This window comes from Harpia harpyja, chromosome 6 (assembly GCF_026419915.1).
Source record: "Harpia harpyja isolate bHarHar1 chromosome 6, bHarHar1 primary haplotype, whole genome shotgun sequence".
NCBI classification, from domain to species: domain Eukaryota; kingdom Metazoa; phylum Chordata; class Aves; order Accipitriformes; family Accipitridae; genus Harpia; species Harpia harpyja.
In genome coordinates this window covers 27,891,830-28,156,268 of record NC_068945.1, presented here as the reverse complement: position 1 = coordinate 28,156,268, position 264,439 = coordinate 27,891,830, and the positions used below count along the sequence as shown (strand labels likewise).

General features: G+C 50.8%; 14 protein-coding genes and 2 long non-coding RNA genes across 51 annotated transcripts; 12 read left to right on the top strand and 4 right to left on the bottom strand.

The window, feature by feature from the left end:
* The first annotated feature begins 29,115 nt into the window (after positions 1-29,115).
* On the top strand, positions 29,116-50,073 carry PDGFB (platelet derived growth factor subunit B). 3 transcript variants are annotated; one of them, XM_052790388.1, is made up of 8 exons: positions 29,116-29,410; positions 34,487-35,354; positions 42,052-42,148; positions 45,348-45,431; positions 45,922-46,127; positions 47,889-48,030; positions 48,435-48,600; positions 49,833-50,073. In XM_052790388.1, exons 2-7 carry the CDS (start codon positions 35,199-35,201, stop codon positions 48,569-48,571), a joined length of 822 nt encoding a protein of 273 aa, XP_052646348.1. In that variant the 5' UTR covers positions 29,116-29,410; positions 34,487-35,198; the 3' UTR covers positions 48,572-48,600; positions 49,833-50,073. The 3 variants fall into 3 exon arrangements, with proteins under 3 accessions (XP_052646348.1, XP_052646347.1, XP_052646349.1); XM_052790387.1 differs by having other exon boundaries at positions 48,435-48,604; XM_052790389.1 differs by lacking the exon at positions 29,116-29,410 and having other exon boundaries at positions 32,345-35,354; positions 48,435-48,604.
* A 3,212-nt stretch (positions 50,074-53,285) lies between these two features.
* On the top strand, positions 53,286-57,073 carry LOC128143632 (uncharacterized). Its single transcript, XR_008235831.1, has 3 exons — positions 53,286-53,520; positions 53,623-53,722; positions 56,899-57,073. It is a non-coding gene; the product is annotated as an uncharacterized LOC128143632 (long non-coding RNA).
* A 17,466-nt stretch (positions 57,074-74,539) lies between these two features.
* On the top strand, positions 74,540-94,323 carry CBX7 (chromobox 7). 7 transcript variants are annotated; one of them, XR_008235538.1, is made up of 8 exons: positions 74,541-74,811; positions 76,298-76,341; positions 80,405-80,470; positions 80,990-81,056; positions 81,671-82,010; positions 84,078-84,803; positions 93,246-93,404; positions 93,711-94,323. XR_008235538.1 is itself a non-coding variant. In XM_052789530.1 (7 exons), the coding sequence occupies exons 2-7, from the start codon at positions 75,992-75,994 to the stop codon at positions 84,224-84,226; spliced, it is 735 nt and encodes a 244-aa protein (XP_052645490.1). In that variant the 5' UTR covers positions 74,540-74,811; positions 75,980-75,991; the 3' UTR covers positions 84,227-91,195. The 7 variants fall into 7 exon arrangements, 5 of the variants coding, with proteins under 5 accessions (XP_052645490.1, XP_052645491.1, XP_052645489.1 ...); XM_052789530.1 differs by lacking the exons at positions 93,246-93,404; positions 93,711-94,323 and adding an exon at positions 75,980-76,060 and having other exon boundaries at positions 74,540-74,811; positions 84,078-91,195; XR_008235537.1 differs by lacking the exons at positions 93,246-93,404; positions 93,711-94,323 and adding an exon at positions 89,278-91,195.
* Positions 94,324-96,241: 1,918 nt separating this feature from the next.
* CBX6 (chromobox 6) lies at positions 96,242-114,127 on the top strand. 2 transcript variants are annotated; one of them, XM_052789399.1, is made up of 5 exons: positions 96,242-96,349; positions 96,534-96,577; positions 96,763-96,828; positions 97,036-97,102; positions 105,246-114,127. In XM_052789399.1, exons 1-5 carry the CDS (start codon positions 96,281-96,283, stop codon positions 106,164-106,166), a joined length of 1,167 nt encoding a protein of 388 aa, XP_052645359.1. In that variant the 5' UTR covers positions 96,242-96,280; the 3' UTR covers positions 106,167-114,127. The 2 variants fall into 2 exon arrangements, with proteins under 2 accessions (XP_052645359.1, XP_052645358.1); XM_052789398.1 differs by having other exon boundaries at positions 105,192-114,127.
* Positions 114,128-118,118: 3,991 nt separating this feature from the next.
* On the top strand, positions 118,119-128,798 carry NPTXR (neuronal pentraxin receptor). The gene is given in 7 exon segments (XM_052789397.1): positions 118,119-118,310; positions 118,312-118,788; positions 125,553-125,775; positions 125,890-126,134; positions 126,459-126,566; positions 126,568-126,639; positions 127,023-128,798. Coding segments are annotated over 7 exon segments (1,434 nt in total). The 5' UTR covers positions 118,119-118,226; the 3' UTR covers positions 127,248-128,798.
* Positions 121,992-123,894, top strand: LOC128142821 (uncharacterized). Its single transcript, XR_008235517.1, has 2 exons — positions 121,992-123,026; positions 123,545-123,894. It is a non-coding gene; the product is annotated as an uncharacterized LOC128142821 (long non-coding RNA).
* A 6,104-nt stretch (positions 128,799-134,902) lies between the features above and the next one.
* On the top strand, positions 134,903-139,725 carry DNAL4 (dynein axonemal light chain 4). Its single transcript, XM_052790230.1, has 4 exons — positions 134,903-134,986; positions 136,196-136,425; positions 137,249-137,332; positions 138,547-139,725. Exons 2-4 carry the CDS (start codon positions 136,354-136,356, stop codon positions 138,709-138,711), a joined length of 321 nt encoding a protein of 106 aa, XP_052646190.1. The 5' UTR covers positions 134,903-134,986; positions 136,196-136,353; the 3' UTR covers positions 138,712-139,725.
* A 1,835-nt stretch (positions 139,726-141,560) lies between these two features.
* LOC128143222 (extracellular serine/threonine protein kinase FAM20C-like) lies at positions 141,561-149,813 on the top strand. 3 transcript variants are annotated; one of them, XM_052790227.1, is made up of 11 exons: positions 141,561-142,028; positions 142,561-144,670; positions 146,177-146,352; positions 146,440-146,518; positions 147,027-147,119; positions 147,304-147,419; positions 147,727-147,907; positions 148,033-148,142; positions 148,839-148,920; positions 149,060-149,119; positions 149,206-149,813. In XM_052790227.1, the coding sequence occupies exons 2-11, from the start codon at positions 144,192-144,194 to the stop codon at positions 149,438-149,440; spliced, it is 1,611 nt and encodes a 536-aa protein (XP_052646187.1). In that variant the 5' UTR covers positions 141,561-142,028; positions 142,561-144,191; the 3' UTR covers positions 149,441-149,813. The 3 variants fall into 3 exon arrangements, with proteins under 3 accessions (XP_052646187.1, XP_052646188.1, XP_052646189.1); XM_052790228.1 differs by having other exon boundaries at positions 141,561-142,297; positions 142,336-144,670; XM_052790229.1 differs by lacking the exon at positions 146,440-146,518 and having other exon boundaries at positions 146,215-146,352.
* A 2,380-nt stretch (positions 149,814-152,193) lies between these two features.
* On the top strand, positions 152,194-163,300 carry SUN2 (Sad1 and UNC84 domain containing 2). Of its 2 annotated transcripts, none has more exons than XR_008235465.1 (18): positions 152,194-152,237; positions 152,489-152,641; positions 153,260-153,432; positions 153,551-153,685; positions 153,872-153,967; positions 154,159-154,252; positions 154,474-154,544; positions 154,788-154,912; positions 155,280-155,510; positions 155,604-155,681; positions 155,769-155,812; positions 156,287-156,449; positions 156,525-156,752; positions 157,790-157,874; positions 157,984-158,099; positions 158,289-158,452; positions 158,895-158,987; positions 159,110-159,232. XR_008235465.1 is itself a non-coding variant. In XM_052788849.1 (18 exons), the coding sequence occupies exons 2-18, from the start codon at positions 152,517-152,519 to the stop codon at positions 159,221-159,223; spliced, it is 2,139 nt and encodes a 712-aa protein (XP_052644809.1). In that variant the 5' UTR covers positions 152,194-152,237; positions 152,489-152,516; the 3' UTR covers positions 159,224-163,300. The 2 variants fall into 2 exon arrangements, 1 of the variants encoding a protein (XP_052644809.1); XM_052788849.1 differs by having other exon boundaries at positions 158,285-158,452; positions 159,110-163,300.
* A 1,381-nt stretch (positions 163,301-164,681) lies between these two features.
* GTPBP1 (GTP binding protein 1) lies at positions 164,682-184,698 on the bottom strand. 7 transcript variants are annotated; one of them, XM_052788856.1, is made up of 15 exons: positions 184,465-184,560; positions 182,973-183,137; positions 181,613-181,763; positions 178,743-178,854; positions 176,026-176,206; positions 174,625-174,973; positions 174,058-174,181; positions 171,974-172,088; positions 171,362-171,506; positions 171,038-171,220; positions 170,098-170,233; positions 169,337-169,515; positions 168,625-168,822; positions 167,442-167,483; positions 164,682-167,000 (listed from the first exon to the last, which is right to left on the bottom strand). In XM_052788856.1, exons 4-15 carry the CDS (start codon positions 178,846-178,848, stop codon positions 166,908-166,910), a joined length of 1,851 nt encoding a protein of 616 aa, XP_052644816.1. In that variant the 5' UTR covers positions 178,849-178,854; positions 181,613-181,763; positions 182,973-183,137; positions 184,465-184,560; the 3' UTR covers positions 164,682-166,907. The 7 variants fall into 7 exon arrangements, with proteins under 7 accessions (XP_052644816.1, XP_052644815.1, XP_052644810.1 ...); XM_052788855.1 differs by lacking the exon at positions 184,465-184,560 and having other exon boundaries at positions 182,973-183,150; XM_052788850.1 differs by lacking the exons at positions 181,613-181,763; positions 182,973-183,137 and having other exon boundaries at positions 184,465-184,698.
* A 1,591-nt stretch (positions 184,699-186,289) lies between these two features.
* On the top strand, positions 186,290-194,182 carry JOSD1 (Josephin domain containing 1). Its single transcript, XM_052789734.1, has 4 exons — positions 186,290-187,291; positions 191,612-191,740; positions 191,851-192,045; positions 193,489-194,182. Exons 1-4 carry the CDS (start codon positions 187,107-187,109, stop codon positions 193,586-193,588), a joined length of 609 nt encoding a protein of 202 aa, XP_052645694.1. The 5' UTR covers positions 186,290-187,106; the 3' UTR covers positions 193,589-194,182.
* A 1,944-nt stretch (positions 194,183-196,126) lies between these two features.
* Positions 196,127-198,101, bottom strand: TOMM22 (translocase of outer mitochondrial membrane 22). Its single transcript, XM_052789735.1, has 4 exons — positions 197,924-198,101; positions 197,708-197,826; positions 197,336-197,453; positions 196,127-196,912 (listed from the first exon to the last, which is right to left on the bottom strand). Exons 1-4 carry the CDS (start codon positions 198,029-198,031, stop codon positions 196,838-196,840), a joined length of 420 nt encoding a protein of 139 aa, XP_052645695.1. The 5' UTR covers positions 198,032-198,101; the 3' UTR covers positions 196,127-196,837.
* Positions 198,102-198,238: 137 nt separating this feature from the next.
* CBY1 (chibby family member 1, beta catenin antagonist) lies at positions 198,239-201,782 on the bottom strand. 2 transcript variants are annotated; one of them, XM_052789736.1, is made up of 5 exons: positions 201,568-201,782; positions 200,576-200,889; positions 200,031-200,136; positions 199,827-199,942; positions 198,239-198,823 (listed from the first exon to the last, which is right to left on the bottom strand). In XM_052789736.1, exons 2-5 carry the CDS (start codon positions 200,651-200,653, stop codon positions 198,743-198,745), a joined length of 381 nt encoding a protein of 126 aa, XP_052645696.1. In that variant the 5' UTR covers positions 200,654-200,889; positions 201,568-201,782; the 3' UTR covers positions 198,239-198,742. The 2 variants fall into 2 exon arrangements, with proteins under 2 accessions (XP_052645696.1, XP_052645697.1); XM_052789737.1 differs by having other exon boundaries at positions 200,576-200,722.
* A 29-nt stretch (positions 201,783-201,811) lies between these two features.
* On the top strand, positions 201,812-234,414 carry DMC1 (DNA meiotic recombinase 1). Of its 16 annotated transcripts, none has more exons than XM_052789722.1 (22): positions 201,812-202,027; positions 203,660-203,737; positions 206,921-207,020; positions 207,804-207,839; positions 210,553-210,625; positions 212,701-212,839; positions 215,270-218,062; positions 219,211-219,396; positions 220,696-220,803; positions 222,538-222,628; positions 223,248-223,292; positions 226,164-226,310; positions 226,615-226,697; positions 227,314-227,366; positions 228,277-228,318; positions 229,540-229,612; positions 230,235-230,326; positions 231,352-231,425; positions 231,525-231,639; positions 232,494-232,554; positions 233,103-233,219; positions 233,716-234,414. In XM_052789722.1, exons 10-22 carry the CDS (start codon positions 222,569-222,571, stop codon positions 233,783-233,785), a joined length of 1,032 nt encoding a protein of 343 aa, XP_052645682.1. In that variant the 5' UTR covers positions 201,812-202,027; positions 203,660-203,737; positions 206,921-207,020; positions 207,804-207,839; positions 210,553-210,625; positions 212,701-212,839; positions 215,270-218,062; positions 219,211-219,396; positions 220,696-220,803; positions 222,538-222,568; the 3' UTR covers positions 233,786-234,414. The 16 variants fall into 16 exon arrangements, 14 of the variants coding, with proteins under 14 accessions (XP_052645682.1, XP_052645681.1, XP_052645688.1 ...); XM_052789721.1 differs by having other exon boundaries at positions 203,660-203,742; XM_052789723.1 differs by lacking the exons at positions 201,812-202,027; positions 203,660-203,737 and adding an exon at positions 210,887-210,995 and having other exon boundaries at positions 204,808-207,020.
* A 1,911-nt stretch (positions 234,415-236,325) lies between these two features.
* On the top strand, positions 236,326-257,145 carry DDX17 (DEAD-box helicase 17). The gene is made up of 13 exons (XM_052789715.1): positions 236,326-236,708; positions 240,995-241,145; positions 243,205-243,304; positions 243,442-243,575; positions 244,334-244,399; positions 244,694-244,835; positions 246,909-247,069; positions 247,158-247,330; positions 247,657-247,767; positions 248,249-248,310; positions 248,708-248,767; positions 253,008-253,247; positions 253,929-257,145. Exons 1-13 carry the CDS (start codon positions 236,665-236,667, stop codon positions 254,450-254,452), a joined length of 1,968 nt encoding a protein of 655 aa, XP_052645675.1. The 5' UTR covers positions 236,326-236,664; the 3' UTR covers positions 254,453-257,145.
* Positions 257,135-263,961, bottom strand: KDELR3 (KDEL endoplasmic reticulum protein retention receptor 3). 2 transcript variants are annotated; one of them, XM_052789733.1, is made up of 6 exons: positions 263,784-263,961; positions 263,447-263,581; positions 262,500-262,600; positions 261,801-261,959; positions 261,226-261,478; positions 257,135-258,019 (listed from the first exon to the last, which is right to left on the bottom strand). In XM_052789733.1, the coding sequence occupies exons 2-6, from the start codon at positions 263,535-263,537 to the stop codon at positions 257,979-257,981; spliced, it is 645 nt and encodes a 214-aa protein (XP_052645693.1). In that variant the 5' UTR covers positions 263,538-263,581; positions 263,784-263,961; the 3' UTR covers positions 257,135-257,978. The 2 variants fall into 2 exon arrangements, with proteins under 2 accessions (XP_052645693.1, XP_052645691.1); XM_052789731.1 differs by having other exon boundaries at positions 263,447-263,960.
* Positions 263,962-264,439: the final 478 nt, after the last annotated feature.

Here is a 264,439-nt window from a genome sequence, read left to right as displayed (position 1 = left end):
TGTGATGTGTAAAATCCTTCTAAGAGTTAAAAGGTGGCAAGAAGGAGGAAAAACATTTACCTTGTTTCCCTAGAAACCAGACTCCATGACTGCACAAGCTGCCTGGCTCCCTGTCAGCCTCATTTAACACATGAACCTGCTGGCTGATTTCAGCCAAGTGTAACAAGAGAGGTCTCACCCACTAATTTTACTTTTTTTTTTTTTCCCCACAAGTCGCAAATCAGCAGGTCTGTAGAGGAGAGCCTTAAATTAGTATTCCCCTGATGCAGGAAAGTGGAATTTCCAACCTCTGTCCTTCTTGAGGCTGCAGTTCTATGAGCAGCTCTGAGCAGTGAGCTTTTCCTGCCTGTTAGTAAGCCTTAGGTGGTCTTGTCACTTGGCAGTGAGTTGGCCATTTTAAAGCATGTATGTCTTAGCTGGCTAGCGAATGCATGGCTCTAAGCCAGCCCTGTCTGCTACTGCTGCTTCAATCAAACCAGTCAGATGCACCCACGGGAACTGGGATTATCGTGATAAATGGATGTGTTGGGAACGAGCGTCCATGACAAGCTATGCACTGCCTTAATGAAAATCGGTAAAAGCACCTCATTTTACCAAATCACACCTTGTGGCGGGAGCTCCATTGGAAGCTGGGGAATGTATTTTGAAGTGGCAATGGCAGTGGAGGGAAATTTTAGTCAAATTAGCACTGAAGTAGAAGGAAGCAGTCCCGAAGAAACGCCGTCCTTGAAGATGCTCAGCACGCGTCTAGCAGGAGGAGCTGCTTCAGCTTGGGACCCAATGCCAGACTTGGGTTTGTTTATTCACGAAGCGATGGTTGCTGACAGCTAAAACACTGGATGGGGGAAAAAAAGCCCACAAAAGTGGCTTTTCCTCCTTTTCTGTCCAGGAATCCTGGGGACAAGAGGACACGCCGTGTCAGGAGGTGGCGCTCCTCCCTCTGTAGATGGTGGGATGATGTGGGACACACGTCCCCAGGGGCTTGCTGGTGGGGCTGGCCTGGAGAAAAACCCTGCTTAGCTGAGGTCAGGTCACCTATGGGGTGGTGGGCTATGTGGTCCCTCTAAGGGCTCCCTGAAGCCCCGCGATGCCTTCCGGACACTTTGCTGGGGAGCTCCTGGGACCCAGATTTGGGAGGTCCCTGCCAAGACATGTGGGTCTGGGGGGGCGAAGCCGGGGGGACGCCAAGCTGGCTACGGCAAAGCTTCCCACTCCCAATGCCTGGGTCTGCCTGGCAGCCCTTGTCCCCCCAGCCTTCCCGCTCCTGCAGAGCATCCGTCCGCTGTTTTGGGGACAGTCCCCAGTGCAACAGCACCAGGCAGCAATCAGTGCAGGTCACACATCGGTCCAGCAGCTCCCGAGAGCCCAGAAACTGGTTTTAGGGTGGCTTACACTTTTTTTTAAACCATTTTCCCTTAACATTGAGATTTTTCTCTTCAGCACAGTTGTCTCACCCCCCGCGGCTCCCTGAGTGCTGTGGTGGTGCTGCTTGTGTGCATCTTCCCCGCTCCGAAATGGCCAACGACATCGCTGTCCGCTCAGAAAAGATCCCGTGCCCAGGTGATGCTCGGACCAACCCAAGAGCTGTGGGAGGACGAGCACAGCCCTGACCCTGCCGAAATAGCACCGGGCACCGTGGGAACGTGCCCTGTCCCAGCTGGTGCCGGGATGGCCGTGGCTGGGAAGCAGAGCTGGGTTTCACCCCCGGTGCTCCCCAGCTGCCAGCGGCACAGGGGCTGGGATCCGGCGCTCCTGGGGTGGGGGGGCCACTTTTCCAGCCTTCCCGGGGCGCATCTGGCTCCGGCGCTGCCTCTTTCCCTTGTCGGAGATGAAACGAGATGCAGCTGCGATGCTGGAGCAGAGACGTTAGAAGCGTGTGAGGATGCCCGGAGGGGAAAAAAAAAAAAAAAAAGCGGGTTCAAGTCGGAGGTCTTGGCTCCCACAATCAGCTTCACAAGTGGCCCAGCTGACACCCCTGCCTCCCACCCCAGCCCCTGCCTTTGATCCCAGTGACAGGCAGGGAGCTTCAAATATGCTTGACGGGGGTGAGGGGCTGACGAAGGGGCCCCGGGGCAGCTGTGGCCGGGTTCACCCGCCGCACGGCGGCTTTTCTGCCGGAGCAGCTCCGCTGCGCTTTTCCATGCGCGGCGTGCGTTTGATTTGCAGCCTCCCTCGGCCTGAGGACTGCTTTCGTACCTGACAACTCTCTGGCTTCTCATCAAACCTTAGAAGCGCCTGCAGGACTCGGTGAGGGGGAATGGATGTGGTGGGGAGACGGGTCCCCACGGAGGTCAGGTCCTCCCTGTGCGGGGCGAGGGGGTGCTGGGCAGCCCCGCTTCGGGACCGCAGCCCTGCGGGCACCCCGAGCTCCCCGTGCCAAGGCAAAGCCAAAGCCGACGTTCCCCCATCCCCACGGCCACCCCGCTGTCAGGCATCAGTGGTCCCAGTGCAGTGCTGCTCCCCAGCCAGGCACACGTGAGTTTTGGGAAGTCTTCTCACCGGCCCCCCCAGCATGGCGCTGGGGAACCACGTGTTTCTGCGGTGGCTGCTGGGCACAGTGGGGAAGACTAAATTTAGCTCTTATCGCCTCCCAACTTCCCCAAAATACGGTGTGGGGCTGCCCTCCCTTCCTGGAGGGGACAGCCGCTCTGCCGGGGTCCCCAGGTGCCACTTGAGAGGCAGCGCCGGGGCTTGGCCCCCCCCCACTGCCAGCCCCAAAGCACCCTGATGCCGGGTGGCACATGCGGGACTGAATTCAAACTCAAGGATTGAAGCGGGAAAAGGCGTACGCCCGGATCCAATCTGGTGCCCTAAGGGACATGGGGACACCTCTCAGAGGCTGTCACCGGCCTCAGGCATCACTTCATGCCCAGCCAGCACACCACAGGGCTTTTTAAATGTGTATTTTTTAACTTCTTTATTGACACCAGTGGCGGTAGGGATTGGATTAAGCCAACAAGGGCCGTTCCCACTGTGCGTGGCTGCGTGTATGGCTGGTGGGAGAGGGTTCCCCCCCCCACGCACATCCTCCCACAGAGACAAATCCCCCCCCAGCTTTATGGCCGGAGCCATCTGCCGTGTGCTCCGCTCCTATCCGCCACGGCGTTCGAGGGCTGGATGGAAACCAAAGTTCATTTTTCCCCTTGGGAATCAGCCAGCAACGGGGGCCCCGGTGGGCCGGGTCGGTGAGGAGCTGTTGATGGCGGGAGGTATTTATAATCTTTGTTTGGTTCCAACAAGGCTGGACGCCCACTCCCGCTTCCCTCCATACAATAAGATCAAACAGCTCCGGGACATTTCCTTGCTCCTCGCAGATGAAATCCGTGCATCTGCCGTCCCGCTCCGCCCTGCCCGGGGCTGCAGCCTCTTCCTTCGCTTGAAGACTTTTGGGGGCTTGCTGTTGCTGTTCCTTCTGTCCTGAAATGGGGAATTTCCTCATTTCCCGCCCCCCGCCTCCATTTTCAGAACTCGTGGGTGAGGGGTGCAGGGGGGGCCGGGTCCATGGCACCTTCCCCACCTCGGCTTCATCCCCTCTCCCACTTCTGAGGGACCTCGGTAAGGACACATGCCACGTCTGATAGCTCCCATGCAGGCTGTCCCCATGGATGTCACTGCGGCTGGGGGCGAGAAAGCAGGAGTACGGCTGCTCCCGGCGAGGGGATGCTCGGAAGGTGCCCAGCAGGAGTTTATTTCTCTGTCCCATACCTCCCTCCTCTTCCCTGGTGCCCAGCCCTGGTGACGAGCAGGGATAAGGGGAGGGTGAGCTCCTCGGAGCTTGGTCTGGCTGTGCTGGGTGGGTTGTCTGTGTCACCGGGGATGCACGGGGGGGGGACACACACACATCCCTGCCATGGGCACCTGCTGCCGCTGACCCCGTCCCAGCCGTGGGCCTTTGCCTTGCTGCCGCGTTGGGGGTCTGTGCAGACCCTTTCCCCAAAGGCTACTTTGCTCTGGGGATCCCTCCCGGGGGCTCGCCCGTGGGAGACCATTGCCGTCACTTGCTGGGGATGCAGGAGGGACAGCGTGCAGCAGCCCTGGAGGGGTGACGCTGAGCACCAGCAAAGGCTGACTGTCCCCCAGGGTCTGCTTGGGGCATCTCCCCAGCCCCCGGCAAGCGAGAGGGGCTTCCCTGCGGGGCAGGAGCAGATCCTGGGATGCCAGCCGGTCGGAGGGAGCTGCGGTTGGCCACATCCCAAGCCTGGCTGTGCTTTCCTGTCTGTCTCCCGAGCACATTCCCGCTCCCCTCTCCTGGCAAGTGCCTTCCCCAGGTGTCCCCGGTGCCGGGGGGCTGCTGGCGCGGCGGGGGGCCCGGCTGCGGGCAGGGGCTGCGGCTGCTTTTCATGTCCTCCCCCCAATCTGACTCATGCTCGCTCTTTCAGCAGGTCCCTGTGATCTTGGGGGTAATTACGGGTGTCAGGTTTGGGGCAGCCAAGAGGGGATTTTGGAGGGGGGGAGGTGGCAGGGAGCAGCGGGGGGACAGCGAGGGAAGGATGAAGCCGGGTGGGCACTCGTGGGATTTCGGTGCCATTTCGCCTGGGACCTGCCCTGCTCCATGTTGAGGTGCCGCAGCAGCCCTTCGTCCCACGCAGTCGGGTGCCAGCTCCCTGTTTCAGGGTCCGCAGCTTCCCCCTCACAACCATACGCAGCGCTTGCGGAGACCAGGATGATCCAGCTCCGTTAATTGTGGTTCCTCGTGCGCAGCCTGGCCCTTTCCTTTGCTGCGCACACGTGCCGACTGGGGAGGGAGCATGAGGATACAAAAGCTGCAGCCCCAAAGCAGGTCCCTTCCCTTGACGACATGTCTTTCCCCCTCCATCACATGCTGCTTCGCTTCTTGCACCCCAGAGTGAGCCGGACCTTCACCGCATCTCCTCCTGGAGCGCGCCAGCCAAAATGCACACATCGCCCCCGGCTCCGAGCCTTCAGCATCCCTTCTTCTTCAACCTGAGCCTTCCTCCCAAAGGGAAACCCTAGGTAAGCCCCCCCCCTCCCCATGCCTCCCTCTTCCTCCTCCTCGCCCCAGGGTGCTGAGCCAGGGACTGGTGTGTCGGATGGGTGCCAGGGGCTCAGCCGCCAGAGGAAACAGGGGAGACGGCGGCGAGGCAGGGACCCAGGTGCGAACCCGCGCAGGTAGCAGGGCCGTGACTCAGCCATCCGAGAGAAAGCGTGGCGGTGTCCCAGCCGCCGGCACGGCCCCGGCCAGGAGGGCTCTGGCGGGGAAACCAGACACGCCACCAGCCTCGCCGCTCACCAGCGTTTTGCTCCAGCAGCCGTGCTCGGCCGCCCTGGGGCCATTGGGGTGCAGGAGCGCTGAGCTTCCAATTTTAGCTCGTTTTGATTCCACGGGGCAAAGCACCTCTTTCTCTCGGAGCCCCGAGAGAGATGAGTACCCCAAAGCTTTTCCTCCCCTCTGGCCAGACTAATGTCAGAGTCTGATGGGGTCCAACCATGGAGACCCCTTCTCCCTGTAGGCAACCTTCCGTCTTCCTCCTCTTTCTCTGCAAAGAGTTAAACCTCTCTCTTCAATTCAGCACTTTTCCCCTCCCTCCTGCCCCCGGGATAATGTTTAACCGAGCCCATTGCTAATTAAATATCGATGACCTCAGGCAGGTTTTGTTATCATCTGGAAACACCTGATGCATGTGTCACCAGCAAGAGTTTTTCTCATCTCAAGTTCACTGGCAACCCTTGAACTCAGGTTTGCTTTTCCCTTCCCACCCTGCCACCGGCCGCCCCTGCCTGCGGGCACCTGGGCTGGGAGTTGAGGTTTCCTTGGCTGCCGAGCAGCTCGTGTGGGCTCGTCATCGCCGCTCCTAATTGTAGGGGACAAGCGCAGTGGGAAGGGAGGGTGTATTCCTCCTCTTCTCTCCCAAAGCGGGGCCATTGCTGCCCTCCTCCACCGCCGGGCAGGCTCAGCTTGAACTTGGTGGACCTTCCTCTTCTGGGCTTAACTTGTGCTTTCCCACCCCATGTGAGTGTGGGGATGGCCCAGCTGGGAGCTCAGCTCTCCAAAATATCTCCTGGGCTTTCCCAGGGGAGCAGCAAAGCCCCACAAGGAGAAGGACACCCTGTCCCCTCTTCCCCTGTCCCCCAAGGCAGACCTGGGGCAACGCCAGCGGGCTGAGCAGGCTGGAGCTGAAACCCTTAAGGGCTGTGATGGAGAACAGGATAGAGAAAAAGGGGGCAAAAAAGAGAGACACAGAGAAAAGGGGGGCTGGGAGCGGGTTGGAGGTGTTCTCAGAGGGGGTTATGGGCGACAAGATGGACTTTTACAGAGGCAGAGCCATATCCTAGATGGGTTTGAGACAACTGGCCCCCCCAAGCCGGGTACGTGGAAGCAGAGGGGACTCCTCGGGAATCGCACGGCAGCTGGGGTTTCCTGCCAGCTCTGCCAGCCTTGCAAACAGCCTCTGAGTCTTGCTGCTCAAGGAGGTCTCTCAGCCCTGCAAAAATTCTTGGGGCTGGTTTTCTCTGCAGCAAAGAGCAGAGGCTTCGCTGACATCATTTTCACACTGCATGGTATAAATAGCCAACCCGAAAAACAAAGGAAAACTCCCCATGAAGACCATGTAAGGCAGAGCTACAGTTGCACCATTTATTTATTCGCTCACCGTAGCTATTTCCTGCCTCTGTTGGTCAGAGACCTCCTGTGTTGGCCAAAAGTCAGCTTTTCCTCCCTTACTTGGAATTTACAGATCAGCAGCACCGCTGGTAACCAGGGGGGTTACAACCTCTTGGCCCTGGAAGGACAGACTCACGCCTACGGTTGGCCTTGGTCCCACCGGTCGCTCCAAGGTCCTGTGCATCTGCTGGGCACCTACGGGGTAGGGCAGTGGTCATCTCCCCTTGGAGCAGCAAGGTCAGGGCTAAGGCTGGAGGTATCAGTAAGGCTAGAGGGATTAGTAAGGCTGGAGACAGCGTCCTGCTCCGGCTTCGCTCTGCAAGGCTGGCCTTTGCTGGGTGTTACAGCAGGCAGGACTTCTTTGAGCTCCTCCATCTCTCGGCCACCCTTCACGTTGCACCACCTCCAAGACACCCACAGCCCCATTGGGAAGAAGATGCCCCGTTAAAGCGAGGCACAGCGGTGTGATTTCCAGGCCATAAAGCTGGGGGGGGGGATGTCACTCGGGTGGTTTTTGTCATCCAGAGTCAGTTTTTGCTGCCTCTGGGCAGGTCAGGCTGCCTCAGGCTGTAGGTCCCGGCCACGAGAGGCGAAGGGAGCACTCGGTTAGGGGTGAGCGAGCACCTGCGAGGGGGAGGGAGGCACAGACACCCATGCGTGCATGGACCCGGCTTGTTCAACAAGCTGGAGCGAGGCTACAGATGCGTTTTCTTCTGGCTCCAGCTGTGCTCCTGCTCTGCAGCTCCCTTCCCAGCGCTTGTCGCTGCCTCCAGACCTGCCAGCAGATCGGTCTGTGCATGTGCTTCCCAGCTCGCTTCAGGCACCATCAGCCGGGCTCGTTCAGGCCTTTTCTTCCCTTGCCTCAGCTGCATCGGATGGCTTTGCACGAAGCGAAGCGGGCGATGCTTTCCCCCGTGGCTCTACCTGGGAAGGCGGCAGCTCCTCAGCAGGGAGCGGTGGCCAGCAGCCGGGGATGGGACCTCCTTCAGAAGTTCCAGGCAAGGATTTTGGGGCCATGGGTGAGGGTTCCCCGAATTTCAGATCTCCATCTGGGATGCTAAGCGATCCCAGCTCTCCCTCGGGGTGGAGGGATGGACACACAGGTCCAGGGCTACTGCTGCATGAGAGGATGACTGCAGGCGTTATACCCCTCGGTCCTGCCTGCAAGCCAGAGCTGTCTTCTGCTCTGCTCAGGGGTGAAGCCGGATTGCAATTGCCCTTGGCTGCTCCCTGAAAATGCTCCATTCCCTGGGAAATGTAGCTGGGTTGGCAAAGGAGAGCATGGCATCGTCCCTGCCGCTCTGCCGACCGCTGATGGGGATGGGAGCTGTGGTGGGGATGGTGCCAGAGCTGCTTTGCCTGGCCACCACGACCAAGGTTTGGGGACGGAAGGACCTGCTGGCGGGCAGCACTTCACCCAGGATTTCCCCTTTCTGGCTGCTCGTTCCTCTACCCGAAATCCGCCGCCGTGAACCAGCCGTCCCAGGGGACAGGGAAAAGGGGGTGCCGAAGGTTGGCGTGAGCCGGCCCCGCTCGGTCTGGCTGCGGGGAGGGTCCCGTCCAGCGGACTGTCTCCTTGGCCATTGTTATCAGGGTAATTCTCCAGCGGCTCGAATCCTGTTTTTGTGCCGGTGTTGCCTGGCCCTACAGGAGCGAGGGGGGAGAGAAACACAGGAAACGGCAGCGACGGAAGCAGAATCATCTCCTGGAGGGAACGAAGAGCCGCTGACGCCACCGAGGGGAACAAAGACGGAGATTCAGAAGGGCTTGTACACGGGCTCGCGCTGGAGACGGCCCAGACGAGTTGTCTCAGTCCCGGCTTGCGGCACACCTCCCGCCTCTCTGGCACGCATCGCCTCCATCTCCCCCAGCCCGAGCCCCCCGTGCCGAGCTCTGGGGTGCAAGGAGACCTTGGAGGGGGGGAGCAACCAGGGTGGGGAGAGGAGGCAGCTGTGGGCCAACACGGATGATTTTGGCATGGAGAAGCCCTGGGGAGGGTGACCCGGGAGGGGGATGTCCTCTATCCTGGCCCCAGCTGCTGTGAGAGCTTTGGCTGGCGTGGCGGAGCGAGGGCGGCCGTGGGAACATGGCAGCGTGGGCGCCAGCCTCGCCGCTGTCTCGAAGCTCTTCCCCCTGCCACCCCGAAATGCTGGGGGGGGCTCTCCCTGTGCCCTGCACGCACAACAGGCCCTCTGTCCCACGGGCACAAATGGAAACTTTGAGTAAAAAGGCCAGAGAGCCTGGCCGACGGTCTCACCCAGGGCCGGGAGGAGCGTGCAAGCCTCTGCCTTGCAAAGTCACGAGCCGCCCCATCCACATCCCCATCCACGGCACCTTTCGGGTCCCGAGGAAGGCCCCATGCTCTTCCTCTCAGCGGTGCCACATCCCAAGCGCCGAGGGCTCTTCCTTGTGGCTCTGGGGCAGGAGATCCACTCGCCTGGCACGGGGCAAAGCCCTTGGCTTTCCCAGCTCCTGGCCCTGCGGGATTCAGGTGTCCCAGCCAGGCTGGGCTGGGGAGCTCGCTAAGCCCTGGCCTCGTGCGTAGCAGTGGAGAGCGATGACAGTGGACGTAGCCTTCTCCTCAACACTTGTGCCAAGGCAATTCCCCCCATCCAGTCCCCATATCCCTAATTCCAAGAAAAGGACGTGTACCACAGCTGCCTGCTACAAAAACCCTCCTTTTCTGCATTACAAGGAGCCGCGCTCACATCTCAGACCTTTCTGTGGCTGAGGATGCAAAAGCCTGTCCCAGCCCCATCAGATGCAGACCCCTTCCCTCGGTCCACGACCCCCTCCCCACGGCACGTGCACTGCCTGCTCCAGAGCCAAGGGGAGAGGATGTCCCATCAGCGATGCTGTCAAGTTCAGTGATGCTGCAGGGCACCGCTGATGCCTGCGAGAGCACCGGGCACCGTGGAGCTGCGTGGGGTGGCACTGCCGGGGGGGGAGCTCCCAGCACCCCTACCCTGCTGCCTGCAGCAAGGGCAGCACAGCCAGGATGGTGCCGCTGCCAGGAATGCTGCTATTCCCAGGATCTGCCTTCGTAAGCAGTGTTTGTGGCTGGAACATGAGCGCCAAAATGTCATCGGTCCCTTATCTGCAACATATCCGAGTCCTTTTGGTACCCATTCAGCCTCCAAAAATAGCCCCAGCAGAGGGAAAGAATACATCCCTAAAATAACACCGCCACTCGGGCTTGCCGGCGCTGGAGCTGACACCTGGTCAAGTGCCCATTGCGGCTTTGCAGGGAGATTTCAGGTCTTTTCTCCTGCGCTTTCCCAGCTTAAAATAGCAGCCACGACCTCACCATGCCGGGAGGCGAGCAGGTGCTTTGCAACCTTTGCCCAAAGCAGCGCCGGCTGCCACCTGGCCACGCCACGCCACGCCAGCCCAGGGCATCGCCGGCGATTGCCCTGTGTGCATCCCCACGCTGCCCGCATGGCCTGCGGTGGAGCAGGGAGGTGTGAAGCCGCAGAACGCAGCGGAGGCCAGGTGAGTCACCCCGAGGGATGCAGCCAGGGATGCAGGAGGAGTGGTCCGGCCAGCCACCTCTCCCAGAAAGGAGAGCTGCCGAGGAGGAGGAAGCTGGGAGGAAGGAAGGCCTTGTTTGTCCGTTCCCAGAGCGGCTCAGGAACTGCTATCTGAGGAATTACCTGACCTCACTTACATCTCCGGATGCTTTTCACCGGCTTCACCCCCCTTCCCCTGTTCGAGCCCCCCCCAGCTCCTGCCACCCTGCCCTTCATCCTGCTGCCCCTCTCCTCTGAGCTACCCCAGCACCGGCAGCTGGTTTCCGTCGGGCTGTGAGTCCTCTTTCTGCCTCCTTATGCTCCAAATTTATCTGCACCTGCTCTTCCTCCTGGATGGACCGTGTTCACTCCCCATAAGTGGATTTAGGAGCCCGGCTTTGCCTGGCAGGGAAAGCCATGGTGGGTGGGGTGGTTCGTGGGCTTCCAGTTATGGAGGGGATGCCGCAGGTGCGGGATGGCTTGTGGGATGCTCTGTGAGACGCAGCTTGGAATGGGAGGCTCAGGAAGAAGGAAATCAGGGCTCTGCATCTATCACTGACAAACGCTGGCCTTTCGCAGCACACTCAGATCTTGCATATCTCAATTTGCTCCCTGTGCAGCCCCAGCCTCACGCACTGTCACATAGCCGGACTTGTCAGCATCTGCGAAGGATGAGGGGATAAGACCGTGACGCAAAAGTTTTGTGCTCTTTGTAGACTATTGCTTCCTCCCTTGCCCGGCCCGTCAGAAGATCTAGGCAAAGATGTTTATGCAGAATACAAAAGGTTTAAGGATGTGTATTGGATAATGAGGGATGGAGCCCAGCATGAGATAAATGCCCATCTGGAAGCAGGATCCAGCACTGCTGCTCTTCATATTGAACAACGTTTCCTGGGGGAGGTGGTGGAGCAGGGTGAGGCTGCCGAGGACAGGAGGGCTGGGAATCACGAAGCTAAGATGCTCCTGGGGAGTAGGACATAGCCAGGGGCTGGTGTGTCTTGGGGCCAGGGATGGAGGGACATTCTGCTGCAGAGCAGACCTGGGGGCTGTCACACGTGTCCAGGAGCCGGGCTGGGAAGGGAAACGTGGAAGGGCATGCAAAGGAAGGGGAGATTTGGCAATGACGTGCTGAACGGAGGTTAGAGCAGGGATGTTTTTGGATCAGGGAAGGCTTCTTTTTCAGGGACCGTGCTGGGAAGGGAGTAGATGCTCAGAGTACCTCCAGGGACAGAGGTGCCCCCAAAAGCAAGCTGGAGGGATAGAGGGCAATGGAAATGGATTGCTGATGTACACCAGGGAGAGCTCAGAAGGTAGGAAGTGGCAAAACCTCCCTACCCTGTGTAAAGCTTTGTTTTCATCCAGGGAGGACTTGTTCAACTGGAGATCCTCCAGTTCTTTGCAACCTCATAGCACCCCATCAACCAGTGGTTAAATTAGGGGCTGAGACCCTTCCAGGTTGGGGCAGGAGGAGGAAGGGGGTACATGAGTCAAAGCAGCAAACATAGCACCCTCGAGGGGGCTAATTTCAAGATTGGGAAGGATCTTCTGAAATAACAGGTTATTTCTAGACTTAGGAAATGAACCAAGTAGCCTACTGGCCCAGAAGGGACCATGGGGAGGTCTCGTATCTCTAAATTCAACAACCCCATTGAGCGAGCTGAGGTCACTGCTCATTGCAGAGGACAGGAACTCAGGGAGAGGAAGAGGGGACCGGACGCTTGGCCAAAATACCTTAAGAAGTGATGTTAAGGATATCCCCTCTCCTCCAGAGCCAAGATGTGACGGTACCTTCCTGGGGCTCCATGGAGAGCAGTGGTGAGGGGGTCGCTTGCAGCAGGTGTTCCCAGGAGGGGTTGCCCCACACCTCTTCCCACCTCTGCTGTTTTTCCTAGCTTTCCTCCACCCACGCAAACAGGATACACGTGGGTCAGGACTGACTCGGGGAGCGGCGTAGTGGCAGAGGAGGGTGAGATTGCTGACCTGGGAGAGGCCATGGGGACGATGCGATGGGCTTTGGGAGGTTTGGAAGAGCAAACAGGCTGATGTTGCGGCAGCAGGAGAAGCAAGAAGCCTGCCTGAACACCATGCCAGGCCTTTCTCATCTTTGAATGACCTTACAAGCACATTAGCCTGTGAATCCCAGCGGTGCTTTCCCAGGGAGGTGCGGGGAAGCCCTGCCGGCGTGGGGATCAGAAGTCCTGAGGGGCTGCGCCCACGCTTCTTGGCCTGCCTCTGTCTTGTAGACAAGTCACTGCTGAAGGACTCAGGTCACTTCAAGCAGGGAAGGTGGTACGGTCCCTCAGGGTCCCTCCACCCATCTGTCAGACAAATGTGACTGAACTTTAAAATCCTCAGTAGAGCCCTGCGAACTGCCGATGGTTATCCACAGAGGGGGGAAGTGGTCACAAGCGGGGATGTGGCAGAGCACAAGGAGAGATGCACAGCTTTCCTGGTTCCTGGGAAAGGAAGCCACCATCTGTTGCCAGAAAGAAGAATACCGATGGAAGAGCAATTTAATTAGATAATCTATCTAATTAAGACAGGTGACAGGCTGCAAATTTCCCTCCTGGAGAGACCTTTGGAGAGACCTCAAGCAAGGATGCTCCTGACCTTGTCCTTTCAGCCAAGGCCAAGTGCCAGGGTGGGAAGAGGGGCTGCAGGTCCCCAGTGCCCTCCTGGCTGCTCCCCAGTGCCTCACCCCACCGGCCACCCTCCCATCTGTAGGGGGGCAGATGAGACACGGTCCCCCCCAGCGTGGCCAGCTGGCTGCAGCTCTGCGGGAGCTGGTGGCTTCTGAGCTCCTGCAGCCCTCGGTCCCTCTAAGTGCCCTCTCCTCCCCAGCTCTCGGGATGCAGACGTGGTGTTTGCAGACCAAGCTGTGGGTTGCAGCTCTCAGCGGCCAGGTGGGACATCTCTGCAGGCCTGGCTGGTCATCAGCACCTCGGGGTTGTGGGAACCAGTAGCCAGACCACATCCTCAAAACAAAGCACCCCTGATCTAGGACCGAGGGATCCCACAGCAACAGGCCAGGCTATGTGCAAACCTGCTTTCCCTCACAAGTCAACATCTGCCGAAGGCCCAGTTTACTCAGGCTGCTTAATCCCGGCAGCATTCTTCCCCTCTCCCCACCCCCTTTGTTGCCCGAAGAAATTTCTAAGAGTTTTTTTTTTTTAATTGGCATTGTCCGTTTGATCCCTAGTTCCTAGCCAGGCAAAACAAGGCATGCATCTTACTGGAGACAGGATAGAGGACTCTTGGAGTTAATCGTTTTCTCCATTGTCTTTCAAATGTGTGCTGAGATGTCCATAGCTGGGGGACCCATTGTGCTGCCTTCCTGCTTGTTTTTCCAACAGTCTCCAGTGAATAAAAGCAACGCAGGGCTTGTAATACACTTTCCATGACCTCTAATCTTGCTGTATGATCTATCTCAATTGCCAGGTCGCATACAGTATTCATTAGCAGCGGTTCCACCTCCATCTCACCTACTTCTCCAAAACCCAGCCCCAAGCTTTCCCTGGCTGGCTCCAGCTTCCCTCATCTGCACCACCATCTCCACTGCCTTCATCCATACCTTCTTCTCCCTCCTCCCTTCTTGCTGCTCTCCCAAGTGGTCTGTCTCGCCCCCTTCCCCTGAGCTTTTGGTCCCTGGAGCTGTTGGCACAGGGGTGTGCTGTGGCAGGGAGGTGGCTGATGGCCGTCGAAGTTATGTCTGTACCTTCACGACCATGCTTGCTGAGGACCATCCTATCTCCTCGTCCCACCACGAGTGGGTCAGGGCGATGCCACGCAGTAACTCAGCTACAGGGAGCCAAAGCAATGGCTGGAGGGGACTTCAGGGCGGACAAAGCCTGTGGGTTTGCCTTCCCACCCTGGCTATGAGCTCACTCTGCTGCACGGGCTTGATGAGATTCCCAGATGCGGAGGCACACAATGCAGCAGGGAAACCCTTGTTCTCCTGCGGTTATTCCGCATGGCTCCTCTGGGAATTTTTGCCTTTCCTACGGCTTTCCTGCCACGCTGGAAGCCCTCAGGTGTCGCTCAGCTAGGACAGACACCTGGGCTTTGAGGATGAGTCACTCCCTCTTCCCGTGCTCTCCTCAGCCTTCCCTTTGGCAAGGACTGGCAACAAACAGCAGGAATGAATCAGAGGCAGGGATGGCTGACGGATCAGCAGCCCATCCTTGGGCATCCCGGCATGCATGTCCCAGCTGCAGCACCGTGGGGGACTGGGCATTGCCCATCCCTGAGTGACATGGACTGGTGACCCCAGGGGACAGAGAAATCTCTGAGTCATCTCACTGGAAGTCGTGCTCAAGAGTCCCTTCCTAAAAGGACTGAATTCCAGCTACGGTCTTTTCCAGCACCAAAGGGCCATTCCCAGAGCCTCCTCTGGACAGAGCAAGGATCCCTCTCCTGCTCCAAGGGTTTGTGCCCAGGCCAAGGATAAAACACCAGCTCCATGCTTTGGCCTTCTTGCTCCATCATCCAGCCTTTTCTCCTTGTTTTTTGTCTGATTTGCTTCTTCACACCAATGGGTAGACCCTGGCCTGGTTGTCTGTGCCCACCTTGAAGAGTCAGCATGTTATTCCTCTTGAATGGCCAGAGCAAATGGCCAATCTCCCGGCTGCTGGCAAGGGGCCGTAGGCAGGAAGGTGTGGAGCTGGGGCACCACCACAGCCCAAATCTGCAGCCAAACTGTTCGTCAGTCACATCTGCTGAGGCGGCAACCAGCAAGCCCAGTCATGCTCTGGGATTCCCGAGCACTATGCAGCTGAGCCTCTCTTGAGAAAATTGGCAACAGGCTGAGCCTCACTGGGTCTGACCGCTTGCAACTTTTCTGTTTTCTTCCCGTCTCCCAGAGAGCTCCCACTGAGCCCATAACGTGCTTGTACATCTCTAGGATTGGTCACTGGAGGCATCACAGCCACAATAACATGGGCTGGGTAAAAGGCTTGGCAAGCAAGATTTTCTGGACTGTGTAATGCAGGGCAGGGGAAAAGGGGATCAGACTAAGCAGTCAGAGTGGTTGCCTCTGGATTTAGAAAAGGCAGCTGGAAATCAGCCTCTTCTTCTGGAGAAGATTCAGGTAGTTACAGAAGGAACTTGTGGTTTGGTAGGACTGCTCCTCTGGGTCTTTCTTCCCAGGGCTCTCCTCATTTCAAACCCACCACATTTGTGGAGGCAGGAGACGGGCTCAGGGCCTCTGAGCATTAGGAACATGGCCTCACTAGGCAAAGCTTGCAGGATCCTCTGCTGGGTGGTAGCTGGAAAGACCACCACCATGCGATGTAGCTGGAGGGCTCAAGGACATTGAGAGCCAGGAGGGAATGACTTTCCCAACGGTGTTCGCAGCCCGGGCTGGAGACAGTACGGGCAGGCGTTCAGGTGCTCCTCGCTCCTTCCCAGGTAGGTAGTGCCGCAGTGAAACGCTACCCAAATATTCTGCCATCTCTATCAGCCTTGGCTTTACTGCCCATAATCTCATTCCTCTTTTCCGAATCGCTCCTCAGGTTACAGCTCCTGATAGTAATCGATGGGGCATCACGCAAGGGGACCCGAGGACATGGGTCAGACGGCGGGGGAAGGAGAGGAGCCCATGGTCGGGCTGCTCCCATGGGACCGCACTGGAGATGGCGGCAGGCGTGGGTGCGTGCCCAGGGGGTGCAGACACAGGGGGGGCTGTGGCTGTCCCTTCTTGTGTTGGCAGCTCGGCGTCCCAGTAAGCTGCCCGAGACTCGCATTATCTCTGACGAAACGCAAACAGAAAGGGGAAAGTGAGAAGGAATTCCTCATCCGAGAGGGCTCTTATCGCCTTTCCACTTCCCTCGCCCTGGAGAGATATGGCAGCTCAATGCTCTGTTGTTCCTCAGTGGGCATGTCCCCCCCCTACCCCAGGCCACATGGGGATGCGATGGGGGGTCCCGGCCACAGCACTCCCTGCCCCACAGCTCTCCAGGCACCCCTAAGCACATGCTCCCCACCACACTTGCATCTCCATCCTCACCTGAGCGCCCACCACTTTGCACCCCTCATCAAACACACCGGAGATCCCCCAGGGAATAGAGAGCCGTTTGCTTTGCTTTGGGGGTACCACAGTTTCATGCCAAGTCTCAGCAGACGCTCAGCTGGGTAGCCGGCACGGGCAGCGCACGGTGGCCCCAGCCGTGTGACGGTGATATAACTCACCGCAACCTTGATCAGTGTCATGTAATTGAGGCCGAGAAATAAAACTCAGGCTCTTATCAGCGCTGCAGTGAGCTGCAGCACAGTTACACAGTGACCAAAGTCAATTAAATTTCTGGCAGAAGCAGAGCGGGTTGAGCTTGCTGGCTGAGGACGGGAGGAGGTAGCCGCAGGTGGTTAGATGCCCCTAAAGCAGTGAGGTCCCCAAGGGCAGGCAGAAGAGCTGAAATAGTCCACGCCACCGCATGCAGGAGAGGCAGAGATGGCAGAGACCCATGCTCCATTCTGGCAACAGCAGGAAGAAACTGCTGGTCAACACCATCGTGAAATCTCAAGGCTCCTTCCACCCATCCACGTAAGGAGAGCACTTGGGAAAGATTTTATACAGCATGCCAGCTGCCAGAAATGGTGAAGCTATTGATCATCAGGTTACAGAGCTACGGCATAAAATCATGTGAATCCAAAGAGTGAACAGATGGCCAGCCTGAGTGGGGATGAAATTATTTTGTTGCAGAACTGACAAGCAGCCCGATTCAGTGTTAGTGCAAGTACCAGATTTGATTTGGCAGAGAAGACAGGGTGCTTGCAAGGCTTGGTAGTGCCACGTTTATTCAGCTCTTGGATTTTTATTCATCCTGAGGTTGTTTCGCTCAAGTTGGGGATGCACTCGCAACTTGCTCAGCTGTGGTTTGATGCAGTTCCCCAAATATTGGTATCCAGTTTCATTTTCGATGCAGTAGTGTATCCTGCCTGGCCTCCAGCTGCTGCTGCAGACGGGTGTTGGTCTCCAGTAAGTCCCGTGGTAGATCTGCCAACCCCCTTCATGTGTCTCAGATACCCTAAGACATCTCAAATGACTCTAAACAACTCTGTTTTGGCAGCAGGATCCCAGGATTATGGATATATTGAAGAAAATACTTAATTTTTCTGCTCTGTCCTTTTCTGATAGCGCTTTGGGGATTTTAGGTAGTACGGACAAACCTCTGAAGAAGTGGTCATAAGGCAATCAAAATAAAAGGGTCTGTTCAGCACTGGGAAGGGGGACAAAATCGTTGTAGAGCCACAGTTAGAGAAAGTGCATATATTTCCACTCTCTTTTCTCATGTTGGAGGTTGCAAGGAACCTTCTCTCAGTAACTGGGGTCTCTCACGGCAGCACGTCTCTGAAAGATCTTGAGAATATAGAAATGCCTGTGGCTGATGTGCTGATTTGGAATAAAATTGAACAGAAAACATAACTGGAGTCTGAAGAAGAAATCGGCCAAAGAGAGGAACTCTGACCCAGATAAACAACAGCCACCAAAGCTCCTTGCAGCATCAAGCCCAGCAAAGGCAGAGGGATATTCGCTGCTGAGAACAGTCCGTCCTCAGAGCTGCCTCATTTTGGTACCGCTAAAGTAGGATGCCTGGGAAAGTCCCCTTATTTTTTCGTTGAAGAGGAGCCGGTGCCAACGTAAAGAAGCCTGGCAGAACGTAAAGAAGCCTGGCAGAACGCAAGGGCAGGTTCAAGCAGGTTCAGCCAGGGGAAGTCGGGCTCTGGAGGTTTTACCAGCTCGGTACAAGCAGCACTGCACAGTCTGCTCTCCCGGGGTCTCCTGCTGGCAGCATGCTTTGGTGGACCTCCTTTTGCAGGCAGAGTTTGGCAGAATTTGCAGGCAGAGTTTGGCAGAATTTGCAGGCAGAGTTTGCAGGCAGAGTTTGGCTTGCAGAGGAAGGACAGGGAGAAGGTTGGGAGGCAATAGTTTGGGAAGAAGGATCCCAAAACGGAGGAGCCTCCTGGAGATTTGCAGACATGTCCAGGGGCACAACAAGGTTCCACAGGGTCTGGGGCAAAACCCAGGTCTGTGATCTTTCCTAAATGAGGATGTCTCATAACGTAATGAGCCAGGCCTCTCCACAGGTACCTGGGGGCAAACTGCTCTCACTTTTCTTTCTCCCCTGCCGCCCTGCCCACCCTCCAGCTCATCCTGGGCATGTTAAATGAATTAAAATTAAATGCATCTCTAATTTATCTCCATTCTGTTCTCCCTGGAGAATGATTGTCCCAGGGTGATCCCTCCGATAATGAGAAGAGAACTGCTTTCGAAAATTAAAAAATACTTGTAATAGAAACCCCAAAACCAAATGCCCTGAGTTTCACAAGGAGGCTAAAAACCCTGGTGAATGCAAATTTGCAGAGATTAGCAGCTGTTCAAATGCAAGATGATCACCCAATGGCATATGCTTCCAGAGCATTGACTAAAGCCCTACAGAACTATGAATAGACTAGGAAAAAATGCTGGCAATTGCTTTGACTTTGTGAGTGGTTTCATGGATATCCTCGCAGGCAGGAATTGGTGGAGGCAGACACCCACCCTGGGCTGGTAGAAGCCGTGCTACAGAAACCAGGGTGGGACTCATGACCCAGACATCTGATCGTGAAATTGGAGGAATATTTGTTACTGAAATTCCAGTGTGTTTTCCAGAGAGAGGGGATGAGGGGAAAAGAAATGACTGCCAGAAAGGCTCCAGCCCCGCTTCTTTGTGAAGCTTCAGTAAGAAGCAGAAAATGACCCAATGCTAACAGGCTGGGGAGGAAAGGTGTCTCTGAACAGGCGTAAAAATCCCCAGCGCTGCGAACGCAGCACCTCATTGGGCTGATAAAGGTGATGGGATCCTGTGCAGAAGACATTCCCTCATTATGTTGCACAGCGCAAGGTCAGACATACTAAATCACAGCACTTGTCTGGGGACTGAGACGTGTAAGAGGAGACTAGGTGATGTTGGTTGTAGGTGTGGTGCTAAAGCCATTAAAGCCCTGTAAGCACTGCATTCAAGATGGGAAGAAAAGAAAAGCGCAGCCAGTTATGGGAAAAGCAGATTGCCTAGGAAAGCCTTGAGCTTTGTGGTGTTAGACATTCCCCAACCAGGGTCCGTGTGCTGCCCACACAAATGCAAGCTTAACCCTGTGGAAATCGTCCGATTCCTCACTACACACGGACCCAAAACCTCTCCCAAGCAGGAGGCAACCCCGACCTCCTCCGACGTCCTTGCCCCTTCCACCCCCTCGGTCCCCTCTGCCCTCTGCCCCCACTTCCCTTCCCCGTGCTCAGTTGTTCCAGCAGCAGCCTCCACGCTCGCTGCCATCTGCGTGCCTGGCTTGGGTGACCTTTCCCCAGGACAATGGCTGCTATTGAACGTGGGCAGGCATAGCCAGCGATGACACGGAGCTGCAGACGCAACGGTCCCATCGCTGGGAAGAGGGTCCTGCCCAGCACAGCTGGGAGCGGGGGAGGCTGGTCTGGGAAAAAGGCTTCAGCCACGAGCCTGCCTTTCATTGCGCTCGGTGGCTCATGCGTCACACGGATGGCTCCATGGTTAGATACGGTTCTTAGCCCATTTAGTCCCCCTGCGATGTGCCAGAGCCTCAGCACTGAAAATTAAAGCCCATAACACGACTTCAGGAGCTTACAGTGGTGGTAAATACCTTCCCATGTGCCCACACACCGTAACAACTTTGCTAGGGAAAAAAACATCTCAAATAGTTTTGGAGAGATGGTTGCTTTGATTCACCGGGTCCTTTGTGGCTGGGGTGCCATGGCAGGGTAGTCATCTTTTAGTAGGCACTTACCACACAGAGTCTTGTGGACGTGGAACTAGAAGGCAGGGACTGATTTATCAACTAAACCCCACTACTGGTCCTCTCCGCAGGGCTTGGGATGTCTGCTTCCCCACATCTGCCATGGGCTAACAATTCCTCCCTGTCTCACCAGGGAGAATAAATGAGTCAGTGCACACACAGAAATTGCAAGATGGAAATTGATATCTGAATGCTGTGATGATGATGAATATTACTATTGTTGCTATTATTGCTAGTGCTAAACAGAACTAAAGGATCTGTTCTGTATAACTCACGTTTCCTCCCCCCAGCCCCTTCCAGCTTGCCCACGTTTTTACAGAAACATCGGTCTGAGTTTGGCATTTCTACCCAGCATCACCTCTGAGCAAAATTCACAGGTCTTTATCTTTCAGAGCCCATTGCTGCATCCCTGCCTGGAGCTAGAGCAGGACCAGAGAACACCCTGCTGCAACCGGCTCCTGACGAGCCCAGTCCCTTAGCAGAAGGAAGCCAGCATCGCTCCAGATCTGGGATACAGTAAAGGTGCAAATGAGGGGGAAGCCTGCTCCTTTAGCATGCCAGCTTGAACATAAAAGGCAGAGGGAAAGGCTCTTCTAGCCCTACCATGAGCTAAGCTGCAACCCCTCAATCCAGAAAAAGGCAGAAAAACAAATACACAGTATTCATATACTGGAGTCTTTAGATTGGTGATTTCCATCAGCGCTAAGGGTAAAAAATGTCTCTGGAAACGTGTAGAGTCAGGCAGAAACCTCAGGGCAAACCTCGAATGAGGAAAGGCCCCACATTAGAAAAATACACTGATTAGTCCAGCATCAGCAGGTTTTAAAAGGTGCTCACCACCCCTGGCTAAGTCGGCAGTCGGAGCGGTCCTGCGCTAGCTCTGCACTTGGGTAGAAAATCTCCCGAAGGAAGGGAGAAGCCTCTCTCCAAATCCAGTGATTTCTTCTGAGCCACACAGCCAGGTCACCCTCCAGACCACCGGCAAACCAGCCTGGCCGGGGCCAGAAAACACCTTGCCAGGCGATGTCTGAAAGCTCTCACGCCTTTATGAGCCACTGCTCCGTTATCTGCTGGTGCCCTGGGGGGTTGCTGTCTGTTGGGTAAGAAAAATCCCAATTACACAGCCCATCTCTTCCTCCCCCTCTTCTTATCATCCTCGGTGAGGGTGGTGAGTGTCCCTGTGCACACATGTGCAGGGTGTTTAAAGCTCCGTATCAACCAGGCCACTCCAGCCCGAGTTCCCACACGTGTCCTTGGGAATGTGCCTCCCTCGGAGCAGAGAACAGATACCTGGGATTTGCCTTGCCTGCTGGGACGGTTTCCCTGGAGAGGGGGGACAAAAGGGGGGTTAATTCAGGGTTTCATTAACCTAATAGTTGACTGCAACAGAAACTTGTCCTATATAGGAATTGTGTCAGAAAATAGGCTGAGGAGGAGGGGGAAAAGACAGTGGGTTACTGCAACCCTGCTGCTTCCAGCCCCGCTTCCCTCAGCTGAGGCCCAGAAGAACGGATCGGCTCGTGTGGGTTTGGCTCCCAGCTCCACACTTATCCAACTCCATGTGGGCAAGGAAAAGGCAAAGCTGCATTGTTGTGCACGGTGACCGCACATAAGAAACGCAAATGATCCCACAGGCACAGATGACGCGTGAGTCTGTAGAGAACCTCTGGGCCACTTGCACGGCATCCATTCCCATGCAAGAAATGATATGGCAAAAATCTCCCTGCGCACGCTTATGTGGCTTTCTGGAGACGTGTGGAGCATCCCTTGTGTGGAGGCAGAGCCGTAGATACATACATCCCACGCATCCGTAGGGATACTCCCCAGCATGAAGAGACAGGGATTGGGAGCGGGTGGTTTCAGGATTGGTTTCCGCTGGTCTAAGATTCTGCTGCCAGCAAAAGGGCTGGTGCCTCCATCCTGGCCGTGCCTTCTCCAGCTTCCTACGTCAGCACGAGCGAGCAGGTGGCAGGGTGGCAAGTTGGAGCTGATCTGGCTGAAAACGATCCCAGCAAAACGAACAAACCAGGAAAAAAAAAAAAAAGAGAGAATGCACAGCTGGAGGGAGAGGGGAGAAGGCAGAACGCTTTCTCCAGAAGCTTTTTTCCAAGCGACTCGCGCCAATTTTGAAACCACACCCTCAGTCACAGACAGAGATGTAAATACATCTGTTCCCAAGCAGAGCTGCATCGCGGGGACACCCCTCCTCCCCAAAAGCACCCGCTTGGCTGCCCTGCACGGCGGGGGCCAGCCAGGCTGGGGGAGGAGGGCAGGAGGAGGGTTTTTGCTCAGGACCTTCTGGAAGGCCCTGGGAGCAGCTCTGGGAATGTGTGAGAGCTGCAGAGGTGGAAGGAGGAACAGGGGAAGGAAGGAAGGAGGTATTGTCACCGGAGAGGCCTTTGTGCGACCGGCATTGCTGAGATTCCCGTGGCCCCCGGCAGCCCCGCAGAGGGTCCCGCTGGGAGCAAGTGGGGGGGAAGGAGAAAGAGAGGCCAGACAGGTTGACAAGAGGGGCTGCGCCATTCCTGGAGCTGTGTTTTCTCGAGATAAGTCTGACCTATTTGCAGTCACTTCGGAGCAGCGGCAGGAGCTGGCCTTTACGTCTGACTTGACCTTCTATTGTGGCTCAGGCACTGGAGGAGATTAGGGCAGTAATCAAAAAACTCCCGAACTTTGAGGTATACCCAGCATGGGGTCGAGGTGATGCAGAGAAGCCCAGACTTGCCAAAAACTGCCAGGTCCAAAACAGCCAGTCTGGCATGTCCTGTCTTGGACCTACGCCAAGCAGATTGACTTGGGAGGCTGGGGCGTCCCGTGGGGTCTAACTCACACAATATGCATCCAGTGACCATTGATCCCAAAATCCTGTAGGACACCTCTCAAAGCAAGAGCCAACCCCTACATCAATGGCTTGGAGTCAAGTCCAAGTCACTGTGGCAGACAAGCATGCCAGAAACATCCAGCATGCTATTATTTTCTGCTTAGTTAAGACAAGTCCAGATCCAAGCCATAAATAATTGCGGGGGCGGGGGGGGGGAGGCACAGGGAGAATGAGAAGAAGGATGGCAGAAAGATTGAGATGTGGCAAAGGTACCAAAATCCATGTTTCAAGTATCCCTGGTTGGCTGCTTCAGTGGAAAGGATGAGGTCTTGTTGCACCGTGGAGCACATGCCCCTTCTCGACCCGGGGAGTGGTGGTTATACAGGACGTGCGTGTGATGAACTCTGTCTCCTGCTGCCCCACAAATATCTTGGCAGGTTGGCAGGGGAAGAAAAAGGGGGATGTGTGCTTCTTCATCACTTCTGGACCTTAGGGACCAGGGCAGTCAGCCCAGCACCTTTCCTCAAAAAAGGGGACAGGAGAAGGAAAGTAATGCCTTCAGGGAATCCCTTCGAGGGGATCACAAAGAAAACAAAATGTTTTGCATGTTTCAGTCAAATTTTCATCAGTAGTGTGAACAGGAGACTATCGCCTTGCCACGCCTCAGGCTGATGAATGCACGCGCTGCGTTAGACAATCCTAATGCGGTGACGACGGTCTTCTGCCGGCATTGGCAGCGCTGCCCGCAGCGCGGTGTGCGTTAGCGGTGCCGGCAGCCCTGTCTGGGCAGTGCGAGGCTGCGGGGAGCTCCCCGGCCCCACTCGCCCTGCGTGAGGTCAGGAGAGTTGCCCTGGAGTGGCATGTGGCCGATGCATGGGGAAGGGCTAGTCTCTGGGTGCAGAAGGTAAAGACCTGCAGGGTGGGCTTGACTTCAAGTCCAGCAAGAATGTGAGATGGCTGATATTTAAAAAAAAAATAGTGTTTTTTTTTTTAACAGCAAGGCATCATCCTTGGATCCCAGCTGGGTCCAAAGCTCTGTGAGACGTGAGGGTATATCTGTACCACACTCCCCTCCTTTATCAGGTTTTTTCCATTCTCTGAGGTATCTCAACCCTCCCTCTGCCCAAGATAATGGAGAGGCAGCCAAAATGGCATTTTAAACTCTTGGCTCCCTCTACCAACAATTGGACAAAGCAAAGAGGCAGCATGGGAGACACTGGCTTTCTGGAAACTTCTGTTAGATGGAGAGGGGTCACACCCCCTTCAACAGAGATTGGAGTCGGGGGTCATTTTACATCTGCCTTTAATGAAGAATGGTGGGAAGGGAAATTTAGCTCCGATGAGCTAATTAAATATATATATAATTTCCACTCTGTTAGCAAGGAAAAAAAAAAAAGCCTTGGAGCAGCTGCTAGGTCATTGTTTGTGAATTTAAAAATAAAAGTTTCTTGGCATAGATTTCAGAGATGGAGGCAGTATCTTGCGTTGTCATTCCAGAGGGAAAGGGAGAGCGAGCGAAAGAAGGATGAGGCCAGGCAAGGAGAGTTCAGCTTGACTACGTGTTGCTCAGGTGTGTCTTGGCTTTCGAGCCTCTTTTCCCTCTGGCTGGTTTAGGTAATCAACATCCTGCCCGGATGGTGAGCCTCACCAGGGACAGATTTACGGGCCCCACGCCCTGAAGAGCTGGGAATGTCCTGCCATGCGGATGGCTAATGCTTGGCAGTGCCCTGAGCACATCGGTGGGGATCGATGGCCCCAACCAGGCTCACCTGGGACCACCACCCCTCTGCCCAGGGGCTCCATTTAAGCTCAGGTCCGGGTGCCTGCTTCTGGCCTGAGCGATGTTGTAGGTGTATCTGTGCCTGGCCTTGTCCCCGGCTGTCCTGGTTTCCTGACGCATCCCACATGGACTCCAGACCTTAGCTGGTGGTAGCTTTGTCTCCAGGATGCACCTTGGACCTACGCTGCAGCCTTGTCTCCAGCCCTGTCTCCTGCTGCTCCTGACTGGACCTTGCCTTGTCTAGGGCTGTAACTGGAACCTGTCCCCACCATCACCTTGGCGGTGCTGATCGCCTGTGGGACCGCGTTGGGGTTGTGCTTGGCTCTGGGCTGTTCCCCTGTGTGGGACAGCCCAGCTCCTGCTGCTTGCTGGCCGTGAGCTGAGGTATCTCCAGTCCTGAGCTGCGCACGATGGAGCCTGGTCCTCGGGCTGTGCGGGACCTGGCCCCGTGCCTCCTCCTTGGGTGAAGGTCATGGATCTTGCACCCCACTGCTTCCCCAGTGACCCTAGGGCACTACTGCATCCCTTTTTCTGTCCCTGTGGCTCCTCAGTGCTGGCTTTCCCATGCCACCTACCACTACCTGGCCTGTCTGCAGTGGGGACTTGGCACCCCTCTCCATGTCTGCCTACCTCTGGGACCCCTTTTTCATCTCTGTGTCTCTGAAGCAGATTCACATCCCTGCCCTGATTCCAAGTTACAATCCCAACCTGGCTCCAAGTCCTGATCCCAACCTGGTTCCAAGTCCCCTGTCCCCACAGTGTGACCTCACCCTGGTTCTGTGCCACCATCCTGACCCAGCTCCGTGTCCCTGCCCCGGTTGTGTGTCACCCAACCGACAGCAGCCAGGGCATTTCACAAGGAGCCGTCCATCAAGCCCAGATGTGGGCTCTCTCCACAAGGTATGAGAACACACCTTGATGGTTGTCAGGACCCTGAGTGCTTTACTGGGCACTGCATCTGACCTGGCCAACCTCACCTGAGACTTGCACCCAGACATCCTCAAGGCCCAGGAGCTCCATTTAACCCCAGCTATGCTGTAGGTGTACCCATGCCCAGTCCTGTCTCCTGTTGTCCTGGCTTACTGACTGGTTTTCCTAGATGGACTCTGGAGCCACATATATCATATCATAGAATGGTTTGGGTTGGAAGGCACCTTAAAGATCATCTAGTTCCAAGCCCCCTGCCACGGGCAGGGACACCTTCCACTACACCAGGTTGCTCCAAGCCCCATCCAACCTGGCCTTGAACACTGCCAGGGATGGGGCATCCACAACCTCTCTGGGCAACCTGTACCAGTGCCTCACCACCCTCACAGTGAAGAACTTCTTCCTTACATCTAATCTAAATCTACCCTCTTTCAGTTTAAAGCCATTACCCCTTGTCCTGTCACTACATGCCCTTGTAAAAAGTCACTCTCTGGCTTTCTTGTAGAGCCCATTTAAGTACTGGAAGGCTGCTATAAGGTGTCCCCGGAGCCTTGTCTTCTCCAGGCTGAACAACACCAACTCTCTCAGCCTGTCTTCACAGGAGAGGTGCTCCAGCCCTCTGATCATCTTTGTGGCCCTTTTTAAAAAAAAAAAAATTATAAAAATTAACAGGGATTTAATCAACATGAGCTTATGACCCAAACTTACTAGGAATTCCTTGTTCAGGGGGAAAAATTGCAACGCCTGATCCCCTTCACAAATGGGGTTCAATGGGTTACCCGCGCCTGCCGGTGCCGGGTAGGCACAAGCTGAGCCAGTCAGTGTAGCGCGTGTGCAGCCCCGGACATCTAAGGGCATCACAAACCTGTTATTGCTCAATCTCGGGTGGCTGAATGCTGCTTGTCCCCACTTTGTAGGTCACTTCATCTCCTGTCCCATCTCTGCCTCTGCTCAGGGACTGTCCCCGGATCAGTGGGGTCACCACCTCGGCTGGGGTCACTCCTGGCTTGTCCTCCTTTGTGGAGCAGCCCTGTTCTTGCCGCTCCCTCCCACTGGTGACAAGCCAGACCATGGTAGGAGGCCTCATCTCCAGTGGCCTTGATGATGGCTTTTCCCCTCCCACCCTGCTGCATCCATTAGCCTGATGCTTTCTGGCAGCAGCTGCAGATGGAACGGGAGCCCTGAACTTTTCCATTCCCCAGCCTCTGGCGCTGCCAATCCCTCCGAGCTGGGAACGGGCATTAAACTCGCTTTCCACCAACAAATGGCTCCTGGGTCTCCCTTTTGCTTCTTGAGCCCCACGTGCCGTTCACCCCGGCTGAGACAGAAGGAAGGTGGGCATTCCCCGCTCAGCTTCTCTGCCTGCTCACGCGATGTCGGCCAGGGCTGCGGTGGCTTTCCCCCTCCCTGTGAGCACCTTTTGCTGCTCCTTCCCTGCTCCTGTCCCACCAACGGCTCTAAACACGCTTGGCGTGCTCTCCTTGGCACACGCGAGCATCATTCCGAAGAGCCTGCCCCCAAACTCTCGGCAAAAGGGCAATTAATAATAATAATAATAAATAAAAAAAAGACTCATAATCCCCCCCCCACCCTGCCAGATTACGCAGCCAGGGAAAGAGAGCAAAGTGTGGGAGAGCCTGGCTGGCCTCAAAGCCCTGCTCCACCTGCTCGCCGACTCAGCCACCGAGCCGGGAAGGGTCGGAGAAGGCTCTTGGGAGACACTGTTCAAAGCTGGAGGAGGGCGGGAGGAGTTTTCCTTGCTTCTGAGGCAGTCCCCAAGCCCATCTGCCTGGATCCCACTATCAGAAAGGACCTCTGCACCTCCCGACTCCCCGCAGACATGCCGGCAAGCTCGAGTTAGTTCCTGATGTCCATCCTCGTGCAGAAAATACTGCTGGCCCACGCTCCCCTTTCCACTGACACTGAGCGGTGTGGTCAGTACTCAGAGTCTAGGCTTTTTTTCCTCTCCAGGAGCAAGACAGAAAAGCTGCCCACGTGTGCACTTAAAAGAAGTCTGTTCGTCAAGAGGTGTTGGCTCCCTCCTCACTGTGGTTATGGGAAGGCCTTCTTGTTTAAAGAGGAAAACAAATGAATATGTTCCCCTGACACCCAGCCTTATCAGGCACAAACCCAAGGGAGTCCCTTGTTTAAACATCAGGAGTACATTGCTGGATAACACCCCTCCTCTCCCTCCCCTCTTGACTTTTTTTCGGTTGGGTCAGGCTTTTTTCTGCCTCTATTTGCTTTTTCTGAGCTGCCTGCTTCTTGCCAGACCTGCTTGGGGGAAGTGGGAGAACAGTGAGGGTCCTACAAGCCAGGACTTCTGGGTTGGAACAGCACAGGGGCAGTGCCGCTCCAAGGACTTGTCGTGGCAGAGCTGGAGGCGAGGATGCCACGAGCAGGTGGGAACATAAGGACAGAGTGTTTGGGGCATGTCAGGGCTGGGACACGAGACTGAAGTGGGAGAAAAAGTTCCCTCTCTCTTGACCTTAGGTTTCCCTCTCTTCTCTGCACATCTAAGCCGGTGAGGCAAAAACCGGTGTGCTCTCCTCCTCCCTGCCCTACAAAAATAGAGACTAGAGTCAAACTTGGAATTCCCCTCTGTCTCATCACTGGGGAGACAGGGTCTTGGTGGTGATCTCACCCCATCAGAAACCTTTCTGTGCACAAGGCTAGCGAGCAATGAAAAGGGAGGCTGGGGAGGAGGAGGGGAGTCATGGCAGGAAACCAAGAACACATCAGACACTCTAAATTTAGATCTTTTTATTCAGCTCGGACAATATTCCTTGATTTCGCATTGTTCGGGAGAGGGCAGAGGGCAAGGGATCTATTGAAAGGCTTTGTCCTGAGAGATGCCACTTTGTCTGGCTATACGGGGGCGGAGGAGTCGCAGATCGGGTCGGTCTGGCATGGGCGAGAGATACGTGTCCCACTGCTCCAAATGGCCTTGGGCTGGGGCGGTGGGTGAGCGTCTCTGGGCAGCCCTGGTACATGCGAGGCAGAGCTCAGGGCTCCCCTCAACCCTGCGCACCCACCGCCATCCGTGGTAAGGGCTGGCACAAGAGCCCCTCGGCGAGCACCCGTGACTGGTGAAGGGTGCCTTTGCTTTGGGGCAGGTCCCCACGCCAGCAGGGCATCAGACACAGGGCGTGTAGGATAAATACACACCCGCTCTATACGTCTCGCTGCCTTTCCGGCATGGCAGCTCAAAGTCTATTTTTAAACTCCCTCCTTTATTACACAGGCCAGCAGATAGCGACGGCCTGCCTCCTGCCATGCCAGGGGTGCTGCTCTCCTGTGCACCCCGGGGAGCAGGGTGTCCTCCACACCGCGTGGGGAGCACCCTGCCTGGGGACGGGGATGGGGCACACGGTGGGCTACGGGCACGAACCCGCTCGTCTCCCCCACCACAGGCTCAGGCCACGGTGGGTGCCGGCAAACCAGGGTGCCCAGCTGCATTCGAGCTGTTGCGAACCAGCCGCTGGCTACGCTGGCACGAGGGTGCCGCAGGCTGTATTAATGGGATGCCAGTATTGCTCGGGGCCCATGGCTTATAGGAGGTACATAAGCTGAGGGTTGGGCGCAGCATCACCAAATCCACCTGCCGCTGGTGTCGGCGCAACCGAATCGGCGCGGGAGGGAGGACCAGCTCTCGTGGGTAGCGCACCCGGGGCTTTCCGCCTTGGGCTGATGCCCTGACCCTCAGCGAGTAATATTTAGAGTGGGTTTTGCTCTGCGACGTGAGCAGCGATAGCAGGTGGAGAGGGGAGGGAGAGCTGCTCGCTTTTGGTTTTCGACCCTCATCTTCATTTCACATCATGAGTCATGTTACGTTCTAAGCTGAGTAACTGCTGGGGCTATTTTTACTCCAGCTCAGCAAGCTTCCTTCTCGCTGCTGCCACCGCCAACCGCCGCTCGCTGTGGACCCAGGGGCAAAGGATGGGGAGACGGTGAGTGGCAGAAGCCGAGGGCAGGGGAAGCGGTGTTTGGGGTGGTGTCAGTGGAAAGGGGGACCGCTGCCCACCTAATCAATTTGGAAACAAAAATAGTATATGCCTCTTGAAAAACAACAGATGACCTGTGATGTGTGGTGTATTCACACACACACATACGCATATATTTATTATACTGGGAGAGGGGAAGGGGGAGGGAGAGAAATTCCTTTCGAGTGCTATTCACCAGTCTGGAAAAATAAAGAAGGAAAGCAGGACATTTTTTCCTTTCATCAAAACAGGAAAGAGAGGGGGAATGGGGTGGGGAGCAGATCCATAGACATAATGGATGGTTGCCAGAGTAAGGAAATTGTTCCCTTTTACCCTAAACTTGGGGGTTGGGGGGAAGAAATATATGGTAGCGTGAGCAAGGAAGGCTGCATCCCCTCCTCCCCACCTGGTGTAGGAACGTGTATGTGCACGGGAAAGCGCTGGGAAATCAGTCCCCCCAGCTTTGCCTTCTCTCTCTGAATCCTGCTCGAGCTGCACATCCGCAGGGATGTGAAATGCCTTTGCCTTCTCCTTCACCCCAAAGTGCGGGACAGCAAACTGCGGCCGGCGCGAGCCCTCTCCCTCTCTGCCATTGTCAGGGGCCGTGCTGTGCCCTCTGCATGCGTCTGCGTGCCCTTCCCCATCCTCTCCTCTCTGCCAGGTTTCTGCCAGGAATGGGTGAGATGAAGGAGGTGGTGAGGGGCTGGGGGAATCCCTCCACTGGGGAGAGATAGGCAGAGGGGGGGTTCCTGGAGGAAACCTGGCAGGTCCCATCAAACGCCTGCTTGCCAGGTGACACCTTCCCTTTCCCCTGGGGCCAGTTGCTCTGTGAGGGTTTTACTCATCCTTGGAAAGCATTTTCCCTGCCAGCACCAGGGGCGAGAAGGCGAATTATGCAAGCCCTGGGCACCCCGAGGCTCTGCCTTTCTCCAGCACCAAATATAAATACCAGGCTCCCTGCCTGTCTCTGTCTCCTTCCTTTGGTCCCTCTTCTCCTTTCCTCCTTTCTTCCTCCATTAGACCAAACTCAGTCATTAGGAAGGCAGGGCAGCTCCCACGGCGGCAGCCTCTGGGCCAAACGGTGTAAAGAGCGGTGTAAGCTATGTACGATGACTCTGTTCTGATCACTTGAGTCAGGATAAACCTCACACAACCGGGCGATGTGGTGTAAAACCCATGCACCCGCAGAACAGGCCTCCTGGTGTAAACTAGGCATAAAACTTACTCTAGGTGCTTCATTTCAGTGTCACGGCTGCTCCCCTCCATTGACGGCTGTGGCAGCCCTGCGGAGTAGGCGTAGGGATTGCTCATCGTTCTCCTGAACTTAGAGACCAGAGCGAGAGCAACACCTAAGTTAGATACCTTGAGTGGGCGGGCTGACTACACGTTGGCTGTCAACACCTCCTAATTTCTTTCCATTGATTGTTTTTCAAAATAGGACTCATCATGGAGAGGCTGAGACATCTCAGCTGTTCAGACTGAGTCTTGCTTTCCATTGTAAGCCCTGTTTTTCATCCTGCTGTTTCACAATTCTCTCCCCCCTCTAAAAAAAAAAAAAAAGAAGATATCACCCCTCACATCGTGCCTCTGTGGATGGTGCTAGTAGATCATTTTTTCCACCAATATGAGATGAGGGGAGAGCAGCCTTGCAGCAAGGAACTGCCTATTGTCCTCGGACTCGTGTTGCCCTCCTCCCTAGTGATAAGAAAATAACCAAGGAGATGAGTTCAGCTGTTTGCAGGTTAGAAAGCTATAGTGGTGGTGAAAATGTTTTAATAAGAAACCCTGCTACAGGCTCTTATGAAATCCCTGTTTTTGTTGCGGTTTTTCTGCAGGGCCATTGCCAGCTAGCACAGTTGTGATTGGACGTTGTCAAGTCACAATGCTCTAGCGGGACATTTTTACGGTCCAGCTGCTTCATGCAGCCTTGAAATATCTTCCCACCATATGCAATGGTGGTTTCAAACTCTTGTCCTGTGACACTGATAGCCCCGCAGGCCTCCACACCCACCCCATAGGCCAGGTGAGGGGAAGATAGAGTCATCCCCATTAGATTTAGTGGTTTGTGGGATAAATGACAAGCTAATTTCATAAAAGCAAGAGAATCAAAGGAGCATCCGCCCGGTTCAAGGCACAGCAGTTTTAAGTGCACGTGCCCCTCTTGAACTCAATGCCAATGAGACTGGCCCAGCCTTTAGTGAGTCTAAACACCTCACTAGAGAAAAATCTGTCCCTGTGTTAAAAGCACAAAGAGTAAGGAAAAGCGACTGAAGCCTTGGTGGCTTGAATATCATTTTGCTCTATTTCCAGGCAGGGTCATAGGTAGATGATTAGTCAAATTCCAAACATCCTCTTCCTTGCTGTCTGGAGGTTCAACAGGGATTAGCTTTTTGTTTCTGATGTCGAGCTTCTAAAAACTGCCCAGCATCATCCACATGAAAATAAATAACTCTATTTCTATGCTAGCTCGCATGTAATGTAGCCAGATATTTAAAAAAAAAAAACACACCGCACATAGCCCCCCCAAACCCAGGCCTTGCAGCAGCTCTTGTTGCTACCGAGCAAGAAATTTGCAGCAGTCCCTGCTAGCTTACTGCTGAGTCCTTCTCCTCTCCGGCGGTGATATCTCTCCCTGCTGAGGAGTTTAATCAACCCTCCCACACGCAGGCTGTTCTGTCCTGGCCAGGCAGCCATTACGGCATGGGGGACCCCCTACACAGATTGAACAAGGTGGCCTGAAGATGGTGGAGCCATGCCGGGTTATTTGAGGGTAGAGATCCTCCAAGGGCACTTGAGCCTCCATTTACCCCTTATGAACTTTAAACACGTAATGGGGTGATGGACATTTGGGACCTAGATGCTCTCAGCTGCCCCTACACAGACAGAAGGACTTCCAGAAGCTGGTTTGGCCATTCCAAATCCTCAGCTTTCCCCCTGCTGACCACCAAGGAGCCCAGGGCTATGGCGTTCCTTTGGCTGGTGCCATCTGGAGCCAGGCGAGATGGACCCAGGCCCTTTTAAAACCTTTTTTTGGAGCCTCCTACAGATTTCAGAAGGAGTGTCAGTGCTCCGGTAGACGTTAGGGCAGTAGCTCCACCCTGCCGGGGGGTCGGAGCCAAATTGTCATCACGTGAAATGGCTGGTACGCTGCTGGCGGGCCAGGATGGAGAATGAAGGGAATTCTAAGAGCGTTCTGAGGAATTTGGGGTGGGACAGGGCTAGCATGGCTGGAACATCTAAGGTAAAGTCCTGTTAAGGTCTCTGGTGGTGGAAATGAGCAAAGGTATGCATTGCATTTCCACTTCCTTCCACTCGAGCTCCAAAATTGGGGCCGAGCCACTCCAGACTCGGTTTGAGGGACTCCCAGGACACTCCTTACCTCTGCACTCGTACACCTCAGCTGGCCCAGGCTTTGGAGCTGGCATGGCTCTGATGACCTCCCCACCTGTGGGGAAATCTGCCCCCTCTTCTTCTGGGTCAGGGTGAAGTGCAGTGATCCCTTGTGACCCAAGAGCATCTTGACACGCTGCCCTACCATAGGACCTTTCATTTTGTGTTTGAGTTACCCGTCTCTGTGATGGGAGGAGCAGAGGAGCTATGCTATTTTAAGAAAGCTATGGAGGACCCCCAGTCCTCCTTGTGTCCCTGTGCTTCCTGACCAATGTCCACATCCGTGAGATCAAAATCAGGTTCAGGAGCGTAGCCAGCCAAGCTGGGAGGTGTTGTCAGATGCCTACTACAGAAGAGCATTTGGTGGGCTGCCCACTGCTCAGTTCTGGTAGCTGCTTCTCGTACCCGGCCACTTTGGATGGTGCATACGCGAGTGCTGGTGTGAGACCGTGCGTTTTAGAGGGGGGTGGCTGCATGAGACTCGCAGGCACCTAGATAGTCTAAGGGAGCATGTGTGATGCTGTGAGATGAGGCCACTGGTATGCCTGTGGGTGTATGTATGTGAGAAAGGAAGAGAGAGGGGGAAGAGTGAAGGAGAACACATGGATGCCCAGGGATGTGTGAATGAGACAAAATTTGCACGTAGCTGTGCATGCGAGCGGCTCGAATAGAAGCGTGTGCGTAGCATAGAAAAAGCAGGGAAGATGCTTGGGATTCAGAGTGAACGCCTGCCGAGAGCCTGCGGTGCATGACGGTGCAGGAATGTATCGGTGGATACGAGCCTGCACAAAGATGGTGCAGAAATCCCTCCTGGTTGTGCCTGGAGTGTGCTTTGCGAGTGTGCAGCTCCGCACCGGGAGATCACTCATACATACATGAGAGGGCGTGCGTACGGGTGTTTTTTCAATAGGATATGACTCTTTCTTGAACTCACCTGTTAGCAGCCTTTCCCTCCCTATCCCTCTCCCCCCCCCCCCCCCCCCCAAGCAAATATCTGCTTGCTTAATTTCCCTTCAGATGTTTATTACATCGTGGAAATAATCATGCAGCAAAATACCTCCCGGTGCCACGAGCAACACCAGATTGTCTTGTAGCAACGTTTAAAATTCTCTGGCTTTTTTTTTTCCCTGCACACAAAGAGATGTAAGATATTAAAGCCGTCTCTCTCCCCGGAGCTAGTGGTGTAGCAGGGCAGGGAAGAAGGCGAGTAGAGCTTAGAGAAATGGGCTCCAGACTGCAACAGCGAGAACCCAGGGCCAAATAAATAACAAACTACCGTGCCGGGAACTCCTTATCTCTTGCCGAGGAGGAAGGAATTTCTGTCCCCATTCCTCACGCGATATTAAAGCCACATTATATGGGTTATTACAGCATTAGTCATTTTTAATTAATTTATCATTTAAATTAACACACTTTTTATTTTGTCAGCAATGGAGTGCTACTCCCTCCCTAGATTTTTCGCCTTGATACCGGGCCAAGAGGATGGCAAGCTATGCTCCACCCATCTCCTCTCCTTTATAAAAGGAGCAGCCCCGAGTGCCAGTTTAGTCTCTCTTGCAGCTCGCAGACTAAAATAAAGACCCATCAGCTCGCTCGCCTCCCCTTCAATTTTACCTTTTCTGCCTTTTTTTTTTTTCTTTCTTGTTGCAACAGAGCGCGGGAGGCAGCAGCGGCTCTGCTCTGAGGCTTGTCAAGGCTCAGCGCACGCACAGACACACACACACACGCAACCCAGAGCGAAAACATTTGCTCTCACCTGTCTCCAAACCCAAAGCAAACCTCACATCCAAGCAAACTGCCAACACTTCGAAGGAGAAGGCACCCGAGCCAGAATTTAATGTAAGGGGAAGAAATTCAATGTACACTAGCAACTTTTCGCTAAAAAGCAAGTGGGTGTAAGGAAGAAAAGGAGCATTTTAAGAAAAGGACACCTTAAGGAAGAAGATTTTATTTTTTGGATTCCATACCAAACTTTGGAAAAGTTGGGGTTTTTTAATTATTATTTTGTGCATCTTTTCCTAAGAACATTGAGCCGTTGTTACCTGCATGTAAAATCTTTTACACACATATATTTTAAAAAGGAAGAAAATCAAGAGGAAAAATAGCATGTGGACCACCTAGCAAAAGGCAATACTGAAGCATCCCTTGCGGTGAGGGGGACGCAGGCTCCGGATGCGTATAATTTCGAGGGACTGCATTTTTTTTTCCACTGGGCTGATGAGATAGCGCAGAGGCAGGCGAGTCACCCAGAATTACTTCTGTCTCCCCTCACCGCCACCACCACTGCCACCCACCTCCTCTTCCAAGGACTCCTGCAACTCTCCAGCCCGGCTCGGAGGGGACATGGGAACGCGGGGAGCCCTCGATGCCTGAGGCCGGGCGGCCGCGGAGCTGTCTGCGGGAAGCGCTTCCCTCCCGGGGCTCGCCGTCCATGTACCCGCAGCCGGCGGGGCCTGAAGTCGGGATGAATTTCGGCGTGGTCTTCGCGTTCATCCTCTCCCTGCCCCTGGCCCGCCTGGAGGTGAGTTTCCCTCGCCGGCAGCGGGCGGTGCTGCCGAGCTGCGAGCCCCGGAGGTTGCGGGAAGACCGCCGGCTGGGGCGGCTCTCGCCCCGCAGGTACGGTGGGGTGAAGCCCCGGGGGTTGCCCGGAGCCGGCGGGGGAAGAGCGGAGCTGCACGGGCGAGGGCGAGGAACCCGGGGCGGGCGGCGGCTTTCCTGCCCCTTTTCTGAGGGAAGGGCTGCGCGGGCGCGCTAATGGCGGGCAGAGCCGGCCGCCCCCGGCCCTGAGGGGAAAGCGACCGTTGGGGCCGGTTTCCCGCCTCGCCGCGGGGGGCTGCCCCCCCCCCCCCGCCCCAACCCTCCCTCCCCGCCTCAGGAGGGGTCGTCTCCCCTCAGGACGGACCCCTCCGGGAAGGGCTTCGTGTGGAAATAAACCCACCCCCTCCATGTCTGTCCCAGGCTGGAGTCAGGGCCGGGCTGGTGGGGAAGGGGAGAGCGGGCTGAAGCGGCCCCCGGGGTTCCTGAGGGAACAGGGGTGCTGCTGGGGAACCTGCAGCCCTCCTGCCCCACTGGCGGCTTCACCCAGGGGCTGTCACCCCCGGGCACGGTGCCAGCCGGCGGCTCCACCGAGCCTCTCACCCCCCCCCGGCCCAGGTCGGTTATTTTGGCGTCGCGGCCGCGCTCGCGTGAGGCAGGGGCCGAGGCCCGGTTGCCACCTCCATAATAGCGCGCAACCTGGCATGGCCAAGGGGTCGATGGAGAAAGGGCGGGGGGCTTTGAAAGGGGCGAGGAAGGGGACAGCGTGGCTGGAGACAGCGGCGCCGGGGTGGCATGGTTACTCAGTAAGGAGTGTGTCTAGCTGGGGCCGTGGGAGGAGGCAGAAGATGTGTGTGTCTGCTGCTCTTGCACTGTCACGCAAGCATCTCGTCCTGCAGTCCTCCTGCACGCTCTGCTCAGGAGGGAGCCGGGCGCAGGGTGGGGGCCAGGTGGTGGATTTGGCTGATGAACGTACACCCCAACCCTCTCTGGTTTTTCTGTGTGGAAATCAAAGACTCACCCCGAGCCACGGTCGAGGAAAAGGAGCCCCAAAACCCCCCACATCCTTTGACCTCTGCTGCCGCGTTTCGTCGTCTGATTGCGTGCAGATTGAGGGGATCAGAAAGCCCCTAACATTTATGCATGGCGCTCGGTTCCCACTTCAGCTCTACCCGAGGTGGCAAAACCATGGGTTGGATCTGCAGCTTGGGGGTTCTCAGGGGCAGGAAATATCCTTCCACCAAAACTTTCCTCCCTTTGCATCATTTCTTTCTTTTCCTTCCTCATTTTTGGGCAGCCCCTCTTGTGGGTGGCAGGGAAGGGGTTGGGTACGAAGCATCGCATCACCACCTTATGTGCCCATTTTGCCCTTGCCCAAGCCGCAAAGGGAAGCAGTTAGAGCTGTGGGCTGCCCAGTGGTTATGTTTGTTTTGGGCAGAGGATGGTATTTCCTCTGTGGGTGGCTCAGATCTCTTTCTCCCATGCACCATGAAACGTCAGCTATGGTTGGCACTGGGGAAGGGTGAAGATGGAAGTGTCTGATTCCAGGGGGCTGTTACTCTGCACTGTAATCACGTTAAAAGGCTGCACAGCTCTATGACAGCCTAGGAGGGTTGCAGTTTGGGAATTCTGGCTCTAGGTTTCTTGGGAGGAATTGTGATATTCATCAGTTTATGACCAGAGAACCAAGAAGGTTTCTTCTTGGGTAGATGCTTCTGCCTGCAGCCAGTCCCCACGTCTAATTTGAGGGCAGGTTGTTGCACCTCCTGCACCAGGTGCGCACAACACGACTCCTACCAGGCTGCTGAACCATAGTCATCCTCTGAATGGGCCTTGCACCTCCTCCCCAGCCCTGCTGGAGAAAGTGCACGGGGAGCAGTAGTTCCCCATGATCAGCAGAAGCCTGAGCCAGGAGATGGAGCCTCCCGAGTCCCTCTCCCTCTTCGATCACACCCATCTGGAGCTAGAGGGCCCTGGAGCTTTTCCAGCCGGAGGGAGTATGAGCCTCAGCGGGGAAGGTATTTGCCAGTTGGGAAGCAAGGATGCTAAACCGATTTGCATTTGCCCTGCAGGCTGTAATAGTTGCCTTGCAACACTTACAGAGATGGGCTGAGCCCAGCGTGGTTGTGCTGGGGTGAAGCCCCACTGGCAGGGTTTTCTGGAATTCCCGAGGAATAGGGTGCGGCTGGGTGCTTGCTTATAACCTCGGCCCAGCTCCCCATCACGTCTTCTGGTGCGAGGCTCCGGGGCTCTTCCCGAGTCTTCTTAGCATGGGGCTGTGACAAGGACAAAGCAGTGGAAGCTGGGATGGATGACACGTCTGGGGTGAGCTCGTGGAAGGAGCCAGGCACGTCGTCCCTGCCTCCCTCTCACCGTCAGCTGATGCGCAGCAGCAGGAGAGAATGACAGTGGTTCCCGCGCTGTCTCCAGTGCTGCCGATAGACAACCAGCCCCGGGGGTGGAAATGCCTCCAGCCCTCGCAGGGGAGGTGTGGGGGGAGCGTAGAGGAGCAGGGTGGGGCAGTGGAGTCCCCCTTGAAATGGGAAAAGGGTGGGTAGGTCTGGCTGTATTTTAGGAACGTGAGCTAGATCAAACATTAAGTTTGATTCTTTTAAGGGAGGAAAACGTAAGCCGCCGTCCCACGTGGAAGGGGCTTGTGTGAGGAGGGTTGTGCCTGCTGCAGGGAGAAGCACGCGTGATCCTCCGGCAGGCAGATGTCGGGGTCCGCCTGTAGCCAGGAGCAGTGCTGGAAGGGTGGAAGCCTTGTGCCAGGGGAGCAAGAGCCTCTGGGGTTCAGCGGGCTGGTGGCAGGTGCTGCTGGTCTTGCTCTCTGCCAGGGAATGCGGTGGAGTCTCCCCTCGGGGTCCTCATGTCAGCTTCAGAAAGAATTAAAAAGTGCTGTTTGTTTGGGTTTTTTTGCCTGGCTGATCATTCAAGACCCTGCTGCCAAGATCCCTTGCTGCGGTCAGTGTGGACGTGCTCGGGAAAGTTCTCCTTTCCTGGGCAGAGGAGTGAATAGCTGGGTGCTTCCCTGCCCTGGGCTGGTGCTGCTGCTATCCTTCTGTCCTTCCGTGTGCAGTCACAAGTGGGTGTGTAGACACACCACCTCAGAAAAGAGGACTGGAAGAGTCCTCACCTTGGGAGTATCCTTGGCTGGTTTCTTTGAGCCCCGAGGGTCTGCCTTTCCTGCCAGTTGCACAATCTTTGCTCCCTCCTCCTCTCTATCTGCTGTGCTACCAAGAGAGACACACCTTCCAGCAAGACTCTGAAACCCTTGCCTGTGAATAGCCGGAGGGAGGACCGGAGCACAGCCATGAATATTCCCTGCGCCACCTTGGCAGCACCTGATGGCAAGAGGACCTGTCAGCATCCCTGGTGCTCAAAAGCATACGTTGGCAGAAAGCTCCAGAGGCAGATGGAGTTAGGGAGGGAGGCTGATTTTGGGAGAGCGTGTGTGTGGGGAGCAGGGACGGGGGAATGTCCCGTTTGCAGGGCATCGCTGCACGTGCATCGGTTTGCGGCGGCCAAACAGCGCTGCTGACGTCTGGAAGGAGGGAGGCAAAGCTGACGCGCCGAGAGGCCCCGGCGTCACAGCCGCAGCGCAGAGCGGCTGCGGGGCAGCCAGGGACCCTGCCCAGGTGCTCTGCTGCCTTGTGTCGGGTATGCCGTGGCTCTCGCCCCAGAAGCACCAGAAGCCGGGAGAAGGGGAGGGGATGTCCCTGCCAGGGGACTGGCAGAGTGGGGGGTGCCCCTGTGGTTCGGGGAAGAGCCAGGCACTGGGGGCAGAGAGAGGGAGGGAAGAACAAGCTAACTTTCTTCTAGGAATTCAGGGCCTCCCAGGAATATGAGGCCAGGCCTTGGGGCACTTGTCAGCCAGCCAGGAGTCCATTGAGACAAAAGTCGTCTTTGATCTGCCACACAGTTAAAAAAGGAGATTGTTAACCTGTGTTAGACAAATAAATCCAAAGGAGCTGCTAAGCAGGAAAAGCACCAGCTGCGTGGGCTGGTCTGTCGGGGATCCCACCTCCTGCAATGCTCCTCCACCTTCTGACTCCATGGGATCAGGTGGAGGTGGCTGATGGACCTCCGCTTCCCTGTGTCCCATCCCCACCGAGGGCTCTGAGCCTGGGTGTGTGCGGTGCCCCAATCTCAGAGCCTCCCAGGCATGAGACCGGCATGGGGGGCCAAAGGCATGGCTGTTCCCAATCACAGACCCCAAAGGGAGCTGGGCAGCTCAGGTCTGGGCAGCTGCTCTTAGGCCAGCCTTGGACATGGCTCTGCAGCACTAGAGGAAAGTAAGGAGCTTCACAGGCTGGCGGTTGTCACTGGCAGAGCTGCCTCACAAAGCCTGGGGAGGAGGACAGGATTATGAGCCATGTGGGCTGGTGATACGGCGTAGCTATGCTGATAGTATCTGCAACAAGAAAAAATTGGCACCTAAAACTGCTGCTGTGAGCAGGGAGTGGAGCTTATTCCTACAGGCAGTCCCCAGCAATCCGGCTCCTGAGGGCCTGCATTTGCAATCCCTGATTCATATCTGTTCCCCCTGCTCAGTTAGCAAGGTGACACCTCCCTGCTCGCCTCCAAAGTCACCGAGTCTCGTAACACCCGCCCACGCTCTCGCCCAGCGAGTGCCAGAGTTTAAAATAAAGTTCCATTTCCTACATGTATTAAGTGTCAGGAAGGACCAGGGGCATCCGTGCACAGCAGCATTCATACACAAATGCATTTGGGTGACAGGTGCAAACGTTAAAAAGCCTGCAATTTCACTGCCCAGCACTGAGCTCTGGCTGCAAGTACTGGGAATTGCAAATGATCCCTTTTCCAGTAAACGTGTGTGGCGCAAAGCAGGGAAGTGCTGCAGAGCCTCTCTGGCACTGGGCTGTTGGTCCCACTCTTCCTCACGCAGCAGGAGTTGTCAGAAGGCATCTTCATTTCGCAGCTATTCAGTGATCCCTGAATTATACAAGTCTCTCTCTCACGGTGCATTCATCACTGATGCTGCTTCCCTCTCCCTCAGAGACTGAGGAAGTAATGCCTGGGGATGTAAAATCTGCTTTTTGCTGCAGGCGGACAGCCAGCTCTGTGGTGAGATGTGACAGTGACAGGGATGGAGCGGGGCAGAGAGGCTCGAGCTGACTCTAGCTCTCTGGTGGATGTGGCTGTGGAGGTTTAAGACGCTAGTGTTGTCTGCTCTGCAGCTATCCCAGGAGGTTTCTGCCCCGTGACTTGTGCTGCAGCAGCCTTCAAGCCACCGCGTCCTAGTTTAAGTTATAGTATTAGAGGGTGGGCTAGCAGGTTTGAGGAGGGAGCACTCCTATTGCTCTGTTAGTAGAGGCGAAGGGTGGGTGGCCAAGGGACAGGCATGTGTGGGAGGGTGCCAGGCTCAAGCAGCCGTGCAAAAGTGACTGCAGGTTTGGGCTAAAGCCCTCAAGGTTTAAAAGCCAACATTTAACCACCTGCCTGGTGGCTTTCCTTGACTCCAAGCGGAAGGGAAATGTTCTGCACTGAACGCAGGCAGGGAGGGAATAGCTGCTCACTAGAACGACCACACACATGCCACCAACTGCCCATAAAAACCCACACAAAAATCCCTGCATTTCACAAGTACACGAGCCAAGTTCTCCTCTCAGTTACAGGGGCATGTGTAGGGCTGTGGCTCAGACGGCATCCAGCACCCGGCTGAAAGAGCAGCTTTTCCGCATGAGTAGCCCTGAATGAAGAGAGCTAGGAGCTAAGCAAACACTTTGGCCAGTACTTTCCTCCGTCTCTTTTTCCAGTCTTTCGGAAGTATGTTTTAATCAGTGCTTGCTTTCCCACACCGCTCCTTTGTAGTCTTGTTAAGTGCTGTCACTGGGGCCCATTCAAGCCTGGTGCCAGAGTAAAATTCCCAGGAGACTGATGGTGTTGCACCTGCCTGCACAAACCCTGAATTGAGTCCGTCGTCTGATGTCTATAAACCTGCTTACTTGAGGTTTTTTGGCACTGGCGTGCAATGACATCCAAACTCCCATGTGTTTCTTCATCCAAATCAGCTCCTCAGCCCACCGAACAGCCTTTCATGTCCTCCCTGCAGCATTTGTGGTTTCACCACGGGCTCATGCCGGAGCAGCCTCAGCTGCAAAGGTCAATCTTCCTCTCCAACCCCCACCTTTTTTTTTTTAAAGAGTATGCAAATGATGTATATTATTGGGCCGCTGTGGTTTGAAAACACACGCGCACGCACACGCACATACACACGATATCTGACAAAGCCCGTGAGGGAGTTTCATAACAGAGGGAAATATTAGGAAGGTTTTATCTGTTAGCGTAAGGGAAGTCTGTTAAAACGCCTTTACTGCAGGCAGCAGGAATGAGAGGCCACCTGGAGAAATCATACAGCACCGGAGAAGGAAGCCTCGCTGGCTGCGTGCGTAGTGTTCGGGGCTCTGCTGTTGCAGCCTGGGCATTTTTTGGCTTTTTCAGTCTCCTAACTGCTTAATGAGAGGCAGCAAGAGGGGCTCTCTCGCTTTTGCTCAGGTTTCAGGCTGATGCCTTCATGAGGGCACATCTTTGCGTTTTGCTGGTTCTGTCATGCCTCCTCCTTCTATTCCCCTCACTCCCGCTCTGTGATGCAGTCAGTATTTGCAGATCACCTCTCTAACGCTTGTTTCTCCCCTTCTTTTCTTTTTGTCATCTGGCAGGGGGACCCCATACCTGAAGACATTTATGAGATTTTGGGTGGCAGCTCAGTGCGCTCCATCAGCGACCTCCAGCGTGCCCTGCAGATAGACTCCGTAGGTAAATCTCCTCTTCACCAAACACTCCTCTATTTTTTCTTAACTCTTTTGGGGGAAGGGAGGGGATTTGCCAGCAGGCACACTATCAACAGACCTCACTATAAATATAGGAACGATTTGGGAGCCAAGACCTGACTATTTACACACCTAGTCCCTCTGAAACCTGTGGGAGCTAGGCAACCAGATGCCTTTTTAGATCTCCTCCTAACTGCCTGGTCTTTCAAGGGGCACTGGCTTCCAAAAATGATAGGAGATTGGCAAGGTGAGTGCAAGGAACTGGGGTCAGCACTTTTCGCCCTGGAAGATGCACAGGCAGCAGAGCTTGAATTGGCCAAGGATCAGTTTAGCAGGTGTAGAAAAGGGAGGTGGAAATAGGGTGGTAGAGGAGGAAAGGGCTGAGTGAGTTCTCTGAGCTTTAGCATCCACGAAAGACCCTGGGCTCCCAGAGGCTCTTAGGATGGGAGTAGCAGAGCACGTGTCCGTGGTTGAGATACGGGACAGGACGTAAGTCAGGGTAGCATCGCTTCACCTCCTGCCCGTAGATAAGAGCTCCGGGGGCTGCAGTGCCTCGGGGTCACTTGGCCAGGGCTGAGCACAGCGAGCGGCAGGAGCAGCGAAGCATGGAGGGGTCGGCACGTGTGGGAATTGGAGCACGCGCCACGGCGGCTGGGCTGGCCCAGGAATTTATTTATAAACGGTCTCTTCAGAGCAAATTCCTTTCTATTCTAACCCTGCTCCCGCCCGTAGTCCCCCGGCCCCCCCAGCTTGCCTTCTCTCTCGTGTTTTGTCTGTTTGGAGCTTTGTAATCCTTGCCGAGACACTATCTACGGGGGAACAGAATTTCCTGCTTTTGTTTCCTATGCCAGTCCAACCACTGGCGCAGTCTCAAAAGCATTCCCGCTGCCTTTCAAAACGGCCCTGGAGGGGTGGGGGGGGGAAAGTGAGGGGGAGGGCACCAGCTGCGTTCAGCTATTGTTTGCCTTAGAAAGAGGCGACAAGGCTCCCCACCACCACCACAGCCGCTCCCTGCCCTCACCAGTTCCCTCCTCCTCCACCAGCCACACAATGGGGCAACTTCCAAAATTAGCTGTGCTGGATTGTCCCAGGCTGGTCCCGCCGCCCCAACCGTCTTCAGTGCTGACCTGGGGTGTAGAAGGACAACCTGGGAGAGGGAGGAACCTGGTTTTCAATAGGAGATTTGTTTCAAGTCAACAGTTGTTGCTATTTTTTTTTCTCCCTTTCTCTCCTCTCATCAACTCAACCTCAGCGCAAAAGGCAACCCCCACCCTCGTTTGATAAAATGCCAGGCGGCACAGGATGGAGGGGTGGGGAAGGAGCGGCTGAGAAGATGCGTGCAGTCTGTCATGTCCCGGTGTCTAAAGAACAGATACATCTCTATCGCAGTTTCTAACCGCCCTCACAATTAAGAAATAAAATGGGCTTCTCTTGTTGGCTTGAAAAGCCCAGGGGTATGGGGGAAGGCTGCAGAGCTTTGAGTCACTGGTTTCACTTCAGGTCCCAGATGAGAAAGGCTGGTCAGGGAAACAGAAAATGGTGTTGTGAAGCTGTCTCTCTGTTGCACCCTGTGGCTCTCATCTGCTCCCAGGTGGTGACTGAGGGGCATCACCATTTGCTTGGCCTGTGTGGAATTAGTGTATTAGCAAATAAGTGTATTAGCAAAATAATCCCAAAGCAGCTGGGGCTGTTCCCTGTGCTATCCATGCCCCATGTATGTGTCACAGCCGCTGCCCTCCACTGCACAGGGAGCCAGGATTAGGCAGCTCCAGGAGGCAGATGAACTGAGTGGGATACTGCTCTCCTGACCTTAGACACTACTGTAGACCTTAACCGTGGCTGCCCGCAAAGCAGGCATGACCATCTAAGCCAGTCATTCAGACACTCTCTGTAGCTCCCTGGAGAGCTGCATGCCCTTCCAGAGCGTGATCCACCAGATCTCGTTTTGGGTGTCTGCCTCAGGGCAAGACGAATGGTGTCCTGCAATTGATCACGCCTCTCCAGACACTTTAAAGGGTGTTTGTCTGTCCACCTCCCATGTAGATGTTGACTGCTCAGGCACATGATTCCTGCCTTGTGAATACAGCCTCTGTGCACCCATCCCACATCCTTCAGCAATTGCTGCAGAGCTGAGTGGAGAGCAAAGTCCCTGCTCCCCCTTATAAGAGGGCTGCACTAGGGCAGGACTGAGGAAGAGGGCTGGGACATGATAGGTATGGGAAGTCTGCTCCACCGCACATCTGATAAACAGAGATCTTCCACTGGCCCCAGATTCCCTCTACGAAAATTGCTCCCTTGATGCTGACGTCCATTCAGCTTCCTTCAGCTGCTAAAGCATGTCAGAGAAGGAAAGAGCTGTGGCTGGGTGGGAGCTATCTCTGAGTGTGGCCATTGTCCGGAGCTCAGGAGGGGCTGCATGTTGGAGTGCTCCATGGGGATTATGGGCATTTCTCTATTCAGCGCTTCCTATGGGAAAAAGCAGTGGGGTGGGAGGGAACTGCTCAGGGCTGGCCTGAATGCTATCTGCCTTCCTCTCCCATCGCTGACAGAAATACCTCCAGATTCTGCAGCTTACCTTAGAGTAGGATAGGGGAAAAGCCATTTCAACTTTATTTTCCATTCTCCTGCCCTAAAACTGACTCTAAACTAGAGCAGCTGTGGTGGGTTGGGAGAGAGAAAGCAAGCACCCCACCTCCCACCCATCATCCCCCTTCACCTGCCCTCTCACACCCCAACTCTCCCAGTCCCAAGCCATCCCAGCAAGGCACCTCAGTGTTATATACCAAACTTTCTGCTTGTCCCATCTGGTCTTTGATCCTCTTTGCCATATCGTGGCCTCAGCCGGCTGATCTGAATCCCTGTGCTACTCCTCTCTGACACCAGACAGCCCTGCTGTAGGCCTTGTCATTCTTGAGCTGGAGTTTTCCTCTCCCAGACCTGACTGGAACCCCTCTTTCGCAATAAGCTTGTTGCTTTCAACTGCCTAGTCTGAGCAAAGAGCAAACCTATAGTGTCCATGCCCCAGCACAGCTGTGACCTTGCTGGTGGATTTACACCTAGTGTGACGTACTGGGGCCATGGCTTATCCCACATCTCTGCACTTTGCCTGACGAGCAGAGCACAAGTGCCTGCTGTCTTCTCTGGCCTCTGCTTGGTGCTATTAGGCCATGTCTTTCCCTTTGCAGAGGAGGATAGCTCGAGTCTGGACCTGAATGCAACTCAGCCCAGTCAAAACCCGATGGTCCTGTCTCGAGAGCGACGAAGCCTAGGTGAGTCAGGAGTGTGGCACCTTGTGATTGTTGGGCACTCACCTGAGCAGCTGTGGCTGGGTGTAGATGCGTGTCTGAAATACATGTCTGGGGGTAGAGATTATAATGCGCATGGATGTGTAGACAGATGAGAAGGAGGGTCTGGGCCTCGCATAGGAGCTGGGTGTTACACCCCAGGAGGGCAGGAGAGGGAGTCTGGAGCTCTGCAAGGTGCTCTGCTTTAAATCCCGCTGGTGCTGGTTTGCTCTAAAGAAGTGTCATCTCCTGCCTAGGACTGCTGCTACAGTGAGAAGCATCTTTTCACTGGGGGCTCCTCCACAGGGTGCAGCTCTGTCCAGGGAGGGAGCTGGAGGGGTGGGAGAAGGAGAAAGAACGTGTGTGTGTGTGTGAGCCATGGGAGGTCTTTCTCTTCCAGTAGAGGTGGCTGCAGTGGGTTGGTAACAGCTGCAAAGCCCATTTCATCCCCCCTTCTTCTCTTGGCCTTCTGTAGATGCTCTGGCAGCAGCAGAGCCAGCTGTCCTTGCGGAGTGCAAGACGCGGGCGGTGGTCTTTGAAATCTCCCGCAACATGGTGGACAGCACCAACGCCAACTTTGTGGTGTGGCCGCCCTGCGTGGAGGTGCAGCGCTGCTCCGGGTGTTGCAACAACCGCAATGTGCAGTGTCGTCCCATGCAGATTCGCGTCCGGCATGTCCAGGTAAGGGAGACGCCTCCCGCTGCTCCCTCCTCCCACAGCCCACCTCCATCCCTACTCCCCCAAAACCAAAACCACAGTGGGTCTCAGGTGCAAGGCTCACACAGCTGTCTGTTCCCTTGCACCCGCTCTGCAGTCACGTCTCCCGCATTAGCCACGCAGCACTGCAGCCTCTGGCGCAGGGTGACGTCCGTGGCCACCTACTCGGAGGGCTGGTGCTGTCCAGCAGCTGGGGACTGTCACCATAGCAGAGCTACAAGGTACTGTCCCCAGCTGCAGCTCTGTGCCACGGCTATTTCTGTGGCTGGAGGCGACCTTGTCTGCTGTGTTAGAACAGAAGGAAGAGGACGCTTTCATCGCGGGAACTGATTTTGATGCAGAAAGAGGAGGGCTTGCAGTGTCAGTGCTCCATCTCCCCACTGCTGCTGCAGCTTCTTCCCAAGACACGCACTGGAGCAGCTTCTCCTCTTTCTCAGCCCCACGGTTACCTCCTGACCCATTCCAGCAGCAAGCAGACACCTGATGGCTAACCTCTTGCTCTGATCCTGCCCTCCTCACAGCTACCAGTGATCTCCTCACAGCTTCCTCCCAGACAGCTTGTTTAAAAATAATACTCATCCCGTACTAACCCTCTGCCTGAGCCGTAAGAGACGCCCCCAGGCAGGCGGCAGAGGTTGGCTGGGAGAGGTTGTATTCACACAGCTCTTTTCATCAGGAAATTCCTTTCTCAGAAAAGCCAGGCTGAATGAGGGAAAAATGGGGGGGAGCAGGAGTTGTTTTTGTGGAAAAAACAAGTGAGAGGTCAAAAGCCAGCCTGAAAAAGTGACCTGGAAATGGTTTCTTTGAGGACAGAGGTCTCTCTATTGTTTGTCTGGAAGTGTTTGTCTAGCAAGCAGCGTGTGGTCTGAAGCGTGTGGAGTGGGCTTTCAAGGAAAGATAAACAGCCTCGCTGCTTCGGTGCTGGCTGAGGGATGCTGCTGGGGGCAGTGGGTTTAGAGGAATTCAATCCCAGACGTGCGGCAGAGCAAGTATTTATAGCTTGCGGAGCACTTCAGGGTCTGTGGTCTTGTTAGATAAGCTGAGTGGGGTCAGACCCAGCCGTTCCTGGAGTGGGAGGACCCCTTAGAAAGCTTGTGCACTGTGGTGGGATGTGGAGCAGTGAGTCTTCCCTCTGAGTCAGCACTGGTGGAGAGTCCGAGGGAATTTCCAGAGCACCACCTTTCCCGTGAAACACAGAGCTGAGGGCTTCAGCCCTGTGAGTTATTAAAGAGCTTGAGACAAATTCAGACAGGCCTCAGCAGAGCTGGTGAAGCTGCGTTCACTTGCATTGGGCCTGAGTTTTTCTCCTTTTGCCCTTCCTGTAGGATCCTGTGGGAATTAATTCTGGTTGCCCCCACGTCTCCGCCATCACATCTGGCAGAAACAGGCTAGTGTGTTCTGCATGTCCCATGTTTCTGTCTGTGATCAACCAGTCATCCTGCTTAAGCAGCAGCAATAGTTAGGAACGGGGGAAACAACCAGTCACATCCAAACTTGCCTGGTCTAGGTCTGCTCTGCTGGTGTGTGCCAATTTAACTCCCATACACACCACCCCTGAATTTGAACCTTGCTCTATAAACTGCCTAAAATATAAACTGATCCTATAAACTGATCCAATCTATAAACTGATCCTTTAGGAAGAAAACCAGTACTGACACTGATTATTTTTACAGAGTGGGAGCTACAGCTGTATTAATCTCCTGCTTGCCTTTCTCTTCCAAATAGGTGAACAAGATCGAATTTGTCCAGAGGAAGCCAAAATTCAAAAAAGTCGTTGTGCCTTTGGAGGACCATGTGCAGTGTCGGTGTGAAGCAGTGTCCCGTCAGCCCCCCAGGAACAGCCGGCCAGGGCCACGTGAACAGAGACGTAAGGATCTTGGCATTAGCAGAGTGGAGGGAGGTGTGAGAAGAGGGGCTGGGGAGAGAGGAAAGAGCCCTCCGCTGCTTTCAATCTGCTTAGCTCCAGTGAATCCCATGGGCCTTCGCTGGTTTATACCAGGCGAGGACCTTTCCCAGGATGTCTGCCTGCCAGCAAGGGGCTGAAACTGAGGGAAATGAAGGAGGGGAAGGTGAGAGGTGAGGGGAAGGGCATCGTGGGAAAAGGGAGAGAGCAGAGACTGTGGAGAACAGAGGACAAGGGACAGAAGAACAGAAGGAGGCCTTGTAGCCCTTCTGTTGCAGAGCTCTTTGTTGATAGTGTGTGGAGAAAGATATTTCAACATGAGCCGGCTGCCCCGTGCTGTACAGACACTCTCCCCTCTGTTTTGGCAGGCTTGTCACCGTCGTTCACCACAGCCGCTGTCTCACAGAGGCGGCGAGTACGCCGGCCGCCAGCGCAGAAGAGGAAACATAAGAAGTACAAGCATGTCAACGATAAGAAAGTGCTGAAAGAAATCCTCATAGCATAGAAGTGCTGGCAGGGGAGAGAGAGCACAAGGCAGGTAACAGCAAGCTGCTTTTCCAGTCGGGAGAGATGTTCTCCCAGGACACAGTTCTGACCAGGCATCTTGGACCCTTCCTGCAGCACTGGCCGCTCATTCAGTGTGGGGCTACTGCAGGGCCTGGGCATGATAAAACCCGGGTTGAAGGAGGGGGAAGGACTAGGCTGGGACCCAACACGTGCATCCTATTTATGGCTTTAAGGCCCTTCGCAAAGGTGGAAGGATCATGCTGCAACCAGACTTGCTCTCGGGCCCTGCCCTCTCCTTTCTCAGCGGCCCTTACAGGCAGAGAGTGAGCCTGACTTCTCTCTACACCTAAATCCCCTCAGGGTCCATGTAATTCATCTCTTCCGTGGAGCAACTCCTGTTCTCCTTTCTCTATTGATTCTCCGTTGAAAGCAGAGAATTAATGTTGCTCTGGGGATCCCTTTTGCTTTTATTTCATTAGTTGAGTTGGCAGAAAGACTGAAAAGCAGCAACACTTTTGGTTCATCTCTCTCCTTGCGGGAAGCCTGTGTGCATAAGAAAGGTCATACCAGGGGAAAGGAGAACTGGAATCTCTGGCAGGAGATCTGGACTTCGTCAGTCCAGGGTCTGATTCTTCTCTCCCTGACTTGTGTAAACAGGAGTAATTCCCTCATCATCATCAGAATTTCACTGGTACAAGGGAAAGGAGAATAAGTCCTGGTTCCCCATGAGAGAGGGAAAGGTGCAGAAAAGAGAGGAAGAGTAGCCAGGGCGCAGACCGGGGGGAGCTGAATTTAGAGAGAGGTGGCACAGCCCAACAGGGAAAGCCCTGGCCCGTGACTCAGCAGTTCCAGCTCTGCCGCGAGCCTGAGCCGCTCGCTTCACATTCATTTCCCCTTGCCTCGGCAGATGGGACGACGGGCTTCCATTGTGTGGCGTTTCAGGAACTGGGGACGAGGGGCACCAGGCGGTGTCTTGGGATTGGTATTCCCACGCTTAGCACTATGAGGACTCTGATTATCCCAGGATCCTCCTGGCCAGCCCAAAGTTCCCAGGCTAGAAATGATGCAAACCCATGCAAATCTCAGCTCTGGCTCAAGTTGTCCAGGGGAAAAAATAAAGGAGGTCAAAAGCCCTCCTGGGCTTCTAATCTGGCACTTTGCTGCAAACATTTCCAGAGGAGAAGACGGGAGAGGAGGGGAGTTGCAGGGGGAGAGGGTTACATGTTCTAATGCTGTGTCTGTTTTTGTTTCCCTTCCAGGTTTATTTAATATATTTGCTGTATTGCCCCCATGGGGTCCTTGGAGTGATAACTTTTCTTCTTTGTCCGTCTGCCTCGACGTCTGATTCAGACGGCAATTGGTGCTTCCCTTTCCATCAGTGGACCTTCTCCCACCAAAGCCTCTCCCTTCTTTCATTTATTAGCATAATTTTAAAGTTTTACACACAAAAGACAAGGACAAACATGACCTATATATATATATATATGAGAAAAGAACAAAGTACAAATAAAACCATGAACACTGACAGCCACAACATGCGACAAGGACAGGACAACGCCTTTCCAGCTCCAGAGGACAGGATGGAAAACGTGAAGAGGAAAGTGGGTCCAATTACTTCCGAGGGGAGGAGAAAAACAAATGGACAGAGGGTGGAAGGGGAATATTCTCCCTTTCCCTCGTGTTTCTGGTAAGGCTGGGGGGCCCGGCTGAGATCAACACTTGCACTGGACCTACATTTTGAAAACAGGCATATCTCAGATTGCGAGCGGCGACCGATGATGGAAAATGCACTAAGGACTTTTATCGCCCTACCTGGACAGATATATATTTTTAACGTGCGTGTGTATATTTTATTTTAAAAAAGAAAAACCAAAACCACTAAGATACACAACATCTCGGGGAACAGAACAAAAAAACAAAACAAAACAAAACAAAACAAAACAAAGAAGCCAAATGCATTCCCCCCCCTCCCTTTCCCCTCCTGCTCCTGGTGCTGACTGGAAGGCGTTTGGATTGTGGGGAAGGAGCAGACGGCAGCAGAATCGTCTCCACGCCCCCGGCCCCTGCCAAGGGGAGCCATCTTTGCACATGCTGGTGGAGAATTCAACTTTCCAGGCTCGGACTCAAATTATTTTTTAAATTCGCTCTGTATGTGTGCGTGTGTATATGTGTGTGTGTATATATATATATATATACGTGTGCGTGCGTGTGTGTGTGTGTATGTGTATTTATACATACATATATAAATATATATATATATGTTCTTAAGTGGATTTCATTCCCCAGTGGCAGGAAGCTCAGAGGCACGTGCATGCATCGGCTTCGTTGGGCTGGCAGAAAAGCACGCTGTTACTGCAACGTGCCTGCGAGGTCCGGGACGGGACAGGCAGAGACATCATCTGATCTCTCTCTGTCTTGTTGCCCTTTTCTCTCACTCTCCACCACCCCCCCAGCACAACTTACTTGCAGGAGGCGAAGTGGCACCACAACAAGACCAACAGCAGCCAAACTTAGAAGCATGACTTAATCTCAGCGAGCTGTCCTTGCCTGCTCTGTGGTCCTGAAAGCAGAATCGTGTCATTCCCCGAGATTTTTAACCCCTTCATGGGTGTCCTGCACACCATGCCTCCACTGCTCTCTCCCTGCCAATGTCGCCGCATCTCCCATCGTTTTCCTCACATTTTCCCTCTCAAATTCCTTTTGGATTTTTGCCCGTTAGATGTTCCCAGCCCACCTAGCTTGGAAGTTGGTCCAAGATGTGGGCAGCTCTGTGCAGGTATAGAGAAAGAAATGAGGATGGTCTTTGCAGTTGGCAGCAGCCGTCTGAGATAGAAACGAGCTCTTCTAAGTGAGAAGGACTCGGACAACAACTGGAGAGTCAGTTGTAGAGTCCCTCCCGGGCCGATGCCTGCTCCGGAGGCGGGAGGAGGACTCTCTGAGCAAGGGCTATTTCTGCACACCTAATACTCCGTCACCGTTAGCAGAAATGTTACGTATGATGGGAATTTCCAGCGTCACCTCAGAGTCCCGGTCTCAGATTGTGCCGTGCAGAGTTACACATGAAGAAAATGCCTGCCCAAAGCTAGCGCAGCTGTCCCCCCCTGCCCCTCCTGCCTCCAGCCCCTTCTCCCCTCGCACACACACCCCCCTGATGTGGGGCAAAGCCCTGCAGGGAGCCCGGGGAAGGAGGTGAAGCCACGACCTGGGAGCTGTTACAAGTTGTGTAGGGACCCAGCCCTCGCCTCCTGTAAGCCCAGAGCACTTCTCGTACCACTGCCAAGCCAGCACGTTGCTCCCTCCCTCCCTCCCCAAGCCCTGAAGTCTTAAGACACTTTGTTTTCCTGTTCCAAAATCTGTTTCCTTTGGTTTGTAAAAATGGTGAGGTTTTTTGTTTTTGTTTTTTTTTTAAATGTAAGATTAATTTATACTCAGTACTGTATTTAAAGTTGTAAAAAAAAAAAAAAAGAAAAAAAAGGAAACCACCTCTCAAAAAACTTTTTCTCTTTCTTTTGTGAGCTGAATGAAATGCAGAGGCCAAACCAGCTCACCGCAGGGCAGAGCGGGATTCCCAGGGCCTCCAGTTTCATTTTCAGGACACTTATTCCGAGATTGCAGGGAGAAGCGACCGAAGCTGGAAAAGTCTTGGGAGCCCACGTACAGCCCTGCCGCTCCTCCTTCCAGCCTGTCACCCAGCACTCGGCCTGGTTTGAAATGACTCGAGTGCTGGGGATTTTGTCTCGGAGAGGTCCCCTTCTCCTTAGCTGCTCTGTTTGGACACCCAGCCAGAATTTCCCTGCGCTTTCATCCGATCTCCGGATTCCTCTGCTTTGAAGGGCTTGGGACAGTCGGCACTGTTTACGCTCCCCAAAGCTGTACAAACAGTTGGCCCCTTCCCTCCTTAGTCACATCGTCTAGACAACGACGACAGTCCTTCCCTCGGTCGGAAAGGCCGTTGCGTTTCCCTTTCCTCCCAGCAAGGGAGGTATCGCACATCTGGCACTTGGGCGCGAGGCCGCGGGGACTGAAGGTGGCTGCTGCCCTGTGCCTCGATTTTGGGGTCCCCCCCGGCACACTCGCAGCACCCCCAGCCCATGGCTCAGCTCTGAGGAGCGTAGACCCGAGAGGGGACCTGTGCCGCGATGGCGAACCCAGGGAGCTCGGTCCTCGAAGGACGGGCCTGGCAGTCCCGGGTGTGTGCCTCGCTCCGGCATGGTTCATTTTGGGGTGAGGACACCTTTTCCCTGATTCCCCAAAGGGAGCTGGAGTAGGGGTGAGCTCTATCCGACCCGAGGATGGAAAGCAGGGGCAAAATCACAGCGAGGATAATAATCACATCCCTGCTCGGATTGCCTTAGGATGATCCGGTGAGAAGAAAGATTTTTGGCGTGAGACTTCTTTGGGCTTAAGGGCCTGTCCGCAGGGAATTTGGAGAGCAACGGGTGCAAAGAGGGGTACAAAGCAAAGGAATCATGGGTGCATCAGCCTGGACCGGGGAGGGATGGGAGGAAGGGCTCGGCATCGCAGGGGACTGGCACACCGCCTGGCCACGGCGTTCCCGGGGGAGGCGTGCAACCCCATCCACAAGCGCGTGTGTCTGCTTTTAACAGCTCGAAATGAATAGGCGCTGAAAGAAGCCACGGGCCACGGGCGCCTGGAGCTGACACCTCCACAGCGCCTGGTGTCCGCTCCCAGCAGCTGCTCGGGGCGCTCGCTCGAATGCCGTTTGCTCGCAGCGCCTTGGCCGGGCATTCAGTGCAAGTCAACGTGGGGCGTAGGAAGGCGGGCGCTCGCGCCGTTTGTCGAGGTTGGAGCAGGTGGTTAACATCCACCCCGCAAAGCCAAGCCTGAGAAATAAATCCCGAAATAAGCCCTGGGAGGGCTGCAGCACGCCGCCGGAAAGCATCTCCTCCGTGCAGGGATGCCAGCTTGGCTCGACCGGTGCTACAGGTAATCTTGGAGAAGCCGGGGAGCCTTGGCAGCTCTCCCTGATTTAATTGCTCGACTGCTGCTTTACCTAAAGGCCCAGCCTCGGGACATGTCATTCAACAGGAGGTTCATCTTTTGATGGAGGAAATGCATCCAGCCTTCTAGGCAGCAGAGAGGCGCTTCGGCTATGGGTCCTCCTGCGAGAACACGGCTCCTGAAAGCAGTAGGCAGACGGGAAAACGAGCTCATGGGCTATTCAGGCGCAAAAAGCAAACCCCCGTGTTTTAAAGTCAGGCTTTGGGCTTTTTAGCATTGAGGGCTTGCAATGCTAAAGCTGTTGCATGGCTAAATGAAGTGAAAAATAAGTTTGCAAGAGTTTCCTCGACGGGCCCAGGAAAACCCTTGACTGTTTGCTTATTTTATTGGCGCTCAGGAATACGAATGGCTTAAGCTCGCCCCCCCACGCCTCGCTGCGGCTCGAAGGAAGAGCCTTCTTCAGCCCAGCCGTGTGGCACGAAGCCCACACAGGCATTCTCCTCCCTGACATAAGCCGTGCCCCCCCACGACGGCCGCCCTGTCCTGCTGCCCGACCTGCCCAGGCTCCAGACGCAGCTGGAGAGGGCTCGGTGGGAGCCGTTGCCATCCCGACGGATCCCGGGGTGGGACAGGGATGTGTCGGAGGGTGGCCGCGTCTCACTGTCCATGCGCTAGTGCCTGGTGGGCCCTGGGGGCGGAGAAGCCGGCTGTGCCAAGGGAAAAGCAGGGTACAAAGAGGGAGGAAAATATGAAGAATTAAAAGCTACTTAGGAAAAAAAACCAACAAAACCCTGTTGCCGGAGCGTGCAGCTGTTCCCCACTTGCCTTCACGCAGCCCGTGACCAAACGGTGCCGGCCCCTCCCCGAGCCGTGATCTGCCCGTGACCAAGTGAACTTGTTGCAGGCTTGGGAATTTCTCATCTTAAAGGATGTTGTGAGGAAGCCAGGCAGCCTCAGCTGTTTTCGGCTTTCATCGCAGGGTTAAAGGAACAACAAAGCCCCCCTAAAAATGAGCAGGAAGAGGGTGGGAACTGGAGGGAGCCCCAAATGCCAGGGCCTGCCTGCAGGTAGTGCAGGCACTGGGTTAAGGCGAGAGCTGCAAGTCACAGTGGTGGGTCTGTGGGGCTCTCGGCAGAGGAGCCAGGAGGGCAAAGAGACCAAAATACAAAATTATGGCAGGGCTCACCTACCATTTTTCCTCCCCCAGCCAGGCAGATACCAAACTGGACTCTCTGGCACAATGGGCTGCCTTGGTTTCACAGCGAAGGCTGTAGCAAAGCTGGGAGGAAAGCAACCTCAAGGGAAACAACCCCCTTGTAATTACTAACTCAATAAAAGAAGCTGTTTGCAAGCGATTAAGCAGCAACCCAAACACGGCAGGGACCCGGGCAGCGGGGAGGTTTGTGGTTTGACAGTCGATGCGTGTCTCGAAATGTTTGCTGTGATTTTTATTTTTGCACGCGCTGCAAAAACAAAGGATGGATGGTGCAGAGATGCCTGGCAAGCAGCTGCGCTGCAGGTCTTGCCTAGCAGTTTTGGAAACTCCCAAGTTCCCAAATGCTCCGACCTTCGGCCCTGGCCACCACTGGCCGGTGCAGTCAGGGAAGGCAAGCTCTGCTCCCCAAACCCAGGCCCTGCTCGGGTGTTTTCTGCATGAAGAGAAACTATTTTTCAGTATGAATCTCAGCACAGACCCAGGGAAGAGCAGAGGAGATGCTGTTAGCGACTGCTGGTGCCTGCAGCACAGAGCTGGCTGTGAGCGATGACATCAGAGACAAAAGTAAATGAGGTCAGCACAGGAAAAGTGGTGATTAATGAACCAAGGGGTGCTCCTAGAAAGAAGTCCTTATTCAGACATGTGTGCCCAGGAGGCGGCTGGCCAGAGGGCTCTGGATCCCCCAGAGGTGATCTTCTCCCCTGGTGATGTCAGATGTTGCCCCATGAGGGTCTGGCACACGGAGATCCTGGCGTACATGCGTGGGGTCATGTGTGAACCACGCCACGCACCCGCACGAGTGCTTTGGCTGCCCAAATTAGGCAGGCGGCTGTAAGGAGTCACTCTGCAGCAGGCACGGCAGGCGGGATGCTTGCTCTCTCCTCCAACGCGGGCAGGGCTGCCCGGCCGGCAGCGGAGCTCAGCCAGGCGTACGCAGCCGGGTGCGGAGGAGGTCCTGGGGACGGCCACCTCCACAGAGAGGATTTCACCACTTCCCAGGCCTTGGCTGGGGATGCCGGCAGGCTCCACGGACGTCGGCGGGTTGGCGGAGCGCTCAGGAAAGCCGACATTTGGGCATGCCAGGGTGTTAGCTGCTCCCAGAAAGGAGGGCAGGGAGGTTTGCTGTGACCCTGCACACGCTGATTTGATGTCTGTGAGGAAAAGCCCTGAGAGGTGCCAGCGTTTCTGCGAGGTGCCTGCAGTGCCCCAACTCCTGGGCTGGCTGCACATGTCCGGCTAAATCTGGACGAGGAACAGCCAACCCCCTCCTGCTCCGCTGTGGCCCCGGGAGAGCATCTCTTGAGCCGGGGGGGGGGCTGTGCAAAGGGACCTGCACCTTTAAAGCCTGCAGAAGTGTTATTTAGGTGGAAAAAGTGTTTCACCGTGACGATGGAAATTGTTTGTATTTCACTAATTGACCGAGGAGAGAGAAAAAGAGAGAGAGAGAAAAGACCTTCCTTCCCTCTGACAGGTTCAGGAATTTTTTCCGCTAATCAAGAAGAAAAACAAAATGCTCGCGCTGGGAGGGGGAGGGGAGGAAAAGGGGGGTCTCCCTGGTGTCCCATAAACCCGGTGGCTGTGGACAAAACACCGCAATCGCAGCATAGCCTTGCCCTGGAAAGTTTGAGGCAGCGCTGGCCGGCGGAGCGAAGGGGGAGCACACCTCTTGCTCGCAGGGGACCCCACTTCGGAGCATCCCAGGCTGGGCGAGGGGCAGGTCCCTCCCAGAAAGATGCACAAATCCAGATGAGGCTCTCGGTCCGCAAAGGGCAGGACCGGTGCCTGCTGCGGCGAGGTGGACGGCCAGCGATGTAGGTTTTTCCCCGGGGAGGGGTGGGAGATGCTCTACTCATCAGAATATCCCACCGGCTTCATCAGCCAGTTGTAAAAGGACTGAAATGGGTGCTCTTTGCATTCAGGTTTGGCTGGGACAGGGCTCTCCTGGCTCCGCTGAGGCAGGTGTGAACAGCCTGGTAATCGAATAAAGCATTTTCCCAGCACAGTCACCTTCAAGTGCATTAAATGAAACAGAAAGGAGCAGCTGAACAGGATTCGCAGTTTTTCCCCATGATATGTATTTTCCCTTTTCCATGGATAGTCCCACTGGGTACGCTGTGTCCTATTGTTGTAGTTATTTATTTACTCAGGTTTTGTAGATGGTTTCAAAGCTCGTGGCCAGGAAGGAGTAACCAGATGCTGCTACTGCGTGGGACAGAAAACCTGCCCCAGTTTCCCGCTCTGAACACAGACGCGGAGCCACGTGCAAGCCCCAAACCCAGAGCTGAACCCCATTCCCTTCCCTCCCTGCTCTAACCCAGCCATTAAAAAGCAGGATATTTGATTGTAAGTTCATCCTGTGTGTTTTTTTCTAAGCAAGAGGTTGGCTGGTTGGAGTGGTTTGGGTTAAGGAGCTGCTTCTTTTGGAGAGAGGGCCGGGTTGGGTGGACGGGTGTAGGAGAAGCCCTGGGATCTTGGAGGCTTCCCACTGCCGTGGGGAGGAAGAGCAGGGGCTGCCACGCCATCGGTCCCCGAGGAAGGCCAGCCAGCAACAAGGGATTTTTTTCTAGCTGGAAAGCATGAATATTTATGAACCTGGATTAAAAAAAGAAACCTCTAAGGAATCTGGGTGCCTGTGAACACCCATCCAGGAAGCGGAGGCCCTCGGGCAGCAAACGGTGGGAGCTGGCACGGTGCTGCCGTGCCCACCGTGGTGCTTCGCCTGCGCTGGGGGTGCAGCTGGGGAAGGACGTCGTCGCTGCTGGCAGCGTCCCTGGCATTTGGGGTGCCCGTGACCACAAAACCAAAGTGCCACAAGCTCGACAGGCAGCCACCTTACACCTCCCAGCCCAGGGTCCCTTTCTTGGGTCACAAGAGTTGAGTGCGGCAGAGACAACCATTTTAGTCAGATAAGGCGCAAACACCAGAATCTGGAGGAGACCTCAAACAGTTGGGTTTTTTGGAAGCAGGAACATGTACGTGTAGGTGACTCTATCTGCACAACCAGGACCAGAAGCACCCGGCTGGGTCTACAGCATCCAGGAAAGCTCCCCACCCGTGTTCAATGGGCTGTCAGGTCCTCTGGGGACCAGGACATGACAATTTCCCTGCCAGGCCTCCTGCCGAGCCGTGGGTAAGGCCGGTGGGACCTGAACCTCAAATGTGATGAGTCCTTATTGAATTGGAGCAGAGAGAAACAAAAAGCCTGTTGAGACCTGGATGCCTCTGCTCGGCCGGACCAGGTACCACCTGGGACTTAGTGTGAGCTAAAGGAAGCCGTCATTGCAGCGCTTGAATTTGGGAGAGCAACAAGCTGCCCCCGGGACTGGTGGGACCTGGGTCCCTGGGGTCTGTGTCACTGGATGGGAGAGGTTGCGGCACCAGGTTTTGGCAGTATCGGAGGTGCTTTGGGTATGGGCATCTGCATCTCAGGTCTCCATCTCTAGTATGGGGTGCCAATAGTTCCCATCCACAGGTTTGAGAAAGGACCTGAGAAGTTTGTGAGGAGCTGCAAGAACCAGCTACTGAGAGACAAAGTGAACTTGTAAAGGAGTAGGAGAGTGAAGCTAAGCCCAAGAAAAGAAGGCGTTGCTTTTTGGGAACTCTTTCTTTCACTCCTTTCCACCCCTCACCCAAAGACCCCTCCTGCTTGCCAGGAAACTTGGTCAGGGCAAGTATTTTGCCACCTGGCTTATGCACGCACCAGTCAAGGAAACAATTCTGCAATTGAAAGAGGAAATCTCGGTCCCGGCTATTTCCAACCTCTGTTGTTTGTTACTCAACTCATGCATTACACAGACCAGTAAGCAAGGCAGCAAGATTGCAACACTATGCATGTGCTTTCAGACATTTAATTTTAGCATTGCAAGAAGGATTTGTGGTATCGAGAAAGCCCAGTTCTAAGGAAAGAGGAAACCTGTGATTCTGACACTTGATTTTGACCATAAAAGGAAGCGGATCATTTGAGTGACCTAAGAGGTTTAGTCATTTAGGCTGTAATCCTCTGGGAGTCCAGCGGATCCCTGTTGGGGTTTTCCCATTCCCAAGGAGCTCGGTTGCTTGGAAGCATTGGGCAGGGCTGAAGTCCTCCAGCAACTGGAGCTTTGTGCCTCGGATTAAGCTCCTGATCTTTGGACCTTTTCTCTCTGGGCAGCACAGGACACACGCACGTCCCTTCCCAAGCAATCTCGGGCTGGGCTGGGCTTTGCCAGCGAGTGTCAGACCTCAACACTATTCCTCCTATAGACCCAGATGTGTTTATGAAGCACTTGTCAACGTGTTGTCCAAAATCTTCCCACCTTTCCCCGATACCAGGGCTCTCCTCAGCTGCAGGCGTAAAAGGCCATTTGAAAAGAAGTTGAATTTAAGGAATTTAGGAATAAATGGAGCTCCAGAGGGAGCTCCTGCGCAGCACTGGGGGCTGAGTTCAAAGTGCAGAAGCCCCCTTTGCCTTGTCCTACACCGAGCGCTCTTCTGCAGTGTGGCTTAGTCCCATTCCAGTGGGGGGTAAAAAGGCTCTCTGCATCGGGAAGAAAATCGGGACCAGCAGCTCTTCTCTGCAGAGACAGACCCTGAGGCAGTGAGGACCTGCCTCCACGCTGAGCGAAGGCAGCTTAGCTGGTGTTGACTGCAGTCCCACAGATACCCTGACCCTGTGTTGCGGGGATTCTCCCACCAGAAACACAGCAAAGAAATACACAAATCTACCAAAATTACAGCGGCTTGGTGGTAAGTTCCACTCCCCACAACAGACAAGCGCCAAGCAAACCCCAAACCTCGCCAGTTCCTCATCCAACCACTGCCAGGGCAAGGGCACTGGGTGCTGGGATGAGGCTGAGGTCCCTGCTGCACGCCCAGTCGCGGGTGGAACCTGCACCCAGCGTACCCCAATTTTCTCCCCCATGGCTGTGGGGATGGACTGTCACCGGGACTCCCTCGAGAGTCTCCCGCAAACCTGCCCAGGCCTCAGGGGCATGGCTGTGCTGGCTGCTTCCTAAAATGCAGAAGCACCCTTGGGGGTTTTTTTTGAAATCTTGCAGATATATCATGTTTTCAATTCCTCAAAAATGGGGTTCTGCATGTGACCAGAGGCACTGTCCTCTTTCCTCCTGGTCCCTTCCCCTTCCACCAACACACGTGTGCGCAGCTGGTGATGGGAGTCTCCCTCTCCTTCTTTTTAGCGGTTGGTGGGGCTACGACATGTCCCTGTTTCATTGAGAAAGTTACCAAACCCCGGCAGGTTGTGAAATGGGAAAGCGGGAAGCTGTAGAAGGTGGAACAGGGGTGTGTTTTAAACAAAGAAAGAAATCTTTCTTTTTTCCAAGTACCTGGTTGTGCAAGACCCTGAGGAGTCTTGATTTGACCATGAGACAAAACCATCATGACGTAGCTCTGGGTCAGCGTTGACCCTGTTTGGTTTGTTGTATCAATGAAAAAAACAGAAGAAAAAAGGAAAAAAAAGAAGAGCTCTTCTTGCTGCAGCTCTTGAAATAGCTGGATTGCAGATTCTGGCTCGCCTCTGCAAGGGTGGAGGGGCTGGGAGCAGGTCCAGGCAGCCGGCTGAGGGGCACCCGTGGGCTCCGTGCTTTGTTTGGGAATGAAGCAGGGCTGTGGGTGCTTTCCTGCACCCCTGAGAGCTGAAGCAGTGCCGACAGAAGGAGGGTGTCCCGTGGGCTCCTCCACCACCGTGCTGGTTCCCGACAGCAGCTTGGGAGCTGGGGAAGCGCCAAGCATCCTTTGCTTGTCTGGACCCAGCGAGAAGCCCAGTCTGGCTGGTGGGTCGGGGATTATGGAAGAGGAAGGAGCAGGAGAAATGTGCTTATTGAGAGCTAAATTCAACTGCGCAGACCAGGGTAACTTCTACTCCTGTATATCCCTGTCCTCTCCGTGCACAACATCCCAGTGGGGAGGAGAGTGGGGCTTTCTCATCCAGTGAAACCCTGGACTGTGAGACCCGAGCACAAAGTCATAGAATCATAGAATCATAGAATCATTTCGGTTGGAAAAGACCTTCAAGATATGTCTTTGCCTGTTGGCCAGGGTGGCCAAGGGCAGGAGACGGGGACTCGGCGAGGCCCTGCAGCCTTTCACCCTGCAGCAGGAGCCCCCGACCCCCTGGCAGGGGTTCATGCCAGCGTGCCCTGCTGCAGGGCTGGAGACTGGGGGCCGTGCTGGAAAAAGCATTCCCAGCACACAGCCGGGAAGGTCAGACCAAGGGACAGGTGCTGGAAAAGGGGCCAAGACTGTCAGGGAAAGAGAAGATGTCAAGGGGGCTGGGCTGCTTCCATCTGGGGACCTGGTGGCACAGAAGGGTGGCTTCGGCTGACCCCTTGCCCCAACGCCGGCCGGGTTCTCCGGGAAGGCAGTGATGGAGGCAAAGCGTGGGGGCACGGGTGGCCACCCATGGGTGCCCCGTCCTCCCCGCTGGGCTGTTTTGCAGTCACTGGCCAAGGCAGGAATGCCAGGAATGTGAAATCCCGGCAGGCTGCCCTGTCGTCCGCCACCCCCACCCCCCTGCCCCGGCTGCCCCCCGCTTCTCCGTCCCGTCGCAAGAACAGGATATTCACCCGAGCGACATACACTCACACACGTCTTGTTATCAGGAAAAAACACTCAGTCAGCGTCTGGAATGGGCTCTGATTAACCGTGTGGCCACCGGGGCCTTCCTTGTGGGGCCACAGGGAAAGTGCACGCTCGCGATGGGGTACGGGCAAGCGGGCAGCAGTGGGTCAGAGCTGCTGGGACCACCAGCATGGTGAGGGCTGGAGGCCAGCATCGAGCGCCGGCACAGCCCTGCCATCGCCCAGTGGTCCCTCTCCCTCTGGCAGAGCCGCAGGGCAGCGGGGCGAGCCTCTAGAGAGGGGAGCATCCAGCCCCACGGCAGGGATTCGCCCTCTCACTGCCATGGTGAAGCCGGGACCCTCGGACTGAGCGGTGCCCCCAGCCCCGTCTCCCCGCGTTGGCCGCCCTGAGTCATGTCAACACGTCCCCGCTTCCAGCATGGGCTCCGCAAAGACGTCCTGTCTCAGGTAAACAGGATCTCGCCGCGCTGCGTGACCTTGTTTACCTCCCTGAAAGAATTTGGCTGGAATTTTTTTTTTATTATTTTTTTTTTTCTTCCTAAGGGCTGGTGAGTCACCCCGCAGAAATGCGTGCTGCCTTTCCACACTGACTCACCCCCACTGCCCGCGGTCCCGCCCCTCCCTCCTGCCCCCCGGGCTCCGGGGGCAGGTGAGAAGCCCCCGCTTGCCCGATGATGATGCAACCCACGCACCGGTGGCGATGGCGATGGCGATGGCGGTGGCGTCTCTGCCACAGAAGAGCAGCCGAGCGCTCGGGCAGCCCCTGTGCCAAAACACAGGAAGAGTGCCGAGAAATTACCCCGTGCATTGTCAACTCCAAAAACACCAAAGAAAACAAAACAAAGAAAAAAACAACCAAAAAAAAAAAAAAAAAAGAAAAATTGGCCTCACTAGAACAATTGCCCAGAAGAAAAGAAAAGAGAGAAAAAAAAAAAAGAGGCCAATGGACCTGGCCCAGCGCCAGGACCCTTGTTTTCCTTTCCCAACACAATGCACGTTAAATAATACTTCCTTCTCGCAACAAGGCCCTCCCGGGCCGGTTTTTGTTTTTCTCCCCTGCTGCGCGGGGGTCGGTCAGCACGGATGGCTCCCGTCACGGGAACGTCGGCACTTCGGGGCTGCTGCTCGTCCCTGCCGCCGTGGATCGCCCGTTCCCAGCACCACGGAGGAACGGGGGCCCTGCGGTTGGGCTGCCCGCCCAGCTTTCCTGCGGGGAGCGGGGGGCTCTTCAGCACTTCTCCCGACCTTTCCCACCCGCCTGCGGGATCCAGGTTTAGCCACTTTGCAGTATCATATCTCTTCAGGGTAAGCTAGGTAGCCATCCCAAGGCACCCCTGTGTAGCCATACCCAAGCTATGAAGACATCCATACAAGCTAATCAGGGTGGTCACATCATATACATCGATTTACTGCCAGATTAAATAAAACAGAATAACAAAACAATATACATCATGCATGGGATGAATGGTTTCAGGACATTTCTGGCCAGTCTTCCAGGCTGGGACGAGGGGAACCCCTGTTACTTGCACCTTGGCTCTTCAGTTCCCATTTGGCTTGTGCTCAGCTTTCTTTTCTTCGGGATTTCTCTTCCCAATGACAGTGTCGCAGGCACCCAACTGACTGTATTTAAATGTCTGTGTTGCGGAGGAATCCAAGTAAAACTGTTTTTGTTTATTCTAACTTCTTTCCTGAGAAATTTAGCATCTGAGACACCACGCCTCTCATTTGTTGGCAGTGTCAATCAACAGTCTTCAAAGGGCTGATCAGATCCATATCTCTTTGTCTGAGGGTTATTGGGATTTCTGATTAAATAGCAGGTGCAAGAAAGAAAGGAGTTGCCCTTTTTTAAATCAAAATGGGGTCTTTGTACACAAAATGGCATTACTACTCTCTTACATGAGGACACAGGCTGCTGGACCAGTAGTTCTTGGGTGCTCACAGACACAGCACATCTCTGTTTCTGACAAGGCTCAGCGCTCAGTCCTGGCACAAGAAAAGAGGGCCAGACTTGGCAGTAGAGGAGCAGATGGCAGGTCTAAGTAGGCATTGGACATACAAGTCCTCTGATGCCCTAAGTTGAGCAAACTCATTTGTTTCAAGGATTGACTTTGTGCACTGACATTCCTGAGGCAATCCAGAAACGCCAGATTCGAGGTCCCAGCTACCTGCATTGTCTGGGCTCAAACGTCAGGTCCTGCCTCTGGGTGATGGATTTGTGTCCTGGGTAATAATAAATGCCTTGTGACGGTGACATCTTCCTGGCACTGCTTTAGTCTGTTCTTCTCTCACCCAGAAGATAAGCCTGTCCCCTGCTACAGGGTGTATGGGGTCAGTCACATCAGCAGTCAGGGTAACCTCTTGGTCAGTGAAAGCTGGTTTCTGAGCAAAGGCTAGCCATGCCAAAGAGATTTTGGAGACGGATTAGTGGGAGGTCATTAGGAAGGAAACCGGGGCAGAGCTGGGATGCAGCACGCGGTCCCGCAGAAGGCTGCCTGTTTGTACTTCCCCCGTGCTTGCTGTGCCCTCCATGCATACCCAAACCCATCCATGTGTGGTGGCAACTCTGGTCACTCACCGGGGCAGAAAGCTCACCTTCTCGGCCAACGGTGGGATTCCCCTTGCAGCAGACATCTAAACGTTGGCTCTGAAGTCTCAGCCAGCTGTCTCGGCTCCCTTGATAGTCAACAGAGCAAGATGGGCATGTCCAGAAAGCAACTCAATTCCCTGGCTTAATTTTTTGAAGGTTGGCATGATTCATGCTGTGGCAGTGCTCAGAGACAAGGGCTGCTAGTGTTTGACTGGTTCATTTTCAGTCAGCTGAACTTAAGGTGCTTAATTTTTAGCTGGCAAACACCAAGCACAGTGAATCCCACCTCAGGAGAACAATGTGCCAGTGTATGACAAGCAGCAGCAGGTCCAGGAACACAGCTCCTGTCTTGATTTATTTAATGACTACGGTTAGTGCTAAAATTTGATCATGGGAACCACTGCCTCAGCAAAATCCAGCTTGCTCAATGTGCAGAGCATGCCTCGTCCTCCAACAGCGTTGTCAAAGAATATGTCCTTCGGGTACCTTGAAACATGCAGGAGAGAGTTGCTGGGGCTAGCAACTTGCTTCTGAGCGTGAGGTTTTCCCTGGATCTGGCACGGCACTTGTTCTTATCAGCTGCCAAACCTTTGGCAATTCACCAGCTCCTGATAACACAAGTAAAAACCTGGAATAGCCAAACCCAAACATTTAGCCCGATTTACTGTGCATATGTCTCCTCACGCCTGGTGGGAGCAACCAGGCTGACCATATTTGCCTCTATGTCCAGGTCAGCCCCTGTGAACAGGTCTCAGCGATGGAGAGCAGGGCTGCCGGCAGGTCTCCCTCCCGTCGGTGAGAACTTGGTGGAAACTTTTCTCCTGCAAAATATTTGTTGCTTGGCCTCCTCTGCTAAAGGAGCAGGTGCTGGAGGTTGTTTGGCTAGCTGATTAAACAAATCCCAGAGTTTCCTTCCAGACCAGGTGAAGTCAAGCCTTTTCAGCTGCCTTGTCCCTATGACCTCATCGAGCAGCATTCAGCAGCTCAGTTACTGCTGAATATTCAGCTTTGAGGCACAGAGTGCCATTCTGGCCATAGCCCTAATGACAACCACAAGATCAGCTTTGAAATGGCTCTTGGGAACGCCACACAACCAGGATAAAGAAAGGGGAATATTCACCTCAGGATAGTCCAGGTTGTCTCAATATTGCTGTGAATGTGCTCTTCAAACCATTTTTAATGGTCTTCAGGACTCAAGCTTGGAGGCCTGTGCAGATAAGTGATGGGCTTGGCTGGTCATGGGAGACCTCATGTGTGAGCCTGTTGAGCGCTGCATCAACGTCATTCCAGCTCACCAGACTGAGGTATTTTCAAGGTGACTATCAGAATGATCACTTCCCATAGCAACCTGTCACAGGGAATATGTGCACTTTTGACTGGGAAAGTCCATCTCTAGCTCTATTTTCTCCCCCACTTGCACCCCATTTGTGGCCGCTCTCCTAACTACAATGGCAAAGTCCAGCAAGATCCCGTTTTGGTTATGGAGGCAGGTACACAGCTGGGATGTGTGATGAAAACCCTCCAGGCTGATCTGTATCACAGAAAGTGGGAAGCAATGGTGGTGATATCAGCCACGGCTGAGTGATGAAAAGTCATGTGAACATTTTTAAAAGGAGATGTAAGACTCCATTTATTTGGTATTTCCCAGCTCTCTCCACTGAGGTGTAAAACTCCTGCAGATGATGCCAACCCTACATTGAATGAAAGACTGCTAGTTCACCGATCCACCAGTGTATGACCCATCGCTGCTCTCTCATTCTGTGAACAGAAGTGTTACTGCAGATACATTTTTCTGTTCCTCACGCAACATGTCGCCTTTCTTAGTGTTTCCATTACCATTTCTTCTGTACATCCCCCTTAACAAACTACCCACTCCCAAAATGACTGGCCGTGGTCACATGGAGCTGCCACAGGCTGCTTTGAGATGAAGCACATCTATAGTGACAGCTTTACAGTGACACCTATAAAGTCGATTGTCTATTTTTCCTTATGTTTAAGTTATTTACATAGGTCTATTGATTGGCAACTTTCTTTGCATGAACTTCTGAGTGTTATGATGACTAGTGACTCTACAGAGTCCTACCTACATCTTTTAGGGGGGTTCAGTTACCCATTTGACCAAACTGTATCAAGAACCATCTTTCTGTTGGGTTTGCAAGTAGATGGTGCTGTATCTGTCAATCAGGCTGAATGAACAGATTTCCTCAGCAACAAATCTAACTATGCTGCAATTTCAGGCTCTTCCTAAGAAAACTTTCTGAAGTGCGGTTTAAGGCTGTATAATTTCAGATGGGAAGCGTAACTGCCTGCTGAGAAAAACGGGAACATATGCTCCATTTTAAGCCCATTACAGAAAGGAATTACTTAGAGAGTCACGCGGACGCAAAGCTAATATCATCCTCTAGATAGTAACTGCTGCATCTAGTACTGCTCAGCAATGTGCAGAAATAGAAGTGGACATAAATCTACCCAGACAAAAGCCAAGATTTTTTTTCTGATGTCTTTCAGGCACCCAGACGTGGCTGCTGAACTGCGAACATCCCGTCGGCCTGACCGTGTGCTGGCGCTCCCTCCTCTCCCCCGTTCTCCCAGACACCTGCAGTTTTCTTTGAAGCGGGGACATGGCGAGCGTTTCCCAGAGACATGTCAGGACGCAGAGGAAAAAGCAGAGAGATGGATTCTATCTGTCAACTCGTGATGAAATACAGTGACATGCACAGCCCCCCCAGCCCCGAAGGAAGGCTTAATTTTTTTCTAGTTAAAAAAAAAGTATTTGGCTCCATCCCTAGACCAGCTGCTTCCTACATAAATAAGAGGCATGCACGGTGTACAGAAAAGAATATTTGACATTCCTAATCAATTAGATAAGGGGAAAAAACAGTCCATTTTCCTGTTCAAAATAAAATTATCGTGGTTACTTCAGATTTCAAGGGCATTTATCTTTCAGCTTCAGACAGAGGGGCACTGAGTAGGCTGCAGGTTACTGACCAGCGGCTGGAGAATGACTAAGCTGCCAGCTGGGATGGAGGAGCCCAGGCCCGGCTCTGGCAGGGTGCTGGGACAGGAATAGCCGTGGCAGTTGCCAGCCAAGTCAGGCGTGCCTTGGTAGAGCCGGGCTTTTGCGAGGACTGCGCCGGGCTGGGAATAACCAGCAGCGCAGGGGGAGGGAGTTAAAACACCTCAAACCAAATCGTTCAAGGGAAACACTCCCAGATCTTGCCCGCACGCTCCCTGGCTTTGAAAACTTGTATAAACATTTAACCAAGGAAATGCCAAGGAAATCAAGGTGAGGAAGAAGGTGGCTGGGAGGGCTGTAAGAGAACACGGGCACCTTCTCTGCCCCAGTTCAGCTCAGGACATTTCAGTGGAGGAGGCACACAACCTGAGACATGTTGGATATCTGCTACTCAAAAGCATGGGAGGCTCCAGGCCCCGGGGCAAGGTGCCGGCCACGGTTGCCAGCCCTGCACAAGGCACAGGAGCAGTGGCACGGTGCCTTCTCCTCAAAGAACACATGTCTCTGGACAGCTAGCAGCCTTTGAGGCCTCTCTGCAGGCCGTTGGAGAAAGGACGAGGTTTTTGGGAGGAGCGGCTCTGCCGTCTCCCGGTTCAGGGGAAAGCAGCAGCCCCGCAGCCCTGCCCTTTGCATTGCCTTGGTGCAGGCAGGGCGGACGGGTGGACCGCAGGCCCTTTGCACGAGTGTTATCCCAAGCAGGTCCAGGCCCCCCTGTGCAGTTTCTGGAGACTTCAGGCTCTGGGCGGCTCTATCGGAAGTCTTAACTTCTGCAGCTTTGCTTTTGCAATACCACTTCTGTGTTCTTCCAGGATTTGTCAGGACAGCATGTTTCCTCAGGAAAAAAAAAAATACGCAAGTAGGGCAATGAAGCGTCTGAGCCTACAAAACCTCGCTCGGACCCAGAGGAGCCCACTGGAGACCTCGCTCGCCCGTGAAATCCTGGGCCTGCAGTGCCACCTAATGAACGAGCGCCGTTTGGAGTCCACACGCCTGCTGTTGTCTGCAGGGAAATCAGGCGAAGGTGGTTGCGAAGGCTTCCTCAGGGCACTTCATTCCTCTCTAATGCCTTTCGTCCCTCTCCCAGTACTTCAAAAATTACTTATTTGATCCTTGCAACCCAGCCATTAGGCAGCAGGTAATACTAATCCTGTTCTGCAGACGAGTCACAGAACAGCTTTTTGCCAAGCCCAAATACACAAGACAAGTCAACAGTAGTTGAGTAACAAATTAGAGTAACTCCTTTCTCTATGTCAGTTCTGGAAATACTGCTTCCAAGGGACAGGGCAGAGAGGTGACGCAGTGCAGAGTGTTGCAACCTGCACCATCCTCCTGGGACTCGCCAGCTTGTTCCCCGTGAAGCACCAGGACCCTCCCGAGTGACAAGCTATGAACTCCCATTTTTCAGGAGGCAGAAGTTGGGCTCCATTTGATTGGCGAGGACAGTGGTCGGGCGTGAGGATCAGGAATGGGTCTAAAGGGCCTAAAGGACATTCCCTCAGGAAGAAGAAACCAGCTGGTGCTTGGTTTTTACATAGGAAATCATCAACAAGGAGGAGAAAGAATGCTCCACACAAAGCACAAGCTCGGTGCCTGTGGCAACAACTGCCTTCTCAGACCCAAAGAGTAAGACACTGAGGTACTGAGGTGCCTCCCAGGACTGCCTTCAGGTTTCTGGCCTCTGCTGATATAAGGAGCCAGCCCAAAGGGGAAACCGTCACCCAGGACAAGGAGCTGCCTAGAGGCAGAAGGCAGAAAACGTGTGAGAGCTCAATCCCTCCCTGGAGCTTAGGAGTTAGGGCTGTGCATTCCTCCTCCTCCTCCTCCTCCTCCATTTACCTTCTCTGTCGTGATCTCAGATCAGGCACCCACCAGAGCAGAGGCATCTTGCAAAGGTGCTGTCACAGAGCACAGCATGCAGGTAAATGGTAACTGTGTGGTCAGAGCCCTTTCCCAGAAAGTGGAAGGTCTGAGCTAAGTGTTCTCCTCAGCCTGGAGGGACTGTAACGCACTCTTTCCACCAGCCTAGTCTGCTCTGCTCTGCCTGGCCTGACATGGCAGGGCATGGTTTAATATGGTACGTCTGTAGTATGGATGAAGGCTTCCTAGCTCTGCATCCCAAGGGCATAACCCAGACGTGTCCTGCCTTGAAGGTTGGTTGCCTGCTTCTGGCACCAAAGCAGGAGATCTGAACACAAATGCCAGTCGCGTCATGGCCTGCACAGATGCTGAACCCTCAGCTAAGTGTGAAAGACTCCCTGGCCCCGTACCTGGTTTTTAAGTCTTTCAAGATTTTCAAGGGGCTTCAGACATGGAGAAAGCGAGCAGTGCAACTCTGTGCCCTTCACAGTGGAAAGAACAGGGGAACATGCACTGCCTCACATGCAAATGGTCCTCTGTGAAAGGAAACATTTTTAGGGCTGGATGCTCTACAGGCAGGAGGTGCCGCGAGAGGATCGTGCATGAGAGTGGGAGTCTTTGGAAGTTTTAAGCAATGAACAGCTGAAGAAGTTTCTATAGAGCATGTGGGAGCCAAGGCTTTTCAAAGACATATCATATGTCCACAGATGGGTAGGCTTTCACTAAAACAACAAAACTCAAATTAATTGAAACAACAAAACTCAATTTCATTGAAACCACAAAAATATTTTTTAAAAAAACAAACCACAAAAGCACTTATTTTCCCTTGCCCACCCACACTTCAAGTCTAGGCTTCAGAGCACTGAAAATCCTACTACAGCTTCCCATAGAGGAATTTGTCTGAACTGTGTACTTTGTGTACCAAACCAGTGTACTTCACTCTTGCTGTGACACAGAATTACTCAGCAGTCAAAGTGGCTGAGAGAGAAGGAAGACTGTCCTCTAGCTAAATGTTTATCTTGGAAAGAGATCGGTGTTTCAGCACCTTCACCAGGACCCGTTTAGGTATGAGTCAGGCACTGGACAACATGTACACACAGTCAGCGATTGGGATCGGGACACAGATCTTCTCTTGCCCAGGAAAGTAACTGTGAAGTTGAGATGTGTCACACAGCTGCCTCTTCCCTGGCCCAGCGAACTCTGAATTTGTCTTGCACCAAGCGAGATAACTTCAGTGGGTGAATGTGTGCTCCCCTTGCTCCTGAGACAGATAATAATCTGGTGTTTGGGGGCAGTCCCCCAGAAGATGGAATTTCATGGCCCTGAAGACAGAGGAGGGACTGGACCTTGATCACCAGCACTGCTGGGTGTGTGCTATAACTGTTGAGCTATCGTTTAACAAGTAGGAAAACAAGAAGTCCTCTTCCAGCGGCATTTTCAAAGAAAAAATGGTAGCTGCTGCTTTCTGCACTGATCTTCTTCTGGGAAGACTGGGAAGAAACACCTACCTGGTGGTTCCCGGTCGCGCCCAGGTGTGAGCCAAGGTGCAGAGGAAAACTGAGCTGCCCACCACCAAGTTGAGGTGACGTGAAGGGACAAGTGCCAGCTGTGCGGTGTTTAGAGGATCACAGTCTGGGATTCAGTGCTTACCAGCCCATGTATATGGTACTCCAGGTGCCTCTGACCTGTGCCCAAGGCATGGCCACAACGAAAGAGCAATGCTGGGTGCTCTCATCTAAAGAGGTTGAAAGGCTGAAGCAGATAACGATCATCTATGCCTTGTAAGGGGTGGAGAAAGCCCATGCTGGGAAAAAAGGGGCTCAGTGGGGAAGTGAAATGACATTGAACCCACAGGAGGTATTTTTCTTCATGGCAGACCCCAACCAGAGCTCTCAGAGGGACCCAAGCTTAGGCCAGGTCATCTTTCTTCTGTCCCCTAGGACTAGCTCCTTTGGCCAAGGCAAGGAGACTTGCACATTTGCTTTCCTTGTGTGTTGTGTAAGCCCCGGAGGCAGAGCGCTACTTTGTGCTGGGGTTGTGGTTCGCTGGCCATCCATCCACTGTCGGGAAATCCCTGTGCTGGGAGAGGAGCAGAGCCAGGTGAGGCACGCACAGCGAAAGTGTGGCTTTAAACACATCGTTCACTGGCTGCTCTCGGAAGGGCTCCGTGTAAACCGAGGAGCTGCCAATTGGCAGAAGAGAGCAGCTGCATTCTTTCCATGGGTTTTAAGAAACTAACATTAAAAGTAGTAATTGACATCGGCATACCAACGGGGTAGTTTTTCTGATGCCTTTGGGCTTAACTGCACTGATATCCCCTGCCTGTGCCTCAGCCCATTCTACTTGCTGAGCCAGCTCAGGGGTCTGAGTGGGCTGCTCTCCTGGGCCAGGGCAGCACTTGCCGTGCCCGTTCGCTGTCCTTTATTTCTGTGATGTGTTACCAGGCTGCACACCGAAACCGTGATCTGCGTATAAAATGGACCTGCACTTGCACAGCAGCATGATGAGTGCCATCTACTGATAATTAAACATACAGCACCGCAGAGAGAGAGAGGCCGGTTCACCCATCGAGTCAGTGATATATCGCAAAGTGCATCGGCAGTACAGCTGGCTCTTCATGGCTGCCAGCTCCCGTGACATTACGGAGTCGTGGCAGCACCGCGCTCGTAGGCTGCCGAGGCTTCCTTCTGCTGCAAGGTTGTTTCTTGAAGCTTCACCAAGCAGCATTTCTTCAGGATGTGTGCTGGGTTGTTTTGAAGCTATCCTGATCTTTGCTGCAGTCTTCTGGAAAAAAAAAAATAAAAAAATCTCTGGCAGGATTAGGCTTTGTAGAATATAAATGACCATTAATAAATTTTTAGTGTTAATGTAAATGCTTGTATGAACTGGAAGCTGAATCGCTTAATCAGGCTAGTAGTAATTAAAATGGTAATTTTTCTGTACTAGATTCTGCTTGCAATTTTTACTCAAGTAAAACTCTTTGAAGTTAATTGGAATTTTGATTAAAGGCTGCTGGATCTGGGGCTCTGAATTTGTACTAAGGAAGGTTCAATACTTGCTTTGGTTTTCTGCACATTGAGTTCACTGCTATATATTAGTGCAACTGTACAATTAGTCATAACAAGAAAAACTCCAATAAAGATTTCTGTAATCTAGTTCTTGATATACTTTAGAAAAGGTCTTTTATCACAGAATGGCTTTTAAATTACTGCTAAAACAGTCTGTAATATCTGAAAAACTTGATCGCTTAAATTGTTTGTCTTAATCATTTCTAGTCCCTATAAATGGCTTAGGAACATTCACTTAATGGTAACTCAGAACTTGAGATGGGGAGGGAGGAAGGGAGACGCTCTTGCTCTCTACCTTTAGTGTTCAGTTTTTGGTTGTCACTACAAAAAAAAAAAAAACAACAAACCAAACAAACCCTACTCAAATTATATTATAACCATTAGCAGAATGAAAAGTAACTGTAGTGTAACAGCTTTTAAAAGTATCAATTTTGTCCAAAGTGTTGCAAAACCACCCCCCACAAACGCTGCAAAAACCTGACCAGACTATCCTGAGACACTTTGTAGCAATTTCTGAAAAGTAAAATGAGGCACAAGCTGCGTGTTCTGGCACTGCAGGCACGTGAAGAACCAGGGGAGCGTTGTCGTCTCAGCAGTCCTGACTCACACAGGTTTCACTGCAGCCAGGACAACTGCAGGTGAGAGTAAAGCCCCCGTGAAGGATGGAGGACTTGCATGGAAAAATCGCCCAGCAAGCAGGGAAAACATATTTTTGTTATGTCGTGGGATTTGCCTGGAACTTTGCTGCATGCTGACGTCATCTTGTGGACAGATTTCATCACTCATCCTTCCCAGGCAAAGGAGTGCTTTTTCAAAAGCTGTGACGTAACTGATGCAAATATTGCTTAAACTTCACGTGGGTCAGTTGCTGGTGTGAGAAAAGGGAAAAGCAGAAAGAAAGAAGGGAATAACTGCAGAAATTTTACTGGTGATATCGAGCGTGTGGGTTCTAGTATACCTCTGTTTATACAAAGAGTATTATAGCTTGAGATCAAAATGCAGGTTGATTCGTTCTGAGAACTTTTTTAGTATTCATTAACAAAGTTTCTTTAATTTTGAAATATATATATATATATACTTGACCTTAAAAAGACACATATTAAATAACAAGTTGTGAAGATCCTGTACTAAGAAGCGTAACAGTTTATCAGTAATGGATTCGTCTGCAAGTTTGTTGTGACTATGGGATTTCTTTCTTTTATTTTATCCTCAGGTGGTCATTGGAGCACAGTTTCTTCCATTTTCCAGTTTGGCACCACAGTAATTGGATTCAAGTGCAAGGAAAGGGATTACCAACAGTTTGTTGCAATTCAGAGAAATGTTCTGATTTTCTTTTGTCTCTGCTTTTTCTGAAGGTCTTAATTTTGAGAAACAAAGTGAATTTTATCTTAAATATTTTTCTCTATACCCTCTAAAACATAGAAGCATAACATGAGAAAGGAAGGATTAAAAAGATCAAAGCTTTTTATTATTGTTTTGCAATACAGTACAAAAACCTAGAATATTCAACAGCTATGCTATTACAGAACCAAAACTATGTTATGAACTGCTAGGTCTGCTTAATGGTTAGCCCAACGGTCACAATACATGACTGAACTTAAATGGCTGCAGCAAGAATAAGCACCCTGCCAGTTACCGCATCCACAGGTACAGATTGGGTATGTTGTGTGAAAATGAACGCTTTCAAACTAAATGACTAACATTAACTCGCTCTCACTGTAGACTTCCTTTTGTATAATATTTGCCATTTGTACAGTAAGGTTCATCCCATCTCAAACTTTGCATGCAAACAGCATCCAGTGACGTGCAGCCACAGTGGAGGAGCAACTGAGCACACTCGTGGGAGGAAAGGTAGCTACACGTGTAGAAATAAGTCCCTGCTCTGATGACAAAATGTCCTAGGAGACTTCAAAAAAATAATCTGTTGTTTAATGCAGTGGTCGGGAAGCAAAAGTACATTTCTGCGTAGCAAATTGGTGCGCAAAGGAGCCTGGACACCTCAGTGCTGAACGCTCATGTGCTCATGATGTTCCTATTTTCTCGTGCTTTACCCAAGAAAGCCTTGGCCACCTTGAAGAGGTGGCCTGTGGGTCCTGCCTGTTTCAAGATGTCAAACAGCTATGTGCGTGCTACGTCCATAAAATCCCTCAGCGCTTCACGATGAGGCACTTGAAGCGGGTGCCTGGACGGACGAGCCACACCGGATTTCTTCTGCACCGGTCCGTGCCGCCTGCCCCTCCTGCCTCAACACTTTGTCACCTGGTGTTTTCCCACCGGCCGCCCACGACACGCGATCGCCGAGAGCCATTCCTGTGGAAAACACTCGCAAATACCACCGCTTACCGGCGGCGGGCAGAGGTTCCTCACGGCGCTTCCCCGCCTCCGCCTCGAAAACGCCGGGGTTTTAGAAACCGACGGCCCTTTCCCGTGAGGAAAGCGGGGTGCCAGCGGGAGCCCGGCTCCCGGAGCGGGGAGGCCGGGTGAGGTGAGGCGGGAAGCGCGGGGGGGGGGGGGGCGGAGCTGAGGCGGAGAAGGCGGGAGCGATCCCTCAGGCGGTTCCCGCCCAAACCAAGCCCCGCCCCGCCTCCCTCCCCTCCCTCCTCGCGGGCGCGCGCGCGCGCCGGGGAAAACGTTGCGCAGGTTCTAAAGCGGGGCGGGGGGGGGGAGGGGGCGCGGCCGCGCGCGAAGGGGGCGTGTGAGGGGGAGCGGCGGGTAACGGCCGCCAAACGGGCAACAGCCGCCGCCGGGCCAGCCTAACCCGCCACCGCGGGAGGCAGCCCGCCCGCCCGCCCTCCGCTTTGCGACAGCCGGCTCCCCCCCCCCCTACTCCCGCCATCGCGGGGTCGCCGGTGACCGGCGCTTAGCGCCGCCGTCCCGCCCGCTGGATGGAGCTGTCGGCCATCGGGGAGCAGGTGTTCGCTGTGGAGAGCATCCGCAAGAAGCGAGTGCGGAAGGTGGGCTGCGGCGGGGCGGGGCGGGCCGGGCCCCGCCGGGAGGAAGAGGAGGAGGAGGGGGGGGGGCACCGGGACAACACTCCCCCCCCCCCGCCGCCCCTTCTGCCTCGCACAAGGGCGGCGGGAGGGAGGGGGGGCGCGCGCGCGCGTGGCCGCCCCGCCTTCTCACCCGCCCCGGCCCCTCGCGCGCAGTAACGGGCAGCCCTCGCGCTGCCGGCGGGGCGGGGGCGGCACCTGCCCCCCCCCCGGGGGGGGGAGCCTCGCAGGAGCGGCGGGTGAGGGGACACGCGTGTTGGCGGGAGTTATTGGTGAGGTGAGTGCTTCGGGGATCTCCGTGGGTGGGGTTGTGGGGTAGCCCTGGGGGGGGGGGGGGGGTCAGTTTCTGCAAAGTCAGCGCTGGTGACAACACCCCCAGCCCGGACAATGACGGACAGCCCGAATCGGGAGAAGGTTTGGAAGGATTTGGTGGCCAGTTTCGTGACTCGGTTTCCCCAGCAGTGAAAACGCTCTCCGTCCCCACCGGGTGCTGCGAGGATTAACCCGTAAGCACGCAGCGTGTAGAGATCCTCTGGTGGAAAGCTCCTTATAGGGCAGCGTTTTCGAACATTGGGAGGCTGATGAGCCCCCCATGAGGAAAATGAAACCCGTTCTCTGGCTGAAGCACCCGAGTGCTTTGCTTGCTACGCTGTCGTGTACAGGTGTCTGCCGCTGCAATAGTGGCACTTCAAGGGGTGGCCGTCCTGCACGCACAAAGGCCTCTACCATGCTTTGGGAAGTGCTTAACGAGCCCTTCAGTATAATATTAAAGATTTTAATAGTTGTGCACATTGCTCATCGAGCCCTTGAACATGGTTTCCAATCACTACGCTTTTTTTTCTTTTTTTTTTTTCTTCCTTTTTAAATCTTGTACTTAGAGTGAACAAATGAATGGATAACTCTGAACTTCAGCTACGAGCTGCTGTTTGCTTGGGTTGAAAGGTTGAGTGACTGTGATGGATGGAACAGTGTTTCAGTAAAGCGTGTAGCAACTGGAGGGGAACATGCCCAAGAGATGCTTCATAGGTTCTGAAATATTGTATTTCTCCTCTCTGCTTCAAAAAAAATTCCTCTGACACTTGCTCCTGGCATACATCTCCCTCTCGCGTTTATCCTTGCTGACTTCTTGTAGGATTGCCTGTAAATGTGGGGATGGTTGCAGTCTTGCTCTCCGGTTGCCTTTTGGGGTTCTGCCTGCAAGGCTTCTGCAAAGGTATGATCCCAAGCTGATGGTAGTTCAAGCACGCTTAAATACCCCTGTGTGCCCACTTTCTGGGGAAAAAGGTATAGCAAGTGTAGTTGAATGAGGAAGTGGCTTTGTTTTGAAAATAAAGTGATGGCAAATGAGCTTTTCAAGTTGCAGAGTTTAGTCCTGTTGATTGGTTGCATCTCTTACTGTAGCCCATATTTGGTTGCTGAGTTCACCTGTTCTTCCTTTTTCCGCCCTTAGGGTAAAGTAGAATACCTGGTGAAGTGGAAAGGATGGCCCCCAAAGTAAGTTGTGTTTTACTTGTCTTTTTTCCTTTAATATTCAGTAATAGCTTACACTGTATCTCTGCAACTGAGCATCTCATTCTTAATGGGTAACCTCTTGTGCCTCATTCCAACAATGATAAACAAAAATGAAGAGCCACAAACCAAAACCAAATCTATTTCCAGACTGGCAGCTGAGGGATACAAACTGTGTGCCAGTCTATTCTGACTGGCTTTTGCCACCACTGAAATACTCCATTGAGATGCTTTCTAGAGACAAATGTTTTTAAATTCATTATGAGCTCAACAGGGAACCCTGATTCTTTTGAAATTGGAATGGCTCCTGCTTTTCTGAGTCAGCACCAAGAGGACCCCACTTTATTTTTAGAGCTCTATGCAGTCTTTTAAAATAGAAAACAAGTTGATGGTCTTGTCTTGTCCTACTACTTCCCCTCTGCAATTCACAAACGGAAAGGGGCAGTGTTTCAGATTTATTGATTGTAGCCAAATGCAGGTGATCTTTGTCCTTTGAAAATTACCGCCATGCCTTCATTTCCTTGTCTGAAACCTTCTGCTATTTTGAGTGCCTTTTCTGCTTTTGGTTTTGTTGCTTTGTTGCGAAAAGGGAAAAAAAAATTTTTTTTTTTTCAGCATTGCTGTGCACTGTTTACAGATACTTCTCTTATTAAAATGCTGCTGCCTCTGAAGAAGAGTGATTGCTCTGTGCCTAAACTGTCTGTAAAATGCTTTGAGATTAAAAGGATTAGGTAACTGGAGAATATTACTATGTTAGCTAGCAGTCTAGTAGAACAGCCTCCTGGCCAACCCATATGGGGCCCTGTCTTTGCTTTTCTGTTTGTAACTGTGTGTGTGTACATACACAATGTGCGTGGGTACAACTACATTCAACATGCAGTTGCACTGCGTGTTGCTAAGCAAAGGAGGCTGCTTTTACGGGTTCATCCTTGTAGTTGCAAAGCGGAGCATGCTAGGATGGTCCTGACAGATCGTACCTGGTGTCCAAGAAGTTGAAATGTGTTTCTGCGTGCCTAATCCTCGTGCCTAGTCCTTATGCTTATAGAGCATGTGTGAATATAAGCAGCTTCCCCTCTCTGGTGGTGGTGGGAGAGGGTGACTTTGTTCTTGACTCTTAAGTTCTGCTGTCAAAGTGTAACCTTGTGCACTTATTGAGCACCAGTTGCCATATAGTGTGGGTCAGTTCTTGGACTGCTTCAGCCTTCTAAGTAGCCAAGCCTAATTTAATCACTGGTAGAGGCTGGGAAATGCATTTGTAGTTTGTGAGGCACTATTCCCTTTTGGCCAGAATACTGATGTTTATCCCATTCTCCTTTCAACAAACACATCAAGGTCCTTTGCTTGTAAAGTCACTTGCCAAGAAGGTGGGCTGAGGCATGGCGTAATGTTTCCTTGGACAGAGCAGCCCTTATTTTTACTGCTGCCTTTCCTTGCCCTGCGCCTTGGAACTCTGGGGGAGCCAGAAACTCTCTTTGGGGAATTAAAAGCACAGCCTTCTGCCCAGGGAGCAAGGGGATGTCAGGGTTCCTTTCTTTTGATGCTGTGACGTGTCCAAACACCTTCCCTCTTCCCCCAAACTCCAAATCTGAAGAGCACTGATTTTTTTCCTTTTTTTTTTTTTCTCCTTCCCTCCATTTTAACTGTTCACTCAGTGGTTTGAGTTGCTTAAAACCAACATGCTTTTGAGCATTGAAGTCACTTTCATCCTGCTAGCAGTCTCTGTTCCTTGTTTCTAAACATACATATGCCTGTGATGGCATGCAGCACCACAAGCTGTTTGTATCTATCTTCCAACATAATCCATTTCCTCATCCCATGTCGTGTTTCTCTTCATTCTGCTCCCCAACCTTGTCGCATTGCTCCTTGTATCTCTGTACCAGTTATCCCATCATTCCCGTTGGAGACTTCATGGAAGGGAGTAAGGATAGGTCAGTAGTTTGCTGCTTTCCCACATAATTGATATTTAACTCTTTTTTTCTTTTTAATAAAAAATTCTTGTTAATGTCCTGCACCTCACGTTTCTGGATTGTACTGCTGTAGTCAGGGAACAGAGGCGTTACAATCTGATTCTAGCTACAAGCTTGTTTACAACTTGTGTTGGAGTTAAGAGGGGAGGGGGAAGAGGAGGAGTAGAAGGAGGGGGAAGGAAGATCATATGATCTATGTTTTCCAGAGTGCCTGCTCTCTGCAATTCTGCTGCAGCCGGGGCTATGTGTACCCGTATATATAGCTCTGTGTGCGTGTGTGTGCGCGCACGCGTGGCAAACTGAACCATGTTTTTTTTATATGCAGTGTTTTGCCACTGCAGTGAAGCCAGAAACTGAGCTGCAGAGAAAAAGGCAACACCCACCAGGTTTTTTTTAAAAGCAAATCCCCTTTCTTCTCCTGCCCATGAAAAGCAATCTGATGTCTTTTTTCCCCCCTTGTGTTATTTTCTTAAATTTGTAGAATGAGTGCCAGAATCCTGCAGCTGGGAGGAAACCTTCCTCTGTTCAAACAGCATCTTGGCTTTGACAGCTCACAGTCAGGTTGCTGCAGGAAGCTTGAGCAAAGGAGGGAGGGAGGGATCAGCTGGTTATGAAGACATGTCTGTTCTTAACTCTCTGATGTACAGTGAGCCTTGGGATATCTGGATTTCATGTTTTTGTTTCTCCCTTTAGTAAAAAGAATTGTACTTTCATTTCTAGACTCGTTCTCCCGGAATGCTCCCGTATTTCAGTACCTTTCTTCTATCTAATGGAGAGATGAAAGGGAAAAGCATTCCCAAACCATCTCCCCTGTGTACATATATGCATGTATCACGTGCCCTCATGTGCAGCCTGTGTTTCATCCAGAAATGTAAACATCGGCTTCCCTCCTGTTTAAAGGCGCTGATACAAATGCACCCTTGCCCACCTGCATGTGGCTTCTCTCTGGCCCTCCTCCCCAGGGGTTGGGAGGGGCGCTGCCCCAGGCACTGGACCTCACATTCCAGGAAAATTAATGCTCTGAGGCATTTGGGGTTTCAGCCTTGCTTTCTTGCCTTTGAGTTTGTATGGTAGAGACATGCCACCCACCTTTCCTGGGCAAACATGACCCCTTAGAAACAAACATGCCACGAGGACCACCTTGTGATCCTTTCACCTTCCACAATGGGAGGTTTTGGCTGCTTCTCCCTGGTATTAAGTGCAGCTGTGCCCTTTGGGAACTGGTTTTGGTGTTGCCTGCTGGGTAGGTTCAGTCCTTTCCTGAGCACCTGACCCCTGTTACAGTTGTCTGGCAATCGAGGAGGGAGATGGGGCAGTGAGTGACACCGTTCACAGGCTACTTTCAGAGCATCAAGCTTATTTTGGGTAGTTTTGGTAGCCGTGACCACAATGCAGATGGGTTCCTCCTGCGCTGGTACAGAGTCACTGATGACCTCTGCCAAATGGAAATAACCTGCAGGGGGAGTCGAGCAAGAGGAGGAACAGCTGGAAAGTTGCCATCAGCTTGCCTCAGGGCCCAGGTCTAAACATGTTTAGTTGAATGGCATCAGTGGAGAAAAATTAAACTCTTCTTAAATGAATACTTTCGGCTCCAGTGATTAGAGGTAATTAATAATGCAGGTGAGAGAGCGTACTTACTCTTTGAGCACTCTAAATTAAGAGAGACCTATTTTTCAGAAAGCTGTATCGGATCACGTCTCATTGTTCCATGGGGTTTGTTAGATTTGAGGGAGTGCTGCAGATGAGACCTGTTTAGGCATTGACTTAAAATCAGTTTGCGAGTGTCTGCACAGGCTTTGCAAACAGTGTGGAGGGGGCCCTGGGGAGGAAAGTCTTCCCTGTTCTCCTACAAAGAGCTGCTTGATGCTTGGCCCTGCCTGTTTTGGGAAGGGGAGGTGGTGTCTGTGGGAAGTTGGGGAGGGAATGGCTGGGATTCCTCAGAGCTCTCGCAATTGTTGTGGCAGGCCCCACTGACCCTTGTGAAGAGAGTATCCAGGGCCGCAGCACGCTAGTAGCAAGCCTGCAGAGAGAATGTTTCATTAAAGTATTGTTTACTTTATATTCCTTATGTTTTTCTTCAGATACAGCACATGGGAGCCAGAGGATCATATCTTGGACCCTCGCCTGGTAGTGGCTTATGAAGAAAAGTAAGGGCGCATGTTCTTTCTCTCCCTGGACACAGGAAAAGGAAATAGTGTCTTTATTTCATAGTGTGCATAAAGTGCCCCTGTTGTCCCTACTTCAGTCAAAGGTGAGATCTATAGCAATGAACCCTGCTTGATCTCTGTACCCTGGTGTTGGCTGAGGCGGACAAGACAGGGTTAAAGCAGCTTAACACTGTTCAGGAAATGAGGCCAAGAACAAGCAGCATTGAGCCAAAGAGCAATCAGTCTCAGGTTTTAATCAGGTCCAGGGCTGGACTGGAGTGATGGGAGGTGATAAGTTTCTCTAACCCATCCTTGATCAGCTGAGTCAGAGAAATTCCCTTATTGCAAGGCTTTCACTCCCATAAGAAGCAATTTTGGGATGTTTTCCAAGCCCAAACTGGTCACAGTTGGGTTTTAGTGAAGGAAATGAGGGAGCTGTGCTGCAAAAGGTAGAAGTCCTGACTAGGTTTTGTGCTGTGGTATTTAGTACTCGGTTTGATTTGTGTTCCTCTTTCACAGGGAAGAGAGAGACCGTGCATCGGGGTACAGGAAAAGAGGCCCCAAACCAAAGCGCCTCCTACTGCAGGTAGCCTCTTGCTCTTCTGTGTATTTCTAACTCGTTAGCTGTTGTGCTGCTCCTCTGCTCACAGGGAGGTGGAAACTGTCCGTTTGCTGTTGCATGGACAAAATTGGAGGTAACAAGCTAACGCAACCACATGAAATCAGTGGGTAGGCAGATAGTTTTAACCTGTTAGCTGAAGAGCTAGCTAACTTGTATTTAAAAAAGCAAAACAAAACCAAAAAAAAACCCCAAACCAATAACAGCTCTTGCTCTGTGAACTAGGATTTTATAAACTGGGCTGTGTGGTTGCAGGTTACCCGGTTTGTGTGCTCTTTCAATTTCATGTTGGGCTTGGACTTTCCATCATGTTAAAGGTAGCCACTGGTTGGAAGCAGAGTTCCAGCACGCTTTGACTGTTGCCAAGCAAAGCAGCCAATCCTAGGAACCACATATTAGGAAGAGCTTAGATGACACTTGAAGAGGTGAGAGAAACAGTGTTGTAGAAGCTGCAGAATTTACCCTAGCTCATCTAGATGTTCAGGGACTGAACAAAGAATAGTTTCCTGGCTCCCAGGTGGGAGCCCTGACTGTATTACCAGATTTCTGCTCTGACCCTTTTTACGTTGATATCTTGGCAGCGGCTGTATGGCATGGATTTGAGGAGTGCCCACAAGGGAAAGGAGAAGCTCTGTTTCTCTCTCGCGCGGAGGTTTGGAGGAGGAGACAGTAGCCTGCCAGGGGCCAAGCCAGGGCAGGCAGAGTTCTCAGAGAAGACTGGGGGAACAGTCCTGCCATTCTCTCTCCGGAAGCAACGCAAAAACCAGAAGTACCTGCGACTGTCAAGGAAGAAGTTCCCCCGCATGGCGAGCCTGGAGAGCCGAAACTGCAGGCATGAGTTCTTCCTGAATGATGCAGTGGACCTAGAGGGCAGGCAGGGCCCTGAGGACTGGGAGGCCGTGCAGCACACCAGCAAAGAAGGTAAGGCCAGACACCTGTTGGCTGTGAAGTTCTGGGGCATGCGAAGGATGCTGTGCATGCTTCCTCCTTGCTTGCCCCTTCCTGGGATTGTGATTTAGGTCAGGTCCTCAGAGCAGCTCTCACCGGCTCACGTTGTGGTCCTCTTGTCTGCAAGTTCCTTTCTTGTTTGGATGAATAACACAGATTAATCTGCTTTTTTGGTGCTGTTGCCTCTCTGTAGTCTTATCAGTGACACCCCTCCTGGTGTTAGAAAACATGTGGAAGATACTGCAAGCTACTCCCCTCTTAGGTTTTCCTCCCAGCAGAGGTGACATGCAGGTGTGATAGTGATGAACTCTGCCTCTGTCCACATATCCACACGTGTTCAGCCTGCTGCTCTGCTAAAAGGAGCTTGGCTGGCAGTGGACAAGCTTGGACACCAGTACTCCTCTCAGTGCTGCTCCAAGGAGTGTACAGGAATGCCGCTAGGATCCCATAGTGCATTCCTCTGCCCCCTCCTTCCCTTTCCTCTCCACACCCCACGTCCTCTAAAGTCTCTTGCTGTAGGGTTATGTGAGAGGGGGATGAGAGAGATGAAGTGAGGATGGTAACTCCTGCCTGATCCCACTGAGTAGGCAGCACGAGTGTAGGCACAGGAGATGTCCAAGCACATTTGGCATTTTGGGGAGGGATACCAGCATCTTGTGCAGCAGGGCTGTGGGATGTGTGTGTTGCTCTGAGTTACCAGGGAAACTCTATCCCTGCATTATTGGAGCTTCTGAAGGCGTAGCTTTCCTGGGGAGCGGAAGACTGGGGCTTGTGCTGCTTGTAGCAGCTAAGGGAATCCTGTTACTCCTTGCTAGGAGTAGCTGTTAGCCAGGCTGGATTAGTCAGGATTCTGGGGAGAGGGCTGTGTTCTGGGAATCAACGCTATCCCCCTTTCTGAGAGGGACTCGAACAGTGCCCAAAATCCAGGGAGGCAGCACTGGGGGTAGCACAGAGGAACCCAGTGTTGCGTCCTGGCAATGGGCAAATGTGTGGGGCTGTTGCCCCTAGAAGCGCTGGGCTTTAAAGCACTTGGGGATCAGAAGAGCGAATGGCACTACAGAAATGTAAAACTGTCTTTGTTCTCGCCTTGACACACGGCCTGCATGGAATTCCAGTTATTGTTAAGGGGAGATTTGACTCTTTCTGAGGTGAAAGTAGGCACCCCAGGTATTTCAGACAGAGGCCAGGAAATACACTCTTAAGGAGCCCTCGTTTCTTGCCCAGGTTAGGACAGCAAGGTATATACTACAGGTATAGTGACAGGGAGAGGGTGTGTTTTCCTTCCTCTCTCTCTCTCTTTTTGTGGCTGTCTCTGGGCGTTGTGGGGAAGTGAAGCTTTGGGTGGCAGAGGGACTGGTAATTATTCTTACAGTGCAGGGATGCTTGGGTTTCTTGCATGGAGCTATCTGGGAGCGAAGGAAGGATATGAGAAAGGGAGAGCAGCCTCTCCATGAAGCAGTATTAATGGATTTTTGAGAGAATCACACCCAGGCTGCGTTGCAGATGCAGTACAAGGAAGACCCTCCATTTTGGATCCCTTTGATTCCTGTAGGAGTATCTGAAGAGCGTGTGTAAGAGTTTATGATTTTTGACTTTTCAGCAGGTTAGGGCATTTACAAGCAGGTGAGCTCACACCTGGATGAGTGTTCTTGGCTGACACAGAGCCAAATTAGGGGCTGAGATGAGGTGAGAGGTATCAGGGAATTGAGGATGGTTAAATGAGCTGGGTAGTGTTACAGGGTCTTTTGACCTCTGTGTAGGCTGCTCCGATGCTGGTGTGTGTCTGGACACCTTTGCTACTGTTTCCTTTTCCCATTATATCCTGCAATGATCCTCCATTTTCCCTTAGCCTCTAAGGGGAGGGCTTGCCCATGCTCTTTCTTGCCTTGCATGTGCAGACTCAGTACAGGCTGATTTCATCTACCGTTTGTCAGAAAGGATATCCCTTTCCATCCTTCCCTTCCGTCTCTTCTTCCTCCTTCCTTCTCCCTCACCCTCTCTCTCTCACTAATACACTCTTATCTGCCTCTCCTTCTGCAGCAGATGTGGATGGCAGCCTCCCTTGGATTCCCACTGTGCCCCCCAGCGAAGTGACAGTGACGGACATCACGGCAAACTCCATTACCGTCACTTTCAGAGAAGCACAAGTGGCTGAGGGCTTCTTCCGAGACCGGAGTGCGCAGTTCTGAATCTCCGTTTTCAGTGCTCCCCAAAACCAGTGCTTTTACGGTGGGGCTAGGGAAGGGTTATTTTATCCCTTGAGAAAAAAAAAAAAATCCAAAATGTCTCCTCTTAAAATGTTTACAGAGACCACCTTTTTTTTTTTTTCCTCCTTTTTCCCCTTTCAGATACGCAAAAAAGGGCAGTGTAGGGGGTGTGTGTTTGTTGTTGCTTTGTCCATCTGAAAAACTGACAGCCCTTTCCCTGGCAAAGACTCCCCTCCTAGATGTGAAAGCAGCAAGCTGAACAATTCGCCTTTTATCCTGTTAAGTGGCGGCAGCTGCATTTGTGGGGAGAGGGCATGTGGAGGTGGAAAAAGAGCTGGATCTCTAGCCTGCCGCCTTGTTCTGCAGTTGATATCCCTTGGATAAAGATACTTCCCTGTGCATTGCTCTTCCCACCTTCCTCCTCCCTCTCTTCCTGCAGCAGTGAGAGGTGATGGATCCTACCTGTGTAGATAACTCCAGGCTGTTAAGACTTTCTCTCCAGTGCTGTTTTCCCTGTGGCCTGCTGTCAGGACTTCAGAACCGTATTTGCCTGTCTGTGGTAAGTCAGTCTTTGCAGCACGGGTCCATATAGACAGCAGAGGTTTCTCCCTTTGATTGTTGATCATGCGGAAGGACTGAAATGCATCTCTGAAATCTAGATTGGCGACGTAAATTCAATTTGCCCTCATTAAAAGCTCAGAAACCCAGCGCAGTCGAAACATACCATTCTGTATATGCTAAACAGCATTTCCAGGCTTGGCTCTGCTGTGTGAGAAATGCGTTATGGAAAGTGGGGTGTTCTTATCCTTTGCCAAATTCAGTGTTAATAACAAATGCTGCCCTGCATCTGTGGTGGTAAGTTGGTTGAAAACTGAGTCCTCTGCCCTGGGAGGAGGGGCTAATAGGACAACTGAAGCATTGCCTGGCACTGCAAAGATATCCAAGATACTGGCACAGGCCCAGGACACAGGAATTGGACAGAACTGAGCTAGAACTGGACCTTGATTAGCAGCAAATTCTGTTCCTGGATCCCTTTGAGAGATCCAAGGTAAACAACATGTGGGGAAGGCATGTATTAGATTTGAGGAGGGGGAAAAATGTTCTTAATTCTTAGCAATGAGAATTCTTGGATTGTACTGCCTGAGTAATATTCTTCTGTGACTCCAGTCTCCTCACAGTATCTGTGATCCTGTACTAGTTTACTGATGGGAACTTCCCCTTGGAAGGCTTAAAAATCTTTGCCAAGGAAAGCGGTCTGCATTTCAATAGACCCTGCCTAATCTTGCACTTAAAAATGCCTTGTGCTGGACTGCCTGTGACACTTTGAGATTTTTGAAGAATTGCTGTATTTTGAGTTGGTAGTTTAGCATAGCATCTGTTCTTGCACATGCATGTTCTCTTCTTTTTTTTTTTTTTTTAAAGCAAATTTTATTTAAATAACCTAAATTTTTAAATACAGACCTTTTCCTATGGAAAGCAAGAAAAGTGAGCTAGAGTCTAAGGTGGGAACTGCAGGACAGAGTGCTGCAGGGTAAGATTGGCTACTGTCATGATTACTGTCCTTAAATCTTTTGTTTCCTCTCCCCACCCCACCTGAAGCATCTCTTATCTGCTGTATTTATTCTAAACAAAGCTAGAGCCTTCTGAGCTCTGAGCTAAAGACACCTGTGGAAATCCTCAGTGTGTTCCTTTGAATGCCTTGGCTGCTGGCCTGCAAAATTTGGGAGCTCTGGGGCTTCTGGTCCTCCAAACATCTACTTTTTGCAAAGTTCTTGGACTGCCCCTATGGTTTTTATTAGAAGCAGATTTTACCTCAGATAGGATATGGCAGCTCAGTGTAGACCTGGGATTTCCCCTTCCATCTTGGAGCTGTTTCAGCAGGCCTGTGTCACAGCAGTTTCAGAACCACTGGGAAGATCTTGAATTTCTAGACTAACCTTTTGTCTCTCAAAGAAGTGACATGGGAGTTGTATTATGGAGAAATCTGAGAGGGTGAGAAGTGGAAGCTGGAGGGGGAGTTATGTGGTGGGAGGAAGAGTGAGTGGGAAAGAAGCTTGCAATAGCTAGCAAGGGCAAACTGATGAGGTAAGCATACAGGTTCAGGATGTTTGTTGAATGTGGGTGTCCAGAGCAAGGCTTCTGTATCTGGAGTTGCACCCTCTTTTGCAGGATGTGGGGTCAGATAGTGTTGTCATCGTCACCACCCCGTACCCCCTTCCTGCCCCAGCCCCTCTTCCTAACACCTGCCAAATGTGCTGAATACCTGCATATCTCTCTCTCCTCTTTTTTTTTTTTTTTTTTTTTTTTTTGTGTGTGACCTGTGGACACACCACATGGCTGAGTCCACTCTTGAGGATTGTAGCAGGTCAGGTAGTTATGGTTGCAGAAGCATAATATTTTACCTTATTTTTTAAAAAGTCTTGAACTCCAGCTCACCCTTCTAAATCTTCATGGCATTTGTAGGATCTGGTTTCTTTATTCTAATGCAGCTACTGCTGCTTTTGTCCTGTCTTCATCTAAGTATACAAATACACCAAAAAAAAGCTTCCTATTTACTAAGGTTCCTGGCTTTGGCTGACATCGGAAGCTGTACCAGTCCTGCGGCAGGAAAGAGCTTGTCCTAATAAACTGGATTTCCATCGTCTGCTTTTCTCTCCACTCACCAGCTGAGACTTCTCATGTTTTGTTTTGGCATTTATCTTTAAACTTCTTTTCTTCCTCTTGCATTGGAGTTTTCAAAGACCTGTGGTGGTCTTTCAAAGAGGATCCACCCACAGTTTCATATCTTAGTCATTTTTTGGATCAGTCTAGCTTGTGTTCTGCTGGTGACTAATCATCTTGCTACACGAAGTGTTGAACAAAGTACCTGGCTACCATGCTGCTTTGTGTACAGGTCAAGGAGCAGCTTACCCTTATTGGGTTAAGATGCAACAAGTTGCATGTGCGTGGGTTTGGTTTGTGTGTGTGAGGAGGAGTTTGTGGTAGGAAACTAAGCAGTTACTGTGTTGGGGTGGACTTTTTTTTTTTTTTGACATTCATGAATTCTTGCTTATCTTAGATCTTTTTGAGAAGACTTTTCTCTTGATCTTTACAAAATGTATCTCTGTTCCATATTGTCTGGTGACATATCGTTGTAAACTTCCTTGGTAGAGCTGGTCTTCAGGGACTTTGAAATTAGCTTTATTCCACTTCTGCAGGTGTAGAGATGTATAGGGGTTTTTACTTTTGATGGCAAGAGAAGTTGTCTGGGTTTACTTGTCTCTTCTCCCCAATACCGTCCATCTGCCAGTTCACCTCAAAATCTGAAAATTGAATTGGAACCTCTTGGGCTAACATACCATGAAAATCAGATGCTGTGCTCAGAGCTTCGTTAAGTATTCCATTTGATTAGACCAGCCAGAATAGCATCCAGCTGAAGCTGAGTTTAATAATTCTATTTGAAGCACAAGCCGAGAATAGAAATGGCTAACTCTCCCATACCTCTTTTGGCTCCATGGCTGTAAACAAGAAAAACAAACTTCAGACAGTGGAAATTACTGAACTGTACAGAAGAAACAAAATTCTCAGACAACTGTTCTAATAGTCATTCTTAGAACTGTTTCCATGTTTGAGGGAGAGAAGTTTTTATTTCATAGATCTTCTCACAGTGAACTCACTGTATGTATGACAGAACTGAGGGGCTTCATGAGATTGGAAAATCTTTATTGTTATCACTCTGCTTAAAAGAAAAAAATAAATGGAAAGGACTGCCTCTGTTCCTGGATGGTTATAAACTAGATGTTATTGCTCTGACATATAGGTGATGCCTTGGAACAGCAAGTTTTAACTCATAAATAGTGGCATTAAGTAGCCTCGTAGCTCCTGCATGCTCCTTATTGTCTTGCATTTGCTTGGGGGCCCTTCTGCTTGTGAAGTCAGACCAAGGTGTTTTCTTTTGGTTTGTTGGGTTTTTTTTTCTTTTTCAAGCAAGGCCAGGATATTATTGTGAGAACACCCAAAAGCAGTTCCGTTTGCCAAAAAAACCCCGGTTTGTTAGTGAATTGACCCTTGCTTATGTCGGAACCTCAGACAGAAAGAAGCTTAGTGAGAAATGAATGGCTTTTTTTTTAAGTGTTGTGAAACTGTCCGGAATTGTTCTTCTGGTGTTTTGTGACTGAATGTATAAAATTGTTTGTTCACCTCACAGGGGGCCCTTGGCCCCAGTACTGTTTCCTGCTGTGCACCAGCTAGTGCTGTTTGATGGTTTCACTGGAACAGAGGAGGGAGGCCTCGCACAGGTCAAAAAACAGGCAGGGTAGCAAGACCCTTGGTGGTAGCCCCAACAGAGACTGGGGTGCGGAAGACAGCAGTGAGGGCTGTCAGCCGCATCCATGTATTTGAGCAAAGCTAAATCTACCACCACCTCTCCACCCCTTCCTTTCCTTTCAAGCTTTAAGTTTGTGCTTTCTGAAGTAGGGAAGGTGCAAAAACCTCCTTTTCTAAAGCTAATTGGTATCTACCCATCTTTTATTCCTCCCTTGCTTACCTGCAGCCTAGGAAGAAGCGGGCAGTGGGCCTTTCTAGGAAAATAGTAGGGGCAGCTGCTTGTCATGGAAGGGAGGGAAGGAGTTGCGTCAGAGTTGCTCTTGCTAGTTGGTTGGGGTCAGGCCTTTGGGTGAGCTGCCAGTTGGGAGAGAAGGCACATTAGAAGTGCAAAGAACTTGTAGTGAAGCTGATCCCTTGCATCAGTGGGCAGATTCCCCTTGGAGTTCTGAGTGTGCCCTGTGGAGAGGAGATGGTCAGTGCTGCATTTATGTATCTGTCTTTTACCATTTGGGAAAGCAAGGGAGATGTGTACATTAACAGCTTGCATGGGGTAACTTCTACATGGGAATGTATAGCCATGGCACATACAGGTAAAGGGAATATGTTGCTTTTGCCATGCTTGTTATAAAACAGTTTTCCCCAAGGGCATGGTAAACTTGTTTTGAGACAATAGCGTGTGCTCAAGAGACCATGTTGCCCTCTGCCTGCTGAACTTACTGTCCTTGCAGAGAAAGCATGAACCTTCTGGGTGTCGAACCACCTGAATTCCACCCAAGTAGCTGGTCAAGATGGGAAGGCCTACAAAATAGCCCCAGGACAATTGGAAGGAGAGAGAAGCAATCACTTAAAATGGAATTCAGACCCTTGAAATACTTTTCTGTAACAAGCAGTCCTGGAGTGATGACCCCTTTTTCTTTTCCACCTCTCTTTCGCTTGCACCCTTAATTTCTTAAAGCACAGTGGCTTAGCTGGGAGCAGGTCGGAGATGATCCCTAGTTAACTGGGAGTTGTAGAGAGGAGCAGAGCTCAGTGGGAGCGCATAATGGCTGATAGCGGGGAGATGGATTGCTATCAAGTTGGGATGGCGTAGAAGCTTTGCTGCTGAGATTGTTTCTGTCTGCTGTGGGTGGCTCTGCAAAGATGCTAGGGGTTCTTGTCCAAGAGTGCCAGTTGGACGTTGAAAGGGGAAGCTCATCAGACAGTTCGGAACCTCTATCACAGCTTATCTCGTTACTGGGGTAGCACAGTTTTGACTGGGAGGGAGATTTTGGAGGAGGTGGTGGAAAGCCTTTTTTTTTATTATTATTATTATTATTTTTTAACCAGAAAATGTAGTGTCAGCACAAAGAAGCTTTTTGCAAATCTGTCAAAATGTTAAGCAGCTTTTTTTTTTTTGCTTTTAAATCTGAAGCAGGTTTTGAAGCACTTTGGAAATGCAAAGTACTAGGAGTGCTAAGTACTCCTTATCGTCTGTCTAAAAGTGGCATTTGAAAAGCAAAAGATCTATCTGTTTCAGGCCGCTGGCTGCTCCTTATCATTTTTCCAGAGCTGCCACCCAGCCCTTTGCCTCCCTCCCATGGCTGAAGGGGGAGTGTGCTCCACCGTGCCAAGGAAAGGAGGGCTCCCTACGGGAGGAGAGGAGACCTGTGAAGTCCCTCGCTTGCCTTCAGGGTGCGGGTTGGTTTCCTCCCTCCCCACCTCCTTTGTCTGAGGAACGGGAAAAATGAAGTTGAGTTTCAGTTTGAGTGGTCCTAGTCTGGAACAACGACCACTTCTTCCAGCTCTGGAGACATCTTGCAGTTTCCTGTCTGAAAAATTGCACCTTATTAGCTTAGTGGAGGAACAGGGAGACATCGGTCCTTCTGCAGGGAGTGGGGAGAGGAAGGGAGGGTGAACCAGGAGCTGTCTTCAGTAGCTGCTGGATTTTTCCAGAGGCCATTTCCTCACCTCATCTCCAACAGAACGGCAACAAAAGAACTAAAATCATTTAGATGAAGCTTTTGTTCTGCGTATCTCAACAACCTTTTGAGCAGGCTAAGATGAGAGAATCTTTTTTCCTCACCTAGCCAGCTCTACAGCTGGGGGAACCCCAGCTCTCTCGCTGGGTTTTCAGCACCAACCTTTTCCCTCAGCGTACGCACATGGTTTGGACTCTTTTGCACACTGACTCATCGAATTTGGTATGCTTCCTTTCTGTTGGGGGGGTGAAGATGGGGGATGGGGTCAGTTAGGGGGGAGGGTCCCTGATCATTTTTGTTCTTGTCTCTTCAGTTGTTGCTGTTGTTCCTGTCAGCACGCTAGAGTATCTGAGTCTTTGCACACAGAAAGCTTCCTTTTGCACAGAATGAGCTTCTAGCTTTTGTACAGACTAATTGAATGTATTTGGGGGGGGGGGGGAATAGGGAGTAAACCAATTCCAAACAAACCAATCGGAGTATAATGCCTTTTCTGAGCGAGTATGTGCTGTAAAAGGAGATTGTAATAGCAATGGGAGGGCAGGCTCAAGTATAATTTGACACAAAGTGTGGTTTTATTTTTGTACTGATATGGATGAGAGACTGTACAGCATCTATTTATTTAGATGATTTATGTGGTAAATGTTGCAGACAAAATTATTAAAATATTAAATATGAGAACTGACATTTACCTAATGGTCTGTTTGTGTGGTCATTTACCTCCCCTTGCTTTAATTCTACAGCTGAATTACTTTCCGCCACTCACTTCTGTTGGTATAAACATGCAGTGTGGCTGGAAAAAGAATGGAAAATGCATGTGCATGCGTGAGAAAGATCAGTAAAGAAGTATCGATGAAAAATGGAGCCTGCAAAAGGCTGTTTCTGACATTACTCATTACTTTGATTCGAAGAGGTTAGGTTTTTATTAATTTTTAACCCACTGGGTAAGCTAGAGCTGTACAGAGGTGACCTGGGACAGTTGGTCTTTGATGGATTAGAATTTGAAGAGGAGAATGCCGATGCAGGGTGACTGCTGCTCTGGGTTTAGGGAGTTCTTGATGTCCTCGCACAATGCTGCGGTGCCAGGACAGCTCTGCTGGCACCAGGATGGCACTGGTGTGCCCCATGTCCTGCGTCTCTTGTGGGAACAGAGAAAATCGGAGGCGAGGCCTGGGCTGCCAAACACTCCATGCTGGTTGCCAGCAGGGAAGCCGCTCTCCTCCAAGCCAAAGCTTCGAGTGCGTTGGCCCGCAGGGCTTTCGAGGAGCTCCCCAGGAGCACAGCAGCTCCTGGGTGGAGTTTGGCCCCCGATTCACTGCAGGTAATGTGGGGCTTTAGCCGAGGAGCCCGAACCCTGGAACTGCTGATACTCCGTGGAGAGAATCCCAAATGTCACTTAGTTCACTTTGGTTTCTGACTTGTTCCCTCAAGGCGTGTGCCTCCCCATCCTCTGGAGGGGGAGGCTAGCTGTTAAACGAGGTACCTCAGCAAGCGAATGGGGCTGTCTGAGGTGTCTTTAGATGTAACGTGGGGGTGAGCCCTGCATCCGAACGCAGCTACGACGTCAATCACAAAAGCACACGGAGCAAAAGCGGAGGTGGATGGGGTGCGTTTCCTGAGTCGGTCATGGCTCAAGGCAGTGTGGTTAGGTCTTGCCTGCGTTACCAAAGTGCAGGCAGTGTGCTTGCCCTGAGCCAGGGAGGCTGGATTTGAGTGATGGCATCGGAGCAGGACTCCAGCCAGCCACTTACTTTCTGGCAGCAGCTAGAGAGTGAGGTGAAGTTGTAAGAAACTGCAGTGCAGAGTTACAGGAAAGCCTACTCTGGAGATTGTGTCTTCCTGCCCCTGCCAATGCTGCAGAGGCCGGCTGGCACTAGAAACTCATAACGGATTGTCCTTTCGCATGCATGTGTTGGTTGGATTAAAGGTTAATCTGGATACTACTACTTTTTTTTTTTTTTTTAATAATCTGTTGCTATGCCACCCCTCTGATCCGTGCAGTGCAGCCGGCTTGCCTTGCGCAGCTCTCCCGATAGGACGCCTGAGAACAAGGGCACTCAGCTGCACCGCAGGATGTGCCCCTGGGCTCCTGCTACGGTAGGCAGCAGCCGAAAGGCAAACCCACACCGTCTGAGCAGCTCTGCATTCTCTGAGAAGCGTGGAGTGAAATGCAGCGTGTGGCCCCTACGATGGCAAGCGCTGTCAGGAAGCTGGCAGTCACCTCCCGTCTGTTCACAGCCACTTGTCTTCCCTGCTTTTGGTCTTTCTCTTCACAGCGTTTTGCTCAGCAAGTGACCGTTTTTGAAGCAAGGATGCAAGAAACCTGGGGGACTTGTGTAATCACCCTGATCCAGTGGAAGCCTGGGCAGCTGGGCCTGCTTTGGGCACTCGTAGGCAGGCTCCAGGGATATCGTAGTACCCCAGTGGTGTAGGCACTGCGTGAACCCCACGGGCTTTCTCCTCTCTCTGCTACATCAAAAAGTTAGTGGGGTGGAGGGACGGTTGTTCTGGCCACGCTGAGCCACCCGTAACTGCTGCACAAGGAGGTCAGCTCTGAGGGGTCTGTCTTTGCTCTTGCACGTTTCAGAGTTGCAGCTGGGAAATCTCACCGTGTTTTGGCACGGATGACCATAGCGCCCAGGGTTTGCTTAAAAAACGATGTAGCATTTGCTTGAGGGGCTGGGGTGTGTGCAGCTGCACCAGCTCCCAGTGTGGGCGAGGGAATGACCATTTCTTTACAGAAATCTGCTGCTCATGACAGAGACTTCCCTGGAGCGAACGGCAACGGAGTCGGTTGATCAACCCTTGGAGTTGTTCTAACGGAGATAAGAGCTGCTACTCCTGCCAGGTCACAGGTCCGCAAAAAAACGAGGCTGGAGGCAGCTACTGGCTTTGAGCAGGTGAGTTTCCCATTATCAAGTGTCATTTTAAAAATAAATAAAAATGTTCTTGCACCTGCTGCTCTCCCCCAGTGCTCGTACACCGCTTGCCAGTGATTCTGGGGAGAAGGCACCTTGTTGCTCCCCCAAAGATTGCTTCCCTGCGCTGGCTTCTCGGTGCTAGCAAGGAGTGCTACGGCGTATCCTGCGGCACCTGGGTCTCGTGGGCAGCGAGGCGCCAAAAAAATATTTTATTTCAGTGTCTGTAGTGAACAATAGCTGTTCCGGGAGAGCCATCTTCCCAGCTTGTTTTGGTTTTTTTTAAAGTGTTTTACTGGAAATGTGAATGAAACAAAGGAAATACCCAACAATGCTCTGAACAGCTGGATATTCTGCTGCTATTTTGCTTTGTGAGAGTAAAAGTTAGATGAAAGAGCCTGGGGTTGGGCAATACCTGTACGATGGCTGCTCACAGTGATTTGAGCAGTCACTGTGGCTGGAAAGAAGGTCCTGCTGACAGGTGGAAGAAGAAAATAACTAGAAAGAGCACATGAAATGTGCTGAAATGCTGCTGTCCCTTCTGGTCCGTGGATCGGGGGTGCCTTGTGCTCCGGCCCTGAGGTGAGGTGTGCTGCTCGTGACCCGTACGTCTGTTTGGGGACAAGGCCGTCAGTCACAGCTGCCGCGTGTTTGTGTAGCTGTGTAAGGACGTTTCCCCCATTTCATTGAGGAGTGCCTTTTTTTTAGGGTGGATGATACTGATGGTTGGAAGTTCAATTATTTGACGCTCAGCCACAAGTGTAAAAGCAGTCGTTTAAACAAAGTGAACAGTAACAAATACGCCAATTTAAATGTGGATGGTGTTAATGAACACTTAATGTGCAAAGGTAAAAGTAGTTTAAAAAGTGAAGAGCAAAACACAACGGGTGTGATTGATTTGTTCTTTTGAAGTCACCTTCAAGCGTATGAAGAATCGAGATTAAAAAAGTGGTGTCTAGAGAAATGGTGCAGTCCAGAAGGAATTGTCGCATCCTAGGTGAAAGTCTTGAGTGATCTGTCTGGGGTTTTGTTCTCGGTTGGCCTGTCATGGTAAATACCTGAAAAAGGGCCTCTTGCAGCCTATTCTGGAGGCGAGTGATATGACCTAAATGCAGAATTATCAGTGGTGAAGTACACTGCGGTTCAGTCCCTGACCACAGAAACACCTTGTTCTCTGAATTGTTCACATCTCCTGAACCAGGGTCCGTGTGACTTGGCGTTTGCCGTCTCCGTCAGCATTCAGCAGCCTCTCCATCCACCCCCTCACTTCGAATGAGGACAGGGCGGTGGAGAATGCGTCCTCTCTTGAGTCACTTTTCCTCTGGTCTGAGTGCCTGTGGTGGCTGCAACGTTTCAGCTGCTAAGGTGAAAAAGAAGAAAACGCCGTGACAGATCTTGCCTGAATCGCAGGCAGCGAGGAAAACCCTCGTTCTCCTACCTGCCCACCTTGACTTTGGGAAATCCATCCCTGCTAGTACTGATAAATATAGCCATTTCCAGAATATCCTCCTCCTGGGTGGAAATTCTGAGCCAGAGGTGGAAAAAGGGGAGACGAATGCAAATGGAGACAGGGTTAGCAAAGGCCAGAGGGCTGTGGGTGCTCCCTGCCAGGCTGGCTGGAGAGCGGGTAGCAGAGGGGTGCTGGTGTGGTCATGGTGCGTCGAAAAAGCAGCAAAACCAAGTTGGTCGTTGCCTACGGCCCTCAGCGCAGCTCCCCTTTTTTCCAGAGGGTATAATTCTGAAATGCACCCCCTCCTCGCCCTAAAAATGGAGCCGAAGCGGGAGAATATGCTGTTCTGCTGTGCTGGGGGTACCTCCAGGTAACGGAGGAGGACGGTGAGCTCCACGTGAAGATGGCTGCAGGGCTGTGAGCTTCCATTTTGAATCACAGAGAATGATTTTTTTTTGACTGAGGTTTTTTCTTTCTGTCTTTTTAGCACCTGCAAGAGAGTGTAAAGCACACTGCAAATTAAATAGGATTTTGCAGTAATACTCAGGGCAGGGAATTCCTTTAAGTGACTTAACATTTTTCTATTTTTTTTTTTTTTTTTAAGGTTTATGTAGCATGCTTGGCCCATTTACCTTGCAGTACCTTATACTGGCTCAAAAATGAGGGCACGTACAAGTACCAGCCAAAAGGAAAGAGAAAGGCGGGGGGGGGGAAGGATTTAAACGCCTTTATTGCTAGTTTTTTGCTTTGGTAGGTACTTTTAAGACTGCCTGCTTCCCCACTTACCCCCCCCCCGGTACCACCCCGCCGGCTAGAGGTGGGTGACGGAGCGAGGTGATGGTGCATCTTGCGTGTACAGACGGAGGAGAGGAGGCTGCGCGGCCCCCGCTGCCGCCATTGTTTTAAGTTAAAAAACAGAAAAAAAAAAACCCCAAAAAAACCCGTTCGGGCGGGAAGGGGCTGAAGCAGCGGAGGCGCAGCAGCACCGCCGCCATGCCCAGGGGTTGCGGCAGGCGGGCTTCCCGACCCCGTCGCTGCTCCCTTTGCCCCCCAACACCGTTCCCCGGGCCGGTGCGGGGGGGAATGGCGGGTCTCCCCTCACGGAGGCGGGAGGGTTGGGGGGGGGGGTCGATGGCGGAACCCCCGTTCTCACACCACCCGCCTGCGCGGCCCCTTTAAGGGCCGGCGCTTGCGCGCGACCCCCCTTCCCTTAGCAACCGCCCCCCCCCCTCCATCGGGGCGGGGGGGGGAGGGTCACGCGCGGCCGCGGCGGGAGGGGGCGCGCGGGCGTGCGCGAGCCGGCGGCGGCACGAGGAGGGCGGGGCGGCGGGTAGGGAGGGGGGGGCGGGGCGGCGCGGGCGGGCGGGATTATTATGGGCTGTGGGCGCCGCCGCCGCTGAGGAGCAAGATGGAGCTGTCTGCAGTGGGGGAGCGCGTCTTCGCCGCCGAGTCCATCATCAAGCGGCGCATCCGAAAGGTGAGGGACCGACCGCTGTGGGAGTGGAGTGGAAAGGGGGGGGGGGCGGCCGCCGGACAGCCCCCTTCTCCCGCCCCAGCTCCTCACTGCCGGGCCCCGGCCGAGCCGTTCGCCGGGCCCCCGCCTCACACACCCCCCCTCACACCCCCGTGTGTGTGTGTGTGTGTGTGTGTGTGTGTTGCAGGGGCGCATCGAGTACCTGGTGAAATGGAAAGGCTGGGCCATCAAGTGAGTGCATCCCGTCGCGGGGGGGAACCCGCCGCCCTGAGGGGGTCGGCCCCCGGGGCTGTGGGGGGTTTGGGGAGGGGGGACGGGATGGGATGGGATGGGGGTGTGGGGGGGGGGGTTGGGCTCTAACCCCCTCCGCTTATCCCCCTCCGCTTATCCCCCTCCGCTGCCCGTGCCCCCGGCAGGTACAGCACCTGGGAACCCGAGGAGAACATCCTGGACTCCCGCCTCATCGCCGCCTTCGAGCAGAAGTGAGTGTTCATCCCCCGCCCCGGGCTGGGGGGGCTGCAGCAGGTTTGGCTTGGGGTGGGTGCGCGGGAAAGGGCGTCCAGGCTCTTTTTTTTTTTTTTCCTTTTTTCTTCCTTTTTCTTTCTCTTTTTTTTTTCTTTAAACTTGTATGCTTCTATTTCTCCCTTTGGGAAAAGTTTTAACTTCTTGACAAATTTGACTCCCTAAAGGGAACGAGAGCGTGAGCTGTATGGGCCCAAGAAGAGAGGACCTAAGCCTAAAACTTTTCTCCTGAAGGTAACTCTTATTTAAATAACTTGGGCCTAGCCAAACATCTCTCAAATCTCGCTGGTGCGTGCCCTTGGAAAGGCTGGACTTTCAAGTGACTTGTGCTGGCCGCCTGGCTCTGGGAATGCGGGGACAACCCGACAGGAAAGTGGGGGGGGGGGGGGGCAGGGACGCAGTAGCGTGTGAGGGGAGAATGTGTGTGCGTGCAACGGGTGCCCCAGCAGGACGGTCGGCACACGCAGATGTGCACGGTGAGGCTGCAGTCTCTTTTTCCAATACCCTCTCCCTCTTTACGGCCTTCTGCTGCCGCAGTGGAGAGCTAGCCAGCCCCGCTCCCTCTTTCTTCAGCAGCCTACTCCATCCAGCCCGTGCCCTGCAACTTAGCAGCGTGCTGAGCCATCAGGCAGCTGTGGCGGGAATCCCGCTGCCACTTGTGCTCCTCCGATTGTGTTTCAGGGCGTAGGTGCTCCACGGGAGTTTTGTGAAGGGTTCATGTTTTGATCTGTAAACTGTAGGCTTGTTTCGCTTTTTTTGGGGGGGGGTGAGGGGAGGAGTGTTTCACCTCTGCGTAGGATAGCAGCTGAAGTTTCCAGTTCCCCTCTGATAGACCCAGCACCTCTGCAAGAAGGTGGTGTTGTAGCATCTCTGCTTGCTTGCAGTGAAGAACGAGGAAGGTTTCCCTAGTGCAGTCCCCCTCCAATTTTTTTTCTTTCTTTTTTTAATTAAGGAATCTGGTAGCTGCGTGACTGCTGCGTGAGCTCTGTGGATTTATTAGTTTACAGACAAAACTCCTCACTTTGCTCCCCTCCTGCCCCCCTTCCTCTCCAACTATCTCAATATCAGACTACAAATGAATGTAGAAACAACACACTTTTGTACAATTAAGACAGACGAGCGAGTTCACAGCTTCCCTGGTTTTGATAAAGCCCTGGAACAGCCAGGGCGGACCCTGTGGTAGGGCATCGCTATCACTAAGTCATCCTATGGCTTTGGGCAAGTCATTTAGCCTTTGTGCATGTTTCCCCATCTGTGAAACAGGTTAATACTTTTCTTTGCCTGACAGCAGTAGGAGCTTTATTCAAGTCAGCGCAGCACTTTAACTGTATGAGCACCAGAAAGAGTGGTGGGGGCTAGGCTGTCACCCCTCCTCTGCTTTAAGAGGACATAACGAAGCACACAGAAGAAATGCAGGAACAGGCGTATTCTGATGCCCTGAGTAAAACCCAGGGGACCCTGGTAATCCTCGAAAAGTCCTGCTGATGGAACTGTCCTTCTCCCTCACTGCCTGTTTTTCTGCAAACAGTTTTCTGTATCTGCAGACTGAGAACTGCAAACATAACTGATATGTACCACCTCTTACGCTTTATTCAGGGAAACTAGACTAGTTGGTTTTTCTCTTTCTGGCAGTCATGCATTAAATGAAACCCTTGTGTTTAGGTTTCCAACAATGCAGAGGAACGCTTAAAGGGAAACCACCAGCTTAAAATAGTTCTCTGCTTGAATTAAAAAATACTGGTGTTTGTAACACCTGACGTTGTTCAGAGTGGTAGAGAAGTGTCTATGCTGTGCTTTTAACGTTACTGTGTGTAATCAGTTTCTTTTTGATTCTGAATGTGATACGGCAAAATCCATTGTCAATTTTTCACTCATTTAAAAAAACAAAACCAACCCCCAAACTCAAAAATAAAATCCACTCATTCCTCCTCTTCTCCCCTTGCCCTTTAAAACCCTCCTAAACTTGGAACCTGAATTATTCACCAGCTCACATCCCTGACACGTTTCTGTGGCACACCTTCCTTCTGCCAGCTATTCAAACACTACTGAAAACCTGTAGGCTTGCAGAGCTGGCTTGGTACTTTGTAGAAGATGGATCGCGATAGGGAGCGAGATGAGCTCTCCTGAAGGCTGGTGCCACGTTGTGGGAGAGGCTGGCAGGGCAGAGTGCTACCACTGCCGCTTGGTTTGCAGCTCTGGGGAACGGAGCTGGTGAAGCTGTTAGTGCTCTGACTTGCCGTTTTTCTGTGACTTCAGATCCTACCCTAAAAATAACACCCTAGGCCAGGCAGCAAGAAGTAACTCTATCTCAGCTAGCCCTATCTGAACTTATTTGAGTTCTGTTCAGGCAAACCCACTAGCTGTGGCTGGAAATGTGATGGAGACGATGATAGTTTGCGTTGTGTGCATCTCGGTCAATTCTTCTGACCTGCCGAAGATGCGGGCTTGACCACTGCTTAGCCCTGCAGCACTGGTGCCGCTGTGGGAGGAGTGGGATTTGGTCCTGCCTCGTGCATCGCTAACGATGTTTTCGGTTCTTTCAGCTGCAGAATCTCTTGCCAGTGAGAATTTCGGAAGCAGGGGAAGAAATTTGATTCTTGCATCCCAGAGGGAGCCTTTGGAGTTGGCAGTTAGAACAATATTCTTTTTGATCTGTTAACTGAACAGATTAGGCCTGGATGCAGTGATGTTTAAGCAGGAGTCTGACCTAGGACTGCTTTGGTAGACTAGTCTGCCCTCGACTCAGCGGCTTGCTAGGATTTTTCATTAAACTTAGGCTTCTGAGTCTCCAGTAAGGCATTGAAGTAAGTGTCCTGATATGCCGCTCAGTCCCCTGGCTTGTGTGGGTGTTGTAGTTTGCAGCTGGGGCTAGGTTTGTCCTGGGATTAGTTCTCAAAAGCTGCAGATAGGCACCCAGGGGGATTTGCAGAAAGCATTCCAGCAGGTTAGTGGCCCACGCCTTTGGAAAAGCTTTGAAAAGCTGCATCTTCGGCCACCTGCTGCCTTTGTAAGCCAGGCTCCTGTTGCTGAGAGCTAACACTTGCCCTTTCGATCAGACTGCAAAGGGAAATTACAGTCCAGGCTTTGTAATATCGCTATCAAGATGGCCGGTGTTGAAAGTGACCCCTGCAAACTTCAGCTGCAAAGTTTTGGGCAGGAAATGGGTCTTTATCCTCTGCATACTAGGGGCAAACTTTCCCACAGCTGAGATCAAGCTTGGCGGGAGGTTGTAATTCTTGGGAGGCTGCTGGTATGCTGCAAGCTTTGTGCTGAGTGCATGGGAAGTGGAGTCCTTGGCCTGAAATGCACGTAAAGCTCTTACCTTACTACTTAGGTGTCTGGCAGAAGTCGTCTTTGAGGACAGGCCCTTCAGCTGTAGGTCAGAATGGAAGCTGGTGCAAGGTTAGAAAGAGATGTAGTGCGTGCTATAGTGATATTCCTTTTTTCCCCGGCTCGGTTTGCTCTTTTTATTTTGCTTTTCCCTCAGCACTGCGCTGTGTGGAATGCAAATCTCACCAACTAATCTAATAAAGTCTAGCAAGTGCTATTAAGAGACAGAGCCCGGTTTGCAAGCTCAGTGGGTGGCTAGCAAAGCCCCCTAGTCGGAGTGGCTGTAAATACTAAGGTGAAAAGACTGGAGAAGGTTAATGGGAAGGAAGAAGTAAGGGAGAGTAAAGGAGAGCCTTAGTGGGTGGGGGTTTGTGGGGGGAGAAGGGGCCGAGCAGCGTGGTGTTCTGTCGCTTTGCCCTTCCTTGAACTCTAAAGTTGGAGTTGGGTTTCTTTTGATCTCCTCCCTGTTCGTAAATTATCCCTGAGTGGTTTGAAAACAGACCGTTCCCCTTTGTAGCATTTTGTTCCCCATCCAGTAGGGAAACTTTAGTTTATGGCAGTGTTGCTTGGGAGAACTGTGCTATGAACTGGCTTGCTGTTGCCTTGTCACTTGGAAGACTGCAGAAGAAAGAGGGCGATAAAAAGGCAGAATGGCAGCCAAAAAGGGGAAAGAAGAGCTCTTGCGAATGCTGTTTGGAGCAAGGACTGTGGGAATGCAGGTGGAGAATAAAAGACAAAGCAGAACCAGTAATTTATGAGAGAGTACTGCTACTATGGTGCAGCAGCACTACTGGAAATGACTTGATTTTGAAATAATTAACTAGAAATCCGTTGCCTTACAAGGTCTTTTTTTGTCTTTTTTTTTTTTTCTTCCAAATTGCAGAGGTTTTGATACAAATCAGGTAAGAAAGGCTTTTCTAAGCACGTGTCCATGTACGTGCTTGTGTGCTTCAGTGCGTTAAGGGAATGAATGAACAAATATGCTTGCTGGGCCTCAAGGGACATTTATTCAGAAATAGTAGGGAACAGGGGAGCTATACTAGTTCCCAGGGGCAATGAGGGAGAGCTGTACAAGCTAAATAAAGGTGATACATATCCCAAAAGGGAAGAGGGGGAAGGGAAGCAATCCTAGCAATTGGCTTGCTCTCGTGACAGAGCACTGCAGCAAGCCTCCAGAAGCTGCATCCTGATGTAGGCTGAGCTGTAAGCAGAGAGTGAATTACTTCGTATACATGCTGAGTACCTCTTTGGCAGTGAGCAAATCCTGCGGGTGAAAACAGCAAAACTCAGAGAGGCAGTTTCCATTTGGAAAACTTCTGAGTTAAGTAGCAAACTGTGGTGACAGAGCTGAAAGGATTAAACGGGTTTGTTTTTTCGAAGACCTTATGCTCATACGGCTCATAAGTGTGATCGAGTAATGGATCCGTAGCAGGGAGAAGTGCGTTTCCAACAGATAAAACTGAATGCTGAGTCCTCTCCAAACCAGAAGTAGCAAGTTACTTAATGTGAAGTTGGAAGCAGGAGAAGGAGAGCCCAGAAAATGTGCTGTCCTCTGCAGGGAAGAGACTTGAGTTCGTGTAGTTGATGCCTGAATAAACCTGATCCTGTGGTAGGAATACTGAGCTTTGCAAGTGAGAGGGCTCTGGGGGCTGGTCTTAGATAAAGCATCTGATACTATTTTTCTTGAAACCTTACCTGGAAAAACAAGCTCGAGGTAAGCTGAATATTTGCATATTGCTCTTTGGAACTTGTGTGGAAGCTGGCCACTGGGGATAGCAGTGTAGTACCAGGGGAGGAGTGTTGGGTCCCAGCTTACCCTCTCTCTTAATAATCTGGCCAAAGAGATTGATGCTGTGTGTAGTCTACCCGGAGACTACTGAAACTGTAATTTAATAAATGCAGAGAGCTGAAACATGAGTTAGAAACAGCTTTAAACTTGAGGAAGTGCCCCAGAACTAAATGGAAACGTAGACACGTAGCAAGTGAAGGAGACCTACTGGTTCTGGCACACTGGAAAAGTCCTAGCCATGGACCAGGGCTCTGTGCTAGCTGCTGTGTAAGCACAAAACCAAGACAGGTCTCTCTGTCAAAACAGGACAGGAGCTGATTAACGTGCACGGGCTGAGCAACTAAAATCAGCAGGACTATGGAAGTGGCTGGGCAGTGACCATCCCAGCATTATAGCTTTTCATTTAATGTGGTTGATGGGAAGCTTTGCTGAGGAATTTTGGGGTGTATAAGGCAACTGTGGGTGTTTGTGACTGCTTCCCCCAGACTCGGGGGAGGCCGCCTTTTTTCTCATGTGGGTGATGGAAGGCAGCACTGTGGGCAGGCGGCAATTAGACTCGACTCTGAGCAGAGTGGCACAGAGGGGGCATGATTACAGGGTAGAGAATTCATCTAGAAGACATGCGGCGTTGGCAGCCCAGGAAGCCCTGAAGGATGCCTGTGTCTATCCGCTGAAGCTGTGGATCAAGGATTTTTACTGGCGTTTCTGTCTGTACCCTCTGTCTGGCTTCCCTGTCCTGTGTTTTGGAACCGGACATTGTGTTGCACTTTGCTCTCAGCTGAACAGTGGTAAATTGGCGAGAAGCCCAAAGCACAAGAGCAGCAATGCTGGAAGGGCTGGCTGTGATGGGAAGGAGGGGGGAAAGGAAGAATAAAGTTGTTAATCCAGGCTGTGCTGGTATGTAATGTCAGAAAGCAAACTGTAGCTTGTCCTGGTGTTTACCGTCTGCTTCAGAGGGACCTGTGAAGAGAGGGAGCAAGCACAGCCCTAGATGTGCGTCTGTCTCTGCCTGTGACCTCCTGACGGGGTCTGCGGGGTCTCTAAGTTGTGGATCAGTAGGATGGGGTGGGGAGAGTTGATATGTGGTGCAGGGAGTTCGTCTGGTGCTGCTGCTGTGCTCCAGCCTGTAGGATGCCTGGGACAGGAACTGTGTCTACCTATTTGTTTTCTGAACAGTTTAAGGCATGGAGTAAGGCACGAGGCTGAGCAAAGAGAAACTAGCTGGACACTGGGATGCTTCCTGCTATAGCAGGATGTGTTGGGTTTGTCTGTGCTGGGGATGCTTCCCTCTAGCTAGGTGAAACAGCCCTGTTACAGCCCAGGGTTAACGTGGAGAGTGTCTGTGCCTGCCTTGGCAGTTGTATTACTCGTCCCTGTTTCTTTGTCAGTTGGCTAATACAAAGCCTAGAGTCCCTGGTTCAGATGAGCCTCCGGTCTGTGTGTTCACATAACAACCAGGGAAGGAGGCCTCATCTTTGTAGTCCTTTTAAAGCCAGGATACAAGTAATATTGAAGGGCATGATCATCTAACATTAGCCAGGGAGGAACAAAATGTCTTTGCGTCTCTATTCTCTGCTCATTCAGGATCTTCTGAAGTTCCCGTGGGGATCTCGACGGTAGAAGAGGGGCACTGGGGTGACAGCAAAGCTCTGGGGATGTAGGGCCAGGGCTTTGAGCTTATTGTGCAAGAGCTGGCCTGGGCCCCTCGCTTCGATCTGTTAGATTCCTGCCTTCACACGCACGGTTTTTTTTCCCCAGGCGTTTCTCTGGTAGGAGGCAGAGCCTGCAGGGTGACAAAGGAGATGGTGTTGGAGTGCTTAAGCTCTTAGCTGGCAAGAAGCCATCCCGATGTTGGCTAGGGGGCAACGGGATGGAAAAGTTGGGGAGGAAAAGCAGCTGTCTTCTTCTAGCGCTGCAGTTCTTGTCGTGCCCACGAGGTGGGGGAAGCTGCTCACTAGATGGGCAATGGGAGGGGTGGCTCGCCTGTCCCCTCCAGGCCTGGGTGACTTCTGCCTGTGACCGCTGCTGAGAGGGAATAAGGAAGGGGGTTTGTTTGGGCAAGGAGTGGGGTGCAGGTGGGAGGCTGAGCTCTACAAGCAACTGTGCTCTGACAAGGCGTGGTGTAAGAATATGCTCTGGGTTTCTATGCCCACAGGGTCTTTGGGTCGTACTGCCTCAATTTACCAATGAAACTGTTGTTCCTGCTGCCAGAAAACGTTCCTGTCTCTGGTACGTGAACCAAGGCAGGTTTTGGCACTATCTCCAAGCTCCAGAAGAGCTTAAAAGTCTTGTTCCCCTGCTCTGGCTCTCAGGGAAGGCTGACACCGAGCAGTTGAACTGGTGCTGCTCCTGCTCTGTTTCGTTAGTACGTTTCAAACAAGTGTGGTGTTCAAACGGACAAGGCAATCTCTTCTTTGGTCATGCAGTTAAACTTGACTTGAGTTCCAGCTGGCCTAGTCTCTGGCTTTAAACACTGGGCCTTGCTGCCACAGCAGAATAAGGATAAACAACTTGCTTGTGGTATCTAGTTAAAATTAAGCTTCAGATCTCTGCATTTCTTGTGTTTAGTTAAGACAGCTCCAACAGACCACTCTCACCCGCCTCCAGTTGTGTTCCTCAAGACCCTCTTCTACCATGCTTTCCAGAGCAGATGAGTCTGATTGTGGGAAGGGAAGAGCAAACTGGATGCATTACTCTTCATCTCCCCCTTGTCTTGTGCTCATTTCACAGAGGACCTGATACAGTCTCCTGTCTTGGGACTTGTACGTAATTTTGGATGCTAACTCAGCACTAACAGCCCCAACGCCTAGGAGGACGCTTGGTTGTTTGGCTGGCAGTGGAGGGTTGTGTATGTTGGCTGGTCATGACTGAGGGGGCCTTGGGAACCATTAACTGTAATCCTAAAACATGGCTGGAGGGTCGCAATTTCCTCTTGGGGAAAGCACGTGCCAACAGGGGCACAGCCTAGGGAGTAATTTGCCCAAAAAGGATATAGACAGTGCCCTGTGCTTGTATGGGGCTGCGCCATAGCTATCAATAGTCCATAGGTGTGTACGTGTGCTTGTCATTAATGTGGGTATAAACGTGACATGGCAATGCTGGTAAGCGCGTGTCCTGATGTTAGCGATGCCCAATTTGAGATTTGGCTGCACCTAGGTTGCCTCTCTGACCCTGTTTTTTTTTTCTCTCTCCCCACCACCGCAGGCTCGGGCCCAAGCGGAGGCCCTCCACATTGGGGATGTACACTTTTCTGTCAAGCCTGGTTCTAGCACCTCCTCTCCCAAGCTCCACTCCAGCGCTGCAGTGCACCGGCTCAAGAAAGACATCCGGCGATGCCACCGCATGTCCCGGAGACCCCTGCCCCGTCCAGACCCCCAGAACGGTGGGAGCGTGGGTGGCGGGGCTGGCATCCGTCCTCCCGTCTCGCCCTTCTCGGAGACCGTCCGCATCATCAACCGTAAGGTGAAACCCCGCGAGCCCAAGCGCAGCCGCATCATCCTCAACCTCAAAGTCATTGACAAAGGTGGGAAGCCAGCCAACGGGGCCGGGGGCCTGGCTCGGCCCAAGATCCCGTCCCGAAACCGTGTCATTGGCAAGAGCAAAAAGTTCAGCGAGAGTGTCCTCCGTACCCAGATCCGCCACATGAAGTTCGGTGCCTTTTCGCTCTACAATAAGCCGTCTGCTGCGCCTGCCCCCTCTCTGGAGGGCAAAGGGGAGGCCGAAGGCTCCCAGGCAGCCTCCTGTGGGCTCATTATGAGCTCCACCCCCTATGATGCCCCCAGCTCCAGCTCCTCCGGCTGCCCATCGCCTGCCCCCCACTCCTCCTCCGACCCCGATGATTCCCCTCCGAAGCTGCTGCCCGAGACCCTCAGCCCAGCCATCCCCGACTGGCGCGAGTCAGAGGTCCTCGACCTCTCGATTCCACCCGAGTCAGCCGCCACCAGCAAGCGTTCTCCCCCAGGAGGATGCAGTGGGGGGCAGACACCCTCCTTGTCCCTCTCATCTTCTGACCCGGAGCAGGAGGCCGGCGACTGGCGTCCCGAGATGTCCCCTTGCTCTAACGTGGTGGTCACGGATGTCACCAGCAACCTCCTCACCGTCACCATCAAGGAGTTCTGCAACGCGGAGGATTTTGAGAAGGTGGCGGCGGGCGGCGGCGGCGGCGGAGGCAGCAAGTGAGCAGCCAGGTCCCCCCGCTCCAGGGGCATGGGGGGAGCTCTACCTGCGAGAAGTTGTGGTGCGAATGGCTGTCCTTAGTTCTCTCCTTCTCCCCTTGGCTGTCCCTCTGCCCTCACTACCACCCTTCCTCCTCCTTTCCCCCTGCCTGCTCCCTCTTGCCTGGAGGCTGGAGCATGTCAGTGGGGGGGAGCGGGGGCACCCGCCGTTCCTGGGTGTCGCTGCCGCTGGGAGGAGGCAGGGAGGGTCGTGGTGGGGCTGGGAAGTGGTTGTTTGTCCTTGAATGTGGTGTTGTCCAATGGGCGGTGGAGCCTTTGGGGATGAGGGATGGGAGAGCGTGTGTCTGTGTGCCTGTGGGGGTCGTGGGGAAGGTGCTCTTCCTCTTCCTTCCCCTTCCATCTTTGACAAAAAGTGAAGAGGAGCTCCAGACCCTTGAAGGGGGAGGATGTAAGAGGATTGGAGCCCTTGCCCACACCCCCCCCAAGCCTTCTCCCACAGTGTGCATGCAGTCTCTTTCATTCCTATGTTTCCCTCTTGCCGTGACTCCGATCCTGCTATCCTTCCTGGCCTGCGGCCTCGCTCTGCACTCTCCTCTGCTGTCCTCGTGGCAGTTGCTGATCCAGATGCCCCCAGAGTGAGGGGGAGAGGGGCAGGTGAAGCATCATGCCTGGAAGGTGCTGGAGACAAAGCTGGGGTGGTGGGGCGTGCCCCACGCGGCATACGCCTCCATATTGGCTTCCCCTTTCCTTTGACTATTGGTGCTACCTTGGCAGTTGTATGGGTGCTTTCAGGTGCCCTGGTCCCTCTTCTTCTCCTGCATCTTCCAACTTGCTCAGCTCTGCAGGGGGAAGGGAAGAAAAGGGGAGTCTGCTTCTGGCCCAGATCTTCCTCCTGGTGTTCATCACTTGCACTTGCTTGGGGGAGAGGGCATGAAATGCCCTTCCCCGGCCTTTCCGTGGTGGAAGTGGGAGCGGGCCATGCATCCATCCTTCAGTTTGGGGAAAGATACGCTGATAGCATGATGCTGCCCCAGCCGGGTGAGGCTGGTCTCCTGCCTTGCGCGTAAGCTTCCCCCGACCCTTTTTGCTTCCCCCCGCTCCCTCAGAAGGAGGGAGGGATGGATGCTAAGGTGGGTCGTTTGCTCTTCCTGCTTCTTTTCTTCTCTCCTGCTCTCCCTTCCCTGTGGTGGATGGCCTGGAAGAGGGCTCCCCTCTGTCTTTGCAGGATCTGAAACAGCCCTTACAACTGTCAACCAAAGGTGCTAATAAGAAATAACTGTCTCTCTCACATTGTGTGCATGTGTGCTGGATCTCTTCCCCCAGAGCTCCTGTGAGCTGATCTAGAAATTCCTTCTCATCGCCCCTAGCAAGTAGGAGCAAGCGAGACCACAGCTTGCTGTTATTTACCCACGGCTCCCTCTTTCCCTGACCACCCCTTGTTCACATCCGAAATAAGCTCTCTCTTTTGCCTGCCGTTTCTGGCTTGCTCCATTTCTGTGTGGGTCCTAAGCTTCACAGTGAGATGCTGTTCCTTTGCTCTCCCTTTCCCCCCTACTCGCACAGGACTCAGCCTGTAGGGGCAAGGAAAAGAGGTGCTGATCAATCAGTGGGAGAGCCTCACCTCTCAGCCCTATCCCTGGTATTCGGGATGGGGCAGAGCGGTGTCACTTCTACATAACATGCTGCAGAGGTGAAAAGGGTGGAAAAAAATTCCCGCGCCAGGGCTCGCCTACTTACAAACCTGCCCTGGGCGGGTGAACACGAGTGGAATTGTCCCCTCTGGTGCTTCCACACGAGGATGCTCGGGAGCTGCTGGCTCCGAGGAGTGCTCTCGTGCGGAGTAGTGATTTTGTGGTTGCAGTGGTCCGAGGGTAGAAGGGAGGCAGTTTGTGGGAGAGAGGTGATGCTTGTCTGCCCCAGGGGTGTCGTCAGGGCGGTAGAAGGATAGACCGGCTTCTGACCTTAATTAGGGCTTCTGTGCCCAGAGCTTGTCTTTTCCCCGCCTCCAGCGCCTGGGTTGCTGTAATAAAATCTTTGCTGCCCTCCCCACAAGCCTTGCCTCGCAGCGGGTGGTATTCAAAGCCGTGGGGCACAGTGAATTCACACCAGTTGTGGTTGGGTGTCTGTGCAGACAGTCCGAGGGGGATTCCAGGTGCTGTTAGCACCACCCTTTGCACACCTCTTTTTTTTTTTTTTTTTCTTTCCTTGGTTAAAGAGCTTAGTGGACTCTTTGGGGATGCAATTGCATTCACAGCTGAAGCTAGGGGCAGGGAGAAAGAGACTTCCCCGATCCATTCACCAAGCTAAGGCTTCCTATAACTTGTTGGACTTGTGTGCGTGTCTGTATTAATACCTGCCTGTATTTTTTGTGTCTTTTTTTTTTTTTTTGGCATCTTTCCTGTGCCTGGCACACCCAGGGATCCCTTATTTTAGCATAGCCTATCCATTTGACTGCAGCTTCAAAGATCAGCAGTTTGTAGGCATAGGGAAAAGCTCGCTCTTAGGGAAATAGCGAGGTGATTCTTCTCTCTTTTTTTTTTCTTTTTTTTTTTTTTCTTTTTTCCCCTTCTCAACAAGAACTATTCTGCGGCTGCAAGATAAGAGGAGCTTCTTTGTGGGGTGGATGCAAACCGGCCAGTCACTTTAGGTTGTTAAGTTACTGTTTGGTGTGTATGTGGTGATGTGTTTTGTTTCGTGGTATTGAGGTTCTGGAAAAAAAAAATAATGAAGTGTTTAAGTGGGAGATAAAAGGGAACTTTAATAGGAAACTCTTGATGTGTTTTGGCCAAGATGTGTTCACTTGGCAGAATTCTTTTCCCCAGTGTCTCTTGTATGGTGTTCTTTGGGGGCAGGGGGCAGGAATTGTTTAATCGAAGGGGTTTTGCCTTTCTCCAGAGTGACAAGCAAGGGGACTGTCTGTGAAGAGCAAAACAGTGGGTCATTGTAGGGATACTCCGTGAGGACCTTCTTCCTGTGGCGAGGAGATGAGGGGACTTGTTGCGGCAGAGGAACTTGTGCAGTAGATCCTCTTTGTGGAGGAAGAAAGGAGTATGATCCGGCTTGCAGACACAGCTCGACTGCTTGTGTGACAAATCTCTCCCTGGGTGGGTCACCAGGTGGGAACCAAACCCTGAACCTCTGGATCCGCAATGAGGATCCTGTGCTGTCTTGAGTTAGAGAGTTGCTAACTTGAAGGCAGCAGCAGCCTCAAGTTCCCTTAGGTGGACGAGCCACTTGAGGCTGACTAACCTACCTTCGTATTCACGTGGGTTATGCTCCTCCTTCTGAATTTTTGCCCTTGCTCTGTAAGATGGAGATGGGAAAGAAGATCCATCTATGCCCTTTAAAAAGGGCATGGGATTGAGGGAGGAGTTTATTTTGAAAGTATCCCCTTCCCTTCCCCATAACCCCTAGAAAAAAAAAAAACAACAGGGAAATATTCTCTGTGTCTGTGCCATGTTTGTTCTCTTGTCGTCGTGTTTTTAGAGGAGATTTTATGATGGAGTGGAAAAAGTGAAATGATTAGTTTTGCATAAAAAAAGAAAAGTTTAAAAAAAATTTCTACAGGGAGAGAGCGAGAGAGAGAGAGAGTTTAAAAATGAATAATAAATGCAGTGATTGCACAAACTGTAGTGGTATTAGATGGTCCTTAGAGAAAAGAGTATTTTGTAGTATCGAAGCATGTGTGTCTGGGATGGTGTTTGGCTTGCTTGAACTGGAGGGAAAGGCATTCTGGGACTAAGCAGCAATCTCTGAGCTGAAAAGGCAAGTTGCATGTTGGAGGAACCCTGTCTACAAACCCTTCCCGTCCTTGCCTCCCAAGTGTTGGAGTGAGTTCCCTTCCCTCCCATACCTCTCCTGTGAGCTAAGGTGGAGTCTCCAAGTGGTTTTCTGGCCGAGCGGCCCTCAGAAATGGCTGGTCGCGTTCTGCCAGAACGTGGATCGGGCCACCAACATGGAAACAGTTGACTTACTTTGCATGCACAGCAAGCTGCTAAGATTTGGGGTTGGCATGTACCTTTCCTGCCAAGTCACTGTCTCTTCTCTTTTCCTTCCCCTGTATCCAAGCAGGATTAAACACGGTGGGCTTATCTCCCGGGACACAGATACGCCTCCCCTCCTTAGGGTCTCTTAACTTCTTGAAGCGTCAGGTGGAGAGTGGCATTTTTCCGTATAGGATTCACCACATCAGGACAGAGAACCGAGTCCCATCTGTATGTAGTCTGGCGTCCCATCTCTGACAGTAGTCGGATCTTCAGAGGCAGATGAGAGAGCTGCCTCCTGTGCTCTGAAGGTGTTGCCGAGTGAGGCATACCCTTGTCTTGAGGCCAGCAAATGCTGGAGGTTTTGGGGTGGGGAGGGGACAGGAACACCTCGACAGGACTGTGCTCGAGTAGGGCTGTCGCCTTTTGCTCCAGCTTCCTGGGGGGTGGTGGGGACGAGTTGCCTGAATGTTTCTTCAAAGCGAGGAGGCAGCTCTTGCGTGCTGGCTTCCCCTTCCAAGATGTCTCTGCTGGGCATTCATCTGGTGCGTGGGAGTGACTGTAGGGAAGAGGGAAGCCACCAGATGTTGGCGTCTGAACAGAAGGTGGCAGGCAGGGGATGCTAGGACAGCTTTTCTTGTCTGGACTTCTCTGGTGCCCTTGGCTTTGCAATGGCAGGTGACGGATGTCTCGATGCCTCCCATAGCCTGGGCTGCTCTTGGGAACTTTTTCTTTCTCTCTCTGCCCATCGAGCTCTGTCAGTGCTTCCCACAGCCTTCAGCTTGGAGTGGCAGCCTCCTGTCTTGTGCTCTCTTTTCTCCTCGCTGAGCAGAGTGGGACTGGGGAGGCGTGAAGCTAATGAGATGCAAGCTCCTTTTGAGATGGAAAATGGAGAAATAGAATGTGGCGAGCAGGCTCAGCTGTGGTGAGCCACTACTTAATTTCTGTTTTCAAAAGAAAAGGAGCATTTCTCCACGTCTCCCCGTTACCAAAGTTCCCAGGGAGATTTTGTGAAGTAAACAAAACAAAAAAACCAATCCTGCTCTTTACCAAGTAGGAGCTGTCTCTGAGCTGAGTCTTCCTAGGGATTTCACTCCCTTTCCCAGCCCCTCTTTGTAGAGGAGGTTTCGGCAGCTCCCAGCGTTTGGAGATGATTGCCTTCCTGGGGACCTCCTGGCAGAAAGAGGTTGCCGTGCTGAAGGATGGTGTCCCGAGTCCGCCACACTTCTGCCCACCCCAGGTCGTGGCATTAGTGGGGCTGCTCAGGAGCAGGTCCTTCTTCCCAGGGAGGTGTAACAAACCTGGAGTGCGTGTCTGGCTAATTGCTTTTTTTTTTTCCCCTTGCCTTCTTCCCCACCTTCCGACAAGACCTTTTCCTCCTTGCCTGGCGCATCCTTTTACTCCAATGTCGCTTGCTTTTGCTGCATTTTTCAATCGCCCAATAATCGTGCAAGAGCTGGGATCTTATTTACTTTTTATATATAAATATATAAATATAAAAGAAACCCTCCCCCCTCCCCTCTTTCCCCCTGTCTCACCCACCACCCTGTGCGCAGCCTTCCTGATCTCTGCTCTGAAGGCGATGTGCTGTAGAGGGTTAATTTGGGGCCGGGGATTCCGTGCCTCCTGGGTTCTGTTCCTTCTTGGTTTGCCGTGGCCTTTCTGCCAGCTGCGTCACTGCCCTGAGCCTCCGTCTCCCCTGTGCGGAGGGGGTGGGGGGTGGAGGGGACCATCCTGCTGAGGGTGCTGGCAGCCCGACTCCCGCGGTGTTTGCACAGAGCCGGAGGAACACCGAGTATTGCTTCAGAAATCCCCCTTTCCCTGTCCGTGCTTCCTTCCCTAGGTAACTCCATCAAGTATCTTCATTTCATCGATGCTTTGGAGTTGAGCAAAGAAGTGGCTTTCTTTTCTTTTCTTACTTTGATTTTTTTTTAGGTCCCTCCCCAGAGCGCAATGTGTATGGTTTCTTTTTGGGGGTGTAGATGGGAGGAGATGTTGGAGTCTATCTCCGTCCTCACCTTTGCCCTTCCGTCCTCTACTTCTCTCCTCTTTTGATGTTGCCCTGCATCAGACTGACGTGGCTAGTGGGGTTTGCACCCTTGTCTGTGCAGGGTCGACAGCCTTGGCACCAGCAGCTTCGCACGTGTTCTGCATCGTGCATCTGAGGTGCCCTGTGTCCTGCCTGCTTCGCCTGTAAGGATATTGCAGGGCCCCGAGTTCTTCTTTTGCCCTTTCTTTAAATTTCTCCTTCGGGGAGTGAAGGGAGGTGTAGTCAGTTTGCCCTTCCTGTGGTCGTGGGCTGCCTCTGGCAGCTCTTCTGTCCCTTAAAGCTTCTCTGGTGGGAAACAAAATGTCTCCAGGACCGTTCGAAAGCACGGTCCTTGTGGTGACAGTCCCTGCACCTCAGGTGAGCGCTGTGCTTCGATCCTTCTCCCTCCAGGCACCCATCCGAGAGTGCCGGCAGAGACGGCACCGGGGGTGGAGGAGCGGGGATGCCCTCTGCGCTCCCGGGCCGAGTGGAGCAGGGAAGAGGGCAGCAAGCACCGTGCTGCGGCGTAGGGAGGAAGAAAGGTGACAGAAGAGCAGTTAGGTGCCATCAGGGTGATGCCAGCTTTGGCAGCGGCTCAGAAAATCGATCTGGCGGGAGGGAAGGGGCATGGTTGGGACGAGCAGCTGAAGTGTTACTTCCCGTTTGTAGGGCCCCGGTTCTTGACTTCGTTCCTTTTTCAGCTGAGCGCTTAGAGCTTGCACTAAACTGCAGGAGTGTGAAAGCACTTTGGGGGGGCTTCAGGGCCTCGTAGGACTAGCAGAGCCCTTCCGTGCTCGTGAGCAGCCCCCCGGCTGTGCCCCGCTCTCCGGGGGTGCCAAGGGTTTCCTTCTGGGCAGAGCAGCGGGTGGGTTGCTCTTTTGCAGGTAGGTTGCTCTTTAGCTGTCCCGGAGGGAGCCTGCTGCTGCCAGCCCCCCGGCTGCAAAGGGGGACGTAGTCTTAGGTCAAGTTCTCAAACAGAACAACAACAACAAAAAAATACTCATTGTGATGACTTTTTTTAGAAAAAGGTTGTCGTGCCCATGCCTCCCCCAGGCTAATCAACTTGGTATCCTCTCCTCCTCTTCTTCTCTCCCCTGCCATTAAGCCTGGTACGCTCCTTAAGAATAGAGGACTCTCTCTTTTGGGATACTTTCCCCAAGAAAACTTGTTTGTTTTCTTTTTTGGATAGAAAGTTGTCCGGTGGTGGTGGAGGACAGGGGCCCGCCTCATCTGTTCCTTCCTTTCACCTTCCCCAGTGCCAAGCTTAGGCTCAAATCCTGCAGATTCCTGCAAATACTGAACTTTGAGCAGGCGAGTTACCCCACTGAGCTCTGTGGTACTTGGGTGCTTCAGATTCTGCCTGTGCTTGAGTTTTGGCAGCATCAGAGCCTTCTCCTTTCTCTTAGAGGAGGTCAGACCTAACTCCTAGAGTGCTGATGGTTCTGGTGCAACCCATCTGTCTCTTTATTTCCCCTCACTTGGCATACAGAGTGAAGGTGGTGAATTTTTTTTTTTTTAATTTAAAATAAACCTAAATATGTATCTTGTAATTTTTTTATTTTGAAAAAATGCATTTAAGGATTGTGCACGGATGAATTGTATCTATATATTTTTTTTTGTCTTGCAATTTTCATTTTAAATATAGTGTTTGTTCAGTTTTTTGTTTTGTTTTGTTTTTTTTAATCCAGTTCCCAGCTGGCTAAACTCTGTCTAGAGCGGATGGGTGGGAGGCGTAGCCACTGGAGGGGCGATTGAATCACCCCTTCCCCTGGCGCTTCCCACAAGAAAATGGTTTGCTCCAGGTTTGGGGGTGGGGGTTGTGCTAATTACTCTTGTATTCTTGTACATTTTGTTCTTTCTGCTGCTCTTGAATATTGTATCAATGCCAGAAATGGGGAGTTAAAGATTAAAAAAAAATAAAAATTAACCCCAATAAATTGTTACATTCCAAAACCTGTTGTCTTCTCTTCCTTGGGTGGGCTGTGACCTGCTCTGGCTATGAGCGACCTGCGGAGCTGGTGGTGGGGATACTGCAACGCCTGCCCTAAGCCAGCGTCGATCAGCTCTGCGGTCAAATGCAAACACACTTAGTACCTTCTTATGTACTGGGGGTCAGTTCTGGTTTGGGTCTTCAGACCCTTCTGGACACAGAGAAGCTCTGACAAAGGACGAGGGAGACTTCTCCTGTAATGCTGAGGGAAGGGGGGGCACTTTGGGAAGGTCAAACTGTAGCAAGCAGAACCTGAACGAGCTCCTCCAAATGGCTTTGGAGAACCTCCCATGGGTCTCCTGCATCCTTTTCTTTTAAAAATGAAATTAGATCCGAGCACAACCTAGGACCCGGTGGCTGAAAAATGCCTTGGGCTTTTCCCAACTCCAAAATGCTTGCCTCAGTGCGCTTTATGACGTGCTGTCTAAGAAATAGAGTGAAAAAGACTCTTAATGTGCATAATCAAAGCCCCAAATGCACTCCATTAGTCCCTCGCCTATAGAAACATATAAAAAAAAAGGTTACAGCAAAATTTCAGGTGGGGAAGCTCTCTTGGCACGAGATGCGATGGGGCGAGCAGATGGGTTTTGGGTGAAGAGGCACTTGCTCCTCGGGCAGGCAGGGGAGAGGAGCAGGAAGGCTACTTCTGGGTGCTGGGAAAGGGGTAGTGACCGGGTGCAGCTGTGGGCTGTCACCATCGAGCCAAAACACCTTCGGGGCTGCCCTTCGGCACACTGATCCAGGTCTCCCAGTGATCCGGGTCTTGCCTGGAGAGGGAGAAGTTGGGCTGAGCTGGCGGTTCCTGGGGAAGAGTCAAGGTGAGCCAAGGCTGGGGGTGCTTGAGATGCTTCTCCAGCATCCGAGGCTCGACAAGTCACAGGAGAGCCCTCTCCACCAGTGACGTGTCTTGGCTGGCCGGGAGCAGGGAATGCTGCCCAGCGAAGCAGAGCACGGCCAAGGTGTTCTGCTGTTTGTGTCGTGCCATCAGGCTCGCCTTGCCTCTGCCGCATGCCAAAAACGCCCGTGGGGCCGGCGCGCTCTCCCTTGCCCCGGCACCCTGGTTTTGCTGAGAGGGGAGCGGGCTTTCAGCTGGACCTGAGTACAGCACACGAAGCCTCCTCTGACCCGCGTTTTCTGGAGCTGGAGGAAGGCTGGAGAGGCAGACGCCAGCCTTGACCGGACACATCCAAGAAGAAGCCAGGATTTTCATGCTACATGGAGATCCCCAAGTGAGGGGCGCTGAAGGGTCCCGGTCTAAGGAGAAGGTGGGGTTGGGTCCATGGGGTGGCAGCTGCGGAGGAGCCCTTTTGCCCCATTAGGGTGGCCGTGGGTGTACCCCTGAGCTGGGCAAAAGCCCTGGGGGGGGATCTCCCCTAGGTAAGAGTTCTCCCATTTCCTCACCCCCACTACCCTGCTGGCCTGAGCATCACGAATGGACCAGGGTTTCCCTCAGCTGGCAAGAGGCTGCCTCATTCCCACAGGGAAGGTTGGATGGGGGGGGGGGGCAGCGTGTCTGCCCAGCTCAGAGGAGGGGGTGCCCTTCCCCTCATACCAGCAGCCCATAAAAATGTCCCTCTTGCCCGGGGGCCGCGGCAAGGCAGCCCCTTGGCCCACCTTGCCCTGCCCGCGGCCGTCCCTTCAGGACAGCTGCCAGCCCGAGACACCGTTTGGGTGTTATTAAATGGAAGAAAATCCCTTAATCGCGCCCTCCCCGTCCCTCTGGGCTGAATCTGTGAGCTCTTGTTAAAACCAGCTTCTGTCGCCAATCCTGTTCAAAACTGGGCTCCCCAAAGCCCCCCATCGCCTCTCCCCACCCTGTAGCCCACAGGAGGGCAGGGTTTCAGCATCACGGCATCCTCGCCGAGCCGGCTGCCCACTGAGCATCTTTGAATCGTTATTCATGGGACAGGGAGGTTGCTCTGGCTACTCACCAGCCTGAGTCATCACCCCCTGCGAAAATCTATTTTTGCCGTCTCTTTGTCTCCAGGAAGAAATTGTGGTCCCTGCTGAGGGAGACGGAGGGGTCGGGACCCCGGGAGCGGTGAGCCCTGCCCTGCTGCAGCACCCAACTCTTCCACCTCCCAGCATGGGCGAGTGGGTCAGGACTGGTGTGGAGGGGCTCACCCACCCCACTCGCTGCCACAGCGGCGTCAGCCGGAGAGATAAACCTTGCCACCGCAATCCTGCAGGCTTTGGCAATAAAATCTGGATGGCTGGGTCAGTGCGAAGTCCCCGGCACAGCATCCCTTCCCCCAGCCTGGGACCCAAAAAGCCTTGTAGAGGCGCGCGGCATATTTTTCGCAGGGTTGCAGGTAAAGGACACCCCTCCCACCCTGACCTGCACGCTGTGGGGTAGGGTGGGCTGCTCCAGCACCCACGTGGGTTCCTTTCGAACAGCCTGGCCGCTGACAGGGGTGGGCACACTGCAGGCAGGGGGTGACCCTGGGGGGTGCAATCCCCTGCCACCGCTAGGAAGGGGCAGGTCAGAGGCCGGCGGGCACAGGCTTCCATTTTCTTTATGTTCTGCACCAGCGCCTGCTCGTCCAAGCGCTCCAAGCACTCACCTGCCCGGAGCGCTGGCTGGCCTCGCCACCGGGGCCAGATACCTGTCGCTGGGCTTCCTCCGCATCCGCCTTCTCGCCCCCCTCCATGCCCATCCCCTTTTTCCTCCTCAGGGTTCCCTTCGTGTCCCCCTCTTCCTTAAACCTCCCCATCCGACTTCCTCCCCGCAGCCTCCCAGCACTGCGAGCCAGGCAGGTCTCCTGCTGGCTCCAGGGTGAGGATTTTGGGGGCTGGGGTGCAATGCACTCTGTGGGGAGGGAGGGTGACCGTGACCGTGCCCTGCCAGCAGCATCCCGCTCCCTGCTCGCACAAAGCTGAATCTGAGGACCCTTTGTAGCTCTGGCTCCCTTGCTATCCACTCGAACGCGCCTGGGAATATGTAATCTTTACTGGTGTTTCATATCCAGCACTGGAGCTGTTTTAAAAACACATGCTGCTGCTTCCCTGCTGGCTAGGAAGGATTTCCTGCCATCGCTGAGCAGAGCTTAAAATCCATTTTGTTTGCTTTCCCTCCACCGCTCCTCTTTGCTCGGCTGGGCTGCGACGCCGAGGCCCTGGCGTGCCTGCGGAGGGGAGAGGGCACGGCACGGCTTGTGTCGGATGGGTGAGCGCGCTGTCGGAGCCAGGAGAAAGCGGCTGTCTGAATTATCTTCTTTACGAGTGGTTTAGGATAAAGCGATGGTAGGGGAAGATTAAATGTTGGTATTTCTTTCCCAAATGGATGGCGTGGGCGTGCGGGGCAGAGGGCGAAGCATCCCGCTGCTGCTCTCCGCACCAGTCGTGCCTGGGGTGGGAGAGCAGGAGAGCCGCCCTCCCGGAGGAGGCATTTCCACGAGCTGGAAGACTGCTGGTTTAATTTTTAGGAGAAAAGCAAGGAGGGAAAGGCACCCCGGCAGCCCGAAGGACCCTCCCGGGGGGGACGCCGGATTGCGAGGTGTTGACCCTCAGGGTAACGAGGGGCCCTTTACTTCCAGCCTAAGCATTTTGTAGGGGAAAAAAAAAAATTCTTCCCTTGGGGTCTCCCGGAGGAGCATGCCCTCGCTGGAGGCTCCCACCGGGCTGGTTTCAGCGAGCCCGAGCCTTGGCTGACCCCGTCCCCGGGGGTCCCGGGAGGGTGCTGGGGGTGTCCCCCCCCGCTCTTCCCCATCTCCGGTGCCCCTTACCCGCTCACCTCCCACCGCCCGGGCCCCTCGCACTTGCAGCCCGGGGAAGGAGGATGCCGAGGGTCGGGGAGGGAGGGTCCCCCTGAGCGGGGCGTGGCCGGGGCGTGGCCGGAGGGCGTGGCCGGGGGGCGGAGCGTGCGGCACCGCCCGGCAGATATAAGCGCGGCGCGCCGGGGCCCTGGCACCGGTGTTGTTACCGGTGCCGTCCTTCCTCACCGGCTTTGTCCGTCGGTCCGTTCCCCCCACCCCACCCGCTTTATTTTCTCGCCGTCCGCGGGCTCGGGCCCCCCACGCCGCTGCCACCCTGAAGTTTCTGGCGGTGCTGCTGGCGGCGGGCATGCTGGCTTTCCTGGGGGCCATCATCTGCATCATCGCCAGCGTCCACCCGGCCGGGACCGCCGCTCCCGCCGCTCCCCCCCCCCGCCGCCGCCGACAATGACTCGGCCGCCGCCGCGCTCCTGCCCGCCGCCGACAAGGGGCTGGGAGCTCTGCACGGCCCCGCCGAGGCTCTGGCCAGCGCCGGGCCTCGTTTACCGGGGGGGCCGCCGCCTCCGCCGCTCTTCAGCCGTTTCGTCTGCACGCCGTTAAGCGCCGAATGCCCTGTTACCGGCCCCGGTCCCGGTCCCGAAGAGCTGCTGGCGTTGCGGAGCGCGGCGGCCCAGCTGCGCCGTACGGCGCTGGAGCAGAACGAAAGGATCCGGATGGATCAGGAGACCATCCGGGAGCTCACCGGCAAGCTCAGCCGCTGTGAGGGGGGGCTGCGAACCGCCCCCCCCGCCGCCGGGCTCCGCGCTGCTCCGCGTCCCGGCACTATGGGTCACCCCCCCGCCGAGCCCCCCGCCGTCCGGGAGCTGGAAGAGGCTGTCCGTGCCCTCCAGAACCGCATCGACCGGATCGAGGTGCGAGGGATGGGCTGGGGGAGCGGGGAGGGATGCTCCCGGGGGAAAGATGCTCCCAGGGGTCCGGGGGTGCTCCCACACATGCCATGCCCCAGGCCTGCATCCTTCCCCCCCCCCCCCCCCCAAACAGCTCGTCCCCCTCGCGAGGCTTCGGGAAGGTTGTCCTTGCACCGCTCTTCCTCGAGGTCTCTGCCCAGGGGCAGGGGGCTCGCCCTCAGCCCCCCTCTCTTCCCTCCATGCAGGGTGGTCCCAAGGGGCTGGGGCTGTCCTCCTCCCCCCCCCCCCCGCCCCGGTCTGCACCCAGATAGGACACCTCGCTCACCCTGTAGCACCCACCAAGGCCTCCACCGGAGCTGGTTGTCAGCTCAGGGCCAAATCCTGCCCTTTAGCAGAAAGGTAAATCCCATCTGACGCCGTCGCGGTTGTGAATGGAACTTCTCACAAAGTAAAGTGCCGGTGCTACCTACTCGGAGCCCAGCACCTCTTCCCCGCACAGTTCCTAGGAGCTGTAGGGAGAAGGGGGCAGCTGGAGCCGCTCGCCGTGCCCATCACAGTGGCATCGGGCTGTTGGCACTTGGGATGCGGAGCCCTTGTTCCCACTCTGTAGCAGCCCGGCAGTGTGTGCCCGGCAGGCTCAGCCCTGGCCCGTCCGCGAGCCAGCAGCACCAAAGGTTCTACCACGATGCCTGCAATGGGACCCCTCACAGTGTGCACGTGTGTGTCGATTTATTTGGGTTGACGTGGGCTCAGCAGTCACACGGACCTCGGCAGGCTTTGCAGGGTACGGCCGGGGCAGTCGTTTGGGCACACGAGAGCTGCCAGAGGGGAGTTGTCTGGTTTCCCTGGGGGGTTTGCTCCAGATGCTCCATCTTTTCTGGGGGTTGTGTTGTCCCCTGAGGTCTGGTGGGGGCCAGAGCCACCTGCAAGGAGTCTCCTGCAAGTCCTCAATGTCCTCATCTTCCCGTTTCGTTCCCTGTTGCCCCTCTCCATTCCTCCCTGGAGCGTGCGTGGAGCTGGGGCAGGGGGGATCAGGCAGCACCCCATGGTGTCCCTCTCCCCAGCTTTGCCCTTCTGCCCCCCCTCTCTACAGCCATGTGGGTGCAGTAGCAGCAGGCCACGGGGGGAAAATTCAGAGCCACTGAGGTCACGGGCTGAGAAATGAGGCTGAGAGAGAGGGTTATGGTGATGGATGGAGATATGAACGGAGATAGAAAGACGGGGAAAGGCAAGTAAACACAGGCACACGCCAAGGGAAAGAGCTGGAGACTGGAGGAAGCACCTGTGAGCTGCCAGGGTAATGCATACACAAGCACAAAAACACACAGAAAGGCACGTGTGGGGAGTGAGGGATGGCTGAGCACAATGCCTGGAGCCCCATGCAGCCAAAGGGAGGACAGAGCCACCCCCAAAACCCCCTGCAGCCCCAAACAGACAGATTCCCACAGGTGGGATCCTACAAAAGAGCTAAGAAATGCATGTGCAGACAGCAGATGTGCTCACCCAGAGATAATGGGGAGGGGAAAAAATAAGCCCCTGCACACACAGATATGTGTGCACGAGGACCAGGTGATGCATGGTGGGACAGTGCCCGGCACATCAGTTTGAACCTCAGGGAGCATCAGGCCTTTAGCTGCTCTCTGGTCACACTCTCCCCGCTCCCTGAGGGGCTGTGTCACCCGTGAGCTGCCCTGGCCCCTCTCCTGGGGCTTCTGGCGATCGCAGGAGGTTTGGGGTGGAGGAGGGTGAAGCTCCCAAGGGCTGGAGGAGGCTCTCCCGTGCACCCGGGGAGCCTGAAGTGATGCTGGGTCAAGGCTCGTGTGCACACACACATACTGATGAGGAAGACAAGCGTCGGCAAAAATGTTCCCTTTTGTGCTGCCGGGGACCTGAGGGTCCCAAGGGTGCTCGGCAGGGGAGATGCGGCACCCCGCAGCTCGGCGAGCCCTGCAGGCTCAAGAAATAGGGCAGCATGTCACAGGGGGGCTGGATTTCGGCTGTCCTGGCTTCAGCCTGCCGTAACATGCTGCCCGGGGCCGGCCCGGTGACGGTCGAGCCGTGGGGTCGTACCTCGGCCGTGAAGGCGAGGGCTGCCCGTGCTCCCCTCCCCGGCTTGCCTTTGCCCCTCCGTGTATGAGCAGACACCCTGAAACTTGATGACAGGGTGCTTGCATCGCTCCATCCCACGCAGTTCCATCGGTCAGGCCTGGGAACCTTCCTGGGGTACCCCATGGCATGGGGGGCACCCCCGGCCCCAGCAGCTCTCCTAAAGGGAGGCAGCGATCACCCTGGAAGGTGATCTGGATGAGGACGGTCCCGGGATGACTGACAGCGTGCTGGAGGTTCTGCGAAATCTGGCGGGAGGGAATGAAGGAGAGAAAACCCTGGCGAAGCCCGGCGGGGGGCTTAGTCTCGGGAGAGGGATGACAGAAAATGCTGGGACACCCCCCCCCCCAGGAAGGCTGCATCCTAGGGCATCTCCCAACAGGCAGCAAGTTTGCTGGCAGGGATTACTGCTGGAGGCTCCGGAGCTGGGATTGCAGGGAGGGGGCTGGCAGAAGATCGCTGATCTAATCTGGATGCTCTCAGCCCCAGCTGTAAGGCATAACAAGATTTATCGATGCGCCGAAAAACCTATTAAGTCATTTGATTCTTAGTTGTGGCAGCATGGTGGCGAGGGGGGGGATGCAGGGAGGGCCCCCATGGGCTCGCTCTTTGCCCTTCATTGTTTTGATGGGGACAGGCAAGCACCAGCACGGTGTTCGCACGGGGACATCTTCCCTTACCTCCTCCAACCCCCCCCAAGGCATCGCTCGTCTTTTCCTCGTGCGCAGCAGCCTGGCTGAGTTTTTTTCTCCCGGTTTTGAGGGGTGTGTGTCCCCCCCTGCTCTCCACACGTACTCATGTCCGTATGCTCGGGTGCATCTTGGCACGCAGAGCTGGGGGGCCCAGATGCTGCTTTTCCACGCTTTTAATTACTGCTGTAAATGGAAACGGAGCGGTTTTGGAGGGGGGGGGAGGGAATCGCCTCAACCCCATGGGCTGTGCCGGGGTGCAGATGCCGCCCTTGTCCCCATCGTCCCTCGGAGGGGAGCCGAGCAGGTGGGGGGGGACAGCCTGACAGACCTGACCTCAGCAAGGCTGTAACAGCCTGTTTGCTCCTCAGCCAGCATGCAGCCGTGCCAGCCTGGCTGCTGGTAGGAGACCCTCGGGTATGGACATGGGAATGGAAGTGAGCTGGCTGCCTTCCATGTCCAGCAGAGCGGAGATGGAGACCCCCAAATCGTGACAGCCCCAAGCGAGGTTCGAGGGGGACGGGAGCAGCGGCGAGCTCTCCTCTTGTGAGGAGGAGGGAAAGGCTGATGCATCCCTGCTTGTCCTCTACCTCGGGTGGTCCCTCCTGGAGTTTAATGACCCCCGAGCTCCTGCCTGGTTCTGAAAAGGTGGCAGGGTCCCAAAAAAGCTGGCATGGTGGGTGTGCCTTCCCATGGCAGTGAGCATCCTGATGACGTGAGCCGATGCGGGGAGGATTCATGGGTCCGGGGAAGGGGATGGAGCCACTGTGTGTGCACACCCAGCTCAGCACCATGACCCCCGGGATGTGCCGGGACATCCTCCCGTCAGCATCATCCCGCAGTCCTGCCTGCCCCGGCTCAGCAGCTAAGGTGGGCATTCACATGCCGGCAGCCGACAGGGAGCAGCGGGGCCCAGATTTGCCGGTGCATTAGTAAATGAGGCTCTGATCTCCTTACATAAATCAAAGTGCATTTGCTGACCAAGGGCTACAACCCGAGCGAGCGCATGCCGATGTGGCCCCCATGGCCCCCCGCCTCCCCCTCCCCACCCCCCTGCCAGCCACTGACATTTAACATGATTAATATTACCTGGCATCTTTCAATCTTTTTTTTTTTTGCTGGCTCTGATGGCCAAAAAGCATCGAGCGAGCCTCCCCCGCACCCGCTGCCCACTCCCCTGCTGCCTGCGCAGCAGCAGATGGGAAGCCGGGTGCCTGCCGAACAGCCGGGGAGAAGGCGCTTCCCCCCCGCCTCTCCCCTCCCCAAAGGTCACTGGTAGATAACAGCTGCACAGCTAGCATTAATAATTTGGCAAATAATTTGATTTGGGAGAAAGATGCTCAAGCGGCAGCTCGGAGATGAGGAGGATGGTTAGGGGATGCAGCCCAACTTGGCATTGGAGGGACCACCCGGCACATCCCAGCTGCGGTGGGGTGGGATGGGGAGGTCTGGTCTCTTGTCCCGTCGTGGTCTGGTTGCGGGGATGGGGATGGTGTCTGCTGGGATGCTCCTGGGATGATGGGTGGCCCCCAAACTCTGCCGGGTGAGGGTACCGGCTCCATCCCTTGCCAGGAGGAAGATGGGGTCGGCGGTGGTTCAGCCGGCTGCGTGGGTCCGGCTGTCGGTGCCCCAGCTGCTGGGCTGGAGGGGCCGGGGAGAGCTGGAGAGAGGGATGGAGGGGGGAAAAAACCAGGAAAGGGGAAGGAATTGAGGAAAAGGGGAGAGACAGCATGTGTGTGCATGGAGGGGAGCATCAGGAGGAGACGGTCTGAAGCCAGAGAAATGAAAAACCTATAGGGAGAAAAGTTACAGAGGGAAGAAAATAGCAGCAGGGAGAAAAGCAGGAGGAAGGGGGAGGAAAAAAAAAAAAGCGCTCAGTCACTATTGAATAATGTAGGGCAGGCTATCGGGGGCTAGCGAGAGCGACAAAAGCTCCCAGCCTTTTCTTTTTTCGTCATTAACAGATGGAGCCGTGCATGAAAGCAGGGATGTAGGCTCCAAACCTGCAGCTCGAGCAATCAAAAGCGTGCGGCAGACAGGAGCGTGCCAGCCTCCGCCGCAGCCAGGCGGCCTGAAGGGATGAGAAAAGCTCTCGGAGCCCGCGGGATGCGGACGAAGAGGCGAAGGCGACCCCCATCCCACCTGCACTGCCCCCACCAACACAGCCGGCTCTGCTTGGATATGAGCGTGGGCAGCCCCGGGTGGGAATTATCCCTGCCAGGAGAATGAGAATTAACCTTTCCTTCCCTCCCGCCATCCCTCCCCTGCCTTTCAGCCAGCTGCACCAGTGGGTCCCCAAGACCAACCCTCCTCCCCCCGCAAAAAAATGGCTAAAGCCCCTTCCCCATCGGCTAAATCCCGCCCTGTTTTATGGAGACCAAAGGTAGGATGCCCTTTGCTGGCCGCTCTTCCCTTCCCAGAGAGGTTTTGCTCTCCATGAGAGCATCCCAGCACTGCCAGAGCAAGCCGGCAGTGAGAGCTGGTGTTTGGTCAAGGCTGGCAGATGTCCCCTGCACCACCTTTCTTTTCTTGCTTGGTCTTGGTTCTCTGCATTGGTTTTTCTTGCAAAACCTGTGGGTTTACCCCAGCAGACCCTGCTGGAGGCTCTTCCAGACACCAGGGCATTGCACCCTCCCTCTTATTTGCAGCCTGAGCATGTTGCTGCCCGGTGTGGGGCCATTTGTGCTCACACCAACACCATCTTCTTGCTCTCCCTCTCCCTGCTGTTCCCATCCACCAAGGCTGCATCCTGCCCGGCCAAACCCAACTTTCCTCCAGCCTTCCCCTTCCCTCTGTTGTTCATGATGGACAGCAAAGATCTGGGGGTGACATCGGCGGGCATCCCCCCCCCCTTCACCTTTGTGTGCATGATCATTAGGTCCTGTCCATCCTGAAAAAGTGGGATATAGGGAAGAAGAAAAAGCTGGAAGCCACAATCATAGATGAGTGTGGTGACCTCCTCCAGGCCAGCTCCAAGGCCGGGGGGGTCCTGTCCAGATCAGCAGGGATGGCATCACCCTGTGTCCCACCTTTTTTCTGGCAGGGGCCACCACGGCTGCTCCGGCACCTTCAGGAAGGTCTGGCAGTGTGGAAAAGGTGGTCACCATCTTTCCAAGCCCATGGCAGAGAGCGTAATGTCCCAAGTATGTGGAGAAGGGAGAGAGCTGCTATTTATGGAGAAACCCCAGGAGCATGGCAAAGGGCCACCTTCTCTCTTCCAGCCAGGATGGGATCTCCCAGTGAGGTGGGATCTGGGGTCTTTGCAGGGTGCAGTAGTGGCTGGGAGCATCCTTGCCAGGTGGTCGGTTTTGGATCAGCCAAGGGAAGAATTTTGGTGTGGGTTTTAACCCTGATGGGACAAGACGCGCTCGATATCCTCAAGTGATGGGTCACGTCTTGAGGACCGGAGGACCTACCGCTGGCCCCACTTCTCTGTGGCATCCCGATGGCCCGGGAGAGGCTGGCTAATGCTTATGGAGAGCTACCTGCCTGACCTGGCGTGAGTGCACGCACCCCCGCATGCCGTCTGAGCTGGGCTAAGAGGATTACAGCCCCGTTAACGTGCTGGCCATGGCAAAGCAGCCTCACGTGCGGTGGGGAAGGGGAGCTCCAAGCTCCTTCCCGTGTTGTCCCCTCCTCGTGGGAGGCTGCCTGTGGGACCAGAGCCAAGGGATGACCTGAGGGCCCGTGCATCCCACCCTTGCTCTGTCTCTGAAGCAGCAGAAAGTCATTAGGAGCAGTCAAGCTTCATTTCACAGTAACGAACTCAATGGGGGGTCTGAGAGGGGAGGTACAAAGTCAGCTGGAGGCTCTTGGGGAAGAGCCTGCTGCAGATGCGGGGTTGTGGTCCCAGCGCTCCCCGTGGTGGTGCAGACTGGGCATGTCCTTATTTAACCTTTAACAGTGACACCGCGCTGAATTTTCTCTTTTCTTCCTCCTTTCTTCCCCTGTTGCGGCTGCCACTGAGTACAGCAGGAGCTGCCAGCCCGCACCAACGGCTCGTCGCCCACCGCCCCAGCGCTCGCCCGCGATGCCCTCCACACCAAGATGGAGCAGCTGGAGGAGCAGCTCCTCTCCAAGATCCTGACCCTGCAGAAGGAGCGCCAGGCCGCCAGCACTGACCACAGCCAGCAGCAGCACGACATCGAGAAGGAGCTGAACTCCCTCCAGAACCGGGTGAAGGAGCTGGAGCATGGTGAGTCCTGCCCGACGGGGACGGAGGTGACACAGGGGGGGTCCCGGGACAAGCCACCCTCATCCCAACGATGGGTGCTGACCCTCCGCTCTCCTCCCCATCCTCGGCACGCAGGACCGCCAGGCTACAGCCCTCCTGATGCCTTCAAGGTGACCATCCCGGTGCAGAACAACTACATGTATGCCCGCATGAAGAAGAGTCTGCCGGAGCTCTACGCCTTCACCATCTGCATGTGGCTGAAGTCCAAGGCCCTGGCGGGGCTCGGCACCCCTTTCTCCTACTCCGTCCCAAGCCAAGCTAATGAGATCGTGCTGCTGGAGTGGGGCACCAACCCGCTGGAGCTGCTCATCAATGACAAGGTCAGCCCAGCGGCGGGGGGGGGACAGGAGGGAAGCCCCTGCCCTCATCTCCCCTGCTTCAACCCCCCGGGGAAATGATGCTCCTGGGGGTACCGGTGTGGGGGAGCTGGGAGGAAGGGGCCCAGGGTGGAGGGGGAATGCAGGAGGATGGGGAGGATGGCTCGCCGGGGAGGGGGTTGAGAGGGAGAAGCAGCGCATCGGGATGTCTAGAATTTGGGGTGCCGCCGCCGTGGGGGTGCAGCACTTGCTCTGCGAGGGGCTGGGGGGACACCGGGGTCCCCCAGCACTCCCACCGAGCACCAGGCTCTTGCTCCTCTCACGAAGGTTGCCCAGCTGCCGCTGAGCCTGAAGGACAAGGCCTGGCACCACGTCTGCGTGGCGTGGACCACCCGGGACGGCAAGTGGTCGGCGTACCAGGACGGCGAGCAGCGGGGGTGCCGGCGAGAACCTGGCGTCCTGGCATGCCATCAAGCCCCAGGGCATCGTCATCCTGGGCCAGGAGCAGGTACGTGCCAGCCTGGCACCAAAAACCACCGGTTCGCATCGCTCCGGCGCCAAGCCGAAACGGGGCGAGTGTGGCGTGGGCAGGAGCGCTCAGCGTGGCATGCTGGCAGCTTGGGCGAGGGGCTCTCCTGCCTGCTCATCTGACATCCGTGCGGCCGCATGTGTTCATTTTCTTCTCCTCTTCCCTCTCCCTACCCCTCTGTCCTCCATTTGCTCCCCCGCCTTGTCGTCTTGCATCTCCACCACGCATCCATCCCCTCCCCTCCTTGCCTTCGGGCATCTCGCTCCACTTCTCCCCAAACTTCTCCTTCTCCGTCTTGCCCTGTTTGCCCACTGGATGCGTGTTCCTTCTCCTGTCCCATCCCCTCTCCCGCTCTTTCCCAGGACACGCTGGGCGGCCGCTTTGATGCCACGCAGGCCTTTGTGGGGGAGCTGGCGCAGTTCAGCGTGTGGGACCACATGCTGGCGCCAGCGGAGATCCTGGGTTTGGCCAACTGCACCTCCCACCTCCAAGGCAACGTGATCCAGTGGGACGACCAGGCGGTGGAGGTCTTCGGGGGTGCCAGCAAGGGGGGCTTTGCCGCCTGCGAGGAAGGGAGGAAGGCATGAGCGACCCCTAGCCCCCTCCCCAGTGCCAAGGAGCCCGGTGGCAGCCCCGAAACAGGGAAGCCCCCTTCTCCCCTCCCAGACCGCCGAGCCTCGCCATCACGCCAGGGCCATGCTCAAACCCCCCGCACTGGCGTCCTGGGAGGGATGGGGGGGCCCCAGCAGCCTCCCTCTTGCTCCTGTGCCAGGGGCACGGCTTGTCCCACCCTCCCGGCACGTCTGCCCTCGGGTCTCGCCTTGCCCCACTTCTGTTTCGGGAGGACCTTGCCGTACCCGCAGGCATCTCCGGTACGGTGAGGGTCCCTGCCTTATCAGCCCCAACGGGCAGTGGGAAGGAGCCCTCCCTCCACCCCAAGCGTGGTCCAGCCTCGGTGGGATGCCAGCGTGTGGGCATCCCCTGAGCACATCCCCTTTCCTTAGTTATTTCCTCTTTCCTTAGTTATTTCTAGTGCTCCGCTATCTGGTTTTGTGAGCCCGTACTCCAAATGAACCCAAAGGCTCGGCTGGGAGCATCTTCCCCTCCGGCTCCATCCCCTCTTCTCCTGCCTCCCTGCAGGAAAAGCCCCGGGGAGGGCCGAAGGAGGATGGCGGAGGGTTGGCAGGGCAGCACATCCCCCTTCCCCTGCCTCCACTGCCTGTTCGAGCAGGGCTGCCCGAGGGGAGTCAGGCTTTTGAGGCAGAGGGAAGCAGAGCAGGCCCCCCACCCAAACTGGGGGGGGGTCGGTCGGCCGCTGAAGAAACAGGGGAGGAAGGGGCAAAGCATCTCCTCCAGCCCTGGCCGAGGGGGAAGGAGTACAGCACTGCCATTGAAGGGAGCGAAAGCAAGGAAAAAAAAAAAAGAGACAGAGGATGATGGTGGCTGCAGGAGTCCTGCCATCCATCCCCTGGCCTTTTGGGCGCTGGATTGGGTTGCTGCCCTTGCCTCCACCTGGGTCCCCTGCTTTGAGCTGCTCCTGGCCAGGGACAGGGCCACCGCTGGCCTTGGAACTGGGAGGGCGATGGGGTGGGCTGGTATTTTCCCTGTGGAGTGCCTGAGAATACGCTGTTTCCACGCTGCGTGGTCACCAACGTCTTGACACATCAGTGAGTGTGTGTGTGTGTGTGTGTGTGTGTTGCGGGGGGGGGGGGGGGTGTATTTTGGGGGTCTCATGGTTGCTCAATGCGGTGTCCAGCTTCCAGTGCTCCCCCCTACCCCAAGTCCCACTTTGTGATTTTGGCGACGGCTGCCCCCGTGCCCGGGGGGGGGTGTGTGTGTGAAGCGGGCAGGGGGGACAGCCCCACCACCCAGCATCACCCCCCCCCCCCCCCAGGGTCCCCACCGGTGGTGGGGCGGCTCAGCCCACCCAGGGGGGACATGGCAGGGATGGGGCGCAGCCCTTGTGCCAAGTGGGAAACGCCGTGACCTTCGTGCACCCCACCGAGCTGCCCCCCCCCCTTTCCTCGCTCGCTTTCTCTAATGCACGTTCGTGAAAGGGGCCCCTGACGCGCACACATGTTGGGACGTTTCTTTTGTAAAGCTGATCGTGAACAATAAACGTGACGTTTTCTGTTCGAGCCTCCCGTGGGGCGTGCGAGGTCGCTGAGGGGACCGGCCGGCCCAAACCGAGGTGTCCTTCCCCGGGATGCTCAGGGTGGCATCCCTGGAGGGAGACGGCCGGGCCTGCAGCTGCGATTACAGAAATATCATCACAAGGGTCTGGGTATCGTTGCCCCCGGGGCGGGGGGGGCGGTGTCACGGTTTGGGCATCCCTCATCTACCCCGTCGTGAAGCTCCATGGGGTACAGGTTGCTGCTAAGGGGTTGGGGGAAGCACCTCTCCATGGAGGAGGAACCCCCTGTGCCGACAATGGGGAAGCAGAAACCAGTGGGAAATCACAGCCTCCAGGTCAGACCGTGATGGCGAGGAGCTCACATCAGGTATAAATCTAATTAAGTACTAGTAATGAGCTCCTGACCTAGCTAGGCACAAGCCAGTTCACCCTCAACACAGCTCTTGGAACTGCCTGTTCTCGAGCAACCCCCGGCCAGGTCTGCACGATGCTTTTGCCCCTCAGTGGGTCCTGTCCCTCCTAGGAAAGACACACCCTCACCAATATTTGGGGAAAACAGAGCATAAAGCTGGAGGACCCAGTTTTCCCCAGGGCCCTGCCATCGCTGGCGTGCCGGTGGGGGTCTCCTGGCTGAGTCAGGATCGTCCCCCCCAGCTCCCGCTTCTCCTTCTGGAGGGTATTTAATACTGTAAAACAAAGCCTGGGGCTCTCACCTTCAGTCCTTCAGCACATCTCCTCAAAAGTTCAGAGTTTTTTGAAGAAAAAAATAACTTTGAGTACATCAGCTGGAGCATACACTTAAGGGCTTTGCTGAGCTGGAGGCTCACCCCCACATCACTAACAGGAGGGGCTCAACACGTGACCTCTGCTCCTGCACCCAAATAACAGCAGCATAATTAGGAAGGACAGCACTTTTTAGAGGAGGAAATGTCCAAAACCATTGCTAGGGGTCACAGACTTAGGAGGTGAAATGGGGGGGGAACTGGTCCAGGAGACCCTCCTATTAAAACTGCAGGAGCCCTGCGAGGGTGGCTTTTGGGGCTGCCAGCCAAGGCAGAAGACATGCGGGAGGATGAACAAGGATGGAAACAGCCTGGCCGCTGCTCTAGGCTATTGGCACAAAACCCGTCTCCTCCAGAGCCCGGAAACCCATCCCACGCCGAAATCTGTGTAACCCCCGCTCAGAAAAGCAGAAACAAAGGGGGCACCGGGGCACGCTCGGGCAGGGACGTCGGTGCTGCCCTCCGCCTCCTCGCCAGACAATGCCGGTGCGATCCCGACTCCAGCCGTGTCCCCGGGACGTGTGGATCTGTCACTCCTGGGATGGGAGAAAGGGGGGAGCCCGGCGGCACAGCTTCTGCAGGGCGACCTCCTCTCCCCGCAGAGGTTCACAGCCAGCTGGACAGACCAGGGGGGGATGCGGGAAAACTTGATATAATTTATCCAGACATTTTAAAAGCTTACAGCAAACGCCTCTGTATAAGGCTCTTCAGGAACTGAAGGCATTACGGAGAGATTGGAAACTCATTGGGAGACAGAAAATCAAGAGTAGGAATAAATATTTGATTTCCATCCTGCCCTGGCTCTCTGCAGGAAGTGGCGGCTGCTTCTCACCCATCTAGGGAGGAGGAAAGCAAGACGGGACCATTTATTTTTGGTAAGCTGAGCCTTTCAAGAGCTGCAAACCTGCAACAGGGCTTAAAAGGTGGAGGAGACAACAACTCAATGGCGTTGCTGGCTGGAAGGAGTAATTACAATGACTTACACATATTGCTTGCTTCTAAATTAACCAGGAGCACTCAGGAGAAGCCCTGCATCTCTCTGAGGGCAGCTGGTTGGAAAACACGTCACATGCAGAAGAGACGCAGAACAACAGTCACCCTTGGGGGGGGGGGGTTAAAGAAGGAAAATTTTAATGGTGCGAAGAAGGGGTAGGTGTGCTCAGCTGGGATGCTGCGTTGTGTCCGAATACCTGAGATGCGGAGGGGCAGGGGGGAAGAGGGAAGGAAATGGAGGAAACCCAAGAGGCAGGGACACCGTCGGGCTATGGCAGTTCGGCAGGGACTGGCACAAGAGGAGATGGCAGGGGAGGCAGGTGGATGGGATGGATACCCCCCCACATGGTCTCCTCTATCTCCCCGCCAAGGGGCAATTAACATGCTTCAAGGGGAAGAAAGGGCCTGCCATTTCCCTTCCTAATCCGCAGGACTCGCTGCTGCAAGGCTTTCCGCGGGCCAAGGGCTTAGCCAGACTCAACCCACTCCTCTGCCCCTGCAAAGGGCTTTGTCCTGCAGCAAAGACCAGGTCAAACATGGCAACGGGAAACCTTCAGGCCTGATGGCTATTAATTATCGGGTTTGAAAAGAAAAACGCTGCAATTCCTGAACCCCTCCAGCCCCTGCCTGGCTTTCCGGAGGGCACCACCCACCGTGCAGGCTCTGCCTCCCTGGGAACAGGGGCAGCCCTGGGACCCCCACCTCGGGGTGGGCTTCAGGGAGCTCCTGTGCTCCCCGACACCTGCAGCCTCAGCTTTGGGCTCACGGGACACGGCTCCCTGCGGCGTGTCAACCTCCCGGTCCCTTCAAACCAGGTCAACCCAGGCCATGCTTTGTCCCCCGGAGGTGACACTTCCGAAGCCCCCATTACCCGAGCTGCCCTAGCAATGGGGGGGCTGCCTTTAATTGCCTTCCTGCGCCTCTCCGTCCTGCCGCGAGCCTCCTCCGCTCCCTCCCCAGGAAGGCTCATTAAGACTCGTGCAGCACTTGCACGGGGAACGCGCCGTGCTTCCAGAGCATCTGGCACGGGAATGGCCCCCGCACGGCTGCTAGTGCTGCAGCAGCAGCAGTTACTAGAGGTAGTAGCTATGGGAGCACACGTGGAGCATCGCCTTGACCAGCAGACCAGGGGATCCGGCTGTCCCAAAGCAGGTTGCGCTCTCCTCTGGAGCAGAGGGCCGGGCTGCTTTTGGCTGCTGCCCGTTCCCCACACACCAGCATCCCCGTCTCTGCCTTCCCTCAGCTCAACGCAACATGGTGGGGCTCTGATCCCAATGAAACGTGGCTTCAGCTTCTCCACGGGGCCTCCTAAGGGCTCCTCCTGCCTCCAGAGAGCTTACCCACCCTGGGGCAGCTATGGGATGGACTTCAGCGTGCCCCAAGTCCCCAGCCTGGGCTCTCTGGTACTACCCAAGGCAGTGTGGAGCAGTGCCTAGCCCCTGGGCTGTGGCTGACAGCAATCTCGAGCCCCCCTGCTTTATCGCAGAGAGGAGAGGGGGCACAGCAGGGTCTGTGCCCACGGGGACGATGGGGAAGTCCCAAAACCTGGCCAGAAGCCAAGAAAAGTCTGTGGGTGCCCTCCACCTGATGAAGAGCCAGCCTGCTGTCCGGTCTCCTCCTACCATCAACAATGGAGATGGCTAAAAGCAAGCATGGGGCAGTATGTATATTATATATCTCCATATTTTGCAGTCAGCGGTTACATTTCTGTTTCTTAGCTAAGCAGTACAACACAATCTAACATCAGGTGGCAAACGGCACTTCTTTGTTTTAACGCATTTCACCACGGCTGCCAAAGGCAAAAGGCTGAAACGGTTTCCATCTGTGATCAGTGGCAGATAAGAAAGGACCAGCCAGAGTACAACAACGATTACAGCTCCTTACAGATCCAGAGGGGCGAATCAGACCCTTGCTCTGGACTCGTCTTCACCTACAGACAGGCACCTTGTCACTCAATATGGAAACTAAAGACCAGGTGATGTGAAGCCAGCCGTGTATCTGCCTTTTGCACTGCACTAGCAGCTAAGGGACTGGTACATGTTTGCTGTGTTGGCCCAACAAGGCTTTGACCAACTTGCGGTGCTGTAGAGAGGCAGCCCGTGGAAACCCTGCACTTGAGGGTCCAGAAAAGAACTGCCCATATTTTGCTAAGCCATAGTGGACGGGGACAGGCGAGCGGGATGCTCTGCTTCCTCAGGAGGTATCTCTACCTTGCAGCCCCGCTGCATCACCCACCACAATCACAAAAACCACGGCATTCCTATCTTTGGGCCCTCTGCAGTTGGGGGTTTGGCCATTTTTCCTTAGCTTTTCACCTAGGAGCTGCTGATGAATAATCCTTACAACCAGTCCCAGCACTTCCTGAGGGAAACACTCTCTGGGGACACATTGATCAAAACCAAAGTACATTTAATTGAACCCAGAATCACATACACATGCGCGCTCCCTCCCGCCTCCACACACACACGAACAGAGGCATACGCACACAAACACACCAGCTCGCGCCGACTTGCTGCTTAGTAGCAAAAGTGGGTGAACTACATAGGGATTAAAGCATTAAAAAAACCACAGCAAGAATACGATGCTTGAAAGCGCTGTGTCCCCAGAGAGATTAGAGTAGCTGCCTGGAGATAAAGTAATGATGATGGAAAGATCTTCTTCCTCACAGAGATTCTATTCCTAATTATCTCCTCTGCAAAAAAAAAAAAAAAAAAGATGATCTCCCAGCTTTTATCTGTCTCTTGACAGATTTTAGCTCTGCGCCTGCCCTGTTGCAAGAGGCTGATGCTTGCTGAAAGGAGAAGAAATCAGCGCAGGAGGTAGGAGCCGTAGGAGAACGAGGGGACAGGAGGCAGTGCTTCATTTCTGTCACCACCGGCAGCAAAGGCAAAGGGAAAGATGAATGATCACTGCAGCGTTGTCTTTCTGAGCCGAGAGCCGGCTCTGCTGCCTCCACCGCTGCTTTGTCAGCCAAACGACAACCAGGAGGTCTGATTGACTGTTACACCAGCAAAAGAGACAACAAGATGTCTTCCCTATGGTTATAGGGCAGAGGGGGGTGCTTGGAAATTATGGTGAGGGAAGAGGACTTCTTCACGAGCTGGCAGGGGCAGGAGAGTGCCCAGCTTGTTCCTCCCCCACTCTTTTCCTTCTCAGAGAGCTAGAAAGCAATTATTCTTTCAGCAGACAGCCAGCAATGAGGACGTTTCAGACATACACCAGCCAAAAGACCGCATGAAAGATCAGGCCCACGAGCCACCCTGCAAGAAAAGCGAAGGGCCCCAATGGAAACCCAGGCATCATGCGCAGCAACTAGGGCTTTGCTCAGGAGAAGTCTTTCCCCTCGGTATTATCCTGGAGCTTGCTGCTTCTCCACCTGTATTAATTTCAGACGAATACAATCGTAGACCCCCAGGAAACTGTTTAAGCCCTGGTTTAAAGGCAATCAGTGTTTGGCTAGCAGGATGCAGAGACAACACAGGTTTCCCAGAGAGCCGAGAGTCAAGGAAAACCTCAAAGCAAACAGACATTACAAATATAAAGGCCATGGAAGGTGGGAGGGGGTCATTGAGCTCAGTGGGGATGGGGAGCTAGCGTTATAGGAGCTGTTTGCAAACTCACGACCCATCCTCACAGACTTTCTCCTTCTTTCCAGTTGCACCAACATGCAAACATGAGCGGTTGCCTCTCCCATACAATGAAAACAGATCTAAAAAAAAAAAAACCTGAATTGCCCCAAACCGCTTCAATATTTATCCTCGCTGTTTAACCCAAAAGGTAGAACGAGGCCCCAAAAGGGTTTTAAGCCAGAAAAATACCGAGTCTCCAGATACAAAGCGGTTCGGCTGCAGCTCAGAGCCCGTCCCTGCAGCCTGCCCAGCCGAAACCCACCCCGCCACCGTCAGATGGAAAGGGCAGGAAGGCCGGGATCCTCCTGGAACCCCCTTTTCCAAGCCCAGGCCGGCGGGAGGGACACCCTTCCCTCCCAGCAGCTCCCGACCCAGCCCTGAGGGCGTCCCACCGAGGGGAAGGGCACAGGCCCGGGCCTGGCTCTCACGGGGGCACAGCTGCGGCTCCTACGGGCCTTTCCCGCTCGCCACGGCGGGGTTGTTTAACGAGGGACCCCCCCCCAACCCCGGCGATCCCCTTCTCCTGTCAGGGACACCGGGCCCGGGTTGGCGGCGGGGGAGGTCGGCGAAGAACAGGCACCCCACGGCCACCCTAACCTCCACCGCCCGCCTAAGCCCCCTGGAGGTAGCCGACAAGGCAGTCCACCAATCAGAAGCGCCGGGCTGCGCTCTCACATCCAATGGACGGTGAGGTGGGTGGGACTTCCTGAGCCGGTTGCTATGACAAGCACGGCTCTTCCTTAGCAACCGGCGCTGGGGCGGCGGTGCGGGCCGCGGCAGCGGCGCAGGTGAGGCGGCGGCGGCGCCGCCGCCGCCGGAGCCCCCTTGTCCCTTTCCCCTTGCTCCGCTCAGGGCCGTCTTCCCGAGCCTGCTTGCCCTTCCTTTCCTTCCCTCCCTGGCGGCGGGCCGGCCTGAGGGGGCCGCTTCGGGCGTGCGGCCCGCTCGGACCGTTTTCCACCACCGCCGGTGCCCGGTGGTTCCGATCTCTGTTCCCCCACCCTACCTCCGGTCGCCGCCGGGGTTGTGGTGTGTCTTTCCGGACTCACGGCTGGCGGGCTGCTCCCAGACTGTCTCCCTGCCCTGTCTTTTTAACCAACGCAGCCGTCCGTCGGTGGCTTCTCCCCGGGGAAACGGCCGCCGGCCCGTGGGGCAGCCCCCGGTGGCCTGCCTTGGTCCCACGGTCCCTTGTGCGAGAGCCGGTAGTCTGTCAGAGTTAGTGCTTTAGCCAGCAACTCTACGTGCTTGGCATAAACACTTGGTCCGTGTTGCCTGACGCCGTGTTTGTTTTGTTTTCCCTTTAATATGGGATCACCCTTGCTTCCCCTGGGTAGGAGAGGAAGGTGCTTTGTTCTGGATAAGAGAAGCAGGGGGAAGACCACGGTGAAACGTTCTGAATCTGCCAGTCAGACAGTGCTGTGCCTCTGCATTGCCCAGCTAGAGGCTGGTTGGTCATTAGGCCCAGAGGTACGGTCCGGCGTTTTCCCATACGGTCCTCACCAGCTGACAAATACTTGGGGACATGAGGAGCAAGTGCACAAACCAGACCAAGATGTTCCTGTTAAATATTTCTGTCCAGACATGGATGCTGTTTCTGTTCCTAAAATACTCGTACCCTTCGCTTGTCATGCGCAGTTTGAAACCCTCACAGATAATACTGTTCTGGGAAAATCCTTTCAGAATTAATCGATAGACATAAGGGCTGATGTATTGTTCTCCCCTCCCTTGTCGGAAGCTGTACCCTGACTCGGCTCTTCCCTCAAGCTCGACTGGTGCTTCTGGGAAAGGCTCTGGAAGCGTTTATGGAAGACGATACATTTTTAAAATTTGTTTGCATTAATGGTCTGTAAGATAACTCTCTAAGTGCGTGGCATGTGAAGATGGTACTGAGAAGCAGTAAGTAACTGGCATGGGATGATTTTCTCGTAATAGTTTTATTTGCCTTCCATTTTAATTCAAAGCTTTCTTTCTCTTTCCTGTATTTGTTGTTGTTTAAACAGTGTCCTCTGGGCCGAGAAGTTTCCCTTCCTGCTGAAGCTGCTCTGCCTGTGTTCACAGAGCCGTGTTCCTCTCAGCTGCCTGAGCTGTCTGCACTGCAGCACCTTGCTGAGCTCTGGGCAGCCCCTCTGCCCCTTCCTGGGGTCACTGTGGAAGGGCCATGGCAGACACCGGGGAGGGGAAAAAGGAGGAGGCTGATTATAAAAGACTTCACAGCTTTCCACTGATTAGGGTAAGAAAAGGCATGGATTATGCATGTTACAGATACGAAATTCTACCTTCATTCTTACCAACCTTCCACGTTAGAATTTGTCCCACTGAGTAGTTGCTCTGAGAACGTGTGTACTGATGGTCCCGTGGAAGGATCCCAGTCATCGCTGCTGCTTTCTCCCTGTCCTTGGCCTCTGTCATGTATTAGCACTGTTGTTCCCCACATCAGCCAGGGGAAGACTGGGGCAAAGCAGTCTGTCTAATAGACTGAACGTGCTGCTTTGGAGCCCTCTCCTGTGTTCTGGATGCAGCTTGCTTTTTTTCCTAGAGGAGCTGGTATTAAAGATCTTGCTAGCCAGCCTGATAGCAGAAGAGGAAGAAAAGGCTGTGTAATTTAGACTTCTTTGTTATACTTATAGCAGTAATTAAGGACTGTGGGTGGAGCAGTAGTAACATGCTTTCCCTTCATTTTATAACAGAAAAACTGACAAGTGTATTTATCTCCTCCTTTAAGCTGTGCTTACTTAGTGCTAGTCTTAGTGTTAGGTAGAGAAGCACTCTGCATTGGCTGGGACAAAGGAATGAAGGGGTCAGTTGTAATGCAGTAAGCCATTTTCATATTTACTGTTCTCTGAAACAGTGGAAATGCTTGGCGTACGGACAAGCCCCTGTTGCTGGTGTTGCTTCCCACCTTGAAGCAAGCATTAACGGGGACTAGCTGCCTTTTGCCCACACCCAGCAGCCTAGGTCCCTGCTATAGCCTGCGCAAAAGGGCTACTTACTGTTGTCTTGTGCCTAGCTCTTATTTTTCTGCTTAGTTCTTCTTGTTTGTTTGCTCTTTCCAGCACACAGACATGCCGGAGGAGATGCGTGTAGAGGCCATGGAGCTGTGTGTCACAGCATGTGAGAAATACGCCACCAACAACGAGGTACTAGACAAATCCCAAAATGGGCAGCCTTCAGTTGCTGGGGCTCAGGGTACCTGCAGGAGCAGGGCTAAGGGTGCAGGACAGTGTGGTGTCAGATCCTGACATCCTATTACTCTCTTTCTGCACTGAGCAAGGGTAGAAGAAGGCAAAGAGCTTGGCTGGATCTCCGATTCGGTTCCCTTTGTCAGCAAGATCCATAATAGCACTTTGCTTTCCTGCAGGAAGCAGAGATTAGTAGCGATGCTGCCTCCCAAACCTTACCTCCTTCCTGATCCTGCCTTGCCTGTGGCATGCTTCCACTCTGCTCATAAAATGCCCTGTGTCCTGAGGGCTTGGTTCAGAACTGTGTGGAGACAGGCCCTTCCTGTCTGTTCTTCAGCGTTGAGCAAGGCCATCCCCATCGAGGTGGGGAAGAGACTTTTGTTTTGGGGATGAGTACATGAAAGTCTTTGAACCTTTAGGTACAGTCTGTTAAGTCTTCCTTTTTGGCTTTCAGCCTTCTGAATGAAATTACGAGACTGTGTAAATGGGCGGTGATGCAGAAGTTACGGTCTTTGGAAAGGTTGCCTTTTCCTTTGAGAACGAATAATAAAGGAAAATGCACCTTGCTCCATGGGCAGGGCACAGACTGCTTGTTGCCAGAGCAGTTTTGTGTTGGAGCAAGGTAAAGCTACAAAGCCAGAGATTCCTTCTGTCCCATCCTGCCTGAGACACCACATGTCACTTCAAAATCTTCCTCTCTCCTTTTTTTAGATCAAGCAGTGTGTGATCTGAGAGGAGCGAGCCTTTTAAAAGTCAGCCTAGTTTCAGTGGTTTGGTAATTAGCTGGAGGAAAAAGAAAGAAATGGACTCCTGTAAAAACAGCTGCAGCTTAGTGACCTGAATCTCCTCTCATGCTCACTGCACCCAGCGTAACTCTATCAGCATCTAAACCAGAACTCTTGCTTCAGACTGTGTGAGTGAGAGAAGTGATTGCTAGATGCAGTTCTTTAATTTCTCCTAGCTGCTGTGTCAGAGGCTGCTGAAAACAGATACCTGTTTTACCCTTGGGTGTAGCTCTGGGGAGCTCCCAGTTCCTGCAGTGCAGCTGCTATACCTGTTGCCCATTGCTTGAGTAGTCTGTTAAAGGGAGAAGATGACTAGGGGGATGTTTGCATAAAAAACTCACTGCTTGCTCTGTCTCACCCTACACTTTCCTCCTTAACATTCTCCAGAGCGCTGCCAAGATGATCAAAGAGATGATGGACAAGAAATTTGGGTCCTCCTGGCATGTGGTGATTGGGGAAGGTTTTGGCTTTGAGATCACTCACGAGGTGAAGAATCTGCTGTACATGTTCTTTGGTGGCAGCCTGGCCGTGTGTGTCTGGAAGTGCTCCTGACATCTGGCTGGGTCCCAGACTCGCTCCATACAAGAGATTTCTTCCTTCTCTTGACAGGTTTTGTACAATCTGGAGGTGGGGCTTTATTTTTAATAGTTAAACGTCAAGATTTTTTTTTCATACTGACGTAACAGTTCCGTGGGATACATATACTTGGTGCGTGTGTGTGTATAAACTTGCTAAGCTGTCCTGTCCTTGCTCGTGGGATTTCTCATCTGTCTGTGGCTCTTTCCTTGGTGTTTGAGCTGAAGCAGGAAGGAGGTGGGGAATAGGTAATCTCACGACACACTGCAGAGCCATACAGCAGTGCTAGGAGGGGGAAGCAAAAGAGAAAAGGTGCTATCTAGCCCTACGGGTTTTTTTAGCTCCCATTTGTTCCACATCGTGTCCTCTCTTCTCTCCCATCCCCACTACCATGTGGTATGGCTCTGACCAGCACCTGTCTCTCCTCTCTCCGAATGCTGAGAATACCTTCTTCCCCTTTCTAAGATGTCCAAACAGAACTGGCAGTGCCAATGGTCTCCCTTTGGGCTGCCTGTGGAGGTGTTAGCCATGGGAAAGCAGACTCGGCTTGCCCTTCCCCTCTTCTTTTGGGAGGGCACAACAGCTGAGCTGTCTGGGTGTAGGAGGTTGCTATGCAAACTGCCCCCTCCTTTCTCACCCACTGCACGCTGAGATAGCATGAAAACACAGGCGGCTGACGACGCCTGCAGAGTGGGTGAGAACTCTTCATAAGGCTCAAATGCCTCCCTGTCAGTTCTTGGGGGTGTTGCAAGTGCTGTGTACTTTCAGCATCTTGTTTGGAGGCTGGTAGAGGAAGGAGGCTCCATGTGAGATATCACTTGGTCATCGGAAACCTAATGTCTTTTTGGACTTGCGTTCTTTTAGCCCATTTCATTTTTTTTAAAGCTGTCAATGTTGAAGGATGGAATGAACGTAATTGTATGTTACGTATATGGCTTATTTATATAAATCTGGGGAACTGTTTTTACAATAAAAATTTAGTAAAATGTTCTTTTCTGTGTATGTTCTAAAATGAAAATCCCAAAGTGGAGGGCAAGAAGGAAAGGTAGTTCAGGAAACATGGAAGTAAGCAAGCAATGATGTAGCTTAGGTGGAGGACAGTGACAAGTCTCCATCCCGCATATTTCCTGGGTGACTTGTCGGTACCAGAGACACGCTGTCACCCCTCCCGTTCAATTCCTTTCACCAGTGCAAGCCGTGGTGCTGAGGAAGGTTACCAGGCCCCCAGAGCTGTCTAAGCAGTAGCAGCAAGGGAGTGTACCTGTGTCCTCTGCCCAGCCAGCATGCCTCTGCTCTGACCTTCGGGGTCTTGTATTTGTGGCTTCCTTGATGTTCAGACTTCCTTCTCGGAATGTTGCTAGCAGTACCATTGGCACCTCGTCTTTTATGAGAGGCCACACTCTAGCCCATAGTTCAGTTCCGAAGGACCTTTCTGCATTAGTGCCTGTGTTGGATCAAACTGGTGGAGGGTCTTCCAATTCCTTTTGTTCCTTCTGTGAACCTCAGTGTGATGCTAGAGATGTCCTTCCTCCGTTTCATCATGTCAGGAGCTCTTCTACAAGCCAGGAATTAGAGTAATATGAAGACAGCTAGAAATTATTTCAAATTTGGACCACCTGTGCTGGCTGGGCCCGACATGCTCTCACATAATTCCTTATTGATGAGGTGGAAGGGAATGGTGGCAGGGGGACGACACATAACTGGTATCATAAGGTAGCTGGTACCATGTGAGGTGGACCACAGCAGCAGGATCGCTGTGCAGTGTAGAAGAGTCCAAATCCTTTGAGCTGTCTTTTGGTGTGGTTAATCTGTCTCGCTCCAGCTGGCTGCCTTTACATGAAGATAGATAGCACTGTTGACTGGCGCTTCCTGCAGCTGGCAGGTGGAAAAGATTATTTTCTCTTCCACAACTTTGTCTCCTCTAGGTTCAGAGGAAAAGGTAAAACCAGCGTCTTTGGAATGCCCTGCATTGGAGCACGATGATACCCTTCAGACATACCACAGCCACTTTAATCGTGCCTCTTTCACACTAATGAATAATTAACTGCTCTGTGCGTGTGCACAGACACGCTGGTCATGGGCATCTCTGCAGGGTCGTGGTGACCCGCAGATGATCGCAGGAAGCTGCTTACCTCAGCACACAATCTTTCGGCCTTGCTGCCAGTTTGTTATCTCTTTGGCCACCAGCTGACCAAAGCTGATGTCTCTGTGACCTGCATCGGCAATAAGCGAACGTTGACCGCTCCTCAGCCTTCTCGAAGCATGGGCGTGCAAACAGATTGAGGTGAGCTAGGTGTGAATTTGCAGCAAGTCAGCTCCCACACTGTAACTCCCCCAAGGTAAGTGCAAGGTGGCTCACAGGAGAGCAGCAGGCTATTTTTGTTTCCAAGGCTAACAGCTTTCCCACAAGAAGTTACCACAAAGAAGCCAACCTGTCTTTGCTGGTTTGCGTGCCCATCATCGGCGCTGTACGCGAAAGCACACACCTCAGCTTCCCAAAATTCAGCTGTGCGTGTCAAGGCCCCTGCTCTGAGGCAAGTGTTCAGTTTTCAGACCCGTTGCCAGTTGAGCCATGCTGCGCTGGCCCCTGTGTGTTAGAAGACTTTTGCCCTCCTTTTGCTGTGGAACTGGCACATTTTGGGGCACGCCTGTAATTTTCAGGCGAGTACAGTTTATGGATCAGAGATGGTCCCTTGTCCTGTGTTTTCCCACAAAAGAGACCCCTCTGTGACTGATGCTTTGGAGCTTCTAGGGCCTATCTGCTTTTGACTATAAAACTGCAGTCCCTTGCTGAAGGATTTTACCTTACAAATTTTCAGCAGAAAGCTGGGGAAGTTGGCAACAGGTGGCTTGCTATTGCATTCTCCTCTCCCTCTCATTTCTTGCCCCCTGCCTATTGCTGCCATTACCCATCAAAGCATCAGGCTGAATCAGATGTAGAAAAGGAGATGAAAAACACAGGGTGATGCATCGGTGCCAGCCGAAATGACCCTTTCTATCCGCTCGTCCCAGAAAGCTGCGATAGCAGCTCAGAGGGCTGCACTTCATGATTTCATCCCTCCCCGCGGAGGGGAGGTGGGCAACATCATTATCAGCTGCCTGGGAGTCCTGACTTGGTGCCAGCAGTGGAAATGTCCTCGGATGTACTCCTCCTCTGCCCCAAGGGTGACTCAAACCTGCTGGGAAGTGGGGAAGGCGCTGGGAAGATGGAGGAAGAGCTGGAGGAGGGGGGAGATGGGAAGAAAGAGGTGCAAACTCAGCCGCTTCCCCTGCGATGATGTCATGGCAACAAGGTATGTCGACATGCTGTCAGGCGACTGGGGCAGGCTTTGAAGCTCTCCGGCTCTTCCCCGTTGCTGCAGGCTTGTGTCTGACTCGCTGAAAAAATCCTTCAGTTAATATTTAATGCCGGCGTTGAAGTGCTAAGGGTGGCAAGCGCCCCAGCTAATCCCCCTGCCTCCACTTTCTGACGGGATGCTAAATCGGGGCCGGGGGTAGGATTGCAAGATCCCCTAGCCCAGGGATGGGACCCTCGGTCAGTAGGGTGGCTTCAGCCCATAGGGTCCCTGTCCCCGTCTGGCTCTAGGGCTTGGGAGGGAGGTCTCTATCCCCTCAGTCCAGTTTGGAGCTGGTTTGGAGCACTGGAAGAAGGGGTATTCTCACTCTCCCATCAGTCTCCCAGGGCTGGCTCTGGAATAAAGAAATCTGTGGCCCTGCTTTGGGAGCCGAGCCCAGCTCCTTTGATGCGAGCAGTTAGCACATGGTTTTTGTTGGTGGGTTTTTTTTTTTTTTCCTAAGCAATGACCTAACGATCCCGTGTTCCAGCTACAGCCCCTCCTAGGCGCCTTCTTTCCAAACCATACGTCCGGACTGGATCCAGCAAACCTCCCGGAGCAAGACGCCGTGTTCCCTTCCCTGGGGAAGCCATCTGCTCCCCTCCGCCCGACTCCTTCTGCAGGGCTTCGAGCTCGCCAGCCGGCTTGGAAAGCTCTCCTCCTCCTCCTCCTCCTCCTCCTCCCCTTCGCCCCGGCTCCCATCGGCCATCTTGTTAGCGCAAGACACCGGGAAGGGAACGCAGGGCTGGCTGAATCTGGGGCGGCTGATGGTGTCAGCCGGAGGCGGTTTCCAGGCAACTGTCGCGCCGTGGGACACGACGAGCCGGGAACACCGGGAACACCGTGTTCTCGCCGCACCGACTGGGAGGGGGCCGAGCCCGACACGGACGGAGCCGGCATGGGACGGTGCGGAGAGGGCAGCGCGAGCAAGAGGGTAGCGCAGGGACGGCAGCAGAAGAGGGAGGGGGTCTCCAGCATACCCCCTCCTGCTCGCTGCTCATCGTACCCTCCCTGGCTTGGAGCGAGGATGTCCAAGCTGGCTGCTGGTACATCATGCAGCGAGGAAGGACTGTGTGATGTATGGGATTTCACGTGCCCTCTTCATCCTTTGGGAAATCGAAAAGAGGAAAAACATCGCTCCGGACTCTGTACCCAAGCCCCCAGGCTTGTTGCGGGTGATCCCGTGCTTCTCCGTCCCTTAATAAATCCAAAGCTCCCTCCCTACGAGTCACCAACACAGTTCTGTGTCCCTGGCTGTCACTGGAAAAGGGAATTTCTTGTAAAAATGGGCTGCCCTTCCCTTCCGCAAGCTGCCAGTCCTCCCCAGCGCTCGATGGGTCCCACTGCCCCTCTCTCCTGATGCTAGAGGCAGCATCCCCGCTCCTGCCTGCCTGCCTCCCCTGCCTGCTTCAGAAGCCCTGGGAGCATCCCTGCCCGTGAACCTCACCTGCCTGGCAGCCCTTCCTTAACACTGCCAGCCCAGCTTTTCCCCTCCCAGCGATGCTGATACCCGCATCCCCTGCATTTTACCTAATTTGAGTGTTTTTTGAAAGGGGGTTTAGTACAAGTGATTTTGAATAGGTGGGGGAGGGTGATAAAACTGCTGTGGCTGAGCAGCAGGAGAAAAACTCTTCTGGATTACGAGTGTGTGGATATGATGGACACGGGGAATGGGCAGGGTGGGTGCTGCAGAGGGGCAGAACTGCTTTAATGCCCTGTATACCAAGAAATGTTCTGCAGCCCCGTGCGGGTGACAGCACGGAGGGACAGGATGGTGTGGGGGGTTATCTGCAGCCATCGCTGTCCCCGAGCCAGCCTTGCGGCTATTGATTTGGAACTTGCCCTGTTCACGCTAACCTTGGCGGTACCAACTCGCCCTTTATCAGTGCTGATAAACCCCACCGCAACCTCCCGCTGCCGGCCTGGTGGCATCACCCCGCGAGGTGCCGCGGTGACAGATCTTTCCTACGACTCTGCCCTCGCACCGGTTGCTCTTTTTCTGCGATGCTCTAAATCCGGGACGCCTCGCTCCTATTTTTGCACAGAGACTGTGGCCGCACGGACTCTCTTTTAGCCCCGGGTGGGTGCCCACCCCTTGCTGAGCATCTCGGGTGAGGAAGGATGCGGCACCGGCTGCAATCGCTTTTCCAAAGGAAATTTAAAGTCAGCCTCCTCTTCCTCCTGCTCTTGGCCCTCCTGGTACACCTGGCGATGGATTTGGCTCTCCCCGCAGCCCGCGGGCCCTGCAGCTGCGATGCAAAAGCACCGAAAGCCTCGGGCGTCCCTTCAGGCAACCCTGTGCTGACTGGCCCCAAAAAGCTGAGCCTGCGAATCCTTCAGGATTTCAGCGGCAGCAATGGCTCCTTGGAGAAAGGCTCCCAGCTGCAAGGAGCGAGGCCGCAAGCAAGGGATGGAAAGCTGGGGGTCCGGCACGAGCGCGGAGAGGGAAATGCGGGGCGGACCGAGGGATCAAAGCTGGCAGCGCTCTTCGAGCATCCTCTTTACAACATCCCCATGCCGGAGGTGACAGAGAAAGACAAGCTGTTTGTCGTCAACCCCATGGAGAAATTCAGCCTGCGCAGCAGCGGGAGTGACGAATGGTGAGGAGTGAGCTCAGGCCCGGCCTGTTTTTGGGGGATACTTGGGTTTGAGGGGACAAGCAGCAGGGAGAATACCCGTCGTTTCCTTGCGTAAACCAGCGTCCCACCCTGGTGGGGCCCCAGCTGCTGAGCACGCTCTTCTTGTGCCTCAAGTCCTCTCTTAGCTCTGAATTTCTGGGCTGCTACCTGGGAGCCTGTAGCACACGGTGACGCCAAAGGAGACTCTTGAATTATTCATAGTATTATGTAGGGTATCTTTTAGGTCATCTCCTCGTCTCCTTCTCTTCCCCAATGCAGACTCTAGCCTTTGGTCTCTCTCTATATATTTGAGGAAGTCCCCACTCCAGATTTCTAACCGGTTTTATCTCCCTCTTCTGACATGTTGGAGATGCAAAGCCCGCAATGTAGGTTACCTTTAACTGTGAGACCGTTCCCGTCCTGCATTTCGCAGGACATCGCCTGACCTCTTTAGGCTTGGCCGTATGGTGAGCTCACCGCTGCCGGCTGCCTATTTTTATCACTGGACTACTAACCTCTAATTAGGAGGGAAGATATTAAAAGCTTTAGCGTCAATAACACGTAGCAGCTTCCTTATGGAAAGCACACCTTCCAAACGTGGTGGCTGCTAAAACTGGGAGAGAATAAAAGCTGGTTTAAGAGCTGGTTTCCACAAATGGGCATTTGCCTTGTCTCTGAGGACCACCTCACCTACGGATAATCACGGGAGATGGGTCTGGTTTGATGAAATTGGGGCACAGTCTGCATTTTCCTAGAGAGAGAGACGTGAATTTGGGTTATAGATGCCCTGGACCAGACTGGCCCATTGCAGTGCAGGTGGGTGCTGGTGCAGAAGCGGGGGCAGATAGCCCCAGGAGCCCACCTTGAATGCCAGCAAACTGCAGATTCGCAAGAGGCACAGAGACAGGGATAGTGCTAACCCAAACTTATCTCCCTGGGGAAACCAGGGGTGGGTGATAAACCCATCTGAGGGGAACTGGACTTTGAGGGTGAGAGTTCAGGTCGGTGCTGGGGATGGCTGGGAAGCCCCAGCTCCTCCACCCCTGTTTTACGGATGTGTGTGTGTCCTCAGCGAGCATGGGGGGGGGGGGGCAGCTGTAGCCGGCTGTATTCCCAGGAGCTAATCCCTTGGGGAAAAACAATGAGATGAGCTGCTCCGGCAGGGAAATAAAGGCACGGATGAGAGGAGCAGGATCAGCCCAGGGATTTTCCGCGTGGGATGCGGGGGAAGACACTGAGCCCCCTCCGGCTGTGCTGGCGGGTCTTCCCGGCCACCAGCCACGGGTGGGATCTGCCCAAGTGCCAGGAGCCCGAAGGAGGGTGCATGGGGCAGGGCGTTTTGCCACCATCCAGGGCTTGCGCTGGGCTTTGCCCCCACCTCACCCTCCATGCGCCGGCTCCCAGGAAGGGCCTGGGGACACCGGATCCGTCCCGTCCCAACTAAACGCTGTCATTATTGTTGGGGTGGCGGTGGCTGTCGGGCTGCAGGGTCAGCAGCAGTAAAGCCGAGACGGTCCTCCCGACAGGGAAGACGGCCTACGATACCTACCCTACCTGGCTCAAATTCCACGTCGGCATCAACCGCTACGAGCTGTACCCCCGCTGGGACCCCCTGATGCCCACCCTCCTCCGGGACTTGGCCACGCAGAGGATCGTCAGCTCAGGTACCACCTCCCTGCCTGCACCCCTGCCCGCAGCCCTGCCCTGCTTCCTGCTGCCCACCTCCCTCATCCCCCTGTGCCCTCTTTCAGTCCAGAAGTCCGGCGGGACCCAGCTCAAGCTCATCATGACGTTCCCGAATTACGGGCAGGCCCTCTTCAAGCCCATGAAGTGAGTAGAGCCGGGGGGGACAACCCCATAGCCCACCTGCATGGTCCCATTAGGTGGTGAGGAGTGGCCGGAGGAGACCGCGGAGGGAGAAATGGCGAAATGCTTCGTGCGCTGCCTCGCTTCAGCCCCCCTAACCCCAAAATTGAGGCGAGCGGGGTGGTCCCCTTCCCCTCGCCTTCCTTGATGGTGCTTGCGGCAGACTGGGCGCAGCTTGTGATGGGGTAGTGACCTCCAGTGGTGGAAAGAAGAAGATGGTCCCTGAGGACCATCCAGGACCCTCCAGTCCATGAAGACTTCCCAGCCCTTGGGTTGGGAGCAGGGGGTGCGTGGCGGCCTGGCTGGGGGTTTGGGGCCACACCACCCATCAGGGAGCAACTGGAGGAGACTGGGTCTGGCTGTGTCTCCAGTGGCACCAGGGACACAAGGTGAGGGGTGGTTTGGAGCCAAGCCCACGCTTGGGGTGACTCCATCCATGGCCATCACCCCCAACCCTCACCTCTCCTCCCAGGCAGACCCGGGACCAGGAGACCCCCATCGACTTCTTCTACTTCTCGGACTTTGAGCGGCACAACGCGGAGATTGCAGCCTTCCACCTGGACAGGTGAGCGCAAGCTTTGCATCCAACTCTGCCCTCTCGTGACAGCAAAGCGGCAGAGAAAGCGCTCCTTCGTCCCACCTCTTCCTCCCCGTTGCAAGGGATACCTGCGTCTCGCAGCGGTTTTAATAACTTGCTGTGAAAATCAGCCGGGGTCAGCAAGAAAATGGTTCCAGGTTCTGTGTTTCAGGATCCTGGATTTCCGGCGAATCCCCCCAGTTTCTGGCCGTTTGGTCAATATAACGAAGGAGATTCGTGACATCACCACCGACAAGAAACTGGCCAAGACTTTCTTCATCTCCCCAGGTGAGCTTTCATGCCGTCCATCCTCTCCGGCGGCCACCGACACGGAACTCACCTGGAGCCAGCTGCTCCTGCCCCGGTTCCCCCTTGCACCGGGGCAAACCGTCCCTTTGGGGACAACTCCAGCTCCCACCAGGGCTCTGCTCCTCAAGGCCCTTCCTTGCCATTGCTTTGCTGGTGGCACGTGGCCACGGCACACGGAGCATCCTCACCTGGGGGGGGGTTGTAGCACAGCCTCACCCTGCATGGGAGTAGCAAAGCCCATTGCCTCCCCGCTCTTCGTCAACCTTTGCTTTGTCCCCACGGCCAGCGGGCAACGTCTGCTTCTACGGGGAGTGCTCCTACTACTGCTCCACCGAGCACGCCCTCTGCGGCAAGCCGGACCGGCTGGAGGGCTCCGTGGCCGCCCTGCTGCCCGACAAGACTTTGGCCAAGCGCCGTTCCTGGCGCAGCCCTTGGCGTCGCTCCTACCACAAGAGCAAGAAGGCTGAGTGAGCCGGGGCACGGGGCGGGGGGGGGGGCATGGGGCAGCAGAGCTGTGGGATGGGAGGGGGCCGCCCCACGGCCGCTCTTATGGCCCTGTCCGTCCCCCCCTCTCCCCGACCTCTGCTCGCAGGTGGGAGCTGAACCCCAACTACTGCGCTCAGGTGCGAGAAACGCCGCCCTACGACAGGGGCCATCGCCTCCTCGACCTCATCGACATGACGGTCCTCGATTTCCTCATGGGTGAGCCCCGCCGTGCCGGCGCTGGGGGCCGCGGGGGTCCCTAGGGACCGGGAAACCCAAACGGCTCCATGTCCCGCGGTACGGCGCCCTGCCAGGTTTGTTGGCCAAACTATTGCTCAACCTGCAGAGAGCTGAGCTCTTACCCAAAAACGAGGGCAAAGGGCTGTGCTGTTAGGGCGCATCCCAGGCAGAAGACGAAGGATGAGAGATGCCAGGGAGGAGATCCCAGCTGAACACCCCGGGCACGGGAAGCGCTTGCCGGCAAGCTCCCACGTGCAGCTCCTGGGGAGCCGGGGCCGGCGGTGATGCTCCCCAGGGCCCAGGCCACCTCTCCCGTCCCTGGGGCTGCTCCTTCCTCCCTGCACTGTCTGTCCCCCCCCGCCATCATATCTGACTTGGAGAGCTTCCCATCTCCTCGTCCCCGGCCACCCAGCCGTGCCTTTGCCATTACTTCTGCTCCATTTGCCGCTGTTGTCCCTCCACGGGGCTGCCGGGATGAGAAGGGGCCTGGAGGCCCTGGGGGCTCCGCTCGGGTCCCCCCCCCCACGGCCATGGCCACCAAATGGGCACCTTACAGGTGGCCCCAGCCCTTTTCCCCAGCCTCTGGGTTTTGGTCTCGCACCAGGAGGGTGCTCCGTGTCCCTGCTCCCACCTCCCAACCCACCACCCGATGGCAAATTTATTGCCCCGCCGCAGGCAACATGGACCGGCACCACTACGAGACCTTCGAGAAATTTGGGAACGACACTTTCCTGCTCCACCTGGACAACGGCCGTGGGTAAAGCGGGGTGGGTGCGGGGGGAAGCGATCCCAGCAAAGGGATGAGGGGGAGACCACGGGTCTTGCCGAAACGTGCCCCACGTGGGGCGATACCACCCCGACACCCACCGGCGGGCTTCTCCCCGCCCCCTCCCCAGCTTTGGCACGCACTCGCGCGACGAACCGTCCATCCTGGCCCCGCTCCGGCAATGCTGCAGGTAAGGGCTTCCCATCGCCCATCCCGGAGCTGCCGTCCGGCGAGAGGCTCACCGCGTTGAGACCTCTCCTTCCTCATCTTCGACAGCATCAAGAAGTCGACCTACCTGCGGCTACAGCTGCTGGCCACCCAACCCTACCGCCTGAGCGACCTGCTGCGGGAGGCACTGGCCACCGACCCCCTGGCACCCATCCTGACCGAGCCCCACCTGCGGGCGCTGGACCGTCGCCTGGGGAAGGTGCTGGCGACGGTGGGACGCTGCCTGGCTGGGGCGGCTCGCCGGGATGAGGTGGTGGTGGATGATGTGGGGTCACAGGTGTGATATGGGGGGGGGGGGCTCGGTACCCCGCTGGGCTGGGGTGTTTTGGCGCGCTGCCGAGGGCGATACGGGGACCGGCGTGCAGTTCGGACTCTGCATAGCGTCGGCTTTCGGCGGCGCGATGGACTGGGAAAGCGGGATGTAAGGATAGCCGGGACTGGGGAGGGTATTTAAATAAAATGTTGGCCTAGTGGAGAACACACAAGCTGACATCTCCCCCACCAGCGCGGTTTTCCCAGCCCTGGCCTGTCCTTGCGTGCCTGGACGCGTCGCTTCAGCCCTCCAAAGCCTTTTAGGAAAGGGTAGGGATTTTTCCTGCCTTTCCCTGGCAAGGCCTGCCAAACTCAAGCGGTTGGCAAGCTCCTTGTGTCCCCCTCAGCCTGGCGATGACCTGGTGACCCCCAAAAAGAGAGCTGACGCTCCCCACTGCCCGTGTGGGGAAACTGAGGCACCCAACCGCTCGCCGCTTATCCCTGCCCTGCTCTTCCCACTCCCACCCAAAAACCCCCATGGCTCCGGCATTGCTGCCTCCGTCGCAACACCAGGGATGCAGCAAGGCGGGGGGGGGGGCAAACCCCGTTTTCCCCCCTCCCCAGTATCCCCCCCAAATCCCCCGGGGAACCGCTGCCAGCTCCCTCCCCACCCAAAAAAGTGGCTCTTCAGAGGGGATGGATTGACCCGGGGCCGTGCACCCTATTTAGTGCCCGGTAGCTCAGCACCCAGCTTATCCCCTGAGCCTCCCCGGGGGGGGGTTAATCCGTGGCAGAGGTTATGTCAGCCGGGGCAGGTGCCACCGCTACGGCCACCGCCGACGTCCCCAGGATGGGGCACAGGGTTGGCATCGGCACGGTCAGAGATAAAGGTGCCACGGGGGGAGGAGAGCTGGCCTCTGGCCCGGCCGGTCATCCGTGGGGCGATGGGAAGCCGAAGGAAAGGGTGGAAAAAAAGGGCGGCTGGCACAGTAGGAGATGGAGCTGCCCTGGGAAAGCCGGGCGGAGATTTAGGCCGGAACAAAAAATGGGCTCGAAAGGGAGGGGAAAAAAAAAAAAAAAAGAGACAAAGAGGATCTGTCCGTGTTACACAACGGGGCCGGGGACTCTGAATCGGGGTTTGTTGCGGTGTGACCCCCCCGTCCCCCCCCCGACACCGGCAGCATGTCCTCAAACCCCGGCATGGGGAAGAAAAGGTTTCGGGGCTGTTTTGCAACAGGTTATTCGCCTTCTGTTGGCTTCATATTTTTTAACCTTTTCTATAAATGCCTTTTTACCGCCGTACCCAAAGCCGGCAGAGCCGTTCCCGCCCCGTGTCCCACGGACGTGGCCCCCCCACAACCGTGTCCAGACACAGGCAGCCGGTTCCCTCCCCCCCCCCATCGCCGAGCGCCCCCCCGGCAAATCTTTTTCCGAGGCGACGTCGGATTTAGTAACCGGAGTGTGGGAGGGCGGCTGTTTTCTCAACTCCGCGGCCGGTTTGCACAACGTCCCGGCCGTGCCCGTCGCCCGTTCAAGGTCCCACGGGAGCAGCCGGGTTTGGCTCGCGCTCCGCTGCCGAACCGGCCCGGCCGCCGGCAGCGGGGAGAGGGACGGGAACGGGGTGTCCGAAGCCACGGGCCCCGGGGAGCGGCGGAACCTGCTCGCCCGGTAGCAGCGGCATGGCCACAAAGGCGTCGAGCGAGGCCGCCCACGCCGCGGGGACGGGTTCGGTTGTGCCGTCGTGCTGGCTGGCGCGTGGGGGTGCCGGGTATTTCCCGCCCCACCGGAGCTGGTGCGTCGGCCGCCCCAGCAAAACCCAAAAGGGCCAGGGCGCAGCCCTGCACCTGGGAGCCTCCAGTTTGGGCCAGCGTCACCCGTGGGACCTGGCGGTGTGGGCCGCCCTTGGGGGGTACTGGGGGGGGGGGAGCCCCCCCCTGCCGGGGCTGAGGCGTTTGGTGCCCAGGTCCCTGCGGGCAGCAAGGGGGTGCGGATGGGCCCTCCCTATCGGCCCCCCCCCCAAAAAAAAGTGATGCTGATAATAATAAAATGAAATGAAATAAAATGAAATGAAGTGAAATGGAACTAAATGAAATGAAACTAAATAAGATGAAATAAAATAAAATAAAACAAAATGAAATAGAGAAAAATAAAATAAAAATAAATAACATTAAAAAATAAAATAAAATGAAACTAAATAAAATGAAATGAAACTAAATAAAATGAAGCTAAGTAAAATGAAACTAAATGAAACTAAATAAAACAAAATAAAACAAAATAAAGTAAAAATAAATAAAATAAAATGAATAAAATTGAATGAAATGAAACTGAATGAAATGAAATAAAATAAAATGAGACTAAATAAAATGAAACAAAATAAAATGAAACAAAATAAAATGAAAAAATAAAATGAAAAAATAAAATTAAATAAAACAAAATAAAATAATAAAATCAAATAAACCGAAACTAAATAAAATGAAATAAAATAAAATGAAACTAAATAAATAAATAAATAAAATAAAGCAAAATAAAATAAAATGAAATGAAAATACAATGAAATAAATAAAAGCGTAATAACGACACTAGCTGTACTAATAACGCTAACGACTCTACCGCTAACAAGGACGGGGATAGCGAAGGGGCTCTTACAGGCCGGGGGGGGGGCGGCGGCCGCCCCGGCGTGCGCGTGCGCGCGGTGCGGCGGGGCGGTGCGGCGGCGGGGGGGGGGAACGGGGGGGGCGGGGGCCGGTGCCGCCTTCCCCTGCAAAACAAAAGGGAGCGGAGCGGGGACGGAAGGACGGGGCTGTTGTCCTGCGCTGCGGGACTCGCCGGTGGGTTGGTGTGGGAAACGGGGGGGGCCTTGCGGGTGGGCCGGGTTGTACCGGGGGGGTGCTCGCGTGGGAGGGGAAGGGGGTTTATAAGCCTCTGGGGGGGCTCGGAGCACCCCCGGCCGCACCGGGCACCCCACGGCCGCCTGCGCGGGAGGGGGGTTCCGCCGGGAGCCCTGCCGCGGGGCTGGGGGCCCTTCCCGGGTGGGTGCTCTCCCACCGACTCCTTCCTCTCTCCCCCCCCCCCCCCCCAGGTGAAGGGTGACAGCCCGTGTCGCCGCCATGTCCCGCCGCAGCCAGCGCCTCGTCACCTCCCGCTACTACCCCGGGGACGACGATGCCACGACCGGCGGCAGCGGCTCCCTGCTGGGCGGGCAGCAGCTCCCCTTCAAGGAGAACACCAGCAGGTGAGTTACTGGGGGGGGAATGGGGGGGTCCCCCCTCTTCCCAAACGGGACCGGGGCGCTCCGTGCCAACACCACGGACCGGGCCCTTTCCCCGGGTGGGGGCAGCGGGGTGGCTGGCAGAAGGGAGCGTGAGGGCAAGCTCACTGCGTCTCGTCATGGCCGTCGGCAACCTTGGCGCTGGTTGTGCCGAGCAAAAGCCCCGTGCTCGCCGGCCCTGACACCTTGGTGTGTCCTTCCCCCCCCCCCCCCCCCCCCCCCCCCCCCCCGACCCTGGCCCAGCTGCCGTGGGTGGGTGGCTGGGCTGGGGGGCTGCGTGCCTCTTCCCGGCCGCAACCGCCTCCGGCTTGATGGCGGGAGGGAGATGCGCTGCAAGTGCCGGGCCGGAAAACCGCAGCGGTGCGAGCGGAAGCAGTGCCGGCAGCTGCCCGGGCGACGAGCGGGAGGGCCTTTCACAAAGCGGCAGTTGCACCTTCCGAAACTTGCCGTGGGGGAGGCGGAGGGAAGTGATGGCAGCCAAGGGATTGGGGCGAATTCCCCGTTTTCTCCCCTGTGGGTGCACCGTGACCCCCAACCCCATAACCACGCGTGGCTGATGAGCCCCTCCTCGCCCCCCGGCAGGACGATCAGGAGGAAATCGAGCAGCACGAAGCGCCTGTCTCCCGCCCCCAGCACCCAAACCTCCTACTACAGCGAGTCCATGATGAGCGAGTCCTACCTGGGGGGCAGCCGGGGCCTCGCCGCCCTGGGCAGCTCCGTACTGGACGATGCCCTGGACAGCAGCACGTACTGGGGTGAGCCCTCCCTCCCTGGGCACCAGGGTGGTGGGGCAGCCCCCCTGGCTGGCTGGCTGGCTTGCCCCCTGCGGGGTTGGGTTTTTTTTTTCAGGGAGATTCTGTGTTTTGGGGGCAGGTGGGGAGCTCTCCACCAGGAGGAGAAGAGGCACAGGGGACACCGAGTCCAGTAAGATCAACGGGCTGCTGGAGAGCAAGACGTACGACACCTACGCCTCGTCGTCTGGGTACTCTTCGGAAGACGACTACGCCGGTAGGGATGCGCCAGCCTCTCTGCGGCGGCAGGGATGCTGGGGAGATGTCCCCGAGGGGACCAGCCCGGGACCTGGCTGTGCCCGGGGTGCTCCCTACCACCCCTCGTGCAAAGCCTTCGCCCTGGGTGACGCACAGGGGTGCAGGCTCCGTTTGGTGACTTACCGCCTCGCTTCTTCCTTTCCAGGTCACTTTTATTCAGGCCAGAGTAGCTCTGGGTCGGGGCTGAGGACCGCAGCCTCCCGGGTGGGCTCCTTCCTCTGGCAGGTGCTCACCTCCCCGGGTGAGTGGAGGGCTGGCAGGGGGGTTTCCAGCAGCACCCTTCTCCCCTGGAGTATCTCTGCTCCCCACATGCCGGGTGTGCTGTTGCCTGATTGGGTGGAGGGGTTTTATCCCCGCTGCGGGAGCATCCTTGGGGACGGAGGGGACATCTCTGCCGGGACCCCGCCTGAGGCTCGGTTTCTCTCCCGGCAGTTTGGTTCGTGGGATGGCTGTTCTCCGGGCTGGCAGCTGCCTGGCACCGCCTCACCGGCGCGGCTCCCCGCTCGGGCGGCATCCCCTTCTCCAGGTGAGCGTGGTGGTGGGACGCCGGGATGGGGGAAGTGTTGGGGAAAACCCGCCGGACCCCGGAGAGGGGCTGCCCCGCAGAGCCCGGCACGCGTGGGGTGGGCGTCTTGTGCCGAAGCCTGGCTGGGCTTTGCTTTCTCTCTGGCCCCCATCCAGACGGGTGCTGGGGTGGGCAAAGGTGGGTGCTGTCCTACAGACCCCTCTTTCTCCTCTGTGCTCCAGGCGCTACCCGTGGCTGAAGAGGTCCCTGCTGCTGCTGCTGCTCCTCCTGCTCCTCGCTGCTGCCGCCTACGGTGAGTCGGCCTGGCTCGATCTGTTGCCTTGAGATTTGGGAACAGTGCAGGGCATCCCGCTGCCGTACCCGGGGGAGGGGAACGGATGGGCTGGCCCTGAGCTCCGTTTTCGTGGCTTCTGGTACCCTGGTGCATCTGCACCCCTGTGCTGGGACCTCCTGGTAACCCCAGGAGATGCTGACGGCCGAGTCTCTGCATGTCCACCGCTGTCGTTTTAACCATCTCGTCCCACTGCATGCCCAGGAGCTTGGTACTTCTACCCGTACGGGCTGTCGACGCTCAACCTCCCGCCATTCCCGTGGTGGGGAGCCGGAAAGCTTTCCTCCTCCTATGTGCCTGGGGCAGGGGACCTGACCGCGCTGGACCAGGTGAGCCTCGGCAAAAGTGCAGCGGTGGCCCGGGTGGGATGGGTGCTTTGCAGGGAGAGCTGGACGGTGTGATCTGGGGCTGAAGGAGCCCTTCCAGGGGATGGGGAGGTGGTGGACGGGACAGATGATGGCTCCGTACTGGTGGAAGTGGCTCGCCCAGCTTGTGGCCATCTCGCTCTCGGGGTGTCGCAGGGCATCTGCCCTCTCCTGGGAAGCAGCAGATCAATAAGATGCCACTGACTCTGGGAACTGGTTGGTCCTGGGTCCCTTTTCACAGGGATCCCTGGGGAGCAGGTGTCCCGCCCCCCGCCCCGGGTGACCATAACTCCCGGGGAGGCTGCACCGTGCCCTGCCTTTGCCACCACAGGGGCTGCGGGGGGAGCACCGGCTCCTGGCTCGCTTCCAGGCCTTGGAGAAACGCTTCGAGGCGCTGGAGGCCGAGGTGTCGCGGTGGGAGCTGCGGCGAGGGGCGGCAGCGGTGACGGCAGAGGGAGAGCCGCCCCCGGGGGATGTCCTGGCACTGCTGGAGGGGCTGGTGAGCCGCCGGGACGCGGGGCTGAAGGAGCATGTCCGCACCGATGTGACCAGCCATCTCCAGGTGAGGGGTGCCGAGGGGGCACGGGGGGAGATGGGGGCATACGGGGCCAGGCTCTGACGTCGTCCCCCCCCCGCCTTGTTTCTCACCCTGCAGGGCGAGCTGGATGCCTTCCGAGCCCAGGTGCAGAAGGATTTAGATGGGCGCCTGGGGAAGATGGCACAAGCCTCTCAGGTAAGAGGACGAGCGTGCGGTGGTACCTGGGCAGGACATCCTCACCACCGGCATCGCGGGTCTCACCCCTTCCCCTTCTCCTGGCAGGAGATGGAGGCACGCTTGCTGGAGCTGAACTCGGAGTGGCAGAGGTAATGCCGGCTGTCCGGGCAGAGCTGCAGCTCTTTTAGGGGCAGGCAGATAGCAGGGTGAAAATCCCCACAGCCAGGCTTAGGAGGGGTTTCCAGGTCTGGTTTACTCCGGGCAAAGGAGAGGTTGGTTGAGAGGTACGGTCTTGGGGGGGGGGAAGGAGGGATGGATATGTGGGTATGTTGGCAAGAAAGTGCCCTGGCTGGCAGCAGAGCTCAGAGAGCAACTGCAGCAAACGAGCTTCACCACCATCGTTTCGCATCACCGTGGGGAGCGTGGCCCTTCAGCCGAGGGGCGAGCTGGGGATGCTTTCCCGTGGGATGCAGTAGAAGAGGTCATCACCACAGGAATTAAAACCCTTTGGGGCTGGAGATGGGGTTGAGCGTAGGTGGTGAGGGATGAACCCCCTCCCCTAGTTTGCAGAGGGGGAGCTGGGGCTGTCGGCGCGAGGTTTTGTTGCCTTTCTCTTGGCGCAGCTCTGTGCAGGACCTGCGAGGCAGCTTCCAGCAAGAGGTGGCCAAGCTGGAGCAGGAGGTGGCAGCGCTGAGGAGGGAGCTGGCGGGTCTCAAGTCAGACCAGGAGGTGATGGGGAAGCATGTGGAGGGGATGCTGGAGCAGCTGAAGGCCGTGCGGGCTGATGTGAGTCCCCGGTCCCCACCCCGTTCATCACGAGGGTCCCTGCCCCGGAGCTGAGCTCTGTCCCCACTCTTTCAGGTGGAAGCGCAGTTCCCGGCGTGGGTCAGTCGGTTCCTGTCGCAGTCCCGGCAGGACGGTGCCGCTGGCCTCGTCCTCCAGCGGGAAGATTTGCAAGCGGAGCTCCAGGCCCTGGAGCACAAGATCCTGGCCAAAGTCTTGGAGGACCGGAGGCTGTCGGCACGGGATGCTCAGGCCGGTATCGGAGTGGCCCTGCGGCAGGGGGGGACCGCAGGGGTGACGGAGGAGGTGAGTGCTGACCTGAGCCCCAGGGACATGGTGGTGACCATGGGTTTGCAATCAGGGGCTGTGCCCCATTGCGTGTGTGCAGGGCGGGTGGCAGAGCCGTGGAGACAGCCCTTACAGCTGGGACATCGATCCGGGGCTCACATCCCACCTGGCAAGAACATCCCTGAAACTCTTCCATCCCTTCTCTGCCGCCAGCTTCCCTTGGGCTGTGCCCGTGCCCTGCCCTGGAAGGGGTCGCAGGTGGCGATATCCACGCGCCTGCGAGGCTCTTGCTGCCTTAAAATCCACGTTTCTGCTCGTGCGTCTTTCACTGAGAAAGCGGGGCAGGTGCCAGCAAGGTTTCCACAGGCTGAGCATCTTGCTTACCCCCGTCCTTCAGCAGCGCCGCCGAGTCATTTGGGGCAAAGCATTTCAGCAGAATGACACCAAGGGAAAAAATGAGCCTGCTTGCTTTGGAAAGAGTTGTTGGCAGTTCCCTGTGGAGGTAGCGGAGGGAGGGATCAAGCTGGGATTAGCAGTCCCCGCAGTCTGCGTAAGCTTTGTGTGCACGCTGTAAAGTTTAGACCCGTAGTGGTGCTGCAGGGTCACAGCTCCTGGGGCTGGGTTTGGCTCCAGAAGGATGCTCCGGCCGGCTCCCCCTTTTCTGGAGGAGGGGAGCTCCCATCAATCCTGTGTGATGGGGCAGGAGAGGCCAGCAGATAATGCTGGGGAGGACTGGTGGGCTGTCAGGTTGTGTCTGGTACCCGCTGAGGGATACCCCTTCTCCCCTGGGGCCAGCCCCTCTTTTGGGATGGGGATGGGTGAGCCCAGCGTGCCTGGGCGCTTGCCTCTTCATTGCACAGCTCCTCTCGTCTGGGGTATTTTTAGCAACCTCTAACGAGGCTTCCCAGCCAAATGCGTGTCCTCTCGTTTTTGCCACGGTGATTCATCCCTCGGCTGTTTAGTGGAAAGGTCCTTGTGCCCTCTCTGAGGCGGGTTGGGGACGGAACACCCGCCCTAGCCCTTCACCCCTCTCATGCCTTCTGCTCCCACCACAGCAAGTGCATCTCATCGTGGGCCAGGCCCTGAAGCGCTACAGCGAGGACCGCGTGGGGATGGTTGACTACGCCCTGGAGTCGGCGGGTAGGTGATGGGGGGCTCTCACCCACCCGGGACGAGCCAGCCATCCTGGGGAGGGGACCAGAGGGTGCCGACACGCAGCTTACCTGCTGCCATCCCCTCTTTGTGCCAGGGGCCAGCGTCATCAACACCCGCTGCTCGGAGACCTACGAGACGCGGACGGCGCTGCTGAGCTTGTTCGGCATCCCCCTGTGGTACCACTCGCAGTCCCCCCGAGTCATCCTGCAGGTGGGTACCCTTGGGGCGAGACCCCACTGAGGGGGAGGACCGGGTGGGCTGGTTCTCGCGTGGGCTTGGTGGGTTTTATTGGGCTGTTGCTCCAAGCAAGCGACCACGCTGATGTCGGGGCGGGGGGGAAGAAAAGTGGCACTAATGGTGATAACGTTGCTGGTGTCTTGTTCCCACGCTCGTAGCCAGATGTCAACCCCGGGAACTGCTGGGCGTTTCGTGGGTCCCAGGGCTTTGCCATCATCCGCCTCTCCAGCATTATCCGCCCCACGGCCGTGACGCTGGAGCACATCCCAAAAGCCCTCTCGCCCCAGGGGACCATCCCCAGTGCCCCCAAGGACTTCGCTGTCTATGTGAGTGCCCTCGCCCGGACCCGAGGGAGGAGCGGGGGGACATGGTGGGAGGATGCTGTGGTGGAGGACATGGGAGGGGAGGGCTAGCGAGCCCCATACCAGGCTGTGGGGTGCTCTGGGGGGTTGGTCTTATCCTGAAGAGGAGGAAGAAGCACTGCGGGGGGGAGAGGGGAAGCACCGGGCTTCAGGAGGGGCTTTGGGGGGACACTGGGAGAGAGGGGATCGAGTAGGTGTAACTCTCTCGGTCTTCCCCCCCATCCTTCCCCACTGGCCCCGTCCCCATTTGCCCATTTTGGCCTGGAAGAGCAGGAGCAGGGGCCAAGCGTGCTTGTGTCTCCGTCTCCCTCTTCCCCCCCCCCCCCTCCCCGGGTGCGCTCATCACCTCCGTCTCCCTCTCTGATCGTCCCTGGTTCTCCCTTTCTGCCTCCCTGCCCCTCTGTAGGGCTTGAAGGAGGAGAGAGAGGAGGAGGGCTTTCTCCTCGGGCAGTTCACCTACAACCACGACAGTGACCCCATCCAAACATTTTACTTGGAGGTAAGTAAGCTTTGCCCTCGGAATGCTAGACCCCAAGAAGGAAATGGGGTCCCCGGGGGCTCTGAGCCCTCGAGAGCTCTCAAGGGCTCAGGTTTTCCCTTCCCCCCCACCTTCTCCCCAAGGGTGATGCTGTGGGCACGTACCAGCTGGTGGAGCTCCGGGTGCTGAGCAATTGGGGCCACCCCGAATATACCTGCATCTACCGCTTCCGCGTGCACGGGGAGCCGGTGCACTGAACCCCGGCTTCCGCGTGGGACGAGGATGCTGCCGGGCCGACAGCAAGAAGGGATTCGTCTGGTTCGCTGCTTCATACGTAGAAATCCCGGGATGCGCCAGCAGCTGCCCCAGGGAGCTGCTCCCCTCGGGGGAGGAGAAGAGCTGGTGTTTAAGGGGTGAGGCTTTCACTCTTCCAAGGACCGGGGTGGTGAGGCAAGAGCATCCCACGTGGGTCCTAGCGCAGCCTGGCTTGTTTTCAGCGCGTATCGGACATTTTAACTTTTTAAGCTAATTTTTTATCGGGTCTGCGCAGCCCCTCGTCCCTGTTGCCCCGCTTCTTTCTGACGGCGCGCCTAGCGTTGCCGGGGCTTGGGAAAGGGGTGTGTAATTTTGCGATGTGCTTCACGCGGGCTTTTGGGCGTGATACGGCGTATGGGACCGTGGTGACTGGCTCGGTGCTGCCAGAGTAGGTAGGAGCCACCGGTCACGGCCACCGAGTCTCTCCCCTCTATGCAGGGTCATCTCTCCTGCCTTGGCGTTGGTTTAGGTAAAGCTTTCCACACCTCCGATGCTGGGCCAGCAGAGGGGAAATAAGACAGTATTAACGGAGTATTAACATAAAACTAACGGTTTGGGGCAGCAGGAGGGGAGAAATTTGGCACACATTGGTGGTGGAGCCCGCATCGGTGCTGCTGTCCGTCTGCTCGAGCCCTCTTGCTGCCGGCGGCTGCGTTGGGTCTTGGCGATGCCATCGGCCTCCCCGGCTGGCCGGTTCCCTGGTGTTAAGCTTGACAATGCTATTGAAAATTCCTGTTGCCTGCTTCCCCTTTTGAGTTTGTTCTGGTTTGGTTTTTTTGTTTTTTGGTTTTTTTTTTTTTTTAAGGGTGGTGGGGAGGGGGGGTTATTTTCCAGTTGGGGTGTTAGGGATTTTTTTTTTTTTTTGTAGTAACAAAGGAAAAAAGACTTTTTCCATGTGATTTCTACTTAACCAGAGGACTTTATGTGGCAGTGCTTGGGTGAGTGGCTTAGATGCGGAGAGGGCTAGAGCTTTGTTTAGTAGGAGAGTAGCGCACACAGTAGGATAAGCTAGAATAAGATGAGCAGAGCCATTTAAAATACAGGCCTCGAGTTGTCGGTGGCTTGATAGCTGGACCTGGGAGACAAGGTCCTCCATGGACTGCTGCTTGGCGGGGTGCCGGAGGCACTCCTGCCCTCCTTGCTCCGGAGATGTTCTCCAAGACTGCAACGCATGGCCGGGGATGCTCACCCGTGGCTGCATCTGTATATAGGCGACTGTTGGCAGCGAGTGGGAGCTGCCACCCTGGTGCTCTGCAATGAGTTTTTCCCTGCCTCAGTGGTCTGTTGGGTGGGAGACAGGGCGGAGGGGGGAGATCTCCTTCCCCGGGGCTTGTAGGTGCCAGCATGCTGCTTCACCTTGGGGGGGGGGGACAACAGGGCCTCCCCCTGCCTGCGGTGCTCAGGGCTGTCTCTGTCACCGCCGGGTCCCCAATGGCAGATGGCTGGCGCGGGCTGACCTCCTTTCTCTTGGAAGGATTCTCTTTCCCTCCTGCCTTTTCCTCGCTGGCATCGCTCAGCTCCCCCAGCCCTGGCTGCAGAGGACCGTGCTGGAGCAGGATGGGGAGTCCTGCCTGCATGGGGCACGTAAATCCTGCCGGTACCCATCATTTGATGGGGGAAGCCGTGGCAGGGGACCACAGGAAGGATGTGTGCGGACCTTCCCCAGGCTGAGGAGTGCCAGGGCTGTCTGGCCGCTCCACCTCCTGGCTGCCTGCAGCACGCTTAGTTTGGCTTCTGTGCTTGGATAGCGTTTACAACCTCTGCGTTCGTCTTGCGTTTTGTTGAAAGAAAAGCTAAAGGGCTCGTGTTTAGCGTTTCAGCCCCGTCCGATGTTGGCATCGTCTTCCCCTGGCACCGCGAGCGCGGGGGGAGCACTGTGAGTTGAGTCCTGCTTTGGTCATCTCTGCTTGAAGCGCTGTAGGGTGAGGGGTGTAGAGGAGGGGAAGGGGCTGAAGAGGTTTCTCCCTCCAGCATGCCCTGATGTGTGTCGGGCAGAGGGGCCGAGCCCTGTGTCCCTCTGTGCCAGCCCCAGGGGCTGAGGGCGATGGGGGCACGTTGTCACAATCTGATAAACTGGGATGGGGTGTCTGTTACGGTTCGGGTGGGAGTGGAGTCTGATAACTGAGTACTCAAAATACCATTCCGAAGCTCCTCCTTAATTCCGCCAGATTATTGCACACTTACCAATTCTAGGTTGTCAACCTTCAGTTGACTTGATGGACCCAAAGTGTCGAGCGATTGACAATGAGTCATCAAAGTTGTTTGAGAAATTATCAACTTTAATCGATGTGCCAGCAAGCAGCCAGAGGCTATAGCGATTACAATGCAAAAGCGTATCACCAATACACAAAATTCTGTATTCATTATCAAAGGATACGAGTTAGTAATGCAGGAAATAAGGTCAAGGGGCCTTGGCTGGGAAGGATTCACTGTGCTGGTGAGTGACCCTCAGCAAGCATCAGCAAGTGTGCTGCCTTACAAACAGGAGCATCACCTATACGCAACCCATCAGTGATTGGCACAGGATTCCAAAATCAATGGCCAAGCATGCTTTATTAACAAGCACCTATAGTGGTTCACAACAACCCGATGGTTCCTTAGCAAGCGTGCCTGGATGTGGCACACCACCACAAGTGCTCATCCGGCTCTTCTTAGTAAACACCTGGATGTAGTAAAGCATCCTTTGATGTTCTGAGTGTTAACCACCAGGACACAGGCTATAGGTGTGATGTAGGATAATTATACAAGACACATCCCTTCTAGAGGGGTCTCCTTGCTCCAAGCAAGGGAGGTGAGCCTGAAGGGGGCAACCCCATCTCCAACAGGTTAAAATTACCCCGTGGAGCCTCCTGCAGAGCTGGGAGGCCAGGCTGCCAGGAGAAAGCAGACCTGCGGCCAGATCCAGTGATGATAAATTCTCTCCTATATTGAGCGTAGTCTTAATTCTTGGCATCTGCAGCCAAAGTTATTTTAAACTTGTCTACAGCTGCTGCTTGCCTTGGAGTTGTGTCCATGAGTGCCCTGCTTGCACGGATTTGTGCTGTTGTGAATGCCCAGACCTGTCCCGGGCTCAGCAGAATGGGTCCTGTATTTAATTATATGGTAAAGAGAGAGAGCAGAGATGAAGCTCTCCCCCTTCCCCAGGGCTTCTCTGGCTGCTGGAGCAAATGCCATAACCACAAGGCTGGAAAATCCCCTTTTTTCTTACCTCCCTTCTGGCTCCCTGGCCTCTGGGTTGGGCTATCGGGGTGGATGATCTCTTGGTAAATGAGGCGTGCTGGTGAGGCGTGGGAAAGGGGGAGCGGGGGTCTCTGCTCCTCCTGGGGGGGGCTGTGGACTACTGGCTGTGGGGCAGGGAGTATTTTGGCTTTCCAGGGTGAGCATGCCCTGTCCTTTGGAGACCAAAGTCTCTGCTGTTCTGGGGTTAAAACCCCCCAGAGCCACAAGTGAGAGGTCACCCTGGGGGGGTTTATGCTCGTCTCTAGAGGACAGTGCTGGTTTTAGAGGCCTCACGATGCCAACTGCGTGAGGATCCCCGGGAAGACATGCTGAGGTTACGTGTGGTTTTTCAGCCCCCAAATTCTGTAGCAAGTACCCAGGCAGCTGCCTCTTGCCAGTAGCAGCTTGCAGCATTTCTGTAACGCTTTCCTGAGCTGCAAAGGAAAAGAGGACATGTAAAACTGCTGCTTCAGCATGGTGCATCTCTGTCCAGGGCTATTTAGGCAGAGGATGAACCTGGGGAGGCAGGAGAAATGTGAAACAGCTGTCAGAGCCGCTTTCCCTCATTTACTCCATTTCCCTCCTCTATTCTCCCTCCTCCTTGGTTTGCCCTACACATGTGTTACGAATTAGCCCTGCAGAAACAGATGGTTACAGGCAGGAGACGAGTTTGTATTTGATGCTGTAGCCTGTTGCAAATGCTGCACTGTTTTGTTCATTTTATTTTTTAATCAACAGATTGTAATTTATGCCTATGCAAGAAAAAAAAAAAGACCAAGACAAATAAAATATCAAAACTGCTGTGTTTTGCAGGTGAATTTGCAATGATGAAAACAAGGCTTACTCTTTAAAAACTCTAATTGCTTGGGACTTCAGTGACTTCTAGGACTGTGACCTCCAAGCCATCCCTGGGCATCAGTCCATCCTCTGCCTTATCCTGGGCATGAGCAGAGCCTGGCTTGGCCCTGAGGAGTGGCAATGAGGCTGGGGCAGCAGGGACGGCAAAGACAAAGCCTGACACAAACCACAAGTAAGGGTAGCTGCAGGTTGCTCTCTTTTCCTTACCATGGGCTGTAAATTACTCAGCAGGCAGTTAAGAGCAAGTAGAAAGGAAATAGTTGTCCTCACCCTGAGGAAGTTAAACCTAGAGCATTAAAAAAAGGCTTCAAAAAGGGAAATTGGACTGGCTTGAGGAGGGTCATATGGGTGTCCGCTTAACCAGGATGGGCTGGAGACAGGCTTGTGGTGAGAAGCGCCCGTGCAGCTCCTTGCAGGTGGCTGCCCTAGGGAAAGGCTTGTTCTCTGCTGGCCCTGGACCTGCCCTCACTGGTTTTCCTGGGGGGGAGGGATGCTGGGCACATGGCTGTCCCAACGCGGGGAGGGACACAGAAGAATGGGGAGGGAGACCGACAGAAAAAACTTACATGGACAACAAATGGGAAGGGGTGGAGTATTGGATGCTCAGGACGAAGGGCTCAAGCACAGACAGGAGCAGAGGGGTGAGCACACCTCCAGCAGCATCTCTGCTCCCCGCAGGTGTCCGTAGTGTCTGATACACCAGGAGTAGCGGGGCTGGGTGGGTCTTCGCTCAGGCTACCACCAGCTCCCAGCCCAACACTTACCTGTGTTAGGAAAGGGTGGTGCAGGGCAGAAAAAGCCTTCGTGACCCTCCAAGATCAGCCGAGGAGGCAGAAGGCCCATTCCACGCCCTGAAAAGTCCTGCTGTATTTACAGAAAGAGGTGAGGTGCACATTGCTGCAAGGGCCCAGGGAGCACAAGCTTATGCAGGCAGTGGAAGTGCTGGCCTAAAACAGCATCCTCTAGCAAAGCATCTCTGATTGTCAATTGACAGAGCTGGCCCAAATGATTTGCTGTAGCAGCTCTTGACACACATACATACTTACACAGCACAGCTCACACCATGCAAACAATCTCATTTCACCACTCCACCACCGAGAAGCACTAAATCTTAGGCAGAGTAAAAGCTGTCGGGGCTGTGCAGAGGTTCACCGGCAGCGCTCCTGCGGCATGGCATGCCTTCCCCTGCTGTCACTACGAACACAGCCTCCTCTCGTAGCCAGCAAAGGAGCACGGTGCCAGGCAAAAACCACTTGGTCTGGCTTTCAGCATTAAAGCCGCAAGCGCTGGTTTTTCAGAAGGACAAAAAGCAACAAGACATACTTTAAGTTGGAACAAACTTTTTTAAAATTTATTTTATAGATCACACCAGCCTGAGTGATCTTTGAATGCTGGTCACAAAAGAGAGATCACACAACCTCCTTTTTGCACGAACTGAAGTAAACCCTCTTCTAGTCTCGGCAGTGTCTCCTTCATTTGGAGCACAAGGAATGGAGAAAGAGAAAACCGCCCGGAGCTCTCTGCTCCCCTCAGAAGCAGAGGGCAGTGAAATCAGATGCAGTTTGATGCTGCTACAGGGCCAGAAGACAAACCAACCAGGCCCTCGTGCCCTGCTTAGCCACACTTCACACCCCCTCACAATGCGGGTGCTATTAGTGTTGTAGCCGCCTATAGTTCCTCCCTCGCCAGGAGAGTGCTGGTATTTAGGCACATAGCTTGGAAAGGACTGTCTGACCTCCCCCTTCCACCCATGCTCGGGCCACTGCAGCCTCTAAGGCAAAGTACCCTCATCTCTAAACCACATTCCTCGCCTCTCCCATGCTGCTTAATGCTCTTGGAGTGCTGGTGCCGGTGTCGGGAGATGCGCGCTCCCCCCTTTCCCGAGCCTACTGTCTCTCAGTCAGCTTGAAAGCCTACCTCAAATCACAAGGGGAACTGGACTGAACTCCACAGAGGTGCCACAGAGTGAGAACCAGGAACAACCCACTAAGGAGGGACAGAAACTTTTCAGTCTCCCTCTAAATAAAATAAAAGTCCTTCATCGGAGGAAGAAGCCCTCACAGAAAACTGAGGCTGACCGCACCTGCTGGGGAGAGCAACAATTTGCTGAGGATGCCACCTCCTCTCTCAAAATGCTACCACGCTCCCACAGCTCACCACAAACCGGCCGAGGATAACAACTCCTGTCCTCATGGGAGCCAAGCAAAGAGGCAGGGTTAGAAGTGAGATCAACATAAGCAGGGAACTGATCGCTTGCACAACCCATGGTTAAAAAACATGATAACAATAAAGTTAATTCATAGACCGTCCTTGCAGGGCCTTCCTGGAGAAGCCAGAATTGGTCATTAAAAAAAATACAACCTTAAAAAAAAATTAAATGAAAGTCAGAAAAATTACCACGTACTTCCAAACCTGAAAGCACTTCGCTAGGTTTGGTACCAATCCATCATTGCCCTCTTTGGCCAAGAGGGGAGAAGACAAATCCTACCTCTGCCATGGCAAAGTTTGGCCAGTGAGTTCCAGAAAAGATTTGGGAAATCTTGGAGTAAACAAAATCAAGGGGAGGTCATGTTTGCCTGGTGTCTCTGTTCCAAAGGTGTATCACCACCTCTGATCTCTGTCCGTTGAGGTGAGAAGGCTTTCTCTGGCTCAAGGGACAGACCAAGTGTTCCTGCACTATATTCTTAATACTGTCAACTGAGTTGCCGCAGCCTTGAGAGGCAGGATAGATTTGCTCCAATGTGCGCTGAACAAAAAAAAGGAAAAGCAGCACGATGGGAAGGGGAACAGGATGGGCAAATGACTGCCCATTTAATTCTGTCTCTAACTAAAATCTTAAGTGCTATCATCATTGTATTTGAGAAGGATATTTAGTATAGGATTCCTCAACTTAACATCAAGAACTGCTTTCCAATTTGTTTCCCTTTTAGATCTCCAACTAATGAACTTTCTTACCACTCCTTCAAACTTCAGTCACTAGAACATTAAATTAAACCCACTTAGAAATAGTTTAAGATGGAGGGAATCCAGAAACATTATTTGGCATGGGGCCACAGTGGTGAGGAAACAATGCCCTATGGAGCCATCCTAAGCAACGTGTTTTAACATTTGCAAGTCTGAAATTACAGGCGTTTGATAACCCCTGGATCTGAGACAGCAAATAGGAGGAGAGCAGCAAGTCCTGTGGACAGAATGGGGTGAGGGAGGAGGGAGGCAGCTAACTGGCTCTTTGCAGTTCTATCCAGACTCTCCTCTCATCTTCATGCACACAAAATATAATAAAAACTAATAAGAATAAAAACTAAGCCCATGATGTACAAAAATGTGTCAATAGGGGGAGGAGGAAGGTGTCAGTTACTCAGTTCTGTGTGTGTCATCACCTTCATTAGCTTATAAATTATGCTCCTCTCCATCGCTTCCTTCAGGGAGGAGGGACGATTCTTCTGCAGCCAATCAGCTGGGATGGGTTTTGGTTTCAGCTGCTCTGGATCTTTTGGATAAGAAATGAAGGGAAGGGGAGGAATTCCTCAGAGGGAGGAGGTGTAAAATTCAGCAGCCACTGGCAGGAGTCACACAGGCTCCCTGAGACTTCACTTTATGGCGCTGACCCCCACGTCGCCGGCCTCCTCCTCCGACTTTTGACTGAAAAACAAGATGATACACTTCAGTGCGCAGTGACCTCTGAATCAGAATATCAACACAGCAGGAGTTCAGATGGATTACACACACATCCAGACAGAAGGAGGGCAGTTGTGACTGATCAGCTTCCTACCACTGCAGGAAGGAGATAAGGCAGACAAGCAGACCATGAAGAAAGGAGGAGAGACAGATACACCATGAAGTTCAGCCCTTCAAAGCTGGGGAGGACCTGCTTTCCCAATTTTCTGAACGCTTCACTCCCATGAAACTCAGCAGGTGCCATGGGGCTCAGTACCTGAGAAATCAAAGCCTCAGGCTCCCTTGGCTTTCTGCAGAATGGAAGGAGAACCCCCCGCCACCCTGCCAGGGCTCTCTTGCTAACCTGACTCTGTTCCCAGCCTCAGGCCAACAAGCCCACCGTTCTCTTTTAAAGCAGCCAAATACCTTATTGCCCTCGCGGATGTGGGGCTCTTCATCCAGTGCAGGCTGAGGGGAAGCAGCAAGGAGAAAGAGGCAGAGGTAAGCAAGAACAAACGCAACACAGAGTCTCAGGGGGAGGGACGAAACAAAAAGCAAGATGGGACCCCTACTCACAACCACAGTGACACTATAACAAGACAAGGAGGAGATGGGGGATCAGTAAGAAGCCACAGGATATGCAAAGGGAGAGAACCCCTGCCAGAGGGCCCTCCTTCAGCAGCCAGCCTGGCTCAAGAGGGTGAGATTTGACCAATGGCAACTAAGATGACAGCTAAAATTAAAAGGGGGAACACTGACTAGGTCTCTTGACAGAGTCAGTTCCTGAACCTTTCACTTACTAGATAAATACACCAAAAGGAGAAGACCTTTCTCCTATCAGTGATAAAGCTGATAAATAGCTCCCAAAGCCTGCAGTTAGAATTGAGTTTCCACTCCTTTCAGACCAGAAAGGCTAGGTATCCTTTCTTAGACAAGCTGAGCTGAGAAGTCCTAACCAACAAAACAACCTGGATAAATTTCTCTAGAAAGATAAGCCTTTCTCCCCCTTGGACGTCTCCATCCTCCCTCCCTGACAGGGCAGACGACCTGTGTCTGATACTACTGCTTAGGTTGTGATTTCTCTAGAGTAGGGATGTTCCACCTCTCATTCAGACAGCAGAGATCCATTCTGTGACTGGTTGTTAGATGTTTCACTGGTTCAGCTACCGGGTATATGGAGATGCTTCTTCACCGTGAGCGCAGTCAAGTAGCAAAACAGATTGCCAAGGGAGGTTGTGCAGTCTTCCTCCTTGGAGGTTTTCAAGACATGACTGGATAAAACCCTGAGCAACCTGGTCTGACCTCACAGCTAATCCTACTTAGAGCAGAAGGTTAGACTAGACACTTCCTGTGGTCCAACCTGAATTGTACCAGGATGATAAGCTGCTAGCTGCTGAAAGGTCAGCCATGAGGAGTCATCTAGTCATCAGAAAATTTTGATTTCTGCTGTGAGACTACTTATATTTCTATTTGTTTCTGTTGCACGTTGAGTCCTAAGGTGAGTTCAAGGGTATGAGGGGAGAATGCTCGTGCTTTAGAGTGCCCTTCCTCCAACAGATGAAAACAGAATGCGAACAGCTAGGACAGACATGATATTTTCCTCACTTACCAATGGTTGCAGAGCAGTAGGTGTCAGTGGTGCTGCGGCTGTCGAGGGGGCCTCGTCCCCAGCTGGTGGGCCCCCAGCTGCCATCCCAGCTGGGGGAACACCATCCTCTCGTTTTGTAACAGCTCCCTTCTTGGTTGACTGCATCTTGATCTGCTGTGGCTTGGAGTTCATTGGCGAGTTATTGGTGGTCTGGAGTAACTGCAAATTACAAAGGGAGAGGCCAAAATCAGCATTAAAACAGCTAGGCCAATACGGCAAGGCTCAATGCTGCTTTTTAACAAAAAGTTTTGAGAGAATTGATACCAATAGCCATCAGGGGAAGAATGCAGCAGAAGCTGTTCAAAGAATCTAGGCCTCTGAGCTGCCCTCAAGAACCCTGACAGGGTGGAAAGGGCCACCCGGCTGAGGTGGCACTTAGCCCTCCTCAATATGACTCGAAGAGACCAACTAGAAGCTGTCAGAAAAAGACCAAACTGTAAGAACCAGAGGCGTCTGGCTCATCCCCCACCTTCACACTCCCTCATTCACACCAGCTAAAGACCCACCACACGACAAAAAACATTGGTCATCTGCAACCCATGCCAGAGCTGACATTTGTGATTGAAAGATAGCCTTTTTCCTCAATTTTCCAGAGCTATCCAGATTCTCCTGCTGGCTTCTCAGCACCAAAAGTAGCCAATGGGCAAAAAAAGTCGGACTCTTCAGCCTTTACCTTAGTGATGGTACCCACAGCTTTGGTGCGTCCTTCACGGAAGACCAGACGCTGGTCTATATGCAAATATTCCGGGGTTTTGATGAAGCGAAAGTGCACTGTGGCTTTGTCCCCCGTCCGCAGGCAGTCCTTGTCCATGCTGAGAATTGTGGCCGTCTGACGGATGCTGCCACAATGCACTGTGAATGTAATGCACAAAGGCTTTCAACAGCCAGTGCCATTAGTGGAATAAGCTTCAGACAGACATCTAAGGCTGCTCTTGCTACCCTACAGCTAACAGCGCCGAGTCTGGAATGTAAAAATCTACTGTGTACCAAAGACTATACAGGTCACACGGCTGCCCTTGTTCAGTCCTCAAAAAGAAAACACATACAACCTAGAACAGTTGCCTTCGAATGGAGACTTTCTTGAAGCATCCTCAACAGAATCCTACAGGCCAAGCAGCTGGGCTGGAGGGCAGGACCTCAAATGAGGCTCTCGGTCAGCATTTGAAGCTGAAGAATCTTTGCACCATGGAGATCTGGCTCAGGCAGGCTCCAAGTACACTTGGAGTCACACATCTCCTTTTTACCTACAGCTTTTGCCACTCCCCTCTGTCAGCTCCCTCCCCTCTCTCTAATGCATTGCTGGGAAAGGTCAAACCAGGAACTATGGCTTATATTCAGGCTGACAGAGCCATCAGGAGAAAAATGATCTCAGGCAAGAGCTGATATAAACTGTTACCACTGGGAACAAAGATGAGACAACACTGAGACACATACCCATGGCCTGATATCGTGGGCTGATGGTGGTGGGATGATGGAGCACCAGAATCTCTGCTTCAAACTCCCACGATGCTTGTGGATTCAGGCGGGGTGACACCATTACCATGCCCTTCCGGATGGAAGAACGTTTGATCTGAAAAGCAGAGACACAAAAAACCTTAGCATGATCCTCCAGGGAAGAAATTTGCTTCTATGGCTGACTGCATCCAGCAGGATCCTAAGGGATTTCATAGATATAAACTCGTGCTCACCAAAAGGCAAAGCCAGAGCTGTTTAGCAGTATGTAATGCTGTTATGCAAAGGTTGCAAAAATCAAGTTCAGCTGAAGTTTCTAAGGACGCCTTAGTTATAGTGCTGGGAATGCTGGACACTGACACATAAGTTTTAACTCATCCTTTAAAAGCAAAACATATATCCTGGTTGCACATTACACAAGCAGATGATCTCTTGAAAAGCATGATATCTGTTAACACAAAATGGTAAGACTGAACACATGAAGTTTCGTATAGCTTAAACTATATCCCCTTAAAATCAGTGCAGCTTCTATGGACCTTTCACCAGAGGAATCGCATCAAATTTTGCTAATTTTTAAACCACAAATCATGCAGCTAGTCCTACAAGTTGAGAGGAATAGAGTAAATACCCTGCCTAGGCCACCCATGCAGTTGCGGCACAAGAGGAGACTCTTCTTGCAATGCCTCCGCTTTGTTACGCACCTCCAACACTATTCCTCATTACCTTGGGTCCCACTGCTATTACCTGGCAGCTGTCAGGCGGAGCAACCGGGACGTAGGACCTACAGAGGTTCTATGGGATTTTAATGCACTGTGAAGTGAGGCAGCTGAGGTTTGCAGCAGCAGTCTGATAGCAGCTGAACTCCCACACTAAAATTAGGAGGGTGGTTCCTGTTCTGGGAGTCCAGAGCAGATCATCTCACCTTTTTCAAAGCAAAGGAGGCAGTCTGGCCTCCCCGCACTTCTTTGACGGGCATTCTCTTGCGGTGGATGGACTTGACAGCAATAGGTAGGAAGTTGCCAAGGGGATCTGGCCCCAGCAGCAGGGTGTCATTTAGCTTGATTAGACCTCTCAGTGTCGTCCCAGACACAACTGTTCCTACACCCTATGCCAAAAAAGAAAAAACAGTAATTGGGGTTACTTGACCGTGCTAGCAGAAGAGCTCTAGAACTCCCCTCTCTAGGGAAGATGCCTCATCAACCTGAAAGAAGGAGCAGACAATTCTTCCAAATACCAGGCCCCTTACCGGGACAGAATAAGTGTCATCTATCTGGAATTCTGCCGGCTCTTCTTCCCTGTAACTGGTCCGTGGAGACAAGAGATTAAGAAACATCTTCAGCAAATCTAGGTTCTCCCCAGTGACGTTTGAAATCTGGAAAATTGGGCACATCCTGTAATGGAAAATTGATAAAAATGGAGTTAGTTCACCTCCCTGCCTGGAATTCCACATGTGGGGAGACAGCCAAAATCTTGGGACTGAATTCAATACACAGTGCTAGGAAGGGAGAGCCTGGCAAGCAGTCAGATGCACAACACCCCATGTTTGAAAACCTGCAACATTGCCTCTGCCTTCTAATGACATTCAGGAATAGGTAGGTGTAAGTAAGGTTCCAGGACTGAAGGAAGCCAAATACCCTGCCATCTTCTGCAGACTGCCCAGAAGCAGCCTCTCATTTCTGTCTCAGAGAGGGGAATACAAGCAGGTCAATCTCCGAATCAACACATTCTTATGAAAGCAACACACCACATGGCAGATGCAACCTTCACACATCTAGACAATGGGACTCTCTTTCTGAATCTTCTCACCCAGTCTCCAAATAGGATCGAAAGAGAAACGACTCTCCTCTACTCCCGTTACCTCTCTGAGCTGAAGTTGGAGGCTGTTACAATGACATCATCCTTGCTCTGAACCAGCACGGGAATCTTCCTGCACCCTGGGGACTTCAGCAGTCGCTGTAACAGCTTCAGGGTTTCTTAAAGGGTGAAATGAATATTGTTAGGGCAGCATCTCCCGTCTTTACAAATCGCTTTTGTGGGGTCTCTCCCCAAAGGGATACTGGCACTCTTGCCATAAATAGACAGGAGAAGATGGCTAAAGGTGTGTGAGTGAGACTGAGTTTGCTGCAGCCCAGGTGGGACTTAGGAGCCATTCCATCTTCCATTTCATGCCAGCTAGCCTGCTGCCAAGCGACACCATACATGAACACTCACATGTTTGCATCTACAAGTGCAATGCTGTGAAGTAGACATTTTATAGCTGTCTATTAAGTAGCTTTAAGCAGTTACAAGGTATTAAGCAGTATACAAGGTATCCTCTTCCTGTAAAGGATTTTTCATATTGAATTCAATGAAAACTAGCAGCACTCAGGAATTGAAATATCTGAGAACGCGTGAATTAGAAATCAATTTTGACCAAACAATCCTCAACACACTTTCCCTGGCAATCAACCTGCCCTAGAAGGTTAGAGAAGCATGAAAGAGGTAAAGAGCACCATCACAGAGTAGGACAGTGTAGGTGGACCGGATCCAGAAATAAGTATTTTGGGACAAATCTCATGGCTCCCAACTTTGATCTTTTGCCTCTTTTCAATTTAATTTCTAAGCTTCATACCTATCAGACAGCAGGGGCATTACCTGATGCACTAGCATCAGCCTCCTGCAAAAAGCCTTACAATAAATGAAGGGAGAAAAAGGGCTAGTAGGGGATTAAAAGAGCAAATCATTTATATGCTACAATTGTCATCCAATTAGATGGTTTTTGTGAACAAATGATTGCCTACAGGAAAGTAATGTTTTGCATACAGAAACACAAACATCTAATCATGCCATCTGCTCTTCACAGACACACTTGAGCCAAATCTTGTGTCTATTTAATTTAAACAGAACATGACACAGGAGTGGCTTCTCCCAAGAGCAGCTCTTCTCTCCTCACCCCGAGCCAAACGTTCTCCTTCCTTCCCAGTTATTATCTTACGGTCGGGCCTTACATTTATTTGTCAAACATCTATTATAGAGACATTTAGATTATCTTCTGATCCTATGTGTCCGTTTACCTGAAACATATTTAGGATTTTTACAATAATGAACTAACCGCAGACAGTACTGGGAGCATTCACTTTCCCAATTCTTAGGGCTGATTATCAAAAAAACCATTGCTCCAATTCATCACATCATGTTCCTGAAGGTGTGAGAAACGCATCAAGGGGATTTTAAAGGTGAGAGTTAGTCACAGCCTGAAAAAACGTCAAGCATAGGTTAAAGGGACACTGCTGGGGTTAGAGGTGCTGCTTTAACTGCTGCTGAGCAAAAAATCCAGTAGCCCCTTCTGCTTACTGCTATCCCCACTTGTGTCTAGCCCAGTCCTGCTACCATAGCCCACATATGCAGCTGCTTTGAACCACGATTTATTAAGCTTTGGTTGGTTGTTCAGACAGAGGAAGGAGCTGCTGTAGTTATGCCAGCATACCTGAGAAGCGCCCAGGTGAGCAGGATGTAAAAAGCAGCTGCCCCTTCACCTAGCGGCTGCCAGAAAACAAGTTTGATCACAGCTTAAGATCACACTCAAACTGTGGGCAAGGAGGAAAGCAGCTTTCAAGAGAACTTCCAGACCTTCCCTCCAGGTTTAAACACCCAGAGAGAAAGCAAAGCCACAACCCCAACTGTATGCTTTTCCCCTTAGAACTCAATTAAGCAAAACCCTGCAGCGAACACTTTTGGGTTGCCCAGCTGAGTCCCCCAACTTGAGTAATTTTGAAATGGTGACTACGAGTGAACTGCCTGCAAAATGGGCAGGGGAAAAGGATACACTTCTGGAAGGTGTTTAAGATACAGTCAAAACCAGATAAAGCAGCTTTCCTGCAGCAGTAATTCCTCAACCAAAGCAGAGGACAACAGCACATACGGAGGTAATAAACAGCTCTGGAGAGAGCTCGTAGGACTCACCTTGCAGGATGTTGGCAGGGCACATGTCGATCTTGGTCACCACAACGAAGACGGGAACGTTAAGTGCAAGCGCCAGGCCCAAGTGCTCCTTGGTCATTCCAACAATCCCAGCGTTACTGCCAACCTACACCAGGGATACAAGATAAGGTGATGGAAACACTCCTCCTGCAGCGAGCTGGGTTACAGAGAGGGTCTCGTGTCAGACGTGCAGTAGGCTGCGATTAGGTTGTAGACCCATCTTTGAGACTGTATGAGCAGACCCAGCTCATTTCAAATGCTGTTGGACACTGGCTAAGGACTCATTGATTTAGCAAGGTGTTCTGGAGTTTAGAAGTCTTTCACTTTTCAAGAACCATACATCTTGGGCCTGTCTGAGACTGACAGTCCTGGGGCACTTGCCTCAGAGCCCTGGCTAGACATGCACAGTGGCTGCTGCTCTCCACCTCTGGGAGATGCTGCCTCCCTCCACAACCCCACAGGGACTTTGCAATAAGAAGGAAGTTGAGACTGTTACAGCTGTGAGCAGCCCCGCTCCTACTGGTACTGTACATCTTTCTTGCTACCTACCATAAGCATGCAGAAGTCAGGTAAATGGCCAGTCATGCCAAAGACGGTGGTTTTCAGGTACTTTTCATGACCAGCCAGGTCAATGAAAGTAATGACCTTGGTGGATTTCTCACAGATCTTTGTCCATTCCAAGCTGCCACCGTGGCTGTCGGGCTTGTTCACCACGTTGCCCTCACTGTCGAAGCCCAAAATGTCATTGCCCACGCTGCTGGTGCGGCCTGACTCGATCTCATGCTTATGGCGGAAGAGCTTTTGCCGAGCAAAGCCTCGGCCATTGTCTAGTTCGCCATGTGTCAAGACACCTAGCAATGTGCTCTTTCCTGCATCCACATTGCCAACCACTGCTACCCTGGAGAGGAAAGGAAAAAGGAACCTGGTAAAATTTGATACCTGAAGAAACAAACAAGCAATCAAAAAAAACCCAAACACCACTGCTCCTGCTAATAACTAGCTTTTTCTCCCTAACCTTCAAACAGAGATTCAAAAAATGTTAGACCTTCACAAGCAGAGCAGAGATTCACAGCTATTAGTTAACAGCAGAGATCCCACACTCTGGGGACTGGGATGTGGAAGACTGTGGAAACATGTCACTGGTGTCCAGAACACCATCAGCTGAACCCCACATGGCTTGATGCCATACAGAGTGTCTCTCTTCCAACCTCTAGTCTCTGCAATCTAACATACACACTGTGGCAATTCAAAAGAAAGACTAAATCCCAACTTGGTCTAGAATACCTCTGCCTTTCTCACATTCCTCATCTTCCAAGAGCACAAAGTTCTAGGGAGAGCACAGAAATTTAAATTACTGTTCCCAGAAAAGGAAAAGCTCAAACAACAATGAAATGTTTTAGGGGAAAACACTCTCCTAGAGCAATCTTCTTCCTTGTGTCTGATAAAGGTGGCTACTATAGCTGTTGGCAAACGTTGGAAATCCATTCCATCCAGGTTTGGGCAGACTCTCAAGTCATATTACACAAGCTATTATATGTCCATTAAAAGGTGACTTGGATCATCACAGTCTTGGAATAGAATCGAACCCTTAGTCAAAAGTATTGTATTCCAGCAGTATATGCACACACATACAGACACACGTACACATGTGACTCCCTACTGGGATTCCAGCCCACAAAAGATCCCCAAACTGCAAAGCTGTCACCTAGACAGCAACATCCCTCAGCTAAACACAGGCAAATCTCCACAAACAGTTTGCTCACAAAAGAGACAGCAACAACAACAAAAAGGCGATTTCATTAGCAAGGAGTGGTCAAGCTCGATTCTCTTTGTTGCATAGCTACAACACCCAGACTCGAATCAGCGTTGCTGGCTAAGCATCACGGCCTGCTCACAGGGTAAAAATGCAGCTGGGCTGCTGACTAACCCTGTCTCCACCCGGCTCCTCACCTGACCTCCAGGAAGTCGTTGTCACCCACACGTTTCCGAACGAGGTAGTCGCGCACCTTGCCCCCTGCCTCCTGGTGCTCCCGCAGGAGGATCACATCTGCCTCGATCTGCTCTGCCATGCTCTTCAACGTGGCATAGGATGCTTCCATGTCTGCCTCGCTCAGACCGTATTCAGTCCCATCTAGTGTGACGTTGAGGAGACAAAGGACAGTCGGTGAGCACCACCTTGCAACAGCCAGCAGCAATGTCATTCTGCCTGGGACTTTCACACCGATCGGGATTTATATGTGGACTGGAGATGTCAGACACGTAAACAGAATAAGCACCCTTTGCCCACACTAAGAAAGGACGGTCTTCGCTCTAAGTCTTAAAAGATACTAGAAAAGCATCATCTTTCATCTAGCACCATCTTTCATCTAGAGGAGTTTTCTTCACAATTTCTACAAGCAAATACTTAGGGATAAGCAAGAAAGACACATTTCTGCCTAATTCCTTTACTTCACATGCTGAAGGTACTTTGCACGCAATATACTTCAGTCTGATACAACATCTCCTCTCGCATTGCAATAAAGGGAGAAGCATTAACAAAAGGAAAGCTTGGACTGAAATATCACCACAATCAACCAGTGAATGTGGGACCAATTTAAACAGTCAGCTTATTTTATAAAGCCACATCCCAAGTGCACATTTTCTGCAAGTCTGGCCTGCACAGCAATTTCTTTAGCTCCCACATACTCCAGTTAAAACAATGTTTTTGGCATGTCTCACTGCCTTCGTCCTGGCACTTGAAAGAAATGCTGACAGCACATGAGGCCAGAAAAAAACAAGGAGGCACTGCTGCCTCTGAACAGCCCACCCAAGGAAAGAGCTGACAGTCAGAGCAAGCCAGTGGCAACTATCTAGACAGTTTGAAGGCCACCAGAGCTCTCAGCTTCTCTCTTAACCCAGGTGCTGAGAAGCTGCAGATTTCAGGCCAGAATCTCCTCTATGGATTAAAAAAAAATTAAAAACAACAAACAAAGGTGGAGAGCCACAGAGCACCTGGATGACCAAAGCTATTGCTGTGTCCGTATTCATACGCATGGCTGACTCATCAGCTGGTAAGCAGTAACTGCAATTTGCATGAACTAATCAGGATTTTAACTTACTGCACAGCTCTACACAAGTAGAATTGCTGGGTGATTTCCAGCCTAGCTCATAAGCTGGCTGAGAAGCTGGTGAGGAAAACAAAAAGCACCACATCTGGGGTCTTGGGTCATAGAAGGGGAATGAGAAGTAGGGAGACAGGAGAGGGTAAGAGCCAAGGGAGAAAGGGAAGGGTCACTACAGATGAAGCAGTGAGCTTCCTGGCAGTCTTCACTCGCTTCTCAGCCATCCGAGTTGGGTATCCATGATGACTGAACATAGACACTCAAAATGAATGAGAAGGAGCAACGGTGGCAGGGATATCAAGATTTTTTTTCTGTTGACTATAGTTTCCAATTTACAGAAAAGATCCCCACCTTCCTTGACTATGCAGCAACCCAAAATGAAGTCAGAAGTTTTAGCTCATATTTTAAGAAACAAATGCCTACTTCTAAGTACATCATTGCAACAACCACCAGTTAACACCCTCACAATGTATCCTAGAAGAGAAAGTAGTTACTAGCCTGACTAGTCAGATCTCTGCAGCAGATGCAGTTATCCCAAACACCAAGGATTCAGACTACATGTGGGAAGCTCGCTTGGAAGCGAGAGCATTATCCCCATGATATTGGCTGCATGACCACTGGCCATCTAATCCTGGCTTCTCTTCTATGTTGGCTGCTTTGCAAGACACCAAGAAAACCCAAAAAGGAGACAGTTCTGAGGTAACGCTAGTCTCTCCCTCCATTATCTCAGCCAACCCTGGCACTGATGACCAGGGTTCTGTATTCTTCCCCAAACACAGTAACTAGTAGAATGTCTGATCATAACAACTTGATATCCAGCAGATATCTAACATATCTGAAACATGCCTTTAGCCTTATGATAGCCATAGACAATATTTTGCATTCAGAAAAGAAATTTCACTTTCAAAGCAAGGCCATGTTCAATATTATTTTACCAGAGTCAGATGCAAATATTCAAATTGTGAAAAAGAACAAAAAGGTAATCCACGCTAACTGCTAAAATCTGCAAAGGCAACTGACTGCAGTCACACCCGAGTTAATGTGACAGTAAAGGCCTCACGCTGAGAAAAGGAAAACCTTTCTCTCCGTAGTACAGACACACACCACACACTAACAAAGAAAGGCAGCAGCATACATTTTGGTTATCTGAAGTATCTCCAATACATTCCTGCGGGGTAAAAATATTGTTATTTACAAGGGAGAAGTGAACAAAACCAGACAGAACAAGACCTCCATCAGACACTGAGGATGTCTGTACTAAAACTGTTACTATCATTTCAGATCCTTTGTCTTTTCCCGGTGTGCCCAGACAACTTATGCTTTATTTCCAAAAAAGACTTGTATGATTTTGTACAAAAAAAGTATGTTTAGCTCCACTACGTAAGACAGTTGCTGGCACGAATAAAACAAAAGAATCTGTCCCACGTGTTCTGCTATACTTTATGGAGGTTTCCAAGTTATTCTGGAGACAAAAGTACTAGCTTCAGCAGCAGTCTGGTTAGACGAACTAGGGTTTTCTTATAATTTTAATGGTTTTTGTTGTTTTCCTGAGGAAGCTATACTCACCTGATCCTTGACCAATGACATAGATGGTCTCCCCACATCCCTCATCAATTCTCTCTGACATCTGCCGGAGCAAACTGTCATACTGCTCTGAAGTTGGACTCACCATCACCAGCTGGAAAAAAGATTAAATATCCATTTGCAGATGTCAAGCAAACCGTATCAAAACCACCTTCAGTTATAATGACAATCAATCCGTGTGCTTTATTGAAAGAGAAGGGCTCTTTTTCAAGGACCGCTTTCTGGTGGTTTGTTTTTGCTGTTGTTTTTTTAAAACCAGCTTTGCTGACAGCTATTTCCTTGTGACACTGTGGAAGGTTATTTGTCTGAGCTCAGAGTTCATTTATGTTGGAAGATATACTTCAAAGAAAGTAAGAATACCAAGCATATCATTTTGAAGTAACCAATGTTTAAAAGCCACATTTAAGTGAACATCCCACTTCTACTTCTGTGTAATACATGTTTCCATGCAAGGAAAACAGAAAGGGGAGGAGGTATTTTCTCCAAAGAAATTCCTTAGCGGGGTACTCCACAGTCTCCGCTGCACAGAGTGCTGCTGCTCCTCCAGAGCATGACGGAACAGCCAGAGGAAGCCAGCCAGACCTCACTGCAGAGCACACCTAGTCACCAAAACCTAGAGCATCTCGTAAGTCTTCCAGACACTTGATCTCCCCTTTTATTTTCTGAGGGGGCAGAGGGGAAGGAGAGAACACGAATAAGCATTATTTTCAAACGCCTAACAAAACTTTAGGTACTTCATGCTACAGTGCTGAGACACAGACATACAAAGCAGTTTGTACGAGTATATTTGAATGTTTCACCAGTGGAGACCTGCAGTTTTACAAACAAGCAGCTGTGTTACCAACAAGCTTTGACTGCAGTTATTGCAACAACCACAACTTCCTTTGCCCTTCCCTGCAGAGGCATCAAGAGAAGGAAAAAGCAGACAGAAACAAAGCAGAAAATGAGGACAACAAGACAGTGCTTCAGGAAGGATCCTCCTTAGAACAGAACAGTGTAGCACCATTTCTTGCAAAAACCTGTGTCGCTCATACAGTATGGCTGTGGACGCTCGCACAGAGTGGCCACAATGGTGGCGTGGCAGTGGCAGACCAAGGAGACCTTCATCAGCCATTCAGGACCAACTGGCTACCTGCTCTCTGGCTGCCTCCATGGTTACAAATCTGTTGGTGGCCGAGCATCCTGGTACAGTGGCTCAATAGCTGTTGCAATTGAGATACACATTGCTGTTAAAAAGGCACTTTTAGTAAGAGTTGTAAAGGCTATCACCTACCGATAGCCCTATGAGTAGGCAGGCCTGTGCCATGCTACAACACTCAATGAAATCCATACTTCCACTAGCTGTCCTTACACACACGTTTCAAAATCATGCCCAGAAAGATGTACTTCCATTCACTATGCACTAAGGCCAGTCTGAAATCTGTGCTAGATTTGCCTAAAACATATGGTTTACAGCGGTTCACAATGATTACATCTTCAAGCCTGCCCAACATTCTCTGCTAAGACAGCCTGACTTGCTAGCACAGCTAACACAATGTGTATTCAAGGAGTAACTACCTTGACCACCTACTACTACTACACAGTAGATGAAGACCTTTACTAGAAATCTAGTGTAAGGGAACCCAAAACCCCACAGATAACACTTAAGCAGCTTTCAAAACTATCGCAATGCTTGCATCTGGAAAACTGAAGCACAGACAGCAAGTGCTGGTTAGAAGGTTTAAGGCAGCCAAAGCAACTCTTTCTTCAATCGTTAAGGATCACACACAGCATGTATGTGTCTGCAAGGGCCGGACAGCTACAAGACAAAAAAATCACCTTCACGCGCCTCTGTTAGACACATGCCCTACCTAAGCCTTTTAACTACTTGGCATGGTCTGCAAAGGGTAGCAAAGCACTCTGATCTGGAAGGCCACATAGTCTTTCTATTTCATGCTACAAAGGACTGAGTTTTGCCTTTATTAGTTGTTCTCTTGGTTTTGTTTTCTTCTTAAAGGAGACCACTGGATGTAAATGTATTTAGAGGGAAATCAGCAACGCTTCAGAGGCTTGATCGGGACAGGAATGGAAGGCTGTGTGTTGATGTGTAGGGCCTGCTTTGCCCAGCAAGCACTGTCAGGAATTCCTGGAAGCACAGCAGACAGGCTCACTGTTTAGGCTAGTGCACCAGCACAGGTCAGGGACTCAGGAAGATCTATTAAATAGGCTGTCACACACATAAAAGATCAATAAAATAACAGGGGCCACCAGCGCAGAGGCACACTAACTTCAGTTTCTTCAACTCTCATCACCAGCTTCATTTTTCTACAAGTTCAAATGCTTCAGCAGTGTGAGCGGGCAGGGTGTTGCCTAAAGTACCAGGGGGCATTTCAGCTGAGCAGCTCGCTGTAGCCTTTCGTTGTGGTGCCAGGCAGGAGGGCTGGGGGGCTCAAACAGCATGGTACCCACACACATCAGCTCAAAACACTGTTCCGCCATCCTGCTGCTTTCACTGCCATGCAAAGGTGCTGCTGAAGGGTGTTCCAGCGGCAGACTGCCTCCAGAGCCTACCCTGGGGCCGACGATGCTTACAGCTGATATGATATAGTGGGATGTCAAGAGAAGGATGCGTAGAACAAATAGCAGCTTTCATGGACCATGCCTTCCAATGCTGTTCAGTATTTCTAATGGCTGCTTCTGCAGCCCGCAGCCCCCAGCCAGTTTGGCAGTTTCCTGGGTCACTGCAAGACTTTACTTGCTGTTTTGAAGATCTCTTTAGCTAGCTCCCTGGACAGAGGGAGCCTGTTCTTTGCTACCTCCCTGGTTGGAGAGAGGCCCTCCATCTCGGCCTCCCTGCTTTTTTTGATTTTCACCTTTGAGCAATCCCCTCCATGCTTGCACTACGTATTTGTGTTTTTCAGAGGTTTTCACAAAGTCAAAAATTTTCACTTTTGTTCTTTCCACTTTGCCAGGCATTGAGCAGTTAACAGTAGGAGCCACGTGGGTCTAGCAATCTCAGATTTCCTATAGGGCAAAAAAGTAACAACCAGTTATTGTTTTATTCTCACGACAGCGGAAGGAAATACATCTCACAAGTTTGAGATGCCATCTCTAAAGTCCCTTCCCAATCTCTGGGGAGAGGTGGCTTTTCCCACCTTTCCTCTGATAGGTTTTGGGATTAACAAACACCAGAGGTGGGTAATAGCTATAGCTGTCTGAGCTTACTCCAGGGGGACAAGTTGGACTGTGACATTCTGCACTGCCCAACAGCAAGCAAGAGGCCATTGCATTAATTAACAGCAATTTCAAGACACTAGTGAGATTGAGCTCAGGCTACATCAGCACTACTACGGGCAGTCCTTACAAAAGAAGCATCCCATATCCATGAGGCAGACAAACCATAAAGATTAAGGGTAAACCAAATACTATGATGTGGTACGTAGTGCTGCTCTTTATTGGAATAACACAGCCTGACATTTTGCATGGCTGGAAGGCCACCACCAGCCATTGGGAAGTCAGGGGAAAGGCACCTTCTGTAATGTCATATTTTGCTTTCTATGTCCTGTGGACACACACAGTTCAAGTGCTATTAATGTTCTGTTATCAATGTAGATGTAATATAAGTATCAGTTTCACTAATAGCCTTGCGTGATATGGTTTTGACCTCAAAGATGATTGCTACTGCAGTGTGTTAGTACTGAAGGGAAAACAAACACCCATTAAGATCGACACGATAACGAATTTGTGCTGATGAATGGAACTGTTTGCTTGACCAGCTGACAAGGTGTACTTGACAACCGAATCCCAAAGTGTTCCTCTCTAAAAAGAGCACACCTTACAATGAACGCACTGGGGGAGGACTGGGAGAACAGCATATAACACAGCGAGGGGGTTGGTCAGACCAGGACAGAAGTAGCAACTAGCAAACAAACTGACTGCAGTGGGAATCACCATTTTAGGCCGGAACTGGAGGGCAGCAATTCAACTGGGAAGATAGACAAGATGGGGGGATAGGACCGGGGAGGGGGGACACATTAGCTACTGCATTCTCACCATATAGGACTGCTGTTTTGAGCACACAGCGGGAGACTAACTTGGAGAGATGGGGCAGAGATCACAGTCTTAGCTCTCATCCAAGATGGGGATGAATGAAAGGTCTAGGGAAAAGACAGCAGGTGTACACTGCTGTATTATGGAAAAGTAACTTGTAATAAAGGTCAAAAAAATGCTTACCTATCACCTCCATAGTGCCTGCAGATTTCTAGGAATGGAAGACAGGCTGACAACACAAATGGAGGTTGTGGGAGAAAAGCATTCCTCTCTCTTTGTCAGAGTTTTTGGTCAGGTTCCTGGCTGTCAAGAATCGGTGACGCAGGCCTTGGTGTCCTCCTGGGCCCTCTTCCACACCAGCCACGTCCAAGATAAAGCACAGATCAATATTGGCATCCTGTATCAAAATCTTGTCCAGCTCATTAAGGCACGAACAGGTGGCTCAATAAATACTGCAGGTTTGATTTCTGTTCTTTACTTTCTTATAAGACATCTTAATACAGTACCACATTGTAAAATATCTGGTTATCCCCTCAAAAACAAACATTTCCACATCCACACACCACATTTCCTCTCTCTCCGTTTCTCCACAGAGGGCAAGAAAATCCAGGACTTTGGAACAACTCCAGCTGGAAGTGTGAAGAGGAGGGATGGCAGAAGAACAGGAAGGAAACACCAGCTATGCTGACTTCTGGATCACATAATTACAAGTGGACAGAACCAAGTAATCAGGAGACTTTAGAGCAGGAGATGGCATCACAATACATCAAACCTTTGGCAGCAAAAGTTATATGGTTAAAGAGATCAGCCAATTGGGAAAAAATAGAAGATGGTGCGGAAAGGCAGCTAATGCAGTCTGTGGCGGGCTCTGGCATGCACGTATTACTACACTGTACCTTCCTGCAAGACGGAAATGAGAACGGATTCTGGCAGAAATAAGACCACCACAGTTTTGTCACTTGGATCCTAGAAAGGAACTGCACAAGGTGAACAAACCTTTACCTTTTTGTGTTGACTTAACCCGGTTTGCAAGAGCAAGGCACCCTTGTCGCCGAGCCCTTGTACTCAAAAGTTACGAGCTCTGACCTGCTTTTAAGATTGTGAAGAAAGCCCCAGGAACTTGTATGACTGGCAGCAGAGATAACTACAGAGAACCATCGCAGAGGAAAAACGTTAGCGAGACGTTAAAGCAGCTGTCAGCTTCAAACCCTCCCTGCGCTTGCTGAGAGGATCCAACACCCGTTGCAGGTGCTTCCCCAGGGAGCCGAGGAGGGGAAGGAGCAGGGAGGACAAGCCTGTCAGCACCCTCCTTCCCCGGCCAGGGCACTTCTCGCTCTCAGCTCTTTGTACCTCAACTTTAATACCGTCCTTCTCCCGGCCGCCTCCCCACGGCACGGCGGGCTCTGTCGCCCGGCCGGGTGATGTTGGTTCCCCCTCGGGGAAGCCCCTGAGGTGACACCCCCAGCCCGGTGAGGCAAGGCGGCCCCTGAGGTGAGGGGGAGTGGTGAGGAAAGGGGCTGGTCCCGCTGCGGCCGGGCCGGGGTGGGGGGGGAGCAGCCCCACGGGCAAGGCGGCTGCCAGAGAGAGGACAGAGCGGGGCCCGGCGGGGTGATGGCGCTCGCCGCCACCCGACCCCCACACCCCCATTCCCCTCACCTCGCCGGGTCGGGCCTACCTTACTGGTGAGGTCGATCTCGGGCTCGCCGTTGAGCGCCTCGCCATCTTCGGCGTCGAAGGCGGCGCGGAGGGGACAGGCGGCCGCCGCTACGCGAGGTCTCCCGCCCGGGGAACCGGGCTCCGGGGCGAACATACAGGCAGGCACCGGGGACCCCGCCATAGGGGATCGGCTCCGTTCCGCCGCCGCCATCTTCCCTGCCCCGGCCCTCCTTCCCCCACCCCCTCCCCTCCCCGCGCCCGCCCCTCCGCCCCGGGGAGGTGCGGCGGCCACGCCTCCCGCCCGCCAAGGCGGTGCCAGCCAATCACCGGAGGAGAAAGGGGGGCGATTAGCCTGTAGCCATGACGACGGCGGGAGGGGTGGTTGTTATTCATGAGGGAGGGCCACGCCCCCTCGAAGCGCGCGAAGCCAATAGGAGAACCACTGCCAGCTCGACCTGTTTTCTATATATACACACACAACAGAGCCCTCGCGACGTGGCCGGTGCTTTCTACCCAATAGGAGAGCTGAGCTCGTGACAAACAACTCTAAGGGCCAATCGGATAAGAAGGCTCGAGCGGCTGGGTGGGAGACGGAAGGGCAGGGCCCGCCCTGATTAGGCGGGTACTCTCTCAGGCTGTCCAGTGAGAAAGAGGAGATTTTTCACGGACAGTCGTGTAGGCCAATGGGAACGGGAAGGGAGCGCACCGGCTCTCCCTCCGAGCCGCGGGCCCGGCCGTCCCGTCTGAGGTGACGGGCGGCACCGAGCAGGCCGGAGGCGGGTGCTCCGGCGTGGCGGCAGCTCTCACCCCTGGCTGAGGAAGCCACCAGCTCCCGGGGGTCGGCAAAGGGTCCCCGCCGCCCCCTCAGACCTGACAGAAAGCCCCTACGCCGCCCCGCCCGCTCGCCGTGCGAACCCACGGTGAGGGGCAGGCCCGCCGGCAAGAGGCCAGCGCCACGGAAAGGAGAAAATCCCGCCCGCTGAGGGGTTTTGCGGGCTGACGGGTGACCCCGAAGCGGCGGGGAAGCCGTCGGTCCTGTTCCTCCGCCGGTTCACGCATCCGCTCCTCAACCGCCGCAAGCTCCAGCTTGGCACAAAGGGAAGTCGGGGAGGGTTGATGTTTTATTCACCAGGCGGTAAACCGCTTCACTTGTCCCGGCTTATTTACCACAGCGTGAGACTCGACGCTCTTATTAATTAAGCAGCCGAGAAAGAAAAAAAAAAAAAAGAGGGGAAATTGAAGCTCAGGGAAATTAACTCGCTTAAGGTTATGCAGCAAATTAGCCGCAACGATCCCTGCCCGCCCTAAGCTGCACGCCGGGGCATTCCCCCCCCGCCACCCCCGGGCAGCGAACCCCAGCCGGCTGCCTGCCGCCCCCCCTCGGCTCTCGGGACGTTTGGGAGACGAACCCCCCAAAAACTGACTGCCCTCCCGAAACCGGCACCGGTTCCGTTGCAGTCGAGAACCCCGAGACGCTAACGGCGAGGGGTGGGGGGGTGGAGGGGGGGTGGGAGCGCGCGCGTGCGGGGCGGGCCGCGGGGCACGCGCGCCGCGGGGGGGGTGTAGTATAAGAGCGGGGGGGGGAAACGGGACCGACGCGCATGCGCGGGCGGGGTGTCGGTGTGGGGCGGCCGGGGCCGAGGAACGGGTGAGGTGGCGGTGGCGGGGCCCGGTGGGTTCTTCTCGCGTTCCTCCCGGGGGGGGGAAGGCAGGCGACTCGACCCGGCAGCGAGCCCTGAGGGGAGGTTGTCTGGGGGGGGACGGGGACGACGGCTGCGGCGGTGTGGGGCTGGGCCTTGGCTGTGGGAAGCTAAGGAGGGAGTGTGTGTGTGTGTGGGGGGTGGTGTTGTGCGGGGGCCGGGGTGGGAAGGTGCGAGGCAGGCCTTGGGGCTGGTCTCTGCCTGCCCTCCCCTCGCCCCCACGGGCTTTGTGCTGCCCCTTTTCGGATTGCTAATGGAGACTTCCCTTTGTCGGAGCGCAGGGTGACTGGTGAGGAATTGCCTTCCCCGGAGCCTGGACCTGGGTGTTTTGTTTTGTGTTTTGTTTTGGTTTTTGGTTTTTTTTTTGTGGCCTAGCAAGAAGCGGTTTCCTTTCCTGAGCTGTTGGCATCTTCTTGCCTGGATTCAGTCATTCCCAAAGGAATGGAGGAATGCAGCTGATAAATCCTTAACCACCCTGTGCTCCCATAGGCAGCGCCAGAAGCTGGCTTCGTCTTCTCCACTTTGGCACTTTGGGGGTGGGCCCCTCTTTGTTACCTGCTCTGGGTACCTTTCTAGCGGCACTGTAGACCAAAGGAGATGGAAGAAAAGGAGCGATGTGATAAATTCCAGCTGGTACCTTGAGACTAAGGGGATTCATAGCTTTTGACATTTGGTGTTTTGTTTTGTTTTGTTTTCCTGGGGGGGGAGGGAGGGAAGTATTCTATTTTATGGGGTATGGGAGGAGGGAGGAAAAATATGTTGCAGATCTCTATGTGGTTTTTAAAACCAGCCATCAGAGGCAATTACTGAATAAACTGAAGCACAAGAGGAGGGTTTGTGAGCTGGAAGCAGCGCTAGCCTACAAAAGAAAGGGGCAGTGGGCTGCTGTTGTGACTGTGGAGGAAGAAACTTCAGCCTCCGTCGTTTCTCACCACCTACTCTCCATCCACCCTGCGAGAAAATGAGTTGCGTGCCATGGAAAGGTGACAAGACCAAATCAGAATCACCAGAGCCGCCCCAGCTACCACCACTGCATATTTACCATGAGAAGCAGCGTAGGGAGCTGTGTGCTCTCCATGCCCTCAACAATGTCTTCCAGGACAGCAACGCCTTCACTAGGGAAACTCTGCAAGAGATTTTTCAGAGGTAGGATGCTCTCTGCCCTGGCATTCGCTTCCCCTTGTCCTCTGCCGCTTGGAGGAATTTTCAGATCTTATTTGGGGGGAAAAATAGAGCAAAAGAGGGGTTCAGAGTATGCCACTGCTTTGAAGTGAATGTAGTTTCTTTTTTAAATTCTTCCCCTCCTTCCCCCCCCCCCCCAATGCAGAAATTCTCTTTCTTTTTACTTGTTTCTTAAACTATGCTGGCTGCCAGTTTTGGGTCCAAGGGCTTTATTGCTGATGCTGTCATGTGGTTGGACTGCTGTCTTTCCCCCCACACACACACCTTAATGCATCTTCTACCCGTCTTCCATATTTTTGCCCCTGCCTCATGTATATATGTTAATAACGGATTTGGGGATTGGCTTGGGAGAGTGAAGGCGGCAGGAATGACGAATGGGTCATCACAAAAACTTCTTGATTTAGTACTGCAACACTTCTAAAGTTTTTTGTTGTTTTTTTTTTTTTTTAAATTAGGAGCTTTGCCAAATGAGTGACTCCTTATTCAAGCTGTTAAATGAAGTTCTTCAAATGTTATGGGTTTTTTTTTCCGTGCAGAGAGACCCTATATACTGCGTCAACCTGGGTTTAATTTCAATAGCTAGATCCCCATTTTCTGTGGCATTGCTAAATGTTTCCCAGCAATGTCAAATAATTAATAAAAGCATTTTTGAGTTTTACTGGAATAAACGTAGATTATTAATATGGCCTGTACAATAGCTCATGTTTTGCTAAATGTTTACTTTATGCTGTTTCGGTGCTTTGTGGAAATTCTGAACATGCCCTTAAACTGTGATGATCCTTCATTGATGAAGCAAAGTAAGCAAGTAGGAAATGGTGTCTCCTCTGATACTCAATCTGTGGATGTGGTACTCATTGCATAAGTTATGCTTGAATACCTGTTAACCAGCAGTTGACAGCACCTTGTGTTTGTGACAGGTAGGAAATCACGCTTCATGACAGCAGTTATGCAGGTACTGATGGACAGGGCAGTCGTGGTACCCTGTGCTGATGAGCAGGGAGCTGTGCGCCTGTTGCTGCTGTCCTGAAAATCGGCAGATTTATGGAACTGGTGCTTGATTCATCAAACGCATGCCTGTCTTTGGCAAAAGAAACGTGGTGATGGATAACAGCAAATATCAGATCGAAATGCTATTTACAATAGCATTGGAAATAAAATTCCTGTTGGTGAAGTGGAGCTGGTCCCCGGCAGGCTCAAGGCACTCTTTGTCCAGTGTAAAGACGCTATGGTTTTGTTCCAGAGCAGCAATCATCAGAATCTTAATCACAGATGGATTGCTATTGGCCTGAAGCAAACAGGCAGTTCATGTGGTAGGAGGAGTGTGATGATCTAATTAGTTGGCTTTCATTGGGTTTGGTGAGAGAGAGTGTGCTGCATGAAACCTCTCAGAAAGAGCTGGGATGTTGATCTGGTTGGACCTCTTGCCCTAGAAGGGAGAATTTGTCATTGATTCCAACCTGGCATTGTTCCCATCCTAATATTTGGATCAAGATACACCCATTGATTCAGCCCCACGGTCGCATGGAAATACACGTGGAAGTTCCGCTCAGAAATGGGTGAGCTGTAAGCTATGTGTAAAAATTGCCACTGCCTTTGCATCTCTGCTGGGTTACTACTCATGTCTAGCTCTTTGACTTGCCTTTAAGAAGTGTGGATTTAGTTGCCCTTTATACCCGTATGTCTTTCCTGTGTCTAGTCATATTCTGTCTGTTGATGACTCTGATAAGGACTGACGAATATTTTTAATAAGCTACAAAAATGTTGCAGAGTGTGATTTTTTTTTTTTTTTTAAACCCAATGTTGACAAGGTAACAAAATCACAAATAAGCTTAAGCCTTTTGTGGCTTTTACCACATCCCTTGAAGAATGATTGAACTGCATCGCTTCATTATTAGTTTCCCTTTTGCTGCATCCCATTGCATAAGGCCGTTGTAGTCTGATGATTATCATCTCAAGCGTATGCCAATACTTGGTCCAAGCTCCCCTCTGATTTTTGTAGTCCTCCCTCTCTTCTTTCCTCTAATACAAGAAACACCTTTTTGGTGTTCCTCTGGCTTTTGTTGCAGGAAGTAAGATGGCATGTTCCAGATGTTGCATGGAGGTACAAACAAAATCTCTTCGCTTCACTAGAGTCTGTGTATTGAGACCTGATTAGGAAAGACAACTGGATACAGGAATCTTCAGCCTGTTCTGTTAAGACAACATGTCGATGAAAGTTTCTGACTTAAAAAGCTCAGAAGGATTATTACCTGGATTTCTGTCCAGCTTTGTCAGTCTTCCTCAGCTTAGTGTCTGGATTAAAAAAACAAAACAAAAACTTTGGGCAGGCAGCTTAATTCCCTGTCTAATCAGAGTCCTTCAGCTGATGATTGTGGACCCTGTTCAGGCGTGTGTGAGTAGAGATGTTGAGGCAATTCTTGGAGAAGGTTTGCTCCCGGGTTCTTTGAGCATGTCACCTATGCTGGTCTCTTAATCTCATTTCTGGGGCTTTGCAAGTTATGGGAAGGAACAAAGATAAATGTGTTCTTTCAGCTCTCAGATAAGCCTGTCTCTGGAAAACGGTGCCACAAGAGGGTGCTTGTGCAACCCAAAGGGCTCTGTTAATTGGAAGGCTTTCCTAGCTCACTGGCACTTGTGAGAGTTAATAGGTTGAAGCAGTGATCTTGAGGAATTAGTTGTAGCCAAGTGATCTTGCTTTATGGAGATGCTGGAAGAGCTGTGACAAGCTACAGTCGTGTCTCTGCGATGAGTAAAATACAGCAGGGCTTTGGAGACGGGAAACCATGATTCTGTGAAAATGTCACTGCCTTGCTCGGGAATGCCCAGCGGTGGGTATTAATACCTTTTCCTATTACCGCGTTGTTTCGGACTCTTCTCCCTCCTGTGGTTAAGTCACTTCCCAGGCTGTTCTGCTGCAGTCTGCTCCACTGTGAGAAAACTCACAGCTGATGCAAAAAGCTACCTGTCTGTAGCCTCTCTAGCCTTGGTTGGTCTGAAACTCCCTACTTGATCCACTGCTTGCTGCTTCTTGTCAAATGCCTTATGTTGTTGGGGGAGGAATGCAGAAGGGCAGAGGGATTTTCACTGGATGGAATACCGCCTGCAGAACTTGCACTGTGCTAATGGCCAAGTGAAAAATGTGCAGGAACATCTGGAGTTGTGGGGGACAGAGTTGACATGAGGGCAAGGCAGGTGAAGTGTGGATATTTGGATGATATGAAACACCTGAACCTTGTGCCAGCAAAGCCAATGGAGTCCGTACCAATCAAAAGAGCAACTCATCACAACAGAGCTGATCTCAGGCTTGACTTTCTTTGGTTTGGTGTTGCATGACCTTGCTGTTCTCTGCTCCTGGTTTACCCCTGTGCTTGCCCTTCCAGCTGTTGAAGCCCATCTGTCACCTTCATAATAATTGACCCCCGTGTTGTTTCCCCTCCTTACAAAATTTCTTGGGAGGGAAAAACAAAAAACAATAAGAGTGACTCTTTGTTGGGGGGGGGGGGTTGCCACATGTCTCCACGTTTTATGTCTTGCATCCATTATCTGCATTTGTGCAAAGGCTGTCTTACATTTTTGCATGTAACGTGGTGGACTATGATTCTGGATTTTTAGATGCTGTAGTAATGCAAGTGATGTCTAGGCAAGCTTATGGATTAAAGCTGAAGAGATTTGTTTGCAGCAAGGTTATCTGCTTAGTCACCTACAGCAACAGATATTTTTTTTTAATTGTATAGCAAGGGCAATGCTTTAGAAAGCTCCCAAACCCAAATATCTTCACAGCTTTATGTCTAAATATTTCTTTCATTTACCAGTGGGGAGGGGAGGAGAACAACCTTTTCTGCAGCCAACCCGCCCTGCCTCTTGTTATTTCATCCAGTCTTCAAGACTGGTGTTGACTGTTGAATTCTTGAAATTGTGATAGCCGTCGTTCTAAATGGCAAACTGGCATTTACTCAAACCGCAAGTTGAGGAAAAAAAAAAAAAACTAAAGCATCCTTCAAAAGTACCTGTTCAAGGGGGGGGGGGGGGAAGAGCTTCCTGCTTTGCGGTCTCTTTCACATCAAAGCTAGGATCTTCAGAGGCTTTGTACATCAAAGTTATTCTTAATGCATTGTTTAGCACTCTCAGCCCCTTTGTTGAGCGATAAGGGGGAACGGAATGGTTTGCGTTTAAACACAAAACCCCTGAAAATGGGCTTCGAGTTATACAGCAAGTAGCCCCTTCCAGCTGTGGAATATAGGTTCAGCAAACACCCACTAGAGCTGCCTCCTGTTCTGCTTGCAGGCTGTCTCCCAACACCATGGTGACACCCCACAAGAAGAGCATGCTGGGAAACGGAAACTATGATGTGAACGTGATCATGGCAGCACTTCAGACCAAAGGCTATGAGGCGGTTTGGTGGGACAAGCGCAGGTACTGAGAAGTTGTGTAATTCTGGAAATGGCTGCCATTTGTAAAAACGAGAAAGAGATGAAGTACCAGAATATAATCTTATCGCTGTCTTGTTTTTTGCGCCCTTTCAGGGATGTTAACGTCATCGCCCTGTCTAATGTGATGGGCTTCATCATGAATCTGCCCTCCAGCCTTTGCTGGGGCCCCTTGAAGCTCCCCCTCAAGCGACAGCACTGGATCTGCGTCCGGGAGGTGGGAGGCACCTACTACAACCTCGACTCCAAACTCAAGATGCCCGAGTGGATTGGAGGTGAAAGTGAGCTCAGGTAGGATTTTTTTGTATCCCGTTCTTTCTCAAATCCTTCCCTGTTGGAGGTGGGGAATCTGTCTGTCAACAGTTAGCAATTGAAACATTTATGGTTGACCTTCAATAGCAAGGATGTAAGAATAATAAGGTTCTTATGCCTCCGGTTAGATTTATACCCTGTTTGTGTAAAGCTAGGAAAATGCTTTCGGCAGTGGTGATCTCTGCGAGTTTGGGAGAGCCTGACTTGGTCTCTTCTGTGGCTGGCTGTGTCACTAGTGACGAAGGCAGAGGCCAAGTCTGGTATTAGTGGGTGACACCTGCAATGAGATGTGCTGTGCCTCGCTTTCTCCTCAAACGTAAGCGTGTCAGCATTCCTTTGCCTCTAGTGGTCTGTGCGTACTTTCCCAACGAAAGCCTTTCCAGGCTCGAAGTGCAGCCTTATCCCTGACAGCAGTGAAAGCTGCTTGTTAGGAATCACTTGTCTATGTAAGCATACACTGTGCTTCTGGCTTGACTCCCTTCCCCTCTTTCATCTTAACATGAGACAGTAGGTGTAATTACTTTGATTGTAAAGTCTCACCTGCTCTTAGTCGCTGTTTAGCTTCCATTCCATCCTGTTCTAAAGCCTACTAGCAGCTTTGCTGTCTTGACTAGACTTGTTTGGAGGTAGGGATTGCACATGAGCAGTATTTGCAGAGCCTGCCGTGCCATTAAAGTCTTGGTAAAGTGAATGTCAGCCTTTTGTGAACTTCTGGGATAACGCAACACAGTTCTGGAACTACTGTGCAGAGCTTCTGGGGGATTTTATCCTGAGTGTGCTGTTCTTCAGCAATAAGTAAGGGCTTCCTATGCAGGGAATGTTGGAAATCTGGGCCAAAAGATATTGGGAGAAAACATTGACTTGAATTTCATAGTTATTGGAGATAACCCAAGTTTGGTATTAGAAGAAGCTTATGGGCAGAAAGGGGCTGCAGAACCATGCCAAATAGCCGGCTGGTACGCTGCTGCTATGACCTGCAATAAGGACATCTAAATGATGGTTTTGTTTGGGGGGTTTCTTTTCCCCACAAGTATTCCAGATTTGTTGGAATTATTTTTAAATGTAGTGGGATTCTTGATCTTGGAGATCTGAAGAAACTGAATTTGTTTTTAATTCTATTTTTGCCACCTTGAAAAATTGGAAAGTGACATCTGTAGAGACTTAATCTCTGCTGAGGTTAAGATCACGTCTATCCAATTGTGTGATAATCTGCTGGGTAGAGGTGTGTTGAATCTAGTGGGGCAAGTCTAACATTTGTTTGCATGGGGTTTTTTTTTTTTGTCAGGAAAAAAACTAAAGCCAATGTGTGGGGGCTTCCTCCCATTTCTTGTCATATTTGCATAGTTAGCTGCATTTTGTTCTTGTAGAAGACTACGAAGTTCTACATTCAGTAGTGCTTATTTCTGTTTCTCTTTATGATAGGAAATTTTTGAAACACCAGCTGAGAGGAAAGAACTGTGAACTCCTGCTGGTGGTGCCAGAGGAGGTGGAAGCACATCAGAGCTGGAGAGCTGACATGTGACCCGGACCGACTCTGTCCTCCCACTACAGCTCTTCCCCTTTACTGAACTCCCGACGCCCTGAAACCTGGATAATGGGTGCCCTGACTCTTCTTGTCTGGAATTCCCTTTGTTAGGCTCTTCTCTTCCTTCCTTGGTGCAATAGGGCAACGGCGTAGGACATTGGGGGTGGTGGGTGGGGAAGACTTGAGGGCAGAGCGGAGGAAACTGGAAGCCGATCACTTTATTTGCAAAGAGCTGCATGCCCTTCAGCTAGCGAGAAGGCATTGTGCTCTTTAAAACTGGGCTTTGGGGCTAGGGTGTCTGGAGGGCTCTGGCCCCCCTTCCCCCATAAGGTTCAAGGCCATGTGTGGTGGGACGTGGCTCCCCCCGGGGCTTGCCGGGGAGGAGCAGGGGCCGAGCACGCTGCTGCCTCTTCACAAGTCTCTCCCTCCAAAACAAGTTGTTGTGAAGACATTTGCAATTCCTAAGGGTCTCTCAGGACACTCTCAAACACTAGGAATGGTACGGTGCTCAGCACGACCCTCTGCTTCCTAGGGATGGTTTGTGCCAGGAATTAGAAAACAATAATAAAAACAGTGTCATCTTTGAAGGAATTCTTTGGGTAGCTAGAGGATTCTTCCCCAGTGTCTCCAGGGATTTATGCATGTGGCGAGTGGTTGTTCGGCAGCATGTGGCTGGCTAAGGTGATGTGGAAACAGCGAGCACAGGCTAATTGAGGAGTATTGAGTTTCTGGACTGGAGAGAGGCTGTAGTCTGCTTGGGTTTCTTTGTGCTACCTTGGATTTTGGGTGTTTTTTTTCTTTCTTTTTTTAACATCTATTTTGGTTTTCTGCATGGTCACCCAGTAGTTTAGGGGCTCCCGGGAGAGAGGAATAAAACTGAAGGGGTTTTGAGAGGAATTCATTCCCTTCTATTTTCCTCTTTCCAAAAGTCTAGCCCACAGTTGTGAATGTAATGCGAAATGTCTGAGAAAGAGGTAAAGTTACAACGAAAAAAAAATGGGCTGAGGAGGGAAGCCTTTATAATAGTCAGGTTTTGCCCTTTTTATAGTTACTAGCTGATAATGTGGGGAGATGCAGAGGGTCCACCAGAACCTTCGGGCATTAGAGAGACCCTCTCTTTTAGCGTTGGCTGACAAACATTCCATTAACAGACAAATCGCTTTTTCCTCCCCTCCCTTCCGTGGGGAAGAGTGACTAGGTGTGGAGATGCTAAGAGGAATCTCCACTGGCTGTTTCCCAGTCACCTGGGCGAGCTGTAGCTCAGTCATGCCTTCCACAGCAGGAGGGAACGCTGAATTTGGAACAGACTTTGTCGCGTTTAGCTGCTGTTTGCTTCCCTCTTTTACATGTGGGATGTCTCAGTTAAACAGCAATCTCTGGGATGTGATAGAGCTTGAAGGATCCTGCTCCCTCATGCAGGAAAGTCTCACTACTGGTGTTTGAGCTCGTGAAAGGAGGGGTTGTAACTACCTTTTATCAGTTACTTTTTTATCTCGAGAGCTCTGCAAACGCATGAGCAGGTGCTCGGAACCGAGAGACCACCAAAATCGCACCTTCCTAACAGAGAACAGAGGCCACGTGACGATGGGACGATGCTGTTTGCTCACCCTGGACATCTGGTGAGCACCGTTTTGCAGTCTTTTGAGCACAGCCTCCCACAGTCAAGGGCAAACAGCTCTTCTGTTTTAAAGACCCATCGTTTCTATAAAAAGTCTGATTTCGTAACACATTCCAATGACCGATACCAGCTGGCAGTTTTGAAACACTTTACAGGCAGGATGTGCAGCCTGCAGGCATTCTGCTCCTGACTTGAAGCCATTTCTTCAAGAGGGGAGAAAAAAATAAATCTCAATAGCGAGGTTTTCTATGCTGATTAAAGTCGCACTTTGGAGAAACCCTGTTTGCATGGAAACCGCAAGCCAATGGCGCAGTGCACAATATGCAAAGATGTTTTAAAATATTTTGGGGCTATGTTCCTCTCCTTGTATGTCAGCTCATTTCCTGTTGGGGGTGGGGGGGGTAAAAAACGGTGTGATCCGGCTGCTCAGGTAAAGGGAAAGTGTATGATCACACCCCTGTGGAAGGCGAGCCAGTCCAGTCCCACTGCTTGTGGGAGCGGGGAAGCCCTGTGTTTGTTTTCTTGCTTGTTTGGTTTTGTTAGAGCCTTGTCTTGGGTTTGTTTACAGAGATGTATTTTGTTTAACCAAATATTAAAAATGGGAAAGAAAAAAAAGTTTCCATATAAATGTCCTATCACTTCTGTATGTTCAACTGAATTGTTCTGTAACAAAGTATGTAAAGGAAAAATAAATTTTTTTTTTTCTTTGGTAAAACTGTAACCTTTCTACGAGTTAAGATAGAGTCACCTCTCTGAGAACTCCCCTAAGCCCTGCACAGCTCTCTCGGCCACCTGAAGGTGACAGAGCTGTTATCTGTCCCTTCCCCTGGTGCCAGGCCGTGCGTGGAACAGAAGGGGCTCTACCCTCAAAGCCACCGACAGCTCAGAAAGGACTGAGCCTCCCTAAAGGACGCCTATTAAAATCACACTGCTCAGGTCGGATTTATTTAATATTCAATACAAAAAAAATACGCAGCCGATATCTGAAGTTCTACTTTTATGAGGCGGAGGATCAGCGCAGACGTGATCGTCTTGAACCTGGCCTGCCGCTCCCTCCATTCTCATGTGCGCGCACATGAAGTTGCAGCAAAATTATTTTTGCAGATGCATCTTCCTGGAGAGTGTTTTCTGCGGGGTACGGCTACACACACCCCTCCTTCCTTTGCTTCGCCTGCCAGGAAAGTCACTCCTCCTCCTGTCACCGGTGTCCTTCAGCTCCGGGTCAGCCAGGAAAGGATTTGTTTTGTTTGACTGTTGCCTTTCAAAGCCTGACCTGTACCCCAGGGTGGTTTTTTGTGGGGGGGGAGCGAGGAGGCTGGAAGAGGAACTCTCCCAGTTCAAGTCTGTAACTGGTGATGACGTACTGATTGCATAAAAGGAAAGACTCAGGACTTGGAGGGGGGGAAAGGATGCAGAGAGGAGCTGTTGTCAGGTCCTGGGGTGGGGGGCTTTCCCCCCCTTGTTATGAACAGGTCAATGTCCCAAAGGAGAACCAAAAATAAAAACAAACAAACAGGAGGAAAAACAAAACAAAACTAAAATGCCCTGACCCAACAAATCAACAGTTCAATCTATCATAATCTCGAGGTCTTCCCACATGATATGAATCCCAACACAGCTTCTGTGAGTTAGATTTTTCCAGACAGCGGAGGCAGGGCCCCTGGCATTCCCCCCGAGAGCCCCGTGTTGGGTCCGAGGAGGATCTGGAAGGAAAACAGTCAGCGGAGGGGCTGCGAGGGCACAGGCCAGCTGCTGCAACCCCCCTGTCCCCGCCGCTGCTCGGTGCCGACGGTACCAGCGGCATTTTACCATTACCGGTTCCTCCCCTGCTAGGACGGACAACTGAGTTTTAATGCTCGACCATGCCAAATGCAAAGGGGGTGGGTTTTGGCCTGCGGGCAGCCCTCGCTGCGTATTTCAGCCCAGCCAAAGCCGGCTTAACGTTTACCGGAGTTACTGGGAATTGGCAGGACCATCCCACCAGAGCACCCAGTGGGGCGAAACGAGACCAGAAGCTACAACGAACCCACGCCCCGTTCCCTAAGCTCCTTCAACCACTGGTAACTGGGAGGAGGCGCAGGCACCCCCGGCCGGCTCCGAGAAGGCCGGAACGTTTCCCGCCTCACCTGTCGCTGCTGCAGCTGCTGCTGTTGCTCCATCTGCAGTTTTTCCGTTTCAAAGACGACGGGAAGAACCAGAATCATGAAGGAGGTGGTCCCAATCCACAGAGCTGCCCTGGAAAATCTAGGAAGGAGAAAGCTCGTTAGGAGTAAGGAGTGCTTCCTTACCAGCTGCCTACAGGTGCCAGGCTTCTCCCCCGGTTCCTCCCCGTGCCTCGGACAAAAACCTTCCCCCGCTTCCACCCCCAGCCCCCCATCGCCCAGAAACAAAGACCGCAGCCCCGCCGCTCCTCGCTACCGGCGGCCAAAGCCGCAGTGGGAGCCGCCACCCTGCCGGACCCGCTCCCGGGGGGGTTCCCGCCCCGCCGGTCCCTTCACCTGTACATCTTCTGCGCTACCGTCAGCGACAGGTCGAAGGTGGCTCCGGCCGCCGAACGGACGCTCTCGGGGAACATCTCCGTCAGCCCCCACAGCCGCTCCGCCAACGTCTCGTCCAGCTGCGGGAGGCGCACACCGCATCAGGCCCGCCCCGGCCCTGCGAACCCGCCGGGGTCACCCCGCCCGTCCCCGCCCCGCCGACAACCGTTCTCCTACCTCCTCGTCGTCGTCTTCCTCCTCCAGTTCGTCCTCCAGCTCCTCGGCCTTGCCCGAGCCGCCCTTGGGCAGCAGCTCCTCCGGAGAGAGGGACGCAGCGGCCGCCATCACCACCGGCCAGGGACGGAGGGGGCGGTGAGCCACCGGAAGCGGAACGGCGGCCGGAGCGACGCCAGAAGCGGGGCGGTCCTCCCCCGGACTTTGCGGGGGGGAAGACAGCGACCCCTGGCGGACTGGAGGAGCGCCTGCCCCGGGACCCCCCCCGGCCCCCCCCAGCTCGCAGCGCGGCCCTCGCCATAGCAAACACCAACAGAATCTGGTTTGAAATGTAAATTTTTATGTAAAATAAGCGAAACCCTTGAGAACAAGCAACTCCGGCATCCCAAAGCTTGTACAAGCCGCTGCAGGCTCCCCCCGAGGGGACAGATTTTTTTTGCGGGGGGGGGGGGTCTCCCCGCGTTTTTGTGCCCACCCCACCCCGAGGCGGATCTTCTCCCCCTGCTCTGGTCAGGGAAGAGGGTACCTGGGCTGGGCTGCGGGGAGGGAAGGGAGCCAGGTAAAAAGTGCTCTTGATTAAAAAAAAAAAGGGGGGGGGAGCATTAATTAACAGCGCGGTGGCGTGACAACCCGCCGTGACATGGTACCTACAGCACCGCGCAACACCGGAGGCATCTTGTGACTCGCGGTGTCACGGAACGAAGTACCTACACACCGTACCCAACGGGATCGGGAGGCGCAAACCAGTCCCCAGCTGTCTGGTGCCCACGGGCAGCCGAGACCCCGAGCCGGCCTCCTCGCTTCCCCCGCCGTCCTCCATCTTCATTTCCTCCGCCGGCTGCGGTTCTTCAGTTCCTCCAGCTCCTTCTCCATCAGGTGGGACTCGGCCGTGGTCTCGGAGAGCTGCAACGCACAGTGAACAACAACAAGAGCGAGGAGTTACTCCTCCAACCTCAGCCACGTGCCACGGCCACGGGGCCGACGCCGGATCTGCGACCTCGCAGCCCGCAACGTAGCTCGGACGATGCCAAAGCCCCTTAGAGGGATCCGAGATCGCTCTCCCTGCGGAGAACCATCTTGTGTCAGCGACAGCGCAGGCAGCGAGATGTTTGGGCCTCGGAAGGTTTTTTGATTTCACGGGACAGAGATGTCACCGAGATTTACAGCCGCAGGCCAGCACCTGCGCGAGAGGGAATTTGTTCCCGGGAAGCTGAGATTTTGCACGTCACTGAGATTGCCTGGAAAACCCGGAGAGCAGCTGGGGCTTCCGCTAAGCGCTCCGGCCACAAAAGCCACTTGCCAGTTTGAAAACACGGGAAGGGCGTAAGGAAGGAAAATGATGAAGGAATAAGTATTTGTTCAGACCGACATAAAGGCTAAATCACTTAACAGACCAAGAATACACATGTATCCTATTTCACTGAAAACGTCTCCAGATCTTAAGCATGAAAGCTGTGATCTCTGGGTAATGTTGAATTTTGGTTTATTTAGGGCTTGGGAATTCTTTCATCCATAGGTTTACACACAGAATAGATGTCACACCACTTGTCACAGCAGGTGGAAGCTTTCATCTTCTGTGACCAGAAAGGGTGGCTGTAACTTCAGTTTCACAGTTAGGGCAGAGGCCGGAGGGGCAAGAAAAACGCCGTGCCCCACGCGGAAAGGGAAGAAGGAGACACGGCACCTAATCAGCCACAGCACCCTGCTGCGGGGGGGGAACCTCCCCCTCTTCTCGCAGAGGAGATCAGACTTTACACCTATGGCGTCACTTTGCCGGTTGTCTCGCGTAGCAGGGTAAAGCAGAAAGAGCGGGGTGCAGCGAGAACGGCCTCCTTTGACGGTTCCAGCACCCTTCGCTCCGGCATTTCCGCTGCCGTGGGCAGGTGACAGTCAGGCAAAGACTCACCATGTCCAGCAGAATATCCACTTTCAGCCGAAGGAGGTTGTTTTCTTCCTCCAGCTGCTGGTTTCGTTTGCGCAAGCGCTGCATTTCCCTACGATCCCCCGTGAAGCTTCCCGATTCTGGAAGGAAAGAAAGAAAGAGGTCAAAATACGGACCGTCAGCCAACCGTGGCTACTTCAGGTCAAAACAAGCTGAGCCGCGCTCTACCTGCCACCCACTGGCCATTTTCAAACTTGAGGCTCTGGCCAGCGAGGTTCATGGTGGGGATGCCGTACTCCAGGCCCAGCTCAATCTCACGGGTCGATCTATCCAGCTGCAGGGAGAAGATCACACTCAGCGTTTTACAGAAATCCAAAGCCACCCCCCGGCTCTCCCATTCCGTAGGGACTGGCGTTCCAATGGAAGCTGTTGGTCTGACTGACCCTGGAGCCTGAAATCCCACTTTGGCCACCTACTGCTGGGGCAGAGGACCGGCTCCTCTCGCTACCCTGCCTGCACTTTCTCCCCCCCAAACGTACGCTCGTCTCCCCGGGCTCGGAGACCACCAGTGAGAAGTCTTCGGTGAAACAGCTCTGGACTGTGGGTGGGGCGATGCCGATCCTTCCCTGAGCTATTCCATTTCTACCTTCCTGTATAGTCACCGGTGATCGGAAACGGTGCCACAGGCGGAGAGGGGCACGGTTGGGAGCTTGTGTAAAGGGTGATGGCGCTCGCGGCAGGAGCCACCCAGCCCTTGAGGTACCGGGACTCACCGAGTGCAGGTTGGAGAGAGAGGCACATTTTCGAGGGGGGGTCTTCTTCGGGCTGAACGTCTTCCCGAAGAGAGGCATCGTGCGTGCTGCCGGCTGGGCGTATGGGGTGGGGTGAGGGGGCTGCTCCCGACGGCCTCACGCTGCTCCCTGAGCGGGAGGGACGTGGACGGTCCGAGGCCAAAAGCGATGGCGACGTGACAAGATGGCGACGTGAGGAGATGGCTACATGACAAGATGGCGGCATGAGGAGATGGTGGCGGCGAGGACTGGCGGCCAGTTTTCCGGCACTTTCACCGACGTTGCCCAGTTTCCACCTAAAACCGGACTGACGCCCTGCCCGTTCTCCTCGCGTTATGCAACCCCGCCCTTCAGAAAGGGTTAAATGGCGGTTTGGGGGGGGAAGGGGGGTTGGGGGGCTGCCCCTCCCCCACCCCGTGGCCCTGACAGGGCCACTCCCCTCCCCACCGGCACGCGGCTGCCCTCGCACCTCCGCCGTCACGTGACCGGACCGGCGCGGGGAGGGGGCGAACGGCGCGAGGCCGCCCCTGACGTCACCCCCCCGCCCCAGGACCGCCGTAAGCGTGAGGCGAGCCCACCCCCCCCCGCCTCTCGCGCCCGCTCCGCCGCCGCCCGCGCAGGCGCACTCGGCAGCTATCCTCAACGCCACGCGGCTCGGCACCGGGGGGGTGTGTGTGGGGGGGGGGGGGGGTGTACGGGCCGTACCACCTAACGGGAGAGCTGAGGAGAAGGGAGGGGAGAACCGGAGCGCGTTATTCCCCGCTCGGGCCGCCAGCGGGATGGTCCCTCGTTCTGTTTTCCCTTTTCGGCATCTCACCAGCGAAACCAGCGGGCTCGTCGAGGAACACCCACCCCCCACCCCCCCACTCAGGAGTGGTAGGGTCAGCCCCGCGGTGCGGGGGCGGTTAGGGCAGAATGTTCCATCGGAGTTCGCCTTAATTACGGGGGGGGGGGGGGGGGGGGGTTAAGAATACCTCTCTGGCGAGCCGTGCCTGCTGCTGGCGCTCCCCGTCCGTCAGCGCGCCGGTGGGCTCAGCCGCCGGTGCCGCCTGCCCCGGGAGCGGTTTGCGGCCGTTGCGTTGCTATGGCGACGGCGGGGCTCCGCCGCTCCTCCCCGCTGCCGCCGTGTGTGGAGGCGGCGGCTCGCAGGCCCAGGCGGCGGCCGTGAGGGGGATGGCCGCGGGGGGATGCCCCGGGGCTGCCGCCTCGGGAGCGGGCGAGGGAGGGAGGCCGTGCCGGAGGGGTCTGGCTGACGGGCCTTCGGGGGAACTCGGCGGGCTCTTGCCGTCCCGGCTCGGGGCCCCGCTCCGGTCCCCGAGGCTCCCGCTGGCTGTGGTGGAGAGGGACGATCGCGGAGGGAGCCGGTGCTGTGGAGAGGGAGGTCTTCGGGCTGCATCCAACTCGTGGTGTTCTGCCCCTAAAATGCTTGAATGGGTTGGAAAGCTTTTTTTTTTTTTAAATTGTTTTTGCAGATAAACAACGAAACGCCATTAGGCAGAGAATCCCTTCTTGCTTGGGGACATGGGAGAAGAAGTGGAGAAGGTCTGGGGTCCTGCACTGCTCGAGTTCAGGGGACGATGGGTTGGAAGTTGGAGAGAGAAGAGCAGGCAGGTCCTTAACGAGCCCTCATTTTCTGAGCCTGTTGCAAAGTCCTCCCTTCTCAGCACCCGATGGGATAAATTTAGTTTTATTGTGTTACTTGCTCGTGTGGCTTTGGGAGTTGGTCGAGATAATATTTTGAATGAACAGCAGGGGTATGTAGCCCATACCACCAATATTTTTTTTATATTGCAGAGGCAAGATACCACTCCTTTTCTAAATTTTAAAATATTTCTCCAATCTGTTGGAATCTAGTGATCTGAGATTACTTGCCTCATTGTTAGAAAAGCTTCTGTTGAGGACTTTGTGAGGCTTTCCTGGAAAGTTTAATGAGATCTTAGGATGCTGACCTTAGTTAAAGGGCAACAATAACGAAAAGGGAACAAAAAAAAAAAGGGAGGGGGAAGGGCGAGCAGATAAACAAAAGTGCCAGGAAAGAGGAGAAAATAAGAGAATTGCCAACCTTTTAATTTGGTTTGTACATGTATTGATACTCCACCAAAAAAGTTATTTTAACAGTCTTCATTCTCAGAGTGCTTAATTGGCACCCTGCCTGAATTGAACCAGAAAATTGCTCGCTTGGTACTGTGGTATCTTTCCAGTTCTCATTCCAACCCTGTGACTATAGACAAGAAAAATCTCTGGTGCTGCAGTATCTTCTGGTAGTCCAGTTAAGCAATATCTGGTTCTTGCAGGGTGCATGCTATAAAAACAGTGCCCTTCTAACCCTGTGCACTAGAGTCTGTGCACTGGAAATTAGTGATTTTTTTAATAAGGGATTATGGGGAGGGGGGACCGACACCCTTAAAAGTAGAACAAAAACTTGCAGTTCTGAACAAGGGCTTTGTGAAGTAGTTGTGGCTCCTATCAGCATTTAACATCCATATGTGTGTGCGCATATATTGGATAAGAAAGATGAAAAGAAGGGTCAGCAGTGAAATGAGGGCAAGAACCTTGGAAGAAAAGCTGGAAGAATGTAGAATTACAATTTTGAACTGAAAAAAACTGTAGGTAACGTAGGCACTTATAAGAGTCAAAGACCATACAGGATAGTGAGGAACTGAGTTCTTAACACTCACTTTTTTTTTTTTAAAGTTGTTAAATGCACTGAAAAATTTTGAGTTTCCAGACAAATACTCAGACCTGAAGAGCTCCAGATGAGTGAAGCATCTCCCTGAGATGCTCAAAGACAAAGAAAGGCCCATATGTTTCATTTATAAATACTTCAGGGGTTTGTTATTGGGTGGGGGGGGGGAAATGAGTGTTAAGAAGCTCTGGTCAGGACGTGCCCTGCCAGTAACACAGGGGTAGTTCACCTTCTTAGAAGAAACCTGCATGTTTCAGCACAGTTGTGACCCTTGTGTTCTCCTTGCACTAAGCAGGATGAGTATTGTAGTAATACATTATAATTATTGTAAAACTAAAGTGTCTCATTTATCCAGGGTCTCACAGTAATTCTCTTGACAGAGAGAATCTCTGACAGCCTCTTCCTCCGAGGCAGAGACTCGGAAAAAGCCTCACAGCCCATCCCCACCGCCTTGGCGTGTGAGGTGAGTGCATACTGCTGTGTGCTCGATTGGTGTGTGCACGGGTGCTAATCTGTGTGTGAATTGTTTCACAGTTGGCAGGGCTTGTGAATGAGAGTTCAGAAAACTGCTCCTGAACTTTGAGAGCAAGAGAAGGAGGTTCAGTGTCTGATTTTCAGTGTGATTTGCTTATGGAATCTTTCTTCTTTTGCATGGTTTTACTAAATTTCATTTCTTGCCAGACTCCTGTTTCCTCGAAAAATGCTGTGGAATTTCCTTGCTGCACCAACCTCCCAGGCTATTCTGGCAGTAGCTTTTCATTGCTATTTCTCCACTTATGTCAGGTAGATACTGAGACAAGAGCCGACCGTTGCCGTTTCTAGTGTTGCCTCTCAATGTATTGTGTTGTCCTCCTGCCAGTGGGTAGTTTGACGTATGATTTTAAGCGATGCTAAAAGCATTATGGTGTAGTGCTGTGCATCCTTCTATGCCTGTCACTTTGTGGGGAAGTGAACACCTAGCGCACTCTCTCTCTCCCAGTACAATAACTAGAGATATCACTTAGCATCTGCAAAAGCTTATTAAATGGTGAAGAACCTGCATATCACAGTCATTGTGTAAGGAAACTACTTATCTTTTTATGAAGACGTATCTTTGGGAACACTGGTGGAAAGCTGAGAGAGTGAGAGGAGGAAGATAGGGCTGTAGCACATGTCAATGTGGAGATTTTGGAATAGACCCAAGCTGTTCTCGGTAGCCTAATTTGGAGCGTCTTTTTCTTCTTTTTTGGTTCACAAGCAATACAGAATCTATAGCTTAGATGGTGTCAGAGCTGCTTTTAACTCCATAGACTTTCTCTTGCCTTTCTTCATATACACTGCGGGATTATTATTGTTCTCTCTTATATCAATAATTATAAGGAAACCCCACTGACTGGTGAATTCCATAGACTTACTCTAGGCTTATTCTGATGTCAAAGAACATATTTATTGTAATCTTTGCTGCTTGAAACTTGCTACATTGACTGGTGGGCTAAATGAGACTGAGTTTAAAACCTATACAATAATTTTTTTTTTTTTTGCATATTGAAATTAATTCCATGCCCCATTAATTTCTTCAGTAGTGAGGTAATTCCTGTCGCCTCAGTGCTCTGCATTTAATGATGTCCCTTCTTTTAGTATCCTAGATATTAAATATCTCACTCATTGACAAAGCAGACACCTCTTTTTCTCTCTGTTTCTTTTCATTATAGCCAACTCGAGAGGTAGAAGAACAGCTGTGTCACTGCTTTGCAAAACATTATGTTTTCCTCCTGCTTGACTGTCGCAGATTCCACCACCAGGAGGCCCTCATTAAAGTGCTTATAGCTAGGCAAAGAAAACACCAGGACGGTGAAATGAGATGGAGAAACCCATCCCCACAGGAATAATCTGAAACTAATACTTATTCTACAAATAGAGGTTTTCGGAGTGCTGTGCAGGCATCTATAAATTAATTATTCCAGGAATCCTAATATCCAACCATCAGTTGTACTGTAACTTTTGAGGATACTGGGGTGTCACGGGTGGTATCCCTACATTGAATCACCAAGTGATAGCCGGGAGAGTTCATGCCTTTGTCTTCTGGATAGTAAAGCTCTTAATAACGTAAGTAAAATGATAAAATGGGATAAAGCACGGTTTTGATTTCTAGTCACTCAAGTCTGCCCTCTAGCTTTCACCGAACGAATATGCCTGCCCCTAATTCACCTCTGCCTTCTCTCTTTTAGTTATTTAGTTCTTCCTGGGTTTTTAATTTTCTTTCACTTTCCACAGCAGGCTTTTATTGTCTCCTAAAAGTTCTAAATATCTACACTAACAGTCTGTCTGATTGTTCTCTTTTGCTAACATGACCTTCTTTAAAGAAAGGGGGAAGGAGAAATGTTTTCATCCTTTTTTTGCCAAGTTGTGCACTTCTTTCTGTAATTACTGGCTCTTCAAAGCAGCAGTCATTGCTTTGGCTGAAATGTAGACTTTGTTATTCAAAAGAACAGTGTGTCCGTGATCTCTTAACTAAAAAGTATAGAGTTGTCAATTTTCTTTCCTTAAACCCCATTTTTTTCTCTTCGCTGCTGAGTCAAGCCTTGCATATCTGCTTCTGTTCTGGTTTCCCAAGATCGTATTTCGGTACTGATGAGTCCCAAGACACAGCTTGGTGATGCAATTTCAAAATGGATGATAGGTGAGAGTAGTTTTGGTCCTGTCAGGAAATGCAGCTTGTGCAAGCTGTAGGCTGCAAACAGACTTACCCCTTGTCTTTCAAACTCAGTTTCTGCCCTCCTTCCCTGAATTCACACATACACATTCTACATGTTTACATTTGTTTACTTGGGCCTTTTATATATGTACTAATGTGTAAAACGTGTATCCAGAAAAAGCGTATATGAAGCCATGATGTTGTATACAAAGTTCTCAGGCCTCTGAAGAGGTTTTCCAATCATTGTTCACCATTCTGGCCACACTGCTCACCTTAAAGAGTTTAAGCAAATATGCGGGCAGCTCACCCGCTCATGTGCTCTAGTTAGAATCCATTGCTTCCTGACAGAGTTTGCCATGAGGCTGACCTTGGTGACCGGGAGACACGTGCAGTCCACACAGCAGTGAAAACTTGTTTTAAGCTCTATGTCATTCTGTTCCCGTTACCTCGCTACTCCTTGCTTGCTTCCATGTCTGTTTTTTCATTCTTCTCTTTGTCTCTTACTTTCACAGTCATCTGTTTCTGTGGGTCACTTAAGATGTCCTTTCCAGGGAATGATGAAATATTAAACCTGCAGTCTGTAAATTCCCAATTAGCAGATGCAGGGAGGCTATACCAGGGAAAGGACCTCTCAGTATGGGTCAGTTTCTTAAGCTCTGTTGTAACCCTCCATAGCTGGCAGCTGCTGGAGACAAGATGTTAGGCCCTCGGGCTGTGGTGTTGTTTATAAGGGAGAGCAAACAGGGCCTGTGTTCTGAATCCCCTTCTAAGCTTATTTTATCTCATGCCTTAGATGAACATCAACTGCGCTTTGTCCATACAAACAAGTGAACTGCGTCATGAGATGCTGAGAAGTTCAGTGTGTATAGCACACTATGAAGATGGGAGAAAAGTGCTAAGTATTGTGTTCTCTTCCATGTTCCTTCACCGTTCTTTCTCTCCACTTTGCCACGCTACCAACCCCAAGAAGCTACACTAACAGGGACTATTCCCAGCTGGAACCAGAAAAACTCAAGATGAACAACCTGCCATCACCAGAGGGAGGGGAAAGTCATAAGAACACTGATGTAAGCAGTTCTCCCTAGTACCTGCTAATCTAAATAGGAGTTTTGTATCCAAACCGGGTGGTCATTTTTCTCCCCAGGATGCCTTGATGTATAGGTCTTACTCTGTACTGATTCTTTGTGTTAGAAATGTATGCTTGTGGATGGCCTTTTATCAAAGGCAAAAATTGGAAGTAACGTGGGCTTTAGATGATGTGGTATCTGCAGTAGCATGAGAATGGACTGTGTGGCCTGGAAAGTCCTTTCCAGTCCTGGGTATCTGCTGCAGGCTCATATGAAGATGAGCTAGTTTTTCAGGCTTTTGGGGAGTGCAGGTGACTGCTCCCTGATGGCTTGAACTAGCCTGGGGTAAAAGCTATTCAGGGACACCAGGAGATTTAGAACCCATTCCTACGAGACCTGCGAAGGCTGGGTACTGTAGTACTTAGAGCGGTAAATGGGAGATCTGCTTGTTTTGGTTTGGTTTCCTGTCTTAATTTTGTGTTGTTCCCTGGGGTAGCAAGGGATGCAAATATGAGACCTACTAGGGCCGGGTAGAAGGTGGTCACGATAGCTCGACAGTTGTCATATAAATAGCTGGATGGTGTCAGTATGTTCAGCAGCAGTAAAGCAGAATCTTCATTGGTTCATAAGGGAAAGAGAACCCTGAAAATACGAAGTTTGAATTTGCATTGAATGCCCAAGCAAAATGAGCCTTATGGAGGGTACCCTCTCTGCATAAACTTGGTTCCAAGTCTTGGATTCTAAACTTATGAACTGCTTTTTCATTCTGCCTCCCTTTTCCAGATTCCTTCAACATGACAGGCAGTCCGGAGAAGACTGGTAAGCACTCCGTACAAGAATGTAGGATAAAAATATGTTCACAAAGATGTGCGGCCAGCAAGTGGATGTGTCACAGAAGCTAAGGCTTTCATTAAAAGTATCCACTGCTGACCTCTTCATCTTGTTCCTGTTACTGAGAAGTTTGTCAGTTTGGGGTTTGTTTTTCTTTTTTTTGATCAGTTTGTCAGATGACATGAGAAAGGAGTTGTTCCTTAACCATTCAGAAAGAATTTCTTGAAGTCCTCAGCAGTCTTCTCATTTTCTAAGTTTGATCTTACTAATTTCAAACACATGCCCCACAAGCACCTTTTGCACTTCCCTTGCTGTTTAGGGATTCTCGCTCGTTGCAGGTCATCATTCTGTAGGCGACACTCGCTGTCTATATTGTACTCTCCAGCCAAGATAGAGCAGGCATTTCCTTTAGAAAAGAAGTAAGCAAAGAATGTGGCACAGGGAAAATGATACTTAACTTTGACTTACGCACCAAGTGCTTAGATATTGTGAAGAATCTCATATTTTTAATGTTACTGGGAGGGAAGGTCTGTCATGTTTAGCAACTGGTTCCCAGCTCACACCTCTATGTTATTTGATTCGTTTTGGAAATACAAGCAGGTGAAAATCTGAGTCTCTGAAGATTTAAATCCTGTCAGTCTGAAAGAAAGCTAAATTGTTTTCATGGGTCAGCAGACAGGCTGTTCTCACAATTCATTCATTCATTTACCACTAAAGTAATGTGCTACTTCAGTTCCAAGATTAAACAACTGGTAGTGATAACTTGTTGTCAGGGATTGTGTCAGTATGTCAAACCCTGTGTAGAACACAGGAAAGCTTGTAATTGAAATTGAGACAGGTGAGCCAGTGTCCAACAGGCTGCAAATAAGGATAATCAAGTCGATAAAAAATGGGGATTGCAATTTCCAAAACAAATGTCCTAACTTTATATTTAGTCACCTAGTCAAGTAGTGACACTTCCCAAAACACTCCATAATAAGCATTTATTTTGCAGTCAATGGGAACCGCAGGTGCCTGGCACTTATCTTTCTGCTGTTTAATTATGAGCCTCTGATTTAATTCCCGTTTTGAAATCTTGGGACCTGAATGACCTGGATGATGGACTAATGCAAGAGCATTACCACTGTACTTGGATACAGCGTAGCAAATTACTTTGAAATGTCTAATAGAAATTCATTGGGTTTTTTAGATGTTTTTTGTTAGTGGTTTAGGAGAAAGGAAAAGATGGTTATTTGTCACACAAAAAAAGGAAAAGTTCTAAGCACAAAGAGCAAAGAAAGTAAGGCAGAAAGAAAAAAAGCAAGAGAAGGATATTTGGGCAAAGTAGCATGGAAAAAAGTATGAACGGTGGAAGGAATGGTAGCGGTAACTGTACACAGAGGCTGCATTAATAGGAGACTGGGAACGCTGAACCTGATACAGAAGCCAGTGAGAATATTCAAAGTCAGTACTGGTAGAGTCCGTCATTTATTTCTCTACAAATGCTTTGGAAATAAATTGAATTATGTCGTTGGTTCTTAAATTGAACTTAAGAACAATGTGTGTATTGTTATACGCTTCGTGATTTTTCCTGTATTGTATGATGAAGAGGGGGAAAAGAAATAGGTGATCAGTCATAAGGTCTGCCTGTTCTGTTAAAATCTAGAGCCCTGGAAAACAAGCTGGCAGGAGAGCAAGTTATTCTCCTTAAAATCTGAAATTAGGTCTATCAAGCATTTTCTTTTATATTTACTCATATTGCAGAGGACTTCTCTCAGCATAATGCACAATTCACTCAGCTTGCCTCTTGCTGATTTCTACATAGTTTTGTAATGAAAGTTTGTGCTGTCACATGTCTGTCAACAAGTGGAAGCAACAACTTCCGTTTTTCTTGACCAAGCTAAATCGAGTTTGGCATATTTTTTTCTTTTAATATACACTAGTAGAGCAATCCTGCCAGGCTCCAGATCACTTTTATTCTTTGAAATCCCTGTCTTTGCTTAGAGTTAAATATCGTCAAAGTGATACTGCCATGCTGCCATTATATCAATTTCTCTCACCACAGCCAGGGTCTTGCCATTACAGAGTGTTAGAAAAAGCCCCCTTACCAGTGCGGCTTTGTCACTGTGGAGTGGCAAGGGGGAAAACATATTTCACTGAGTAATTATGCAGGGAATGGCTATTTGGGAGAAATTGGTTTGCTTCTAAAACTGGCCTAGAGAGAAATACAGTAACCATGTGACGTTAGTGCCATTTTTTACCCAGATCTGCACATTGAAACACACGAGTGTGTTGTGCTTTGTTAATTTTGTTAAAGCGATTTATGGAGTCAATAAATCTTGAGGGAAGAAATCTTCCAAACTTCCTTCTGTTGGAGGCAGCTGACTTGGCTGGGTGTTTTACAGAATAGTTCCATCAGGTACTTTTTACTAGATCAGGACATTACCCTGGTGTCATAGCTATTTTGCAAGCCTGTAATTGCCTTCTATGACCCTGAAATTTCTCCTGCGATTTCAGCAGGAGAGGTTGTTTTTATTTCTTTTCCCATGACTGCAGTGTGATGCTGCTAGCACTAGTGGCTGCTGTATTTTGCCCTAGAAACAGCTATGTTTCACTTGTGGATGGGTTAGACTTTTTAAAGAGAATACATGAGAATTAAGGCATTAATCCTACCACCATGGTAAATTACTCAAAGTTTTTCTGCCTTTTGTTTTTCTTGAAGGAACCAGGACATGGACAAGCTTCTAGCAAGTACCAACCTCATCAGACAAGCAAAGTCTTCCAAGTCCCAACAGGTAAAATATTAAACAGTGACTTTTCCAGGTATAGAATGGGGAAGAAAAAGTAAAATATTATTTATTTTACTAAGACTTTTCAGGTTTGTTGTTCTGAAGGCCTTTGCTATGCTATAGTATGTGCTCCCCATATGAGAAGCAGGAGAGTGTGTGTATATATATGTGTATATGTTTGTCAATCCCAGGCAGCTGGAACCCATCAAAGCTGCTTGTGTGTGTATCCCTTTTGTGTGTGCCTAATTAGTGCAAATACTTCCCTAGGTATTGGATTCGCTGACGTGTGCTAGGCGAGGGGAATCTGGACGGCTAATATTTAATATTTCAGACTTCCACACCCGAGATGCTGAGCTTGAAAAGGTTAAGAAGGAAAGTAAGTAGAAGCAGTCTCAACATATGCTTAAAACTAGAAGACTAAAAATAGCACCTCGTCCTAGAGAGGTGATGCAGTGTTTGGAGAAGGATGGGAGATGATGTGATAGATTGAGTGAATTTTTCTGTCTCCTGCTGACATAACTGATCTTGTTGGCATCCACATAAGCCCTGCAATACAGAAGAGATTCTTCAGGGCAGTTGCTCGTGTGAAGGGAGTGTGGAAGTGGGATTGCTTTGCATGCCTTAGTGTTGCTCTTTTGTCAGTTTTTCTGCACAGATTCTGTCCCTAAGCCAGTGAGGTCCCTTCCCTGTACCTGTTAAAACTTTCTGCCTTCCTGAGAATAGGTGAGAGGACTTTACTCCTTTCTCTGGAAGCAGGTCCTCTAAGAGAGTTGAAACAACTTCTGATGTGTTGAACTATTGACAAGTACAGCTTCCAAACCTTAGTGCTTTGGATACAGTTTTAGTCTCCTAATGATGACAGTTCTGAAGTCTGTAGCATTGTGTGCTTCTCAACAGGCTTCCTTTAGCAGTTGCTCTTTAGGAACTTTAGTGTTGGTGAAAAACTATATACTGCACACTTATTCTAGCTGTGTCTGGAATTTCCTTCCCTGCCTTTTTTTTCCTATCAAATATGCTTGAATTCCTTCTGAAGCAACACCCAGAAAAGTCCTCCACCCAGGTAGTTCAGACTCCTGAGCTGATTCGCAGATGCTTTTACTTTAGAGAGAGTTCCTTCAAGGCCGCTCAGTCATTGCTTACAAAAGCCCGATATGAAGGATGGTGGTAATTCTCATCAGCTTCTTATCTCCAATTTGCTTTTGCTGCATTAACACTGTGGTAGCTGAGGGTGGGGAACAGTGGCTGGTCAGTTAGGAACATCTCATGGTTGCAGTTCAATACTGAATATTATTTTGAAATAAAAATTTGAATGTCATGTGATTTTCCTGCTTATCTTGTACTCATTGCCCTAAGAACAGAGGTCACGTGTAAAATCTGGTCTCAGAAACTCTGACCTAGTCCTCTGTCTTGGATTGCCTGGCCATTAAAGCAGGAAGTGCTGCCTTAATAATCCAGTGGGAAAATAACTGGGGAGAGACAAGACAGGAAGAAAGACTGCAGTAGGAAGTACTGGGGTATATTGAACCAAGCAGGAGTTGTGCACTTGCACCGAGTTTCAGAGACACCTATATGCCATTTATAATCACCAATTCAGCAAAAAGATGAGGAGGAGAGATTAAAAGCTTTTTTCAGATATGGACAGAGGAAATGTTTAAGAAATAGACACAGTTCCAGTAAGGCTGGCAAAGAAAGCGTGGTAATCCAAGGAAAGGGGAACAAAGGATAAAACAAGAATAATCAGGCTAATGAATCTCTGAAGTTTAAAGGCACAAGATTGAAGAAAATTATTAGCTGGACCATTACTGAAAATTAAGGCTCTATGTGTAGCAAAATCAAGGAAACACAGTATTTTAAAGGTAATTACAACTCCTGAGAGCTCTAAATATTATTCTAAGCTAAAAATAACTGTATGATGATGCAGTTGATGCCTATCCAAGTTTTAGGGGTTGAAAAACAAACTGCTTATGATCTCTTCTGGCCACTAGCCTGGCAAACATATGGAATACAAATGGAGTAAGATTGGTTTTTTGTTGGTTTGTTTTTTTTTTTCCCCTGTGGTTTACATACAAACTCACTTGCAGAAGCAGCAGGCAAAGCCAAGAGCAGAAAACTGGCCAAAAGAAGAGCATGTTCAGTTCTGCAGCATGGCTGGTTTAAAAGAAAAGCTCCTACCAACCGAGAGGCTGAGCTAGAAAGCCAAAAGTTTTCCAAACTCATAAGGTATGTGGAAACACTGTGAAAATGATTAGTTTTTCAAGTAGAGGCTCTTCAAAGTTTGGGGTTTTTTTTAAATGAAGAAATATCTCAAATACCAGTGCTGAACCTCTTCTAAGTGTAAACTTAAAAATGTTTTTCTTGTAAAATGTCATTATTTGATGTGACCAGTGAATTCTGCTGTGACCTGGAAATTAAAAGTTTTCTATTAGCTGCACTTTAAATATGTTCTTCTTTCTGAAGCATGCCAATGAAAATGCTGCCCTGAGTACAAAACAGAGCAGTATACTCAAAAGTCATTATTCAACCTACTTGACAACAGAAGCACTCAGCTTCTGTGAGCTGGAATGTATTAGAGAAAGGAAAACCAAAAACCATTCCATGAATTATGCTTTTTTTTAGCTGTAACACTGAAAACTCTGCTCTCCTATGTTCTGTGGATAAAGCTGCTTTGCTTTGTGTCTTTTTCAGATTAAAGTTCAATGCTGGTGTGTGAATAAGTTAGAGAAGCATTGACTCTTTTGGCCACAACAGTTAAGACAGTATTTGCAGTACTCCTAGCTTGTTTGTATTGGGAGTCAGAATTTCTTTGGTGTGAAGAATACACACACAGTCCTGTGTTCTGCAGCATGGCAGATGCATCCGTGAGCAACTCCCTTGTTTTAACTCCCTTTCTGATGAGCTATGGTGGTTAAATCAAGTTTTCTGCCTCAGCTTCCTCCTAAAGCAATAATCCCTGTTGCTTCACTCTCTTTTCCTGTCTCATGCACCAATGTGTACAGCTGCCGCCAGGCAAACTCTACCTCCTGTATTTGCATTCAGTCCCAGAGAAGTCCCTCTGTCTATAGGAATGGTGGGAGTCCACCACATGGCAAAACTGATCCGACACCTTGCTGAGGCAGGCCTTCTCTGTCTTTCTTCCCCATCCCCCAGCTGCCTGATCCCATCTTTTCTTTTTTTACTGTTTAGATGAGCACCGGAGTGAATACAAATAGGAGAAATGCAAAGCCGTTTAGATAAGGGAGAGCATAATGCCCTGCTGGCTAAATCGAAGCTTGAGCTAACTCGGAGAGCTGCAACAGGAGACCTTAGTTAGGGGGAGCGTGCAAGCCTGGCCGTGCTCTGCAGTCTGTTCAGGCCTAGCCCTAGGGCCTGACCGGCTGCATTATGTACTTCATTCCCTTGGGTGATGGCTTTCCATTTAATCTGCTGTGAGCGGAGGAACATTTAATCAATTCTTTTGGTTTACTTAGTGAAATGAAAATATTTCCCCTGTAGACTTTAACCAGGCCTGCGACTGGGCTTTAATTCAAATGCAAGCTTGTCAGTGGCATCGTCACTGACTTTGAAGAGTGGTAACAGTTTCAGAGCAAATAAATTTTACTATAGCTTGCTTCATCCTACTTCTATCTGACGTTGGAGGTCAATTCAAGTGAACAAAGATATATGTAACTGCAATTACTGCTCCCACTTAGCAACATATGTGGGCAGTCTTATTTCATAATTAGTCTGTTATTCCTGTTTATCATAAAGTTGCTTAAGCTAAAGTAGAACAAGGTGCACTTATTCCAGAACAAAAATCCATGTATGTGGAGTTAGTCAAGAGCAGTTATTTTGGAATTTGCAAAAGCTATTTAGAAAGCTTTCCCAGTTTAAAAAAGACTGGTATCTCCCAAAGTATACATTTCACAATTCAGAGTAATATATTTCCCCGAATGCATTTCATTTCTTGCCATAGAGATTTTTGTGCCAAGATTGATAAATTGCAGGTCACAGCTCCAGCATCCCAAGCAGGAAGAATTACTTGGTTAAAAATGAAAAAGCTGCTTTAAAATAGTTTTTTTTTTTTTATCTATTAGCATAGGTTAGAAATCTGCTCAGTGATAGATTTTTTTTTTTTTTTTTTAAAGGACTGAATTTTAGCTACAACCAGGATAAACACTTAATCTATGTCTGTCAATTTTGCTCCTGGTCTGCTTGTTAGTTCAGGCAATCCTTGAGTTTCTACTAATTTATCAGCTACCAGTGAAATTAAGAAGTAGGTATGTCAGCCCAAAAATGCTGCACTCAAAAGCTTGTTTATGGACAAAGAGGAAGCATACCTTGTGTATAATTAAAGTCAAGGATTTATTGCTAGTATGATTGAAATCTTGAGAGTTTAATGATTATTGACCCAGATATAACTTGCAGAAAGAGAAAGGATAATAATGCAGTTAGAGTACTTCCATAAAATGGTAACACATAAACACATACACTTCTTGGCTTCTACCCCTTTTCCTTGTATTTCACTCACCCTTCCACTGCTTCTGTGGGTCGTAAGGTTGGTGGTTTCATTCTGTTGTGTATGTGGGGTGATATGGAGAGTTGTCAGCATCTGGAGTCCTTTGCTGGGAGAATATTATCTTCATGTTGATTGTTTCTCCTTCCTTGCTCTAGGATCCACTTGGTGTCATTTTTATATGTTTGCTAGCATGCATTTACACCTTTCTTCATTGGTCTGCAGTGCCATGCTACATCTGATTTTATGATATGTTGTGCCTATTGTATATGTTAGTTACTATTTTTGTTACTCCTAAAACTGGTTTCACCCAGCTCCAGGTCAGCATTTCTTTGATCACCAGCGAGTTGTTCATAGCCATCAGGTCTCCAGTGCCAAGCCTGTGCCTTGCCAGTTATCTTTGCATGCCGGTACTCGTCTGCACATATTGTGTCCCCATTTCTCAAGGCCTCTGCTATTGCACCAGGCCGGTATTTCTCTACACTGTGTCCTTGTGCTAGTCGTAAATCTGTCATTCTATGCAGAATAACTGTTAGTTACTGCTATTTATATAAAATGATGGCTGTACCACATGCAGATAAACAGAAGTAAAACAAATTAGCCATAGACCTGGTCAGTTACGGAAACTGCTGTCACAGCTAACCAAGTAAAAAGTACAGAAGGGTTGAGAGAAGTTCAAACAAAGCAAGCCTGACAATCCTCAGTCCTGAGGCCTTGCAAATTCAGTACAAAGCTTATGGCAAATTACTGAGGATGGCAATACTGTATTGCAGGGCTACATGGTTAGAAGGTTTTAGCCCCAAAAGCCATTAGCCCCAAAAGCCACGAGCAGGTAAAAGCAAGCTGTACACATTACCAGAACATCCATCAGGTTTCAGCAATTTTTTTAGAACTAGATATGCTGGCATTTTTTCTCTTTTGGGCTAGAAAACACAAGAATTAGAGTCCCAGTTATCTGACCTTTTAAAACTAGAAGTTAGCTCAAAGTATATTGCATATTTTTACAGACAAAATTGCATTACGTAGTGAATGATGGAAAGCAAGGGTAATGGCAAGGATAGTCAAGCACTGAAATTGTCTGGTTCTTTCTCAAAAACTTCTGATAAAAGAAAATCCACAGCCTATCCAGGCAAACAAACATCTGCCAAGTTTAGCTGATTCTGCTTTGAGCTAGATAATCTCTTGATGTCCCTTCCAGTCCTATTGTTCTCTATTACTAGTTTGCTTTTTTACCTTAGATAAAAAATTCCTTGTGCATTCTCAAAAGGGATTGCTTTTCTTACCTCCTTTGTCTTTTTGATTGACTCTGCATATGATATACTGATGCGTGTCTCCAGAAAGCCTCTGAGTTTAGGTCTTGCAAAGCTTAAAAGTGGCTTTGTTTATTCCAGTCTGCATTTTTTTTATCATGTCATCCTTTGTTATAGATAAAGAATTACTTATTTCACAATCACCTATTAAAATGAACACAAAAAAAATGAGGCTCATGGTGCTTGGACTGCTATCACTTACTGCATTTGTATAGTTGACATACAGATTATTTATTTTTCATTTAGAAAAATACCCGTGCCTGAATTCTCTAGTCGGTGTTTTGATATCAGTAAGTTATCTTTGGCTGCTTTCCTTCTCCAGTCACATCCAACCTGTTGTGGTCCTGACTTGACCTGGCACCTCTTTAACACCAATGGGCACAGCCCTCTATCTCATCATTTCCTCCAGAGCTGCAATGCTGAACCATGGTCTGGACAGAACATCTTGATACACAGAAGGGAGATCTCTAATCCTATAACATATCCGTAATGATTAACTCAGGGTAAATTAGAGGTAGCAAAATCTGTGTCTTTTTAATGCAGGATCACTCTCAACAGTGTAGTATTGAGTATTTTGTCAAGGCTTTGCCTAAAGATCTGAAGACTGGGACAGAGCCATCACTCAGTCTCACAGTACCATCTCAATTCCTTCCAGTAATTCCATTTTAACAACGGAGCCCTCTTGTTGCTCCAGTCCAAACAACGAAGCCTAGCTGGTCTGATATTTTGCCAGTCCTATCCTGAGACCCATTGTATGCATACAGCTTTTGCAGTTCATCTTAGTTCTGACCAGAGAAGGAAAACATAGGCAAGGTTGTTTTCTTTATGTAAAACTTAAAGCCTATGCCAACATATGCAGAGTTTCAGGCATATTCATAAGATGGACACGACATTCAAAGAAGTGTACCAGAGGCACTGCAGATAAATGAGGGATTTGGACCAGAAGTGGCAGAAAGATAAGCAAGAATTCCTTAAGTACAAAAAATTTGTGTGGATTCATCGTACTGTGTTCTGATAACCTGAATTCAGTTCTGCTACTCTTCTTGTTTGCTAGAGGTATAGCCCACTAGTTAACAGGGGTTTCCAGAAGAGCTTTCGAGCATGGAGAAAGAGGAGCAAGCTGTGATGTGCGGAGTTAATTAGTACAAATTCCATGGGACACATTAAAGCAGCATGGCCTTTCCCCAAGACTGACTGAGGTGGAATCTGTTTGCCTGGTGCTTCCTCGCAGAAAGGTTTTTGGCAGATTTTGGTTTGGAAGCAGTGATGGTTAATTCTGATGTGACTAAGGGAGTAGCTAAAGTGAGCTATCAATACAAGGCTATCATGTTTTGTGGATTTGGGTAATTTGGGGGATATAATAGCTAACGTAACTTCCAAAGTGATGCTGGACTTTTACTCTATATTCCTTTGCTGTAGGAGACATAAAGTTTTTACCTTGTTAATACTTGGATTGCCTTTGAAATATTCAGTGTTCTTTCTTTCTCTCGCTTCCCCTCTCTACCCCCCAATATGTATTTTCAACTTTATAGGGGAAAAAAACCCAACCAAACAATTGCTGCTAGAGAAGAGAGCTGAAGAATATGAAGAAATTGCTGCATCTTTGCCCAGAAGCATTCTGCAATTCTGGGAAGATTTCAGGTGTGTCACAGTGTTAGTCTGGGACCAACTGTAAGTGAAATGCATTCCTATGGAAATCAGAAGGCATAGTTCTTCCAAAACAATTCAGACATAAATGTACACTCATATCCCAGGCTGAATCTTCATCTGTTATATTCTGGAATGCCAAATATTTGACTATTCTGTCCTGGTTAAGAACAGGCGAACTGCCAACTTGAAAGTTCAGAGAAGGCATTAGCTTGTATAGTTGACTCTAGTCCATTTGATACACATAAATCTGAATCAAAACCAGCCAACCAAAAAAACCCCACATGATTTCCCTACTGCAACCATGGATTAAAATGGTTTGTGAGGATGAAAAAATCAGCTGTATACTTAGTATTCTTATGGTAATGGTTTGACTTGGGTCTTGTCTTGTCTGAACTGGTATAAGATCTCAAGTGAGAGGAAATACAGGTGACGGTGTATCTCATTGCGAGTGCCTCTGCTGCAGCTGGAGGTGCACTGGTCAGCAGCAGAACCTGTAAGAGGGAAGGAGCAGACTCTGGGATGCCTTAACTCACTTGGCTGGTGTGTAATGTGATGGGGTATGGGGGGTTATTGCACAATGCCAGCTGGAAGCTGAACGAGCAGTTAATGATCACACAACATTTTGAAGATGTAGAATGTAATCTGTTGCCCAAAGTAGCACTTTGGGGTGGTAAATGATCTTCAGATTCTGTGCATTCATTGACCCCTCTGAGAGCTATTTTATGAACTAGAAGGATAATGGAGGGAAGGTTATTTACAGAGGCATTAGCTGCTGCAGAGCTGTTCAGCAGCACCAGAAGGATCGCTCTCTGCATGTGCATTCTGTTCCGGAATAAAAGCATACTTTGTGAAGGAATTCATCTTTAAAGGGCTGTCTGCCTGAGTGCTCTTCTGGAGTAGCTCTTGTGGAATAATGCAGTTTTCAAAAGCAGTGCCAGCCGGTTCCTCCATATAGACAAAGCCTTGGGCACCCAGAATTAGACTTTGGGTACTTAGAGAAATCACTTGATGTCTTGATTGGAGACACTGCGAGCACTCCTGTGGTGTGCTGATGATGGTTAGGGGCTGTGGGTTTTGTTGTTTGGTTTCCTGACTTGGCCAGCATGATGACACCCGGGTGCACTCTTAACCTCCCACAGGCGGCGGGTGAGGAATTTTTCACAAGCACCTTGAAACAGGCTGAGATGCTGCTCCCATCCCTTCTGCCATTTGAAACCCCCCACCCACTGGGGCAGTGACCCTGAGGGCCAGCCAGCAACTCCTGCTCGCAGGAGTACGCTGACATCTTCTTTATGTGCAGTCCTGTACCGACTCTGCTACCAAAGGTGAGCTAAAACAGCTGATTGCTTTCCAAATACTGTCTCCAAGAAGACCGCAGAACTCTTGTAGAAGTGTTCGTATCCTAAAAAGCACCTTTTCCATCCTTTTAAAATGGCAGATTAAGTCATGTGTATGACTCAGCCTCATTTTCTTGTCCTGTGACTTTAGGCAAGTCACTTCTTTTCCAGCTTTCTGACTGGTTTTGGCTATCCATTCCAAAAATGCTGTGTGCCTTGTTTAGGAAGATGTGTGTGTGGCACCCTGAAAAAGTAAGGCTGAGCTGTGTTGAACCGAACGCCCTCCAAATGCAATGCCACTCTGCGTTTTTAATTAAGCCTTTGCCAGCTGTAAAATAAGGGTAATACAATATTCCTTAGAGATGGCAAATACAGTAGTTGATAAATTTTAGAAGATAAAGTGATTGAAGGCAATAATTCAACTGTATTTCAGCGCGGGGGTGGGTGAGGAAAGGGGCAGTCCCCATTCCTGTCAGGAGCCTGCACGCCTCCCTCACGGCGGTCTGGCTTCCAGCGTGAGCGGGCGGGCGGCTGCCTCGTTTTGGCGGGAGGGCAGGTGTCCCCGCCCCCCCCCCTCCCGCTCCGGCGGGAAAACCGCCGGGTCCGTTCCCTCAGGAGGAGGCGGGTGGGCTGGCTGGCTGGCACTGCAGCCCGGGCTGGTTTAGGGAGCTCCGAGCCTTACATGCTGGGGTACCGTAACCCCTCGCAGACCCCCACTCCCGGAGATGCCCGGGGATGAGCTGTGGTTTAATTGTTGTTGTAATTTTGAGGGGGAACTTTGGTGCTCCACGGGGGAGGGAAATTCTGCGGTGCCTCAGCGTTTGGGAACAGAAATTTGCATCCCCTGAAAAGGCAGCTGGCAAGGAAAAGCCAAATAAATCTGCGTGTTGATATACGATGAATCATTTATTTTCCTCTGAGTTAATACACATGGAATTCCACCATGGTGCCCCTCGGGGCAGGTCAGCTCTGCTCCTGCCCCTAACACAGGGCCCAAACTCCAGTCAAGTCAGCTGGGATGTTTGTCAGTTCAAAACCAGCTCATTAAACCCAAGGCTACATGCTGGGGCCAGGTCTGTGTCACACTGATGGTCTCTATCTGTTGAAAGGTGTGCAGCATGCAGGTCTTGCTCACGTATCCTAATGAACAGCTGCCAGGGTGATAACAGGAGGGTCGGGGCACCCAAGGTGGCACAAAAGTGTTGTGTTTCCTTACAAAGGTCCTCGTTTCTTCATGGATTTGCTGTGTTGTTTCAGACTTTCACCCTTTTATCTGCTTCATTGCAGGCGGTGGCGACTGAAATCCTCTGGGTCTTTGGTGCACCAACACACCAGCAACAGGAGGACCCTCCACTAAACAGGAGGATTTTGTTCATCCCTAAAGCTTTTAGTAGGGTGTGGTATAATTTCTTCGTTTTTCCCTCGTAGTGTGCAGGAAGGCACAGGACTGCGTCTGTCTTGTTTTTCTGCTGTGAGATGCCAATTGCCTAAGGATGGGGAGTAGGAGAACGATCCCATGACCTGTTCAGCTGTGCTTGGAGTGCAGGATTATGTGCATTTCAGGAGGATATTTTTAATGAAGAAGGGAATTGTAATACAGTTGTAATGCCTTTTGCATTACTTGTTTTTCTTCCTTCAGTATTTGAAGCTTAAGGGGTTTTTAAAATCTCTTCAAGTATTTTTTAATCAGTGTTTTACTGTAATTATTTTTCTGATTGATATTAGGCATGATGCGAAGGCATGATTTCTCATTCCATAATTGTCAGGGTTCTGAAATAGAAGTGAAATATATCCTGACACTATCAGAAACAACTGATTTTATAGGAATATTTCCATTAAATACTAACTAAAGTGACTCCATCATATTTTGACTCCAAAACAAAATGAGATCATTCTAAAATTATAATATTTTCTTTCTCACTTCTCCCAGCCTCTGTATACACAAGATTCTTGCAAGCAAGTTAGGCAGACCTTAAGTATCCATTTAGAAGCTGAAAAAAGCTATTTATTTGCAGATATTTAGTCTAAATTATCCTGTTCTCTGTTAGACATAGCCCATCTTGTAGTTTCATAATAAACCTGACTTACCTTTCATGGATTTTATTAACAAGGATGAGCTAGCAAACATATATACACAATGCGGATGAGGTAGTTTACATAACTTTTGATCAGCCGTAGCTAGAACAGTGAAAGCAAGCTCACAATTAAGACAGAAGTAACCTATCCATTTACAAAACCACAAAAATGATACAGCAGGTTATAAGATCATATTTCTAAGGAACTACTTGGTACTCATTTTTCTTGCATTCATAACATTTAAGGAGGTCATATTTTGCTTTTTATTGAACCATGCTATCAGTAAGTGCGTATTCTGGTTCTAAGGCTTGCTTATAGGAAGTCACATAAAGAGGGCAATGAAGTGCAGCAGAGTACAGACATGGCAAGTTAACCATGAAAAAAACATGAAATAAGCTCTCTGTATATGTTTTTGCATAATAAAAGCCTCAGATTTTTATTACCCTTCTTTTATTCTCTTCATGCAAGCATACTTCTTACAGGCATTACTTGCACGTCTTCAGCATTTATTAGGTATTCTGAACTCCAGCAAGAACTTGAAAACAAATACAGCTTTATAGTCTACTCTCAAGATATACGACTAAGGAGATGTAGCCTTGCCAGTAGCACTGTTTTGTGGGCTTTCTGTCGCATAAAGATCGGGAAGCTGAGATGTTGCATAGCCTTTCCTTTACCCATTCTGTCTGCAACTATGCTTTTGTTATAAAAATACAGGCTGCCTTTAACTTCCTTACCAGAATAAATTCCAGTAATGAGAAATCATTTAAAATGTTGCCGCCTCCAAACTCATCTCTGACCCAAGATTCTCACAAGGGAATGAGATCTCTTTTCCTGTTAAACCCTTTCTAGCCAAACTGGTTCATCTGAGAGTAAAGCGGTAGATTTTCTCCTTTTGGTCTGGTACGTCAGATAATGAAGAGTTGGAAGCAGAATCCAAGTTTAAATCCATATGTAATGGCATACTGAGAAGGTTCTGTAGTTCAAGGACTTCTTAAAAGTCATTTTACAGTCATTTATTGCCACCCCAATACTATCTTTGTTTGCATTTCCCAGTAGTGATCAATACTTTACTGCCTGCTCTTTCATGATGAAGGCCATGGAGGATCAAGTAGTCCAGGAAGAACCAGGATACCAGGATGATGAGGTAAATTTATGGTTGATTGAAAAAAAACTGTGCAGCATATTTGAAGGTATTTTGATAGTGTTACGCAATCCATGGAGGGACAGGAGGTCCCCAAAGGCCATCAGGGAGTTCAATGCATTTAAAATCTTCTTCCAGTCTAATACCAAGAAAATCTCATTCTCTTAGTCCCTGTGCAGCCTTGCTCTTCAAGTACTCTTCATTAACCTTTCAAAAGCTATGCACAGTTTTTAATGGGATTATCATTATTTCTTTATATTTTACACTTCTATATTAACTGCAAGGGGACTATCAGTTAATTTTATGTTTCCAAGGAATGGTCATCAGCCTGAAAAGATTGAGGAACTGTGGCATCATCAAGATGATGATGATCTTAACACAAGTTTTGTTAGCACAGCACAGGATTGCTTACCTGTGAAGATACGTTTTACGAAGAAGGTGATACAAAATGTGTAGGCCTTGTTGGCCCACTATGGCTTTGCTTATTTGGGTAGTCCAACAAGTTATGTATTATTAGGGAAAATAATTTTTACAAATTTGAAACAGACACGTAGTGAGATAGGTGTAATTACAAGAAAAGGCAAAATCTATTTTTATTGTTTTCTGCTTTTTTTTTTTTTAGGAATCCTTTTTTCAGGATATTGACCTGCTGCAGAAGCATGGAATTGTAAGTATTAGCATTGACTTTACTGCACAGAATTGTCCATGAAAAGCTATTGTAAGGTTATTTCCAAAAGCGTGTACACATGGATACAAATAACTGAAATTCCTCCTCGCAATAAATTCTAAATCAGTCTTGTGAAGACAAATTTTGCCTTTGGTGATAAGACGGGTTTTCAGAAACTCTCATTCCCATCAGATTCCTAAATAAAGTGCCAAGATATTCAAAGTATTTAGCACCCAGCACTCTTGAAAAACCAACTACTTGCTAATTTATTTGAAAACTGTGTGATAGATTACTTCCTGTTCCTGCCAATCTTTGTAATTACTCCTGCATTTTTGGTGCCTGTGAAATTACACTGTGACAATTGTTGCTATACTATTTTCAGCATGCTGGTGAAGGGGGTAGAGTGGGAGTAAGGAAAATATTAGTAGCTAGAGAAATAAGTGGTTAGTTTTCTTCATCAAATATGAATTCCTATAGTTGTTACCATCATTCTTAGCACATGAACATCACCTATTTATTTGAATTACTATTATTATATTTTTAGCCAGGAGACTGGCTCATGGATCGGAACCCTATTGCATTCAGTGTTGTAGAAGCAGAACAAAACATTGGGTTTGACCGAAGTAATGCAAGATTTAACTCTAATATAAATGACTACTGACGGATACAGGTGGGGAGGACACAGATAGCATTAGTCAGCACTATAGTTACTGGGCTCAGCATGTCAGCAGTGTAATTGTTGTCAGCTTTTTTTATTGGCGATTCATTGACAGTTTTAAAGAGAGTTCTGAAGAAGGATCATGAGGTTGGGAGCTCTAACTATGGGGCGACATAGGAAAAATACACAAATTCTTGTGTTAAAAATTTAACAAGTTGACCAAAGAGGCTGACCTCATGAGCTGGAAGGGAGCTGTCCTAGCCTGTCAATATTAAATGAGGCGTGGTATGCAGAGAATGATACTAAGGTGTGAAAGATCTTGAAAGTAAAGAATAATGACTTGGGCTGTTTTTCTGGCTTAATAAGGTTTCCTGCTCCTTTTTTTTTTTTTTTTTCCCCCCCTTCCTTCCAAGTGGTTATTCCCATACCCCAGGGGAAACTTTTGTTCTCAGCTGTGCCAGTTAAAATCTTTGTGTGAACATATGATGACCCATATCTGTTAAATTCATTTGCGTAAAGAAATAGTTTTTGTGGGTTTAGAATTATTTTTCCTAGGAGTAGAGAGAGAAATATTTACTAGATCTGACAGTGTGGCCACAAAGAGAGTGAGATTAGCACAACCAAGGCTGTGGTTTGATGTTCAAAGTGTTTGGTAGGAATTAAGGTGCTGTGACCCTGCAGCCTTTGCTGAGTGTTTGTGCCCCTAGAGTTTTGTAGCCACCCTGTGAACTGGATTTGTGAATCAGTTAGTCCAAAAATTGTCACAACAAAAAACGTGGTTTAGTTTTTTTATTTGTAAATTCTCAGTCTGCTCCCTTTTCCACCTCAGAGGCACACAACTGGGACAGGGCTGCAACATAAGGTAGAGGATCAGGCCATGCAGCTGGTGTAAGTGGGCAGATGTGTCAGTGCGTCAAGCCAGGAGTACTGCTCAACGCGTCATAGTGTTGAACTTTAGTCTGAGGAGGCGCAAATCCTAGGACCTTGGTTGGTACATAAACTGTTGGTGAAAGTTGTATCTGTGCAGGAGAGAACAAGAACTTCTATAACCAGGTCTACCACACAGAGACTTGTAATGCAGAACAGCCTTAAGTTTGATGTGAGCCGCTGAAGAAATGCAGAAGCAGGGTAATGCATTTAAAGTTTCGGTCTAGAAAAATGATCTTTGCAGCAGTAGTCTGTTGTCTTGATAGAAAAACACAGTAAAACAGCTCAATCCTTTTTATATTGCTGATTGCTATATTCTTTTGGGTGGAAGAGTCATTTTTATTCGTGACTGATTTTACCTCACCCATCCCTGTTAATGTAATAACCAAAAAACATCATAGGATGAGAAATAAGCTTCCAAATGAACATGACTAATTTCTTGCATAACCCCCCTCCCTTCTTATGTCCTATGCACCCACACGCTCTAGATAAATAGATGATACATGCAGTTCATAGGGTTTTTTTCAGAGAAAAATCTTGGCTGGAAATGGTAAATTGAAGTATTATCCCACATCTTTCACATAGTATGTTTTCTTATGAGTAATCTGTTGGTGCCTTTAAGTTTCCAGTGACGTCAGAATCATAAAACGAGGTGAGGGGAGGCAAAATGTGTCAGTAGGGCACTGATTGAAGTCATGCTGTACAGAATTTACAAAAAACTCGAGTAGTTCATTCCAGCCCAAAGTGTCGGTCAGATCTAGAGGATACGTGTGTTTTTTTACTGGATGTACTGCAAACACACAGAAACAGCACAGTAGTTAGAGTCAGCTTCCGACAATCCTTGCAAGTCAGCTCCCCATTATCCACAATCAGATTATCTGGTTTACAGATTATCTGGGCTAAGGGACCAAGGACAGATTCAGTGTTATAGGGTTTACTAGGTTGGGCTCCACACTATCTGAAATAATCCATACTGTTTCTTTACTACCAGCTTGGATCTAGAAAGACTGACACTGAACAGGGACAAGTAAATACAACTGGACCCAAGACACCTTTCTCTCAAAAGCGCCAGGATCTGGTCTCTGCACCATGATCCCTCACACCAATGTTACTCAAAATTTTCTGTTGTTGGTGTCACAAACTACATAATGAAGAGTTTACTGTAAATCTTTCTTGGTGAAAATACACATGCATATGAAGGTATAATAAAATATGTTTCAAAGGTTTATTTCGCCTTCTAGTTGTTAACTGTCATGAATACTCACAGGAGGGAATTTTCTTCACAGAACGTAGCAGACATTAAAAAACTGAAGTCAGTTGGGATCTGCACGATCAAAGGAATCCAGATGACCACAAGACGGGCACTGTGCAATGTGAAAGGGCTTTCAGAGGCCAAAGTGGACAAGATTAAAGAAGCCGCAAACAAGCTTATTGTAAGCCAGTCACTTTCCTGATAGTTTAAACTTATGCTGGCCTCTCCAAAATGCTGTGCAACATTCCTCTTAACAGATTTTTTTCACCACATCATCAAGATAATTTTGAAAATTACTCTGCTTGTTACGCTAAAGGGATAATACTTTATACTCTACAACCAGCAGACAAGTGCTGTGGTGCTTTTCATACCCTATCTGTGTAAAGGAGGCTAGGGTGGAGAGAAGATATTTTTGTGGGATATTGCACTTTACCTTCAGGTTAAAGCTAAAATAAACCTCTCATGTTCTCTTTGGTCTTCCTTAGGAACCAGGCTTCCTGACCGCCTTTGAGTACAGTGAAAAACGGAAGATGGTATTTCATATTACTACTGGCAGCCAGGAATTTGAGTAAGCTTCTCTCTACTTAAATCCTTCCTTAGTCCAAATCATTCCAATAATCACATTTATCGTCTTTAATGAGACACAAAAATATAAAGGATAAGTATTCAGCTAGGACACATAGGTTACCTTGCATTTGGCGCTAGTGCTGGCTCAAAGATGCCTGCACCAGTAAGCAACAAAACCAGCTCCTTTTCTGAGGGGAAACTGGACTTTGTACAGTCATTGTAAATAAACAGAGTTTGCATCCAGAAATCCTGAACGTGTCATCATTTTTTTCACCTAGTCAAAACAACCTGCAGGTCTCGGGTCAAAATGAAAAGTCTTCAAGATTTATATCCCTTGAGATATTTTTATGGAATGTTATCTTTTCAAAGGTATTTTCTCTTTTCTTTCTTTCCAGTAATAATTTCTATAGATCTTTCTTTTGCACACAGGAAGGGAGGTTAAGACAGAGTTAATTCTTTATGAATCAGTGATCATTTAGTGCCCTGCACTTAATGCATCAAGTGAGGGGCTTTAGGGCAGAAATAACTTTTCTTAAAGTAGCAAAAATTTCTCTTTTTTACTTTCCTCTTGTGATTTTGTGTGTTTAACTACATCGTAATCCTGTCTCTCTCTCCAGTAAACTTCTGGGTGGTGGGATTGAAAGCATGGCAATCACTGAGGCCTTTGGAGGTGAGAAAACCACGTTAAATGAGTATTACTGAACAAAGAATTGCAACTTAGATTTTTAAATCAAGCTGGATTACTTCTATCAAACTTATCACATTGAAGTCATAAAGATGAGTACCTGCATGAGGGTAAGAAGAAAGAATCCTCTTCTCTTCGTGTTTTCCCATTTTTCCTCTTCATTTGCTTGCAGACTAAGTTTGAGCTGAGTAATCTTTAGACTTGAGGCATGCTGATTCAGTACAACATAGTGTTATTAATACTATTACTAACGTGTCATATAGGAAAGAGACTTCCCTGATGCAATCTCTGTTCATTTCCAGTAACAAAACTGCCAGAAAAGGTATTTTATTTATGCACACTTAGAGTACCTTGCATTTCATATAAGATTTTGAAATTACAATTAAGCTACTATTATAGTAAAATTGATCAGTTGGTGGTTAACACTTCAACAACAATAACAGTTCATAAAACGCAGTACTCTTCCCTTTAGAAAAGATAAACTGGAGACTAACATGATTTGATATAGTGAGATTAATAAACTCATAAGCTTCTCCTTGATCATTTTACTGAAAATGAAACTGGGCCAGGTCAGTGGAATCAACCACTTCTTTCCCCCTCCCCCTCAGTTAACACTTTTCCACAGGTGCCACGTTGTTTTAACTTCCACACAGAAAAGAATAAATGATCTTAGCAGTCAAGCATGATCAAAATAATGCATTTCAGATTTTTGGTTTTCATGTAACATATTTCTACTGCACAGAATATGATTTATAAATTGGGGTTAAATGATTTTAAAAGGTAGAGATTGAGGTGAATTTTGTAAGTAAGAGTGTTTCTAACTGCAGTAACTCCTGAATCTGGCAAACTCAGAAAAAGACACCCTGACCTTTTTTTTAATCTTTTTATTTAACAGAGTTCCGGACAGGCAAAACCCAGCTATCTCACACCCTTTGTGGTAGGTGTAATACCTTAAAAGAGGGACCCCTATTCTTCTCAGTAAATCCATTCTTTACAACTATATCAGAATTAAACACAGAGAGACAAGTCAGAATCTTTTATCTTTAGAAATACAGTGAAACAGACCTTGGTGACTCTTACCTCCATTAATTGTGTTTGAGTAGAGAACTCATATAAATGATCACTTTTTAATACTGCTCACATCAATGTAAGTTTTGCCATAAGGAGAGAGGAGCTAATAGACTGTCTTAGAGAAACCAGTGAAACACACCATCTGGAAAAGCAGAGTACAAATATGGGTTACAGGTGGACAGGGGCATTGCTCAGAAAAGGGCAAAAGCAAAATTATTTCTCAGCAACTCTTAATTTCCTGGTTTCAAGAGGTTTTGCTGAATATGACATTCTGAAAGGGCACTGAAAGGATACTACTGGCTGACAGTAACTGGATGAACAAAGACTTTGGCAGTCACCGTATTCGGGCGGTGCCAAATACAGCAGGACTCTAATTTCCCAGCGATCTCTCTCAATGTGTAAATAGTAGTAAATAATAACTAATACAACTATTAATGCTGCTGGAATACAGTTACCAGACACGAGGTAGGCAAACATTCCCTTAAATGAACCCCACATTATAAAGGAAATTATGGTACCTTCTGGAAAAATAAGCCTCTTCTGTTTAGTACAGTCTAATGGTCAGCAGAGTCATACCCTTTTGCATGAATGATTACAACTGAGTTGAGTATTTTAGCTTATTCACTCCAAAGGGACTAAACCCACAATCAGTAACTATTTGCATATCAGGAAAAACTAATAGCCAAAGAATTTTTTATCATGAGTTACAGCTGGAAAAAAAACTCTACTAAATCAATACCATTAATTTGGGGAGAGGATTAAGAGGATGCTTTGTGCCTAAGAACTTCTTAATAGTATCCTTACCTATTTTCAATATAAAATATACAGATTTAGTGATGGTACTGAGTAAAACACAATTTTGACACCATTAATTAAGTCACATCTGATCTCCAATTGAGAAAAGTGGCTTGAGTTTCTTCTCAAGGTGGCAGTAAGACTTAAGATACTCCCGATTTCCACATTGATTAAAACAGGTCATTCTTTGTGATATGGATAAGCAGTCATATTTTATTAAAAAATAATAATAGAGGGAGTAAGAAAATATTTTTCCTGCTTTTTCATTTTGATCTTCTATGATTCACTGTAGTGACAGCTCAGCTTCCAGGACCGAATGGCTACACAGGTGGAAAGATTGTCTTTATTGACACTGAAAACACTTTGTATCTTTTGAACTGTTGAAAGCTACCTTACCCTGCACTGGAAAGGCAGTTCATTTTGTTACAAGCAAGTAGGAGGCTCTTCCTACATGTAAAATATTATGACTGACACAGAAAGCCTGGAGAGCACAATGTGTAGTGGCCCACAAGGCAGTGACTTTTTTTTCTGTCATTTGATGTAATCCAACCTGGTAAAATTAAGAGTTAGGATACAGATTTTATTTTAACTGGTTTTTTTGATATCTAATATGTTTCCAATAGATGACAAAAGCTTTTCTATTTACTTCAAGAGAAATTCATCTAAGTACTAAACACTGTTTTTAACACTTCGTATCTGTGGTAGACTGTGTATAAATAGGTTTTGCTCATGGCTAAATTCCTTGAGCACAGATATCCGTATGTCAACCCCCCAGCCCCGCCTCAAACCCTAAACACAAAACAATTATCGTGAGCCCTAAACTATCTTTAGAATATGTGGGATAGAGTGAAGAGAAAAAGTCAGTTTTCTCAAGGATCAAAATAAATATTATTCTTTTTTTCCCCATAGTTCTATTTGGAATGGAGTTTTATTATTTTCAGAGCATAGTTTGTACAAATGGAAATCCTTAACTTTGACTGATGTCAGCCGACCAGACCGTCTTCGTGACATTGCTGATCGCTTCAATGTTGACCGCGATGCAGTACTTGACAACGTGCTGTACGCACGTGCATATACTAGTAAGACCATCACTGCAACTGGCATGATATCTATGTTTTTTCTCTAAGGCTCCCATCTTAATAGTTCTCAGTTTATTAACTGAGATGGCCCACTGAGGATCATAAAGAAAGTTTTGCTGCTAACAAAAGAAGTTGTAAGCTTGCTTCCATTTTCTGCTTCTGGGGTTGTACACTGAGCAGACTTGCTCAGTGTAAGTATTCCAGCTCAGTTTATGCACTACATAAAGTTTTGCAGTTTGCCACAACATTAAGTGAACTCTGCCATGTATACGACGAGGGTCAGCATAGCGTCTTAGTAAGAGAAGCACCAATTAATGTAACCACGATTGCCTGAACACAAATTAATTCTATAAATGCTGTTAAGAAATTCTCTATGATCTTGTGAATGGAACTTTATAGGGACAGCTCCAACATGCTCTGTCACAAGAGGTTGCATTAAAACTTGAAGGACGTTTTAAATGAGACTTTTACTTTGAGAGTACAATACGAACATGAATAATATGACTAATACAGTTTCCCTGTGTCATTTAATTCAACATTAAATTCAAACGTTTATATTGCTTTTCAGTTCTTAACAAAAAAGTTGTCTTCATGCATTTATTATTATTGTCATTTCATTATTATTATTATCATTATTAGTTTCTTCCTTTCTGTCCTATTAAACTGTCTTTATCTCAACCCGTGAGTTTTACTTTTTTCCCTGATTCTGTACCCCATCCCACTGGGTGGGGGGCAGTGAGTGAGCAGCTGCGTGGTGCTTAGTTGCTGGCTGGGGTTAAACCACAACAGTTGTGAAGCTTTTCACAGTTTTGTTAGCTGGGCAAGTGGAAATGGGAACCTGCAGAGGCACAGGCAGTGTTGGGTATTGTTACAGGTAGCTTGTTACTGGGCACTGGATTTAAAACTGCTGGCAGTGAAAATATAAGCAGTGTGGATGTTTAAAGTGGAATTTTAAAATTCAGGCTTTTGTTCCTTCAGAGCTCTTTCTCATCCTAATTTCACTTGGCAACTGTACTTCCCACCAGGTGAACATCAGATGGAATTGCTTGACTATGTAGCAGCCAAATTCCATGAAGAAGCTGGTATCTTCAAGCTATTGGTACAAGAGTAATTTTTTTTTTGTATGCTTACTGCTTTCAGAACAAGTTTTCCTATTTTCTTTCACTATATTTACTTATCTAGCATAATTACAATGCAGATCATTGACTCCATAATGGCACTTTTCCGTGTGGATTTCAGTGGTCGTGGAGAGTTGGCTGAACGACAACAGAAACTCGCTCAGATGCTGTCAAGGCTCCAAAAAATATCAGAAGGTAAGGGAAACATTGCAAAATTTGGAAAACATGGACTGGAGTTCCTGAAACAGTAGCTGTTGGTAGCGCAACCACCTCGTAGTCCGAGTGTATTATCAATCAGGCATTGGCCCAGGAATCTTTCCTCACTTTACACCTCTGTCAGTTACCAAAAAGATCAAACTGATAATATATTATTTCAAGATGACAGATTAAGGAACCTTTAGAACTATTCAACATTTAGAGTTTTCCTAGAAATACTGTTGAGAGAAGTCCTAAATGAGAGAATAGGTTGTAGAACTGGACAAATATCCAATAAGAGAAATTGTCTTTCCCAAATTTTGACAGTCTACATACATGAGAAACATGAATAGAAAAAAGGATGAAGGCACAGAGATATAAAAAGCCGTGCCGATTGCCACATTCCCAGTACTTTGTGATGCTCTGAGGGATGAGGAAGGATGAAAAGGGTTCCTCCTCTTTAGAATGTTGCAGAAATGTTGATGAGGAATGAGTAAATGTTTTTTCATGCAGTAAATTGAGGGGACAAAAAAAAAAAAAAGGTAAACAGACAAAGGGAGGGAGAGGGGGCTGAGGGCAGGGAGCCAACAGAGAAGATGGGAACCGAGAAAGACTTGTTCAGTGGAATTCTGAGAAGTGGTCATTTTTGGTGTATTACAGCTGAAGTCAGAAGAGGAGCAAATTTAGGCTGTCTCCTGATTAACTCCAGCCATCAGACATAAAGAGTATTTTCTTCTCTTTCATTTGAGATTTGAAGTGCTTCAGCAGCAGCCTTGCTTTTACCATGGATGGGAGAAGATTTTGGAATTCTAATTGGATATAGTCCACCTTCTTTGCATTGTTTTCTGTTGCAGAATATAATGTGGCTGTGTTTGTGACCAACCAGATGACTGCTGATCCAGGAGCAACTATGACGTAAGATGCTTTTTCTCTCTCCTTTTTAAAAAATTTCTTCTCTTTTTTATTACATATGTAACAGAGATGAGAACTGAGATTGTATGGAGCAACACACACCGAAATGAAGGTTCAGATTGGTCATTGGTCCTTCTGGTATGATGAATCATTCATGGGTGACACCTATAGGTTTTCCTCAGTTTTCATAATGAGGTTTTTTTATGTTTATCTGCTGCCTGGCATGATGGCTTCTTTCACTTGTGACTTGAATGAAGAGGACAAGCCATAAAAAGTATTGAAAAAGCACCCTATTTTCTTTTGGAGCAGCTTATATATGAAGTTTAAGGTGCATATTTCTTGAGCCTCTTGAATGTAATGAGAGGAAAATTATGCCACCATTGAACATTTGAACATTCTACCTTGAGGCAAGTGTGTTCAAAGTCCTTTTTTGATATATTTACCTGTCTATTATTCGTTACTGAGCTCAATATGCCTCGTCTGACAATTAATCACAGTATTAACCTATGGAATTTGCACAGTGAATCATCACAACTTTCTTGCTAATTTAGCTTTCAGGCGGACCCAAAAAAGCCCATTGGGGGCCACATCCTTGCTCATGCTTCGACTACCAGGATTAGTTTGAGGAAAGGGAGAGGGGAGCTGCGTATTGCAAAGATATACGACAGGTAAATCACCTTTCCTTCACAGGAAGGAAGCTGTGTTAGGAGCAGTTGTAAGGTGATGAAGTTCATGGTACTGAAACTTAATAGCTTGACAGCCAATTCATGGTTTCAAACTAGCCATGTTTCTGGATGGTAAGTTGAGAGAAAATCCGAAAGGACAAACTAATGAACAAACTTAAAGTTGTCTTGCATATAGCATACATTAAATTACATAATCTTTCCTCATAAATCCTACTAGATGCCTATCTCTTAAAGAAGACCATCAAATAGTTTGGTAAGACTGGTGGTCCCTTGGCAGGAAAATTCCAGAGCTGTTAAATTACTAAGTTTTGCTGACACAATTAGTATCACTTTACCCGGTAACCTGTGGCAGACGCAAGTCATTAAAAATGTATTTTAAGTATTCCAGGTTGCTTACACTTACAACATTTTGGGGGCTGTTTCACAACTGCATGTAACATGGGGAAATCCACAAGTTTCTTGTTTCTTTTTTTCGCAGCCCTGAGATGCCTGAAAACGAAGCCACATTTGCAATAACTGCTGGAGGGATTGGGGATGCCAAAGAATAGGCAGAAAACCGATGTAAATGTACAGCTGAAAACCACCTGGGCAGCTGAGATGAAGATTTGTGCAAGGTCACTGACTGCCTGGCTGCATTTTTATCTTTTGGGAACCATTTGAGATATTTTGGGAGAACATTGGGATGAACTCTGTACAGTTCAGTTTTATTGATCTGAATAGAATTTGGTTCATTTAGGGTCTTCATTTTTCAGTTGGACTTTCAGCAGACAAAGATTTAAGAAATAAGCTTGTGAATTGTTCAAAGAATCCTTTTCCTATATTTTGTGAAAATCAAAGCTGTCCTTTCACATGAGATTAATAGTCTTTTTTAGTTTCTTTCAAAGAGAGTGTCTCTGTGGTAGAATTTCACTGCGAAAGGGAACAGAACTGGAATAAACTCAGTTATAAAATTGACATAAATAGATGGAAAAGGCAGTGGCAGGAGCAAGAGCCCAAGAGCTTGATGGACTGTCATGTACTGTAGAGGAAGAAGTTACTTTAAAAATACATTTTTAGGCATTTTTATCTTGACTAGATAATTTTTGTATTTTTATTTAGCATTTTCTGCTTTTTGGGGAGAAGGTTTTAAAACTGTTCTTATTAAAGTTAAAAATAAAGATTATGAATTAGAACAGCACTCTGCTTATATTTGGGTGCTTTGAATCAAACCCTGCTCTCAATCTCACTGATCTTTCATGAGAGAAATAACCCAGATGCAACCCAACATTTTAAAACCTTTTGTCTAGTTCTCTAAAGAAACAAACTTTATATAATTGCCTTGTCAGTCTCCTAATATAAGTAAGAAAATTAAAGATTATTATTAAATAATATTCAGTATTATCAAAAAGCAGAAGAAAACAAAACCAGTGGCTAGATAGGGCAGAGAGACTGGCACCGGTACTTACGCCGAGGGAAAAGCAGTTGCAACTCGGCTTGCTGAGGGAGCGTGCTGTCTGGCCAGCCAGCACAGGCATAGCTCCGAACTAGCCAGAGATGTTTGTCAGGGGGGGAGCAAAAGAAGAAGCTGGGAGTAAAGAGAGAAACGGGGGGATCGGGGGACAAAATACCAATTCCATTTGCGTTACCTCCAAGGCTCGTGGAATTGCTTGTTTTAAAATAAACCCAACAATTCATATCTTAGACGCTTCAAGGGAAGGCCTTACTTTGTCCTCTTGTATAAAAATGCTAATTAGAATGGGTCTAACCGTGGTTGGATTTTTTCATTTAGCTTAACTAATGCATGTAAGACAACCTGAAGCAAAAAGGCAGCGATGACCAGAAATTCATCCAAGAAAAGCCTGACACTGTGGCGGCCAGGGTTTACCTTGTGACAGAGCTAGAGAGTTTGCCGCCTTTGAGTGGTTTCTTAACAGATCTTTGGTATTTTTCCTGAGGTAAAGCACTGCTTTTCACAGTGGAGAGAAGTCTAGAGAGACAAAGGCTGATTTTCGATCATCTGACAGGCCAGAAAGCACTGCTGATGGTGCGGCTGCGGTTTGGGTTAGACACATCACCCACCAGACACAGCTTCTTGTGCCAGGACAGACCGACTGCCTACTTCGTGGTAGCTGCTAGAAGCACAGAAGAACTTACACTCTGTGCCACGTAACTGCCTCATGGCTTATTTTATTTTATAGCTAGGAGTTTCGGGTTGATTTGGGGAGTCAAAACACTAGCAGGCCATAGACACGGTGTCTAGGCCGTGCCCGGTGTCCTTCCAGTACGTTCCATTGATCACACGCAGTAACACCACAGTGGGCGAAGGGGTGAATTCTTTTACTTTCTGGAGAGGTTGCTATGAACCTCCTGCAGCTGCAGAGTGGGGTGCGTGACTAGGGGTTACCGGCACGACCCATTTTGGGGCCCGTTGTGCCATTTTCTCCCGGCCTTCTGGCACTGAGGCGAAAGCAAACATCATGGCTGCTGTCACTCCCGCTCCTGCCCTAGCGCCCTAGTAATCTGCCGGGGGGGGAAAAAAGGAGGAAAAACCCCATCCCACCGGACCCGTGCGGCCTCGCCACGGAGGCCCGAGGGGCCGCTCCCCCCACCCGGGCCGGGTTCCCCCCCGCCGCCCCGCGTTCCCGTTATTGTCTCCTCGGCCCCGCTGCCACCCTCCACGAAGCCAGCGGGCGCGTAGGCGAAAGGCCGTATTCTCCAAACCCGACTACGTAATCCTCCTACCCTCCGCCAACCCTGCCTGCACAACCCGCGGAAGAATTTTACGCAAAACGCACGGGCTCTTCCTGCCCTACGCCAGCCTCAATTACGCAACTGGCGTACGCCGTGTACTTACGTAACGTACGCCTCGTCCTAGGTTTTCCCTACCGTCTAGAAGGGGTTACAGGGTTGACTCTTTGCGTAGCAGACTTTGAGGAATAGGGAGAGCGTTCCTCTCCTCCCTCCCCTCCTCACGCGGGAGCCCGGCTCCAGTAAAGAACGCTACGCACCTTTCGTATCCTGCCTGCCGCGCGGAGCACTGTTTCGCCAACCGAGTTTAGGGCGTAGCTGGCTTCCGGGAATAGGCGTAGGTATTTTCGAGGGCCGCAGTTTGCGCAGCGCCGGGCCGCCCGTAACGTAACTGAAGCGGTTTGGGGCGGTGGCAGCCATTTTGTGCCGGGAGCCCGGAGGAAGAAGGCGCTGGTGTCTCCACACTTCACGGGCCCTGGAGCCGACCGAGAGCCCCGCCGTTCCCTCCGCCGACGTCCAGCGGGTCTCTGACCCACTGACCACCTCTTCTCCTTTTGTATCCCACCAAAGAAGCGAGGTGGCGCAAAGCGATTCCTCCGAGACACAGCCGCCCCTGGCTGGACCGTCTCCCCGTACCCCCAGTCCCTCGCCGTCCCCACGGCCGGCGTTCCGCTGCCTTTCTCCCACCCCTCCGGGTGCGATGAGGGGCTTCGGGGACCGGGGCCGCGACCGAGACCGCGGCGGGTAAGGGGGGGGGGGGGGCAGGCCGGGTCGGGTGGAGGTTGGGGGGGGGGGGGAGGCTGGCGTGGCGCGGGTCGACACGGCATGGGGTCTGTGGAGGGAGCCGTCCTCCCCCCCGCGTTGGGGGCCTGGTGGGAGGAAGGCCGGGGAGGAGGAGTGGGGACGAGAGGGGCGCGTTCTGCTTGTGGTATTGGGGGAGCTTTTCCCCCAAAAAATTCTCGGGGGGGGGGGGAGGGGGGGGGCTGGAGACTTGATTAGTGCGGTTCTGGCACCAAGGCGGGGTGGTGGGTTGAGTGTTTTTTTAATTCAGCTTTTCCATCGTTCACGTGTAACCGTGTGTGTCTGTCTTGCACTTCTAAGGCCTGCATTTCCCCCCCCCCCCCCCCTTAATTTATTTTCTGCCAGCCCTCTTCTTTACGCTAACCCCCGTCCCCGTCGTCCCCCCCCTGTGCAAGCCACGAAGATCTTGGTGGCCCTGGCAAGGGTAGTTGTTGGACGGTCTGCCCTTCTGGTTGTCATTGCTCCTTCTGGACTTAGTAGAAAGATGGCAGTTGGTGAAAGATCTTACTCAGTTGCGCTCCCAGCTTTATTGTGAGAGGAAATGAGATTGAAAACTGCTGCCATGCAGGGGACTTGCATCCTCGGGAGGGTGATCTCGGTAAACATGGCCCTGGACCACACTTAACGAGCATGACGGAGCTTACGTAGCAGTCAGACCAGAGTTGTCTGTATGGCACTGCAGAGGCCTAGTGCTTGATACTCCTGAATCTGCTATTTAAAGGAGGCTTGGCTTGGAAGAGGTTTTTGCAGGTTTGATTTTTTTGTTTGTTTGGTGGTTGTTTTGTTTTTTTCTTCCGAGGATGGCAGCAATAAATACAGTGGCATTACGGTATGTAACTAGTTTGAGACTTGAGTTTTTTTAAGGGTTGAAAGTAATAAAGATGTTCATCCCAGGCCTTTTTAAAGAGAAACAACTGATTTAGGAGAGTGACATTTTATGTCATTTAGATCACAAATAGTTAGGCCTCCATTCTCAAGGATCAACAATAAACATATCATGTGGGTTCTGTTATTCTTAATATGGCAGACTAGATCACAGTTAATGAGTCTTCTCTTTTTTTCCTCCCCACCCCCCCTTGCTTTCCTTTCCTTCTTGTTTTCCCTCCCCACTGGGAGATTCAGGAATATTTTGTTATATGTTGCAACACATTTTAACATCTAGTTTCTCGTTGTCTGTGGAGAGAGATAGTTGTGTCCTTACTTTATCTTACACCCACGTTTCACACTCTGAAATTAAAAGATACTTTCATTTTTTTCACAGAGAGGAGGGTTCTGGTGTTTTTCCACTGTGAGATTTCCAGCCTAGTTTAACGCAAGGAAATTGGAGTAAATGCTTTGGCAAGTCTGAGATAGTTCAGACCCCAGCTGTTTTTGGAGTTTAGTGAGTGAGTTTGAGTATGCAGATTTATATACAGTTACTTAAAAGAACACTGGCCAAAGCATTGTCACAACATTTGGCGTGCCTTAAAATTTGTGTAATTTCATTTATTGTAAATACTTTGATCATAGATGGATACTTCTCTCTTAGTTCAGAGGTTTTGCATAAGGAAAAGGAGTGCCTACATGCTGCTTTGTGAAGTTTTTGGATGTTTGCATGGAAGATCATTTTCTTGGCATATTATCCTGGCAGCTTTAATGCGTCGAGCTTCAGTTTGTTATATATGTCTAGTTAAGGTGTGAAAATATTTGTAACCACTGACAACCATCATATTTCATAAATAACCTTTATAAAATTTGGGGCCACCCAGCATGCTGGTTAAGGACCATTTGAAAATTTATCACCTTCTCAGTGCTGATTCTTTTGTAGGCTAACCACATACTGGCTTTCTGTTTTCCTCCTGTGTGAAACGAGTTGTAGGTGACTTCTTAGGATGGAAAGTTGTACTGTTTTGCTCTGGAGTGTAACAAATTCACTCGGTTCTGTCCCAGAAATGATGGCACCAGTAATATTAGAGAAGAACGTTTTGAGTCAGTCTGAATTTACACTTGAAAAGAGAACTATTGGCAAATCAGTGGAATAATCTTAGATTTAAATCAGTTGAAATGGAATTGGAATCTCATTTTGCTTGTAATCAGAATGTAAAGTGTCAGTTACTGCCAGTTTAGTGGATAAATTTCAGCAGAGGCAGTGTTCGAGGACTGCTGCAGGGCTCACTTCTTTCAGGTCAATACACAGCCATAGTGTGTTTAAGAATGGAGAACTGAAACTATGTGACTTCCATGTAAAACGTATCAGTTCTTCCCTCTGGATAGCTGTGGAGCAAATATTCATAGTACCCATCTGTTTCAGTGTCCAGTCTTGAAATCAGTTCTTCCATGTTTCCTTTTGTAAGAAACTCATTGACCCTTTGAACTTCTAGTTGACTTCAGTGAGACTATGGGTTTTGTTAGAACTACCTGGATACAGAAATAGTTGTCATTTTGACCTCAAGTTAGCAGGAACAGTAGCAGACATCTTCCATAAAGGTGAATGTCCCTGTAAATGAAAATCTATACTGGTTTTTTTTTTTTCACTTTGTCCTGAAAGAAAATGTAATGCTTAAATGAATTTTTGAAGTTGTGTTTCATAGTCTTTTCACATGACAAAGATTGCTGGTTATGCAGGCCGTCTGGGGGATCTGATAGACATACTGATGAGAAAAAAAAGAGGTTTTTATAGGAGAGGGAAGAGACTTAATGAAAAAGTTGCAACGAAGCAAACATTTAAAACTTACTTAGCAGGTTTTAAGTTAAATTATATCTACCACACTTAGCTCTTGCAACAACGTAACCCCTTCGTCCTGTTAATATGTTGATGGGGGGGGGGGGGCTTGTTCTCTTAAGCATTATAACTTGTAGTTTTCACTGGGAAGTGATTTAAAGAACAAATGTAGTTAATGTCTGAACAGGTAGTCTTGTACTTGAGATAATTCAGAAATTTATTTCAGATCTTCTTCATTTTTTAGCAACTCTTCCCCCCCCGCCCCCCCCCCAATTACTAGTGTAAGAAGATTGCTTTGGGATTTTCATTGCTTTTGGTTTGTTTCATTAACAGTTTTTTATTTACTAGTGGACTGCCTGGGTAAAGTGCAGACGCTTTGGATTTGCTGTCTAAATAAAAGTCTTGTTTTAAAGGGGTTTTTCTCATTAATTCATGTTTTGCAGAAAGCTGTAGCTTTATTAACCAAAATCTGAATCAGGACAAAATTTGACCTGATAGCTTTTGGAAAAGTACCTTCTGCTGTGTTTGTATGATACTAATGAAAGAGCTGTAACTTTTTTTGTGGAATTTTAAAGTACATAATTTATAGTATTTACAGTAAATAATAATTTTATGCCACTCAGTTTTCAGTTACTCTTACAGATTATTGCTAGAAGCTCATGTTTTGTCTAATGCATTAACGAGTCATTACAGTTAGTTCTTAACCTTATGAAGTGTATTAAATTAACTGGGTGAAGAAAACTTATGTGAGAGAGAAAGAGCAGTAACTTCCGAGTTCTTCTGCTAGTTAGGAAATTTTCAGTAAACATTAGCTTCTTACTCTCTTTGAGTCTTCATCAGAAGCATCTGAGAGGGGATATGATTTTTCACAGATACTTTTTTGGTTTTTTTCCTGTTAGACTTCGGTTTAAAAAGAAATTTTTTTTTTTTTTAATTGCTTTGGTTCCAGAATTACAGGTGGACTTGCAGGCTTGGCTAGACTTGTTTACTTTCTGTTCTTCACTCTTGTTTTTCATTTGAGGCATACTGCTTGATAAGAAAGGAGAGAAGACATAGAGGGGGAGGCAGTGAAGTAGTATTTTTGTGTAAAATTAACCGTGAGAGAGATACAAGGAACTTGCAATTAGAGAATTTTCACATCCCTTTCATCTAACCATGTTATAAGTGTACTGTCAGTTTCAGGAAAAGGTAAGTGCTATAGCTGTACCCACAGTGTTGTTCTGAGGGAGGGAATCTTGAGGTAGAAACCTAGAGACAGGAGCTTTAAAGCAGTGACTTACAGATGACTGTACTGGAAGGAAACTTTAAGATGGTTTGGGCTTTAGAACTGACTTAAAGCAGGTTAATGTTATTTCATGAAGTTGTATGCCATCATAGTGATTGGAGGGGAGTGACTTTTGCTAGAATATTGTATTCATGTTGTCAGCTCGGGGGAAAGAGAGTGGAAGATGCTTAAGAAACCTGCAAATTCCACAGTAATTAAATACTTTTTTTTTTTCTCCCCCATAATTAACGTTGACATTCCCAGGTTTGGAGCAAGTCGTGGAGGTCCTCTTCCCCCAAAGAAATTTGGTAATCCAGGGGAACGTTTACGTAAGAAAAAATGGGATTTAAATGAACTGCCCAAGTTTGAGAAGAATTTTTACGTGGAACATCCAGAAGTGGCCAGGCTTACTCCGGTAAGTTTTCAGATTCTGTCTGTTCCATTTTGCCTACAACAGAAAATGTCACAAGTGGAAGAACTTGTCCTAGGAAGTTTGGGACAGTGTATAGTAGAACTGTCTCCTTATTAAGCTTGTCTGGTATGTGTATACTCTGGAGGATACCAGTTCTAGTTGCCTTCAGTATTTAACATTAGCAAAGGCGATGCTTCTGCTCTTAGCTGTTTTTATACAAGATACTTTACATTTGGTCATTTGTAATTTGTCATCGTAATGCTTGGTGTAGCTATTTATCCGTGTAGATAAGACTTGGAGAACTTGAGAGTTGCAGTACTGGGGAGGCCTTGAAAGAACTGAAAATAAGGAACTAAGAGTGGCAGAAATACATGTGAAATGTTTGAAAGTAGTATTTTATTGTAATAATAATTCGGGCTGAAAGAGGCCCTGGGAGATCTCTAGTCTAATCCTCTGCTTAGAGCAGGGCTAACTACAAAACTAGAGCAGGTTGCTTAGTGCCTTGTCCTTTTGAGTTTGAAAATCCACAGGGATGGGGAGAGTTTATATCCTCTCTGGGTGGCTGTCCCAGGGCTTAATGTTTCTCGTGGTATTTTTTTCCCCCCTAATAATTACTTGCAACATCATCTCTATAGTGACCCATAGGGTAGTTGAACGCAGCAGTTGAATTCCCCTGTTAGTCGTCTCTTTCCCAAGCTAAAGAAATCCAGCGCTCCCAGTCTGTCTTCGTACTGCCTGTACTCCACCCTCTAGCTTTCCCCCCATAATGGACATGCCCTGTTAAAACAATGTCCTTCTTACGTTGGGGGCCCAATACTGGATGCAGTACTTTGTGTGTACTCTGTAGATATAGTAATCTCTCCTTCCTACCCAACTTGAGTCTAGAGTCTTTTTTTTCCCTCTTTAATGTCTTTTTATATTTAGAAATTAAGAGATTTCATTCTTAACACGAGGAAACAAACAAAATGTTCTTATCCAGTTACATAGACTTACAAATCTTTATGTGAAGTGTTCATGAGATATTTATACAGCATAAAGGAGTTGAAGGAGGCATTGGCTTTTTAAAGATACAACAATATGAACTACTGAACCATAGTTAGCATTAGCTGTGTTAGCTGTCTTTGCCTTAGTCAACTAAAAGGATTTTCATGTTTTTCCCAGAGGTTGTTTTCTTTTTTTACCTTTTCTTTCGAGCTTGAGAGATTCTCACAAATAGTAAATTTACTGCTTTGGATGAAGTGCATGTTTGGTATGGATGTGTATCTTTCTATTGATTTTTAATGAGCATTAGAATAAGGTCATGAATTGTGGAAGCATGTTGCAAAGCGCAGTTGGACTTGCAAGATAACTTAGACAAAGATAAAACACTTTTTCTAATCCTAAAATTATGCTTGTGTGGATACACGTTTCAGAAGTATTTTAAGAAGTTCAATTATTTTAAAAAAATTGTGAGGTCTTAGGGTATCATTATGACATTGCCTGGGCTTCTTTCATGCAGAAAAGAAGTGCTGGTTCCAAAAAGATTCCAAGCAGCATTTCTGAGTTGCAAGTTGTCCAGCAAGAGCTATGTATTTAACCACCTCTGGAATGTGTTAATTGAAGGAGGGGGACTGTCCTGCCTTCTGCTTGTTTATTTTGGTCTATTTATTTTGTTCAGGTCTTAGCACTGTCACATAAAATATGTTTCTTACCTGATCCTCTGTTTCTAATCACTTTTGAAGCTGTGGTCATTTCTGGCCTCTGGAAAAAGAGCGTAGTTTCTTAAAAATACTATATTAATACACTTTTTCATTAAAAAGGGCTGGTTGGAAGAAGAAAGAGACATTAGTCCTTCTAGAGTACATAGAGAGCTTATACCTCTGAATGTTGGAGAAGCTGTGTGACAGCTCAATCTTAAAATAAAATCTTTAGGAAAGCAGTCCTTTTTAGATCTGTTTCAGTTCAGTTCTCTAACGAAGCTGTTATCCCAAGGTGTGAAGTTAGTTAATAGAAACATGCACTTTAAGTCCCTGCTGACATGCGGCATTTGTCTTTGCTTTTTTTTTTTTCTCCACATAAATAGTATGAAGTTGAAGAATTGCGAAGAAAGAAAGAGATAACAATTCGAGGAATGGAGGGCTGCCCCAAGCCTGTGTTTGCCTTCCACCAGTGTAGCTTTCCACGTGAGTATTTTGCCATTCTTTAAGATAATGAGGATTACTCAAAACCAATAACTGTTTAGGCCTGTTCTGTTTTCTAAAAGGTCTTCTGAAGCCTCTGTTATCCTTTAAGAAATTTTTTTCTTTTCTTAAAATCTTAGAGTATGTGATGGATGCCTTGATGGACCAGAACTTCACAGAACCCACTCCAATTCAGTGCCAAGGCTTTCCACTAGCCCTCAGTGGTCGTGATATGGTGGGCATTGCGCAGACTGGCTCTGGGAAGACACTAGCAGTATGTATTCTTCCCTTTTATGTATTTATTTAGTTTTCCTAGTAGCTTTCCAGAAATTACCCTTGGCTACCTGTTAGTAGTTTTGGGGCTTGTCAGTACTACAAGCATAAAGTGAGGTGATTACATGTTTCTAAAGCTTGCTTTATTGCATCATGGGTGAGACTTAAGTCTCAACTCAACTAGCTTGTGTTATTCACAGGCATGTATTTTGTGTGTGTCTTTCTTTTTGGATGCTTAGTCACTTCTTTTTGGTCTATCGTTATGTTGTGGTTTAAAAACCAGGATGTGCTCTTTAACATATTTGTTTTATTAACTGTGCAAGTTAAAATAAAAAATGGTTGAGTCTTCAAGGTATACATTAATTTTATCTGCAATGGTTAAGAAGGAATTTTATCCTTTATGAAAAGCATTGGTTGGGGCCAAGATCACTCAATTTTACTAACTCAGACTCCAAATTTAAATGAGCCTTCCTTTCAGAGGTGCTGAGCATCTATATTTTGTGCTCATGTCAAAGCAGATACGGTTGGTCAGCAGCTCTGAAAATCTTCTGTTCTGTTGGATAAATGCAAGTATCTGTTTTCTTAGAATCCTGAAGTTTATACAGCCAGTGTTTCTTGCTGTCTCTCACATCAGGTGTTGGCTTCTTGAAGGGATGTTGGGCTAAATGGACTCTTGCCGTGATCCACTTGTCATGGCAGGAGCTCATTGGCATTGAATATTGAAGTCCTGTGTCTTGACTTAAAGTTCTTCTGTTTTAGTACTTGTTGCCTGCAATTGTTCACATCAACCACCAGCCGTATTTGGAGAGAGGGGATGGCCCAATTGTAAGTGCTTGTTGATTTTCTTCCTTTTTGTGTGTGTGGCATGGCATTGTTAATGAGATGTGTACTTTATTTAATTGGTATAGCAGAATAGTAAGTAGAGAAATATTTACTGTCACAATGTGAACATCCCACTCAGTTGAAATTCTGTGCAATTGCTGACATAGTCTAAAGATATTTAAATGTTTTAGCTAATAAAGAGCAGATGGTCCAACTTTTGCTTACAGTATCTGTGTGGAGCCCTTAAGTTAGGGATGTGTATGCAGCTTGGCTATCCTGAATTGATTCCTTTTGCAGTGTCTGGTTCTAGCACCTACTAGAGAGTTGGCCCAGCAAGTGCAGCAGGTTGCTGATGATTACGGCAAATGCTCAAGACTGAAGAGTACCTGCATATATGGAGGAGCACCCAAAGGTCCTCAAATCAGAGATCTAGAAAGAGGTAATTTTAAAACGGGTGTTTGCCGTTTCTGGAGGAGGTGGTATTGTAAAATCTCTGTAAAAATAAAATGATCTTCTTAAAACCTGTTGGGAAGGGGGTGTGTGTGAATGAGCGGCTGTCTCTTTCTCCAGTTACAATGATAGTTCATGAAGTATGTTGTATAGCGAGTTACTTGGATATTGGATTTCCTTTCTGTTTTATCTTTGAACTTCCCACTTGTGAAGATCATCAGGACTTAGGAAGAGGAAAAAGAAACTTAGCAGAAAGAGAACAGGTTATTTTGGGGAAATGCAGTAGCAGCAGGTTTAAGGAATGATTTTTCTTAAGCCAGATTGCAAGTTTTCTGCCTAGGTTTGTTCAAATAATCAAACTTAATTTCTGAATGTATAGAACCTTCTTTAGACAGTGAGTTTGGTTTTTTTTTTTTTAAATTGTTCTTAAGCACTAAGCTCTATTTCTGTTCGTGTACCCCATAATGTTCTGTAACTGCCTCTCTGTACATAGCAAGGGGCTGGATTTGGGAATGATGAGGACCATGGTTCTACAGCAACCACTGTAATGCAGTAGTGCTCCGTTTCAAGGGCTAGTTACATATAATTTCAAATGCAAGAATGTGCTGATGGCTTTCATCTTCACTAGATTAAAAAAAATGTAATGGAATTATGTGAAAAGATGTAAGAAGTATTATCAAGGTAAGCTTATTCATATAGATCTACTCAAGAAATCAGAAAGTTTTACTTACTGCTGCAGTTTGCAGAGTCATTATTGAACACTGCAGTAATGGGATAAAGGCATGCATGGTAGAAAGCTGTGGGATAGCTCTGTTCAAGAAAATGGTAGTGCATTCCAATTCAAAAGTAGCATCTTCAGCGGAAGTCAAAGGTTACATGAAGAGACCTTGGGAGGATCAGCTTGGTGGGTTTTTGCACACCTTTCTGGAGTGCTGTAAAACAGGTGTTCTGCTTATGAAGAAAACCCTTTTGTTAGAGGATGTGGGCAGGCTTGGTGCTTTCAGTCCTTTCAGGTGTTCCTGTCTTTGAGTGATTGCTTAGTATTTTCTGCAGCAAAGATTGTTGAATAGATAGAGTCCAGAAAACATTTTTTTTTTTTTTCCTCAGTTGTGATCTTTGGAGCATTTAATGAGTTTATTTTGGAGGAGTACATGACTGACAACAGAGATTGCAGTTTATTCAGTCTCCCTGGTAGAGCAATGGCTCCATTAGAAATCTAATCCTTGCATGAGCTTTATAGAAACTAGAAGTATGCCCAGCTTTGTTAGCTCTGAGGAGTCCAGGTTGACACAAAAATGATCTGGGTTGCCACAAAATACTCTGTATCTGTAAGTGCAGTATCAAGCAAGCTGTTGGAGTTTTGCTGTTTTTAACCCCCCTGCCTCCCTAAACTTACCTCCTGTGTACATTTCAGTGACACTGAAGTACTCACCTGCAAAATTTGGGAATTGGTGGAGACCAGTCCCTCCTTTTAAGAAATGTATAAATTGCCATACCTGATGGTAGTTTATGAATATTTGAATTCTGTTTTTATGCTAACAAATTCAGGCAGGGTGGTTGCCTGTCACTATTGGTGCATAATTACGCAGTATTAAAGCCTGTGCTTTGGCTTTATATATTTAAAAATGTGACTTGTATAGCAAGAGGAGCAGTTAATGTTTGATTAAAATGGGGAGTTTAGCTGGAGTTCACTCTGATTTTTCTGGAGAGCTGTCTAGACTGCATAATTCTGGATGAAGGTGGGTCAGGCTTGAGTAGAAGCTTATTTTATTTCTGATTTTTGGACAGCTCTTCACTGGTGTTTTCTGACAGTAAGCTTTTAGCTTCTATACTGCATTTATTATTCTAATGGCATTGTAACAGTAAATTCAGAATGGAAAAAAATATTAAAAGAAACTAGGGCTTCTACTGAAATGACTCAATCTTTGGTACGAATGAGGGTGGTGCTTTTTTTTTTTTTTTTAAAAACAATTTTGCTCTGGAAGGTGATTCATTCTGACTAAAAATACCAATTGACATTCAAATGAAGAGCCTTACTCTTTTTCCTTATTCTGTTTTGAAGGTGTGGAGATCTGCATTGCTACACCAGGTCGCTTGATTGACTTCCTTGAGGCAGGAAAGACCAACCTTCGTCGGTGCACATACCTGGTGCTGGATGAAGCAGACAGGATGTTGGACATGGGATTTGAACCCCAAATTCGTAAAATTGTTGACCAGATAAGGGTGCGTGAACCTTTTAAAAGGACAGCCTCCTTTGGTTTCCCATTCGAAGTCCAGTACCTTAAATAAATCCGTTTTCCCTTTTTCTTAGCCTGACAGACAGACTCTGATGTGGAGTGCCACCTGGCCAAAAGAAGTGCGCCAGCTTGCCGAGGACTTCCTGCAGGACTATGTTCAGATCAATGTAGGAAACTTGGAGCTGAGTGCCAACCACAATATCCTACAGATAGTGGATGTATGCATGGAAAGCGAGAAAGACCATAAGTAAGCTGATTTTCCTACCATTTCACTTTTTTTGGTTGTACTTAAAAATCTACATTGCTTTGTAAGCCAAATATGAATTCCAAATAGCGAAGTTATTTGTAGTATTATTTAACCTTTGAGTGTTACAAAATAAGTAAGTCCTGTAATTAACTACTCTGTTGAGTATATTCTAACCATACCGTTGTACAACAGACCTAAATTCTGTGTAAGTGATACTGACTTATTTATGTGGATGCGTGTTGTATATGTTCCCAATGTAAGTTGAGAGAGTGCTCCTGTATTCTTGTATATGTGGATATGCATCTTATCTCTCATGTCTATTTTAGACTGATACAACTGATGGAAGAAATCATGGCAGAGAAGGAAAACAAGACTATCATCTTTGTGGAGACAAAGAGGCGATGTGATGATCTCACTCGAAGGATGCGCAGAGATGGGTGATTAGCTTCCCCCCTCCCTCCCCTTGTTTCTAGTGGGAAACAGAAATTGTAATCAAAAGCAGGAAGGTTTAAATGTCCGTGATGCTATTGTTGGGAACAAGTTGTGCATTCTTTTCTTGGCTGAATTCAGTCTTGGTTTCCCAGAAGATTGCAGTCCATCAAAGCATTAGTGCAAGAGAGACTATTTGTGAGCTGTGCAGCTTTTAGTGTATCAGAATACTGATAGCGTTGGTCGGGACTGTATCAATACAGCGAATGTGATTTGGCTTAGATGGTTGTTTATGTAGGTAGTGGGTTTAACATGCAAGAAGCAAACCAGTATACATGCTAGGTAGGTACAGGCTAGAGGAGGACAGGGAATAAAATATTTCTCAAGTCTTTTATTTTTTTGCCTTTTTACCAAAATGCCAGCAAAGCTTCCTGTTGCCTTTAATGTATGTACTTTCTGTCTATACTAATGTGCATCTCTGTTTGGCAGTTGGCCAGCTATGTGTATCCATGGAGACAAGAGTCAGCCAGAAAGAGATTGGGTGCTTAATGGTGAGTCCATCACTGAGGGGAGAATAACTTGGGCTGCTGTACGTAATTTACTGAGATGTGCTTTTCTCTGGTCTTTTTCTTAATTTTTTTTTCTCTCTATACCCAATAGATACACTTCAAAAGAACTTCCTTTGCCTTTGTATTGTTAATTTCAGTACTTTATATTTGCTTTTTTTTTTTTTTCTCCTCCTTCTTGACAAAAACACGATGGGAAATTGGCTTAATCCAGAGAGCTGGATTTTGAAAAATAGTTGGCAGGTTATGTCCTGACTTGCTGGGGTTTCTGAAGTTGACCCATCTTACCTAGATTCTGGAAAATGAGCATTTAGTGTAAATCAAGTTCAGGTAACTTTGTCTTTTTGAAAAATCTTACTTCATAGCATGCTTTGTTTTACAGAGTTTCGTTCTGGAAAGGCTCCTATCCTCATTGCTACCGACGTTGCATCTCGTGGGCTAGGTTTGTACACATAGACCACTGTTGCCTACTGCTGCATATTTTTCTTCTTTGGACTGAAATATGTTTTCTTTTTAAAAAAAAAAAAATTCAAAGCGTGATTTTCCCCCACATGTGAAATACGTTTTTTAACATTAATCTTTTTTTTTTCTTTCATATTCAAAGTCTCTTCCTGCTCCTAATGAACAGGCTTTGGTCTGCAGCAAGGCCTAGGCATGACCAATCGATCGCCAAGAGGGAGAAGAGACGTCCAATTATGCAACCCAACCCTTCCACCACACTCACTTCTTCCCCAAATCCAGCTTTTGTTGCTGGATGGTAGGGATGGATTGCTCTCAGTTCAGAGCGTGTCAGATAAAGTTCAAGTAGGAAGTTATGGGAGAGCATTTCAACAGCAAATAGCTAATATTCTCCCCGTATGACACACCACAGATTTGAATATACCAACCCCAGTGTACATGCATGTTTACCCCACAGATGTATTCACATCTGAGAAAGCACTGCTCCAGATCTTTGGTCTTGACATGTAACCTTCCCTCCTCTGTGTTCCTTCTAGGTAGGACCACTGAGATTATATATGGCCTTTAACATTTTGTTACCCAAATGTGTAATTGAATCAAAACCGCACAGCTCTATTCTGGTGGTATGAAAATGATCTGTCTGGATGCATCAGTTGTGCCCCCTTTTTTAATAAGCATATTTGTATTGTGAAATACTGTGTGCTAAGCACAGTCCTTATACATCTGCCCACTCTAGAAGAGGATGATGGCTTCTGAAGTGCTCTGAGTTTAATAACAGCCTTTGAATACTCTACCCTCCCTGAGTTTGGTAGAAGATAAAACTGCTTGGGGGTTGATGTCTCATTGTAGTAAATTTTATAGAAAATTACTGCAAATCAGTGCAGATAAGCTCAGAGAAATCTCTAGTTTGTTGAAAATGTCAGTTATCTGAGCTCTCTTTTTTTTTTATATGCTGAAAGGGTGGCTGTGCTGTGCATCATGTGGTCACTTTAATACAGGCAGACCATTACTAGACTTGGCAGCCTTTGTTCACACAGCCTTCACCCCTCCTTCCCCTCCCCCCTCAAAAAACTGTCCCAACACTTCCTCAGAGAGGTGATTACATGGACTTCAGTCTCTGCCCTCTAGGGTCATGTCTGGACCTGTGCAGTTAGAACTTGGGCCTGTTGGGAGAAGGGACTGAGGCCTGAAACCAGTTTGTATGAAAGAGAGCTGCTTTCTCTAGCAGCATTTTTTAAACAGGCTTGCTATGTGCTGGTAGCTTCTTTGTGCATCTTGCCTAGACATTTAAAACAGCCTCACCCCCCTCAAAAAAAAAAAACACACTCCCCTCAAAACTACTCAATTGGATAACACTTCAGAAAACAGTCTCCCCACTTCCCATCCTCCACTTCACCTGAGCTAAGGGGGAAAGGTACCAGAGTCTGTTTCTTGTTACTGAACAACATCTCTGCTTGTTTTGGGGCCCTGAGTTTGCTGCTTCTTAAAATAAGTCACTTAACTGGCAAACTTCTGGACGACTTCCTCCAAGATCCTGGAAAGTGAAGGCTTCTACCTAAATAACATAAAACAGGGGCGCGCGCCTTTTGGCTGAGTCACCAGGGCTTTCCCTCTTCCTAATGGAACATTGGTTTCAAAAAAGCTTCTTCCAGGTAAGTTCTGAGTCCCGTAATGACTTCTTTGTGATAATTCCCTGGAGTGAGGTCCTCTCTCTGCACTGATATTTTTTTTTTTTTTTACTTTATTTTTTTGTTCAGTCTATTAAACTAAAAACATTGAATTTGTTTTGTTTTGTTTTCTTTAACAGAAGCTTTGATATCAGCTGCAGATCATTCTCAGTGCAGGGGTGGGGGCACATCTACACCGATGGTCTAAACAGCTCTCTAGACTAGCATGTTTGCTAGTTTATCTCTCTCCTGATTAGTAATGGGAGACTGTCTGTGCCATAGGGTATTCTGATGGTCTGACAAAGGGAATGCTTCCCAGGTAGCTGTCAAAAATGATTTACAGTTTCAATTCTTGATCCTGCTACATTATCTTCTAAAAGCGCAGGAAGATTGTGAGTGTGCGCAAACACTTTGGAGCATGCTAGACTGGAGAAGCCGAGTCTTGTATTTGCTCTGGTCTTATCTTCAGCGAGCTCTGTGCTCTACCAGGACCACTTTCTAGTCTGGAAAACACCCTTGCATTTTCCTCTTCCTGCCTTCCCATTCTTCCCACTCCTTCCCAGTCAAGTCAGTTCCGTCTACATTGGTAGCTACACTTCCCTGTGCTTTCTGCTGGGAAAGCACGTCCTTGTATCCTCTGTGGTAATTCAAGTCACTTTGCTACTGGTGGATGTGCAAAATGGGACTGACTGAGGATCATGTAGGCTGCAGCTTGTCAGACTAGTTACACCCTGGCTGTGAAGATGCAATCTGTCATACGTACTCCTCTCTTTACTTCACTTTCCCTTTTTAAAAAAACTGTTGCATCAAGGACCCTAGCTGGAGACTCGCGCAGCCCCCTGTGAAACCTGCCTTCTCACTCCCTTTTTTTGGTGTGATTCAGGACTTTGGAGTCAGCAAAGACTGAGGAGCCCCTCCTTTGCTGTAATAAGAAACAGACATAAAGTCCCCCTCTTGTCACCACAACCCTCTTGTTTTTATTTTTCCTACAACCCCTTTGAAATTGATGGAGTCTGGGCAATAGATGCAGTCTGACCCTTTGGATGTAATTTTTGTATCTTCATTTTTTTGACAATTGCCCCTAAGAACCCCGAATAGGGGACAAAAAGCGTTGGAGGACCTGAAACTTTTACCTGAACCCAGGTTCTCCGGCGCTTCACAACCAAATGGGGCTACAGAGAAGCGTCTAAGCCAGTTCACAGAGCGAGCGTGTGTGGGGACTTCTCGCTGCCACGGACCCTTGATGCATGCTCCCCGCGCTCCAGTGGTCCCGTGTCAGAGGGCGGAGTTTTCGAAAGGAGGCCGCCAAAAATAAAAGGCAAAGAGACGGGATCGGCTGCAGCGGTTTCCCACAGGAGGAGGGAGTGTGCATCGGTCTGGTAACAAACAGAGAATGTTTCTCTCTTTAAAACAAAAAACGAAAAAACAAAGGAAAGGAAATCACAAAAATCTGTGTTTTATCTTGGATATTTTCAGAATATTCTTCTTAAAATGCAGATTTTTAATTTTTTTTTATGAGCTGTTAGGGCACTTACTGTAATACCATGCTTTTTTAAAATATTGTATACTGTAGTAAATAAAATAGGTGCTTTTGGTACTTAAGGTGCTTTCACTGAAGCGTTACACTAACATTTACTTTGTTTCTGTCCCGTAAGTTTGCAAAGCTGGTCTTCCCACAAGGCACACAGTTCTGATCCCCTAAATTTTAATAATATTTTGCATACAAAGCAATTTTGATCATTTAATTTCCTGCTTCCATCTGACACGAAGTAGGGAATTGCTAATGGAATTCAGGATTGTCCAAATTATGAAAGCTTGCCAGAACTAGACGGAACAGCACGGTGAAGTGTTAGTGCAATGCATTCTGGTGATAACTACAAAGCTGAGTTAAGATATTCTAGGTCTAAATAATTTTTACTGAGTTGGCTGAGTAATACTAATGTAATTGGAGTGTCCTAAGCTTTAGGCTAGGGAAAGTAGTTTGCTGTATTTTATTAGGACTGTAAAAGTAAATATTTTTAAGATTGCCTTTTATTTCATGTTACCGAGTGGAAGGTAAGTGATCTCATTACCGTTATTATTTGTTAGACTTCTCCCAACAGAGTAAAAGCTTTATTGCGGCAGTTCTGCCCTTCTTCCACCCCAGTTTGCTCTGTCTGATGGTGGCATTTTCACTTTCCAGATTTTGTTTTTAAAAAAAAAGAGTACGCAATTCAATTAGCTTATTCACAAACATTGGTGTCTTTGATCCAGGAAGACAGATAAATGCATTCCGGGGAGGATGAATTTGAGTACAGGGCAAAAGTGCTTTAAAATTACCCGCTGTTTTTCAGGACGCTGATCTTTGTTCCTGATGATCTTAAATTTGAGTCTTCTGCTCTTTTGGGATGAGTCTGTCTTGTATTTATTCCATGCAATTACTAACTTTGTATTTTTTTTTCTTATTACTGTCACCTGCATTCGTGCTCCCCACCTTTCGTTGGCACGTCCTCTCTTCTTCTCCCCTTTCCTCAACCCTACCCCTTCACTGTGCTTCGCACCTGGGCACTTCACAAGACGTGGAAGATGTTAAATTTGTGATAAACTACGACTATCCGAACAGCTCTGAAGATTACGTGCACCGTATTGGCCGTACCGCACGTAGTACCAACAAAGGTACTGCCTACACCTTCTTCACACCAGGAAACCTGAAACAAGCCAGGGAGCTTATCAAAGTGTTGGAAGAAGCCAATCAAGCCATCAATCCAAAACTGATGCAGCTTGTGGACCACAGAGGAGGAGGAGGTGGTGGTGGAGGTAAAGGCACATGGGAAAAGGGCTACTACACTGGGAATAGGTTCCCCATTTAGAGGGAGGGAAGATTAAAAGAGGGTAGGGAAGTAGTAAGTGCAAGTCTAACAAACGGATTAGCAATAAAGCTGTTTTTCACCCGAGGTCTTGACACGTTACATAGGTGTAGGATTTCTGCCCAGCAGAAAGGTAGTCCACTGTTTTACCTTAGCTGTAGAATTCTTTTTTTCTCCTCTTAAGGTTCTCACAGAGCTAATTTTGCTTGAATTAATTCCTTGCAGCTCCTGCCTAAGCACAGGCAACAGGATGCATGTGCGTGCACATGCAAAATTGGTAACAGTGAAGGAATACACTGACTTTACGTTCAGGGACTGAGACTATTTTACCTCCCGTTCCCTGAAGGAATAATAAGTTTCCTTACATTTCCAAGTTAGCCCTGAATTTCTTCTGTTTCTTTGTCTCCAAGCACATGCATTAAGAACCCTTTTTGAACTTCCTATTTACACCTTGAACAAAATGAAGAGGCATATGCACAGCTGTGCAGGGAAGTTATAGTCAGTCAGAAGAACTTGCTCCTTCTGGCCAAAATTGTGGATGTAGGAGGGGGAGAAAGGGTGGTGTAATTGTACCAGAGTTCATTGTTTACGACTTGTTCGTGGTTCTAAATCTTAATATATCCATCGCCAGGAGGTCGTTCTCGTTACCGAACGAGCAGTTCAGTAAACAACCCTAACCTGATGTACCAGGAAGAGTGTGACAGGAGGCTCCGGGGAGTGAAAGAGGGCCGGAGAGACTCAGGTGGCTTCAGAGACCGTGAGCGTGGTGACAGTTATGCCAACGGAGCCAACAAGACCTATGGCAGTGCCTACGGGAGCCCAAATTCTGCTTTTGGGGCAGCACAGAGCCAGTATGGTTACACTCAAGGGAGCTATGGAGCAGCTGCCTATGGCACGAGTGGCTATGGCACTGCAGAGTACAGTGCTAGTGGCTATGGTGCCAGCACCACAGCTGCCACCGCTGGGAGAACCTCACAGAGCACTACCCAACAGCAGTATGCAGGGATGGTGGGGCGCTCGGGCCAGCAGCCACAGCCGCTCATGTCACAACAGTTTCCGCAGCCCCCTGCCACTAACGTGATGGGCTATATGGGACAGACTGCCACCTACCAGTATCCACCCCCGCCCCCGCCCCCTCCCCCCTCACGCAAATGAGACCACTCGCCTGCTGGCGACCAGTGTAGACCTCTTGCATTTAAAGGAACCTTTTCTTTCTCTTCTTTCCCATTGTGATGTCTCTCTCATGCAGGTTAGACTTAGAATTCACCATTCAAATCCCTCGAGCCCATCAAAAATGGCCCCCAGTCCACATTACTGACCCTGTCCTCTTTTTTTTTTTTTCCTTTTTTTTTTTTTTTTTTAAGAGATATATATAGTTGACTGGAAAATTTATTATTTTTTGTCTTGCATGTTCAGGAAATTGGAAATTTTATTTTCTCTAAAAGAAATGGGTATAAGGCAGATAGGTCCCAGCTCGATCATCTTGGTGTCTAAGGTTTGTGTAAAAAAACTTGCTTTTGAGGGGAGGAAGTTTCTATTCTGTAACACGTTAACTTAATTTCAGGAAGTATCAAGAGAGGTGGGAAACTTTGGGGAGCCAAAAAGCACTTCATTTAAAATGATAAATGCAAGGGAGCAATGCTCACTTCTCCTAATCTTAATTTTTTTTTTTTTTTAAATAGCTCGCTATTATTGCTTGTAATCTTATCGTAGGTGACTTTCTATAGGAAAACTCTGCTCATTTGTCTGAGCTGGGCGGTGTTCAGAGTAATGCCCCAGTTACATTGGCGTTTTCTGCAGCTCTGGAAGCAGCGGCCCCATCTTCTGGTACCTGTAGCAGCCTGCAGTAGGGAAGTTGGGATTAAAACCCCAGTGTCAGAGAGCAAACCTGTCTTGGGTTCGATACCTGAAAACCAGATAGTCGCTGTAGGTACTGCTGCTATAATGTTTAGCCAAGTAAGTTCTTTCCCTACGATTGTTAAATTACAGCATCGTGAACACGTGGAGCCTGGTTATCCTTAAATTAGTTTCTGCTCTCAAATTCCTATTGTTGGGTTTATTGAGAGAAGTCTTATTTGAGAGCCCAGAAACTAACCAGAACTGAGATGATGAACAGCATATCTCGTTTGTCTGTCCTTCATGAACAAACCACCTTTTGGCAAGGGGAATGTTCTGAATGCTGCTACGCTGAATAAAATGTGACAGAGTTTTCCACACTTAAATTTAAGAGGTTTGAATAGGGTGGGCTGGGGGGGGGGGAGTGTGCAAGGGGAGGAAGGGAGGAGGAGGAGATTGCCTGGAATCTCCTTTTCATGAGGTAAGCGGTGAGCTGATTAGTGCATCTTGATTCTGAAGCTTTATTTCTTTTGTACCTTGCTCTGACTATTGCTTTTTCTGGCTTTTGAGTGCATTTCCCTGCTCCATTGGTCGCTTTGAGCTGAGCTCTCGCAGGTAGGTAGCATTTTAGAAAATGTTAGAGAAGAGTGAAATTTTAGTAAATACGTAAATAAAACTTGTTTATTTTACAGGCTAAGGTGGGTGTGAGGGGGTTTCCCCTTTAGTAAAGCATGTTGACTTGTTATTTCTAATACCAGACGGTTCAGAGACAGTAGATGTTAACAGGAGTTGGCTGCTCTTGATCTGATAATACGACAAAAGAATGGATACATCTCCTGGTCTGTGAGGCATAATCTTTGCATTATGAGAGTGCAGGGTTTTGTGTTTCGTTTTTTTTTTCTGTTGGCATTCTTGCATATGGATGAACAAGACAGCCCACTCTTTCTGTAGCAGAGTGGAACTTCTTATAGCCCAGGAAAGGAGCTTGCTTATACAGAAATGACTTCTTTTTCTAATTTAATTTTTTCCCAGAGTAAAATTTTGGGGGACGAATGCGTGCTTTTTTTTTTTTTTTTTTGTGCAGTACACAGGTAGGTTGCTGACACAGAGGGAAAAGGGAGGGATCTTCCAGAACCTCGAGTCCCTCATCCCATCTTCTAATTCCAGTGCTTGGGCGGGAAGTTCCTTTGCTTGTGTTAAGTGAAAGCCAGAAGCATTTCGTTTATCCAGGCACTGACTGATTTGTCTTTGGCCTCCCTCACAAGCAAATGTAGAGCTCTTTTTTTTTTTTCTTTTTTCTTTTTTTTTTTTTTTTAATTTGCGAGTTCAATGCAGAAATGTGTTTGAGGGGTGTAGGAGTAGAACATCTCGCTGACTGGCTTTAAAAAAGGGTCTCTGGACTGCCAAAGCTGCCTTCTAGTCTGCTATAGCTTTCGTTTCTTTTGGGAGGGACTTGTGCACATGTAAACATCTACGCCAAGTCTTGCAGTGCTTTATTGCCATTGAGGTCAGCTGAAGTCCAGGGTCTCTGTTCAGTTCAGAGTGTTAACCAGACTGTTGAATGCATAAATGCACCGTGGCATGTGCTGCCCCTGTCCCACCTGGTGCTCGCTGCTCTGTTCCATATACCAGCTGGAGGGCCCTTGTTGATAAAGCATTAGCGTCTAGTATTGTTTGCGTTGTTTTCAATCTGTAAAAGTTTGTGGGAGTGTCAGATGAGTTGGGTGTCTCCTCCCCTCCCACTTCCTGAAGCAATTTACTGTTTGGACTTCTCTGAACAATGGAAGGGTTAGTGGCTTTGTGTGGGATCAGCATCTTGTTTCACACACCTGCTGGTCTCTGAACACATTCCTGTTGTATTAATGAAGACTTGAATTGAGAGATTAATAGATCTGTGGTGTTCAGACACAGGATACTAAGAGCTATGTTACTATTCTTAGTTTGTAAATTGTCCTTTTGATACCATCTTGTTTTCTTTTGTAGGTATAAATAAAAACACTGTTGTCAATAAATTGTGAACTTTGTCTTTATTTTTAGAGTGTAAAGCTGTCTTTGCCCCCGTTCTTCCCAGTTCTTAAAAAAAGTCAAATTCAAGGAGTTGGAAACACCTGTTGGCAACCCACTGAATTTTAATTGAAACAGTCCCCATTTGTAGAATACGAGGAACTGTCACTGAAAGTGAGTGAGTGGGGAGGATGTTTGAATACTTGTGGAATCGGAAGATTCCTGTCATTTGAAGGGAATGTATTTTTCCAGAATGTTAGAGGACCTGAATAGAATGAGGGTCAGGCAGAGTTAACTTTCAGGAGGACGTTAGTTCACACAGAGCCAACAGTTTGTAGTGTCTGCTGTTTCAGATGTGGCCATGTGTGAAATGGGTCAGTGGCCTTTGTATTTGTTATCAGACTTAATGGTACTATGTTCCCTTTCCCATATGTTACCAGACTTAATGGTACTATGTTCCCTTTCCCATAGGCGCTCGTTAAAGGGCTGAAGGTCTAAAGGTAGTGACAATTTCCCTTATGCTCCTTGTGCTGCCTCAGGGTCAAGGTAGAGGCGTGTTTTGGAGGTAGATGCTGGGAAGAGCCAGGAGAGAATAATTTGCGCTACTTCAGTATTGGCCAGCACTACTTACTAGCACCAAATTCAAGTAAGAAGAAATAAAAAAAATTGAGGGAACGTCTCATGGATGCAAAGCGTATCAGCTTTCCAGGCCTCGTTGTCTTCCTGGCACTGGAGTAAAACTCGGCTGACCCATCCGTTGGTCAAAAAGGGCCAGGAAAGGAAAGCTGTGATCTTCAGAACTTCATCTTTGGAATTTCTTGCATTGTCTGTGGAAACGTCTTCAAACGGGCATGGGAAGACTTAGCTTCTTTCCTTTTAGGACTGTGCAAAGAGAAACAGAAGGTAAGGAACTTGGGGGAATTCAACTGTTTCATTGTTTCAACAAGTTAATTTTTTTTTTTTTTTTTTTGAACTTGCTATTCAGAGTGCTAGATAGTGGGTTGCCAGGTTTGCAAGCGGCAATGAGATCATGGCTATCGCATAGACCTCCTTGGGCATCCTCCATGTGCTACTACTGTAGGCTGGTAGGAATAGAGCTGTGCTGTCTTCATGTAACACAACTGCTTGTCATCACTTGCATCTATACTAACAGCTCCAGAGATTCCTGTTCATTGTGGAAGGAGCATCTAGGAGAATTTAGCGAGAAGGGTAAAATTAAGGAATCCTGAGAACGGGAGAATGTGTGATCCTTAATGGGAGAGAAGCACTACAGAATTGTTTCTAAGGGGGAAACCACAACCTATTTGTTCTCCTTTATGCTAAAGGAAAAGGTTCTTGTTTCCTCTTCCATGGTTAGTTTTTCTTTTGCGTAGACCCTCTTAATTTCCCCATTTTTTCTAGATGGTGTAGTATGGGGTCTTCTGTGCTATCCCTAGTGCTTTCCCCCTCCTTTTAACAGAGAACACGGCCTGAATAAATAAATGGTCCATGGCCAGACCCCCCTGAGCCTGCCCCATCTCGTCTGATCTGGAAGCCGGGATGGGAGGCCTCTTGGAAATAACCAGGGACCCTTAGGTGAGGTGGATGGAGAAGCGGCTGCCCTGGCAGCATGGTGGTCAGCGGTGCAGAGTCCAGCTGTCGGTCTGGTACTGGTGGTGTACCCTGGGGGTGGGTGCTGGGGCCGGTACTGCTCAACATCTTTGTTCGGTGCCAGAGGGAAGGGCAAAGTACGCTCTCAGTTATCTGCTGGTGATACGCAACAGAGGGGAGTGGCTGATAACGCCTGACGGGGTCAGAGGGACCGTGCTGGGTTGGAGAAATGGGCTGGCGGGGACCTCGTGAAGGTCAGCAAAGGGCAGTGCCCCATCCTGCCCCTGGGGTGGAATAAACCCCTGCACCAGTATGTGCGGGGGGGCTGCTCAGCTGGAAAGCGGTTTGGGAGGAAAGGCCCTGGGTGTGCTGGTGGGTGCCAAGCTGAACACGAGCCGGCGATGTGCCCTCGTGAGCTGCATCGCCAGCAGGTCGAGGGAGGTGGTCCTGCCTCTCTGCGTGGCCTTGGTGAGGCCACAGCTGGAGCGGTGGGTCCAGCTCTGGGCTCCCAGTACAAGAGACAGGGACATAGTGGAGCAAGTCCGGAAAGACCGCGAGGATGGTTAAGGGTCAGGAGCATCCGAAGAGACTGCTCAGCCTGGAGAAGGCTGAGGGGGATCTTGCCCATGTGTATAAACGCCTGATGGGAGGAGGAAAGGCGACAGACCCAGACTCTGCTTAGGGTGCCAAGTGACCGGGCAAGCGGCAATAGGAAATTCCACTTAAGAAAAAATTTTTTACAGTGGGGGTGGTCAGACAGTGGTACAGGTTGCGCAGAGAGGCTGCAGTGCCTCCGTCCTGGAGATGCTCAAAACTTGACTGGACAGGACCTTGAACAACCTGCTCTAGGTGATCCTGCTGCGAGCAGCGAGCAGCGGGGTGGATTAGATGATTCCCCCTGGTGGCTCCCAACCTCAGCTGTTCTGTGAAATATAAGCTTGTGGGAGCTGAAAGCTTCCTGGGAATATCTTTCAGGTCCTTGTGTTAAAGAGAAAGGAGCTTATCTAGTTTTGAAAACAAGATAAAGAGAAGTTGCATTCTATAAAAATCCCTTTATAATGCTTTGGTATAGGCTCTGAAGTCTTATTAAATACATTTCTTTATATAACACATTTTTGCTTTTTTTGCAGCATCGCTGCCCTTTTGTCTGAGCTCTTCGGTGTTAGAAATGTTTTGAAAAGATGTTTTTTTGCAAGAGTGTAAGAGAGATGCAACCTGCTATAATATTGCTGGGTTTTGTCAGTGACAGCAAAGCATTTGCATATCTTCAGACACCTTTTGTCTCCCATGATTCAGAACATTTGTGTTAAGGGGGGGGGGGGGGGGGGAGGAGGAAAGCAGTTCTCTTCCTGCTGCGATGTCCCAGGGACAAATGTTTTTTCTTCTGCCTCCTGTATCATCTAAATTTTGCAGCTCTATCACTAACGATGCAAGACTGAAAGCCAGCAGTTGTTTTTTCCCCCCTTTTGTTCCACCATCCCCAACTACAAAGGGTGTGGATTTCTCACAAAATACAGGACACAGGACGCGTGAACTGAGCGAAGCTAAAATGGGAATTAGTTTAAAAAAAAAAAAAAAAAAGGAATTGACGTAGAGCACCTTGATGGCAGTTTCACAAAGTACTTTTCTGGCTACAAAGATGTTTTAATGACGGAAGGAAGTCTTCATCTGCCAAGGCCAGCCACCTGCTCAGTGCTCCTGACACCTCTCTGTCAGCAGGTATATTGCATGAACCTACCAGAGATTCATCCCTTGAAACATTAAATGCAGGCCATCGCTACTGCTTTTGGCAGACTAATTTGGGAATGTGAAGAAGGAAGAAAATATTTGTTCACTTGGCTAGATTTCATCAAATTCCATCCTCCTCAACAGAAAAGTGTTTCAAAGCATACTTCAGCCTCAGCAAACCACAGCGTGTTCTGCTGGATTTTATGCCCTTGATACACTCGTTAGCTCCGGTATGTAGCCATTTACCAAAGCACAGCGCTGAAGTTGAAGGGGTATCTGATTTTGGGATACAGAAAGGGGTGTCTTGTCCCTGCAGCTGCCCGTCTTCCTACAGAATCAGTTCTTGAGCATGTTACATCTTTTCCATCAAAAGAAAAAGTAGGCTTAATAATATCTCCATATGTCTGTGGTTGCTTTCTCAGGTACATTCTCTGCCTACAGCTATTTTTTTTTTCCCCTCAGAGTTTTTTTGTGTGATTCATAATCTTTCAAGATGTATGTAGAATTGAATATACCTCAATTCCCAAGGTGGGGTTAAACTAGGCTTAGCTCTGGTTTAATTTCTGCTTTGTTTCACGTGCACGTCTAGAGCCTTAGAGCAGAGATGCTCACTTGCATTCAACAGATACGTTATTTAAACTGGATTTTAGGTGGATAACATGCATCGCAAATACAGCAAAGAATAAAATCATGTAAGGATTAATGAATGGCAAGCTGCAGCTCCACCGTACGTTGCAAGAGTGCTGAATGAACGTTTCAAATTTACCTACCTTTGGTAACGTAGAGATAGAAGAAGTCACAGTAGAAGATGGTTTGTACCACCCCGGAAACTACAGCGATCTGGTCATAGAAATTTTCCGTGTAGTAACGCCAGACCCAGTTGGCAATGTAGAGAGCGCGGTAGAGGCCCAGGAAGAAAAGGTAGTGCGTCGTGATGGTCTCTGCTTCCCCCGTCTTGCTGATCATGAAGAGCTGAGGAAGGATAGCCACGGACTCCAGGTAGATGGAGAAGGTCCAGAGTATCTGTGAGATGCAAAATGAAGGCAGTGGAGAGTCTTGGTGCTGGTTAATATGCATTAAGACACAAAGCTTTTCATTTGGCAGAGCACTGATGTGCGAGCGGGTTGAGTGGTGCTGCTGGAGTTGGGGAAAAAGAGCCTGCTGTGCTGGAACTGAGAGGAGACAGCGCTGAGCTGCTCTATAGATGGTACGGTCTTCAAGGCCTGCCAACCTTGCCTTTCCTGCCCGCTTTTGCTGTTAAAAATCTCAGCTGTTCACCATGCTGCTCACTCTGCTGCCTGGTGTCAGGCTGCTGCTTCCCACTCCTGCCTCAGGTTTTCCTTACCTCCAAGGGGGTGAAGCTGTGGTTCTCCAGAAACGACAGGCCTGTGACAGGGACCAGCAGGAACTCAAGGCGAAAGGAGTCATTCTCGCTGTCAAACGTTTTCCGGAATTTCACGTAGATCATGTACACAGTGATGTAGGCACATATCAAAAAAATGACCTGGGGGAGGGAAGGGAGATGGCGAGACCTTACCTGCGGTTCCACCTTCTGTGCTTGAGGAGAGGACGGCTTTGCTAAAGTCAAGGATCTGTTAACCCGGTTCTGGTGGGGCTGTGCCAGGGTGAGATAGTGGTGAATGCTTTTTTTGCGCTGGCTTGTGGATTGACTTCTGCTGGAGATAGTCCAGCGGTCAACTAAAGATGGCCCCACCATGAGGATCACACTTGTTTGAGCCTCTAGGGCTCTGTGTAGAGGCTGGCTTGGCGGCAACCATCTGTTAACACTCCTGCTGTGCTAGGGCACCCAGACTCAATTCACGGCGTCTCGTTCTGGTTTTGGTGGTACTAAATGTGATGGGCTCAGCTCGCTCGCTGACTATGGTGAGGGGGTTTTTTGGTCAGTGGAGGGCCAGTGACAGCAAAGGAAGCATCTTTATCCACTCTTCCTGGCTGAAAAACTTAGTGACTGCATACCCTCACCTCCCCGAGAAGCCACAGCGAGCTGAGGGGAACCTCTGTTTCTGCACTGCCCTCTCCTTACCTTCATCACAGTGTTGTAGACGGAGATGAAGGTCGTGAACAGGTCCAGATAGCGGGTTGTGAAGACGAGGGCGAAAAGAATCTGACTCTTCCCAGAGATACCTGGCATGGCAGGGAGAAGAAAGGAAGGTCAAGCAGATGAGAGGAAGGTCCCTTAGGATGGTGGTTTCCCCTTATGCCTTCTTTGGAAGTGGTTGTATGTACACACATTGCTTGGTGGGCACGTTCACCGCTTTGGCCAATACTGTCATCAAAACGCCTTTCTCTTCCCTCCCTCGCCCCCTCCGCCTGCCCACCTCACCAGGGGTTGTGTGATGTGACGTCTGCCGCGCGAGGGAAGAGCTGCGGGATCAGGGACCAGCCCAGGGACGCGGATGGAGCTTAGTCATTGCTGGCAGGGAGATGCAGTCAGACCCACCCGTTTCTCTACCTGTGATAACGGCCATGGTGCTGCAGCCCAGCTCCAAAGGCTCTTGGGGAGGAAACCATGAACTCTGAACAAAGTCCTCCTGTGGGAAGCTGCTGCCCTGATTTCCTCGCCCAGGGACGGGGCAGCCCCTGGTACCTGCCCACCCGCTGGCAGAACCTCCGACCTAAAGCAGCTTTCTTTCCGGATTGTTAGTTTTGGTGCCGCCACAACTTCTTGCACTCATTTTCCGACTCCCTCCGGCCTTGCTGCCTTCTCTTTCGCTTCACCGCCCGGAGACCATCACCTGCCCGAGGCCGTGCGCCTTGCCACATCACATCCTTCCAACACAGCCCTCTCATCCTGGCAGGGAGACCTCCCGGAGGAAGAGGATGCCTTCCTTTGAAGAGCCTGCTGGAGAGGGCTGCCAGCTTGTGTGGGCTTTTGCCAGCCTTTCCAGTACCCGTTTTCCTTGCACCCCTCACTGAGCCACCCTCCAAGAAGAGCCTCCCCTTCCTTTCCCGGGGCGTGGGAGCACTCACCGGCACAGGACTTGGACTTCAGGATCTTCAGCAGGAGGATGATGATGGCCAGCAAGTGGGAGACGTCCCCCAGGATGCGGAAGACGTTCATGGTGCCGGGGGGGCTCGTCTGGGGTGAAGGGAGCGGGGTGCTTTCTGTGGGCAGGGAAAGTGAGAACAGGGAGGTTTTCCTCCCTGAACCTCGATTGAGCAAACGCTTTCCTCCAGCTCAACTTTCCTTTTCCCCCAATTAACGGAGCCCTCTCTTCTGGCAGAGAAAAGTTCAGGCTCCCCTCTCCCCTGGCTGTGAGCACCTTTCCCCTGCCAGGCTCTCAAGCTGGATGTCTCCCTTGCTTACTTTTCCCCCAAGGTGGATTTTTCTCTCTCTCCTCTCCACCCTAGGGCCTTCCTTTCCCTGCTCAAGGCTGAAAGTTGGGGTTTGTCGCCCGGAGAGCCCCAGGCTGAGCCTGCTGAGCAGCCCCGAAGCCAGCGCTGGGTGACGGTGACGTGGCTCCTGGCTGGCCGGGGAGGAGAGAGAGGAGGAGGCGGAGGCGGGAATAACTGCGCTATTTTTCCCTTTTTCTTTTTTTTCCCCTTCCTCTTTTTTCTTCCCCAACTTGTCTCAAGTTACACGCGGAAGCGTTGTTAAAAGGGAAAAGGCAGAGGGAAAGGGATCCCCATCCTCTGGCCTTGGGGATGCACCCTCCTGTGAGGAACAGGCTTTCCAGGGACATTCCCTGTGGGTGCATTAACCTCTGTCCTGCTCCCAGCCGGCAGCCTCCTGGCCTCTGCCCTTCCCCTCCCCGTCCCACCTCTAGCACCTTCTCCCCAGTGCTCCACCTTGTCTGCTGGAGCAAATGAAAAAGCAGGGAGAAATCTGAATTATCGGGCTGCTGTGGCTATATGTCACACCCCACTTCCACAGTGGGTCACACACAGCCATTCCCCGGCAGCACTCCTGCCTTCCGTGTCCTGTCTGGAGTGGTGTGGATCCCAGTGTCCAGCCCTGGAAGA

Coding starts and splice junctions, on each gene's coding strand:
- CBX7 (XM_052789530.1), top strand. CDS start 75,992: ATGTGGGGATGGTTGCAGTCTTGCTCTCCGGTTGCCTTTTGGGGTTCT. Junction 80,471..80,989: donor GTAGTGGCTTATGAAGAAAA/GTAAGGGCGCAT, acceptor CCTCTTTCACAG/GGAAGAGAGAGACCGTGCAT. Junction 81,057..81,670: donor CAAAGCGCCTCCTACTGCAG/GTAGCCTCTTGC, acceptor ATATCTTGGCAG/CGGCTGTATGGCATGGATTT.
- DNAL4 (XM_052790230.1), top strand. CDS start 136,354: ATGGCAGACACCGGGGAGGGGAAAAAGGAGGAGGCTGATTATAAAAGA. Junction 136,426..137,248: donor ACAGCTTTCCACTGATTAGG/GTAAGAAAAGGC, acceptor TGCTCTTTCCAG/CACACAGACATGCCGGAGGA. Junction 137,333..138,546: donor AATACGCCACCAACAACGAG/GTACTAGACAAA, acceptor AACATTCTCCAG/AGCGCTGCCAAGATGATCAA.
- LOC128143222 (XM_052790227.1), top strand. CDS start 144,192: ATGCGGCACCGGCTGCAATCGCTTTTCCAAAGGAAATTTAAAGTCAGC. Junction 147,120..147,303: donor GCAGCCTTCCACCTGGACAG/GTGAGCGCAAGC, acceptor TCTGTGTTTCAG/GATCCTGGATTTCCGGCGAA. Junction 149,120..149,205: donor CCGCTCCGGCAATGCTGCAG/GTAAGGGCTTCC, acceptor CATCTTCGACAG/CATCAAGAAGTCGACCTACC.
- KDELR3 (XM_052789733.1), bottom strand. CDS start 263,537: ATGAACGTCTTCCGCATCCTGGGGGACGTCTCCCACTTGCTGGCCATC. Junction 262,601..263,446: donor GAAGTCCAAGTCCTGTGCCG/GTGAGTGCTCCC, acceptor CTGCCATGCCAG/GTATCTCTGGGAAGAGTCAG. Junction 261,479..261,800: donor ACAGCTTCACCCCCTTGGAG/GTAAGGAAAACC, acceptor TGCATCTCACAG/ATACTCTGGACCTTCTCCAT.
- DMC1 (XM_052789722.1), top strand. CDS start 222,569: ATGATGAAGGCCATGGAGGATCAAGTAGTCCAGGAAGAACCAGGATAC. Junction 230,327..231,351: donor GTACGCACGTGCATATACTA/GTAAGACCATCA, acceptor ACTTCCCACCAG/GTGAACATCAGATGGAATTG. Junction 233,220..233,715: donor ATTGCAAAGATATACGACAG/GTAAATCACCTT, acceptor TTTTTTTCGCAG/CCCTGAGATGCCTGAAAACG.
- CBX6 (XM_052789398.1), top strand. CDS start 96,281: ATGGAGCTGTCTGCAGTGGGGGAGCGCGTCTTCGCCGCCGAGTCCATC. Junction 96,578..96,762: donor TGGAAAGGCTGGGCCATCAA/GTGAGTGCATCC, acceptor TGCCCCCGGCAG/GTACAGCACCTGGGAACCCG. Junction 97,103..105,191: donor CTAAAACTTTTCTCCTGAAG/GTAACTCTTATT, acceptor CCACCACCGCAG/GCTCGGGCCCAAGCGGAGGC.
- DDX17 (XM_052789715.1), top strand. CDS start 236,665: ATGAGGGGCTTCGGGGACCGGGGCCGCGACCGAGACCGCGGCGG. Junction 236,709..240,994: donor CGCGACCGAGACCGCGGCGG/GTAAGGGGGGGG, acceptor TGACATTCCCAG/GTTTGGAGCAAGTCGTGGAG. Junction 243,576..244,333: donor GCTCTGGGAAGACACTAGCA/GTATGTATTCTT, acceptor CTTCTGTTTTAG/TACTTGTTGCCTGCAATTGT.
- TOMM22 (XM_052789735.1), bottom strand. CDS start 198,031: ATGGCGGCCGCTGCGTCCCTCTCTCCGGAGGAGCTGCTGCCCAAGGGC. Junction 197,827..197,923: donor AGGAAGACGACGACGAGGAG/GTAGGAGAACGG, acceptor CGCCTCCCGCAG/CTGGACGAGACGTTGGCGGA. Junction 197,454..197,707: donor GTAGCGCAGAAGATGTACAG/GTGAAGGGACCG, acceptor TCTCCTTCCTAG/ATTTTCCAGGGCAGCTCTGT.
- GTPBP1 (XM_052788850.1), bottom strand. CDS start 184,656: ATGGCGGCGGCGGAACGGAGCCGATCCCCTATGGCGGGGTCCCCGGTG. Junction 178,855..184,464: donor AGATCGACCTCACCAGTAAG/GTAGGCCCGACC, acceptor TCTTTTTTCCAG/CTGGTGATGGTGAGTCCAAC. Junction 171,507..171,973: donor TCCAACTTCAGCTCAGAGAG/GTAACGGGAGTA, acceptor TTTCCATTACAG/GATGTGCCCAATTTTCCAGA.
- SUN2 (XM_052788849.1), top strand. CDS start 152,517: ATGTCCCGCCGCAGCCAGCGCCTCGTCACCTCCCGCTACTACCCCGGG. Junction 152,642..153,259: donor TTCAAGGAGAACACCAGCAG/GTGAGTTACTGG, acceptor GCCCCCCGGCAG/GACGATCAGGAGGAAATCGA. Junction 158,100..158,284: donor CCCCCCGAGTCATCCTGCAG/GTGGGTACCCTT, acceptor CCACGCTCGTAG/CCAGATGTCAACCCCGGGAA.
- PDGFB (XM_052790388.1), top strand. CDS start 35,199: ATGCCTGAGGCCGGGCGGCCGCGGAGCTGTCTGCGGGAAGCGCTTCCC. Junction 35,355..42,051: donor TGCCCCTGGCCCGCCTGGAG/GTGAGTTTCCCT, acceptor GTCATCTGGCAG/GGGGACCCCATACCTGAAGA. Junction 46,128..47,888: donor TTCGCGTCCGGCATGTCCAG/GTAAGGGAGACG, acceptor TCTTCCAAATAG/GTGAACAAGATCGAATTTGT.
- CBY1 (XM_052789736.1), bottom strand. CDS start 200,653: ATGCCTCTCTTCGGGAAGACGTTCAGCCCGAAGAAGACCCCCCCTCGA. Junction 199,943..200,030: donor AAATGGCCAGTGGGTGGCAG/GTAGAGCGCGGC, acceptor CTTTCCTTCCAG/AATCGGGAAGCTTCACGGGG. Junction 198,824..199,826: donor TGGATATTCTGCTGGACATG/GTGAGTCTTTGC, acceptor TGTGCGTTGCAG/CTCTCCGAGACCACGGCCGA.
- JOSD1 (XM_052789734.1), top strand. CDS start 187,107: ATGAGTTGCGTGCCATGGAAAGGTGACAAGACCAAATCAGAATCACCA. Junction 187,292..191,611: donor CTGCAAGAGATTTTTCAGAG/GTAGGATGCTCT, acceptor TTCTGCTTGCAG/GCTGTCTCCCAACACCATGG. Junction 191,741..191,850: donor GTTTGGTGGGACAAGCGCAG/GTACTGAGAAGT, acceptor GCGCCCTTTCAG/GGATGTTAACGTCATCGCCC.